A 288,358-nucleotide genomic window follows, 5' to 3' on the forward strand; every position below is an offset into this window, starting at 1 on the left:
TCGGCCATCCATGTCAAGGGAGATTAGCTACAGTGCCATAGATTGTAAATGTATTAATTACGTTGCACACCGTTGTTCTCCATGCTTAAGGTGGCACACACAGACACAGAGCGCAAAGATTAAGTCAACTTCTTCCCTTTTTGTCTGGTTTCAGGTGTGATTTTCATATTGCCAACACCTGGTCCTTGCCACAGGTGAGTTTGAACGAGCATCACAAAGTTGTTTACCCAAAATTTTGGAAAGGTGCCAAGAATTTTGTCCGGCCCATTTTTGGGTTGTGTGTGAAATTATGTCCAATCTTCCTTTTTTCTTTTTTTTTTGCCTTGTTCCAATACACACAAAAGCAATAAACATATGTATACCAAAACGTGTAACTGCAATTATTTTCTTGAAGAAATACATTTTCTGGAACAATTTCAAGCGTGCCAACACATTCGGCCATGACTGTATGTGTGTTATCGCCCCAATTATACCAGCTACTGCTACTTTGGGGCTACTATTCTTTGGATGGATGGGGGGGTCAGACCCCAAGTGATTACATATTTATCACCTATCCAGTCGACAGGAGTTAAATGTTTTTAATGGAACAATCTCATTAAAGGGGTTGTCCCACAAACAACATTCATTTTCATCAATAGATCTTGGACTAATAATAATTTCCACAATTGGATGTGTTTAAAAAAATGTTCCTGTGCTGAGATAATCTGATAAATGTGCCCCTACTGTGTCTGACCATGCAGGAACATGGTCTGATCATACCACATCTCCTAGACAGGCAGGGGGACGAAAAGAGTGTACAGACATTACAGCATGGGATCGCAAATAATTCTCTTTGAGATAAAACATTTTTTAAAAACAGGCAAGGAAATGTTTTACTTCACAAAAAGAATCAGCTGCTAGTCCATGCTGTGCTATCTGTATATACTCTTTTCCTTTCTCCCCTGCCCAGGAGCTGTGATATGATCAGACCATGTTCCTGTAGGGTCAGACACAGCCATTACACAGTACACAGCAGGGGCACATTTATAAGATTATCTCAGCACAGGAACATTTTTTTAGCACACACCCAATTGTGGAAATTATTATTATTCCAACATCTATTGATTAAAATCATCTTTAAAATTAACTTTGTTCGTGGGAAAACCCCTATTAATTACAGAAGGGTTCCACATACTTTGGGCCATTAGATACACATATGGGAAATTGAGTAATTTTACATACATTAAATGCGTTGCTTTGTGGCCCTGTAATGTAATGTGCGGTCACTGCGGAAGAAAATACATTAATATACATTTTCTCATGATACTTTTCTCTTATTAAGGGTGAAATTTTATTAAAAGAAAATTTTACAAATGTCATAAGTGTGATATACAAAACTAAACCAATACATTTCCCTTCATAAATAAATCCTCAAGAAAGCCGCACGAAAACAGGAAAAATAGAATTTCATATTATTAGACATAAGAAAGCAATCCATTGTGCAATATGACTATAAACTGAATTATCTTAATTCTCTTGGAATGTCCGCCGCTGTTGACAAGGTTGTAGACCAAGGAGAGCATAGTAAACATAGCCAAATGCATTGGTGATAGGTAAACATTGGTGCCACCCTACAAGAAGTTCTAGCCCTTGGTGGAAACAGTATATAAATATTGTACTAGTGTAAGAGACATTCCCCAATGATCAGACATGGAATGAAAAGCCATATCTCTAATCTGCTATTTTAAAAAAATAAATATATTTCATGTGGAAACATCAATGTGAATAAATAAGATTCCAAGGCAACAATGTAATAAGTCATATATTAAATAATCACACATTCCGAGACATAGTCAATCATTTTCGAGTACCTTCCCCCACAGTCTTCGTACAGGACCTGGTGTGGTGCTGCAGTGTTAGCTTGCTAAAGAGTAATGTAGAATCAGTCTCTGTTCCTCTTGGTTAGTTCCTCATACTGGTGCTATGATATAAAGCACGGCGGTAGTGGAAGGCTTATTAGTGTCACAGTTCCTAATGCAGCCATGTACTGGATGTCCGCTTCACTATATATAAGACAGTACTTCCCTTTCGGTAACCTTGTGCAAACAATAAGTGGTGGACTCATCTCTGAGTCAGACCTGGTGGGTGCCACCCATCACACTACAGCACTACCCCACTATTCATATCTCCACAATTAGTATCTCAATCTGGTGTTTCACCTCCAGATTGGGTGAGTATCCGTGTAAGTATTCTTGTTCCCCCTTGTAAGGGTTGAGTTGACCTCACAGTGTTTAATGACGTGAATAGCTACACGAGCCACAGAATTAGCTTTCTTAGATGAAAGTTGTGATGTCCAAGCCTCACCCTTGGGTGAAGCGGGAACACAATGTTTAGAAGTTATAGAGGGGCTTCCATTGCCCTCAGATTTAGCAAAGTCACTATTATTTGCATGTGAACTTTCCTTCTCCTTGAAGGGGCCCATATTTTTGGCTGGGATTGATTTACTCACTCCAGCAGTAGAGACACTTATTTTTTGTTGCATTTTGCTATCTTTGCTCTCTTTTTGCACATGTCTAGGTTGTTTGATGACAGATGGACTCACTGATGCCATGGCTGGGTCTTTGGTTAAAGGGACTCTTCTAATCCCCAAATCATTAGTTTTTGCTTTCTTTGGGATGCTCCTTCCATTTCTCCCTGCAGAGTTTTTGATGGCATCTCCGCTCTTGTGCTCCAGATTGTATCGGTTAGTCCCAAAATTGTTCTCTAACGTTGGTTCTATTCTAACACCGTTGGCTTTTTCTGAGGTATTTTTTAATTCCCTTTTCCATTTCGAGCAAGGACTATTAGTTTCTTTCTGTACCACTGTATGAACATCCCTAATGTACTTTGAACTATATTCTATGTACTGGAGGCCTCTCAAGGCTTCATTTGATGGGTCCGCATTTTTCTCCTTTGACATTACAATGTGATCAATTGTCTCTTTCACTGTGATATCTTGTTTAGCTGATAATGGCTCCACAAACTTTATCTTTGACACTAAACGTCCAGGCTGGGATCTCCGAGTTTTGGGAGTCTCAGATTTATTAACAATTTGATTTTGACCGGATGAATCAAATCTTGGTGGAATTGATGATGGACTGGATACCTGGGAGGCAGCGAGAGCCACCGAATTCCTCATGTTCCGCACTGCAGATTTCACTAATGTGTGTTTAATTGTTTTAGCAGTAACTTGGGTTGATGGTTTGGAACTCTTAGGAAGAATTGATGATTCTGACACAATATTAAGTCTATTTGCCTGTTGGGAAGATGTAAGGTCAGATGTTTGGTCAGGGTTCTCTGATTCATTATGGTACGATATCTGGAAGGAATTATTTTTTAGTTTATTTCCTGAAATATCTTTAAAGTCGCTTACTGTCTGTGATTTCCCTTCAGCTACTGTCTGCAAAGAGGAATTGTATGTACACGGCATGACTGATTTTGTATTGCTTTCATGCACTTGAGGATCAGGTCTAACAAGACCTTCAGAAAATGTAAAAGTCTGGAGTGCAGAAGGGTAGAGTATTTTCTTGGACCGATCTGGTGTTTGAGGAGCACTGTCACTTGTGTCCTTTTCTATTAATTTCTTGACAACTTGAGCTTTCAAATTGTCTGGTAGTGCTCCTGGTGTAAGATGCGTATTATTACAATGAGTTTGTGACTTGCTGAGATTGTCACCATCTAAATGTCCAGGTATTGCCTTTAGTAATATTTGGCTGGCACATTTTTGTGTTGGATGGGATGGTGATTCCTGGAGAAATGGACAATGATCTGATGATATTTGGATTTCTTGTCCATGCAATGCTTTTGATTGTTTTGATGCCTCAAATATTAAATGGTCCATTGGATGATTGTCAAGTAATTGTACTGAACTCTTTTCTAGACAATCTAATGATTTACTCAACACATGGCAGTCTTTCAATGGAGGAGAAAATGTATCTGTGAGGCACTTTATCTCAGATTGTTGTAGTGAATTATCAGGTAACTCTGATATATTTTCCAGCTGGTTCCTATTATGTAGTATGTGCTGTTCCGTTTCTGAACATCTAGACCTATGGAGTGGTTGATGATCAGAAGCGTGACATGCATATGTCTTGGGGAACACCTGGAAAATCTCTGTTTGCTCTGTTGATAATAACAAACTGACTTTGTGAAAGTCAACTTTGGCTTCCGACTGGTAGGAAGTACTATTTTTTGTAACAGGTAATTGATAAAGTCTGTTCTTGCTTTCAGTATTGACATTCTTTTGACTTTTATACTTCATCTGTTGCTTTAGAACACGCTCAGACACCTTCCTCATCTGCTCAGCACTCTTCTGCTCACAACGTTCCTCACCTTCATCACCACAAGATATAAAGGGCTTTGTGTTGTTCCATCCTAAAGAATGCATTCTGCACACTCTTCTTCCCACAGGTCGACTTGCGTTACGTAGGTTCCTCTCCAGTGTAAGTTCAAGTTCATCTTTTGACTGGCTCGCTTCTAGTGCACCACAAGTAGCCATTGAATGTCTTTTCTGTAAACGCTTTTTTTCCCACTCTTTCCGTCTCTGTTCTTCCTGATCCCGGTGTTTATTTTCCTATGTGAAAATTATTTATATCATGAGATTTTACAATTATGCATGATATTATTCTAAATATATTAGCTTACAAAAAACTTTCAGTGGTTCAGATACTTCTCTAAACTACTCCCTGTGCTTGTTACAAGACATCACACCCTGTCAACCACATGCCCATTTGCCTCTGACACCACCAGTGTTCATGTATTTTACACTAAGAGAATGCTGGTCGCACACACCGCCAGAAAGCTACAGCCATTACAATGGTTTTCTGTTTATGGACTTAGCTAGACTTATATTTTATCCATACAACATCTGATAAAGAACTGCTAAATATTCAGAATTGTTATTACAGATGGTGCAAATTACACTGGTCTACAAAAAAAAAAGAAAATTTCTGGCATGGACTTTAACCCCTTCATGACCGGGGGATTTTTCGTTTTTCCGTGTTCGTTTTTCGCTCCCCTCCTTCCCAGAGCCATAACTTTTTTATTTTTCTGTCAATTTGGCCATGTGAGGGCTTATTTTTTGCGGGACGAGTTGTACTTTTGAACGACATCATTGGTTTTAGCATGTCGTGCACTAGAAAACGGGAAAAAAATTCCAAGTGCGGTGAAATTGCAAAAAAAGTGCAATCCCACATTGGTTTTTTGTTTGGCTTTTTTGCTAGGTTCACTAAATGCTAAAACTGACCTGCCAGGTCATTACGAGTTCATAGACACCAAACATGACTAGGTTATTTTTTATCTAAGTGGTGAAAAAAAATTCCAAACGTTGCTAAAAAAAAAAAAAAAAAAAAATTGCGTCATTTTCCGATACTTGTAGCGTCTCCATTTTTCATCATCTGGGGTCGGTTGAGGGCTTATTTTTTGCGTGCCGAGATGATGTTTTTAATGATAGCATTTCGGTGCAGATACGTTCTTTTGATCGCCCGTTATTGCATTTTAATGCAATGTGGCGGCGACCAAAAAAACGTAATTCTGGCGTTTCGAATTTTTTTCCCGCTACGCTGTTTAGCGATCAGGTTAATACTTTTTTTTAATTGATAGATCGGGCGATTCTGAGCGCGGCGATACCAAATATGCGTAGATTTGATATTTTTTTTATTGATTTATTTTGATTGGGGCGAAAGGGGGGTGATTTAAACTTTTATGTTTTTTTTATTTTTTTCACATTTTTTTTAAACTTTTTTTTTTTACTTTTGCCATGCTTCAATAGCCTCCATGAGAGGCTAGAAGCAGGCATAGCACGATCGGCTCTGCTACATAGCAGCGATCTGCTGATCGCTGCTATGTAGCAGAATTGCACGTGTGCTGTGAGCGCCGCCCACAGGGTGGCGCTCACAGCGACGGGCAATCAGTAACCATAGAGGTCTCAAGGACCTCTATGGTTACCATTCACAAGCATCGCCAACCCCCGATCATGTGACGGGGGTCGGCAATGACGTCATTTCCGGCCGCCCGGCCGGAAGCGGTAGTTAAATGCCGCTGTCTGCGTTTGACAGCGGCATTTAACTAGTTAATAGGTGCGGGCAGATCGCGATTCTGCCCGCGCCTATTACGGGCACATGTCAGCTGTTCAAAACAGCAGACATGTCCCGGCTTTGATGCGGGCTCACCGCGGAGCCCTGCATCAAAGCAGGGGAGCCGGCATCGGACGGTATAGTACGTCCGATGCCAGTAAGGGGTTAAGAACAGTTTTAGACTAATTTGAGGGTGCTGAATTCAAATCCGATCTTATAATTTCCCTATCACATCACGTTTTTGCGCTATAGGTATATAGCCCATTTTCATGAATTCCATGATAAATATAAGTAGTGTATGAAAAGTGCCGGTTTATACAGTTCACTAAGGTAAATTTAGTTTTCATTTAGTCTCCCAATAAATGTGAGAATATCTTTGTTTTCTTTGAACATGCATAATTCCCATTTTGTTATGATAACACCCTTGTTTTCTGTGCTACTGGGACAGTAGAGTTACAGCAGAGCATTGGGTGAAAACTGAATGGCCTTAGCGACAGAGGTTGGCATCTGGCGATAAGAATGTCATCCATGATCCTCTAGTGGACAGGAAGGACATTGTCTTTCCTCCCTTACACATAAAACTTGGATTGATAAAGCAGTTTGTCAAAGCTCTCAATCACAGTGGAGAATGCTTTAACTATACAGTATACAGTCATGGCCAAAAGTATTCACACCCCTGCAATTCTGTCAGATAATACTCAGTTTCTTCCTGAAAATGATTGCAAACACAAATTATTTGTTATTATTATCTTCATTTAATTTGTCTTAAATGAAAAAAAAACACAAAAAGAATTGTCCTAAAGCCAAATTGGATATAATTTCACACCAAACATAAAAAAGGGGGTGGACAAAAGTATTATCACTGTTCGAAAAATCATATGATGCTTCTCTAATTTGTGTAATTAACAGCACCTGTAACTTACCTGTGGCACCTAACAGGTGTTGGCAATAACTAAATCACACTTGCAGCCAGTTGACATGGATTAAAGTTGACTCAACCTCTGTCCTGTGTCCTTGTGTGTACCACATTGAGCATGGAGAAAAGAAAGAAGACCAAAGAACTGTCTGAGGACTTGAGAAACCAAATTGTGAGGAAGCATGAGCAATCTCAAGGCTACAAGTCCATCTCCAAAGACCTGAATGTTCCTGTGTCTACCGTGCGCAGTGTCATGAAAAAGTTTAAAGCCCATGGCACTGTGGCTAACCTCCCTAGAAGTGGATGGAAAAGAAAAATTGACAAGAGATTTCAACACAAGATTGTGCGGATGTTGGATAAAGAACCTCGACTAACATCCAAACAAGTTCAAGCTGCCCTGCAGGCCGAGGGTACAACAGTGTCAACCCGTACTATCCGTCGGCATCTGAATGAAAAGGGACTGTATGGTAGAAGACCCAGGAAGACCCCACTTCTTACCCCGAGACATAAAAAAGCCAGGCTGGAGTTTGCCAAAACTTACCTGAAAAAGCCTAAAACGTTTTGGAAGAATGTTCTCTGGTCAGATGAGACAGAAGTAGAGCTTTTTGGGCAAAGGCATCAACATACAGTTTACAAGAGAAAAAAAAGAGGCATTCAAAGAAAAGAACATGGTCCCTACAGTCAAACATGGCGGAGGTTCCCTGATGTTTTGGGGTTGCTTTGCTGCCTCTGGCACTGGACTGCTTGACCGTGTGCATGGCATTATGAAGTATGAAGACTACCAACAAATTTTGCAGCATAATGTAGGGCCCAGTGTGAGAAAGTTGGGTCTCCCTCAGAGGTCATGGGTCTTCTAGCAGGACAATGACCCAAAACACACTTCAAAAAGCACTAGAAAATGGTTTGAGAGAAAGCACTGGAGACTTCTAAGGTGGCCAGCAATGAGTCCAGACCTGAATCCCATAGAACACCCGTGGAGAGATCTAAAAATGGCAGTTTGGAGAAGGCGCCCTTCAAATATCAGGGACCTGGAGCAGTTTGCCAAAGAAGAATGGTCTAAAATTCCAGCAGAGCATTGTAAGAAACTCATTGATGGTTACCGGAAGCGGTTGGTCGCAGTTATTTTGGCTAAAGGTTGTGCAACCAAGTATTAGGCTGAGGGTGCCAATACTTTTGTCTGGCCCATTTTTGGAGTTTTGTGTGAAATGATCAATGTTTTGCTTTTTGCTTCATTCTCTTTTGTGTTTTTTCATTTAAGACAAATTAAATGAAGATAATAATACCAAATAATTTGTGTTTGCAATCATTTTCAGGAAGAAAATGAGTATTATCTGACAGAATTGCAGGGGTGTCAATACTTTTGGCCATGACTGTATATGTTCAACTTTTCCTGGTCTTAGTGAAGAGAAGAAAAAGGCTGGAATATTTGATGAACCTCAAATAAGAACACTTATGATTACCAAATGTTATCACATCAATGAATGAGACAGAAGAAAGAGCTTGGAATGCATTTTGTAATGTGGTGCAGAATTTTCTAGGGAATAAGAAAGCAGACTATGAAGAGATTGTGGAAGAGAAAAATGTACATGAATAAGGACACCGCGCTAACCAAATGTGGAAACTTACAATGGGCACGTGTAATCAGAGGAGTGAATAGACGTGTAACTGAACACGAACAGTTAATAGATGGTGACCAGCAGTGGAGGCAGCCAATGTTGGAATGGCCGCAACCACCAATACCAGCAGTAAAAAAAAATATATATATATATATCACAATAAGGGTATCTAGGGAATAAGAAAGCAGACAACTATGAAGAGATTGTGGAAGAGCTACTAATGAGTCTGTGAAATCTTGGATGTAGAATGAGTATCAAGATTCACTATTTACACAGCTATTTGGACTTTTTTCCGGAGAACCTTGGGGTTGTGAGCGAGGAACAAGGGGAGCGTTTTCATCAGGACATTAAAACAATGGAAGAATGGTATCAAGGCCGGTGGGACTCACATATGATGGCTGACTATTGCTGGAGCTTGATGAGAGACAACCCAGAAGCTGTACATCACAGATCAGCCAAGAAAAGAAAGTTCAAGTAGCTGCCATTTGTCATTCATCTGTGTGCCATATACAATGCCTACAAGTAGTATTCAACCCCCTGCAGATTTAGCAGGTTTAATAAGATGCAAATAAGTTAGAGCCTTCAAACTTCAAACAAGAGCAGGATTTATTAACAGATGCATAAATCTTACAAACCAAAAAGTTTTGTTGCTCAGTTAAATTTGTATAAATTTTAAACATAAAAGTGTGGGTCAATTATTATTCAACCCCTAGGTTTAATATTTTGTGGAATAACCTTTGTTTGCAATTACAGCTAATAATCGTCTTTTATAACACCTGATCAGGCCGGCACAGGTCTCTGGAGTTATCTTGGCCCACTCCTCCATGCAGATCTTCTCCAAGTTATCTAGGTTCTTTGGGTGTCTCATGTGGACTTTAATCTTGAGCTCCTTCCACAAGTTTTCAATTGGGTTAAGGTCAGGAGACTGACTAGGCCACTGCAACACCTTGATTTTTTGCCTCTTGAACCAGGCCTTGGTTTTCTTGGCTGTGTGCTTTGGGTCATTGTCTTGTTGGAAGATGAAATGACGACCCATCTTAAGATTCTTGATGGAGGAGCGGAGGTTCTTGGCCAAAATCTCCTGGTAGGCCGTGCTATCCATCTTCCCATGGATGCGGACCAGATGGCCAGGCCTCTTGGCTGAGAAACAGCCCCACAGCATGATGCTGCCACCACCATGCTTGACTGTAGGGATGGTATTCTTGGGGTCGTATGCAGTGCCATCCAGTCTCCAAACGTCACGTGTGTGGTTGGCACCAAAGATCTCGATCTTGGTCTCATCAGACCAGAGAACCTTGAACTAGTCAGTCTCAGAGTCCTCCAAGTGATCATGAGCAAACTGTAGACGAGCCTTGACATGACGCTTTGAAAGTAAAGGTACCTTACGGGCTCGTCTGGAACGGAGACCATTGCGGTGGAGTACGTTACTTATGGTATTGACTGAAACCAATGTCCCCACTGCCATGAGATCTTCCCGGAGCTCCTTCCTTGTTGTCCTTGGGTTAGCCTTGACTCTTCGGACAAGCCTGGCCTCGGCACAGGAGGAAACTTTCAAAGGCTGTCCAGGCCGTGGAAGGCTAACAGTAGTTCCATAAGCCTTCCACTTCCGGATGATGCTCCCAACAGTGGAGACAGGTAGGCCCAACTCCTTGGAAAGGGTTTTGTACCCCTTGCCAGCCTTGTGACCCTCCACGATCTTGTCTCTGATGGCCTTGGAATGCTCCTTTGTCTTTCCCATGTTGACCATGTATGAGTGCTGATCACAAGTTTGGGGAGGGTCTTAAATAGTCAGAAAAGGCTGGAAAAAGAGATAATTAATCCAAACATGTGAAGCTCATTGTTCTTTGTGCCTGAACTACTTCTTAATACTTTAGGGGAATCAAACAGAATTCTGGTGTGTTGAGGGGTTGAATAATAAATGACCCTCTGAAAAGACTTATCACAATTTTAAAAAAAATAAACATAGAAATAACATTCTTTTTTGCTGCAGTGCATTTCACACTTCCAGGCTGATCTACAGTCCAAATGTCACAATGCCAAGTTAATTCCAAATGGGTAAACCTGCTAAATCTGCAGGGGGTTGAATACTACTTGTAGGCACTGTATATATGTGTTTTTATATTTTGTAGTTTCATTCTGTAAGTATATTTGATTTTCTGTACATAGACTTTGTAATCTTTGTTATTCCTTGATTAAAATATACAAAATGTAGTATCGAAAATCATGTGTTTTTATCATAAAACATTAGGAGTAATTTTCATCAAAAATTGAAAATATCTTGAAATGTTGATGTGATAGCCAAAAACAGAGTTCATATTCGTAATCAGCAGCCAAAATTGACTTAAAATATGTTTTAAAACCTTTTGCCAGAAAAATTGCGTTGACCAGTGTTATCATTGATCAGGAACAATCATTTTATTCCTAACAGCATGAGGATATGTAACAACTTTCTATTACTATTACCTTTATTATTGCATTATTATTCACAAAGCACATTAACTACTGAGAATGTGTAAAAATGTGCAATATCATTAAGGCTCTACGTGGTAATGTCTCTCCTTCTGGTAATGAGGAGACTTATAGGCCATGCAATGCTCTGTTGGGAAATAAATATGGAAGTTGCCACTTCAAAGGAAAAGAAGACTACAACTCTATTGCCATCAACTGGAAGTAGCAATCCTAAAAGTCAATATTGACCTTTTAAGGATTTTTGCCATGTGACTAAGAAAGAAAGCCAAACCAGATACATGTACTCCAATTGCAAACATGTGTTTCGGGTAGCTTGCCCCTCTTCAGTGCAAAGCAGGAGAACTGATTTGGCTGGGTGAGAGGCCTCTGACTGGGGTCTAAGGGGCAATGTCTTTCCTTGTAAAGAGTGCCATGCCTAACATGCCAGTATGAAGAGACTTATAGGCCATGCAATGCGCCACTGGGAGTTAAATATGCAAATTGCATATTTAGAATAACGGAAATGTTAATTTGCTCATACATTTGCATGAGTAATATTAGAGGAATGGCAAAATGTAGATGATAACAAAATATGCTGTACAAATGATGCGGAACACAATCACTAAGGAAGATGTTCAGGAAAGTTGTCTCTAAGCAGGTAATGAGTGCAGAGTAGTGAGCATAGATGCGGCAGCTGCATGTGGGCTCTGGATCCTGGGGCGATATAAAATGTCCCACTGACTCATATAAGGACACCAGGGCTATAAATGATGCGTGATAGTTGGGGGGTGAGGAGCTGATATCGTTTTCAGCGCACATCATTTGGGCTCCTACCCAATTCTCCTTGCTTTATATCACTTAGCTATTTCCCTTCAGCAATCCGAAACATTAAGGCTGATCCCGCACCATCTTTTCCATGGACGGTTCTGATGAAGGCCAAATGACCGTCTTAAACGTCATAGTGGATTGCTTGTATGAACTACTTTCGTTGCATCAGCCTTGGCGCGCCAGGTTTTATGAATGTTATTATAATTGGAGAGGAATCCTAATTGAGCACCCACTGGTTAAGGAGTGCCAGCAGTCTTCTTGATCTGTAGACTTCAGCCCGGACGCTTCCGGCATGATATTAACAAAAATCATAAAAATAGTGATTAACCGTTCTGGAGCTACATCCTTGTCCAATAACCTCCCAGATGACATGCTACCATTGCATGACTAAAATTAATCTCATGTTTCCTGCAACAATGAGAATGAGAAAATCTTTTTCACATGCGTGTTAAATGGGAGCAGGAGTGTTACTGATAGAACAGATTATGATGAAGCAATGAACTATGTCTGCCGTACTCCGTTCTGTGCGGCGAGGGGAAGTGAGAGCCCGGCGGTTAGTCTGCTGTTAACCCTTGTATCTGCCCAGAAAGTATTCATGTGAAGATCTGCGGTGATGTGCCGTCTATGCTCAGCTTCCTCAATAAATTCTGTTACCATTGCAGAAGTATCAGTTTTCTATTATCAATAAAAATGGTATGTTTCTGGGAATCGGGAAATCTGTAAAATAATTGCGGCTTGCTCAAATGCTTGCTGTGCTAAAGGGGTTGTCCGGCCTTGGGGAAGAAGTCTGCAGACACTCTATGTGACTGCGGACTGGCAAATCCTCACTACATGCACACTGCAAGCTGCGAGGATTTGCATACTCCCAGCCACATTCCAAGTAGACGTGTCGCGCGTCTAGTCGGCATGCGACCGCATGTATGCAAATCGCATATGTAGGTTCACATGCCCACCACTCCCGATGTTGGCACAGCACGTTGGGCACAAAGGATGACTGCAGACTTGTACCCTAAGGCCGGACAACCCCTTTTTAAAAAAAAAAAGTTCTGACATCTTCTGCATACGCCCTGTACATTTTTCTCAATCAGCTTTATGTAGTAGGGAATAATAGTCTGCAGATGTGGAGAGGGTGCATAAGCTGTGTTCACACTTTGTGTTTTTCTCGCCTTTTTTTGCCACACGTTTTTGCCTTGAAAACACTATTTTACAGTCCCAACAAAGAGAATGCGATTCCTTAATTCTCATGTATGTTACTTATTTTTTTCTTTGCAGACTTAAAGCAGTTTCATATCTGCAGCATGTCAATTCTTTCAGCGTTTTTGCATAGTTTTTCACCCATTCTAATGAATGGGGAAAAAAATCATTAAAAAAAAACCTCATGTATTTTTCCTGCCAACACATCAGGATTTGCAGGAGATTATAGGAACAAGCTGGAGGGTGCAGTTTTGAGGTGAAGGCGGGCTGTATTTACTATTTGGGGAAGGGACAATATAGTGACTTATGAGGATACGTGTGAAGGCCACTGAAGTATTGAGGCCCTGCTGTGACTAAGAGGGGCTAGGACTACAGTGGCAGGAAAAAACTAGGTGGAAAAAGACAATTAGGGTGTTATCCAAGGGAGATAGGGATATTAAATAAGGTAACCTGATTTAGTTGGGTATATACAAAATATTATTTCTGAATATAAACAATTATGTATTCAATCATCGATAGGAACGGAGATCAGGAAATCAGGGACAAATTGAAGAACAAGGGAGGAAATGAAGCAAGATTGGAGTTTTCTGTAATAAGATGCACATGCCTCTTAATAAATGTGGGCACCCTAGGACTGTGGATTAAAGTGGCCATGTAGTCCAGTGTTCTGGCGTACAGTATAGTAAGCTTGACATGTGGCGTCATTCCTTTTTATAAGACATCAAGGTCAATGCAAAAAGAGACAAGGCGGATGCAAAAAGTTGCAAAACTGTCCGCAATTAGTGCGTGTGGCACATTTTGTGACTGTTTGACAAAAGTTTTCTGGCATACGGGGGATGATAAATTTCTCAAGTGGCTTTCTAAAATCGAAAGAAGCTGATGTATAAATGGCCTGGCTCTCCTACAGCGCTCAGGACAATGTCATATATGGTGCTCACCATCACTACCTGTCACACAATGGAGGAGAAGCAGCTGTTGTTTTCCATTTACTCACCTTAATGGCTAGCTGAAATTTTTGAAAAAAGCAGCTGAACACTTTGCAGCATTCCTCCATGCGAAATGTGTCTTCATCCTCACAAAGAAATTCTCGTAGGTTCTGTCTGGAGGCCTGCAAAGCATCTATTTCCTTCTGAACCTCTTGTATCCGGTGATTGGCATGCTGGGAAACAAATTCATTATGGTCACAACTTCATACAATCCTAAATAGTCTTTATACAGTGTTAATATTGTATATTCCACAGACAATGAAAGCCTAGAGAACACTGTGGTGCAGTAGTAGAGATTTTCTGTAGACTAATGAATGAGGTGGTCTACAACTATTACCCACCTGTCACCATACTGTTGGTGTCTGCCCCCCGATTAGTCTACTGATACATGGGTATATCCATCAAGAAAGCTGCTGTGACATCACAACTGGTTTATATTCGGGTATGCATGTCTGACATCACAAGTGAGTTTAGGTTAGGAAAGTTCCCATCACAAATGTATTTCAAACATTTTAGTAGCAGTGACATCACAAGTCACGTTTAATCAGGTAACTGCCTATTATCTCACTATTGCGTTTATTGTGGCCAAGCTACAGAAAAAAACAAGTGGGATTCCATCCTGTAAGCTGCTGTGACATCACACCTGTGTTTCCACCATGTAAGCTGCTGTGACACCACACCTGTGTTTCCACCATGTAAGCTGCTGTGACATCACAACTGTGTTTCCACCATGTAAGCTGCTGTGACATCACAACTGTGTTTCCACCATGTAAGCTGCTGTGACATCACACGTCTGTTTCCACCATGTAAGTTGTTGTGACATCACAACTGTGTTTCCACCATGTAAGCTGCTGTGACATCACACGTCTGTTTCCACCATGTAAGCTGCTGTGACATCACACCTATGTTTCCACCATGTAAGCTGCTGTGACATAACGCCTGTGTTTCCACCATGTAAGTTGCTGTGACATCACACCTATGTTTCCACCATGTAAGTTGCTGTGACATCTCACCTATGTTTCCACCATGTAAGCTGCTGTGACATCACGCCTGTGTTTCCATCCTGTAAGCTGTTGTGACATCACATCTGTGTTTCCACTATGTAAGCTGTTGTGACATCACACCTGTGTTTCCACCATGTAAGCTGTTGTGACATCACACGTCTGTTTCCACCATGTAAGCTGTTGTGACATCACACCTGTGTTTCCACTATGTAAGCTGTTGTGACATCACAACTGTGTTTCCACCATGTAAGCTGTTGTGACATCACAAGTCTGTTTCCACCATATAAGCTGCTCTGACACCACACCTGTGTTTCCACCATGTAAGCTGCTGTGACATCACACCTGTGTTTTCATCCTGTAAGCTGTTGTGACATCACACCTTTACTATTTAGCCGGTGCGAAACCGGCTAAATAAGATTAAAATAGATAAATCTCCGGGTCCGGATGGCATACACCCACGAGTACTAAGAGAACTAAGTAATGTAATAGATAAACCATTATTTCTTATTTTTAGGGACTCTATAGCGACAGGGTCTGTTCCGCAGGATTGGCGCATAGCAAATGTGGTGCCAATATTCAAAAAGGGCTCTAAAAGTGAACCTGGAAATTATAGGCCAGTAAGTCTAACCTCTATTGTTGGTAAAATATTTGAAGGGTTTCTGAGGGATGTTATTCTGGATTATCTCAATGAGAATAACTGTTTAACTCCATATCAGCATGGGTTTATGAGAAATCGCTCCTGTCAAACCAATCTAATCAGTTTTTATGAAGAGGTAAGCTATAGACTGGACCACGGTGAGTCATTGGACGTGGTATATCTCGATTTTTCCAAAGCGTTTGATACCGTGCCGCACAAGAGGTTGGTACACAAAATGAGAATGCTTGGTCTGGGGGAAAATGTGTGTAAATGGGTTAGCAACTGGCTTAGTGATAGAAAGCAGAGGGTGGTTATAAATGGTATAGTCTCTAACTGGGTCGCTGTGACCAGTGGGGTACCGCAGGGGTCAGTATTGGGACCTGTTCTCTTCAACATATTCATTAATGATCTGGTAGAAGGTTTACACAGTAAAATATCGATATTTGCAGATGATACAAAACTATGTAAAGCAGTTAATACAAGAGAAGATAGTATTCTGCTACAGATGGATCTGGATAAGTTGGAAACTTGGGCTGAAAGGTGGCAGATGAGGTTTAACAATGATAAATGTAAGGTTATACACATGGGAAGAGGGAATCAATATCACCATTACACACTGAACGGGAAACCACTGGGTAAATCTGACAGGGAGAAGGACTTGGGGATCCTAGTTAATGATAAACTTACCTGGAGCAGCCAGTGCCAGGCAGCAGCTGCCAAGGCAAACAGGATCATGGGGTGCATTAAAAGAGGTCTGGATACACATGATGAGAGCATTATACTGCCTCTGTACAAATCCCTAGTTAGACCGCACATGGAGTACTGTGTCCAGTTTTGGGCACCGGTGCTCAGGAAGGATATAATGGAACTAGAGAGAGTACAAAGGAGGGCAACAAAATTAATAAAGGGGATGGGAGAACTACAATACCCAGATAGATTAGCGAAATTAGGATTATTTAGTCTAGAAAAAAGACGACTGAGGGGCGATCTAATAACCATGTATAAGTATATAAGGGGACAATACAAATATCTCGCTGAGGATCTGTTTGTACCAAGGAAGGTGACGGGCACAAGGGGGCATTCTTTGCGTCTGGAGGAGAGAAGGTTTTTCCACCAACATAGAAGAGGATTCTTTACTGTTAGGGCAGTGAGAATCTGGAATTGCTTGCCTGAGGAGGTGGTGATGGCGAACTCAGTCGAGGGGTTCAAGAGAGGCCTGGATGTCTTCCTGGAGCAGAACAATATTGTATCATACAATTATTAGGTTCTGTAGAAGGACGTAGATCTGGGTATTTATTATGATGGAATATAGGCTGAACTGGATGGACAAATGTCTTTTTTCGGCCTTACTAACTATGTTACTATGTTACACCTGTGTTTTCATCCTGTAAGCTGCTGTGACATCACGCCTGTGTTTTCATCCTGTAAGCTGCTGTGACATCACACCTGTGTTTCCACCATGTAAGCTGCTGTGACATCACGCCTGTGTTTTCATCCTGTAAGCTGCTGTGACATCACACCTATGTTTCCACCATGTAAGCTGCTGTGACATCACACCTGTGTTTCCATCCTGTAAGCTGTTGTGACATCACACATCTGTTTCCACCATGTAAGCTGTTGTGACATCACACCTGTGTTTCCATCCTGTAAGCTGTTGTGACATCACACCTGTGTTTCCACTATGTAAGCTGTTGTGACATCACACCTGTGTTTCCACCATGTAAGCTGTTGTGACATCACACGTCTGTTTCCACCATGTAAGCTGTTGTGACATCACACCTGTGTTTCCACTATGTAAGCTGTTGTGACATCACAAGTCTGTTTCCACCATATAAGCTGCTCTGACACCACACTTGTGTTTCCACCATGTAAGCTGCTGTGACATCACACCTGTGTTTTCATCCTGTAAGCTGTTGTGACATCACACCTGTGTTTCCACCATGTAAGCTGCTGTGACATCACGCCTGAGTTTCCACCATGTAAGCTGTTGTGACATCACACCTGGGTTTCCATCCTGTAAGCTGTTGTGACATCACACATCTGTTTCCACCATGTAAGCTGCTGTGACATCACACCTGTGTTCCCATCCTGTAAGCTGTTGTGACATCACACCTGTGTTTCCACCATGTAAGCTGCTGTGACATCACGCCTGTGTTTCCACCATGTAAGCTGTTGTGACATCACACCTGGGTTTCCATCCTGTAAGCTGTTGTGACATCACACATCTGTTTCCACCATGTAAGCTGCTGTGACATCACACCTGTGTTCCCATCCTGTAAGCTGTTGTGACATCACACCTGTGTTTCCACTATGCAAGCTGTTGTGACATCACACGTCTGTTTCCACCATGTAAGCTGCTGTGACATCACACCTGTGTTTCCACCATGTAAGCTGCTGTGACATCACACCTGTGTTTCCACCATGTAAGCTGTTGTGACATCACACGTCTGTTTCCACCATGTAAGCTGCTGTGACATCACGCCTGTGTTTCCACCATGTAAGCTGTTGTGACATCACGCCTGTGTTTCCACCATGTAAACTGCTGTGACATCTCACCTGTGTTTCCACCATGTAAGCTGCTGTGACATCACGCCTGTGTTTTCATCCTGTAAGCTGCTGTGACATCACACCTGTGTTTCCACCATGTAAGCTGCTGTGACATCACACCTGTGTTTTCATCCTGTAAGCTGCTGTGACATCACACCTGTGTTTCCACCATGTAAGCTGCTGTGACATCACACCTGTGTTTTCATCCTGTAAGCTGCTGTGACATCACACCTATGTTTCCACCATGTAAGCTGCTGTGACATCACACCTGTGTTTCCATCCTGTAAGCTGTTGTGACATCACACGTCTGTTTCCACCATGTAAGCTGTTGTGACATCACACCTGTGTTTCCATCCTGTAAGCTGTTGTGACATCACACCTGTGTTTCCACTATGTAAGCTGTTGTGACATCACACCTGTGTTTCCACCATGTAAGCTGTTGTGACATCACACCTGTGTTTCCACTATGTAAGCTGTTGTGACATCACACCTGTTTCCACCATGTAAGCTGTTGTGACATCACAAGTCTGTTTCCACCATATAAGCTGCTCTGACACCACACTTGTGTTTCCACCATGTAAGCTGCTGTGACATCACACCTGTGTTTTCATCCTGTAAGCTGTTGTGACATCACACCTGTGTTTCCACCATGTAAGCTGCTGTGACATCACGCCTGTGTTTCCACCATGTAAGCTGTTGTGACATCACACCTGGGTTTCCATCCTGTAAGCTGTTGTGACATCACACCTGTGTTTCCACTATGCAAGCTGTTGTGACATCACACGTCTGTTTCCACCATGTAAGCTGCTGTGACATCACACCTGTGTTTCCACCATGTAAGCTGCTGTGACATCACACCTGTGTTTCCACCATGTAAGCTGTTGTGACATCACACGTCTGTTTCCACCATGTAAGCTGCTGTGACATCACGCCTGTGTTTCCACCATGTAAGCTGTTGTGACATCTCACCTGTGTTTCCACCATGTAAGCTGCTGTGACATCACGCCTGTGTTTTCATCCTGTAAGCTGCTGTGACATCACACCTATGTTTCCACCATGTAAGCTGCTGTGACATCACACCTGTGTTTCCACCATGTAAGCTGCTGTGACATCACACCTGTGTTTCCACCATGTAAGCTGTTGTGACATCACACGTCTGTTTCCACCATGTAAGCTGCTGTGACATCACGCCTGTGTTTCCACCATGTAAGCTGTTGTGACATCACGCCTGTGTTTCCACCATGTAAACTGCTGTGACATCTCACCTGTGTTTCCACCATGTAAGCTGCTGTGACATCACGCCTGTGTTTTCATCCTGTAAGCTGCTGTGACATCACACCTGTGTTTCCACCATGTAAGCTGCTGTGACATCACGCCTGTGTTTTCATCCTGTAAGCTGCTGTGACATCACACCTATGTTTCCACCATGTAAGCTGCTGTGACATCACGCATGTGTTTCCACCATGTAAGCTGTTGTGACATCACACCTGTGTTTCCATCCTGTAAGCTGTTGTGACATCACACGTCTGTTTCCACCATGTAAGCTGTTGTGACATCACACCTGTGTTTCCACCATGTAAGCTGTTGTGACATCACACGTCTGTTTCCACCATGTAAGCTGTTGTGACATCACGCCTGTGTTTCCACCATGTAAACTGCTGTGACATCTCACCTGTGTTTCCACCATGTAAGCTGCTGTGACATCACGCCTGTGTTTTCATCCTGTAAGCTGCTGTGACATCACACCTGTGTTTCCACCATGTAAGCTGCTGTGACATCACGCCTGTGTTTTCATCCTGTAAGCTGCTGTGACATCACACCTATGTTTCCACCATGTAAGCTGCTGTGACATCACGCATGTGTTTCCACCATGTAAGCTGTTGTGACATCACACCTGTGTTTCCATCCTGTAAGCTGTTGTGACATCACACCTGTGTTTCCACTATGTAAGCTGTTGTGACATCACACCTGTGTTTCCACCATGTAAGCTGTTGTGACATCACACGTCTGTTTCCACCATGTAAGCTGTTGTGACATCACACCTGTGTTTCCACTATGTAAGCTGTTGTGACATCACACCTGTGTTTCCACCATGTAAGCTGTTGTGACATCACAAGTCTGTTTCCACCATATAAGCTGCTCTGACACCACACTTGTGTTTCCACCATGTAAGCTGCTGTGGCATCACACCTGTGTTTTCATCCTGTAAGCTGTTGTGACATCACGCCTGTGTTTCCACCATGTAAGCTGTTGTGACATCACACCTGGGTTTCCATCCTGTAAGCTGTTGTGACATCACACATCTGTTTCCACCATGTAAGCTGCTGTGACATCACACCTGTGTTCCCATCCTGTAAGCTGTTGTGACATCACACCTGTGTTTCCACTATGCAAGCTGTTGTGACATCACACCTGTGTTTCCACCATGTAAGCTGCTGTGACATCACACCTGTGTTTCCACCATGTAAGCTGCTGTGACATCACACCTGTGTTTCCACCATGTAAGCTGTTGTGACATCACACGTCTGTTTCCACCATGTAAGCTGCTGTGACATCACGCCTGTGTTTCCACCATGTAAGCTGTTGTGACATCACGCCTGTGTTTCCACCATGTAAACTGCTGTGACATCTCACCTGTGTTTCCACCATGTAAGCTGCTGTGACATCACGCCTGTGTTTTCATCCTGTAAGCTGCTGTGACATCACACCTGTGTTTCCACCATGTAAGCTGCTGTGACATCACGCCTGTGTTTTCATCCTGTAAGCTGCTGTGACATCACACCTGGGTTTCCACCATGTAAGCTGTTGTGACATCACACCTGTGTTTCCACCATGTAAGCTGTTGTGACATCACACCAGTGTTTCCACCATGTAAGCTGCTGTGACATCACGCCTGTGTTTCCACCATGTAAGCTGTTGTGACATCACACCTGTATTTCCACCATGTAAGCTGCTGTGACATCACACCTGGGTTTCCACCATGTAAGCTGCTGTGACATCACGCCTGTGATTTCATCCTGTAAGCTGCTGTGACATCACACCTGTGTTTCCACCATGTAAGCTGCTGTGACATCACACCTGTGTTTTCATCCTGTAAGCTGTTGTGACATCACACCTGTGTTTCCACCATGTAAGCTGCTGTGACATCACACCTGTGTTTTCATCCTGTAAGCTGCTGTGACATCACACCTGTGTTTCCACCATGTAAGCTGCTGTGACATCACGCCTGTGTTTTCATCCTGTAAGCTGCTGTGACATCACATCTGTGTTTCCACCATGTAAGCTGCTGTGACATCACACCTGTTTTTCCACCTTATAAGCTGCTGTGACATCACGCCTGTGTTTTAATCCTGTAAGCTGCTGTGACATCACACATGTGTTTCCACCATGTAAGCTGTTGTGACATCACACCTGTTTCCATCATGTAACTGTTGTGACCTCACACCTGGGTTTCCATCCTGTAAGCTGTTGTGACATCACACGTATGTTTCCACCATGTAAGCTGCTGTGACATCACACCTGTGTTTCCACCATGTAAGCTGTTGTGACATCACGCCTGTGTTTCCACCATGTAAGCTGCTGTGACATCACACGTCTGTTTCCACCATATAAGCTGCTGTGACATCACACCTGGGTTTCCACCATGTAAGCTGCTGTGACATCACACCTGTGTTTCCACCATGTAAGCTGCTGTGACATCATGCCTGTGTTTTCATCCTGTAAGCTGCTGTGACATCACACCTGTGTTTCCACCATGTAAGCTGTTGTGACATCACATCTGTGTTTCCACCATGTAAGCTGCTGTGACATCACACCTGTATTTCCACCATGTAAGCTGTTGTGACATCACACCTGTTTCCATCATGTAACTGTTGTGACAGTGCAGCGCCCCAGAGACCTGGTCGTTGCAGAATGGCGCTCTGCCGCTAGGGGAGCAGCGGTACGTCTGATGGCACTAAGGAGTTCTCCTGACCAGGTATCACCAGAACACATTACACTTCACACTCCGGCCACTAGGGGGAGAAAAAGGCTTTATTTATTGGGCCACTCCTCACACTGGTAAAACTAGGGGCTGGGGAGGAAGTTAGTCAGAAGCTGACTGGGTTGGAACCAGGCAACATCCCGTGGCAGGGGGTGTTGCAGGGAGAAGACAGGGGGGTCCCTGTCAGGCGTGGGAACCTGGCAGGTGCCTAGCGAACAGAACAGAACGTGACGGAACCGCGCCTGCACACCTTGCGGCGGTATCCTAAGAGAGAGACACGAAAGGAAGGATATTGTGGAACAGTGTAAACGAGATCAAGCACAAAGGAGAGCCAGTAAGAGTTGTGCCGAGAGAGGAAGGCAACATCTTACTGAGGCGCGTAGTCGGTGGCCGGATCACCGTAGGAGTAACTGACTTCAGGCCTTAGTTCAAATTCCACTGGACAGTTAATTATAGGTTGGCTGTCTACCTTCTACACCTACGAAGACATAGGGGGCAACATTGGGAGAGGGGCGTCTCTAGGGTCCCGGAAGACCTCCAAGCCTTCCCGTCAAACGGGTGGCGTCCTAGCCAAAATATACCTGGGGGGCGTTAGAAACTAGCAACATCTGGAACCAAAGAACGAGAGACAGAGAGAGAAAGCTGTAGAGAACTAACGAACGAGAGCAGCAGTTGTGAGGACTATTCCGAATGCTCAGCAGGGTAGGACTACAACACACAGGCGCTATTGGTAGGCAACGATTTCCATCTGCGAGGGAAACTCTGGATGTGCCCATCGCACCGGCCGGTCTCTGATAGCCCGGTTGAACGTGCTCTGGACTGAGTATATTGAAGCCTTCAGTAAAAAGGTAAAGAGACTGCAACCTTGTGTCCTCGTTATTGCCTGCACCTCACACCATCGCCATCCACCTTACTGGGAAGCCCTGGGGATATACTTCACCTGTGGGAAGGTACACCATCCAGCTGCCATTCCATCACCCCAGCGGACCCCACAGCAGCGTCGGTCACCCTGACCGAACACCACAGGTGGCGTCACGAACCCCTGACAGACTGTACTACCACCTTCATTGGATGCCCCTTAGCAGGGTCACGACCGGGTCCAGCCACCGTGACAACCGTAGAACCGAAGGAGAAGGGACCGGTACCGAGTGACTTGTGGCCCTTTGTCTGGGGGCGCTCCAACTTCACACCTGGGTTTCCATCCTGTAAGCTGTTGTGACATCACACCTGTGTTTCCACCATGTAAGCTGCTGTGACATCACACGTCTGTTTCCACCATGTAAGCTGCTGTGACATCACACCTGTGTTTCCACCATGTAATCTGCTGTGACATCACACCTGTGTTTCCACCATGTAATCTGCTGTGACATCACATCTGTGTTTCCACCATGTAAGCTGCTGTGACATCACACCTGTTTTTCCACCTTGTAAGCTGCTGTGACATCACGCCTGTGTTTTCATCCTGTAAGCTGCTGTGACATCACACCTGTGCTTCCACCATGTAAGCTGCTGTGACATCACACCTGTGTTTCCACCATGTAAGCTGCTGTGACATCACACCTGGGTTTCCATCCTGTAAGCTGTTGTGACCTTACACGTCTGTTTCCACCATGTAAGCTGTTGTGACATCACACCTGTGTTTCCACCATGTAAGCTGTTGTGACATCACACCTGTGTTTCCACCATGTAACTTGTGACATCACACCTGGGTTTCCATCCTGTAAGCTGTTGTGACATCACACGTCTGTTTCCACCATGTAAGCTGCTGTGACATCACGCCTGTGTTTCCACCATGTAAGCTGTTGTGACATCACACCTGTGTTTCCACCATGTAAGCTGCTGTGATATCACACGTCTGTTTCCACCATGTAAGCTGCTGTGACATCACACCTGGGTTTCCACCATGTAAGCTGCTGTGACATCACACCTGTGTTTCCACCATGTAAGCTGCTGTGACATCACGCCTGTGTTTTCATCCTGTAAGCTGCTGTGACATCACACCTGTGTTTCCACCATGTAAGCTGCTGTGACATCACGCCTGTGTTTTTATCCTGTAAGCTGCTGTGACATCACACCTGTGTTTTCATCCTGTAAGCTGCTGTGACATCACACCTGTGTTTCCACAATGTAAGCTGCTGTGACATCACGCCTGTGTTTTCATCCTGTAAGCTGCTGTGACATCACACCTGTGTTTCCACCATGTAAGCTGTTGTGACATCACACCTGTTTCCACCATGTAAGCTGCTGTGACATCACGCCTGTGTTTTCATCCTGTAAGCTGTTGTGACATCACACCTGTGTTTCCACCATGTAAGCTGCTGTGACATCACACCTGTGTTTCCACCATGTAAGCTGTTGTGACATCACACCTGTTTCCATCATGTAACTGTTGTGACATCACACCTGGGTTTCCATCCTGTAAGCTGCTGTGACATCACGCCTGTGTTTCCACCATGTAAGCTGCTGTGACATCACGCCTGTGTTTCCACCATGTAAGCTGCTGTGACATCACGCCTGTGTTTCCACCATGTAAGCTGCTGTGACATCACGCCTGTGTTTCCACCATGTAAGCTGCTGTGACATCACACCTGTGTTTCCACCATGTAAGCTGTTGTGACATCACACCTGTTTCCATCATGTAACTGCTGTGACATCACGCCTGTGTTTTCATCCTGTAAGCTGCTGTGACATCACACCTGTGTTTCCACCATGTAAGCTGCTGTGACATGACGCCTGTATTTTCATCCTGTAAGCTGCTGTGACATCAAACCTGTGTTTCCACCATGTAAGCTGCTGTGACATCACACCTGTGTTTCCACTATGTAAGCTGTTGTGACATCACACCTGTGTTTCCACCATGTAAGCTGCTGTGACATCACACGTCTGTTTCCACCATGTAAGCTGCTGTGACATCACACCTGTGTTTCCACCATGTAATCTGCTGTGACATCACACCTGGGTTTCCACCATGTAAGCTGTTGTGACATCACACCTGGGTTTCCACCATGTAAGCTGCTGTGACATCACGCCTGTGTTTTCATCCTGTAAGCTGCTGTGACATCACACCTGTGTTTCCACCATGTAAGCTGTTGTGACATCACACCTGTGTTTCCACCATGTAAACTGCTGTGACATCACACCTGGGTTTCCACCATGTAAGCTGCTGTGACATCACACCTGTGTTTTCATCCTGTAAGCTGCTGTGACATCACGCCTGTGTTTTCATCCTGTAAACTGCTGTGACATCACACCTGTGTTTCCACCATGTAAACTGCTGTGACATCACACCTGGGTTTCCACCATGTAAGCTGCTGTGACATCACACCTGTGTTTTCATCCTGTAAGCTGCTGTGACATCACGCCTGTGTTTTCATCCTGTAAACTGCTGTGACATCACACCTGTGTTTTCATCCTGTAAGCTGCTGTGACATCACACCTGTGTTTCCACCATGTAAGCTGCTGTGACATCACGCCTGTGTTTTCATCCTGTAAGCTGCTGTGACATCACACCTGTGTTTCCACCATGTAAGCTGTTGTGACATCACACCTGTGTTTCCACCATGTAAGCTGCTGTGACATCATACCTGTGTTTCCACCATGTAATCTGCTGTGACATCACACCTGGGTTTCCACCATGTAAGCTGTTGTGACATCACACGTCTGTTTCCACCATGTAAGCTGCTGTGACATCACACCTGTGATGCAGCTTATATCACCAAGCTGAAAGCGAGCTCATATACTGCTAATGTGTGGAGGCCTGTGTGGTTGGCGTCTGCCCCTGTGTACATATAGATTGACATTTACTCTTGTAACTTCATATATTAGGTTTGAATATATTATGACAAACATCAACACTGAATATTTTTTCTTTTACCAAAAACGTAAATTCCATCACCAATTAGCCCCATATAAGCCTGTAGTGTGGTTGCTGAAGCTGCAGTGCGGTTTTTCCTGTATGGAGCTCTGATCCTCTCATCTACAGTTAGGTCCATATATATTTGGACAGAGACAACATTTTTCTAATTTTGGTTATAGACATTACCACAATGAATTTTAAACAAAACAATTCAGATGCAGTTGAAGTTCAGACTTTCAGCTTTCATTTGAGGGTATCCACATTAAAATTGGATGAAGGGTTTAGGAGTTTCAGCTTCTTAACATGTGCCACCCTGTTTTTAAAGGGACCAAAAGTAATTGGACAATTGACTCCAAGGCTATTTCATGGACAGATGTGAGCAATCTCTGCGTTATGTCATTCTCAATTAAGCAGATAAAAGGCCTGGAGTTGATTTGAGGTGTGGTGCTTGCATTTGGAAGATTTTGCTGTGAAAAAAACATGCGGTCAAAGGAGCTCTCCATGCAGGTGAAACAAGCCATCCTTAAGCTGCGAAAACAGAAAAAATCCATCCGACAAACTGCTACAATATTAGGAGTGGCAAAATCTACAATTTGGTACATCCTGAGAAAGAAAGAAAGCACTAGTGAACTCATCAATGCAAAAAGACCTGGGCGCCCACGGAGGACAACAGTGGTGGATGATCGCAGAATAATCTCCATGGTGAAGAGAAACCCCTTCACAACAGCCAACCAAGTGACCAACACTCTCCAGGAGGTCGGCGTATCAATAACCAAATCTACCATAAAGAGAAGACTGCATGAAAGTAAATACAGAGGGTTCACTGCACGGTGCAAGCCACTCATAAACATCAAGAATAAAAAGGCTAGACTGGACTATGCTAAAAAACATCTAAAAAAGCCAGCACAGTTCTGGAAGAACATTCTTTGGACAGATGAAACCAAGATCAACCTCTCCCAGAATGATGGAAAGAGAAAAGTATGGTGAAGGCGTGGTACAGCTCATGATCCAAAGAATACCACATCATCTGTAAAACACGGCGGAGGCAGTGTGATGGCTTGGGCATGCATGACTGCCAGTAGCACTGGGTCACTAGTGTTTATTGATGATGTGACACAGGATAGAAGCAGCCGAATGAATTCTGAGGTATTCAGAGCCATACTGTGTGCTTAGATCCAGCCAAATGCAGCCAAACTGATTGGTCCTCATTTCATACTACTGATGGACAATGACCCAAAACATAAAGCCAAAGCAACCCAGGAATTTATTAAAGCAAAGAAGTGGAACATTCTTGAATGGCCAAGTCAGTCACCTGATCTCAACCCAATTGAGCATGCATTTCACTTGTTAAAGACTAAACTTCAGGCAGAAAGGCCCACAAACAAACCAGCTGAAAACCACCGCAGTGAAGGCCTGGCAGAGCATCAAAAAGGAGGAAACACGGTGTCTGGTGATGTCCATGAGTTCAAGACTTCAGGCAGTCATTGCCAACAAAGGGTTTTCAACCAAGTACTAAAAATGAACATTTTATTTAAAATTATTGAATCTGTCCAATTACTTTTGGTCCCTTTAAAAACAGGGTGGCACATGTTAAGGAGGTGAAACTCCTAAACCCTTCATCCAATTTTAATGTGGATACCCTTAAATGAAAGCTGAAAGTCTGAACTTCAACTGCATCTGAATTGTTTTGTTTAAAATTCATTGTGGTAATGTCTATAAATAAAATTAGAAAAATGTTGTCTCTGTCCAAATATATATGGACCTAACTGTATGCTGCTATGACAGTGAATGTGCTCAGTACTGCCACCTTTAGGCAAATTTATAAGGAATAACTTTTTCTACCAATCACAAAATGCTAAACTTAATACAAGCTGATGAGTGATATTCATTTCACTGCGCTTCTTTATTGCCTTCCATCACGTCAAGTTTAAATAATTTGTTACCAGGTAGAATTGATGTCATCATAATACTCTCATAGCCAAACTGGTCAAAGTGGGACGCTGCGCCGACTGAAATATTCCACCTAGAGCTCTGCAAGCATCTTCTCCAAGTCCATCGGAGCACATCAATCAGCGCCTGCTGAGCAGAGCTGAGCAGATTCCCACTACACCTCACAATCCAGAAGAAGGCGCTGTCATTCAAGGCTCATCTACGAAGTAGTAGTCTCAGCTGCTACCATCACAAAGCCTTCCTACACCAGGAAGCCTCCCCACACAAAGTACCCAAAGCCATCCTGACCAAGCCATCAACCTACATGGCCTGACAAAAAGCGAAGTCCAGAAGATGGTACACAAAGTCAAAGAGGAATATCTCAGCATCTGGAGGAACGACATAAACAAATCCCAGATACTGGCGATATACCGGAACCTACAGAGGGAGTACAAACTGGCCCCATATCTAGAGAAACTAGAAAACCCCAAAGAGCGACAAATCCTGAGCCGGTACAGACTGAGCGCCCACAGCCTACTCATCGAATCCAGGTGGCACCGACAGAACTACAAGCCCCAAGAGAGCAGACTCTGCCAGCAGTGCCCGCAGGAGGCCATGGAGGACGAGGCCCACTTCCTGCTGAGGTGCCCCAAATACTCTGCAGTGAGGGACACTCACTTCAAGAGACTGTCTGATCTCCTCCCAGACTTCACCTCCATGGAGGAGGAAGAGAAACTGCCGATAATACTGGGGGAAGAAGAAAGTGCAGCAGCCATAGCAGCGGAATATGTCGGTGACTGCCACAAACTAAGAGGAGACTGATGTGTCAGACTCATCATCGACTTCTATACCCCACCCTGGATATGTCCCCATCCTCAGACTAAGAGGAGCCTGATACGTCATGGACCTCTATACCCGACCCTGGACACATCCCTATGCCCCGACTAAAGAGCCTGATATGTCATGGATTTCCATACCCCACCCTGGACATGCCCCTATCCTCTAAAAGGAGCCTGATATATCCTGGACCTCTATATGCCTGCCTAACCCCGTCCCCCTACTTTTACCATTTGCATTGGCAATGCTAATATGTACTTAGTCCTGCCAAGAAGGCTCATTTGAATTTGAAACTCTCATTTAAAAGGAGTTATCCACTACTTCCTAAAATTTACCTAAGGGAAAGGATCCTTAAATAAAGAGAGAAAGAAGTACGGTAATTTGTTCCTCTTCTCCAGTCCTTCCTTTCTGACAGGTGCTGAAAGTGATGACATTCGTCCTTCCAGTCACCTGAACCTACAGCCAATCTGTGGCATCATCAGTCTGCTCAGTAGTGGTCAGGATGTCATCACTTCAGTCCCGGTAGAGATCATCACAGGGGCAGTACTAGAATAAGGTCTTTTGTAAGGATCCTTATCCTCTGATAAAAAAAAGTATTGGACTACCCCTTTAGATCATAAATGCAATGAGGTCAAGCCTACTCAGTGTACATCAACTCCCACGTGAACCATCTCGCTCTCATTTCAGATTCCTCTGTAAATACTGTCATCATGGGGCTTATTAATTTACCTCCAGAAACTCCTCCATCTGTATTCTGAGCTCTTGCAGCTCTGGAGCAGCCAACGTCTGATGGATTGAAGCTATCCGAGACTGCAGCCGGTAGAACTCCTCCAACAAGCTATCTTCAGACAACCTAGGAGCAAAACCAGATCTGGTCAGACACATAAATAAACCAATGTGTCTGTATAATTACAGCTCAAAAATAACTTTCAAGCTCTTTTAACCTCCAATAGAACAGAAAAGAATCTAAAAAGCAGAATAATAAGGAATGTAACAACTCGGCTCCTTGCCACTTACCAAACATAAAATATATAAACGTTGTTAGCATTCGCCATACATTGTTATTAGAATGACGGGGGAGTCTGCCACACCCCGATTTATTACTAGGAAAAAATACAAGAAGCAGAACTAGCATTCTTGACAAAGGCTTCAATAGCCGAAATCTTAGGTTCCATTTTTTTTATTACTAAACACATTTTTTTTTGCATAGTGCTGCTTCTAGATTTTTTTTCTGGATTTATTATTTGCTGGATTAGGTCTGTTGTGTGTGCACTGTTGATAAAAGTCCAGTGCTGCTTCGTTACTGCAGTTTACCTGATTTCTTACTAGTTATAAAACCTTAGAGAAATTGTAGAACGCATCAATAAGATCCTAGGATGCGTACAATCCTCGGTGATTGATGTGGATGAAGCCCCCTGAAATCCATTCATCAAGCAAAGTCAGAGAGGCAAACCCGATGACGGGTTCCCTTTAAAATGTAAAAGCCCCTACTTAGCTACTAGAAAAAAATATGTTACATTGATGTGTCCACCTTTACTTTTCCATAATTTTTACAAAAAATCGGATACAATTTAGACTAATTCCCAAACAGACACAAATAGCATAAATAATACCCAACAGAGCAATGTAAATTTTTATTTTCAAAGTTGGAAGATAAGAGCAAAGTTAAGAAAGGACACATTTATATCCTGGAAAGCTGGGTAACAACTAATATCAATCTACATAGAGAAACAAAAAAATGTGCTGGCACTGCTATATACACCTCCCTCTCCAACATCACTGAAGGAGAGCTTACTCGCCTCTTTTCCAATTCGCACCTCACCACCTGTGCACTTGACCCCATCCCTTCCCACCTGCTCCCCAACCTCACTAACACGCTCATTCCAGCCCTAACCCATCTCTTCAACCTATCGCTCTCTTCTGGTACCTTCCCCTCTGCCTTCAAACATCATCACACCCATTCTCAAAAAAACTAACCTTGACCCAACTGCTATACCCAGCTATCGCCCCATATCACTGCTCCCGTTTGCTTCAAAACTCCTTGCGTAGCATGTCCATGCTCAACTTTCCTCCCACCTCTCATCTAACTCTCTCCTTGACAACCTCCAATCTGGCTTCCGCCCCCACCACTCCACCGAAACGGCCCTGACAAAAATTACTAATGACTTAGTCACAGCCAAAGCTAAGGCTTGGTTCCCATTGCGTTAATGGGAAAGCGCTAACGGACAGCGTTGCACGGCGAAATTAACGCCATGCAACGCGTCCGTTAGCGCGCCCATTCACGGCAATGGGAACGCGCAGCACTAGCGCGTGCCATGTTCGGCACGCGCTAGCGACGCGCCGGTGTTTCCTGGCGCGCCGCGGACGCTGCTTGCAGCGTCCGAGGCGCGCCCGCGGTCCGTTCCCCGCTCTCGCAGATCGGGGATCTGCGAGAGCGGGGACGTTACCGCGACCCCAGGACGCGGCCCCATTAAAAACATTCCGTTAGCGCAACCCGCTAGCGCTAGCGCGAAACGGATTGCACTAACGCAATGTGACCCTAGCCTTACAGACAGTTCTCCATCCTCCTCCTTCTCGACCTGTCCTCTGCCTTTGACACAGTCGATCACTGCCTACTGTTACAGATTCTTTCTTCCCTTGGCATCAAAGACCTTGCCCTGTCCTGGATTGCCCCATACCTGTCCAACCGCACATTTAGCGTTTCCCACTCCCACACTACCTCCTCATCCCGCCCTCTCTCTGTTGGAGTCCCTCAAGGCTCTGTCCTAGGGCCCCTACTTTTTTCCATCTATACCCTTGGCCTAGGACAACTCATAAAGTCTCTTGGCTTCCAGTACCACCTGTATGCAGACGACACTCAGATCTACCTCTCTGGCCCAGATGTCACCTCCCTGCTGTCCAGAATCCCGAAGTGTCTGTCAGCCATATCCTCCTTCTTCACCTCTCGCTTCCTAAAACTCAATGTAGACAAAACTGAACTCATCATCTTTCCCCCACCTCACGCATCCCCCCTACCCGATCTATCTATTATGGTAAACGGCATCACGCTCTCTCCCACACCTGAAATCCGCTGCCTTGGGGTAACTCTCGAACCTGCCCTGTCCTTCAAACCTCACATCCAAGCTCTTGCCACCTCCTGTCACCTCCAACTCAAAAATATTGCCAGAATCTGTTCCTTCCTCAGCCCACAATCTACCATAACTCTTGTGCATGCTCTCATCATCTCCCGCCTCGATTACTGCAACACCCTCCTCTGTGGCCTCCCAGCTAACTCTCTTGCACCACTCCAGTCTGTCCTCAACTCTGCTGCCCGGCTAGTCCACCTCTCTCCTCGCTACTCCCCTGCTTCTCCCCTCTGCAAATCCCTCCACTGGCTCCCAATTCCCCAACGAATCCAGTTCAAACTACTAACACTGATCTACAAAGCCATCCACAACCTGTCCCCTCCCTAAATCTCTGAACTAATCTCCCAATATCTTCCCTCACGTAATCTTCGATCCTCCCAAGACCTCCTACTCTCCTCCCCACTTATTCGTTCCTCACACAACCGCCTCCAAGATTTCTCCCGAATATCCCCCATCCTCTGGAATTCCATGCCTCAACACGTTCGTTTATCCACCACCCTTGTATCCTTCAGAAGGAACCTGAAAACCCATCTCTTCAGGAAAGCCTACAGCCAACAATAACCGAGCCGCCGCCTCACCACCGCCAGAGCCGCCGCCTCACCACCGCCAGAGCACCCGCCTCACCACCGGCAGAGTCGCCGCCTCACCCCTACCTTCTGTCTCTTCCCCACTATCCCATAGAATGTAAGTCCGCAAGGACAGGGTCCTCTCCCCTCTGTACCAGTCCGTCACTGTAAACCTGTTTACTGTAAACGATATCTATAACCCTGTATGTAACCCCTTTCTCATGTACAGCACCATGGAATTAATGGTGCTATATAAATAAATAATAATAATAATAATACACTGGCCAAGTATTCACCAAAGTGATAGCTTCAAGTTCAGCACATGGTGGTTTAAAATCCAATAGATAATAGGAAGTGAAGTCCGGCACATTTTACATGGATACGATGACTTTTAAACTTTATTCCCCATAATAAAAGGTAAAATCCAAGACAATCAAAAACGAGGAATTCTGATGTTTCCAGTTCGTGTTGCCCATACCCAATATTTTTTATTGTAAATCCATTAAAATATAAATGGTACTGAAGAGTTTTTCTGATGCTTTTCGAGTTGATCTAAATCTTAATCAACTAAGAGTCAGATTGACTCAAAACACATCACAAAAACTCTTCTGTACCATCTATATTTTAATGGATTTGCAATAAAGATTTTTGGGTTTTAAACCACCAAGTACTAGACTTCAAGTTATCATTGGGCTTTATCAGTCCGGAGCCTCAACAACTTAGTCCGTGCACTATCACCTGCAAGTTGGATCAATACCCAGTGGTGCTCAGGAACACCACAAGCACTGTGCAAACTTCAGTCATGTAGATAACGATAAGGCGACACTCACCACTGATAAATGGACTTCTTTTACTGCTTATTCATAGTCAACAGATGCAAAAACGAGACATCAAAAGATACGAAATAGAGATAAGGTGCATGTTTCTATTTTGCATCTTGTGACAATGAATGAACTATTAAAGGTGTAAAAACATCAGTGGTGAGGGCCACATTATCTTCATATGCCGGAGTAAAGAATCTCCAGATGTGACCACCACAATGCCTAACACAGAAAATTTGCAGATTTTTAACAATTTGAGAGCAGAGAACAAATCAAGAATAAATATTTTCTGGTGATTGTGTTTTTTTTATTCTTCTTTGCATATGTGTATTGCTTTGTGTTTCGTGTAAAGTAGAATGCAGAGCCACATGTTTTTAGCTGATGTGAAGAGGGGAGTGTAAGTTCATAAAAGCAAACCATTCACTTATTTTCAGTTCCATATATATATATATAATTACGGGTGACTTCAAACAACGGTCAGTGATCGCTTCTTGTAATTTTCAATAAAGAGATTGGCTCGGGCTCACAGATAAATGATTCCGTGATTTCGGAAAACCTCTGGGACACATCTGTTAAATATGAAGGCGATACAGAATGTGAACCGTGGAAATACGGTACCATATGTAGAAAGAAAGCATGGCTGAAATCAGTAAGGGTATCAGAGTAAGGATGAATGCTTCCAGATCTGAAGCAGATAAAGTTTATACAGGGGTGAATTATATGATATACAAGCATTTTCCTAAAATTTATATCCAAGGAAATGAAGAAAATTCACTGTTCATGTGGAAATAGATCAGTCTTCTATGTGAAAATAAAATATGCACCAAGAAGCTTATATATTGAATAGTTCTGTATATATTATGTTCGAGTAATACTAGCTACAGTGGCTATAAAAAGTCTACACTCTCCTGGTAAAATGCCCAGTGTTTGTAGTTTAAAAAAAATAAATCATACCATGAAAAATAATTTCTGAACTTTTTCCACCGTTATTCTCCCCCATAATCTGTAGTAATCCACTGAGAAACAAACAAAAATCAATTTGAGGGGAAAATAAAAATAACAAAATTAAAATAATGTGGTTGCATAAATATGAACACCTTCTTATAATTGGGGATGTCGTTTTGTTCAGAATTATCCAGTCACATATAAAACATATAAAGTTTCTGTTCTTGTAGGATTTTCCTGAGATTTTCAAAGCTATATTTTACACTAAACTCCACAGTCTGTAAACAGCATACAACAAAGCAAAGGGATCTCATTTATGAAAGTTTGATCAGTAAAAGGGTATAAAAAATTTCCAGTACATTAGATCTACCATGGACACTGAAGACAGTCATCAATAAGTGGCAAAAATTTGGCACACTAGTAATGTTTCCTAGAACTGGACATCCCTCAAAAATTGATTGAAAGACAAGAAGAAAATTGGTTCTAGAGGAGTGTACAGAAACACTGATGAAGCTGAAGAAATTTCTGGCAAGTACTGGTTGTGTACTGCATGTGACAGTAATCTCCCATATTCTTCATATATCTGACCTGCAGGTAGGGTGGCAGTACAGAAGAATTTTCTTGCAAAAAAAATCCAAGCACATGGGAAAATGTGTTATGGTCTAATGAGACCAAGGTTAAAACATTTTGATCATTACTCCAAAAACGTATGTTTGGCACAAAGCTCTTACTGAACATACATTTCAGTAGGCCAACATTTCGGATTTTAAAATCATTTTTCAAGCTGGTGTTATAAAGTATTCTAATTTACTGAGATAATGACTTTTGGGTTTTCATTGGCTGTAAGCCATAATCATCAACATTAACAGAAATAAACACTTGAAATAGATCACTTTGTTTGCAAAGACTCTATATAATGTATGAGTTTGGCCATGACCAATCAGCGACGGGCACAGTCCGGCCGCGAAATGGACGCTCCCTACTCCCCTGCTGTCAGTGCCCGCTCCATACTCCCCTCCAGTCAGCGCTCACACAGGGTTAATGGCAGCATTAACGGACCGCGTTATGCCGCGGTGTAACGCACTTCGTTAACGCTGCTATTAACCCTGTGTGACCAACTTTTTACTATTGATGCTGCCTATGTAGCATCAATAGTAAAAAGATCTAATGTTAAAAATAATAATAAAAAATAAAAAATCATAATATACTCACCCTCTGTCGGCCCCCGGATACAGCCCAGGCCTTTCCCGCTCCTCGCGATGCTCGGGTCCATGCATTGCGGTCTCGCGAGATGATGACGTAGTGGTCTCGCAAGACCGCTACGTCATCATCTCACGAGACCGCAATGCACTCTTGGGACCAGAGCGTCGCAAGGAACATTAGTAAACGCCTGGGCTGGATCCGGGGGCCGATGGAAAGTAAGTATATAACTATTTTTTATTTTAATTCTTTTTTTAACAGGGATATGGTGCCCACATTGCTATATACTATGTGGGCTGTGTTAGATACTGCGTGGGCTGTGTTATATACTACATCTCTGTGCTATATACTATGTGGGCTGTGCTATATACTACGTGGCTGTGGTATATATTACGTGGCTGGGCAATATACTACATCGCTGTGCTATATACTATACTGGGTTATATACTGCATGGGCAGTGTTATATACTATATCTCTGTGCTATATACTACGTGGCTGTGCAATATATTACGTGGCTTGGCAATATACTACGTGGCTGGGCAATATATTACGTGGCTGGGCAATGAACTACTTGTCTGTGCTATATACTACGTGTCTGTGCTATATACTACGTGGCTGTGCTATATACTACGTGGCTGTGCTATATACTACGTGGCTGGGCAATATACTACGTGGCTGGGAAATATACTATGTGGCTGGGCAATATTGTACGTGGCTGGGCAATATACTATGTGGCTGTGTTATATACTACATGGGCAGTGTTATATACTATGTCGCTATGCTATATACTACGTGGCTGTGCAATATACTACGTGGCTGTGCAATATATTACGTGGCTGGGCAATATACTATGTGTCTGTGCTATATACTACGTGTCTGTGCTATATACTACGTGGCTGGGCAATATACTACGTGGATGGGCAATATACTACATGGCTGAGCAATATACTACGTGGCTGGGCAATATACTACGTGGCTGGGCAATATACTACGTGGCTGTGCTATTTACTACGTGGGCTGTGTTATATACTACGTGGGCTGTGTTATACGCTACTTGGCTGCACTATATTTCTCTGCTGTATCTAAGCATCATGAATCGTGGTATGTTTTAAAGAGGGGGGCCCACTGAGACTCTTTCGCCCGGGCGCTCAAAAACCTGGAGCCGGCCCTGGCTTCACTGATTGGTCACGCACGGCCGCAAACTATCAGCGACAGGCGCAGTCCGCCCGCGAATTGGCGCGGAATTTGAACTATGCTGCGCTAAATGGTCGCGGCTGGCCGGCCGAATCCTTTGTATAAATTGCATTATTCTGAAAACTTCATAAATAAATTACCATATATACTCGAGTATAAGCCGAGATTTTCAGCCCACTTTTTTGGGCTGAAAGTGACCCTCTCGGCTTATACTCGAGTCATTGTCAGCGGGGGGTCGGAGGGGGAGCGGCGCGGTGACATACTCACCTGCTCCTGGCGCTGTCCCTGCATGTCCCATGGTCTCCGGGAGTCGGCGGCATCTTCCTGTGTTCAGTGGTCACGTGGTGCCGCTCATTAAAGTAATGAATATGGATGCATATTCATTACTGTAATGAGCGGTACGTGACCACTGAACACAGGAAGATGCCGCCGGCTCCCGAAGACCATCTGACAGTGAGACGCTGCCAGGGACCGCACCGGGAGCAGGTGAGCAGGTGAGTATATCGGGGGAGGAGAGCATTGCGCGATAGTCACCTTCCTTGTTCCACCACTGCGCGCTGCTCTGTCTTCCATCCTCTCCACTTACTGTTCAGGTCAGAGGGCGCAATGACGCAATTAGTGTGCGTGACGCCCTCTGCCTGAACAGTCAATGCAGAGGATGGAAGACAGAGCGGCGCGTGGAACGAGGAAGATGACTATTGCAAGTGCCGGGGGCCTGAGAGAAGAGAGGTGAGTATGTGATTTTTTTTATTTTAATCGCAGCAACAGCATATGGGGCAAATGTGTGGAGCATCTTATGGGGCCACAATGTATGGAGCATCGTATGGGGCCACAATGTATGGAGCATCTTATGGGGCCACAATGTATGGAGCATCGTATGGGGCCACAATGTATGGAGCGTCGTATGGGGCCACAATGTATGGAGCATCTTATGGGGCCACAATGTATGGAGCATCTTATGGGGCCACAATGTATGGAGCATCGTATGGGGCCACAATGTATGGAGCATCGTATGGGGCCATAAAATATGGAGCATCTTATGGGGCATAATGTATGGAGCATCTTATGGGTCATAATGTATGGAGCATCTTATGGGGCATAATGTGTGGAGTATCTCATGGGGCATAATGTGTGGAGCATCTTATTGGGCCATAATGTAAGAAGCATCTTTTGGGGCCATCAACCTTTGTGCAGCATTGTATGGGGCAAATGTTTCCATGGAGCACTTATGGGGCCATTATTAACCTTTGTGCAGCATTATATGGGGCATATTTTGTATGGAGCATCTTATGGGGCCCATCATGAACTGTATGGAGCATTATATGGGGCTCCTGATTCAATATGGATATTCAAAAACACTTAACCTACTGATGTCTCAATTAATTTTACTTTTATTGATATCTATTTTTATTTTTTTACATTTACCGGTAGCTGCTGCATTTTCTACCCTAGGCTTATACTCGAGTCAATAAGTTTTCCCAGTTTTTTCTGGCAAATTAGGGGGGTCGGCTTATACTCAGGTCGGCTTATACTTGAGTGTATACGGTACATACATATTCTAGAATACCCGATGCGTTAGAATCGGGCCACCATCTAATTGAAGAATAATTGTGAGCCCATGTCCAGATACATACAGACTTATTGCACTTACTTGCTGGCGCTGTGAACGTGTTGCAGTTTGTCTGCAAATGAAAGGAATCTTGGATCTTTTTTTTGGACTTCCTTTAAAAACAAAGAGAAAGTTAGAAAGAAAACATAATCTAAAGTAAAACCTCAGGACAAACAATGCAAGCGGCCCGTAATGCCAAATCATTAAGTTTATGACGTCTGAAGTCAGTTCCTGTTTCTTTCTAATCAGTACTAAGCTGACAAAAAATTAGTAACAGAACATTTTATTGTAAAATGATGGCGGTAATATAACGAGTGCCGATAAATATGGCTTCTATTACACCGACCCAGCCTTTCCTGGCTCCTAAAGCAATGCTTCACTAGTAGTGATGAGCGAGTGTGCTCGTTATTCGAGTTCTCCGAGCATGCTCGGAAGTTCTCAGAGTATTTTGGGCGTGCTCGTAGATTATGTTTGAGTCCCCGCAGCTGCTTGATTTGCGGCTGCTAGACAGCATGAATACATGTGGGGATTCCCTAGCAACCAGGCAACCCCCACATGTATTCAGGCTGTTTAGCAGCCACAAATCATGCAGCTGCGGGGACTCAAATGTGGCACCCCAGGAGTTCGGGTACCACAGTAGTGCTGCCTTCCTCTCGGGGAGGGTAGTGATATGCCTGGAGACAAGCGAGATTTCCTTTGGCAGGTTATCACACACACAACACCTTCCAAATCCAGGACAGGAGGGGGAGCTCAAAACCCTGTTTTAGGGCAGCTTTCCTGAATAAAGATCCTGGTTTGGAGGAGGGGTTAGGCTAGTCTGGAGCAGACAGTGAAGGGAAAGGAGCAGAGGAGAGATTGAGAGCTCAGGGAGACTACAATAGAGCCTCCTAGGAGCCACCGCGCAGAAACCGGGTGCCGGGAGCCCTAGGCTGTGGGGAGCTGTAAGGCCCATAGCAGAACCAGAGGGCATAGGACTGCATGTAAATTGCCGACACCACACCTGAGGCACAGCAGCAATTTAGACCCTGGAGTCACCGTGTAAGAGACCCCAAGAGTACAGCTCAAGCTGCCTGCCGTGCAGGTTCTGTCCCAGGACAGGAAAGAGAGAAAGGAGTACTTGGCCAGCAAACTACAGGTAGCAAGGTATCAGAAATCCAGCGCATAGTGGAAGGCTACCAACCTGACCTGCCAAGGGGATTTCGCTGGACTGTGGATTACCACCTTCAGTAAACCAGGTAAAGACTTTACCACACTGTGTTCTCTACTTATTCAACGGCTTATACCATCTGGCCAATATACCTTGGGTGCCCTGGGGACCCCGCTTCACCTGTGGGAAGCGTCACCATCACAGCTGCATCAACATCCCCCAAATGACCTCTTTGAAGCAGCGTCGGTCACCCTGACCGAAAACCACAGGTGGCGTCATGAATAGACTACATCATACCAAACCCCCTTAAATGAGTCCCAGGGCCACGGACCGGGTCGCAGCCACCGTGACATCCCCTTTAAGACCGGACCCGGTACCGAGTACCCCACTGCCCTGGCGGGCGACTCACAAACATAATCTACAAGCAAGGCCAAAATACTCGGAGAACGCCCGAGCATGCTCGGAAAACTCAAGTAACGAGCACACTCGCTCATCACTACTCACTAGTCAAAATTATTTTACCGCTAGGGAGAATAAAGCTGTGGATGCAACATATTTTGGGTCTCTAAGTAGTTTGCATGTACCTTACTAGTCTTGATAAATCCCCTCCGCACCGCTCATGTGCTTCCCCATCCTTGCTGCAAAACCAGAGCACTTAGGTTATGTACAAGCAACACAAGAGAACTCAATGAAGTTTTCCTACGCAGAGATATTTTTTTTTTCCTGAAGCAGCTTCAATGGCGGTTTGGCTGTTGTTTTTGCGGTGGCTCCGCTACCAGCGTCTTTTTTCCAGAATTTATAATATAAATAGAGAGTGGCTTCCTAGTAAAAATTGACCAAAGGATGAACATGTAATTTCTTTTAACGGTTTCACAGGTTACAAACCCTAAAACGATTAAAAGAAGTAAAAAAAAAAAACAGAACATGGCACAGCAAAGTGTTTTTACATTGCTGTGCAATATGTTCATTCTTTAGGTGTTTCGCAGCACTTTTTGAGGCGGTTTCTAGGTGTAATCTGACTGAAAAATTCACTGTGTGCACAAATCCTTATTGGTAAAAGGTTATAGTGGCTTTGTAGCCAAAAATATGCCTCTATGTCTTGTAAAACGGCATCAAAATGGGGTAACCTGGCATTACGTAGTAGAGACTAGTAGCAGCAGTAACAGCGGAGCCATATAGCAGCAGACTGCTGAAAAATATAGTTCATAAAAATGGACTTCTGGATTGCAACACTCACTGGTGAGGTCTGAGCCCTAATGGAGGTGATCTTAGCACACAACTGTTCATTGACGTGGATTTCTATGACAGATCTGTCACACGCAGGTCGGAGATCACCATCTGCAATACTAAACTCTACCTGTGGCCTTCAGATTCTGCAGCAATGGAAACACGATTCTATCACTATTCACTACCTGGCAATCGCACTTTCCTGCCCAATTTCCTATAACGCTCTCTGGGGTACTAATGGCCTGGCGTTGGTCTGTGGTGCAGTAACTCATAGAAATGAGACTGTAGAGTTGGTGCAAATCCTCTTACCTGCCGGCATCTGCAGCTCTTCTTTTGATTGTTTGGCCTGGAGTGAGGTCATAATTGCAGCGTGACATACATGTGACATCACTCCAGGCTGGCCAATCAAAAGAAGAGCAGCAGCCATTGGCAGGTAAGAGGTGGTCCTCCCGCTCCCATGCAGCGATCATAGGCCACAATGTGACATGTGAGTAGTTTCACACCAGCTCTACCTCTGAGCAATAGACAATCCCATATCATGTCCATGTGCCATAATAAGTCTTACAGGGCTGTTCATATATATATATATATATATATATATATATATATATATATATATATATATATATACCGTACAGACCAAAAGTTTGGACACACTTTCTCATTTAAAGATTTTTCTGTATTTTCATAACTATGACAGCTGTACATTCACACTGAAGGCATCAAAACTATGAATTAACACATGTGGAATTATATACTTAACAAAAAAGTGTGAAACAACTGAAAATATGTCTTATAGTCTAGATTTCCCATAGTTTGTAAGCTTGCCCCATAGTTTGTAAGCTTGCGAGCAGGGCCCTCACTCCTCTTGGTATCTATTTTGAACTGTGATTTCTGTTATGCTGTAATGTCTATTGTCTGTACAAGTCCCCTCTATAATTTGTGAAGCGCTGCGGAATATGTTGGCGCTATATAAATAAAAATTATTATTATTATTATTATTATTATTCAAAGTAGCCATCTTTTGCTTTGATGACTGCTTTGCACACTCTTGGCATTCTCTTGATGAGCTTCAAGAGGTAATCACCGGGAATGGCTTTCACTTCACAGGTGTGCCCTGTCAGGTTTAATAAGTGGGATTTCTTGCGTTACAAATGGGGTTGGGACCATCAGTTCTGTTGTGCAGAAGTCTGGTGGATACACAGCTGATAGTCCTACTGAATAGACTGTTAGAATTTGTATTATGGCAAGAAAAAAGCAGCTTAGTAAAGAAAAACGAGTGGCCTCATTACTTTAAGAAATGAAGGTCAGTCAGTCCGAAAAATTGGGAAAACTTTGAAAGTGTCCTCAAGTGCAGTGGCAAAAACCATCAAGCGCTACAAAGAAACTGGCTCACATGAGGACTGCCCCAGGAAAGGAAGACCAAGAGTCACCTCTGCTTCTGAGGATAAGTTTATCCGAGTCACCAGCCTCAGAAATTGCAGGTTGACAGCAGCTCAGATTAGAGACCAGGTCAATGCCACCCAGAGTTCTAGCAGCAGACACATCTCTGCAACAACTGTTAAGAGGAGACTTTGTGCAGCAGGCCTTCATGGTGAAATAGCTGCTAGGAAACCACTGCTAAGGGCAGGCAACAAGCAGAAGAGACTTATTTGGGCTAAAGAACACAAGGAATGGACATTAGACGAGTGGAAATCTGTGCTTTGGTCTGATGAGTCCAAATTTGAGATCTTTGGTTCCAACCACCGTGTCTTTGTGCGACGCAGAAAAGGTGAATAGACGGACTCTACATGCCTGGTTCACACCGTGAAGCATAGAGAAGGAGGTGTGATGGTGTGGGGGTGCTTTGCTGGTGACACTGTTGGGGAATTATTCAAAATTGAAGGCATACTGAACCAGCATGGCTACCACAGCATCTTGCAGCAGCATGTTATTCCATCCGGTTTGCGTTTAGTTGGACCATCGTTTATTTTTCAACAGGACTATGAACCCAAACACACCTCCAGGCTGTGTAAGGGCTATTTGACCAAGAAGGAGAGTGATGGGGTGCTACGCCAGATGACCTGGCCTCCACAGTCACCAGACCTGAACCCAATCGAGATGATTTGGGGTGAGCTGGACCGCAGAGTGAAGGCAAAAGGTCCAACAAGTGCTAAGCATCTCTGGGAACTCCTTCAAGATTTTGGAAGACCATTTCCGGTGACTAACTCTTGAAGCTCATCAAGAGAATGCCAAGAGTGTGCAAAGCAGTCATCAAAGCAAAAGGTGGCTAATTTGAAGAACCTAGAATATAAGACATATTTTCAGTTGTTTCACACTTTTTTGTTAAGTATATAATTCCACATGTGTTAATTCATAGTTTTGATGCCTTCAGTGTGAATGTACAATTTTCATAGTCATGAAAATACAGAAAAATCTTTAAATGAGAAGGTGTGTCCAAACTTTTGGTCTATACTGTATATACTGTATATATGCATTGGCGGAGAGAATTTGGGCCCTTTACAGTCTAACAGCTCATCATAATGTACAATTCCAGCTGCTTCTCATTTGGTAGTGCCCCCCATGTCTCTTGTCTTGAGCACACGCTGCCCCGATGATACGTCCGCCCCTGTATATATGTGGTTGTGATGTTTGGGTGTCCATATGTTACTTGTCATGTGGTGATACTGAGGTCTGCTCACAGGACATTATATTGCTATACAGACTTCTACATGATGGCAGATTATATACCAGTCGTTCCTGGAAACTATTGTAAGTTTCATTGATTTCCCTTTCTAACCTGCTATAATTCATGATCACTTTGTGTTACAATCTAGAACGATTCTCCTCAGCTTGTTTTATCTATAAGTAATGGCACACTTATTGATGTGCTACTAGGTTTTATTCAATTTCTCAGATTTTAAATCTTTATGGGAAAAAAATGGATGACAAGATTTAACAAATGAGCCGGCCACCTTACAAACCGCTGAAAGCACCGATCATGGCCACTTAAGTCTCTATTCTAATGGAATACTGTATGCATCAGGGTATATACAACTTGGCATAAATGATAGGTCTCTGCAGACTGATAATAAGTCATATTACATGAGTCACAGGGCATCTCTTCTTAATGATTATGCAATGCATATCCAGCACAATTCAATGAATATTGTTATTTCTCACATATTATTGTGGCTTTTATGACACATTTTAGTGCTACTATTAATTATTTTTGCCTAAAATAAAAATAAAATCCCGAATACAGAGAAGTTCCCCAAAATATACAAAAAAGGAACTGTTCTCTCCTTCCTTACAAATAGTATGAGATTGTGACCACCACAATATGTATGTACGGCGTAGGGATTCAATTTTCAATCTTCCAGAATCCGTCCTTTCCTCAACCCTCACTCTGCCAAAATGCTTATGCATGCCCTCATCATCTCCCGCCTCGACTACTGCAACATCCTCCTCTGTGGCCTACCTTCTAACACTCTCACACCCCTCCAGTCCATCCTTAACTCTGCTGCCCGACTAATTAATCTATCTCCTCGCTACACTCTTGCTTCCCCTCTTTACAAATCCCTTCACTCCAATTTCCCAGCGTATCCAGTTTAAACTACTAAGGCTACTTTCACACTAGCGTCGTACGACCCACGTCGCAATGCATCGTTTTGCAGAAAAAACGCATCCTGCAAAGTTGTTTGCAGGATGCGTTTTTTCTCCATAGGCTTGTATTAGCGACGCATTGTGACGCATTGCCACACGTCGCAACTGTCGTGCGATGGTTGCGTCGTGTTGTGGCGTACGTCGGCACCAAAAAACGTTGCTTGTAACGTTTTTTGGTGCGTTGTGTCCGCCATTTCCGACCACGCATGCGCGGCCGGAACTCCGCCCCCTCCTCCCCGCAACTCACAATGGGGCAGCGGATGCGTTGTAATAAGGCATCCGCTGCCCCCGTTGTGCTGCGTTGGTACAGGATGCGTCGGTACGTTGGCCCGACGCACTGCGACGGGCCGACGCTAGTGTGAAAGTAGCCTTAGGCTACTGCGACGGGCCAACGCATCCTGTGCCAACGCAGCACAACGGGGGCAGCGAATGCATTATTACAACGCATTCGCTGCCCCATTGTGAGTTGCGGGGAGGAGGGGGCGGAGTTCCAATGCGCAATACGTTTGCAATGCATCGCTAATACAAGCCTATGGAGAAAAAACTTTTTCTGCAAAACGACGCATTGCGACGTGCGTCGTACGACGCTAGTGTGAAAGTAGCCTTACACTGACCTACAAAGCCATCCATAACCTTTCTCCTCCGTATATTTCTGAACTAGTAATCTCCCAATATCTTCCCTCATGTAATCTCCGATCCTCCCAAGACCTTCTTCTCGCCTCCACACTTTTTCGCTCCTCACCCAATCGCCTCCAAGATTTCTCCCCCCCATCTTCTGGAATTCTGTGCCCCAACGTGTCCGGTTATCCACCACATTTGGATCCTTCAGACAGAACCTGAAAACCCACCTCTACAAGAAAGCTTCCAACCTGTAATGACCACACGACCACCTCAACACCATTGGAGCTACTGCAATCCTCGACCTACTGCCTCCTTCCCAATAATCCTGTAGAATGTAAGCCCGCAAGGGCAGGGTCCTCTCCCCTCTGTACCAGTCTGTCATTGTTAGTTTGCTTACTGTAAGTGATATTTGTATTTTGATGTAACCCCTTCTCATGTACAGCACCATGAAATCTATGGTACTATAAAAATAAATAATAATAATCTAATTTTTGTCCCAAAATACGTTTCCATTTAGCCTTTGTCCGTTTCAGCACAGTTCATCCACATACCATCACTACAAAATGCAAGAGATTCATCCCGGGTTTGTTGGCTTTTGTGTCAGCAAGTTTGAGCAGAGATGACACACGAAAACCAGCCGCATTCCCAGCATAGCCGCCCTGCAAAGACAAAAAGTAACACAAGGTGCAGTGGACTGTGAGAAAACACCTTACAAAGGGGGAAACGCGACCTACTCCGTCATCTCCCCTAACCTTTCTGTTTAGAGGAGATGACAATCTAATTGTTCCTCTTGCACCATAAAGACAGGTGAAGTTAAAGGCGCTGAAGCTGCAATACCAGACATAGCCCAAGGACAAAAAAGATGTTTCAGCAAAAAAAATTTCTTTAAAAAACACAGATGCTCTCTTCGAGTCTCATACAACCCCTGTAATCCATGGATTCTCAGATGTCATGCTCACTTATCAATCCAACAAACATGATATTTCTTTTATGATGTGTTACAGCTAAGTACAGATGAAAAGCTTTATGGTAACTGGATATTCTTTATGACAATGCAGGTTGTTAAAGTGGAAAACGTGCTTGTGACACAATTGATAGACTGGTGCGATTAAAGAGGAGACTTGTCACAAATATATCATTCTTTACCTGATGTTCTCCTGAATCTGGCATTGTATTTCTTTTATTGTTACACTGGGGCAGAGAGGAAGACCCTGGCGATAGGGAGCAGGGACAGGGGTTCACCTCCGAACATAAACCTGAGTCTGATCATTGAACTCCCTATCGTCCCTAGATGGGTCCTTCCCCCCTCGTGCTTGATCATGTGCCTAAGCTCTTGACAACATGAGGAAGGTATGACAAACAGTGGGAAAATAGCACTCCTCAGCTTCTCCAACAGAAACGAACACCACAGCTTCTACATAGACTGGCTCCTTCAAAGAGGTCAATATAGATGAACTATAACCAGCAAGGAATGAAGTTAGCAGTGGGTTTATATGGTGGAATGGAGTGGTCACAAGGTGCTGCAGCTGAGAACTCAAGCTCCGAGTTCACAACCAGAAGAGAAAGGGTCATGAGTGAATATACTCGTTACTCAAGATTTCTCGAGCACGCTCGGGGGGTCTTCCGAGTATTTTTTAGTGCTCGGAGTTTTAGTTTTTATTGCCGCAGCTGAATGATTTACATCTGTTAGCCAGCATAAGTACATGTGGGGATTCCCCAGCAAGCAGGCAACCCCCACATGTACTTATGCTGGCTAACAGATGTAAATCATTCAGCTGCGGCAAGAAAAATGAAAACTCCGAGCACTAAACAATACTCGGAGGACATCCGAGCATGCTCGAGAAATCTCGAGTAACGAGTATATTCGCTCATCACTAGTCCTTAACTCTTTCAGCACTGAAAGAAACTAAATCCACTCCAATTCAAGGTAAACAACAAACTGATCTTAAAGAGGACCTGAGATGTAATAAACGTTGTGACCTTCTGATCCCAGATCCCCCAGGAGTCACATCAGGACTTGACACACCAGAGACACTTATTTCTGCACCTCTCCGCTCCAGGATAAGTCCTCCTCTTCCCTGTATGTACCGTAAATAGCATCTTGTTAGACAAGTGGACGTGGGCCTCAACTTATCTTGAGGATCATGCCCAGTTGACTAAAATAATTAGATTTATATACAGGGAAGAGGGATCCATAACTCAGGAATGGAGAGGAGCAGAAATAAAGAGTAAAACAATGCCAGATTCAGGAGAACAGCAAAATTCACACCAGGTTAAAAACACACTTTCTTGGTGAAACAAAGCCCTTCTTGTGTATTGTCTGTGTCTGGTACTGCAGTTTAGTCCTGTGAATACTGACCTCTGGTAACATATGCCCTAGCCACTTCTGTTGTATTGCTCTCTGAAGCAGAATACAGAAAGTCATGGATGGACACTTATAGTGGTCAAAAGACCCCACTGACTTATAATGGGTCAATTGGGTTTACATCATGGAGTCTGTTATTTTACCGTATGCTGCTCTATTTTTATGAAAGTTATGATGAAATCCAAACAGATATGAACATTTATTGTTACTAATGGGTTTCTACTCTGTACACAGCTTATATTCTCTTTGCACTATACTGAAGTGTGAATCTGTCAAATAATGTAGCACGGTCAGGATAAGGGCAGGTGCAGATGACAGTCCGTGGAAATTAGACTGCACTAACATGTCATCCAAGTGCAGTTTGATGGTTTCCACGGACTCACTGACTTGCATGGCTGAGTGTGATCCAAAAATCGGATGAAACTTGGACATGCAGTTGTTTTTTCCTTGGAAATGTGCGCTGCCCCATAGAATAGCATTGGTCCAAGTGCAATCCGATGTTTTGTCAGATCACACTCGGACCAATAATATGGTCATCTGCTCGAGCCCTAAGAAAGTAAAGGTGCTTCTTACAAAATTAGAATATCATCAAAACGTTAATTTATTTCAGTTCTTCAATAGAAAAAGTGAAACTCCTATATTATATAGAGTCATTACAAACAGAGTGATCTATTTCAAGAGTTTATTTCTGTTAATGTTGATGATTATGGCTTACAGCCAATGAAAACCCAAAAGTCATTTTCTCAGTAAATTAGAATAATTAACAAAAAAAACTGCAAAGGCTTCCTAAGCATTTAAAAAGGTCACTTGTGGAGTAGGATCCACAATCATGGGGAAGACTGCTGACTTCACAGATGTCCAGAAGGCAGTCATTGACACACTCCACAAGGAGGGTAAGCCACAAAAGGCCATTGCTAAAGAAGCTGGCTGTTCACAGAGTGCTATATCCAAGCATATTAGTAGAAAGTTAAGTGGAAGGAAAAAGTGTGGTAGAAAAAGGTGCACAAGCAACCGGGATAACCACAGTTTTTAAAGGATTGTTAAGAAAAGCCCATTCAAAAATTTGGGGGAGATTCACAAGGAGTGGGCTGCTGCTGGAGTCATTGCTTCAAGAACCATCACACACAGAGGTATCCAGGACATGGGCTACAAGTGTCGCATTCCTTGTGTCAAGCCACTCATGACCAATAGACAACGCCAGAAGTGTCTTACCTGGGCCAAGGAGAAAAAGAACTGGACTGTTGCTCAATGGTCCAAGATGTTGTTTTCAGATGAAAGTAAATTTTGCATTTCATTTGGAAATCAAGGTCCCAGAGCCTGGAGGAAGAGTGGAGAGTCCACAATCCAAGCTGCTTGAGGTCTAGTATGAAGTTTCCACAATTGGTGATGGTTTGGGGAGCCATGTCCTCTGCTGGTGTAGGTCCACTGTGTTTTATCAAGACCAAAGTCAGCACAGTCATCTACCAGGAAATTTTAGAGCACTTCATGCTTTTCTCTGCCAACAAGGTTTTTGGAGATGGAACCTGTCCACACTGCCAAAAGTACCAATACCTGGTTTAAAAACAATAGTATCACTGTGCTTGATTGGCAGCAAACTCACCTGACCTTAACCCCATAGAGAATCTATGGGGTATTATTGAGAGGGAGATGAGAGACACCAGAACCAACAATGCAGACGAGCTGAAGGCTGCTATCAAAGCAACCTGGGCTTCCATAACACCTCAGCAGTGCCACAGGCTGATCGCCTCCATGCCACGCCGCATTGATGCAGTAATTGATGCAAAAGGAGTCCAGACCAAGTATTGAGTGCATTTACTGAACATACATTTCAGTAGAAGGCCAACATTTCACATTTTTAAATAATTCTTCAAGCTGGTGTTATAAAGTATTCTAATTTACTGAGATAATGACTTTTGGGTTTTCATTGGCTGTAAGCCATAATCATCAACATTAACAAAAATAAACACTTAAAATAGATCACTCTGTTTGTAATGACTCTATATAATATGAGTTTCACTTTTTGTATTGAAGAACTGAAATAAATAAATAAAGACAGCGTAAAGAGAATATGTCAGCATGCTGGAAAATAGCGATGGACGATGATTGCTGGGAGTGAAGAACTGGCTGATCCTCATATATACAGAGTTACAATATGTATGGAGCAAATCACTTACAGCGTTCATAAAGTTGCCAGCATCCAGTACCAGCTTCAGGATGAAATGAAGTTCTGTGCACTGCAGCAACTCTAAAAGAAACACAAATCAGAAATATCAGAACACCTTATATCTGAAACCATCAGATCACTATTTATATTTATTGCTGTAGATAACTGTATTCCGATTACACTGAGTTGGTATTTATATGGTAATTGTTTCTCATATTAAGGCCGGGGTCACACCAGCGAGTTTTACGGACGTGTGAGAGACGCAAAAACAACGCATTGCACACGGACCAATGATTCTCTATGGGGCAGCTCCTATCTGCCGTATATTTCTCGGCCGTATTTTATGGGCTGAGAAAATCGCAGCATGCTGAGATTGTCAGCGTATTCCGAGAAAAATCCGCCAATGAAAGTCAATGGGGGTGAGAAAAATACGGATTACACACGGACCAGCAGTGTGACTTGCGAGAAATACGCAGCGGTGTTCTATAGAGAAGCCGGCAATTCAGTGCGGTGTACAGTAAAATCACACTGACAGGTTAGAATAGAACAAATAAAATAAATGTTTACACATAGAATATATATATATATATATATATATATATATATATATATACAGTATATATGTCATTGACACACACATATATATATTTATATTTAACACAGAGCTAGATAGCATAAAAGCCGGTAATTCAATTGCCGGCTTTTGCTAACTCCTTACCAAACCCGACAGGATATGAGACATGGTTTACATACAGTAAACCATGGCATATCCATTATATTTTTACATATTCCTCACTAATAATGTTAGTAGTGTGTGTGTGCAAAATTTGGGAGATCTCGGTGTTAAAATAAAGGGTTAAATCGTGGAAAAAAACTGGCGTAGGCTCCCGCACAATTTTCTCCGCAAGAGTGGGAAAGCCAGTGACTGAGGGCAGAGATTAACCCCTTTACCCCCAAGGGTGGTTTGCACATTAATGACCGGGCCAATTTTTACAATTCTGACCACTGTCCCTTTGTGAGGTTATAACTCTGGAACGCTTCAACGGATCCCAGTGATTCTGACATTGTTTTCTCATGACATATTGTACTTCATGACAATGGTAAAAATTCTTTGATAGTACCTGCGTTTATTTGTGAAAAAAACGGAAATTTGGCGAAAATTATGAAAATTTCGCAATTTTCCAACTTTGAATTTTTATGCAATTAAATCACAGAGATATGTCACACAAAATACTTAATAAGTAACATTTCCCACATGTCTACTTTACATCAGCACAATTTTGGAACCAAAATTTATTTTTGTTAGGGAGTTATAAGGGTTAAAAGTTGACCAGCAATTTCTCATTTCTACAACACCATTTTTTTTTAGGGACCACATCTCATTTGAAGTCATTTTGAGGGGTCTATATGATAGAAAATACCCAAGTGTGACACCATTCTAAAAACTACACCCCTCAAGGTGCTCAAAACTATATTCAAGAAGTTTATTAACCCTTCTGGTGCTTCACAGGAATTTTTTGAATGTTTAAATAAAAATGAACATTTAACTTTTTTTCACAAAAGATTTAATTCAGCTCCAATTTGTTTAATTTTACCAAGGGTAACAGGAGAAAATAGACCCCAAACATTGTTGTACAATTTGTCCTGAGCACGACAATACCCCACATGTGGGGGTAAACCACTGTTTGGGCGCATGGCAGAGCTCGGAAGCGAAGGAGCGCCATTTGACTTTTCAATGCAAAATTGACTGGAATTGAGATGGGACGCCATGTTTCGTTTGGAGAGCCCCTGATGTGCCTAAACATTGAAACCCCCCACAAGTGACACCATTTTGGAAAATAGACCCCTTAAGGAACTTATCTAGATGTGTGGTGAGCACTTTGACCCACCAAGTGCTTCACAGAAGTTTATAATGTAGAACCGTAAAAATAAAAAATCATATTTTTTCACAAAAATTAACTTTCCGCCCCCAATTTTTTATTTTCCCAAGGGTAAGAGAAGAAATTGGACCCCAAAAGTTGTTGTACAATTTGTCCTGAGTACGCTGATACCCCATATGTGGGGGTAAACCACTGTTTGGGCGGATGGGAGAGCTCGGAAGGGAAGGAGCGCTGTTTGACTTTTCAATGCAAAATTGACAGGAATTGAGATGGGACGCCATGTTGCGTTTGGAGAGCCACTGATGTGCCTAAACATTGAAACCCCCCACAAGTGACACCATTTTGGAAAGTAGACCCCCTAAGGAACTTATCTAGAGGTGTGGTGAGCACTTTGACCCACCAAGTGCTTCACAGAAGTTTATAATGCAGAGCCGTAAAAATAAAACAAAAAATTTTTCCCACAAAAATTATTTTTTTAGCCCCCAGTTTTGTATTTTCCCGAGGGTAACAGGAGAAAGTGGACCCCAAAATTTGTTGCCCAATTTGTCCTGAGTGCGATGATACACCATATGTGGGGGGAACCACTGTTTGGGTGCATGGGAGGGTTCGGAAGGGAAGGAGTGCCATTTGAATGCAGACTTAGATGGAATGGTCTGCAGGTGTCACATTGCGTTTGCAGAGCCCCTAATGTACCTAAACAGTAGAAACCCCCCACAAGTGACACCATTTTGGAAAGTAGACCCCCTAAGGAACCTATCTACATGTGTGGTGAGCACTTTGACCCACCAAGGGCCTCACAGAAGTTTATAATGGAGAGCCGTAAAAATAAAACAAAAATTTTTTCCCACAAAAATTATTTTTTAGCCCCCAGTTTTGTATTTTCCCGAGGGTAACAGGAGAAATTGGACCCCAAAATTTGTTGTCCAATTTGTTCTGAGTGCGCTGATACCCCATATGTGGGGGGGAACCACTGTTTGGGCGCATGGGAGGGCTCGGAAGGGAAGGAGCTCCATTTGGAATGCAGGCTTAGATGGAATGGTCTGCAGGTGTCACATTGCATTTGCAGAGCCCCCAATGTACCGAAACAGTAGAAACCCCCCACAAGTGACACCATTTTGGAAACTAGACCCCCTAAGGAACTCATCTAGATGTGTTGTGAGAGCTTTGAACCCCCAAGTTTTTCACTACAGTTTGTAACGCAGAGCCGTGAAAATTGAAAAAAAAAATCTTTCCCCCCAAAATTATTTTTAGCCCCCAGTTTTGTATTTTCCCGAGGGTAAGAGGAGAAATTTGACCCCAAGAGTTGTTGTCCAATTTGTCCTGAGTACGCTGATACCCCATATGTTGGGGGGAACCACCGTTTGGGCGCATGGGAGGGCTCGGAAGGGAAGGAGTGCCATTTGGAATGCAGACTTAGATGGAATGGTCTGTAGGCGTCACATTGCGTTTGCAGAACCCCTAATGTACCTAAACAGTAGAAATCCCCCACAAGTGACCCCATATTGGAAACTAGACCCCCATGGAACTTATCTAGATGTGTTGTGAGAACTTTGAACCCCCAAGTGTTTCACTACAGTTTATAACGCAGAGCCGTGAAAATAAAAAATCTTTTTTTTTCCCACAAAAATTATTTTTTAGCCCCCAGTTTTGTATTTTCCCAAAGGTAACAGGAGAAATTGGACCCCAAAAGTTGTTGTCCAATTTGTCCTGAGTACGCTGATACCCCATATGTTGGGGTAAACCCCTGTTTGGGCACACGGGAGAGCTCGGAAGGGAAGAAGCACTGTTTTACTTTTTCAACGCAGAATTGGCTGGAATTGAGATCGGACGCCATGTCGCGTTTGGAGAGCCCCTGATGTGCCTAAACAGTGGAAACCCCCCAATTATAACTGAAACCCTAATCCAAACACACCCCTAACCCTTATCCCAATGGTAACCCTAACCACACCCCTATCCCTGACACACCCCTAACCCTAATCCTAAACCTATTCCCAACTGTAAATGTAATCTAAACCCTAACCGTAACTTTAGCCCCAACCCTAACTGCAGCCTTAACCCTAGCCCCAACCCTAACTTTAGCCCCAACCCAAACTGTAGCCCTAACCCTAGCCCTAACCATAGCCCCAACCCAAACTGTAGCCCTAACCCTAGCCCTAACCCTAACTTTAGCCCCAACCCTAACTGTAGCCTTAACCCTAGCCCTAACCATAGCCCTAACCCTAGCCCTAGCCCTAACCCTAGCCCTAACCCTAGCCCTAACCCTAGCCCAAACCCTAACCCTAGCCCTAACCCTAGCCCTAACCCTAGCCCAAACCCTAACCCTAGCCCTAACCCTAGCCCTAATGGAAAAATGGAAATAAATACATTTTTTTAATTTTTCCCTAACTAAGGGGGTGATGAAGGGGGGTTTGATTTACTTTTATAGCGGGTTTTTTAGCGGATTTTTATGATTGGCAGCCGTCACACACTGAAAGACGCTTTTTATTGCAAAAAATATTTTTTGCGTTACCAGATTTTGAGAGCTATAATTTTTCCATATTTTGGTTCACAGAGTCATGTGAGGTCTTGTTTTTTGCGGGACGAGTTGACGTTTTTATTGGTAACATTTTCGGGCACGTTACATTTTTTGATCGCTTTTTATTCCGATTTTTGCGAGGCAGAATGACCAAAAACCAGCTATTCATGAATTTCTTTTGGGGGAGGCGTTTATACCGTTCCGCGTTTGGTAAAATTGATAAATCAGTTTTATTCTTCGGGTCAGTACGATTACAGCGACACCTCATTTATATCATTTTTTTATGTTTTGGCGCTTTTATACGATAAAAACTATTTTATAGAAAAAATAATTATTTTTGCATCGCTTTATTCTCAGGACTGTAACTTTTTTTTTTTTTTGCTGATGATGCTGTATGGCAGCTCGTTTTTTGCGGGACAAGATGACGCTTTCAGCGGTATCATGGTTATTTATATCGGTCTTTTTGATCGCGTGTTATTCCACTTTTTGTTCGGCGGTATGATAATAAAGCGTTGTTTTTTGCCTCGTTTTTTTTTTTTTTCTTACGGTGTTCACTGAAGGGGTTAACTAGTGGGCCAGTTTTATAGGTCGGGCCGTTACGGACGCGGCGATACTAAATATGTGTACTTTTATTGTTTTTTTTTTTTATTTAGATAAAGAAATGTATTTAGGGGAATAATATTTTTTTTTTTTTTCATTATTTAGGAATATTTTTTTTTATTTTTTTTTACACATTTTGAAACATTTTTTTTTACTTTTTTACATTGTCCCAGGGGGGGACATCACAGATCAGTGATCTGACAGTGTGCACAGCACTCTGTCAGATCACTGATCTCACTTAGAGCACTGCAGGCTTCACAGTGCCTGCTCTGAGCAGGCTCTGTGAAGCCACCTCCCTCCCTGCAGGACCCGGATCCGCGGCCATCTTGGATCCGGGGCTGGAGGAAGCAGGGAGGGAGGTGAGACCCTCGCAGCAACGCGATCACATCGCGTTGCTGCGGGGGGCTCAGGGAAGCCCGCAGGGAGCCCCCTCCCTGCGGGAAGCTTCCCTATACCGCCAGCACATCGCGATCATCTTTGATCGCGGTGTGCCAGGGGTTAATGTGCCGGGGGCGGTCCGTGACCGCTCCTGGCACATAGTGCCGGATGTCAGCTGCGATAAACAGCTGACACCCGGCCGCGATCGGCGGCCCTCCCCCCGTGAGCGCCGCCGATCGCGCTGGACGTACTATCCCGTCCATGGTCATGGGGGCCCACCCCACCTCGACGGGATAGTACATCCCATGTCAGAAAGGGGTTAAAGGGAACCTGTTACCCCGTTTTTTCGATATGAGATAAAAATATGGTTCAATAGGGCCTGAGCTCAACTTTACATCAGTACCTTTCATATCCCCCGATTCCCCACCTTTGCTGTGAAAATACCTTAGTAATCTCTCCATTTTCGTATGTCAATCACCCCGGTCCGGTCTGATGGGCGGGTCATAATCGCTGTCTCAGGTTCCCTTTAATAGCAGGTGACAAGTTCCCTTTAATAGCCTAGAGAGGGACCATGGTTATTGCCCACCCTAGACAAGGCACACCTATTCTGGTACTTAGCCACTCTCTTCCCACTTCCCCCTTTACTAATTTTGGATTAATAATGGATAGGTGGCTTATTGACATCTGTCCATTATTAACCAGGCTTAATGTCATCTCACATTAGCAAGGTGACATTAATCCTTTATTACCCCATATCCCACCGCTACAGGGGAGTAGGAAGAGAGGGGCTAAGTGCCGGAATAGGCGCATCTTCCAGATGTGCCTTTTCTGGGGTGGCTGGGGGCAGATGTTTTTAGCAAGGGGGGGGGCAATAACCATGGACCCTCTCCAGGCTATTAATACCTGCCCTCAGTCAGGGGTTTTACCATTCTGGCGGAAAAAATTGCACGGGAGCCCAAGATTTAACCCTTTATTTTAACACCTAGTGCTCCAACATTTTGCACACACACACTATTAACATTATTAGTGAGGAATATGTAAAAATATAATGGATATGCAATGGTTTACTGTATGTAAACCAGGTCTCATATCCAGTCGGGTTTGGGAAGGAGATAGCAAAAGCCGGCAATTGAATTACCGGCTTTTCTGCTATCTAGCTCTATTAAATATAAATATGTACAGTATACATATATATATAGACTGTATATATGTTTTCACGAATATTTGAGCCACGGATCCACTATATGTCCATTTTGAAAAAAAACTCGCCGTACGGATGCCGTACGGATGACACACAGATATTTTTTGAAGAAAAAAATCGCATCCTCGCATTGAATACGGATCACTGTTCAGGAACTTTTCTGTGTATCTCCGCCATAAAAAAACGGACCGTATTTTTATACGTTAGTTTTGACCCCGGCCTCAGTTTGCAGTTCGATGTTTTTCATTGACTTGTATAGCCAAATGCGAACCGAACATCGGATTGAACTCATGGATGCAGTGATTTCCTCAGACCGGCTCGATCTGAAGACAAAATCTGGCATGTGCACGGTCCCGTAGCATGACATTGGTCAGAGTGCACTTCCATGTTTTATCGGAGCGCACTCGGACCGAAAATAAAAGTGTCTGCATGAGCCCAGATGTCTACACTCACATAAATTTGTAATGAATTATCCTGTATGTGCTAGATTCCAAATGTCACTGGTAACCCGCCTTCACAGAAAAGCAGGTAAGTACCTAACTGATGGGATACAATGCCATGTACCGTCCAATGCCAGCGCTGCAGGAAAGCACAAGCATGAGAAATTTTACAAGGATGAAGGCAGTTACCTAAGGGCATGTGGTCTATGTGATGTTACTGTGTTGGGGGTGGCATTGTAGACTGGGAGAATAAAGACCCTTTGTAACCACTTAATAACAATAATTAAGGAAAAGAAAAGAGCAAAATATTTAAGAAATAACTAAGACCTGTGGAATTTATTGGCCATGAAATACGCTGTGAAAAGTGTTATGCAGAAAAGTGATTCACCGCAGTTTACTTATCAAAAAGGTGCATTAGGTACAAAGACTTCCAGTGCTGAGGACACAACTGGGGCAGACCCAACCGCTGGCATCCCCTGCCTGTGTACCAGGGATGGGCAACCACTGGCATCCCCTGCCTGTGTACCAGGGATGGGCAACCACTGGCATCCCCTGCCTGTGTACCAGGAATGGGCAACCACTGGCATCCCCTGCCTGTGTACCAGGGATGGGCAACCACTGTCATCCCCTGCCTGTGTACCAGGGATGGGCAACCGCTGGCATCCCCTGCCTGTGTACCAGGGATGGGCAACCGCTGGCATCCCCTGCCTGTGTACCAGGGATGGGCAACCTCTGGCATCCCCTGCCTGTGTACCAGGGATGGGCAACCACTGGCATCCCCTGCCTGTGTACCAGGGATGGGCAACCGCTGGCATCCCCTGCCTGTGTACCAGGGATGGGCAACCTCTGGCATCCCCTGCCTGTGTACCAGGGATGGGCAACCACTGGCATCCCCTGCCTGTGTACCAGGGATGGGCAACCGCTGGCATCCCCTGCCTGTGTACCAGGGATGGGCAACCACTGGCATCCCCTGCCTGTGTACCAGGGATGGGCAACCACTGGCATCCCCTGCCTGTGTACCAGGGATGGGCAACCACTGTCATCCCCTGCCTGTGTACCAGGGATGGGCAACCGCTGGCATCCCCTGCCTGTGTACCAGGGATGGGCAACCACTGGCATCCCCTGCCTGTGTACCAGGGATGGGAAACCACTGGCATCCCCTGCCTGTGTACCAGGAATGGGCAACCACTGGCATCCCCTGCCTGTGTACCAGGGATGGGCAACCGCTGGCATCCCCTGCCTGTGTACCAGGGATGGGCAACCACTGGCATCCCAGGAAAGCTCTAAAGTGGTGTGATCAGCTCTAGGGAACAGATCCTAGCCATTTTATGGATCTATTTGAGGTTTCATAGTGGGGGCAATCCCCCTAACGTGAGGATATGTTGAGGAGCACACGTGGCGGCTTACCGCTGCAGTGATCCCCTGGCTTGCCATAGATTACACTAATCATCGTTAGGGTTTATTCACACAGCGGTGTTATAGCTCTCAGTTGTACAGAACCCATATGTGCCGGTTCCAGAAGTCTATCAGGCCACAATGTATCTCCGAATGCTTCTGACTTTATAAAGAGGCATTAACCCCTTGTATCCGCAGTCGGGTGGTCTTGGGTTGCCATACTGCTTCATGCACGAGGCGCTGCCTTCATTCCTGGCTGTATATGTCTAGGAACAGAACACAAGGCAGCCATGAAGCCCCGTATCCTTATATGTCTGCTGATCCATGGCCGGCGCTGCTCCTTTGATTACTTTACTTGGTATTGTTTATCTTGTCAACAGTAAATATTTTACTGAGCTCCATGTGAGAAATGTCTCCTGGACAAGAGGGAGGAGTCAGGAAAGGATCTTCTCCTTATGTCAGTAATGACTCAGCAGAGGATCGTTAATGAATATGGACCCTCTCCATGCCAATTCTATGTCTTTTTGATTAATAATCCTTTTTGCTGTTGGGTTGCATTAAATATAGCGCACAGTTTGTCTTCTGCATTGCGCTGTCTATTGCTGGCTGCAGAGTGAGGGACCTGGGAATCTCTCAGTGAGCTTCATCATTTTTGATCTTCTGAGCTGTTTTTGGCTGATTTAATTATGACCACATAAATTCAGCTCAATGAGTCCGCCGAGAGGGGTTCTGAAGATAAAAGTTAGAAACTCTCCCAGCAGAACAAGCTCACTGACGGCTTCTCAGTTAGCTCATTCTGCAGCCAGCCATAGACTGTAAAATGCAGAGGATATAGAAGGTTAAAAATGCAAAAATAATTTTTAACCAAAAAATATCTACATTTAAGTAACCCAAAGGCGTCTATATCTTTTAAGCCTCACAACATGTATTTTCAGGGGACACATAAAGAGCTTTCACACAATAAGCACGACTTTGCTACGCACATTGGCTATGCCCAGCGGGATGGAAGGCAGATGTTGGACCTGCACTGATCAGGCTTTGATGGCATGTGCAGTTGGTATTCAAGTAAACCATATCATGGAAATGCCCCTTTAGGATATGTTCCCACAAGCCGAATACACCAAATATTTTCCACTGCAAAAAATCTGTTGCTTATTACAATGGCAATGTTGTAAATGAGATTTCATTGTATTTCACTTGAATTTTGGGATGAATGACCGTCCCAGACCCCTGCATGGCAGATGTACCTAGATATGCCAAATAGATTGACCCAATCTAAAAGGGTGGTCCGAAACTAACACTGATTTAATCCTAAATCTTTATCTATATAAAGCCCAGCTCCAGCATTATTTTATTTTTGTTTCAGTGCTGGAGTGGTGTCACTAATCCAAGGTCACTGACCGTAGTCTTATACTTACTGTACCAGCTGCCGTCTTCTGCTCTTCCTAGTGCCGCTCCAATCCCATGCCACCATCTTGTTACTACAGCTTCAGACTGGCCGGAAGTCAGCAGTAACGGTCACAAGCTCTCAGTATAAGTCTATGAGAGCCGCGATCTGGCCCCGTTCTGGAGTTGTGACCTCCAGCAATCACTGGAGCGAACCGGCCAAAGCAGCACAGACAAAAGATGAAGATGGCGGCTGCTAAGTATAAGACTAAGGGCAGGCGACTTATATTAGTAGCATTCCATCGGTAAAATAAAAAAAAACGCTGCAGTGGGGCTTCAATATCATAATCTAATGGCCTTTCTAATATACTTTAATTAAAAATTCCATACTGTTCCATCACTACTCCTTATTTTTTTTTACTAACTTCCTGTTTGATGGCGTTTGGTTTGAGAACCCACAGTGCATTCTGGGATACTCAAACAAGGCGTCCTCAGGGGGCAGAGGCTGCGGTCACTGCAACAGGCTCTCTTCCCACCCTTAAATGAAGCATCATCAGTGACCTCAGTTTCAGGGGCTGAGCAAGTCCCAGCTGTACTGAGCATGTGACAGTTGTCAATTCCTACACATGCTCAGTAGGAGCTTTTCACTGCACAATATTTTTTTTAATGCATAGTGACATTAGTGAGCAGGACCAGCAGAGACCAGCCCCGTCCCCGAAACTGATGTCACAATCGGGGACGGGGCTGGTCTCTGTATTTCCTGCTTGTCAGGTTCTCTCCTGACAGTGCGCTCTATTGCCGACTCATCACTTCACATCAAAGCCAGCGAGGGAGTGCACTGTCACTGTGCACTAAAAAGAACATTGCACAGTGACAAGATCCTACTGAGCATTGACAACCGACACATGCTCAGTAGAGGTCAGACGTCACCGACGATGCTTTGTCTCAGGGTGGGAACAGAGGCTGCGTCAGTGAGTGCAGCCTCCGTGTCCTGGTGATGTCTTGTCTGGGTACCCCAACATGAATAAGGCTATAGAATGTTTGATGAAAGTACATGAGAAAAGCAATTCGATTATTACACTAAATAGACATTTAGGATGAAATCATTGTTAGTGTCGGACTATCCCTTATGACAAGTTATCACCTCTGCCCTGGATAGGACTGCTGTACAGAAATATTATGGAGCTAGAAGAAGGGGCCAGCACAGAAGAAATATCAACTCCTGATCATAATAGGAGGCAAGAATAGCTTCAAGCATAAGACAACATGTCACCTTGTGCAGCTGTTGTCAGGTCTTTTGCTGCAGACAACTGCGATACGACAGCCGGGTATAAATCCTTCTTGAGAATAAGTGCTTCCAGCCGCAGGCGGTAGCTACATAGGGAAGATAGTAACAATATGGCAATTCTTATTAATCATGTAATAACATCTATTATGTATCATATACAGTATTCCCTCATGTTACTATTAAATAACCCCCAGATATTATATATGTTATACAGATATTATATGATGGCGCTCTGCACTGCGGTGTGCGTTATAATGTACATTGTATCTGGAAACGGGCAAATCAGGATTTAATCAGGGATAATAGATTTTTGGAACATCAGCGGTGTTATGGCATACTTTTCTGACATACATGCAGTGATTCTTGAAAATTTGTGAAACCTTCAGAATTTTCCATATTTCAACATGAATTTGACCTAAAACGACATCAGTTCTAAAAGTAGAGAGAGCCAAATCAAACAGAGGCGTCAAAGATGTTAAACTGTGTCATTCCTGAAATGAGGAAAAAGATCCAATATCATGTCTGTGAGTGGAAAAAGTATGTGAACCTTTACGATTAGCAGATAATTTGGAGGTGAAATTAGAGTCTGTTGGTTTCAATGAATGGGATGACAATCGGGTGTGAGAGGGTGGCATGTTTTATAATATGCAAGATCATAAAGAAACCCAAGGTAACCTTTAAGCAACTAAAGGCCTCTCTCATATTAGCTAATATTAACGTGAAGGAGTGCACCACCAGGAGGACACTGAACAACAATTGTGTGCCTGGTAGGATTTCAAGGAGAAAGCCACTGCTGTCCAAAAGAAACATTGCTGCCTGTCTGCAATATATTAAAGATCACCTAGCCAAGCCCAAAGGTTAGTGGAGCATTTTTTGTTTGGATGGATGGGACCAAAACTGGGCTTTTTTGTTTAAATGAAAAGTGTTATTTTGGAGACAGAAAAACATTACATTACAGAATGAAAATCTCCTAACATCTATGAAACACAGTCATGGGAGTATCACGGTTTGGACCTGTTTTGCTTGACCCTGGTATTGTCGAGGAAATGGGGTAAAGAGGGATAATCATCACAACCCCCTAAAACCCCATGATACTTACAAATTAACCGCGAATAAAAACATGGACAACAATTTATTTGGAATATTATAGGCCACAGCAGCCTTTATTTAACATAAAATAATACATTGAAATACACTACATTAACTTTCTTAAACTAGGAGGAGTCCTTGAAGCTCCCAGGAATCTGGTGATTAACACAGCATAACGTGAACATAACATCAAACCAAATTACTCCCAGCCGTTACCACACTGTCTCGGGAGCACCAAAACCCAGCGGGTTCACTGTTCACGCTAAAAATCCTAGGGGAACCGAATACCCTTGCCGGAACTCAACTCCACAATTCACCCGATCCAAAACATGTTGCACTCCAAAGACAGAGCAGCCATATGCCAATGGATCCCCCAGCCCAATATCCACCAACTCCAAGGACTCCACCCAGCCACCTCGGCCACAATGACCCAAAAGAAAAACAACAGTCACACACATTAACCCCCTTTAACACAAAAGAAAAATTAGGGCGGGAGGGCGAGACTGTCCCTGTACCCAGAAAGCGGGTACTGAATAGACCCCACCCCCAACTCTGCCCTAAGTACCATCCCTTCCAGGCCGCCCCCTTCATTACCCTCACCCCACCCTCAACTCCATTGTCATGCTGTCCTCCGCCTATGCTGTGGGGGAGGGGCGGCTCTGCTCTGGGCATTTCTGTATCTGGGCCAGGACTGGTTGCCATCATAAATGGAATATTGAATTCTGAATTTAATCAGCAGATTCTAAAGGAAAATGTCTGGACATCTGTCCATGAGCTGACTCTCAAGAGAGCGTTGGACATGCAGCAAGATAACCACCCGAAGCACACACGTCGTTCTATGATAGAATGGGTAAAGAAGAATAAAGTTACAGTTTCAGAACGGCCAAGTCACATCCTGGCCTTAATCCTGTAGAAATGTTGTGCAAGAACCTGAAGAGCAGTACATCGGAGGAAACCAGCAACATAACGGAGGTGAACCTGATCTCTAGGCCTAATATTGGGTTCATACCAAACACAGCATCTGCAAGGAGTTTGTATGTTCTACCCATGTTTGCGTGGATTTCCTCCGGGGTCTCCGGTTTCCTCCCACATTCTCAAGACATACTGATAGGGAATATAGATTGTGAGCCCCAATGGGAATAGTGAGGGTGATGTCTGTACAGCGCTGTGGACTATGATGGCGCCATATAAGTGAGTAAAATAAATACTTCCTGTTCATTACAACAGCCAAAACATGGCCATAGGCAGCAATAGATTGGCTCTGACTCATTAACTTGTATAGGAAAGTTCTTTTGGCATTTACTGATCAGGACAAAAATAATTGTAAGGAGGAACGGAGGTGAGCTGTGACATCTCCTATTGTGAATAGTGGATCCTGTGTTATCGACTATATATAAAGGTGTCATCTGGTAGTGTACAGGAGGAGGAGGTGAGCTGTGACATCTCCTATTGTGAATAGTGGATCCTGTGTTATCGACTATATATAAAGGTGTCATCTGGTAGTGTACAGGAGGAGGAGGTGAGCTGTGACATCTCCTATTGTGAATGGTGGTTCCTGTGTTATTAACTATATATAAAGGTGTCATCTGTTATTACAATCCTGTCTTTTATAATAATGACTGCCCAAAAGTGATCTATACAGATTAGGAAGTGTGAGTGTAGTATTCGGCTTCATGATCAGTGTGATAATTACAAGGGTTGTGAATTCTTTATTTATTAGTGATATGTAAGTGCTGGGTAATATTTTGGGAACAGTATGCGCTTGCATAATAAATAAGTAATACATTTTGAAAGTTAAAAAAAAAAAACCATTCTGCACATTGCGCTGGTGGAGAGAATGACACATCATTTGCATTGTGCGTCCGTATTAATAAAGCTCCTCCAGTGAGAAATTGGTGAACTAAGCCTTCAAAAATCACCAATATCAGATGTCGAACAGTAAATGTGCTTCCCAGAAAATTCCCAAAATGATGCACACGGCTGCAATGCTCAGAGCAGAAACCTGACTGCTTCTGATAACACACAGCACGAATGTGCCGATCACTACAGCACTGTGAATTGTAATCTTATCAATTGTATTACTGTACATGAAACATCCGACTGTAAAATACTGAACTGGAGAGATGCAACATATGTGTGTTCTCATCTAAGGCCATGTTCACACATTCGGTATTTGGTCAGTATTTTACCTCAGTATTTGCAGCCAAAACCAGGACTGGAACAATTAGAGGAAAAATATAATAGAAACATATGCACCACTTCTGTATTTATCACCCACTCCTGGCTTTGGCTTACAAATACTGAGGTAAAAGACTGACCAAATACACTCTGGAGTATGTCCTCAACTGGTGTATAGTGTTGTACCTAGTGCAGGGCCTGTGGGTATGACACAGAGATTCAAGAACACTAAGGACAGAATCACAGCGCCTCCTCAGGTCCTGAACTTAGTATAACCCAGTGCATTACTTTTTGCAGGAGAGTTCCTTTAAAGATTCAGTTTATGATGTGGTCAAAGTGTAACTGCTGATTCAGGAGAACGTGCAGCTGAATGTCTGTGTCTGCCTCAAGCTCCTTCTCCCTCCTCCTCCCCCTTCTCCATAGAGTACTATGAGCACCAACTGTCACCTCCTGTCTCAGCAATGGGAAAGTCTGTATTCAAAGAAGACATATGATAATGATTTTACCAATAGTTTGAGAGTGAAAATCAATCCAGAAGGCGGAAGAAGCAGATTTTTCCGATAAAATATATTATTTTCATGTGTAGTATTGACTTATGTTACTCTTTAACCCCTTTATAACTAATGACGGACATTTCCCGTCATGCGCAGGTGTTAGTTCCCACACCAGGACGTGCTATGTCCATCCTGTCCTTAAAGTGTCACTGCGTGTAAACACGCAGTGACAGTTCAGGGCCGACAGCTGTCAATGTCATCAGTCCCCACACTCAGGGCTCTGGGATCAATCAGTCAATCTGACTAAACGATCACAGCATGACCACACAGAAGATGCTGAAATATCAGCACCTCCCGCCTGATCACTGCAGGAGCTCTGCGCTGCTAGTGGCCGAGCTTCTGCAGTAACAGCCAGGAATGGTGCCAGCACCACCTTCGACTAACCTCCTAAATGCCATGATCGAGAACAATGGCAATATTTAGTAGGCAGGGAGAGGGAGGGGGCTCCCTCTCCCTTCAAATTGGTGCCCCCGCGACATCATTGCAATGTCCTGATCATTACCATGGTAACCCTATGTCATCATGACGACCCTCGGGTCACCAAGCTATGGCAAGCCCTTTAGACAATGCTCATAGCATAGTCTAAGACAGTGTTCCCCAACTCCGGTCCTCGAGAGCCACCAACGGCAACAAGTCATGTTTTCAGGATTTCCTTAGTATTGCACAGGTGATGATGCAATTGTCACCTGTGCAATACTAAGGAAATCCTGAAAACATGACCTGTTGGTGGCTCTTGAGTTGGGGAACACTGGTCTAAGATGATTCTGCATATGTATAATGCATTACAATGCATTATACCTGCGATCAAAGTAAAAAAAAAAGAGAAAGTCCCATGGAGGGACTAAGTAAAACAGTTAAAAACATTTTTAAAAATATATATATTTTTAAATTACAAGATAATAATAAAATTATATATATTATACCAATACACATTTTTATGTAAAAGAAAAAGAAACAAAAAAGTACACATATTTGGTATTGTCGCATCCGGAACGACCCGATCTACTGTATATGTTACACTATTTAACCCCTTAAGTAAATGCTGTAAAAAAAAAAAAAAACATGGTAAACTATGTTTTTTCATCATACCGCTGGAAAAATCAATAGAAAAAAGGAGATAAAAAAGTTGAATGTAAATAAAAATGGTATTACTGAAAACTAGTCCCGTTTGTTCCCGTAAAAAAAACAAGCCGCCATACAGCTACATCAGGGGAAAAATTAAAAAGTTTTAGCTCTCAGAATAAAGCGATGCAAAAATAATTTTTTTATATACAATAGTTTTGATTGTGCAAAAGTGGCTAAAAAAATTACATAAATGTGGTATCGCTGTAATCATACTGACCCGAAAAATAAAGCTGTCTTATCAATTTTACCACACACAAAATGATATAACCCCCACCCCCAAAAACAAATTCCTGAATTGCTGGCTTTAGTTCATTCTGCCTCCCAAAAATTGCAATAGAAAACAATAAATAAGCATTATGTGCATGAAAAAAGTACCATTAAAAACATCAACTCATCCCGGAAAAAACAAGCCCTCATATGACTCTGTAAGCAAAAATATGGAAAATTTATAGCTATTAAAATATGGTGATGCAAAAACTTCTTGCAAAAAAAATGTGTTTTAGGCCAGTCTCACACGTCCAGATAATTCCGGTACCGAAAAAATCGGTACTGGAGTTATCCGTGTCCGTGTGTCCGCGAGCTCATATAGGCCATCTGTGTGGCACACGTGCGGCACACGTGTGCCGCCCGTGTGCCGACTGGGTACCACACGGAGCGTGCAGGAGACAGCGCTAGAGACAAGCGCTGTCCCCTGCATCTGGTGCTGAAGCCGCCATTCTTTTAAATAAAAATCCCTATGGGAGGTGGAGCCGCATATTCATGACTGGAATGGGCGGCACCACGTGACCGCTCATACAGGAGAAGCTGCGGGGAGGACAGGACGCTGCGAGGGAGCCGGGTGAGTATTTTATTACCAGCGGGCGGGCGCACAGGGGGTGGGAGGGGGGAGGGGACAGGGATCTTTATTTAAAACACAAAAAAAAAAAAAGGATTTTTCATATCTTCTTTCCAGCGAACGCTGCTGGAGAGAAGATATGAATGGCGGCTTCAGCACCACATGGGGGGGACAGCGCTTACTGTAGCGCTGTCTCCTGCACGGCACACGGACTGCACACGGACAGCATCCGTGTGTGGTACGTGTTTCACACGGACCCATTGGGTCCGTGTAATCCATGCACTCCCACGAACACTGACATGTCTCCGTGTTTTGCACACGGACACACGGTCCGTGAAAACATGCTGACATGTGCAGAGACACATTGATTTCAATGTGTCTACGTGAGTCAGTGTCTCCGGTACGTGAGGAAACTGTCACCTCACGTACCGGAGCCACTGACGTGTGAAACCGGCCTTATAAAGCTTGCCCGATCCAGTGTCCCTGCGCTCCTCTTTGCAGCAGTGAAAAACTCATCTTGTGTGAACCGCCAGTCATTCAGGAGTGCGCTGCTTCCTCCTTTCCCCCCAACCACGTCGTCGACCTGCGGACAAGCAGGAAGACGGGAGGCAGGGAAACCGTGTGCTCGTAAAGATCAATAATGAAAACAATACTTTAACCACCATTAACAAATGTTTTTCAATATTTTCCAACATGAATACACGAGGAATGGCATAAAAAAATAAATATAATCAATTCTTGAACTACTACTGATTTGTTCATTCAGTCTCTCAAAGATTGCAGTAAGGTTTGGCTCACATTTATCCTGCGCTCTGTGCTGAGCGCTTACACCGGAGTTTCCTTGCAAATCTCTGAAATACGTTATTCAAATGGAACACCCGGCTGAAGATTCCCTATAATGAGGCAGATGGAGACACTGTTTATGCTGTCTGGCCTATGATCTGGCGGTGTCAGGGTATGTGCACACGTAGAATGATCCCCTGCGGATTTTTCCGCAGCGGATTTGAGAAATCCGCAGGGGGAAAAAACTGTGTTTTTCCTGCGGATTTATTGTGGATTTACCGCGGTTTTTGTGCGGATTCCACTGCGGTTTTAAACCTGCGGTTTTCTATTATGGAGCAGGTGTAAAACCACTGCGGATTCCGCACAAAGAATTGACATGCTGCGGAATGTAAACCGCTGCATTTCCACGAGTTTTTTCCACAGCATGGGCACAGCGTTTTCGGTTTCCCATAGGTTTACATTGTACTGTAAACTCATGGGAAACTGCTGCGGACTCGCAGCTGCGGACTCGCAGCTGCGGATCCGCAGCAAAATCCGCATCGTGTGCACAGAGCCTCAGTCTTTTTAGGTGTGTATAAAAGCGAGGTCAGCCACAGCTTTGTGCACCTCTGAAAAGAAGGACACCGCTGAACAGAGGCCAGACGGAGTCCAGAGTAACTCCAGTGATCAAAAATGTTATGTAAAATGTTCTCAACAAACGCATTCCACAAAAATAGCTCCCACTCAGGTCTATCATCTGTCTATGAAAATATAGGGGGCTTCCATGTTGCGACGTATGGCCACACGTCGCATCCGTCGTGTGACGGATGCGTCATGTTTTTGGCGGCCGCGACGCACAAAAAAAGTTCAATGTAACATTTTTTTGTGCGTCGAGTCCGCCATTTTTGACCACGCATGTGCAGCCGAAACTCCGCCCCCTCCTCCCAGGAACTCACAATGGGCAGCGGATGCGTTGTAAAACTGCATCCGCTGCCCACGTTGTGCTACATTAACACACTGTCCGTCGGTACGTCGGGCCCACGGTTTGCGATGGCCCGTACCCGGACTAGTGTGAAAGTAGCCTTACTGGTAATACAAAGGCTCTGGAAAAGCGCTACAGTTCCTCACCCACCAAATGAAATCCAGTGAATTCTGCACTCACAAATCCAATGTCCCCGCCCTTCTGAGTCCCAGTGTGCCTAAACCACATTTAGCATCCACATGTTTGGCATTTCTGTAGCAATCAGACCGAGCCTAATTTACCGGTGCATGTCGCCAGAAACACGAGGTTTGAATAACGTACAGGGCACTACAACGTAGTGGGCACTACAACAGCAGATTAGCAGTTTTCACTCAGCATAATCCACTGCTTCATGCTTCTGGAAAACACCCATGGAGTCAAATCATCACTACTCCTGTAGATAAATTCTCAAAAGGGTATAATTTCCAAAATGGGGTCACTTGATGGGGGATTTTGCTCTTCTGGCACTTAGGGGCTCTGTATATGGAGTCTGCAAACTATACTAAGGCCTGTTTCACATGTCAGTGGCTCCGGTACGTTTGGTGACAGTTTCCTCACGTAACGGAGACACTGACTCACGTAGACACATCAAAATAAATGTGTCTCTGCACATGTCAGCCTGTTTTCATGGACCGTGTGTCCGTGTGCAAAACACGGAAACATGTCCGTGCTTCTCCGGCAGCACGGTTGGCAAAGCGTCCCGCACACGTGCACACGGAGAACAGTGTGCACTCTCCTCCGTGTGCACGTACCGCCGCAGGAGAAACAGCCCTACAGTTAAGTGCTGTCCCCTGCTTTTGGTGCCGAAGCCGGCATTCATTCCTTCTCCCCAGCAGCGTTCGCTGGAGAGAAGGAATGAAAAATCAAGTTTTTTTTTTTTTGTTAAAAATAAAGTTTGGGGTCCGCCTTTGGAGGTGGAGCCGCATATTCATCACTGTAATGAGCGGTACCACGTGACCGCTCACACAGGACAAGCTGCCGGCACTGAGAGGAAGCATCGCGGGAGCTGGGCGAGTATTTCTCTGCTAGGGGGGTGGGGAGGAGTTGGGGTGGGAGGCGGGAGATGACCCCAAACTTTATTTTTAACAATTGTGTGACAAATTGTGGTGCCATTTTGTTTTCCATTTCCCCATGTGAAAGTGTAAAATCCGGGGCTAAAGCAAAATTTTTGCGGTAATAATGTGATTTTTTTTCTTCTCTTCACTGCCCAACGGTGTAAGGTTTTGTGACACTCTAGTTGTGTCAATATAATTACTGCACCCCTAACCCTAACCCTTAGATTAATTCATTGAGAGGTGTAGTTTGTAAAATGGGGTCACTTAGGGTGGGTTCTGCTGTTCTGGCACTTCAGGGGCATTGCAGCTGCAGACCAGGGATTCAAGCTTGAGGAGGCTAATTTGCATATTCCAGGTGCCTTCTGGGAAAAGCGAAGTCTCCCTAAGCTAGAAGATCGTTGGGTACAGCCGGGACCAGCTGCTTGGAAAGCATCGCCAAACCAGGGATTCAAGCTTGAGGAGGCTAATTTGCATATTCCAGGTGCCTTCTGGGAAAAGCGAAGTCTCCCTAAGCTAGAAGATCGTTGGGTACAGCCGGGACCAGCTGCTTGGAAAGCATCGCCAAACCAGGGATTCAAGCTTGAGGAGGCTAATTTGCATATTCCAGGTGCCTTCTGGGAAAAGCGAAGTCTCCCTAAGCTAGAAGATCGTTGGGTACAGCCGGGACCAGCTGCTTGGAAAGCATCGCCAAACCAGGGATTCAAGCTTGAGGAGGCTAATTTGCATATTCCAGGTGCCTTCTGGGAAAAGCGAAGTCTCCCTAAGCTAGAAGATCGTTGGGTACAGCCGGGACCAGCTGCTTGGAAAGCATCGCCAAACCAGGGATTCAAGCTTGAGGAGGCTAATTTGCATATTCCAGGTGCCTTCTGGGAAAAGCGAAGTCTCCCTAAGCTAGAAGATCGTTGGGTACAGCCGGGACCAGCTGCTTGGAAAGCATCGCCAAACCAGGGACTCAAGCTTGAGGAGGCTAATTTGCATATTCCAGGTGCCTTCTGGGAAAAGCGAAGTCTCCCTAAGCTAGAAGATCGTTGGGTACAGCCGGGACCAGCTGCTTGGAAAGCATCGCCAAACCAGGGATTCAAGCTTGAGGAGGCTAATTTGCATATTCCAGGTGCCTTCTGGGAAAAGCGAAGTCTCCCTAAGCTAGAAGATCGTTGGGTACAGCCGGGACCAGCTGCTTGGAAAGCATCGCCAAACCAGGGATTCAAGCTTGAGGAGGCTAATTTGCATATTCCAGGTGCCTTCTGGGAAAAGCGAAGTCTCCCTAAGCTAGAAGATCGTTGGGTACAGCCGGGACCAGCTGCTTGGAAAGCATCGCCAAACCAGGGATTCAAGCTTGAGGAGGCTAATTTGCATATTCCAGGTGCCTTCTGGGAAAAGCGAAGTCTCCCTAAGCTAGAAGATCGTTGGGTACAGCCGGGACCAGCTGCTTGGAAAGCATCGCCAAACCAGGGATTCAAGCTTGAGGAGGCTAATTTGCATATTCCAGGTGCCTTCTGGGAAAAGCGAAGTCTCCCTAAGCTAGAAGATCGTTGGGTACAGCCGGGACCAGCTGCTTGGAAAGCATCGCCAAACCAGGGATTCAAGCTTGAGGAGGCTAATTTGCATATTCCAGGTGCCTTCTGGGAAAAGCGAAGTCTCCCTAAGCTAGAAGATCGTTGGGTACAGCCGGGACCAGCTGCTTGGAAAGCATCGCCAAACCAGGGATTCAAGCTTGAGGAGGCTAATTTGCATATTCCAGGTGCCTTCTGGGAAAAGCGAAGTCTCCCTAAGCTAGAAGATCGTTGGGTACAGCCGGGACCAGCTGCTTGGAAAGCATCGCCAAACCAGGGATTCAAGCTTGAGGAGGCTAATTTGCATATTCCAGGTGCCTTCTGGGAAAAGCGAAGTCTCCCTAAGCTAGAAGATCGTTGGGTACAGCCGGGACCAGCTGCTTGGAAAGCATCGCCAAACCAGGGATTCAAGCTTGAGGAGGCTAATTTGCATATTCCAGGTGCCTTCTGGGAAAAGCGAAGTCTCCCTAAGCTAGAAGATCGTTGGGTACAGCCGGGACCAGCTGCTTGGAAAGCATCGCCAAACCAGGGATTCAAGCTTGAGGAGGCTAATTTGCATATTCCAGGTGCCTTCTGGGAAAAGCGAAGTCTCCCTAAGCTAGAAGATCGTTGGGTACAGCCGGGACTTACGGCGCGCAAATTTTTGCCTGTAGGATATTATTGCAAGAGAGCTTGGCTGAGTAGATTACACAAGAAGGAAAACACACAGCAAGTCAGCAGGATCTAGGAGCAACATGGCAGATGTGACAACCTACATGGTGAGCTGCAGCATGTGCTACATGTTCACAGACCGAGCAGAAGAAGAATCAAATTTCACCTGTCAGAAGTGTAGACTAGTGGCCCTTTTAGAAGAAAAGGTGCGGGGTCTGGAAGAAAGAATAGCAACTTTGAAACTCATCAAAGAGAATGAAGACTTTCTAGACAGAACAGAAGCATCTCTACTGGTCACAGAAGGTGAAAAAAGTGTCAGAGAACCTCCAAAAGCAGATGAGTGGAAGCATGTGACCAAAAGAAGCAAGAAGACCATGGAGAAATCACCAACCACACAACTGAAGAACCGATATCAAATCTTTGTAGAGGATGAAGATGGCACACCTAAGGATGAAGCAATACCAGCAAGCAAAAAAGAAAAGGGCACACAGCAACAAGTGACAGCAAAAAGTACAGCCAAGAAGCAACGAAGAGTGGTGGTGGTGGGAGACTCACTACTGAGAGGCACAGAAGCAGCCATCTGCAGACCGGACATAACTGCAAGAGAAGTATGCTGCCTTCCAGGTGCGATGATCAAGGATGTGACCGATAGGATACCAAAGCTCTTCAGCTCCAAGGACGTCCACCCATTTCTTCTGATACATGTTGGCACCAATGACACGGCAAGGAAAGACCTACCGACAATCTGCAAAGATTTTGAAGAGTTGGGGAAGAAAGTAAAGGAACTGGATGCACAGGTAGTTTTTTCTTCTATCCTTCCAGTAGACGGGCATGGCACCAGGAGATGGAACAGGATCCTTGATGCAAACAACTGGCTAAGACGATGGTGCAGACAACAAGGATTCGGATTCCTGGACCACGGTGTGAATTACTGGTACGATGGACTCCTCGCCAGAGATGGACTACACCTCAACAAACCTGGGAAACACACATTCGCCAGAAGACTCGCTACACTCATCAGGAGGGCGTTAAACTAGAAGAACAGGGGACGGGAAGAAAAACATTAGACTTGAACAAAGAAGACCCAGGAAAACATACTCAGATGGGAGGTAAGAACATTTCTAAAGCAATCCACAGCGAGGAGATTGGAACAAAACAAAATCCTCTAAACTGCATGCTCGCAAACGCCAGAAGCCTGACAAACAAGATGGAAGAACTAGAAGCAGAAATATCTACAGGTAACTTTGACATAGTGGGAATAACCGAGACATGGTTAGATGAAAGCTATGACTGGGCAGTTAACTTACAGGGTTACAGTCTGTTTAGAAAGGATCGTAAAAATCGGAGAGGAGGAGGGGTTTGTCTCTATGTAAAGTCTTGTCTAAAGTCCACTTTGAGGGAGGATATTAGCGAAGGAAATGAGGATGTCGAGTCCATATGGGTCGAAATTCATGGAGGGAAAAATGGTAACAAAATTCTCATTGGGGTCTGTTACAAACCCCCAAATATAACAGAAACCATGGAAAGTCTACTTCTAAAGCAGATAGATGAAGCTGCAACCCATAATGAGGTCCTGGTTATGGGGGACTTTAACTACCCGGATATTAACTGGGAAAGTGAAACCTGTGAAACCCATAAAGGCAACAGGTTTCTGCTAATAACCAAGAAAAATTATCTTTCACAATTGGTGCAGAATCCAACCAGAGGAGCAGCACTTTTAGACCTAATACTATCTAATAGACCTGACAGAATAACAAATCTGCAGGTGGTTGGGCATCTAGGAAATAGCGACCACAATATTGTACAGTTTCACATGTCTTTCACTAGGGGGACTTGTCAGGGAGTCACAAAAACACTGAACTTTAGGAAGGCAAAGTTTGACCAGCTTAGAGATGCCCTTAATCTGGTAGACTGGGACAATACCCTCAGAAATAAGAATACAGATAATAAATGGGAAATGTTTAAGAACATCCTAAATAGGCAGTGTAAGCGGTTTATACCTTGTGGGAATAAAAGGACTAGAAATAGGAAAAACCCAATGTGGCTAAACAAAGAAGTAAGACAGGCAATTAACAGTAAAAAGAAAGCATTTGCACTACTAAAGCAGGATGGCACCATTGAAGCTCTAAAAAACTATAGGGAGAAAAATACTTTATCTAAAAAACTAATTAAAGCTGCCAAAAAGGAAACAGAGAAGCACATTGCTAAGGAGAGTAAAACTAATCCCAAACTGTTCTTCAACTATATCAATAGTAAAAGAATAAAAACTGAAAATGTAGGCCCCTTAAAAAATAGTGAGGAAAGAATGGTTGTAGATGACGAGGAAAAAGCTAACATATTAAACACCTTCTTCTCCACGGTATTCACGGTGGAAAATGAAATGCTAGGTGAAATCCCAAGAAACAATGAAAACCCTATATTAAGGGTCACCAATCTAACCCAAGAAGAGGTGCAAAATCGGCTAAATAAGATTAAAATAGATAAATCTCCGGGTCCGGATGGCATACACCCACGAGTACTAAGGGAACTAAGTAATGTAATAGATAAACCATTATTTCTTATTTTTAGGGACTCTATAGCGACAGGATCTGTTCCGCAGGACTGGCGCATAGCAAATGTGGTGCCAATATTCAAAAAGGGCTCTAAAAGTGAACCTGGAAATTATAGGCCAGTAAGTCTAACCTCTATTGTTGGTAAAATATTTGAAGGGTTTCTGAGGGATGTTATTCTGGATTATCTCAATGAGAATAACTGTTTAACTCCATATCAGCATGGGTTTATGAGAAATCGCTCCTGTCAAACCAATCTAATCAGTTTTTATGAAGAGGTAAGCTATAGGTTGGACCACGGTGAGTCATTGGACGTGGTATATCTCGATTTTTCCAAAGCGTTTGATACCGTGCCGCACAAGAGGTTGGTACACAAAATGAGAATGCTTGGTCTGGGGGAAAATGTGTGTAAATGGGTTAGTAACTGGCTTAGTGATAGAAAGCAGAGGGTGGTTATAAATGGTATAGTCTCTAACTGGGTCGCTGTGACCAGTGGGGTTCCGCAGGGGTCGGTATTGGGACCTGTTCTCTTCAACATATTCATTAATGATCTGGTAGAAGGTTTACACAGTAAAATATCGATATTTGCAGATGATACAAAACTATGTAAAGCAGTTAATACAAGAGAAGATAGTATTCTGCTACAGATGGATCTGGATAAGTTGAAAACTTGGGCTGAAAGGTGGCAGATGAGGTTTAACAATGATAAATGTAAGGTTATACACATGGGAAGAGGGAATCAATATCACCATTACACACTGAATGGGAAACCACTGGGTAAATCTGACAGGGAGAAGGACTTGGGGATCCTAGTTAATGATAAACTTACCTGGAGCAGCCAGTGCCAGGCAGCAGCTGCCAAGGCAAACAGGATCATGGGGTGCATTAAAAGAGGTCTGGATACACATGATGAGAGCATTATACTGCCTCTGTACAAATCCCTAGTTAGACCGCACATGGAGTACTGTGTCCAGTTTTGGGCACCGGTGCTCATGAAGGATATAATGGAACTAGAGAGAGTACAAAGGAGGGCAACAAAATTAATAAAGGGGATGGGAGAACTACAATACCCAGATAGATTAGCGAAATTAGGATTATTTAGTCTAGAAAAAAGACGACTGAGGGGCGATCTAATAACCATGTATAAGTATATAAGGGGACAATACAAATATCTCGCTGAGGATCTGTTTATACCAAGGAAGGTGACGGGCACAAGGGGGCATTCTTTGCGTCTGGAGGAGAGAAGGTTTTTCCACCAACATAGAAGAGGATTCTTTACTGTTAGGGCAGTGAGAATCTGGAATTGCTTGCCTGAGGAGGTGGTGATGGCGAACTCAGTCGAGGGGTTCAAGAGAGGCCTGGATGTCTTCCTAGAGCAGAACAATATTGTATCATACAATTATTAGGTTCTGTAGAAGGACGTAGATCTGAGGATTTATTATGATGGAATATAGGCTGAACTGGATGGACAAATGTCTTTTTTCGGCCTTACTAACTATGTTACTATGTTACTATGTTACTATGACCATAGCAGTAAAATCTGCACAATAGTATGAAGTTCCTTCCCTTCTGAGCTTTGTACTGTGTCTCAAAAGCTTTTGACCACATATGGGGAGAACATAACTTCATTGTTTCCCAGCATCCACTGATCTCATAAACCAGCCTAACATGATTTAAACTATATTTTCCTGCAGATTTAAATGATATTAAGAGATGGGTTCCCTTTAAATACTGGATAAAAAAGAAAAATATATTTTTTTAATAGCTCTGTATTTCACCTTCAGTTCTGGGCAGGAAGGGTGAGTGATGTGTCCCTATGTACATTTGTTGGAACTGGAAGGAAAAGTCTTGGCAACTTGGAAGATGTCAGTCAGTATCAGCTAGAAATAAGGAAAGTCATTTCCAAATACTCGTCTATTGCTGTGAAATAAATTCAACAACTGCCTTTTTCCAGCCCCTCCCGTGACCTTCCGTGACCTTCCCCACCTATTCCCCTTCCTTCCTACAATTATGTTCAAGGGATGTGTGAGCAGCTATGAGGGAAAGTGGATTTTGATTGACAGTTCTCCCTCTGTTTATTTTCACTGCTTTTTACAGTCTTATTAATGTTTTCCAAATATCAGCCTATGGATGCATCAGCTGCTGGGCGGTGGGATCAGCACAGAACTAAGCTAGCCGTTCATATACTCGGCTGCAATACCATTGTGTATTACAATCATACAATATTATAAAGTGATAATGAAGGCGAGGAAGATAAAAAATGGCTTCTGCACCCGGCTGACACTACAGAAAGCTATTGCTCACACAAGTTCTCTACCTGCCTCACAGGACAGGAACATGTGGCTGCTCCACCCGACGACTTATTCCATTATTCTCACTAGACGAATAGCTCTGTGAAACAAAGCACTGGAGAAGCATCATGATGGGGCACCAGGAGCGCTTATGGCTTCACAAAGCACGCTTATCATGGTATAATGATTCAGCAGGCTTTTAACCCCTTCATAATGAGAGGTATTTTCGTTTCTGCGTTTTCGTTTTTTGCTCCCCTCCTTCCCAGAGCCATAACTTTTTTCATTTTTCGGTCAATATGGCCATGTGAGGGATTGTTCTTTTGCAGGGACAAGTTGTACTTTTGAACGACACCATTTTAACATATTGTGTACCGGAAAACAGGAAAAAAAATCCGAGTGCGGTGAAATTGCAATTCCACAGTTGCTCTTTGTTTTTTTTGTTTTTTTACCATGTTCACTAAATGCTAAAACTGACCTGCCATTATGATTCTCCAAGTCATTGCGAGTTCATAGACACCAAACATGTCTGGGTTCTTTTTTTATTTAAGTGGTGAAAATAAATCCAAAGTTTGGTGAATAAAAAAAGGCACCATTTCTGTGATCTGGGGCTGGGTAAGGGCTTATTTTTTGTGCATCGAGCTGCTGCTTTTTTTTTAACCATTTTGGTGTTGATCTTTTGATAGCCCATTATTGTATTTAATTGCAATGTAGTGGTGACCAAAAAAAACGTAATTCTGACGTTTTGAATTTTCCCTCATTACACTCGTTAAGCGATCGGATTAATACTTTTTTATATTGATAGATCGGGTGATTCTGAACGCGGCGATACCAAATATGTGTATGTTTGATTGTTTTTTTATTGTTTTATTTTGAATGGGACCAAAGGGGGGGTGATTTGAACTTTATTTATTTTTTATATTTTTAAAAACATTTTTTTTGCATGCTTCAATATTCTCCATGGAAGACTAGAAGCTGCAGTACTTTGACCTTCTCTGCTACATACAGGCGATGATCATATTGCCTGTGTGTAGCAGAAATGCTCACTTGCTAAGAGTACCGACCACCAGGCGGCGTTCATAGCAATCCGGCAATGACAACCATAGAGATCTGTTGGAGACCTCTGGTTGTCATGTCAACCCATTGACCTGTGATCATGTGACAGAGTCACTGATTGGCGGGATTTATGACGCGCTTCTGGAAAGTTTGAGTTAAATGCTGCTGTCAGAAACTGACAGCAGCATTTAACTACTTAACAGCCTTGGGTGGATTGCAATTCCACCTGCGGCTGTTGCGGTCACATGTCAGCTGTACATATTAACTGACATGTGCCCGGAAAGGTGCGGGCTCCGACGCTGAGCGAGGAATCCGACATCTACGTACTATTACGCCCAATATCAGAAAGGGGTTAAGGCCATGTTGACACAGTGCGCTTTTTTTATGCTGCATATTTTTTACTGCATCAAAAACAGTATCTTACAGTTCCAGCCGTGTGGATAGGATTTATAGAAATCTCCTGCCCACTGTTCTTCATTTTTACTCACTGTAAACTGACCTGCGGTGCGAGTTTCAGATCCGCAGCATATAAATTTCTCTTGTGGGTCCCTGAGTTTTCTGTGCAGATTTTCCCCATATACTTACATTAGATGCGGAAAATCTGCAGGTAAAAAACACACATGAGGTTTTAGAGCATTTGCATGTCAGAAACACGTAAAAATGCATGTAATCGGAACCTAAGTATATCACCCTGAAGAAGCCACCTGGAGTGGCGAAACGCGTCGGGCGTCTTTTCTTGCCTGTCCTACCACGTGTGGTCCACCAGCTTACTTTATCTCTGCCTTATAACATTCAGCCACGGCCATTTACCCGTTCAGTCAGTCTTTACAGGTCTGTTTCAACTTTCTGCCGCATGGTCTAGCTTGGGCTAATATGCAATTGCCCTACTTAAGTTTCTCCATGGGTGGATACATAAATTTGGGATTTACTTGCTGACTTGTATTTTGGGTAAGCCATTGATCTCATTTATTCTATTTTATGGCAGATTCTTGTTGCGGAGGGAGGTTATTTGTACAATTATATATATTTTTTCCCTATATATATGCTGGTATACTAATTTTTGGCCCACATGTGTGATGGGTTCTGGGTTATAGCTTTATTGTAAGCTTATTTATTCTATGGGTATGTCACATGTGTGACTTTTTAATGTTTTAAAAGTTTCTTGTGTGGATTTGTACTTAATAAAATTTGTATTTTGAGTATTTTTGTGTGGTGATCCTTACTTCATGGTCAGGGCCGGACTGGCCATCGGGCAGTTCTGGCAAATGCCAGAAGGGCCGGTGCCAGTAGTGGGCCGCTGTACGCCGACTCACCCTTTCCCCCCAGCACCGCCGCTGACGCCGGTACAGTTGAATGCAATGATGGAGGAGAGAGCGTCACCTGATGCTCCCTCTCCCATCATTCCCCACTCTGCCTCTGACACTGCGGGTGCGCGCACACTCACTGTGTCCCAGGCAGTGCAGCAGCAGCTGCCGAGACAAGAGCAGGGAGCACCGCAGGCACGAGGGGAGGTGAGGAGTGTTTTTTTTTTTTACTGGACTGCGGGGCCATTCTAGGAGAGATGTGGGCTCTGCTGTATACTACTATGTGGGCTCTGCTGTATACTGCTATGTGGGCAGTGCTGTATACTACTATGTGGGCAGTGCTGTATACTACTGTGTGGGCAGTGCTGTATTCTACTATGTGGGCAGTGCTGTATACTACTATGTGGGCTCTGCTGTATACTACTATGTGGGCTCTGCTGTATACTACTATGTGGGCAGTGCTGTATACTACTGTGTGGGCAGTGCTGTATTCTACTATGTGGGCAGTGCTGTATACTACCATGTGGGCTCTGCTGTATACTACTATGTGGGCTCTGCTGTATACTGCTATGTGGGCAGTGCTGTATACTACTGTGTGGGCAGTGCTGTATACTACTATGTGGGCAGTGCTGTATATTACTGTGTGGGCTCTGCTGTATACTACTATGTGTACTCTGCTGTATACTACTATGTGGGCTGTGCTATACACTACTATGTGGGTTCTGCTATATACTACTGTGTGGGCAATGCTGTATACTACTGTTTGGGCTCTGCTATATACTACTATGTGGGCTGTGCTGTATACTACTATGTGGGCTGTGCTATATATACTGCTATGTGGGCTGTGCTGTATACTACTATGTGGGCTGTGCTATACAGTATTATGTGGGTTCTGCTGTATACTACTATGTGGGCAGTGCTGTATACTTCTGTGTGGGCAGTGCTGTATACTACTGTGTGGGCTGTGCTGTATACTACTGTGTGGGCTGTGCTGTATACTACTATGTGGGCAGTGCTGTATACTACTATGTGGGCTGTGCTATACACTACTATGTGGGCTCTGCTGTATACAACTATGTGGGCTGTGCTATACACTATTATGTGGGCTCTGCTGTATACTACTATGTGGGCAGTGCTGTATACTTCTGTGTGGGCAGTGCTGTATACTACTGTGTGGGCTGTGCTGTATACTACTGTGTGGGCTGTGCTGTATACAACTATGTGGGCAGTGCTGTATACTACTATGTGGGCTGTGCTATACACTACTATGTGGGCTCTGCTGTATACAACTATGTGGGCTGTGCTATACACTATTATGTGGGCTCTGCTGTATACTACTATGTGGGCAGTGCTGTATACTTCTGTGTGGGCAGTGCCGTATACTACTGTGTGGGCTGTGCTGTATACTACTGTGTGGGCTGTGCTGTATACTACTATGTGGGCAGTGCTGTATACTACTATGTGGGCAGTGCTGTATACTACTACGTGGGCTGTGCTATATACTATTATGTGGGCAGTGCTATACACTACTATGTGGGCTCTGCTGTATACTACTATGTGGGCTGTGCTATACACTACTATGTGGGCTCTGCTGTATTCTGCTATGTGGGCTCTGCTGCATACTACTATGTGGGCAGTACTGTATACTACTATGTGAGCTGTGCTGTATACTGCTGTGTTACCTGCTATGTGGGTTATGCTATATACTATGGGGGGTATATTAAATTCCACGGGGAGGGCGTGTTATATGCTATGTGGCTGTTATATACTATTGTGGGGGTATATTATATTCTATTGGTGAGTCTTTGTTATACTATGGGGGCTACATTATATAATGGGGAGGTGGGCTGTATTATATTCTATGGAGTGGCTGCATTATACTCTGGGTGGCTGCATTATATTCTGTAGGGTGGTGGGTGCATTATACTATATGTGGGCTGCATTATACTGTATCGAGGATTATGGGGAATACGTTATACTATATGAAGAACTATGGGGTGCATTATACTATGGGAAGTGAATTGTACTACATGGATGACTATGGCGGTGCATTTTACTATATGGAGCACTATGAGGAGTGTATTATGCTATATGGAGCACTGAGCAGTGTATTTTAATATATGGAGGACTATAGGGAGTGTATTATACTATATGGAGGACTGTGGTGCACATTATAATATATGGAGGACTAAGGGGTGTATTTTACTAAACAAGTAAAATGCTGCATATTCAGATTGTTTTTGCTGGAACAAAAATCCTTGTTTTCAGCAGCACATCACCGGTGTAAACTGTAGATGTGCTGCTGATAACATGATACTGTATGGTGATCTGTTAGTGATCTATTAGTAATCGTTCTGTCCCATCATTATTCCTCAGCTGGTGGAAAGAGGCCGGGAAACAAGCGGTGAACAACTTCAGTATTGTTGATCAAACTCATTTAGCGGCCTGAACTCGGCGCTTGTAAATACAACCGAAATGCTTTTGTGTGATGTGCAATATGTTAGCATTTGGGGCCCCATTTTAATCTTTGCCTAGGCATAGGGCCCCACTTTGCCTAAAACCGGCCCTGCCTACAAGTGTACAAAGATAATATATAGTCACCATGTGACAAGTGGGCCTGTATAACTTCAAATGGGCTGAATTTTAGTCCCAGTCCAGCCCTGTTCATGGCCTACATCTTTTTTTGTTTATGAACCTAAGTATATCAATAAAGTTTTGTCAAAGCCAAATACCAGGAAATATTAAAAACAAAGCAGCTTTATTTAAAGCACCAGATGGAGGCTCGATGCTATCGCATCGGGAGGGCAGTTCCCGGCGGCGTCGTGTTCGCGACGGTGTTCTGCTGGTGGTACCGTGCAAGAGGCTGCGTACAGTGTATACAGTGTGTGTGTGTGGTGCGTATGGCATATACAGAGTGTGTGTGTGTGTGGTGCGTACGGCATATACAGCGTGTGTGGTGTGTAAGGCGTATACAGTGTGTGTGTGGTGTATACGGCCTATACAGTGTGTGTGTGTGTGTGGTGCACACGGCGTATATAGTGTGTGTGTGTGGTGCGTACGGCGTATGCAGAGTGTGTGTGTGTGTGTGTGTGGTGCGTACGGCATATACAGTGTGTGTGGTGAGTACGGCCTATACAGTGTGTGTGTGTGGTGCGTATGGCGTATACAGTGTGTGTGTGTGTGGTGCATACGGCATATACAGTGTGTGTGGTGCGTATGGCCTATACAGTGTGTGTGTGTGTGTGTGTGTGTGTGTGTGGTGCGCATGGCGTATACAGTGTGTGTGTCTGTGGTGCGTACGGCGTATGCAGAGTGTGTGTGTGTGATGCGACGGTGTTCGGCTGGTGGTACCGCGCAAGAGGCTGGTACCAACAGCAGTTTCCATATTGAGACACCCATCACTTGGGTGTCCCAATATGGCGGTCGGTGAACTTACGCCACTTGGAATGCTGGGATCTGGACACATCTGGATGGAACAGGATGTGAAGACATTACAAGGTAAGTATATATTAAGATAACATATCAACGGGAGACAAAAACCGAAGCGTCAAAACCATGATAAAATCGTATGTTAAAAAAAAGCACACAAAAACCTAATTTAAACAATAGGTGCAGGAATCCTGCAGCGTCAGAAACTTAACTAAAGCTCATTGTGGGAACGTAGCCTAAGTTTCAGGTTTTTTTTCTGCATGTCTTCAGCAATCTAATATTAAGAAGCATCTGTGGACTTGTCCTCACTTTCAATCTGAACCTCCCAATGTTCTCAAGGCTCAGTGCCAAGGTTGGGTCATTGCTGTCCATCAATGTGTAGATCACCAGCTCATTGTCTCGCATGACTTCTCCTCCCTACATATCAACTTTAATTTCCCGTTTCTGCTCCTTTCCTGTGTTAATGGATTATACTCACACTTTTCACCCCTTGCTCTGCTTCACTTTATATAACAATACGTGATTGTTTGTTCAGTGCCTAAATTACCATTTTTATCATAATCCTGTTCTCACATTCATATGTTGATGAGACTTAGGGAATCTGTCAGTAAGTTCACCCCTCCTAAGCCGTGTATATGGGCACGCCGGTCATAGGAAACTGACTAAAATCATACCTTGATATCTGTGATCTGATGTCTTTTTCTAGACAAATCCGCATTTTTCTTATATGTAAATGAGCTGTTAGGATCTATGGGTCGGACACAGATCTCCCAGAGAATCTGCCTCCAGAGATTATAATACATGAAAGGCGGAGTTACCAATGTGAGACATATAGATCAGGAGTCATTACATGTCTCACACTGGTAACTACCCCTTTTATTTAAAACAAGCTCTGGAGGCAGATTCTCAGGGAGATCTTTGTCCCACCCATAGATCTTAACAGCTCATTTACATATTACGAAAAACATGGATTTCTCTGGAATAAGACATTGGATCACAGATATCAAGTTATCGTTTTATCTTCCTATGACCTACATGGCCATATAGACGGCTTTTGAGAGGTGATGATAGATTCCCTTTAAAATAGAGATAACAATGAATTGAAGGTAAAAATAGAAGTATTTGTTTTATATAAGATAATTGACCCTTTTAGGGTGCAGTCTATTATGGCTTTCAGGAAGCAGCGATTTCTTTTGGTTTTATTTGCCTGCATTCCAAGAACTATAACTTTTTTAATTTTTTTCTACCCATGTAATTCTATAAAGAGATGTATTTTTCAGGATGGGTTATATCTTTCTAATAGTACCATTTTTGGGTGCCTATATATTATTGATTAACTTACCGTACCTTCACCAATTCCACCACCGTGTCTACCATTCATGGCATACAATACCATTTTACAGTTATTCTTCTCATTACATAGTGACACGCTGCTATATCATTTCCCATCAAATGAAACCATATTAGGATACATCTCACTCATCCCATGGTCACATGAGTGAGTGGGAGGATGGGGGTTGGGATGAGTTATATGTACCCGGAAATGGTTTCATTTGATGAAAAGATGATAACATTTTTAACCCTTTCCAATTCCTTTTTTTTTCAAAACACGTTTCTTTTCGAGAATCTGAAGGGATGCGACCTGCGCTATATGCTGGCTACAGTCAGTACTAAACAGAAGAAATGCAACAAAAAACGGGTTGGATGTATTCCGTCATCGGAGCGGAACAGGAGAATCATAATGTCAGACATTGGATAAGAAAGAGTTAAGTGTTGAGAGTGAATTTATGAGGAAAGGAGAAGCAACTCAGAATGGTCACTGGTAAAACTCGGGGTAGAAAAATGGTCTGTTGTCTTGACACCTTCAAGTATGACATGGGAACGGATCAAGCAATTGAAAGGGACTTGTGAGTATTGTAAGGATTTCACTCACTCAGCTGCGACGGCTGACACTCAGGAGACGTGTTCCTTTAAAGTTCACTGGGTTTATTGCTTCATAAACCATGTTGCAAACAACAGAAAACAAATAGCCTTTGGTTCAGGTAAAGAAAAACAAGTGTCCAGTTCATTCGGCTCAGTCCTGAAGCCGTAACACACTCAGGAGGGTTTCACCTCCACACATATCTGCTGTGTAAAGGATTAGCCAGTCTTATAAAGAGCTAACCCCACCCAGTAACCCATCACATGATCAGCCATGTGGTCTGACATCACCACAGGTCCTGAAACACATATACAAGATTATGTGCAAGAAAGGAATACTCCGGGCTACATTACAGCAACCAGGCACTTATGTGGCACATACCTCCCATCGACTACAAACCCTTTAGCCATGCTACATACCTCCCCCCTCTGCCTAAAGCCGTGGGGCTTGGCACTTTCCCCCACTAAACAAGGGATTCTCGATAGGGCATCCGCATTACCGTGCAGCTTTCCGGCCCTATGTTCCACATGGAAACTGAAGTCCTGCAGGGCTAAGAACCAACGGGTGACTCTGGCATTTCTCCCTTTCGTTTCTCTCATCCACCTAAGCGGGGCATGGTCAGATACCAGTCTAAATTTACGTCCCAGCAGATAGTACCGCAATGTGTCCACTGCCCATTTTATGGCCAAGCACTCCTTCTCAACGACTGAGTAGTTCTTTTCAGATGAGGACAGCTTCCTACTCAGATAGAGAACAGGATGCTCCTCCCCATGTAGTTCTTGGGAAAGGACTGCTCCCACCCCAACATCTGAGGCATCTGTCTGAAGAATAAACTCTTTCTTGAAGTTTGGGGCCATCAGAACGGGTTGCTTACACAAAGCGTTTTTCATTTCTTGGAAGGCTGACTCTGTTTCTTCGGACCACTTAACCATTACTGATTTTGTCCCTTTTAGCAGGTCAGTCAGAGGCGCAGCCATCGTGGCGAAGTTTGGGATGAACCTCCTGTAATATCCCACGATTCCCAGGAAGGCTTTAACTTGTTTCTTGGAAACTGGTTTTGGCCATGTTTGGATTGCCTCCACTTTATTGATTTGGGGTTTTATTTCTCCATGACCCACTATGTATCCAAGGTACTTAGCTTCTTCTTTACCCAAGGCGCACTTCTTCGGGTTTATAGTAAATCCGGCCTCTCTTATAGCATCCAACACCGCTTGGACTTTCTCCAGATGGCTCTCCCAGTCCGGGCTAAAGATGACGATATCATCTAGGTACGCAGCAGCGTAGGCCTTATGGGGTGCAAGGACTCTATCCATAGCCCTCTGGAAGGTCGCCGGAGCTCCCTGTAGGCCAAACGGCATCCGGGCATATTGGAAGCATCCATCAGGTGTCGAAAAGGCCGTCTTCTCCTTGGCTTCCTGTGCCATGGGGATCTGCCAATACCCCTTTGTCAAATCCAAGGTGGATATATATCTGGCGTGCCCAAGCCTTTCGATGAGCTCATCAATACGGGGCATGGGATAAGCGTCGAACTTGGAGACTTCATTCAACTTCCGATAGTCGTTGCAAAACCTCCACTCTCCATCAGGTTTTGGGACCAGGACAATTGGGCTCGACCAACCGCTCTTGGATTCCTCAATGACCCCAAGCCTCAACATACGCTCCACTTCCTTGGAGATAACTTCTCGACGAGCCTCATGAATACGATAAGGTTTCACATTCACCCGCACATGTGGCTCTGTTAGGACCTCGTGCTCTATGACCTTCGTGTATCCTGGCAATTCTGAAAACAGGTCCCTGTTTTTCTGGAGTAACTCCCGGCACTGCTGTTTCTGGGTCTTTGATAGCGTCTCTGCTATAGTAACCGCTCCAACCTCACCTTCTGGGTTGCTTAACAATGACGGAGTTGCTGTCGGCTCTCTATCTTGCCATGGCTTGATGAGGTTGACATGGTAAACTTGGAATGGTTTCCGTCTTCCTGGTTGGTGAATTTTATAATTTACCTCCCCAAGTTTCTCGACAACCTCATATGGCCCTTGCCATTTGGCCAAGAACTTGCTTTCCACCGTTGGAACTAACACAAGAACTCGGTCTCCCGGATTGAACTGCCTCACTCTTGCAGACCGGTTGTAGACCCTGGCTTGAGCTTCTTGTGCTTGGAGAAGGTGTTCTTTCACGATAGGCATCACCTTTGCAATCCTCTGCTGCATCAGGGCCACATGCTCAATGACGCTTCTGTGGGGTGTGACTTCGGCCTCCCAGGTTTCCTTGGCTATATCCAGGAGTCCTCGTGGATGTCGGCCATATAGAAGCTCAAACGGTGAGAACCCTGTGGAGGCCTGTGGAACTTCACGAATGGAAAACATCAGATAGGGTAAGAGACAATCCCAGTCTCTACCGTCTTTCTCTATAGCTTTTCTCAGCATGCTCTTTAGTGTCTTGTTAAACCTCTCAACAAGGCCATCTGACTGGGGATGGTACACCGAGGTCCTCAACTGGGAAATCTTCAGGGCTTTGCATAACTCCCTCATCACCTTGCTCATGAAAGGTGTACCCTGGTCAGTCAGGATCTCCTTTGGCAGACCTGTCCGGGAAAAGACATGGACCAACTCGCGGGCTATGCTTTTTGAGGAAGAATTTCTCAAGGGAATTGCCTCAGGATAGCGTGTGGCATAGTCCAGGATGACTAATATATACTGATGGCCCCGAGCTGATTTAACTAAGGGACCGACCAAGTCCATGGCAATTCTCTCGAACGGTACCTCAATAATGGGCAGTGGCACAAGGGGGTTCCGGAAATGAGGAGTAGGAGCAGTTAGCTGATATGTAGGGCAGGACCTGCAATAGTTCACTATTTCCCGGTGACACCCAGGCCAATAGAACCTCTGCACAACCCGTTCCTGCGTTTTTTCCACCCCCAGGTGTCCACCCAAGATGTGTGAATGGGCCATGTCCAACACTTTCCGTCTATACGGACCCGGCACTATCAACTGCTCTACCAACTCCTCCCGTATTTTCGTGACACGGTACAACAACTCCCCCCTCAACAGAAAATGGGGAAATCTTGTGGCTGCCCCCGGCTCCTGTACCACCCCGTCAATAACTGTGACATTATTAAAGGCTTCCCTCAGAGTGGGGTCCCTATGTTGGGCAGTCCCAAAATTTTCACCGGTAACTTCTAACTCCAGAATGTCAGATGTAGGGGATACTTCCTCCTCATCCCCAACCAGAACACAAAAAGGAAAACTGTCTGCCTCTGGGTGTGGCGATACCCTTCCAGGGTTCACTGGTTCCCTGCCAGGCAGCTCAGAACCATTTCCCCACAAATCCCAAAACAAACAGAAATCCCGGCCAATAATTATAGGGTGCAACAAGTCCTGAACCACGCCGACTATGTGGGACTCAGTGCCACATGCCGTTTCAATGTCCACCCTGGCCATAGGGTAGTCCTTTGCATCACCATGTATGCACCGCACTCCGACCTTCTTTCCTGGGAGCAGGTGGAGAGGAAAAGTGGCCCTCACCAGGGTCACTAGGCTCCCCGAGTCTAATAGTGCCGTTACTGCTCGACCGTTCACCTTTACGGGACACGCTTGAGGTCCCTCGTTGGATGGAGAGTTCACACTACAGGCTGGATACGCATAGTATGAACAACGGCGTCCCATGCTGCACTCCATCTGCTCAGTGGTTTGGGAACAACGGGCAGCTATATGTCCTGGCTTGTGGCACCTCCAACAAATAATATCACCCGTGGGGACCTTGGGCACCACCTCCCCCGCCCTTTGTGACCTTGGACGCACCACCCCTTTTTGGGACTCAGCTGCCTTCTGGGACCCCCAGTACGGCATGGGCTGCCTCCCGAAGGAGCCTTCCAACCCTTGGTATCTCTCAACCAGTCCGATCAGCTCGTCGGCATTCTGGGGATCACCCTGGGCAACCCAAGACTGTATAGGCCTCGGGAGGGAATGGACAAACCGATCCATCATCACCCGTTCTACCATCTGTGCAGGCGCAGAGGATTCTGGCTGCAGCCATTTCTGGACCAGGTGCAACAGATCAAACATTTGGGAACGAGGTGGTTTGTCCCGGTGATAGCCCCAGGAGTGAACTCGCTGTGCCCTGACAGTCAGTGTCACCCCCAAACGTGCGAGAATCTCGGCTTTCAATTTGTGATACTCTTTGGCATCCTGCAAGGTCAAATCATAGTACGCCTTCTGGGGTTCTCCCGTCAGGTATGGCGCAAGTACCTCTGCCCACTGCTCTGGCGGAAGTTTTTCCCTCTCAGCGACCCTCTCAAACACCGTCAGGAAGGCCTCAACATCATCCCCGGGAGTCATTTTCTGCAATGCGCGTCTTACCGTCTTCCGGACGTGGGTGTCATCAGCCAAACCTGGGGTTGGGGCGCTCGCCTTGCCCTGGATGGCGGTTGCCAAAAGCTGCATCTGCTGCTGATGCTCCTGCTGGCTCTGCTGCATCTGCTGCCGTTGCTCCTGCTGGTTTTGCTGCATCTGCTGCCGTTGCTCCTGCTGGCTCTGTTGTATCTGCTGCATCAACAGCCTGTTCGTCTCTTGCTGCCTTTGCTCCTGCTGGCTCTGCCTTTTCTCCTGCTGTGACTGCATCTGGACCAAGTGTTTCAGCAGGTCCTCCATTTTCTCCGGCAATGCTTGCTGGCTTGCAACAGCCTTGACCCAGGACATTCAAAAATAAACTCACGTCTCCGCTGGGAACGCTGCTCGCACGTCTACCACCAATTGTAAGGATTTCACTCACTCAGCTGCGACGGCTGACACTCAGGAGACGTGTTCCTTTAAAGTTCACTGGGTTTATTGCTTCATAAACCATGTTGCAAACAACAGAAAACAAATAGCCTTTGGTTCAGGTAAAGAAAAACAAGTGTCCAGTTCATCCGGCTCAGTCCTGAAGCCGTAACACACTCAGGAGGGTTTCACCTCCACACATATCTGCTGTGTAAAGGATTAGCCAGTCTTATAAAGAGCTAACCCCACCCAGTAACCCATCACATGATCAGCCATGTGGTCTGACATCACCACAGGTCCTGAAACACATATACAAGATTATGTGCAAGAAAGGAATACTCCGGGCTACATTACAGCAACCAGGCACTTATGTGGCACATACCTCCCATCGACTACAAACCCTTTAGCCATGCTACAGTATGTAATGACTGATCAAACCACGAACTGGCGCTCAGAACATGACGGCGTGGCTAACCATTTATATACACCTTCCAACCTGCTTGTTTTCCTGCCCTCTCTGCCCTTCTCTGGCTCTATTATTATTATTTATTTATATAGCACCATTATGTAGCCAGATCTGTCAATCAAAGAGGGGGGTGGAGATAGATGGAAAACAAGCAGGTGGGAAGGTGTATTTAAATGATTGGACTGCCATGAAGCGCTGAGTGGCAGGACTTAGTTTGAACAGTCATTCTGTGCGGACGGAGTCCCTGTAAAGAAGCCGTCGGGAATGTAAGCATGGTGAAAACTGGTCTACAGAGTAACCAAGGGTCAGACATGACTGAATAAATAGAATCAGATTAATTCTTTGAAGATTTATTTAACCCCTTTCTGACATGTGCCATAATAGTATGCACATGTTGGATTCCCCCTGATCTATACAGCTGACATGTGCCCGCAACAGCCACGGGTGGAATCGCGATCCACCTGTGGCTGTTAACTTGTTAAATGCCGCTGTCAATCTCTGACAGCGGCATTTAACTTGCGCGTCACTAATCCCACCCATCGGTGACCCCGTCACATGATCGCGGGTCACCGATGGGTCGGCATGACATCCAGAGGTCTGCAGCAGACCTCTATGGTTGTCATTGCCAGATTGCTATGAGCGCTGCCCCGTGGTCGGCGCTCATAGTAAGTCAGTATTTCTGCTACACACAGGGGACCTGATCATCTCCTGTGTGTAGCAGAGGCGATCAAAGTACTGCAGCTTCTAGCCTCCCATGGAGACTATTGAAGCATGCAAAGAGTATAAAAAAATGTTTTTAAAAATTAAAAAAAATATATAAAAGTTCAAATAACCCCCCTTTCGCCCCATTCAAAATAAAACAATAAAAAAATCAAATATACACATATTTGGTATCAATGCATTCAGAATGGCCCAATCTATCAATACATATAAAAAAAAATACTCTGAGGGCCACTGAGGACTCTAAATTCTAAATATTTTTCTACAAATAAAAAAAGAATTAACCCGATTGCTAAGCACCAAAAAGAAAAAAAATTAAAAACTCCAGAATTATGTTTTTTTGGTCGCCGCTACACTGCAATAAAATGCAATAACGGACGATCAAAACCTTGTATCTACACCAAAATTGTATCAATAAAAACATCAGCTCGGCACACAAAAAATAAGCCCTTCCCCAGCCCCACATCACAAAAAATGGAGCCGCTACACGTCTCGGAAAATGGCACCATTTTTTAAAACAAATTTAGGATTTTTTTCATCACTTAAATAAAATGAGAACCTAGACATGTTTTGTGTCTATGAACTCGTAATGACCTGGAGCTTCATAATGGCTGGTCAGTTTTAGCATTTAGTGAACAAGGTAAAAAACAAAAATCAACTGTGGAATTGCACCTTTTTTTGCAATTTCACCGCCCCTTTTCCCAGTTTCCAGTGCGCGATATGTTAAAATCAATGGAGTCCTTTAAAAGTACAACTTGTCCTGCAAAAAACAAGCCCTCACATGGCCATATTGATTGAAAAATAAAAAGTTATGGCTCTGGGAAGAAGGGGAGCAAAAAATGAAAACGCAAAATAAAAAAATGGCCCAGGGCTTAAGGGGTTAAATGTATTTTTTTAGTTTTTTTAATGATTTATTTGAATAAATCTCTGAAAAGAGCTGTGGAATTAATGGCACTGTATACAGTGCAGACCAAAAGTTTGGACACACCTCATTTAAAGATTTTTCTGTATTTTCATGACTATGAAAATTGTACATTCACACTGAAGGCAAAACTATAAATTAACACATGTGGAATTATATACTTAACAAAAAAGTGTGAAACAACTAAAATAATGTCTTATATTCTAGGTTCTTCAAAGTAGCCACCTTTTGCTTTGATGACTGTTTTGCACACTCTTGGCATTCTCTTGATGAGCTTCAAGAGGTAGTCACCGGGAATGGCTTTCACTTCACAGGTGTGCCCTGTCAGGTTTAATAAGTGGGATTTCTTGCCTTATAAATGGGGTTGGGACCATCAGTTGTGTTGTGCAGAAGTCTGGTGAATACTCAGCTGATAGTCCTTCTGAATAGACTGTTAGGATTTGTATTATGGCAAGAAAAAAGCAGCTAAGTAAAGAAAAAACGAGTGGACATCATTACTTTAAGAAATGAAGGTCAATCAGTCCGAAAAATTGGGAAAACTTTGAAAGTGTTTCCAAGTGCAGTGGCAAAAACCATCAAGCGCTACAAAGAAACTGGCTCACGTGAGGACCGCCCCAGGAAAGGAAGACCAAGAGTCACCTCTGCTTCTGAGGATAAGTTTATCTGAGTCACCAGCCTCAGAAATCACAGGTTAACAGCAGCTCAGATTAGAGATCAGGTCAATGCCACACAGAGTTCTAGCAGCAGACACATCTCTACAACAACTGTTAAAGGTACCTTCACACTAAACGATATCGCTAGCGATCCGTGACGTTGCAGCGTCCTGGCTAGCGATATTGTTCAGTTTGACACGCAACAGCGATCAGAATCTGCTGTGATGTCGTTGGTCGGGGCTAGAAGGCCAGAACTTTATTTGGTCGCTGGCTCTCCCGCTGACATCGCTGAATCGGCGTGTGTGACGCCGATTCAGCGATGTCTTCGCTGGTAACCAGGGTAAACATCGGGTTACTAAGCGCAGGGCCGCACTTAGTAACCCAATGTTTACCCTGGTTACCATCCTAAAAGTTAAAAAAACAAACACTTCATACTTACCTTCCGCTGTCTGTCCCCGACGCTGTGCTTTCCTGCACTAACTGTGAGCACAGCGGCCGGAAAGCAGAGCGGTGACGTCACCACTCTGCTTTCCGGCCGCTGTGTTCACAGCCAGTACAGAGAAGCAGAGCGCCGGGGACAGACAGCGGAAGGTAAGTATGAAGCGTTTGTTTTTTTTACTTTTAGGATGGTAACCAGGGTAAACATCGGGTTACTAAGCGCGGCCCTGCGCTTAGTAACCCGATGTTTACCCTGGTTACCGGCATCGTCGGTCGCTAGAGAGCGGTCTGTGTGACAGCTCTCCAGCGACCAAACAGCGACGCTGCAGCGATCCGGATCGTTGTCTGGATCGCTGCAGCGTCGTTTAGTGTGAAGGTACCTTAAGAGGAGACTTTGTGCAGCAGGCCTTCTTGGTAAAATAGCTGCTAGGAAACCACTGCTAAGGACAGGCAACAAGCAGAAGAGACTTGTTTGGGCTAAAGAACACAAGGAATGGACATTAGACCAGTGGAAATCTGTGCTTTGGTCTGATGAGTCCAAATTTGAGATCTTTGGTTCCAACCACCGTGTCTTTGTGCGACGCAGAAAAGGTGAACGGATGGACTCTACATGTCTAGTTCCCACCGTGAAGCATGGAGGAGGTGTGATGGTGTGGGGGTGCTTTGCTGGTGACACTGTTGGAGATTTATTCAAAATTGAAAGCATACTGAACCAGCATGGCTACCTCAGCATCTTTGCAGCGGCATGCTATCCTATCCAGTTTGCGTTTACTTGGACCATCATTTATTTTTCAACATGACAATGACCCCAAACACACCTCCAGGCTGTGTAAGGGCTTTTTGACCAAGAAGGAGAGTGATGGGGTGCTACACCAGATGATCTGGCCTCCACAGTCACCAGACCTGAACCCAATCGAGATGGTTTGGGGTGAACTGGACCGCAGAGTGAAGGCAAAAGGGCCAACAAGTGCTAAGCATCTCTGGGAACTCCTTCAAGATTGTTGGAAGACCATTCCCGGTGACTACCTCTTGAAGCCCATCAAGAGAATGCCAAGAGTGTGCACAGCAGTCATCAAAGCAAAAGGTGGCTACTTTGAAGAACCTAGAATATAAGATATAATTTCAGTTGTTTCACACTTTTTTGTTAAGTATAAAATTCCACATGTGTTAATTCATAGTTTTGATGCCTTCAGAGTGAATGTACAATTTTCATAGTCATGAAAATACAGAAAAATCTTTAAATGAGAAGGTGTGTCCAAACTTTTGGTCTGTACTGTAAGTGAGTAAAATAAATAAATAAACTGATCACTAACAATAGACTGCAATATTTCTGTATGGTAGTTTTTTATTGACTGTCAGTGTTTTACAGACAGGGAAACAGGCCAATACACATAGTAAACACATTGGCCCTTTGCTATGCCCTTGGGGGCCATAATGCTTTTGATGTAGCTGGACCTATAGACCGCAGCATTCAAGATGTTAAACAGCCGGGATATGAGTTATCTCTACGTTATCTCTGATCCTGGCCATCTCTGCTGGATGTCGGCCTACTAATTACAGATAGCAACCTCTGGTGAGATACATATAAGTTCTATCCATGTCATCTATATAGTCCTAGTGCTGTAGACGGACATCCGCAATGTAACATCAGACAAACATTTTGTCAGTGATGACCATGGCTGTGTCTTCACTCAGAAGTGTTATTTGACCAGAAAAGAACGCGGTCTGATTGTTAAGGGAGATGTTTGATGCCAAAAGCTACTTAGCAGGAAAGGGTTTGGTTGGCCAACTGACAGGACCGCTGCGCCTTCCGGACACATTTCCCACCATTCCTTTAGTACGAGCTCATCTCATTTTATCGTCAAGGTCTCATTCAAGACACTGCAAATATTCTGTCATCTCCATTGCAAATACCACACACTCCATCAATAAGCACAGTAATGTTTAGGAAAATCTTGCATGAGGGTGACAAAACCTACCATGGAAGATCCAAGAGCAGCAACATGAACAGATCTGCTTCACTCAAATGCCCTCTGTCCCCCTGGAAGGATTTCAGACGTTGTATCTTATGTAAAGACAAAAATTAATAAATATATGGGACCAGAATCCGCCACCTACTAGACCACAGTACGGACATACGGACAGAAGCCTTCCTTACCTCTTCCCTGTCTGGCAGTTGCTTCAGAAGCTCATTCAACTTTTCTGAGCTGTATATTTCTCCTCTCCCCAGCTTTATATCTTCTACTATCTCTGCTGCTGATCTACGAGGGAAGTATGTGTAATTATCACCAGCATTGCATTTTACAGTTATGTTCATATGGCTCTGATATGGATTTCTCATCTGCAGTATATCAATTTATGGAGCAAAATATAAAAAATCCTCAGCAGAAATGTCCTATGTGAAAGGTTAAACTTCATGGACCTAGGCCTTGGTGGACCTAAGCCTTGATGGACCTAGAGGCCTTCATGGACCTAAGCCTTGATGGACCTAGAGGCCTTCATGGACCTAGGCCTTGGTGGACCTAAGCCTTGATGGACCTAGAGGCCTTCATGGACCTAGGCCTTGGTGGACCTAAGCCTTGATGGACCTAGAGGCCTTCATGGACCTAGGCATTGATGGACCTAAGCCTTGATGGACCTAGGCCTTGATGGACCTAGGTCTTTTTTCAACCTATGTAACTATGAGGTGCCCGACTGGTGGAGCAAAAATTGGAACCTAAAGTGATTCTGCGCCCAGGGTCTAAAAATTTACCATATATTTTTCATGTATCATATATTTTTCTTTACATTTACCACTGTCATTGTAGCTGTCATCTTAAAATCAAGAGGAAAGGAACGTTGATCTGAGCAGATGAGGCAGACAAATAGGCACCAGGCCTAAACATTTTTTATGAGTTTTGGTGTCTACATTTTGTTTGAATCAGCTCCCCTGAAGTGGGTTGAACTGGGGAGGAGCTGGGGCTGGACAGGGTGAGAACACACACTCATCAAATTCATTAAATGTTCCAGCATTTTCTTGGCAAGCAATGCTATTCCACTCACGGACTGGAGTAGCATTTCTGGCACAACGTACTGAGGCGTACACCACATAGAAGAGGAGCTGAATTCATTAAGTATCATGCACCTCTTAATGAATTTGGTGCCATGTATTCTGTGAAGATCGGTGTCCCTAGAGCTTGCTGTACTCCAGTCTTGATGAATCGGCACCTATGGGCTCACGCTATGCCAGTTTTGACAGACTAAACAGCACCAAATTTATTAAGAGGCGCACGCTACTTTCTAAATTAAGTGCCTCTTCTAAATGGCACATACCTCCGTGTGCTGTACCAAAAATGCTACTCCAGTCAGGGACTGGAGTAACATTTGTGGAATAGAAAACGACAGTAAATTTCATGAATAACCTGGGGGCAAAGCTGTGCCCCATCCATCCCACCTTAGCTCCTAATTTCTCGTTACACAAACATTTTACAACTTTTCAAAGCCTTATGTGGAATGAAAGACTTGATGAATCTACCCAATAGTTACTTTTTAGTCCCAGGCTAGATAATATCTCTGGAATCCATGGCTGCTTTTTTACTTTTCTAGCTAAAGGTTAGTGGTGACGGGGAGCTCTCGCACACGAGGCAGGAGTTTCCTGGTCATCAATCGGCCATTTTTCAGAATGCATTTATTATATTATGGCACTCCATATACCGGTGCCGGAGGTGATATCCATGAATAAGTGTATACAGATGGTGTTGCCAGTGTGGAACTAATGTACAGCGCAATGATTTCTTCCTTCTACTGCTGAGGTCAGTGTCTTCTCCACTTTCACTGTAAGTTGAAAAGCTCTGGGTTGACCATTCAGAAGAGTATTTTAACATTTAGACACAAGCATGAAAAAGATGACAATTACTCTGTAGAAAAACTCCTGTAAAATTATATTTACACCCAAAATTATTTCAAAATGTTGCTGACCCATACGACAACCTTATTTCTGAATGTGAACTAGGGAAAGTTTAACATAAAAAACTTACTGCAAAACTTAGAGGGGTTATCCAGTTTTAAAAGATAAATATTTTGTAATCCTACATTATGATATAATCAATTTTTCAATCGTTTTTCCAAGATACAGTGGGGCAAAAAAGTATTTAGTCAGTCAGCAATAGTGCAAGTTCCACCACTTAAAAAGATGAGAGGCGTCTGTAATTTACATCATAGGTAGACCTCAACTATGGGAGACAAACTGAGAAAAAAAAATCCAGAAAATCACATTGTCTGTTTTTTTTAACATTTTATTTGCATATTATGGTGGAAAATAAGTATTTGGTCAGAAACAAAATTTCATCTCAATACTTTGTAATATATCCTTTGTTGGCAATGACAGAGGTCAAACGTTTTCTGTAAGTCTTCACAAGGTTGCCACACACTGTTGTTGGTATGTTGGCCCATTCCTCCATGCAGATCTCCTCTAGAGCAGTGATGTTTTTGGCTTTTCACTTGGCAACACGGACTTTCAACTCCCTCCAAAGGTTTTCTATAGGGTTGAGATCTGGAGACTGGCTAGGCCACTCCAGGACCTTGAAATGCTTCTTACGAAGCCACTCCTTCGTTGCCCTGGCGGTGTGCTTTGGATCATTGTCATGTTGAAAGACCCAGCCACATTTCATCTTCAATGCCCTTGCTGATGGAAGGAGGTTTGCACTCAAAATCTCACGATACATGGCCCCATTCATTCTTTCATGTACCCGGATCAGTCGTCCTGGCCCCTTTGCAGAGAAACAGCCCCAAAACATGATGTTTTCACCACCATGCTTTACAGTAGGTATGGTGTTTGATGGATGCAACTCAGTATTCTTTTTCCTCCAAACACGACAAGTTGTGTTTCTACCAAACAGTTCCAGTTTGGTTTCATCAGACCATAGGACATTCTCCCAAAACTCCTCTGGATCATCCAAATGCTCTCTAGCAAACTTCAGACGGGCCCGGACATGTACTGGCTTAAGCAGTGGGACACGTCTGGCACTGCAGGATCTGAGTCCATGGTGGCGTAGTGTGTTACTTATGGTAGGCCTTGTTACATTGGTCCCAGCTCTCTGCAGTTCATTCACTAGGTCCCCCCGCGTGGTTCTGGGATTTTTGCTCACCGTTCTTGTGATCATTCTGAGCCCACGGGGTGGGATTTTGCGTGGAGCCCCAGATCGAGGGAGATTATCAGTGGTCTTGTATGTCTTCCATTTTCTAATTATTGCTCCCACTGTTGATTTCTTCACTCCAAGCTGGTTGGCTATTGCAGATTCAGTCTTCCCAGCCTGGTGCAGGGCTACAATTTTGTTTCTGGTGTCCTTTGACAGCTCTTTGGTCTTCACCATAGTGGAGTTTGGAGTCAGACTGTTTGAGGGTGTGCACAGGTGTCTTTTTATACTGATAACAAGTTTAAACAGGTGCCATTACTACAGGTAATGAGTGGAGGAAAGAGGAGACTCTTAAAGAAGAAGTTACAGGTCTGTGAGAGCCAGAAATCTTGATTGTTTGTTTCTGACCAAATACTTATTTTCCACCATAAAATGCAAAAAAAAATGATAAAAAAACAGACAATGTGATTTTCTGGATTTTTTTTTCTCAGTTTGTCTCCCATAGTTGAGGTCTACCTATGATGTAAATTACAGACGCCTCTCATCTTTTTAAGTGGTGGAACTTGCACTATTGCTGACTGACTAAATACTTTTTTGCCCCACTGTATCTGCTTGCTGCAGTTCAAAAGAAACCTTAAAGTGAATCTGTCACTAGACTCCAAAATACAGATAGCATTATGAAACAAATCTCTTGCATCTGAAGAGGCTGGTGTGCTTACTTTGAAAATCAATATGAGAATGGTTATGAGTGTATATAATATTTACATATCAAAATTACCATTTTATAAGTCCAGCTAAGGAACAAAGCAGTTCATAAGTCCATGTTTTCAATTTGGGCCCACTAAGCCTGAATAGCAGCTTGTACAGAGCAGTGTGATTTCTCAGCGTCAGCCGCAGGGAGGAGGACCACTGAGGATCTGTCATCAGGTGAGTGGAGGTTGAGATTGAACTGTGTGGAACATGAGTTGTAGTCTGCTGCAGTGCTGAACTAGTCTGGTCTCCGGCTATAGTACCCATCTGCACGTTAAAGAATATTTTCTTGGAAATGTCGGCACGTTTTAGTGAATAACCGCACCACGTGTTCTAACTTCCGACTGCTGCTCTGCCGCACCCTGTCTTTAGGAATGCTCTGCCACTTGAAGCAAAGTATTCAACTTGCCTCATAATAGCAGCGTCAGTGGTCAATAATATGCCTGGCGACAATTGTGCATCCAGCCTCGTATTCCTGCAACCCACGGTATGGACAACATGACAGCTTCCCTCTATACTTTTTTCCTTCATCCTCCTGTGAGATCTCTTCCATGATGTTGATTGTGCACAGCAACATTTCCCCAGCTCTCCACACACATCTACATCGATGTGATGCTGTGGCGTCCCATGGTATCATCAGTTTCCCATGTGAAAACTGGTATCAGGACTTCTTGCTCAAGGACCCAGGACCGATGAGTAGGTAGGAGAGAAAATTAAATCATAGCACATAATTTACAGCCAAGCTGCATTTCCAAAAATGAAAATTACCTTCAGCAACCTGATTTCAAAACACTGAGAGCTAACAGAGGCCTCCAGAGTTCCCGGGAAGCCGCAGTGCTTACAAGATCGACTGAAAAGAGCTTTAAACATTCAAAAAGAAAAATGTACTTATCAAGAGATTAAATAGGACTTTAATTAATAGTAAATTTTAGAAGCACTTTTTAACAATTCCCTTTAAAGGGAATCTGTCACCAGGTTTCTGCTATATAAACTTAGAACACCATGATATAAGAGCAGAACGCCTGATTACACTGATATGTCACTTACTAGGATATATTTCGCAGCTTCAAAGCAATCAGATTATCACTACAGTACAAGCTGCCTCGTGCCTCCTAGTCCAACCAGGCCCCAGCACTGATTAACAGCCCCCTGTCACTGTACAATGCACAGAAAGATGTTGTTTGGGGTTATACACAGCTCAACAACTGAGCTCTGCTAGATCTGCAAAGCTTTATTCTATCATAACAGCTGCACACAATATCCAAAGTGATACATCGCTGGAATCAGGGTATCCGTCCCTACCTCCTGCTACTATCAGATTACATAGAAAAAACCTGCTGACAGATTTCATCCAAGCAGCTCATTTTAAAATAGTGCAAAACAGATATAAAAGTAGATTACAAAGACATTTATTTTACAATACATCCTGTGTCACTTTAGCACTTTTCACTTATTATGAAATCCCTTTTAATTTCACTTTGTTTATGTCCTAACCAAGTGGCGATCAAGTTGGTATAACTATCAAGGCTCTGTCATGCAATGACACATAAATCTATATGATCAACATATGGCCAGGTAAAGTTTCATCCTTTCAAAAAAAAAAAAAGCAATAATGGTTCCTATTAAATGACTGCAAGCAGAGATCTTGAAGGCCATGAGGAATTGATACATAAAGCATTAAAATGGCATAACATTTCATTATATTGTGATTTTCAGGATTTTTTGTGCTTAAAATAGAATACCCCCTGTGAATATATAAATGTTTCTGGTCTCATAAAGAGAGCTATGTAATAAAATAATGATCTTTGCTTAAAATAACTATTAACGATGTTCCTAGCCATGTGGGAAGGGGGTGTACCGGTGCCAACATTGCTGCTGCATGACATCACAGAAGAGGCATCAGACAGCGGACCCTGCGTTACTGCTCATCCTTATGGACGCGGGCAAGAGCTCCAGAGGTTACTTGGTTGTGATTTTCAAATATTTTTACAGTGACAGTGTCAGCAAGAAGCAGAACTCTGTGGTCTGACCATAAACCTCATATATCTGAATCTGCACATCTTCTTTACCCCGATTACATGTCTGATGTTGAGTTATGCCCAAAAAGTAGCGGAAAGTTAAAGGGAATCTGTCACCAATCTGAGAGAAGCATGTTGTAGAGACAGAGACCCTGATTCCAGTGATGTATCACTTACTGGGCTGCTTGCTGTAGTTTTGATACAATCACAGTTTTATCTGCTGCAGATCTACCAGCTCTCTGAATGTTGAGCTGTGTATAAAAAATTCAGTGTAAATGTGTATTGGCAGAAAGCTGCCAATCAGTGTTGTGGGTGGGGTTATACAGAGCTCATGAATATGGAGGACTACCTGGCAGCAGGTTATCTAGTCCTTTAGTGATAATCTCCTGCTGATAAAATAGGGATTTTATCAAAACTACACTAACCAGCCCAGTAAGTGACACATTGCTGGAATCAGGGTCTATGTGTCTATGCTCTCAGATTAGGTGGCAGAAACCTGGTGTCAGATTTCCTTTAAAGGAGTAGAGCAGTTTAATGATTTGTGATATTGTGATTGAATAGAGATACTTTTCTTCTTTGATCACAGACTGAAATTTGCTCTGATCTGTTGCTCTGATGGTTTGCTACAATGTATTGTCCTGACTCTAAGTTGCAAAAATGCAGGAAATCATCCACCATGGTTCAAATGAAGATATGACGTGATTTATGCCGTTTGGAACTCCTCGTTGTTACCTTTTGAACTGCTTCAGGAAGATGCCAATATTCATGCTTCTCCTGGAATCAAGCAAAAAGACCTGCAAAGCAAATGATCAAACATGAAAGAGATGTCACACCTGCACAACCTGTCTTCCCGTCATCCCCGCATGTCATGTACCAGCCTGCCTGCAGCATCTTCATGTACCAGCCTGTTCTCTAAGAACTCCCATTTCATAACATCTTTCCTGCCAAGAACAACACTTTGCCGCACAGCACCGTAAACCCCGGCTTCCTACAGGAGCATCAAAACGTTTCCTATCAAAAGAGGAGTCAGAGCGCTGTCCTGAACAATGGGCAGAATCGGGCCCTCGCTCCATCTCTCCCTGAGATAACACGCCACCCGCACCTTTCACACGGGAGCCCTAGCACAGTCATGTTTGGTCACGTGTCGAGATAACTGGTGGCTAGACTTTTACATTAAACAAATGCAAAACATTTCCTTTCCCCTAAAATAAAAGAAGAGTTTTATAAAGTTAGGAAAGTATGGTGGATTTCTTAAAGAAACAGTGCCATGGTGATTGGGCTGGGCCACAATACCAGACACAGTCTACGGACAAGCATGACACTAATTTCAGAATAAAACAATTATGTTTAATTTTTTTTAACTTTGTTTAGAAATTTATGTCATGTCTGTTTTGGGTAAATATTAGTGACACCTGTGTTATGATCTGGTGGCCTTGAAGCAGCATGAGACGTACTCTGGAGAAGGTGGCACCTGTACTGACCGCAAACCCTGAACTTAGCAGCGCAACTAGAAGTAGCCGTGGGGGGTACCTAACGCTCCCTAGACACCTCGACACAGCCTAAGAATTAACTACCCCTAAAGACAGAAACAGGAAACCTATCTTGCCTCAGAGAAAATCCCAAAGGATAGATAGCCCCCCACAAATATTGACTGTGAGAGGAGAGGAAATAACATACGCAGACATGAAATCAGGATTTAGCATAGGAGGCCATACTAGCTAAAAAGAAAGAATAGAACAGAGTACTATGCGGTCAGTATTAAAACACTAGAAAATATCCACCGCAGAAAATACAAAACACCACATCTGACTAAAGACATGGAGGGTATATCTGCATCTCCAGAGACACAGCTAGGCTGCAAAAAATCCTTCACAACAAAGCTGGACAAGACAAAACATGAAAAATGCACAGAACTATAAGGTCCACAGCAGGTGGACAGCAAAAACAAAGCCAGGACTTATCTTTGAAGAAAAGCACAGCGAACAGGAGGGATATGAATCCTCCAAAAACAATGGACAACTGGCACTGACTAAAGGATAAAGCAAGGCTATATAGCCCAGCCCAAATTGCAAAAAATAGATACACCTGATAAATGCTGCGATCCAACTACCGCAGCACTACCACTCATAACCACCGGAGGGAGCACAAGAGCAGAATTCACAGCACACCTGCTAAGGCTGCATCATGCACATGGGACTGCCAATTGATCAAGAAGGTGGTTGGACCAAATCTGAGACTATCTAAGAAAATGTAAGACAGAAGGGAGCTTGAAAAAGGAATTTCAATTCTAAGGATAAGTCTGATCATTCTTTTTGCATTTATTGGCTTAAAGAGGACCTTTCACCCAATTTTTCATGCTGAGCTGGACAAACCAAGTGCCGTAATAGTGGCTGCAGAGCAGAATTAAATTTTTTCTATTTTATAATTTATTCTCTATTTGGTATCTAATGGGTTAATTTTATTTAAGTCCAAGTGAGTTTTATCAGATAGTTGTCAGTGGGGGAGTGTATTTTTTCCCCTGTATGATGCCGACCAATCATAAGTTTGCAGAAACACGCTAGAGAAAGAGCACGCCCTGCACTATACCTTAAAGCAGGCTTCTCAGTGCACAAGAAGTAATGATACAGCCCTGATCGCCTCATCTAACTGCTTGCATGACTAGAAAGCACCGATGACTAACACCTTTCAGATAAGGTTCATGTGGGGGAGGGGCAGTGCAGCAGAGTTTAGCTGTGTCACAGCGTGTTCTTCTTACCTTTGAGTCTTGCTGCCTATTTATGATTTGGTGACTCATACAGGGGGCAAGTACATGCTCTCAGTGAAAACTATCTGATAACACCCACTTGGACTTAAAGGAAATCTGTCAGTTGGATCACCCCTCCTAAGCCATCTATATGAGCATGTAGGTCATAGGAAGCTGGATAAAAGGATACCTTGATTCATAGGAAGCTGGATAAAAGGATACCTTGATTTCTACTATCTGATGTCTTATTCCAGAGAAATCCATGTTTTTCTTATACAGTCAGAGGAGAAGAGAACTGTCTGAGGACTTGAGAACCAAAATTGTTGAACAATATCAACAATCTCACGGATACAAGTCCATCTCCAGAGTTCTTGAGGTTCCTTTCTCCATTGTGCGCAACATAATTAAGAAGTTTATAACCCATGGTACTGTACTTAATCTCCCTGGGTGTGGACGGCATAGAAAAAGTGAAGAAAGGTTGCAAAGCAAAATAGTCCATATGGTGGATAAAAAGCCCCAATAAAGTTCCAAAGAAATTCAAGCTGTCCTGCAGGCTCGGAGTGCATCAGTGTCAGCGCAAACTATGCATTAACATTTGAATAAGATAAAACGCTATGGTAGGAAATGCAGGAGGACCCCACTGCTGACACAGACATAAAAAGCTATACTGCAGTTTGCCAAAATGTACGTGAGTAAGCCCAAATCCTTCTGGGAAAGCGTTTTATGGACAGATGAGACCAAGATAGAGCTTTTTGGTAAAGCACATCATTCTACTGTTTTCCAAAAACGGAATGATGCCAACAAGGAAAAGAACACAGTACATACAGTCAAATATGGTGGAGTTTAAAGATGTTTTGGAGTTATTCTGCTGCATCTGGCACTGGGTGCTTTAATTGTGTGCAAGTCATCATGATATCTGAAGATTACCAAAGGATATTGGGTTTCAATGTAGTGTCCAGTGTCAGAAAGGGGGATTTGTATCCTAGGTCATGAGTCTTCCAGCAGGAAAATGATCTCAAATATACTTCAAGACGCACCCAGAATTAAATGAAAACAAAGTGCTGAAAAGAGAGAGAGAGAGTAGCCAGCAATGAGTCTGGATCTAAATCCCATTGACACCTGTGGAGAGATCTTAAAATTTTTGTTGGGAGAAGACACCTTCAAATATGAGAGACCTGGAGCAGTTTGCAAAAGTAGAGTGGCCCAAAATTCCAGTTGAGAGGTGTAAGAAGCTTGTTGATGGTTATATGAAGTGCTTGATTGCAGTTATTTATTCCAAAGGGTGTGCAACCAAATATTAAATTGAATGTTCTGAACATTTGGGGGTTTTTGTGTGAAATGATGTCCAATTTGCCTTTTTCTCTGAGTTTATTTGTATTGTTTCAATACACACAAAGGAAATAAACATGTGTAACTGCAATAATCTTTTTGGAAGAAATATTTATTTTTCTGGAATAATTTCAAGGGTGCCAACACTTTTGGCCATTACTTTAAGTAAATTAGCTGTTTAGGGCTATGGGCTGGACACTGATTGAGAATCTGCCTACAGAGATTATTTTTAATATAAGGGGGAGTTACCAGTGAGACAAGTAACTAACACAGAACAAGAGAATTGAACTTTGTGTAGTTCTTACAAACACCTTTTACTTATCTCTGAGCTCTGTTGTATTGTAACAATATTGTAGCCCTGTCGGCCTGTGAGCTGGAAGATGAGAGGAACCTGCAGATGTGTCAGGTATAATCACACACAGCTCTGCAGTGAGATCAGGAGAGCAGAGAGCGGCCATCACACTGGTAACACTGGTAACCATCACACATCACACTGGTAATTGTGGTAACCATCACACATCACACTGGTAACAGTGGTAACCATCACACATCACACTGGTAACAGTGGTAACCATCACACATCACACTGGTAACAGTGGTAACCATCACACATCACACTGGTAACAGTGGTAACCATCACACATCACACTGGTAACAGTGGTAACCAACATACATCACACTGGTAACAGTGGTAACCATCACACATCACACTGGTAACAGTGGTAACCATCACACATCACACTGGTAGTGCCCCCTTTCACTTCTAATAATCTCTGGAGGCAGATTCTCCAGATCAGCATCCCGCCCATAGATCTTAACAGCTCATTTACATATAAGAACAATTTGGATTTCTCTGGAATAAGACATTGGATCACAGATATCAAGGTATCATCTTATTCAGCTTCCTATGACCTACATGCCCATATAGTTGGCTCAGGATGTTTACTTGTCTTTTCCCTATCTTTATAGGGAATATTCTCTCCTATTCTTTTTCTCCTCCCTTTTTCCTCCCAATAAAAATATTCCTTTATGTCCTTACTTTTCCTCTCCCCCTATTTTTCCTCCCCCATTCTTTTATCCTTTCCCTAATTCCTTCCGACATTCCTCCCTTTGCTTTGTTCCCTGATAAAGCAATGCAGGACACTACCCCTACTACTACTACTATCCTTTTATTTAACCATACTTTCCCTAGCTTCCCCTTCCCTACCCAGGTTGTGTGTTTAAAATTTGAAAATGTTAATAAAGTTTGTTTGAAAAAGGAGGGTGGATCCTACTGACAGATTCCCTTTAACAAAAGTGAACTCATTAGGTACCAAATACTTTGATAATATCTCTGAAATGGAAAAGTAAAATAAAAAATATATATATTCTACTCTGCAGCCATTATTACATTGTGCGCCCAAGGGTTAATTACGGCCAAAATATCACCTTTTTTTCCCTACGTAGTGATTTTAATAATGCAATAAATATTGGGAGCAACTCTGGTGTCCTGTATTTTTTTTGCTGTGGATTTACATAGTGTATGGTGTGCAGAGCCCCCCAAAGAGAGGACAGAGATTTAGGAGTGGTGAAGAAGAAACTGTTACGTGGGACTGCAAGGATAATTTTAGTTATATGAACAGTATGATGTTTTGTAAAACTGGATTTAACAGATATCATAAATCACAACCAAGTTCTTACTTTCTAGATTACTTCTCACCATTGGAACAACTTACTATCTGGATGCATCTACATTGGGCAACTGATACTAGAAACATAATGGCCATTATATAGAATGCAAATAACATGGGATCAAAACATAATTTATGAATTAGGAAATTGATCATGCGTTCATCAAAATGTGAAAACTAATCAGCCATTGTCATGAGATCGGCTGTCTATACAGTCCTCATTACAATGTGTGTGATGTCAGGGGTAAACTCCATGGGGCATTGCTGTATTCTGTAAGTGTCAACCCCCGCCCCATGCTGACTCTTCCTGACTGCTTAAATAACATACGGTTTCTTAATACATTCATATAAAGCTTGAAACAATAGCAAGATTGTTTATAAACGGGTCACGACTGGGCGCCTTTAAATAATATTGTGGTTAAAAGCAAAACTGATCTTACATCAACACCGAAATATGCTCCAAAACTGGGCCACGGATGCGCCACGTAGGCCACAATGAAGTGTATCATCAATGAAGTGTATCAAATGTATCATTTATAGGATTACAGTGGTTTACTTACTAAGACCTCTTGCAACATAATATAATTATATCTAAAGACCCCAAAGACATGTACTGCAATTCTCATAGTCTCGTTAATCCGGGAGGAGACAACTGGTGGTCTGCGGCTGCTGGATAATGTGTGTACGGGCAGGCACGCAGAGGGTTATACTTTCTATATACATATGGACTATATACATATACTTTCTATAATAGATAGATATACATTATGAATGGAACATATTTGTGATATCAGATGATATCATCAAGGAGGTTTGTTGCTTAGTAATGCCTAAGAATTAAAAATTAAGCCCCATGACAACTACATACTGGTAGGCTGCCTTGTAGTCAGTCATATTTCCCACCATAACCAATGTCCCAGTTTATATAATGCTGCTATATTACTTGTTGTTTTGGCCACGATAAAAGAATTTCCCAACAAAAGACATCAATCAGACATATCCAAACTTATCTTAAAAACCCTAGTAGATTATTTCCTTTTCCCGGTTGATTTACAACTAGGACGGTCTTATTCAAACATCAGATTCATTAGTTCTAGTCATGTTCTTCATAGATGGAACATGTACCTATTATAGTCTATGGGGCTGTTCACTTGTCCATGTACTTTTGTGGAGAAAGTGACTGTTACGACAGTTGTTGGGTGTCCTGGGACCAGGGGCTCCTTCCCTGTCCCTAACGCTAGGGGTGCCCTAGCTCACCCTGTTCCCCAGATTACTTTTGATAGACAAGACACAAGGGTGACATACGTTACTTAGCTCCTGAATTCCCCTCAGTCTGTACCTTCCCCCCACCCAGGGAAGTGGAAGTAGTAGTGTACTATAATAAACCAACCAGACTAACAAGGTAATACGAACAGGGATAAAGGAAAATACCAATCATATAAATATACACACATAAACAACAGAGGAATGCACTGGGGACTGGAGGATGGGGCTAAAGCAAAGTAGGAGACGAAAGGGAATTATCACACACTCAAAAGCTAGCAATTGTCATAGATAAACCTGCCAATAGCCTTCCCAAATAACAACCACTATCTTTTAACCATGCAGCATAAGCTAGTTCTGACAATGAGTGCTAGTCAGGACCCCGATTATATATTAGATGGGAGTGGCTAATAGTGCCCAGCTGAGAGCCTTAACCAGGAAAGCTTCCTGGAGCTCGCAACTGAGCAGATTAACTCCCGCACTGCTAAAATAAACCTGCACCATTTAATATTAAGGTGAAGTGCTTCTAATCAGTGCAGGAGTAGAAGAAATCAGATGCTGCGGTCTTCTGGCTCCTCTCCCTCGCGGTAAACCCGTGACAGTGGCCAATGCCAAAACACCATTAGACATGTTGGATTTTGAACCAAGTCACAGATCAAATTCGCCAATGCAAGCCTATAGGCCCATGAAAAAAATTGGAAAGAACTTGCATGCTATCCATGTGTTGTCAGTTTTTCACTGACTTTTCGATATGAAAAGCTAAATAAACTTTCATGATTGCAGCACAATATTCACAAGAGCAAGATGTCTGTCCTGCCAGGAGTGGTTACTGTGGGTCTTGATTGGTCATAAAAAGAAAGTGACCATCTGTCTGCTGCTATCAATAATTCTTAAAATGTAGGAAGCTTCAGTAGAAAGACAGAAATGATGCTATTAGTGATACAGGAAGGAGCTAATGGGTGCAGAAGTAGCGCGGTAAGTGATCACCAGATACCGCAGAGTGGACACCATCTAACTGGAAGTTTATCAGTGCATGGACGCAACCCAGTGGGTCATTGGGAGATTCCTGCTCAAAAGGTTATAACCTTGGATGTATGTTTGTGTGTGTGAAAGCTAAATAAGGCAACTAATATTTTAGGTTTCTTGGGTTTTGTTACTTCTAGGTTAAGAAAAAGTAGGGGCAGGTGGAGATAAGTATATTGTGACAGCTGTCAATGTTCACATCCTTAAGTCTAAAAAAGGCAGATGACCTAACAGTACGAGGGGAAGGAAGGAAGGAAGGAAGGAAAGAAGGAAGGAAAGGAAGGAAAGGAAGGAAGGAAGGAAGGAAGGAAAGAAGGAAGGAAAGAAGGAAGGAAGGAAGATAAATGTAGGATATATTAGTTGACTTATAAGGATATATTCATAATAAATAAATATTAGTGATGACAGATAGATAATAGATGATAGATAGATTGATTAGATAGATAGATAGATAGATGATAGATAGATTGATTAGATAGATAGATAGATTGATTAGATAGATAGATAGATAGATAGATAGATTGAATAGATAGATGATAGATTGATTAGATAGATAGATAGATAGATAGATAGATAGATAGATAGATAGATAGATAGATAGATGATAGATTGATTAGATAGATAGATAGATAGATAGATAGAATAGATAGATGATAGATTGATTAGATAGATAGATAGATAGATAGATAGATAGATAGATAGATAGATAGATAGATTGAATAGATAGATGATATATTGATTAGATAGATAGATAGATAGATAGATAGATAGATAGATAGATAGATAGATAGATAGATAGATAGAATAGATAGATGATAGATTGATTAGATAGATAGATAGATAGATAGATAGATAGATAGATAGATAGATAGATAGATAGATAGATAGATTGAATAGATAGATGATAGATTGATTAGATAGATAGATAGATAGATAGATTGAATAGATAGATGATAGATTGATTAGATAGATAGATAGATGATAGATTGATTAGATAGATAGATAGATAGATAGATAGATAGATAGATAGATAGATAGATAGATAGATAGATAGATAGATAGATAGATAGATAGATTGATTAGATAGATAGATAGATAGATAGATAGATAGATAGATAGATAGATAGATAGATAGATAGATAGATAGATTGAATAGATAGATGATAGATTGATTAGATAGATAGATAGATGATAGATTGATTAGATAGATAGATGATAGATAGATAGATAAGGTTCCTGTTACCTTGTTTATGCAAGCATCTCCGATTGAAATGGATCTTCGTCGATTACAAGGTTTTGGTAGGGCTACTTCTTCCTGCTTTCCAAATAATTCTTCCATTTTCCCTGTGTCAATCTGAAGATCTCCCTGGAACGTTTCTGAGCTCCACAAACTAGTCCGACCCTTTACTTTCTCCAGTGGAATGGCCTCCCAGTTAAAATTCCTCAATCGCGATCGCCGCTTTGGGTCACATTTTTGAAAAGTATTTCTTGAAGAATCTGAGAAAGCAATGACTGGAGGAGGTGGGGGTGGGGGTGCTGGGATATCAGGAGCCATGTGTTTGTCCAAGTCACCATACAGGACTGCAGCCTTGTCTTTATCGGTGTCTTTGTCCATGGATCCCATGTTCATGGTGATAATCATGGCATAGAAGTTCCTGGCACTGCTCTTGTGCCCTGAAGGCTTGGATCGGGGCTGGAACCTGCAGAATGGGAAAAATAAGCAGCAGATTCTCATTGGAGGCTTTCCATGGCTCATTGAGCATAGGCACGCGTGGGATCCCTGTGAACAGCTGTCAGAACAAGAGATAAACCACAGGAATTCCAGCACTGACAAAGGAATATGCACTTACTTCAGAAATAAATGATTTCCTAAATGTCTACACCTGAGAGGTGAACAGTGTGTTGAATGGTGCAGTAGTGCAGTTCCAGCAGCCGGCACGCCACATGTCAGTGCTACAAGCCTCCCTGTCTGTCTGCACCAGATATCTGCTCTCCGCACTGACAACAGCTGCACCGGCGTCACGTGCCAGGGGGTAGGACAGGTCAGTCATGGTTATCTTTCATTTGATCAGATTTCCTGCCCTTGGGCTATTTTTTTCAATTGCCAGACAACCTCATTAATATATGTTAGCAAAAAGAAGGAAACAAAAAGGGGCATGACTGCAGTGACGCGGAACGAGGGGTTTGGGACCGCCATCCCAATGATCATCAGGCCGTCAAAAATTTACTTATTTATTTTACGCATTTATGTAGCACCATCATATTCCACAGCGCTGCACAGACACCATCATCATTTCCCCATTGGAGCTCACAACCTAAATATCAGACATTTATTTCCTTACTTATGAATGGGTGATAAATATCCATTGGGGGACAACTCTTTTTTTTAATTAAAAGCAATGTTTAACCAGAAAATGGCCTATTGTTTAAATCAGATTTTTATATTACCTATTATTTTATTATTATTTTTTTTAAGTAAATTGTTTATATCAGTATATTAAAAAGGCAAACATACCGAAATCTTGCAATTTTCACGCTGGGCACTAGGTCTACTATTAGGATAGCACCTCTAAGCAGTCTCGTTATCGTCACAGACAGGATTATCATTAAAGGTAACATCTCTAAATATGCACTCACAGTAGGAGATATCATAGGTCCCCCTCTCCTTTTACAAGTAAAAGTTAATAGGGTCAGAGCCAGTCTATTACTGATTATGTCTATTAGGCCGGGGTCACACTTGTGAGGGCAATGCGAGAAACTCGCATCAATACCCGGCACTGCCTCTGACGGTTTGGACCGGAGCGTTCAGCTGCATAGAAATACATGCAGCCGCACACTCCGGTCCCGAGTGCCAGCGGTAGTGCCGGGTATTGATGTGAGAGACTCGCGCGAGTTTCTCGTATTACACTCGCAAGTGTCATCCCGGCCTTAGTCTATTATAGGGATGAGCGGACCCATGGACGATCAAGTTCTGGTACCCAACCTGAACTTTGCCCAAAGTTGAACCAGAACATGAACCCCATTCAAAACAATGGGAACCCGAACTGTAACAGACTTCCCCCCAAAGTCCCAACATCGCAACAGACTTCCCGAAGAAGTCCGCATTCGGCATTTAGCGCCAGACACTAACTGTCCGGTACGAACCCCGAGCTTTTAAGTTTGGGTTTGCTCATCTCTAGTCTTTTACTGCTTATGACCATATGGCTGCCAAAACAAACAGTGGCCAGTGAAAAACATGCAGAATTTCTGTTTGTTTGTATGATTTTAACTATAGATTGTGACATGAAAAATATATATAAATATATAAATAAAAAAATATAACAATTAACGTAATAATGGTCTGATGACACATCCCCTGTAAAATCATAACATTTTCTCTTCTACTCTTATTATAACCATATTTTACTGTATAATTACGCTCTATATTATTATAAATGTCAAGATCAAAGGAGAAATAAGTAGAACTGCCAAACGACTCTGACCATGGCTATACCTTATTTTTCAGATGATAGGATGCACCTCCCTATAAGAGCCCCTCAGTGTTAGACAACAGAAAATAGGAAAAATATATTCACTACTTATTATAACTTCCTTGGTGGTGTAAAGAAGTGTGTGGGGTCTATAACATACATCTTAATGCACTGGGATAAAATAGGGATGTAACAGATCTGTTGTGAGTGATTCTTTGCTGCATGTGTATTATGCACTTAGAGATTTACAGCATGCACACACGTACACAACACTGCAGCATGTACAGTACACGCTCACAGCTCTGCTACATACAGAGTTGCTACATACACACACAGCTCTGCTACGCACACACTGGTCTCCAACAGACACAGTCCTCCAACAAACCTCTGCTACACAAACCTCTGCTGTGCTACACATGCACAACTCTACTGCATACACACACAGTTCTTGCTATATGTGCTTACACACAACTTTGCTGCATCAACACACAGCTCAGCTACATAAACACACACAGCTCGGCTCACAATAACTTCTTGCTAAAAATGTGCCTTTTTGCTGTCCTAAAAATACAGTAAGGAAACACAGTAAGAGATTTCAGCCCTCGTCTTCTTCACAGAAGTAAATATTAATTTGCTTACAGTAGATTCCCACAAGAAGGAATCCATGTTTTGGGCAGTTAATCCATTGCTCTGCTACAGACTGGAGGCATTTTTTCTTACTTTATTTTGCATGGTATATTGCTTCTTAGACTACAGACGGCCATATACCCACTTTTTTTCTGCAGGGTTTAATGTAGCTGTGCCATCTGGTTCCATTTTCTTGTGCCTCACCTGATATCTACTGATATTAAAACAGCATCAATAGTCATCAGGCATTTTCATCAGTTTCTACTATAAAACTGGTGAGCCCAATAAAAAACAGAACACATAGCTTAATCTGATCCGGTGATGTGCGGGATGAATGTGCACGATCCCATAGTGAACTATAGGATCAGTTCTTCAATCAGTTTCCCTCAAGTGTTGGATGGAAAAAGAGCTGGATCTATGGATAGGTGCAAACGAGACCTTAGGCTATGCTCACACAGATTTTTCTTTGAAGCGTTCAAAAACCACAAATTTTTCTAGTGGTAACTGCTTCAGGAAATGCTCTTTTTGGGGGGAAATTTTGGAGTTATTCTAATCATTAAACAATTCCCTAAGAGGTATTAAAGAGGTTTTTTTTAAATTATGAAGTGTTATTTGTAGCCTTTTGATTAGACAGTAACAAGCTCCCTAAAAAAACATAGCCTTTGGGTATGCGCACATGGCGCCACTTAGATGCTGGTGCAGCCGCCAAGTTTTCCCAGGCGAAGCAACTTCAGGAAAACAGCAGCGGTATTGCCAAGTATAGAGAGTGAGCAATTTCCCAGTGGAAGACGCAAGAAGATCGAGATTGTCACCTAATGAGTTCTGAATCCCGAAGGGTTGAAAGAAGTGACATAAGATGGAACGTGCACAGCAAAGTTGTTTTGACATTGTTGTGCACTATGTTCGGTTTATGGGGCACTTTTACTGTGCTGTTCCAAGGTGTTTCCCAGTGCAAACCACCTGAAAAAGGCGTCATCTGCGCACACCCCTAGGGTTTATGCACACAGCTCTTTTTCTACCTGGAATCCACCTGGAAAAGTGCTCAAAAATGGCAAAATAATGAATGTCAAAATGACTTGCTGTGCATGTTCCATCATTTGTGCCTTTTTTTAACTGCTTTAGACCCTCAACAGCCATGAAGTGGATAAAAGAAGTGACCAATCCATTCTTCAGGTGACTTCCGCTTGAAAGCTGCAACTATGTTACATATAGATTTTTCTAAAAATGCTGGAGAAAAGACATTTGATAGGATGCTTCAAGGAAAACCCCTGCGACTTCTTTAAAATCATGTGGGTACGCCGGTGTCTCAAAACGTCATGTGGACATAATCTTAGACCGGCAAGAAAGCCGCTGCAGCAGGAAATGTTACCGCCTAAGGCTACCTTCACACTGGGCGATTTCGCAGCCTTTTTTAATGCTGATTTTCAGATGCTTTTTACAGTACCAGCAAAGCCTATGAGATTTCAGAAATCTCATGCACACATTCTTTTTTTTTGTCATCAGGATTTTGTGCTTTGCAAGGAGAAAAAACGCTAAAATAACGGCGGGTATCATGTTTTGCTGCGTTTTTTGTGCCAAAACCTGATTCTATGGAGTAGGACTTTTTTTTTTCAACACTAAATTTTATCAGTATGAACAAGAGACGAATTTAGCATGCCAAACCGCTGCAAAAAAAATGCACAAAAAACGCATCAAAATCGCTGCAAAATATGCACAAAAAACGCATCATAAACGCTGCAAAAAATGCACAAAAAACGCATCAAAACTGCTGCAAAAAATGCACAAAAACTGCATCAAAACTGCTGCAAAAAATGCACAAAAAAACGCATCACAAACGCTGCAAAAAAACGCATAAAAAACCAAGGAAACATGCTTTTTTTTCTGAAGCTTCTTTCCTGACAAGAGATCAGGTTTTGCTCCAGAAAAAAAAAACTGCATAGTGTGAACTTACCCTAAGACTCACAACACCTTATACAATAAGGCACTGCTACGAAGAAATCTACTGATACTGTTCATAGGAATATTGTACACTCACTTTGCAAGATGACAAGAAAACATGACAAAATATTTACTTATAATATCCAGTGAACTAAAAGGACTCAGTACCATTGGCTACATAGTAGGAAGATTGGGGCCGTAGTAGCACATTTCCAACATGTTTCTCCTTTCTCAGCTTTTCTTTTGTCACAAAGGGCTGTTTCGGTTGCATGTTACTCCATGTAGGGCATAAATGAATACATATTGCCATGGATTTGAGAACAAGATGCTGTTGACTGATCTTATTAATCAAAAGAGCCTTCCTAATAACTATGTCCTGATGTGTGATATTATCCCAGATGACGTCACAGCCACCAAGGTATTCACTGCCTATGGCAGTCCTATGCAAATCCCAGGAGCCCGGTAGGCGATGATCCCAGGGGACTGGGCGCCCATGTGCCTATAAAACTGCTACTGATCTAGAATTTGGGGAGTTTATTTCTATTAATATCTATAATATTCTATTGGCCACGAAGTCTTGTGAGAAAATCACCTGTTAACCTGCAAGACTAAGAGATTATGCAGGGAAATGGTGGAACAGGACTATGGAGGTCTAGGCATGAACACGACCTAAAGATTCTGCAGCTTTCTAATCTAGTGGGTTAATGAAATTCTCACTGTTCCAAGATTTCTACCAGCTGTCAGTGAATGAAATCAATTTTCATGACATCCAAAGACTTGAAAACCCCTTATGGCTCATTCATAGGTCACAGATTAATGTGTATTTTACAAAGGGACATGCAGCCGATATGTGAGTGTCGCTCATGTGCCGCAGACTCACACATGGATTACGGCTATTGTCATTTTATGAGGATGAATGCTGATTTTTTTTTCTTTTTTTTTGAGTTTGTGATTGGGACAAAAAAAAAGTCCCATTCACTTGCACTGGATGCAATGATGATTTTTGCCTGCAATCAGCAGCTAAATCCTGAAGGTGTGACCGGGGCTCTGTAGGGCTGATACCCCTCCTGGCTGCAGGATTCCAGCGGTTCTGGGCGCTGATGGCGGTCCTGTGTAACGCAGACCCGGCTCCTAACCTGCAGCATTTCGCCACCTTCAGAGGTTGGGGACATGTGAAGATAAAGCCCCAGTTATGAGAACCGTGGTTTCTGTCCAGGATTTCAGCCTCACGTACACAGACGGCAATCAGAGCTCTTGGGCAGAATTCTATATTAAATGTCCATAGAAAGCTGCGCAGTCTGAATAGGGAGCAGCGCAGCCAAATATCTGCAGGAAATGTGCGCACTAAGATAATGACGCTAGATCATTAACCCTGCAATTGCTGCCAGATTCTCACAAATTCAGATTGGATTTAAAGAAATAGAAAGTTGTTAGTTTTTTTTTCTAAAAATTATTAGTTCTAAAGTGAAGACTGAAACTTCAGAAGTAGCAACTGTGCTGGAACTACAACTCCCATCATTTCTTCCCTTCCTTCTCTCCATACTCATCTGTCCTGATCTATATCATGACTGGTCATGATTTTACGATTAGTAACTTTTACACACTGCAGGAGCAGCTGATTGTTGAAGAGGAGACATGCTGAGCCCTGTAGTTCCCCCATAGACGCTGACTGCAGAGATCGCTTATTTCTTGAATGAGCCCGGTATCGGTACCTGTCATGGGTCCTCCTGTGATGTGTGGCCCCTGGATGTCCTGTGTGTTCTGCACCGATCACATCTCTGGAGCTGGCAGGGTGATGTCTCCCAGTCTCTGCCTTATAAGTCTATGTTGCTGTGGCCGCTGCGCCCTCTCCTGCCGTCTTCACCCCCAGGGTCGCATCTCTCTGCTCTTCTTCCTCCTAGGTTTCCATGCTCCAGCAGATCTTCTCAATGAGCGACTTTCCCTGCGATCACTTCTCCGTCCTCACTGCCCCGGTGCCCGCAGCCCGATGTCCGCCCGATCTCGCCTCTGCACCTTGCCAAGTAACCCGCGCATGCGCACACCACGGGAAAAGTCTTCATCTTCTAGTTCTCTGCAGAAGATGCTGCTCTCACTGTGTATCCCCCATGGGTGTGATCCCAGTGGTGACATAACACAGAAATGGGCATTGCCAAGAATACATATAGACAGCATCCCCTCAAAATAAAAGCTACATCCATCTTCAGCTGCATTCTTCTCCTCTCCTCTCCTCCTCTTCTATTCCTCTCCTCCTTTCTTCTCTTCGCCTCTCTTCTCTATTCCTCTCCTCTTTACTCTTCTCCTCACTTCTCTTCTCTCTTTTCCTCCGTTCTCTTCTCCTCTCATCACTTCTCAAATTCAAATTCTCCCTCCTCTCTCCTCTTTTCTGCTGTTCTCTCTCTTCTCTTCTCCTCTTCTATTCTCTCGTCTCTTCTTTTCTCTTCTCTTCTCTCTTTTCCTCTCCTCTCATCTCTTCTATTCTCTTTTCTGCTCTTCTCCTCACTCTTTTCTTCTCCTCTCTTCGCCCCTCTTCTGCCGTCTTCTTCTCTCCGCTCTTCTCTTTTCTCTTCTCTTCTCCTCTCTCCTCTTTTATCTTATCCTCTCTTTTCCTCTCCTCTCTTCTCATCTCTTCTCTTCTATTCTCTTTTCCGCCCCTCTCCTCACTCTTTTCTTCTCCTCTTATCTCTTCTGTCCTCTTCTCTCCGCTCTTCTCCTCTTTACTTTTCTCTCCTTTTCTCCTCTCCTCTCTCCTCTTTTATCTTATCCTCTCTTTTCCTCTCCTCTCATCTCTTCTATTCTCTTTTCTGCTCTTCTCCTCACTCTTTTCTTCTCCTCTCTTCTCCCCTCTTCTGCCCTCTCCTCCTCTCCGCTCTTCTCCTCTTTTCTCTTCTCTCCTCTTCTCTTCTCCTCTCTCCTCTTTTATCTTATCCTCTCCTTTCCTTTCCTCTCTTATTTTCTCTTCTCTTTTCCTCTCTTCTCCTCTCCCCACAACAGAGCTCGAGATGAGAACTCATTGACTATACTGAGTTTTACAAATTTTTGTTAAAATTTTTAACTAAACACCTCACACACTCTACGGCACGTAGCATAAATACAGAGGTTTTTGTACTGCTGCTTTTTTAGCAGGAAATCTGCTACATTTAACAATCCAAGCAAAATATATGTGATTTCATGTGAACTCCTGCTCGATACGCATTTAAAGACGCTTTTGAACTGATCATTTTTGATACGTTTCTCTTTAGCCTTCTATGGGGAGCTGAAAAACATGCAGTTGTGTTTTAAGCGCAGAATCAAAACTTTTCTGTACTAAAAAAAAAACATTAAAAAACGCTTCACATCTGCACCAAAACTGCATCATACAAAGGCGAAAATCCAGCAAAATACGTAGGAAAAGGGCAATAACCAGAGAAGATTGCTAAATAAAATAAAATAAATAAATAGATAAAAATATTGTGCAGTGTGGTGCAGGCCCCTGCAGAAAACACGCGGATAAAGAGCAGCAGAAAAAAACGCAGTCTTTACATTACGTGTGAACATTGACTTATAAAAAAAATCATCTGTTATTAGAAGGGTTTTCCAGGATTTCATCTTAAAATAATATATAATAAAAAAATGAATTCAAATAATACCGAATAATTCCCAGGTACTTGTTGTTTACTTCACTACTGAAGAGGTAGCAGTAGCACAAGGCGGGATGTAACAGGTGAGAATTGGGGTCTTGTTTATATAACCTTCATAAGGAACCATTACAACTGTGAATGATTGATGCATGGAGCAATATTAAGCACGGCACTCTTGGCTTCTTGGAGGTGCGCAAGTTAGGTTTCCAACCCGTCAAATCAAAGCAATAAATACTTGGCACTCAGGAGATTATTTTGCATGATCAGAAGTGAACAACTCGTTTATTTAGTGCATCCAGCTCAAATATTAAACGTTTTCGGTCTAATCAAAAGACCTTCATCAGAAACAGTTATAGGATTGCTGAAATACATATGTAAAAATACAGAGACATAATGTTAAGATAGGTAACATGATGCACAGTCTCAATACAGGCATATTGTAATATACTTGAGAAAATCAAATACATCATTAGAGAAGTGACAAACAACGACTGTGGCGGACTAGGTGGATCCGGCCTGGTGTTCCGTGAGTCGTGAGCCTCGTTCAGGTGATGCTATGGACTGTGAACGTGTATAGGAGAGGAATATAATCAGGTGATGACCTCAAGTCCCAGCTAAAGGACTAACAAAATGGGCTAAGAAATGACCACCCCCACTTAAAACTGAAGGATACTGCGAATGAGGTGACCTCCCAATATGCGGGGTCAGCGGGCTAGGGTGCGAGATGAAGTGCCTAAAACACAGAAACAAAAAACATGAGCACATAACAAGACCATAAAAACCACATCAAAAATGCCATATAACAGGTATCGTGTAGGGCGACTAGGCGTGAAGCCCGGATGGGCGTGCTCTATGATGAGACTAGTCCAGGTATGTGACCACCAGGAGCCTGTATGAAAGACAACTAGATCTACAGATGCAGTAGCCCCGTGTAGTACAGACCAGAGACAATGGCCAGAATAAGCGAGGAATAAACTAAGCTGAAGAAAACCAAAACTAGAAGTAAGGAGCCCCCCCGGGGGATCCCCGACGGAATACCTGGAAGCCACGAAGAGTGAATGTGGGCCCACAGGGGTGCCAACAATAGGCAAGGTCCGGGAGAAGAGGGCGCCTAAGTAAAATAAGGTACAAGGTATAATAAAAAGTAAGCCCCAGGATGAGTGGCCTAGGGCAGGAGGGTACCATGTGGAGCTGCAGCGGTTACCTTAAAGAGTCTGGAAATGCGGGAGCAGGGCGCTGTAGAAAGGCGAGAAGCTCGCAATGGCAAAAGCGCTGAGGACAAAGAAAGCAGTGAATAGGTAACTAGGCAGCAGAGAGTGTCAGGCGGCAAAGGGATAAAGGAGAGGGAGGGGAGGAGAGGGCAGAGAGATAGGGAAAGCGTCGCAAAGAAAGGGCGCTGCTATACCTGGGTCCTCCAATGGCACCGGCGCCGTGTAGCTAGGGTCGCGTACTCCCGGGACTGCTGACTGGCCGCGGCACTTCCGGGTTTAAGTGCCCGCCGCCTGGAGGTCAGCTGGTGCGCCGCGTCACCATGTCACATGTGACCTGGTGACGCGGCGCACCAGCTGACCTCCAGGCGAATACCTAGCTGAATACCTCCGTGTCCAGAGAATCCCACGGGGATTGCGGGTCCCCCTACAACCGACCTTCTTCAGGGAGGATAAAGACTACTGCACGAAGTTCGAACACATTCTAAACAAATGTTCAGCAGACCTTATGACTTTAACCCTTTCCTACCTTCAAAAGAACCTGGAGACGGTGAATGCCCAAATCAACGCGATCGAGAGCCAGCTGACCAGTACCCTGCCTCAAGAAGAATTCCAGGAACTCAAGTCAAAGAATCAGGAATTATTACGATCACACAGATCAGAACTGGAAAAGAGGAAAAGATCCAAATTTCTGAGAGACACCGAGGACTACCTACAGAACCGAGTCTACCAATGGCGAGATACTCGGCATTCCACCAGGCGCCACAGCTCGCTAAGCTCTTCTGGTTCCATCGACAGCAGGCCCGGCACCTCAAATTCTTCTTCCTCCCATTCTTTTTTAGGGAACAACCGCGGCCGTCCAAAGGGAAAACGAGGCGGGGGGGGGGGGGGGCCAATGCCGCCGGGGAACCCAGAAATCAGATGGCAACACGCTCACAGGTAAGGACCTCCCGCTGGTAGTTAACATCTCTTCCAAAAACCTGGACACACATCAACTGGCTGTACTCCAGAAGGGTCTATCTTTTTGCCCTATGTATAAGTTCAATTCGTTTGAACTCAACATGGACCTGCAGAGGTTCTATCGCAACATTAGATTGCGTGTACACTTCTCAGAACAACCTGCCGTGCCAAGTTCTTCAAGGCAGGATAAGACTTTACTTGAACTCCGTGATTTGGGGTTACGGACTCCTAGCTCCTATATGCCACCACGATCCAATCCACCAGTGGAAACCTTCGTTTCCCTTGTCGAGAGGGACATCCACACATTGACTCGGGAGATGGACCGGGGGAAGTTCCAGTTCCATACCAATCTCACACACTCAGAGAGACTTTCATTGGAGCAACTTTCATCGGATAAATCCTTAATTATCAAACCAGCAGAAAAGGGCAGGGCGACGGTGGTTATGGATAGGTCTGACTATCTTGAGGAGGTGTATAGACAACTGGGGGACACCACAGTGTATAAAATAATACCACATAACCCTCTGAACTTATTGGTCAAAAAAATCGCACCCGTCGTAGACTTCCACTTCCAAGCAGGCACCATTGATAGTAAAATGAGAGATTTTCTCATTAAAAGGTATCCTATTACCCCTATATTTTATGTCCTGCCTAAAATACACAAAAGACTAGTCAAACCACCTGGCCGGCCGATTGTGTCCCTGACCGATTCGGTCTTGTCACCTTTATCAATGGTATTGGAAAAAATTCTCACGCCGCTGGTTAAAACTACCCGTTCTTTCTTATTGGACACTAATGATTTCATTCAGGTCATTAAGTCTTTGGGCCCCATATCCCCTTCTTCCCTCTTGATTACCTGGGATGTTAACAGCCTTTATACATCGATAGTCCACGAGAAAGGCTTAGCAGCTACCGATAGACTCTTACATGACAACAAAGTAGACATCAAAATCCGTCATCTCTGTGCCGACCTATTAGGCCTGGTACTCAAAGAAAATTATTTCTTGTTCCAGGACACCTTCTATGCCCAACAACAAGGCACCGCGATGGGCGCGAACGTAGCGCCCCCTTACGCCATAGCGTACATGGCGATGTTCGAACAAGATTTTGTGTGTAATCATCCTCTCTTTATGAGTCACTGCAAGGTTTGGCGGAGATATATCGATGATATATTCTGCATCTGGGACGGTCCAATTGAATCACTCCTGCCTTTTGACCAACACATCAATGGTATCTGGCCTGAACTAAAATTCTCCATACAACATGATACACACAGGATTAGCTTTTTGGATACTTTGATTTATAAGGAGAGGGGGGGTCATTTGGCGATCGATTTATACACCAAACCTACAGATCGCAATGGCCTCCTATTCTTCACCAGTTGCCACCCACCCTCCATTAAGAACTCTATTCCAAAATCGCAGTTCCATAGGGTCGACAGGATAGTCTCCGATGAAAAATTAAAAAAAACCAGACTCATTGAGATGGAACACAAATTTGCTGATAGGGGGTACCCTCAGGGGATACTGACGGAGGCTAAACGCAACATGTCAAGTAGTAAACCTAAGGACAACTCCAAAAGAATCCCATTTGTCTCTACCTTTCACCCGTTTTCTGGCCTAGTACAGTCGACCATTCGGAGGCACTGGAATATCCTAACTAAAAGCTACCCTAACATTGCAGAATTCAAATTGCCATTCCTGTCATGTTTCAAGCGAGCTAGAAACCTCAAGGATAGGTTAGTAAAGGCTGATGTTGGCCCAGGTACCTTGGTTCCCAAGCAGGTTTTTCTTCAAACTCAGAGACGAGGCACATTCCCCTGCCTAAATTGTCTACAGTGCAGTAATGTACAAAAGGGTCCCTCTGTTTTTCACCCACAGACGGGTAAGGCTATTCCCATTAAGGGCTTCTATACCTGCGAGTCGACATTTGTGGTCTATCTTATCAAATGCCCTTGCGGCTTGGCCTATGTGGGGGAGACCACACAAACAGTGAGCGATAGGGTGGCCCAACATAAGTCGACGATCCGATGTTATAAGACGCACCTCCCCCTTCCATTCCATTTTTCTGCGAAAAATCATAATATCGCTCAACTCCGGTTCCAGGTCCTTGAACAGGTAGACGTCCCTAGAAGAGGCCAAAACCGCACCAAAATGCTCCAGAAAAGGGAAGCATATTGGATCTATACCTTACAAACCCTAGAACCAAAGGGATTGAATAGGGACTATGATGTATCAGCTTTTTTGTAAAATACTGTGTACGTTTTTATTGTATTTACATTGTACATTGACCTGTGTTTGTCTTGTTTTTAACTGTTTCATGTTTCTTCCTTTTCAGAACCGTTAATTGCACCCCACGCACTGAGCACTGGCCTTCCCTCACATGGTATAGTATTCCCTCACAATGCCATCTCTATGTAGAGTGTTATTCTTATCTCTATATAGCGCTCCGATGTGACCACCGTCTCATGGACCTGTTTCTCTCCTTGACCTTTTGTACTACCACGCAGTTTGCCAGTAGTTCCAACCTCAGCACTCTGCTTCTATTCGGCGCTTAGCCTGCTATCCCCTGCGCTGCGACCCTGGCATTACACGGCCTCTTATCTTCTAGTCTCCATGGTTTGGTACTCTATTCCTCTGCGCAGGCGCCGCCCCGGCTCCCTTCCCCGGTCTTTCCCCCTGCTCCACGCATGCGCGGTCCCTCCGGTCATGTGACCTGGTGACGCGGCGCACCAGCTGACCTCCAGGCGGCGGGCACTTAAACCCGGAAGTGCCGCGGCCAGTCAGCAGTCCCGGGAGTACGCGACCCTAGCTACACGGCGCCGATGCCATTGGAGGACCCAGGTATAGCAGCGCCCTTTCTTTGCGACGCTTTCCCTATCTCTCTGCCCTCTCCTCCCCTCCCTCTCCTTTATCCCTTTGCCGCCTGACACTCTTTGCTGCCTAGTTACCTATTCACTGCTTTCTTTGTCCTCAGCGCTAATGGCCATTGGGAGCTTCTCTCCTTTCTACAGCGCCCTGCTCCCGCATTTCCAGACTCTTTAAGGTAACCGCTGCAGCTCCACATGGTACCCTCCTGCCCTAGGCCACTCATCCTGGGGCTTACTTTTTATTATACCTTGTACCTTATTTTACTTAGGCGCCCTCTTCTCCCGGACCTTGCCTATTGTTGGCACCCCTGTGGGCCCACATTCACTCTTCGTGGCTTCCAGGTATTCCGTCGGGGATCCCCCGGGGGGGCTCCTTACTTCTAGTTTTGGTTTTCTTCAGCTTAGTTTATTCCTCGCTTATTCTGGCCATTGTCTCTGGTCTGTACTACATGGGGCTACTGCATCCGTAGATCTAGTTGTCTTTCATACAGGCTCCTGGTGGTCACATACCTGGACTAGTCTCATCATATAGCACGCCCATCCGGGCTTCACGCCTAGTCGCCCTACACGATACCTGTTATATGGCATTTTTGATGTGGTTTTTATGGTCTTGTTATGTGCTCATGTTTTTTGTTTCTGTGTTTTAGGCACTTCATCTCGCACCCTAGCCCGCTGACCCCGCATATTGGGAGGTCACCTCATTCGCAGTATCCTTCAGTTTTAAGTGGGGGTGGTCATTTCTTAGCCCATTTTGTTAGTCCTTTAGCTGGGACTTGAGGTCATCACCTGATTATATTCCTCTCCTATACACGTTCACAGTCCATAGCATCACCTGAACGAGGCTCACGACTCACGGAACACCAGGCCGGATCCACCTAGTCCGCCACAGTCGTTGTTTGTCACTTCTCTAATGATGTATTTGATTTTCTCAAGTATATTACAATATGCCTGTATTGAGACTGTGCATCATGTTACCTATCTTAACATTATGTCTCTGTATTTTTACATATGTATTTCAGCAATCCTATAACTGTTTCTGATGAAGGTCTTTTGATTAGACCGAAAACGTTTAATATTTGAGCTGGATGCACTAAATAAATGAGTTGTTCACTTCTGATCATGCAAAATAATCTCCTGAGTGCCAAGTATTTATTGCTTTATTGATGCATGGATCCTAACATGTAATGAGTCTATTAGGTCTTTATTTTATTTTATTTTTTCCAGCAGGAATAACATTGTTGGCTGTATCATGCATATGGTTAGTGTCATTCACACTTCATCTAAATCCTGACTCCTGGGCCCATAATAATTCATACTTCTTGTGTAAGGTAAGTAGTCAGGGCCGCCATCAGGGCATTACTGCCCTTACTGGTGTATGGGACCCGGTAAGCAGAAGCAAAGAGGGGGAGCCTGGACCCAGTTCATGCCCCACCTCTCTTGCTTCTGCTCGCCGGGCCCCAGTGTATAATAATGTATTGTGCGCCGGCGTGCCACCATTGGCGGTGCGCATCTCAGAGCAGAAAGCTTTTCTGGAGCTCCACAGCAATCAAAACAGAATGGCAGTACAGCTACACGGGACCTCCCTCAACCTTTTCTGTGACGTGCTGCTGAGAGCGCCTACACGATGATGTCACCGCGCAGGCACTGGCATGTACGCGCGTCAGGATACCGGAAGTGGATCTGCAGGGGATCGTATGAGAGGTCAGTATGATGAATTGAGGGTGGGGGGAAAACAAATAATGAATTGAGGGTGGGGGGGAGTAAGTTATGTTGTATTGAGACTGGGAGATAGGGGGCAGTAAATGATGATGAATTGAGGGTGGGGGAGAATAAAGGATTATGTATTGATGGTGGGGGAGAGCAAATATTGATGAATTGGGGGTGTGGGCAGCAAATAATGACAAATTAAGGGGGGGAGAGAGTAAATGACATATTGAATGTGGGGAAGAGCAAATGATACTGAATTGAGGATGTGAGAGACCAAATAATGATGAATTGAGGGTGAGGGAGAGCAGGACATAACATAATTGGTGTGAAAGGGTACGTAAATGTAATGAATTGGGGGAGCAGGAGGTACAGAGTGGAGGGTTGAGGATGTAGGAGTGTGACTGGTATTAAATTAGGGGAAAGAGTACTCCTGCTAATTAATTTATATATTTATTGGGTGGGGAAAGTGACTATTTAGGTTATGTGCACACGTTCAGGAATACTCCCAGGAAATCCGCATGCGTTTTTTGTGCGTTTTAATGCATTTTTGATGCGTTTTTGATGCAGTTTTTTAAGCTTTTTTTTAGTGTTTTCTAAGCATTTTTACCACACATAAAGTTGGTTTTAAAAAAAAGGTCTCCCATGAGGTCATTTCCTGGTCCAACCCCTCTTCTCCATTTTGCTTTCTTGTTGATTCAATATGCCGCACGTTCAGCCCCATTGGCGTCTTACCCCAGAACAGAATCATCTTTTGTTGCTTACGGCACTGCTTTTGCTGCACCACCACAGCGAGCAGGTAAGATAATGTCATTAGATGTGCACACTTTGCGGATTAGGCTGCAGATATGCAGCGTTTCTGACGGTGCGGATTTGCAGCAGTTTTCCATGCGTTGTACAGTATCATGTAATAATTAATAAAGACTATATTCTCCCATAGGAGCACTCTCGGAGGAGGAGGAGTAGGAGAAGACCTAAATGGATGTGGGTTCATCCAATTCATGAGCAGGAAGAAAAGGGACACTTCCATGTCCTTTACCACGATTTAAGGAGGTACGATATAGGGAGAAAAGGTATATTGTCATCTGTGTTTCTTTTATTTTTTTTATTGCTGTTATACAATGTTGTGTTACATTATCTGTGTGTTTTAAAATTTATTTACGGTATTTATTTTCTTCAGTTATCCGGAGAAATTTACCCAGTTTTGCCTGCTTAGTATTCAGGCATTTGATCGCCTTCTGATTCTTCTGGCTCCACACCTCAATTATGTACACACGGTCATGCGAAGAGCAATTTCTGCAGAGGAAAGGCTGCTCATCACCTTGCGGTAAGGCCAATTTTTTTTTCTTTACACATACTCCCAGACACATTGCCCCCATAATTAATGCTGCCACAGTGCCCCCGTAATGCTGGCACACTGCGCCATAATGCTGCCAGTGCCCCCATAATGCTGCCTGTGCCCCCATAATGCTGCAACACTGCACCACAATGCTGCCAGTGCCCCATAATGCTGCCACACTGCGCCATAATGCTGCCACACTGTGCCATAATGCTGCCAGTGCTCCCATAATGCTGCCACACTGTGCCATAGTGCTGCCACACTGTGCCATAATGCTGCCAGTGCTCCCATAATGCTGCCACACTGTGCCATAGTGCTGCCACACTGTGCCATAATGCTGCCAGTGCTCCCATAATGCTGCAACACTGCACCACAATGCTGCCAGTGCCCCCATAATGCTGCCACACTGCGCCATAATGCTGCCACACTGTGCCATAATGCTGCCAGTGCTCCCATAATGCTGCCACACTGCGCCACAATGCTGCCAGTACCCCCATAATGCTGCCAGTGCAGAAGGGGACTGGATGACCGGCGGGGGATTTTTAGTTATAGGCTGAGCCGTGCACGAAAATATGTGGAATGCACCTTTGGGATCATGTGTAGTCAGTGGAGGGTCTTTCACACTGCGATCCAGTTAGATACGGAGACCGTTGATACGGTAATAAAGGCATGCTGTGTTCTCCACAACTACGCTAGTGAATACAGCACAGAGATAGTTGAGGAGTCACAGGTATCTGAATTAATTGCAGTTGACAACTTGGGTCAAGAAAGGCTATCCAGCTGGGGGGTGCGTGTGAGAGAAACCTTCACTGACTACTTCATGAGTCCTGAAGGTGCCGTGCACTGGCAATACTCCTGTGCTGGTGTTGAGCAGCCTGAACTGCAGAGAAGATCGGATGCCTAACTCCAATCAATAAAAGTCGCCAGCCTGTACAGCTGAGAAGATCTGATGCCTAACCCCAAGCAATCAAGGCCCGGTGTTCTTCAACATTTAAAAAATAAAAAATAATAAATAAAAAATAACTTTATAATAATAAAAAAAAATAACTTTGTTTGAAATTTCTAATCTTGTCTCCATGATTTTTTTTTACTCTTAGTGACTGACACTCTTTCTGATCCCATTACCCACAGTTCACATACTGTAAATAAGCATACTTTTTTAAAAATAAAAAATGACCACACATTTTTTCCAAAACAAATTTAGTATTTAATCAACATTAAATATGTACTACACATATAAACCAAACGTCATAACCAGATGTAGATATCTACTATATAATTGTCTAAGGGTCACTTCCGTCTGTCCTTCTGTCTGTCACGGTTATTTATTCGCTGATAGGTCTCGCCAGCTGCCTGTCATGGCTGCCGCGACCAATCAGCGACGGGCACAGTCCGGAAGAAAATGGCCGCTCCTTACTCCCCGCAGTCATTGCCTGTCGCCCGCATATTCCCCTCCAGTCACCGCTAACACAGGGTTAATGCCATTGGTAATGGACCGCGTTATGCCGCGGGTAACGCACTCCGTTACCGCCGCTATTAACCCTGTGTGTCCCCAACCTTTTACTATTGATGCTGTCTATGCGGCATCAATAGTAAAAAAAGTAATGTTAAAAATAATAAAAAAACAAAAAACCTACTATACTCACCGTCCGTTGTCCGCTGAGCCGCTCGCGCCTGCCGCCATCTTCTTTTCCCAGCGATGCATTGCGAAATTACCCAGAAGACTACTAAGTCATCTGGGTAATTTCGCAATGCATCCTGGGAACGCAAGATGGCGGCAGCCGCGCGCCCATCGGCACAGCGCCGTTGGATCCCAGGAGGCGGAGAGACAGGACGCGGAGGAGCAGCGACGAGAATGGTGAGTATGTTAGAACTACAAAGGGCCCTCGGATCGTTAGGTGAGTATGTTTATTTTTTATTTTTTAACCTGTGACATACGTGGCTGGGCAATATACTACGTCACTGGGCAATATACTACGTGGCTCTGTGCAATATACTACGTCACTGGGCAATATACTACGTGGCTCTGTGCAATATACTACGTCACTGGGCAATATACGACGTCACTGGGCAATATACTACGTCACTGGGCAATATACTACCTCACTGGGCAATATACTACGTCACTGGGCAATATACTACGTGGCTCTGTGCTGTATACTATGTCACTGGGCAATATACTATGTCACTGGGCAATATACTATGTCACTGGGCAATATACTATGTCACTGGGCAATATACTATGTCACTGGGCAATATACTATGTCACTGGGCAATATACTATGTCACTGGGCAATATACTATGTCACTGGGCAATATACTACGTCACTGGGCAATATACTACGTCACTGGGCAATATACTACGTCACTGGGCAATATACTACGTCACTGGGCAATATACTACGTGGACATGCATATTCTAGAATACCCGATGCGTTAGTCGGGCCACCATCTAGTAATAACATAAGGACAAACATTGTCCAAAAAAGTTCATCAACAATGGACATTATCACAACCTGTCACCTGGACGGGGTGGGGATGCATTAGGACAAACATTATCCAACATGTCCATCAACAGTGGACGTTATATCAACCTGTCAACAGGACGGGGGGGGGGGGGGTTGGGACGGCCGGGCAGGTTACAGAAATCCTCAAAACTGCTGGTACTCCGGCTCGTACCCATACCCCGGAAACAAGTCTTAGGATGACATAGTTGTATTTTGGGAGACATTATGCCCAGTGTTATGACCTGGTGGTGAGGATAATAATGGACCTGGTGGTTAAGAGCACACGGAATGACCTGATAGTTACTAATAATACAGACAAGCTCTGAGACGTGGGAACTCTGCTGACCGCAATCCCTAATCCTATCACACACACTAGAAATAGCCGTGGATTGCTCCTAACACTCCCTATGCAACTCGTCACAGCCTAAGGAACTAGCTAGCCCTAGAGATAGAAAAATAAAGCCTACCTTGCCTCAGAGAAATTCCCCAAAGGAACAGGCAGCCCCCCACATATAATGACTGTGAGTTAAGATGAATATTACAAACACAGAGATGAAATAGATTTAGCAAACTGAGGCCCGACTTACTGAACAGACAGAGGATAGGAAAGGTAACTTTGCGGTCAGCACAAAAAACTACAAAAAAGACCACGCAGAGGGCGCAAAAAGACCCTCCGCACCGACTCACGGTGCGGAGGCGCTCCCTCTGCGTCCCAGAGCTTCCAGCAAGCAAGACAAAAATCAAAATAGCAAGCTGGACAGAAAAAATAGCAAACAGAGAAAAACAATCAGGAACTTCGCTTCTGCTGGGAAGACAGGTCACAAGAACGATCCAGGAGTGAACTAGACCAATACTGGAACATTGACAGGTGGCATGGAGCAATGATCTAGGTGGAGTTAAATAGAGCAGCCAGCTAATGAATTAACCTCGTCACCTGTGGAAGGAACCTCAGAAGCCGCAGCCCCACTCACAACCACCAGAGGAAGCCCATGGACAGAACCAGCCGAAGTACTATTCATGACCACAGGAGGGAGCTTAACAACAGAATTCACAACAGCCCAGTACTTGTACGAGTTGCTGGTGAGTGGCCGTAAGTGTAGGCTTCTGCAGCGTCGGGCCTGTATGCTGTTGCATGGCCAAAACGCTGAGAAGCAGCTGCTGGTGGTGGTGGAGGCACACTTTGGGAATTAAATGCTTTCATAATCGCCACTACTATGTCCTGTGACGGGGGTATAGGTGATGGGACCTCAGCAGCCATTAGAACAGCATTGACTGCTGTCATACAGAGGCTCTGCCTGTCCCGTAGCATGGACCTTAGGTGGCTGGCTATGGCCGGCGTCACACTCAGCGTATGAAAATACGGTCCATTTTTTACGGCCGTAATACGCACAAATGTCCCCAAAATAGTGATCCATATGTCATCCGTAAGCAGGGTGTGGCAGCGTATTTTGCGCATGTCATCCTCCGTATGTAATCCGTATGGCATCCGTAGTACGAGATTTTCTCGCAGGCTTGCAAAACGGACATACAGTGGATATATATATATATATATATATATATATATATATATATATATATATATATATTAGTCAGTGAGACACATATATATTTATATTAATATTCCATACAGCGCTAGATAGCTGAAAAGCCAGTAGTTCAATTGCCGGCTTTTGCTATCTCCTTCCCAAACCCGACATGATATGAGACATGGTTTACATACAGTAAACTATCTCATATCCCTTCTTTTATTACATATTCCTCTTTAGTAATGTAAGAAGTGTCTTGATGTAAAATTTGGTGGCTTTAGCTATTAAATTAAAGGGTTAAATCGCGGAAAAAAATTGGCGTGGGCTCCCGCGTAATTTTCTCCGCCAGAGTGGGAAAGCCAGTGACTGAGGGCAGATATTAATAGCCTGGAGAGGGTCCATGGTTATTGGCCCCCACCCCCAGCTAAAAACATCTGTCCCCAGCCACCCCAGAAAAGGCATATCTGGAAGATGAGCCTACTCTGGCATTTAGCCTCTCTCTCTTCCCACTCCCGTGTAGCGGTGGCATATGGGGTAATGAAGGGTTAATGTCACCTTGCTATTGTAAGGTGACATTAAGCCAGATTAATAATGAAGAGGCGTCAATTATGACACCTATCCATTATTAATCCAATAGTACGAAATGGTTAATAAAACACACACACATTATTACAAAGTATTTTAATGAAATAAAGACACAGGGCAATATACTATGTAACTAGGCAGTATACTACGTGGCTGGGCAATATACTACGTGGCTCTGTGCTTTATACTACGTCGCTGTGCAATATACTATGTGGCTGGGCAATATACTATGTAACTGGGCAATATACTACATGGCTGGGAAATATACTACGTCACTGGGCAATATACTACGTGAGTGGGCAATATACTACGTGACTGGGCAATATATTACATGGCTGGGCAATATACTACGTGGCTGGGCAATATACTACGTCACTGGGCAATATACTACGTGGTTGGGCAATATACTACGTGGCTGGGCAATATACTACGTGGGCTGTGCAATATACTACGTGGCTGGGCAATATACTACTTCGCTGGGCAATATACTACGTGGTTGGGCAATATACTACGTGGCTGGGCAATATACTACGTGGGCTGTGCAATATACTACGTGGACATGCATATTCTAGAATACCCAATGCGTTAGAATCGGGCCACCATCTAGTTTTTAATAAAAGAGTATTTTGAAACATTGAAGATAAAACAAAAAAAAAAATATATATATATATATATATATATATATATATATATATAATTTACCGCCGCAAATTCCTGCTAGTTAAAATAAACTGCATCTGTTCTGCGTATGGCACCCTCCTCTTAGATGGCGAGCTCTACACAGATCTCTACCTTTTTTCACATCGTCCACTGAAATGGAACAAATAAAAAAATTATTAAAGGGATAATTGAAAAAAATACACAAATTTAAAGGAATAAATACTTACAAATATTTTTTTTCCCCGATTTAGGTAGTTGAGGCCACTGAGGGTCAATTTCCGTGACAATGGCCGGCCAGGCATCACGTTTTGAAGCGGAGGCTTTATATTCTTCACTGGCACGGTCTCAGACCTCTGGGTGTTTTTCTATCTACAATTTTGAGATAACCAGTCAATACATTTTTTCAAATTATTATTTGGCTAAGAAATCTAAATATTTTATCTATACATTTGCACACATATATATCCATACAGAAACATACATGCAAAAGCGATGTAGATATGTATGAATCCATGATCACATATGCGCACACACACACAACCCCCTTACACGGCTCTTTCAACAGAATCTCCTGTTTGAATCTTAATATTTTTGATACATACCGTTAAAAAACATAAGCAACACATAACGGCAGGACACAACGCACAAAGCAATGTGTTTTTTGATGTTGGAAAAATTTTACATTTTTGACAAAAATTTCCCATGGGTAACAATTTGACCCCAAATGGTTTTGTGCAGTTAGCCTGAGTACACCAATTCCCTGTGTGTGGCAGTAAACCTAGGTTTGGTCGCACGGAAGAGCTTGGAAGGGAAGGAGCGCCATTACACTATTTCTACACAGAATTGGCTGGAATTGAGATCAGATGGAAGCTCGTGTTTGCAGAGAGCCTGATGTGCCTGAACAGTAGAAACCCCCCAATTCTAAATCCAAACATAACCCCAATACACCCCTAACCCTAATCCCAACCTTAAATGTAATCCAAACCCTAGCCCTAACAAAAATGGCGTGGGCTCCCGCGCAATTTTCTCCGCCAGAGAGGGAAAGCCAGTGACTGAGGGCAGATATTAATAGCCTAGAGAGGGACCTGTTGTGAATTCCGTTCTGGAGCTCCCTCCTGTGGTTGCTAATGGTATTTTTGTGAGTTCTGCCCTTGGGCTCCCTCTGGTGGTTTCGAGTGGAACTGCTGCTCCGTTAGGTAGCTGTAGCAGCTGCCTTCACTAATCGCCTTGCCTGGGTTTGTTATTTAAACCTGCTCTGGGCTTAGTCCATGCCTGCTGTCAATGTTCTTGGTTGGATTTTGTTCTCTCCTTGGAATTTTCATATGGCCAGTCCTTGTCTGCAAAAGATAAGTTTTTGCTTGTTTTTGTTTGTCCATTCGTTTGGACTCTATTGCTTTACAAATATGTTTCTTTTTGTCCAGCTTGTCACTATGTCTTATTCAGGCTAGCTGGAAGCTCTGGGAAAGCAGATTTGCCCCTCCACACCGTGAGTCGGTGTGGAGTTTATTTTTGTAATCTCTGCGTGGATTTTGTAGTTTTTTATACTGACCGCACAGTATCCTTTTCTCTCTGTCTATCTAGTTTAGTTTTGGCCTCCTTTGCTGAATTCTGATTTCATTTCTATGTTCGTCATTTCCCTCTCCATTCACAGTCAATATTTGTGGGGGGCTATCTTTCCTTTTGGGGGTTTTCTGAGGCAAGATAGTTTTCTATTTCCTTCTTTAGGGGTAGCTATTTCTTAGGCTGTGAAGAGGTGTCTAGGGAGAGTCAGGAATATCCCACGGATATTTCTAGTGTTGTTGTTAGGATTAGGGACTGCGGTCAGTAGAGATACCACCTTCTCAGAGCTCGCTCCATGTTGCGTTTTAGCCACCAGGTCATCTCAGTGTGGCCTCTTAACCACCAGGTCATAACAGGGACCATGGTTATTGCCCCCCCCAGCTAAAAACATCTTCCCCAAGCCACCCCAGAAAAGGCGCATCTGCAAGATGCGCCTTTTCCGGCACTTAGCCTTTCTCTTCCCACTCCCCTGTAGCGGTGGGATATGGGGTAACAATGGGTTAATGTCACCTTGCTATTGAAGGGTGACATTAAGCCGGGTTAATAATGGAGAGGCGTCAATAAGACACTTATCCATTCTTAACCTTATAATCTTAATAAAAGGTTAAGAAAGACACACATTTATGAAAAAAAAATTTAATGAAATAATGACACCAAGTTTTTGACCAAATTTATTAAACAGCTAATCCCCCCCCAAAAAAATACATACCTCTCCTCTGTTCAGTCAGAAGGGGTTAACAAGTTTACAACGGGACCGGTGCTAATGCGACCAGCCCCGCTGTAAACCACTGCAGAAGCATTGCTGTCATCTCTGCTCAGCCTCCACCGGCTGACCGGAGATGAACTGATAAGTGTGGGAAGTTTTTCCCCGCTCCTGAGTTCACCTCCGGTCAGCCGGGGAGTCCGCGCAGCCGCAGTGACTACCAAACAAGTTCACCCGAGCAGCGTAAGCTGCATTCGGGAGAACTCGTTATACAGTGAACGGGATCGCTTTACGATCCCGTTCATTGTATCGGCGGCCGCGGTTTAGAGCAGCCACATGTTATGTGGTTGCTCTAAACTGTAGATCATCGTGGGACACTCATTTAATTGGATGCTGCGGAGGGCATCGGGTATTCTAGAATATATCTGTAGTTTATTTATGAAGACTTTAGAATAATACAATGAACATACAGATTCGGCTGGCCGGGCGCGACTAATTAGCGAAGTGTGGTTCAAATCTCGCGCCAATTCGCAGCCGGAGTGCTGATTGTTCGCGGCCGGCCACGTAGAATATAGCACAGCCACGTAGTATATAGCAGCCCACATAGCATATAACACAGCCACGTTGTATAAAACAGCCGACATAGCATATAACACAGCCACGTAGTATATAACACAGCCCACACAGTATATAACACAGCTCACGCAGTACATAGCACAGCCACGTATTATATTGCACAGCCAATATAGTATATAACACAGCCCACGCAGTATATAACACAGCCCACGCAGTATATAGCAATGTGGGCACCATTTCCCTGTTAAAAAAAAAAAAATGAAAATAAAAAATAGTTATACTCACCCTCCGACAGCCCCTGGATCCAGCCCAGGCCTTTCCCGCTCTTCGCGCGCCACTCCGGTCCCAAGAAGCAATAACACGTGATGATGTAGCGATCTGTTGTGAATTCTGTGGCCAAGCTCCCTCCTGTGGTCGTGAGTGGTACTGCGGCTGGTTCTGTCTATAAGCTTCCTTTGGTGGATGAGAGTAGTACTGCGGCTTCTGAGTTTCCTTCCTCAGGTGATGAGGTTAAGTCGTTAGGTGCTGCTCTATTTAACTCCACCTGGTGCTTTGATCCTGGCCTCCAGTCAATGTTCTAGTATTGGTCTTGCTTCCTCCTGGATCGTTCCTGTGGCCTGTTTATCCTGCATAGCTAAGTTCTGCTTATGTTATTTTTGTTTGCTATATTTTCTGTCCAGCTTGCTATATTGTTTTTTTCTTGCTTGCTGGAAGCTCTGAGACGCAGAGGGAGCACCTCCGTACCGTTAGTCGGTGCGGAGGGTCTTTTTGCCCCTCTACGTGGTTGTTTGTAGGTTTTTGTGTTGACCGCAAAGCTATCTTTCCTATCCTCGGTCTATTCAGTAAGTCGGGCCTCATTTTGCTAAATCTATTTCATCTCTGTGTTTGTATTTCATCTTTACTCACAGTCATTATATGTGGGGGGCTGCCTTTTCCTTTGGGGAATTTCTCTGAGGCAAGGTAGGCTTATTTTTCTATCTTCAGGGCTAGTTAGTTTCTCAGGCTGTGCCGAGTTGCATAGGGAGCGTTAGGCGCAATCCACGGCTACCTCTAGTGTGGTGTGATAGGATTAGGGATTGCGGTCAGCAGAGTTTCCACGTCTCAGAGCTCGTCCTATGTTTTTGGTAAATGTCAGGTCACTTTGTGTGCTCTGAACTTCAATGTCCATTGTGGTTCTGAATTACCTGTTCATAACAGTACTGGAGGCCCAAAGTACTAATGCTTCTCAATAGAGGGAAAAGAGAAGTTCTGAGACCATTTTTTTTCCTTTGTACTGTGTTCTGTCTTTCTTTTCCCCTTTACATCAGGGTGATTCAGAACACAGGTGTGGACATGGACATTCAGGGTCTGTCCTCTTTGATGGATAATCTCACTATAAGAGTACAGAACATTCAAGATTTAGTGGTTCAGAATCCTATGTTAGAACCTAAAATTCCTATTCCTGAGTTATTTTCTGGAGATAGAACTAAGTTTTTGAATTTTAAAAATAATTGTAAACTATTTCTGGCTTTGAAACCCCGCTCCTCTGGTGACCCAGTTCAACAAGTTAAAATCATTATTTCTTTATTACGTGGCGACCCTCAAGACTGGGCATTTTCCCTTGCGCCAGGAGATCCTGCATTATGTAATATTGATGCGTTGTTTCTGGCGCTCGGATTGCTGTACGACGAACCTAATTCAGTGGATCAGGCAGAGAAAAATTTGCTGGCTCTGTGTCAGGGTCAGGATGAGATAGAGATTTATTGTCAGAAGTTTAGAAAGTGGTCCGTGCTCACTCAATGGAATGAATGTGCGCTGGCAGCTATTTTCAGAAAGGGTCTCTCTGAAGCCCTTAAGGATGTCATGGTGGGATTTCCTATGCCTGCTGGTCTGAATGAGTCTATGTCTTTGGCCATTCAGATCGGTCGACGCTTGCGCGAGCGTAAATCTGTGCACCATTTGGCGGTATTATCTGAGCATGGACCTGAGCCTGTGCAGTGCGATAGGACTTTGACCAGAGCTGAACGGCAAGAACACAGACGTCAGAATGGGCTGTGTTTTTACTGTGGTGATTCCACTCATGCTATCTCCGATTGTCCTAAGCGCACCAAGCGGTTCGCTAGGTCTGCCACCATTGGTACGGTACAGTCGAAATTTCTTTTGTCCGTTACTTTGATCTGCTCTTTGTCTTCCTATTCTGTCATGGCATTTGTGGATTCAGGCGCTGCCCTGAATTTGATGGACTTGGAGTTTGCTAGCCGCTGTGGGTTTATCTTGGAGCCCTTGCAGTGTCCTATTCCATTGAGAGGAATTGATGCTACGCCTTTGGCCAAGAATAAGCCTCAGTATTGTACCCAGCTGACCATGTGCATGGCTCCTGCGCACCAGGAGGATATTCGCTTTCTGGTGTTGCATAATCTGCATGATGTGGTCGTGTTGGGGTTGCCATGGCTACAAGTCCATAACCCAGTATTAGATTGGAAATCAATGTCTGTGTCCAGCTGGGGTTGTCAGGGGGTACATGGTGATGTTCCATTTCTGTCTATCTCATCATCCACTCCTTCTGAGGTCCCAGAGTTCTTGTCTGATTACCGGGATGTATTCGATGAGCCCAAGTCCAATGCCCTACCTCCGCATAGGGATTGTGATTGTGCTATCGATTTGATTCCTGGTAGTAAGTTTCCTAAGGGTCGACTGTTTAATTTATCTGTACCTGAGCACGCCGCTATGCGGAGTTACGTGAAGGAGTCTTTGGAGAAGGGTCATATTCGCCCGTCATCGTCGCCATTGGGAGCGGGGTTCTTTTTTGTGGCCAAGAAGGATGGTTCGCTGAGACCTTGTATTGATTACCGCCTTCTAAATAAAATTACGGTCAAATTTCAGTACCCCTTGCCGCTGCTGTCTGATTTGTTTGCTCGGATTAAGGGGGCTAGTTGGTTCACCAAGATAGATCTTCGTGGTGCGTATAATCTTGTGCGTATGAATGGAAAACAGCATTTAATACGCCCGAAGGCCATTTTGAGTACCTGGTTATGCCATTCGGACTTTCTAATGCTCCATCAGTGTTTCAGTCCTTTATGCATGACATCTTCCGAGAGTACCTGGATAAATTCCTGATTGTATACTTGGATGATATTTTGGTCTTCTCGGATGATTGGGAGTCTCATGTGAAGCAGGTCAGAATGGTGTTCCAGGTCCTGCGTGCTAATTCTTTTTTTGTGAAGGGGTCAAAGTGTCTCTTTGGTGTTCAGAAGATTTCATTTTTGGGGTTCATTTTTTCTCCTTCTACTATCGAGATGGACCCTGTTAAAGTTCAGGCCATTTATGATTGGACTCCGCCTACATCTCTGAAGAGTCTGCAGAAGTTCCTGGGCTTTGCTAATTTTTATCGTCGCTTCATTGCTAATTTTTCTAGCATTGCTAAACCGTTGACTGATTTAACCAAGAAGGGTGCTGATGTGGTCAATTGGTCTTCTGTTGCTGTGGAAGCTTTTCAGGAGTTGAAGCGTCGTTTTTCTTCTGCCCCTGTGTTGTGCCAACCAGATGTTTCGCTTCCGTTCCAGGTCGAGGTTGATGCTTCCGAAATTGGAGCAGGGGCTGTTTTGTCGCAGAGAAGTTCTGATTGCTCGGTGATGAAACCATGCGCCTTCTTTTCCAGGAAATTTTCGCCTGCTGAGCGAAATTATGATGTTGGCAATCGAGAGTTACTAGCCATGAAGTGGGCATTCGAGGAGTGGCGTCATTGGCTTGAAGGAGCTAAGCATCGCGTGGTGGTCTTGACTGATCACAAAAACTTGACTTATCTCGAGTCTGCCAAACGGTTGAATCCTAGACAGGCTCGTTGGTCGCTGTTTTTCTCCCGTTTTGACTTTGTGGTTTCGTACCTTCCGGGCTCTAAAAATGTGAAGGCGGATGCCCTGTCTAGGAGTTTTGTGCCCGATTCTCCGGGTTTGTCTGAGCCGGCGGGTATTCTCAAAGAGGGGGTAATTTTGTCTGCCATCTCCCCTGATTTGCGGCGGGTGCTGCAAAAATTTCAGGCTAATAGACCTGACTGTTGCCCAGCGGAGAAACTATTTGTCCCTGATAAGTGGACGAATAAAGTTATCTCTGAGGTTCATTGCTCGGTGTTGGCTGGTCATCCTGGAATCTTTGGTACCAGAGATTTGGTGGCTAGATCCTTTTGGTGGCTGTCTCTGTCGCGGGATGTGCGTTCTTTTGTGCAGTCCTGTGGGATTTGTGCTCGGGCTAAGCCCTGCTGTTCTCGTGCCAGTGGGTTGCTTTTGCCCTTGCCGGTCCCGAAGAGGCCTTGGACACATATCTCTATGAATTTTATTTCGGATCTCCCCGTCTCTCAAAGAATGTCGGTCATTTGGGTAGTTTGTGATCGCTTCTCTAAGATGGTCCATTTGGTGCCCTTGTCTAAATTGCCTTCCTCCTCTGATTTGGTGCCGTTGTTTTTCCAGCATGTGGTTCGTTTACATGGCATTCCAGAGAACATCGTTTCTGACAGAGGTTCCCAGTTTGTTTCGAGGTTTTGGCGAGCCTTTTGTGCTAGGATGGGCATTGATTTGTCTTTTTCCTCGGCTTTCCATCCTCAGACAAATGGCCAGACTGAACGAACCAATCAGACCTTGGAAACATATCTGAGATGTTTTGTTTCTGCTGATCAGGATGATTGGGTGTCCTTTTTGCCTTTGGCTGAGTTCACCCTTAATAATCGGGCCAGCTCGGCTACTTTGGTTTCGCCGTTTTTCTGCAATTCTGGATTCCACCCTCGTTTCTCTTCAGGGCAGGTTGAGTCTTCGGACTGTCTTGGTGTGGATACTGTGGTGGATAGGTTGCAGCAGATTTGGACTCGTGTAGTGGACAATCTGACTTTGTCCCAGGAGAAGGCTCAACGTTTCGCTAACCGCAGGCGCTGTGTGGGCCCCCGACTTCGTGTTGGGTATTTGGTTTGGTTGTTATCTCGTTATATTCCTATGAAGGTTTCCTCTCCTAAATTTAAGCCTCGTTTCATTGGTCCATATAGAATTTCTGAGGTTCTTAATCCTGTGTCTTTTCGTTTGACTCTTCCAGCTTCTTTTTCCATCCATAACGTGTTCCATAGGTCATTGTTGAGGAGATACGTGGCACCTGTGGTTCCATCTATTGATCCTCCTGCTCCGGTTTTGGTTGAAGGGGAATTGGAGTATATTGTGGAGAAGATTTTGGATTATCGTGTTTCGAGACGGAAACTCCAGTATTTGGTTAAGTGGAAGGGTTATGGTCAGGAAGATAATTCCTGGGTCTTTGCCTCTGATGTCCATGCTGCCGATCTGGTTCGTGCCTTTCATGTGGCTCATCCTGGTCGGCCTGGGGGCTCTGGTGAGGGTTCGGTGACCCCTCCTCAAGGGGGGGGTACTGTTGTGAATTCTGTGGCCAAGCTCCCTCCTGTGGTCGTGAGTGGTACTGCGGCTGGTTCTGTCTATAAACTTCCTTTGGTGGATGAGCGTGGTACTGCGGCTTCTGAGTTTCCTTCCTCAGGTGATGAGGTTAAGTCGTTAGGTGCTGCTCTATTTAACTCCACCTGGTGCTTTGATCCTGGCCTCCAGTCAATGTTCTAGTATTGGTCTTGCTTCCTCCTGGATCGTTCCTGTGGCCTGTTTATCCTGCATAGCTAAGTTCTGCTTATGTTATTTTTGTTTGCTATATTTTCTGTCCAGCTTGCTATATTGTTTTTTTCTTGCTTGCTGGAAGCTCTGAGACGCAGAGGGAGCACCTCCGTACCGTTAGTCGGTGCGGAGGGTCTTTTTGCCCCTCTACGTGGTTGTTTGTAGGTTTTTGTGTTGACCGCAAAGCTATCTTTCCTATCCTCGGTCTATTCAGTAAGTCGGGCCTCATTTTGCTAAATCTATTTCATCTCTGTGTTTGTATTTCATCTTTACTCACAGTCATTATATGTGGGGGGCTGCCTTTTCCTTTGGGGAATTTCTCTGAGGCAAGGTAGGCTTATTTTTCTATCTTCAGGGCTAGTTAGTTTCTCAGGCTGTGCCGAGTTGCATAGGGAGCGTTAGGCGCAATCCACGGCTACCTCTAGTGTGGTGTGATAGGATTAGGGATTGCGGTCAGCAGAGTTTCCACGTCTCAGAGCTCGTCCTATGTTTTTGGTAAATGTCAGGTCACTTTGTGTGCTCTGAACTTCAATGTCCATTGCGGTTCTGAATTACCTGTTCATAACAGCGATCTCGCGAGACCGCTATGTCATCTCCAGTCATTGCCGCAATGCATTCTGGGGGCCAGAGTGGCGCGCGAGGAGCGGGTAAGGCCTGGCCTTATGATTTTTTAATTTTTTTTAAATTATTTTTAACATTATATGTTTTTACTATTGATGCTGCATAGGCAGCATCAATAGTAAAAAGTTGGTCACACAGAGTTAATAGCAGGGTTAACTGACTGCCTTACACCGCGTTATGTCGTGGTGTAAGGCCGTCCGGTTAATGCTATGTGGGCGCTGACTGGGGGGAAGTAGGGAGGGGGCACTGACTGCAGGGTAGGAGGCAGGCGCCAATTCATGGCCGGACTGTGCCCGTCGCTGATTGGTCGCAGCCTCGGGCCGCAACCAATCAGCGACGCGGGATTTCCGAGACAGACAGACAGACGGAAGTGACCCTTAGACAATTATATAGTAGGATTTTCACAGGTAACCACTGGCCACCAATGAAACTTTTTTTTGGGGGGGGGCAAAAAAAAGGGACACTAATTACTCATTTAACCACTATTTGGGGATAAAAAAAAATTAAGGGACACTACATAATAATTAAACCACTGGCCACCAGTGAAGGGAAATAAAACAGGGCAAATAAATACTATTTGGGCACATGTAAAACTATACATAAAAAGGGGCAGAATAAACTAATAGGGAAATTATGAGGGGGGGGGGCAAAAATATATCGGGTCAATGACGAATGAGAAAAAAAAGTGTTGTTTTTTTTTTTGAAGCAGGAACAGTTCGATGGGAAATACTGCTCCCATCGAGCTGAGCCTGCTGCGACTATGATAGGGAACAGACATAGGCTGATGGGAGTAGTAGTCTCATCGGCCTATGGCTAACAACACACAAGCACCACATACACCACACACGAAAACACGCACACATGGACACACACAGACACACACATAGACACTTACCACACTAATCATGAAAGCCACCTCCAGGTCCATGTGGTCATACCACTCCATGTTGGCAGAAATCATCCAGGAAGACGGAAATTATATCGTCTTCCTGGATTATGGGATGCTCGTGGCATGGCATGATGGGATGGACATGATGGGATGGCCACATGTCACTTCCTGTTTGCTGCGTTTTTTACCGCAGCAAATTCGCTTGAAATCCACAAACATTTTTTATGTTTGCGGATTTCAAGCGTTCCAATACAAGTCAATGGGAGCGGAATCGCTGCGATTCTGCAAATTAATGAACATGCTATGTATTTTTCCGTAATGCGTTTCCGCAGCGGAAAAATACGCAGTATGTGCACAACATTTGCGGATTGCATTATAATTAATAGGATGGTTAATGTTAGCGTTTCTTTCACATTTTTATAGCGAAAAAAACGCAATGTGTGCACACAGCCTTATAGTTAGTGATAGAACAGTGGTGGATTACAGTTTATATTTGGAATGGTGGGTTGCATGATAATTATATACTAATGGTGGGTACACAACTGTATTCAGCTGTGTAGTGTAGAAGTTGGGGAAAAAGTGGATAATGTGCTCTGGAAGCGGTGGTCTACGTAACTATGCTATTTTCTGCAGAGTCTACTCCTGACTGGAAGAAGTGATGGCGGTCTGGTCTGGATGAAGAAGAAAAGAAAGATAAAGGACTTCAACTACAGACGTCATCCCTTAAAGAAAAATAAATAAAAACACACCTAAAAAGAGAGCATTGAATATTTTTAGATTTTTTTTAAAAGGTTAGAGAAGTGTAGGGCCCTGCCAAAAGAGTCTACCTTGTCATGGTGACAGGCTTAAAAAAAATCTTTTGGCCTAAACAAAAGCTGATGGCTGTGTGTGATATGGTGTTTGACGGGAACTGTTAATGAGAAACTGGTGAGGACGTGGTGCAGAAGTGGAGTGGCTGGTGGGACTGTGGAAAGGGTTGAGGTGGTGCTGGGGGGGAACCTGGAAGGAGTTTCAAGGCGGCCCAAAGATTTTGCCAGCATGGGGCCCTGAAATTCCTGGTGGGAGCCCCAGACTCAGACTGGCCCACAGGGGAACAGTTAAATCCTCCGGTGGGCCCCTGTACAGATCTGGGCCACCAACCCCACTGTATGGGCAGCACTTAGTATAATTCACTTGATTTACTCTGTACAGAGAAAAACAGTATATTATCATTCATTTACCAAACTACCCAGTTAATTATTATATAGAGATTTACAGATTTATATAGAGATTTATTTAGAGATTTACACCATGTTCAAAATTATTATGCAAATTGGATTTAAGTGTCATAAAGATTTAATTGTTTTGTTTTTCAAATAAACTCATGGATGGTATTGTGTCTCAGGGCTCAATGGATTACTGAAATCAATCTTAAACACGTGATAATTAGTTTTCCAGGTGATTCTAATTAAAGGGACTCTGTCACCTGAATTTGGAGGGAACAATCTTCAGCCATATGGCTGAACATCACCTGAATTTGGAGGGAACAATCTTCAGCCATATGGCTGAAGATTGTTCCCTCCAAATTCAGGTGACAGAGTCCCTTTAAAGGAAAACTACTTAAAAATGATGTTCCACATTATTAAGCAGGCCACAGTTTTCAAGTAACATGGGAAAGAAAAAGGATCTCACTAATGCCGAAAAGCATCAAATAGTGCAATGCCATGGTCAAGGGATAAAAACATTAGATATTTCCCAAAAACTTAAAGGGACACTGTCACCTGAATTTGGAGGGAACAATCTTCAGCCATGGAGGCGGGGTTTTGGGGTTTTTGATTCACCCTTTCCTTACCCGCTGGCTGCATGCTGGCTGCAATATTGGATTGAAGTTTATTCTCTGTCCTCCGTAGTACACGCCTGCACAAGGTAATCTTGCCTTGCGCAGGCGTGTACTACGGAGGACAGAGAATGAACTTCAATCCAATATTGCAGCCAGCATGCAGCCAGCGGGTAAGGAAAGGGTGAATCAAAAACCCAAAAACCCCGCCTCCATGGCTGAAGATTGTTCCCTCCAAATCCAAGTGACAGTGTCCCTTTAAGCGTAATCATCGTACTGTTAAGAGATTTGTGGCTGATTCTGAGCACAGACATGTTTATGCTTATAAAGGCAGAATGAGGAAGGTTTCTGCCAGGCAAGTTTAAGATTAAGAGAGCAACTGCTGAAAAGCCATTACAAACCAGCAAACAGATATTTGAAGCTGCTGGTGCCTCTGGAGTCCCCTGAACCTCAAGGTGTAGGATCCAATTCTCCACCTGGCTCCTTCACTTTCTCTCTGCCGACATCCCCACCATCATCATGGGCGACTTTAATATCCCTACTGACACCCACCAGCCTCCAAACTACTGGCCCTTACTTCATCCTTTGGACTCACCCAGTGGTCCTCCACAGCTACCCACACAGATGGACATACACTAGACCTCATCTTCACCCGCCTCTGTTCCTTATCTAATTTCACAACCTCTCCCTTCCCCCTATCTGACCACCATCTACTCACCTTCTCATCCTTGTCCTCCTCACCTGCCCCCCAGGTCCAGCCATTACCACATCCTCGCAGAAACCTCGCAAACCTAGACATTCACAGACTCTCAGGCTCTCTCCTACCCCTGTCCTCCATATCTTCACTCCACGACACGGACAGCGCCACCGCTTTCTATAACTCCACCCTCACATCAGCCATAGACTCAGTCGCCCCTCTCTTGCATGGCAGAGTGCGACAAACCAATAGGCAACCCTGGCATAACAATCTCACAAAAAAAACGTCGACAAGCATCCAGGGTCACGGAGCGGCGTTGGAAGAAAACACGCCTGCCAGACGACTTCACTGCTTTCAAACAAGCTACACTTCACTTCAAATCAGCCCTCACCTCTGCTAAACAGACCTATTTCACTAACCTTGTATCTTCACTATCCTACAACCCAAAACAACTGTTCAGCACATTTAACTCCTCCGCCCACCACTGCCACCTCGCAACTCCCTTCATCTCTTCCGAGGACTTTGCCACCTACTTCAAAAATAAGATCGACCAAACAAGGCAAACCTTTACTTGTCCACCACCCCAACCACTCCATATACCAGACCTATGCCCTTTCCTAATAACCTCCCTCTCCAACATCACTGAAGGAGAGCTTACTCGCCTCTTTTCCAAATCACACCTCACCACCTGTGCACTTGACCCCATCCCTTCCCACCTGCTCCCAAGCCTCACTAACATGCTCATTTCAGCTCTAACCCATCTCTTCAACCTATCGCTCTCTTCTGGTACCTTCCCCTCTGCTTTCAAACATGCCACCATCACACCCATCCTCAAAAAAACTAACCTTGACCCAACTGCTATGCCCAGCTATCGCCCCATATCACTGCTCCCGTTTGCTTCAAACAAGCTACACTTCACTTCAAATCAGCCCTCACCTCTGCTAAACAGACCTATTTCACTAACCTTGTATCTTCACTATCCTACAACCCAAAACAACTGTTCAGCACATTTAACTCCTCCGCCCACCACTGCCACCTCGCAACTCCCTTCATCTCTTCCGAGGACTTTGCCACCTACTTCAAAAATAAGATCGACCAAACAAGGCAAACCTTTACTTGTCCACCACCCCAACCACTCCATATACCAGACCTATGCCCTTTCCTAATAACCTCCCTCTCCAACATCACTGAAGGAGAGCTTACTCGCCTCTTTTCCAAATCACACCTCACCACCTGTGCACTTGACCCCATCCCTTCCCACCTGCTCCCAAGCCTCACTAACATGCTCATTTCAGCTCTAACCCATCTCTTCAACCTATCGCTCTCTTCTGGTACCTTCCCCTCTGCTTTCAAACATGCCACCATCACACCCATCCTCAAAAAAACTAACCTTGACCCAACTGCTATGCCCAGCTATCGCCCCATATCACTGCTCCCGTTTGCTTCAAAACTCCTTGAGCAGCATGTCCATGCTCAACTTTCCTCCCACCTCTCATCTAACTCTCTTCTTGACAACCTCCAATCTGGCTCCGTCCCCACCACTCAACCGAAACTGCTCTGACAAAAGTGACTAATAACTTAGTCACAGCCAAAGCTAACAGACAGTTCTCCATCCTCCTCCTTCTTGACCTGTCCTCTGCTTTCGACACAGTCGATCACTGCCTACTGCTACAGATTCTCTCTTACCTTGGCATCAAAGACCTTGCCCTATCCTGGATTGCCTCATACCTATCCAACCTCACATTTAGCGTTTCCCACTCCCACACTACCTACTCATCCCGCCCTTTCTCTGTTGGAGTCCCTCAATGCTCTGTCCTAGGGCCCCTACTTTTTTCCATCTATACCCTTGGCCTAGGACAACTCAAAGTCCCATGGCTTCCAGTACCACCTGTATGCAGACGACACTCAGATCTACCTCTCTGGCCCAGATGTCACCTCCCTGCTGTCCAGAATCCCGAAGTGTCTGTCAGCCATATCCTCCTTCTTCACCTCTCGCTTCCTTAAACTCAATGTAGACAAAAGCGAATTCATCATCTTTCCCCCACCTCCCGTATCCCCCCTACCTGATCTATCTATTATGGTAAACGGCATCACGCTCTCCCCCGCACCTGAAATTCTCTGCCTCGGGGTATCTCTCGACTCTGCCCTGTCTTTCAAACTTCACGTCCAAGCTCTTGCCACCTCCAACTCAAAAATATTGCCAGAATCCATTCCTTCCTCAGCCCACAATCTACCAAAACTCTTGTGCATGCTCTCATCATCTCCTGCCTATATTACTGCAACACTCTCCTCTGTGGCCTCTCAGCTAATTCTCTTGGACCACTCCAGTCTGTCCTCAACTCTGCTGCCCGGCTAATCCACCTCTCTCCTCGCTACTTCCCTGCTTCTCCCCTCTGCAAATCCCTCCACTTGCTCCCAATTCCCCAACGAATCCAGTTCAAACTACTAACACTGATCTACAAAGCCATTCACAACCTGTCCCCTCCATATATCTCTGAACTAATCTCCCAATATCTTCCCTCACGTAATCTTCGATCCTCCCAAGACCTCCTACTCTCCTCCACACTTATCCTCACACAACCGCCTCCAAGATTTCTCCCGAATATCCCCCATCCTCTGGAATTCCATGCCTCAACACATCTGATTATCCACCACCCTCGGATCCTTCAGATGGAACCTGAAAACCCATCTCTTCAGGAAAGTCTACAGCCTACAATAACCAAGCCACAGCCGCCAGAGCCGCCGCCTCACCACGCCTCACCACGGCCTGAGCTGCCGCCTCACCCCTACCTTCTGTCTCTTCTCCACTATCCAATAGAATGTAAGTCCGCAAGGACAGGGTCCACTCCCCTCTGTACCAGTCTGTCACTGTAAACCTGTTTACTGTAAACGATATCTATAACCCTGTATGTAACCCCTTTCTCAGATACAGCACCATGGAATTAATGGTGCTATATAAATAAATAATAATAATAATCCTTCAAAGGCTTGCTGTGGTTCATAAACCTACTATTTGGCCACCCCTAAACAGTGTTCACAAGCAGAAACGGTTGCAGTGAGCCCAGACATACTTGAAGACTAATTTTCAAACAGTCTTGTTTACCGATGAGTGTCGAGCAACCCTGTATGGTCCAGATGGATGGTTGGTGGATGGCCACCATGTCCCAACAAGGCTGCAATGTCAGCAAGGAGGTGGAGGAGTCATGCTTTGGGCGGAATCATGGGGAAGCAACTGGTAGAGCCCTTTAAGGTTCCTGAAGGTGTGAAAATGACCTCTGAAAAGTATATAGAGTTCCTGACTGACAACTTTCTTCCATGGTATAAAAAGCAGAAACGTGCCTTCAGGAGCAAAATCATATTCATGCATGACAATGCACCATCTCGTGCTGCAAAGAATACCTCTGACTCATTGGCTGCTATTGGCATACAAGGAGATAAACTCGTGGTGTGGCCACCATCTTCCCCTGACCTCAACCCTATAGAGAACCTTTGGAGTATCATCAAGCAAACGATCTATGAGGGTGGGAGGCAGTTCACATCAAAACAGCAGCCCTGGGAGGCTATTCTGACTTTATGCAAAGAAATACAAGCAGAAACTCTATAAAAACTCACAAGTTCAATGGATGCAAGAATTGTGAAGGTGATATCAAAGAAGGGGTACTATGCAGGGCCAGCTCCAGGTTTTTGAGGGCCCTGGGCGAAAGAGTCTCAGTGGGCCCCCCTACCTTTAACACAAACCACGATTCATGATCCACAGATACAGCAGAGAAATATAGGTATAGTACAATGCCAGATTAACAGCCCACGTAGAATATAGCACAGCCCACGTAGTATATAGTAGTCCACATAGTATATAGCACAGCCCACGTAGTATATAGCAGCACATGTAGTATATAGCACAGCCACATAGTATATAGTAGCCCACGTAGTATATAGCAGCCCATGTATATAGCACAGCCTGCCACGTAGTATATAACAGCCCACGTAGTATATAGCAGCCCACATAGTATATAGCCGCTCACGTAGCATATAGCACAGCCACGTAGTATATAGCACAGCCACGTAGTATATAGCAGCCCGTGTAGTATAAAGCACAGCCATGTAGTATATAGCGCAGCCACATAGTATATAACACAGCCCACGTATTATATAACAGCCCATGTAGTATATAGCACAGCCATCATACTATATAGCACAGCCCACATAGTATATAACACAGCTATGTAGTGTAGTATATACAGACAGTAGTCTACATGTCCCAGCAACACTCACTCACTCAGATGCCATACTGTAGGTCTCCCTTTGCTCCAGGTAGGAAGACTGCTTTACTTTCCCCGTCACGGCACACACAGGTGCTGCACTGCTGCTCGTCTTTCTGCTTGGCGACGCGCAGCTCATTCTCCGGGCACTGGATGGTTGGACCCCGTGCACCACGCGGTGCTGGACGATTGTGATTCCCAGGGCAGAACGGACCGCTCTGAGCTCTTAGGATTATGAGCTCGTCCTCACTCTCACCCGGAAGTGATGACACGAACTGGAAGTCACACTGCGTATCCATGGTGAATCTGCTAATCAATGGCGACGCGTCATGGCTCTCCAGCAGCTGCAAAACTCCCAGAGGTCTGTGCCGCCTGCTGCCGGGGATGTGCTCCGAGTCCTGGGAGTTGTAGTGTGTATTACAGGGGACAGGGGATGTAGTCCGGCTGCAGCGGCCCCCCAGGAGCCTCAGTGTCATACTGTCAATGGGCCCCACCTGTCTCGCCAGGGCCCCGACACTTGCCCGGGTGCGCCGGGTGCTGATGCCGGCCCTAGTCCTATGTTGGCCTGTAACTTGGCCTGTTAATAATAATAATAATCTTTATTTTTATATAGCGTTAACATATTCCGCAGCGCTTTACAGGTTGGACACATTATCATCGCTGTCCCCGTTGGGGCTCACAATCTAAATTCCCTATCAGTATGTCTTAGGATGCTTTGGAGTTAAATAGCTTTTTTGTTCAGTGAATGTGACCTCCAAATGCTGCAAATTCCATAAATGAGCATTTTCAGTTCTTTAAAACATATCAAATGTTTAGAAATTCTACTGTGCCTAATAATTTGGAATAGTGCATTTTGAGTTCTTATTCATTTTGCAGATTACCGTATATACTCGAGTATAAGCCGACCCGAGTATAATCCGACCCCCCTAATTTTGCCACAAAAAAACTGGGAAAACTTAATGACTCGAGTATAAGCCTAGGGTGGGAAATGCAGCAGCTACCGGTAAATGTCAAAAGTAAAAATAGATACCAATAAAAGTAAAATTAATTGAGACATCAGTAGGTTAAGTGTTTTTGAATATCCATATTAAATCAGGAGCCCCATAAAATGCTCCATAAAGTTTATGATGGCCCCATAAGATGCTCCATATTAAAATATGCCCCATATAATCCTGCATAAAGGTTAATAATGGCCCCATAAGATGCTCCATAGACACATTTGCCCAATATAATGCTGCACAAATGTTGATTATGGCCCCATAAGATGCTCCATAAAGATATTTGCCCCATATAGTGCTGCACAAACCTTGATTATGGCCCCATAAGATGCTCCATACAGACACTTGCCCCATATACCGTAATGCTCCACAAACGTTAATTATGGCCCCATAAGATGCTCCATAAAGATATTTGCCCCATATAGTGCTGCACACATGTTGATTATGGCCCCATACAGACACTTGCCACATATAGTGCTGCACAAACGTTGATTATGGCCCCATACAGACACTTGCCCCATATAATGATGCACAAATGTTATGGCCCCATAGATACTCCATACAGACACTTGCCCCATTATAGTGCTGCACAAACATTATGGCCCCATAAGATGCTCCATACAGACACTTGCCCCATATAGTGTTGCACAAACGTTATGGCCCCATAAGATGCCCCATACAGACACTTGCCCCATATAGTGCTGCACAAACGTTATGGCCCCATAAGATGCTCCATACAGACACTTGCCCCATTTGCTGTTGCTGCGATAAAAAAAAATCACATACTCACCTCTCCGTCGCTCAGGCCTCCGGCACTTCCAATATTCACCTGACATCGTTCCGGCACCGCTCCATCTTCAGCGTCTTCTGCACTGACGTTCAGGCAGAGGGCGTGCACTAACCACGTCATCGCGCCCTCTGACCTGAGCGTCACTGCAGAAGACGCTGAAGATGGAGCGGCGGCTGGAATGAGGAGCAGGTGAATATCGTGCAGCGCTCCCCCTCCCCATTATACTCACCTGCTCCTGGCGCAGTGCAGTCCCTGCTTCCCGGCGCTACAGCTTCTCCCTGTACTGAGTGGTCACCGTTACCGCTCATTACAGTAATGAATATGCGGCTCCACCCCTATGGGAGGTGGAGCAGCATATTCATTACTGTAATGAGCGGTACCATGTGACCGCTCAGTACAGGAAGAAGCTGGGGCGCCGGGCGGCCAGGGACATGCAGGGACAGCGCCAGGAGTAGGTGAGTCTAATTAGACAGCCCACGCTCCCCTGCCGACCCCTGGGTATGACTCGAGTATAAGCCGAGAGGGGGACTTTCAGCCCAAAAAAATGGGCTGAAAATCTCGGCTTATACTCGAGTATATACGGTATACTGTTATCATTGGGAGGTTTCTTCAATAAAATTCAATGTATACTCTAAAGGGTGATGACTTTTATTAGACTGACTGTCATTTGCACCGACCATTTAGGAAAATCCGAGAAAAATATAATTTGCATAATAATTTGGAACATGGTGTATGAATGAGGGTAGAGTAAATTTGTATGCAGGTGAAAAGTGGGGCCCCCAAAGTCAATGTTACTGGTGGGCCCTTGGCACCCCAGTCCAACACTGGGTAGCCCTGTATATGGTGTCTGGTGTAGCTGGAAAGCTACTTTAGGGAATATTCCTTCATGTCAGATTTGTCATAGATTTTAATGCAGATTTTGTAGCAAAATCCACATCATATCTAACAAAACCGCACGTCCCATCACATGCAAGTGGAAGGGGTTTTTCCAACTATATGCACATGCAGTGGAAAGTTTCTGCACTTATTTTTAGCTGCTGAAACAAAGTAATCTTTTTCCAAGTATTTAGCACAAAATATCCCAGGATTAGTCCCTTTAAATGACAATTTGGCTAGTTCTCCTGCAGAGCTGAAGCCCTGCATACTGTACATTTAAAGAAAAAACAATTCAAGCTTCAGCCTTGGAATTCTGTAGTGAAAATGTGTTGGATTCTAATTTGATAAGTCAACATACTCTTAAGTATACCATCATTATATGATTCTCATGTCTGTTCAAAACTAGCAAAACACATTCAATAACTTATCAGATAGTTCAGCTCACAACAATGATGCCTGATTTTCCAGTAAATCAACCCGTTTGGAATGGCTAAACATGGGCGTAAATGTTAACGGGGAAGAGAAAAACAGCTGCTGGTCACATCTGCATATTTTACTGTAACAAAGGATGAAGTGAGGAGACAACGCATTTCTGGCATGTAATGGCACATCAATAGACAGATCTAGCACTGCCCATACACACTAGATTTTTAGCAGGTGATTAGTTAAATATTGAGGAATTTGCATAGGAAATTTAACACACACATACTGTATATACTTTTCAACATTGAAATTACACCACCAATGTTCTGCCAAGCTGAATGTACTTGGACAAATCATCAAAATCCACTGCTAGCAGCTCCCTTTGCAATTGCATGGTGTCCCAGATGTGCTCAATGGGAGACATGTCCATAGACACTGCAGGCCATGGTAGAACGTTTAGGCCACTTAGGTTGCTCAAAGCTGGTGTTGTTGTGTTAAAGTATTGGTCTTAGGACACTTTCACTTTTTTTTCTCAGTGAAGGCCCCATCATGGCATTGTCCACATGGTCGCTAGACCAATCTTTGGCTATCATTGCAACCAAGACAAAAGAGGAACTCATCACCTAAGAGAATAGACTTTTATGCCAGTCTACATTGCCGCCTGGCTCTGCACCACGATAGCCTTTGAGAGTGATGATGTGAGGTCAGGACACTTATAGCTGGACATATAACTTGTAGCCCGATGTCATGCAGTTGGAGCGCCCCGCTAGGGCCTAGGGGATACTCAGTACTGGGTCAGGTGGTTGTTAAAGGGGTGGTCACGGTGGCAGCCACCCGGTCCGAGGACCTGGGCGTCCAAGTTAAAGGGAAGGTCTTTAAGGGGGTTATGGTGAATAAAGAAGAAAGTTTGTTCGTGACTAGTGTTGAGCATTCCGATACCGCAAGTATCGGGTATCGGCCGATACTTGCGGTATCGGAATTCCGATACCGAGATCCGATACTTTTGTGGTATCGGGTATCGGTATCGGATCAATAGGGATGTGTAAAATAAAGAATTAAAATAAAAAATATTGATATGCTCACCTCTCCGGCGGCCCCTGGACATCACGCTGGTAACCGGCCGGCTTCTTTGTTTAAAATGAGCGCCTTCAGGACCTGCGAATGACGTCGCGGGTTCTGATTGGTCGCGTGCCGCCCATGTGACCGGCACGCGACCAATCAGAAGCCGCGACGTCATTCTCATTCACAAAACTCCTAATTCTCGGAATTAAGGACCTGCGAATGACGTCGCGGCTTCTGATTGGTCGCGTGCCGCCCATGTGACGTCATTCGCAGGTCCTGAAGGCGCTCATTTTAAACAAAGAAGCCGGCCGGTTACCAGCGTGATGTCCAGGGGCCGCCGGAGAGGTGAGCATATCAATATTTTTTATTTTAATTCTTTATTTTACACATCCCTATGGATCCCAGGGCTTGAAGGAGAGTTTCCTCTCCTTCAGACCCTGGGAACCATGAGAATACCTTCCGATACTTGGTGTCCCATTGACTTGTATTGGTATCGGATATCGGTATCGGCGATATCCGATATTTTTCGGGTATCGGCCGATACTATCCGATACCGATACTTTCAAGTATCAGACGGTATCGCTCAACACTATTCGTGACGCCACCTGTGGTATTCAGTCAGAGATGATTAAAGGGGTCCACTGGGGATAATAGTACTGCAGAAGGGATGGTATGGCTTCCCACAGGTGAAGCTGGTTCCCCAGAGCTCCTGATGTAGTGGGTAAAGATGACAGATGGCAATGTGCAGAAAAGAATGAGAGGACACAAGGTTGCAGTCTCTTTACTTTTTACTGTAGTAATCAGCCACAGTCCAGGGTATGGATCATAGGTGATGGTGAGGTCTGGCCAGCTTGGAAGCGTTTCGGGAATCCCCCTAGCCAGGTGGGGTTGGAAGCCTTCCTCTCTGCGCTGTGTAGTAGTCCTTTGCTGCCTTAGGCCTCACACAAGGTCCTCACTTTCTCTCTGTCCCTTTTAATAGGACACTACCCGCATGGCAGGCAACTTGAGCCTTTTTACAGGTAACATATAGTAACATAGTAACATAGTTAGTAAGGCCAAAAAAAGACATTTGTCCATCCAGTTCAGCCTATATTCCATCATAATAAATACCCAGATCTACGTCCTTCTACAGAACCTAATAATTGTATGATACAATATTGTTCTGCTCCAGGAAGACATCCAGGCCTCTCTTGAACCCCTCGACTGAGTTCGCCATCACCACCTCCTCAGGCAAGCAATTCCAGATTCTCACTGCCCTAACAGTAAAGAATCCTCTTCTATGTTGGTGGAAAAACCTTCTCTCCTCCAGACGCAAAGAATGCCCCCTTGTGCCCGTCACCTTCCTTGGTATAAACAGATCCTCAGCGAGATATTTGTATTGTCCCCTTATATACTTATACATGGTTATTAGATCGCCCCTCAGTCGTCTTTTTTCTAGACTAAATAATCCTAATTTCGCTAATCTATCTGGGTATTTTAGTTCTCCCATCCCCTTTATTAATTTTGTTGCCCTCCTTTGTACTCTCTCTAGTTCCATTATATCCTTCCTGAGCACCGGTGCCCAAAACTGGACACAGTACTCCATGTGCGGTCTAACTAAGAATTTGTACAGAGGCAGTATAATGTTCTCATCATGTGTATCCAGACCTCTTTTAATGCACCCCATGATCCTGTTTGCCTTGGCAGCTGCTGCCTGGCACTGGCTGCTCCAGGTAAGTTTATCATTAACTAGGATCCCCAAGTCCTTCTCCCTGTCAGATTTACCCAGTGGTTTCCCGTTCAGTGTGTAATGGTGATATTGATTCCCTCTTCCCATGTGTATAACCTTACATTTATCATTGTTAAACCTCATCTGCCACCTTTCAGCCCAAGTTTCCAACTTATCCAGATCCATCTGTAGCAGAATACTATCTTCTCTTGTATTAACTGCTTTACATAGTTTTGTATCATCTGCAAATATCGATATTTTACTGTGTAAACCTTCTACCAGATCATTAATGAATATGTTGAAGAGAACAGGTCCCAATACTGACCCCTGCGGTACGCCACTGGTCACAGCGACCCAGTTAGAGACTATACCATTTATAACCACCCTCTGCTTTCTATCACTAAGCCAGTTACTAACCCATTTACACACATTTTCCCCCAGACCAAGCATTCTCATTTTGTGTACCAACCTCTTGTGCGGCACGGTATCAAACGCTTTGGAAAAATCGAGATATACCACGTCCAATGACTCACCGTGGTCCAGTCTATAGCTTACCTCTTCATAAAAACTGATTAGATTGGTTTGACAGGAGCGATTTCTCATAAACCCATGCTGATATGGAGTTAAACAGTTATTCTCATTGAGATAATCCAGAATAACATCCCTCAGAAACCCTTCAAATATTTTACCAACAATAGAGGTTAGACTTACTGGCCTATAATTTCCAGGTTCACTTTTAGAGCCCTTTTTGAATATTGGCACCTAGGTGTTTCTAGGTATGACTCCAGGCTCTATGTGCTGCTGTGCCTTGGTGTAAATAGATAAGAAATGGAGGGCACCGCAAATGTATACCAGCAAGGAAGGTTCACCGTGGGCTTGAAATTAAGCACAACAAGGAACAAGACAAAGATCATGCCCACATATACAGGTCCTTCTCAAAAAATTAGCATATAGTGTTAAATTTCATTATTTACCATAATGTAATGATTACAATTAAACTTTCATATATTATAGATTCATTATCCACCAACTGAAATTTGTCAGGTCTTTTATTGTTTTAATACTGATGATTTTGGCATACAACTCCTGATAACCCAAAAAACCTGTCTCAATAAATTAGCATATTTCACCCATCCAATCAAATAAAAGTGTTTTTTAATAACAAACAAAAAAAACATCAAATAATAATGTTCAGTTATGCATTCAATACTTGGTCGGGAATCCTTTGGCAGAAATGACTGCTTCAATGCGGCGTGGCATGTGTTATGCTGTGCTATCAGGCAACACAGTGTGCAGTAATCAGCGCACATACAGTGATATGGCAATAACCCAAAAACAATAGAACCAGCTCTGAGACGTGGAATCTCTGCAGACTGCAATACCTGAACCTATCCTCACACAACTAAAAGCAGCAGTGGATTGCGCCTAACACTACCTATGCAACTCGGCACTGCCTGAGGAGCTGACTAGCCTGAAGATAGAAATACAAGCCTGACTTGCCTCAGAGAAATACCCCAAAGGAATAGGCAGCCCCCCACATACAGTGGGGCAAAAAAGTATTTAGTCAGTCAGCAATAGTGCAAGTTCCACCACTTAAAAAGATGAGAGGTGTCTGTAATTTACATCATAGGTAGACCTCAACTATGGGAGACAAACTGAGAAAAAAAAATCCAGAAAATCACATTGTCTGTTTTTTTAACATTTTATTTGCATATTATGGTGGAAAATAAGTATTTGGTCAGAAACAAAATTTCATCTCAATACTTTGTAATATATCCTTTGTTGGCAATGACAGAGGTCAAACGTTTTCTGTAAGTCTTCACAAGGTTGCCACACACTGTTGTTGGTATGTTGGCCCATTCCTCCATGCAGATCTCCTCTAGAGCAGTGATGTTTTTGGCTTTTCGCTTGGCAACACGGACTTTCAACTCCCTCCAAAGGTTTTCTATAGGGTTGAGATCTGGAGACTGGCTAGGCCACTCCAGGACCTTGAAATGCTTCTTACGAAGCCACTCCTTCGTTGCCCTGGCGGTGTGCTTTGGATCATTGTCATGTTGAAAGACCCAGCCACGTTTCATCTTCAATGCCCTTGCTGATAGAAGGAGGTTTGCACTCAAAATCTCACGATACATGGCCCCATTCATTCTTTCATGTACCCGGATCAGTCGTCCTGGCCCCTTTGCAGAGAAACAGCCCCAAAGCATGATGTTTCCACCACCATGCTTTACAGTAGGTATGGTGTTTGATGGATGCAACTCAGTATTCTTTTTCCTCCAAACACGACAAGTTGTGTTTCTACCAAACAATTCCAGTTTGGTTTCATCAGACCATAGGACATTCTCCCAAAACTCCTCTGGATCATCCAAATGCTCTCTAGCAAACTTCAGACGGGCCCGGACATGTACTGGCTTAAGCAGTGGGACACGTCTGGCACTGCAGGATCTGAGTCCATGGTGGCGTAGTGTGTTACTTATGGTAGGCCTTGTTACATTGGTCCCAGCTTTCTGCAGTTCATTCACTAGGTCCCCCCGCGTGGTTCTGGGATTTTTGCTCACCGTTCTTGTGATCATTCTGACCCCACGGGGTGGGATTTTGCGTGGAGCCCCAGATCGAGGGAGATTATCAGTGGTCTTGTATGTCTTCCATTTTCTAATTATTGCTCCCACTGTTGATTTCTTCACTCCAAGCTGGTTGGCTATTGCAGATTCAGTCTTCCCAGCCTGGTGCAGGGCTACAATTTTGTTTCTGGTGTCCTTTGACAGCTCTTTGGTCTTCACCATAGTGGAGTTTGGAGTCAGACTGTTTGAGGGTGTGCACAGGTGTCTTTTTATACTGATAACAAGTTTAAACAGGTGCCATTACTACAGGTAATGAGTGGAGGAAAGAGGAGACTCTTAAAGAAGAAGTTACAGGTCTGTGAGAGCCAGAAATCTTGATTTTTGTTTCTGACCAAATACTTATTTTCCACCATAATATGCAAAATAAATGATAAAAAAACAGACAATGTGATTTTCTGGATTTTTTTTTCTCAGTTTGTCTCCCATAGTTGAGGTCTACCTATGATGTAAATTACAGACGCCTCTCATCTTTTTAAGTGGTGGAACTTGCACTATTGCTGACTGACTAAATACTTTTTTGCCCCACTGTATAATGACTGTTAGCAAGATGAAAAGACAAAACGTAGGAATGAAATAGATTCAGCAAAGTGAGGCCCGATATTCTAGACAGAGCGAGGATAGCAAAGAGAACTATGCAGTCTACAAAAAACCCTAAAGCAAAACCACGCAAAGGGAGGCAAAAAGACCCTATGTGCCGAACTAACGGCACGGCGGTGCACCCTTTGCGTCTCAGAGCTTCCAGCAAAAGAGAATAGCACAGCTGGACAGAAAAAATGGAAACAAAAACAAAGTAACACTTATCTAGCAGAGCAGCAGGCCACAGGAAAGATGCAGTAGCTCAGATCCAACACTGGAACATTGACAAGGAGCAAGGAAGACAGACTCAGGTGGAGTTAAATAGCAAGGCAGCCAACGAGCTCACCAAAACACCTGAGGGAGGAAGCCCAGAGGCTGCAATACCACTTGTGACCACAGGAGTGAATTCAGCCACAGAATTCACAACAGTACCCCCCCCTTGAGGAGGGGTCACCGAAACCTCACCAGAACCCCCAGGCCGACCAGGATGAGCCACATGAAAGGCACGAACAAGATCTGGGGCATGGACATCAGAGGCAAAAACCCAGGAATTATCCTCCTGAGCATAACCCTTCCATTTGACCAGATACTGGAGTTTCCGTCTAGAGACACGAGAATCCAAAATTTTCTCCACAATATACTCCAATTTCCCCTCCACCAAAACAGGGGCAGGAGGCTCCACAGATGGAACCATAGGTGCCACGTATCTTCTCAACAACGACCTATGGAATACATTATGTATGGAAAAGGAGTCTGGGAGGGTCAGACGAAAAGACACCGGATTGAGAATCTCAGAAATCCTATACGGACCAATAAAACGAGGTTTAAATTTAGGAGAGGAAACCTTCATAGGAATATGACGAGAAGATAACCAAACCAGATCCCCAACACGAAGTCGGGGACCCACACGGCGTCTACGATTAGCGAAAAGCTGAGCCTTCTCCTGGGACAAGGTCAAATTGTCCACTACCTGAGTCCAGATCTGCTGCAACCTGTCCACCACAGAATCCACACCAGGACAGTCCGAAGACTCAACCTGTCCTGAAGAGAAACGAGGATGGAACCCAGAATTGCAGAAAAATGGAGAGACCAAGGTAGCCGAGCTGGCCCGATTATTAAGGGCGAACTCAGCCAACGGCAAAAATGACACCCAATCATCCTGGTCAGCAGAAACAAAACATCTCAGATATGTTTCCAAGGTCTGATTGGTTCGTTCGGTCTGGCCATTAAGGTACCTTCACACATAACGATATTGTTAACGATATCGTTGCTATTTGTGACGTAGCAACGATATCGTTAATGAAATCGTTATGTGTGACAGCGACCAACGATCAGGCCCCTGCTGGGAGATCGTTGGTCGCTGAAGAAAGTCCAGAACTTTATTTCGTCGCTGGACTCCCTGGAGACATCGCTGGATCGGCGTGTGTGACACCGATCCAGCGATGTCTTCACTGGTAACCAGGGTAAACATCGGGTAACTAAGCGCAGGGCCGCGCTTAGTAACCCGATGTTTACCCTGGATACCATGCTAAAAGTTAAAAAAAACAAACACTACATACTTACCTAACGCTGTCTGTCCTCCAGCGCTGTGCTCTGCACTCCTCCTGTACTGTCTGTGAGCCGGAAAGCAGAGCGGTGACGTCACCGCTCTGCTTTCCGGCTCCCAGCCAGTACAGGATGAGAGCAGAGAAGCAGAGCACAGCGCTGGAGGACAGACAGCGGTAGGTAAGTATCTAGTGTTTGTTTTTTTTAACTTTTAGCATGGTATCCAGGGTAAACATCGGGTTACTAAGCGCGGCCCTGCGCTTAGTTACCCGATGTTTACCCTGGTTACCGGCATCGTTGGTCGCTGGAGAGCGGTCTGTGTGACAGCTCTCCAGCGACCAAACAGCGACGCTGCAGCGATCCGGATCGTTGTCGGTATCGCTGCAGCGTTGCTTAATGTGAAGGGGCCTTTAGTCTGAGGATGGAAGGCCGAGGAAAAAGATAGGTCAATGCCCATCCTACCACAAAAGGCTCGCCAGAACCTCGAGACAAACTGGGAACCTCTGTCAGAAACAATATTCTCAGGAATGCCATGCAAACGAACCACATGCTGGAAGAACAAAGGCACCAAATCAGAGGAGGAAGGCAATTTAACCAAGGGCACCAGATGGACCATTTTAGAAAAGCGATCACAGACCACCCAAATGACCGACATCTTTTGAGAAACGGGAAGGTCAGAAATGAAATCCATCGAAATATGTGTCCAAGGCCTCTTCGGGACCGGCAAGGGCAAAAGCAACCCACTGGCACGTGAACAGCAGGGCTTAGCCCTAGCACAAATCCCACAGGACTGCACAAAAGCACGCACATCCCGTGACAGAGATGGCCACCAGAAGGATCTAGCCACTAACTCTCTGGTACCAAAGATTCCTGGATGACCAGCCAGCACCGAACAATGAAGTTCAGAGATAACTTTACTAGTCCACCTATCAGGGACGAACAGTTTCTCGGCCGGACAACGATCAGGTTTATTAGCCTGAAATTTCTGCAACACTCTCCGCAAATCAGGAGAGATGGCAGACACAATGACTCCTTCCTTGAGGATACTCGCCGGCTCAGATAACCCCGGAGAGTCGGGCACAAAACTCCTAGACAGAGCATCCGCCTTCACATTTTTAGAGCCCGGAAGGTACGAAATCACAAAATCAAAACGAGCAAAAAATAACGACCAACGGGCCTGTCTAGGATTCAAGCGCTTGGCAGACTCGAGATAAGTAAGATTCTTATGATCAGTCAATACCACCACGCGATGCTTAGCTCCCTCAAGCCAATGACGCCACTCCTCGAATGCCCACTTCATGGCCAGCAACTCTCGGTTGCCCACATCATAATTACGCTCAGCAGCAGAAAATTTCCTGGAAAAGAAAGCACATGGTTTCAACACTGAGCAACCAGAACCTCTCTGTGACAAAACCGCCCCTGCTCCAATCTCAGAAGCATCAACCTCGACCTGGAACGGAAGAGAAACATCTGGTTGACACAACACAGGGGCACAGCAAAAACGACGCTTCAACTCCTGAAAAGCTTCCACAGCAGCAGAAGACCAATTAACCAAATCAGCACCCTTCTTGGTCAAATCGGTCAATGGTCTGGCAATGCTAGAAAAATTACAGATGAAGCGACGATAAAAATTAGCAAAGCCCAGGAATTTCTGCAGACTTTTCAGAGATGTCGGCTGAGTCCAATCCTGGATGGCCTGGACCTTAACCGGATCCATCTCGATACTAGAAGGGGAAAAGATGAACCCCAAAAATGAAACTTTCTGCACACCGAAGAGACACTTTGATCCCTTCACGAACAAGGAATTAGCACGCAGTACCTGGAAAACCATTCTGACTTGCTTCACATGAGACTCCCAATCATCAGAGAAGATCAAAATGTCATCCAAGTAAACAATCAGGAATTTATCCAGATACTCACGGAAAATGTCATGCATAAAAGACTGAAAAACAGATGGAGCATTGGCAAGTCCGAACGGCATCACCAGATACTCAAAATGACCCTCGGGCGTATTAAATGCCGTTTTCCATTCATCTCCCTGCCTGATTCTCACCAGATTATACGCACCACGAAGATCAATCTTAGTAAACCAACTAGCCCCCTTAATCCGAGCAAACAAGTCAGATATCAATGGCAAGGGATACTGAAACTTAACAGTGATCTTATTAAGAAGGCGGTAATCAATACACGGTCTTAGCGAACCATCCTTTTTGGCTACAAAAAAGAACCCTGCTCCCAATGGTGATGACGATGGGCGAATATGTCCCTTCTCCAGGGATTCTTTCACATAACTGCGCATAGCGGTGTGTTCAGGCACGGACAAATTAAATAAACGACCCTTAGGGAATTTACTACCAGGAATCAAATTGATAGCACAATCACAATTCCTATGCGGAGGTAGGGCATCAGACTTGGGCTCTTCAAATACATCCTGAAAGTCAGACAAGAACTCTGGGATATCAGAAGGAATGGATGACGAAATAGACAAAAATGGAACATCACCATGTACTCCCTGACAACCCCAGCTGGTTACCGACATAGAGTTCCAATCTAATACTGGATTATGGGTTTGTAGCCATGGCAACCCCAACACGACCACATCATGCAGATTATGCAGTACCAGAAAGCGAATAACTTCCTGATGTGCAGGAGCCATGCACATGGTCAGCTGGACCCAGTACTGAGGCTTATTCTTGGCCAAAGGTGTAGCATCAATTCCTCTCAACGGAATAGGACACCGCAAAGGCTCCAAGAAAAATCCACAACGTTTAGCATAATCCAAATCCATCAGATTCAGTGCAGCGCCTGAATCCACAAACGCCATGACAGAATACGATGACAAAGAGCATATCAAGGTAATGGACAGAAGGAATTTGGACTGTACAGTACCAATGACGGCAGAGCTATCGAACCGCCTAGTGCGCTTAGGACAATTAGAAATAGCATGAGTGGAATCACCACAGTAGAAACACAGCCTGTTCAGACGTCTGTGTTCTTGCCGTTCAACTTTAGTCATAGTCCTGTCGCACTGCATAGGCTCAGGTTTACTCTCAGACAATACCGCCAGATGGTGCACAGATTTACGCTCGCGCAAGCGACGACCGATCTGAATGGCCAAGGACATAGACTCATTCAAACCAGCAGGCATAGGAAATCCCACCATGACATCCTTAAGAGCTTCAGAGAGACCCTTTCTGAACCAAGCCGCCAGTGCAGATTCATTCCACAGAGTGAGTACTGACCACTTCCTAAATTTCTGACAATATACTTCTACATCATCCTGACCCTGGCATAAAGCCAGCAAATTTTTCTCAGCCTGATCCACTGAATTAGGCTCATCGTAAAGCAATCCAAGCGCCTGGAAAAACGCATCAACATTACTCAATGCAGGGTCTCCTGGCGCAAGAGAAAACGCCCAGTCCTGTGGGTCGCCGCGCAAAAAAGAAATAATAATCAAAACCTGTTGAATAGGATTACCAGAAGAATGAGGTTTCAAGGCCAGAAATAGCTTACAATTATTTTTGAAGCTCAGGAACTTAGTTCTGTCACCAAAAAACAAATCAGGAATAGGAATTCTTGGTTCTAGCATAGATTTCTGATCAATTGTATCTTGAATCTTTTGTACATTTATAACGAGATTATCCATTGAGGAGCACAGAGCCTGAATATCCATGTCCACAGCTGTGTCCTGAAGCACTCTAATGTCTAGGGGAAAGAAAAAAAACTGAAGACAGAGCTGAGGAAAAAAAAAAAAAAAATGATGTCAGGACTTCTTTTTTCCCTCTATTGAGAATCATTGGTATGGCTCCTTGTACTGTTATGCTGTGCTATCAGGCAACACAGTGTGCAGTAATCAGCGCACATACAGTGATATGGCAATAACCCAAAAACAATAGAACCAGCTCTGAGACGTGGAATCTCTGCAGACTGCAATACCTGAACCTATCCTCACACAACTAAAAGCAGCAGTGGATTGCGCCTAACACTACCTATGCAACTCGGCACTGCCTGAGGAGCTGACTAGCCTGAAGATAGAAATACAAGCCTGACTTGCCTCAGAGAAATACCCCAAAGGAATAGGCAGCCCCCCACATATAATGACTGTTAGCAAGATGAAAAGACAAAACGTAGGAATGAAATAGATTCAGCAAAGTGAGGCCCGATATTCTAGACAGAGCGAGGATAGCAAAGAGAACTATGCAGTCTACAAAAAACCCTAAAGCAAAACCACGCAAAGGGAGGCAAAAAGACCCTCCGTGCCGAACTAACGGCACGGCGGTGCACCCTTTGCGTCTCAGAGCTTCCAGCAAAAGAGAATAGCACAGCTGGACAGAAAAAATGGAAACAAAAACAAAGTAACACTTATCTAGCAGAGCAGCAGGCCACAGGAAAGATGCAGTAGCTCAGATCCAACACTGGAACATTGACAAGGAGCAAGGAAGACAGACTCAGGTGGAGTTAAATAGCAAGGCAGCCAACGAGCTCACCAAAACACCTGAGGGAGGAAGCCCAGAGGCTGCAATACCACTTGTGACCACAGGAGTGAATTCAGCCACAGAATTCACAACAGGCATGGAGGCAATCAGCCTGTGACACTGCTGAGATGTTATGGAGGCCCAGGATGCTTCAATAGCGGCCTTAAGCTCATCCAGAGTGTTGGGTCTTGCGTCTCTCAACTTTCTCTTCACAATATCCCACAGATTCTCTATGGGGTTCAGGTCAGGAGAGTTGGCAGGCCAATTGAGCACAGTAATACCATGGTCAGTAAACCATTTACCAGTGGTTTTGGCACTGTGAGCAGGTGCCAGGTCGTGCTGAAAAATGAAATCTTCATCTCCATAAAGCATTTCAGCCGATGGAAGCATGAAGTGCTCCAAAATCTCCTGATAGCTAGCTGCATTGACCCTGCCCTTGATGAAACACAGTGGACCAACACCAGCAGCTGACATGGCACCCCACACCATCACTGACTGTGGGTACTTGACACTGGACTTCAGGCATTTTGGTATTTCCTTCTCCCCAGTCTTCCTCCAGACTCTGGCACCTTGATTTCCGAATGACATGCAAAATTTGCTTTCATCAGAAAAAAGTACTTGGGACCACTTAGCAACAGTCCAGTGCTGCTTCTCTGTAGCCCAGGTCAGGCGCCTCTGCCGCTGCTTATGGTTCAAAAGTGGCTTTACCTGGGGAATGCGGCACCTGTAGCCCATTTCCTGCACACGCCTGTGCACGGTGGCTCTGGATGTTTCCACACCAGACTCAGTCCACTGCTTCCTCAGGTTCCCCAAGGTCTGGAATCGGTCCTTCTCCACAATCTTCCTCAGGGTCCGGTCTCCTCTTCTCGTTGTACAGCGTTTTCTGCCACATTGTTTCCTTCCAACAGACTTACCATTGAGGTGCCTTGATACAGCACTCTGGGAACAGCCTATTTGTTGAGAAATTTCTTTCTGGGTCTTACCCTCTTGCTTGAGGGTGTCAATGATGGCCTTCTTGACATCTGTCAGGTCGCTAGTCTTACCCATGATGGGGGTTTTGAGTAATGAACCAGGCAGGGAGTTTATAAAAGCCTCAGGTATCTTTTGCATGTGTTTAGAGTTAATTAGTTGATTCAGAAGATTAGGGTAATAGGTCGTTTAGAGAACCTTTTCTTGATATGCTAATTTATTGAGACAGGTTTTTTGGGTTATCAGGAGTTGTATGCCAAAATCATCAGTATTAAAACAATAAAAGACCTGACAAATTTCAGTTGGTGGATAATGAATCTATAATATATGAAAGTTTAATTGTAATCATTACATTATGGTAAATAATGAAATTTAACACTATATGCTAATTTTTTGAGAAGGACCTGCATAGGAACACCTCCACATATAAGAATATCAAGATATAAAAATATCAATATTGTATTTTATTAGCAAACCTCAAAAAAGTACATGTGAAGAACAGAACACACAAAGCAATTAAAAACACTTAAATTTGCAAATATGCAAAAAGGTACCGATACACATGTCATGCCCTAATATGAGGGTAATGACAACCCACAAGGCATATGTTCTCCACAAACAAGATGTCAAAGATAGTGTTGCTGCAAAGTACAAATAATGCAAGTAATCAAAGCCCCATTATGCAATATGTATGATAATATCAATATCAGAGTACCATACAGACCCAAAATAAGGTGCATAATATTAGTGCAATAATGTTTAGCAATTCAACACATCAGACACATGACAAGAGATAAATAGGTTAGAGCTGCAAAGGGGGGCAGGGGGAGAGGGAACTGAAAGCTGTGCCTTTTGGGTGTTAAGGGTGGGCAGGCGACCTGCAATCTCCTGTCTGCCGGTTTCTGCTGTGGGACATACAGTTACCCCCACAACCTCGGAATTCCGACCTCCAGTATTCTGTGCTTCAGCGTGGAGGGAGATCAGTCGCAACTCCCTTCCAGCTCTTTACTCTCCTTTACTTCTCCTTCCCTATCAGTCTCCTACAGAATGCTCTATTTCTCTTCTCTCTGTCCAGGAGCTGCAGATCCTCTCGTCTGCATGGCCCCAGCTTTCCTCTCTCAGACTCTCTCTGTCTCACTCCTCTCCCCTCTGTCCCTCTGACAGACTGACTCCCTAACTCCTCCTCCAGCCAGAATATATAGGGAAGTTCCCCTGAATCCGGGTCTAGAGCTCCCCCTTCTGGCCTGGAGTCAGAACAGTGTTGCATGTACTGGTTACCTGATAAAGGGTTCCTTCCTCACTTCCAAGCATGGCATCAACCTCCCCATGAGGAAGGGAATACCAATGTAACAACCGGTTACCTGGGGTGTTACACTGTCACCTTCTCATGGTTTGTACGAGACACTGTTTGATGCCTTAGGCTTGGTTTATGCAGATTAATTTCACATGCAGTACTGAATAAATCTCTATTATTTGAATCTGACAATACCACATGGGCAACAACATGAAGAGGTCTTCCCAAGAGAATCTCATACAAGTCCAATACGATACACCTCTGCAGACTCCATTGTGCTGCTAGACAGGGCAGGCCAGGACCTGAAGTTAGGGATTGAATTGAGGAAGACCAAAGTCCAACTTTAAACTGATTTTTATTGAACATGAACTTGATTATAACTATGTACATCAGATATTAGTCATGCTTTTCACAAAAGTTTATTTGGCTTTAAGTAGGCATGGGCACTTCTCAGTTACACTTTTGTTTCTCAGGCACGTCACACTTTTGCATCTCATGACAATCCAGTAAACGGTTATAGGTGACTTTGTCTTCCCTTGAGAGGGCTGCATGGGTGGAAGTATAATGCTACGGCTGCTTCCAGCTACTCTTAGTTCCCAACTGACTATTGAGGACCTCTTTGCTTGAGATGAGTCGGTATAATTCCTCAGTAGAATCTTGAAAGTCCACTGTTCTCCGTTGGAGAGTTTAAGTCCCAATATGGTGACCATTCACTAAATTCCTGCTGATCCTTCTCATTCAATCCCCTTTAGGTGGGCCTTCTATTTTCCCTGGGTTAAATTTTGTACTGTTTAGGTGGCCTCACTGGCCTGGGTCCCAATATCTGTTGTTATGCTGGAACACAGTGACTGTGTTCCATTGGAGGGTGAATGTAACACCAGTGGATGTGGATCCACTGCACGACAGGCCGTGCCTACCCTGAAGGGGCTTAACTAGGTATCTTCACTAGGGCCTCTGGTGGTGAGTATAGGTTGGGCTGCCAGTAGACACCAGGTACCATTCCAGGGCAGTCCCTTGTACTAGATCACCTGAGGGGGGGTTCAAAAGCACAAGTGTGAGGTACAAGAGAGCGAAGACAGACATGAGGTCAGATGGTCCGAGTTTAGGGCAGGCTGCTCGGGATCAGTAAACATAGCTGAGGCCAGAACTGGAGCGGATAGGTCAGACAGGATGAGTATATATGTCGGGTTTAAAACAGGAGAAACAAACACACAAGCACAAACTGGGCACTAGCTGAAAAAACAGGCTAGGTGTCACGGTTCCACCCCTCAGTGTGTCTGGGATGAGGTTACTGTGAGTTGCAGGATACTCCGGTCACATGGGAGCGCACAGCACACAGATGAAAGGAGTAAAAGTTTCTTTGTTTATTGAAATCCACAACGCGTTTCGACGGAACAGCTCCGTCTTCATCTGGTGGCAGTATCTGTACCTGATGAAGATGGAGCTGTTCCGTCGACACACGTTGTGGATTTCAATAAACAAAGAAACTTTTAATCCTTTCTTCTGATTCCTGTGCACTCCCATGCTCCCATGTGACCGGAGTATCCTGCAACTCACTGTTTATTCCTCTCCTGAGGCACCCGGCAGGAGCTGCATCGGACCTTTCTCAATCAACATCTTCCCTAATCGCCAGCTTGGTGCTCCGTTAGCCTGTCTTCTCTGTATCTATCTGGGATGAGGTTACAGACAGCACGGCCATCCAATCTGGTATAAGGGTGTGCTGAAGCTGTCAGTACTGTGATTGACAGCTTGGCCATCCAATCTGTAGAGGGGCGTGCTGAGCTGTCAATGTGTTGATTGACAGCTCGACTATTGAATCTGAGACTGTGAGGCATCGGCTGTCTCATGTGTTTGCTATTCCACTTAATGGCCATGCTTCTTCACTGAGCTGAGTTTCCCAGAACACTGCCAGACATGCATTCATCTTGTGAGGTTTGTGTTTGTGTTTTCCTGTGCCTTGAGTTCTATATTCTTGATCTGTTGCCTTACCCTGGACTACGTTCTGAGCATCCGCCTGTTTAACCCCTTCAGTTCTTATCCGTTATCCTCCCGATACTCTGACCTTGGAACGTTACCTGACTACGCGTTTGTCTCTTCCTTCTGTTTATGACATACCGTCCTAGCTTCTGACCTTGGACTCCTTGACCACTCTGACTCACGGCTTGGTCATGAGAAGTGACTGGCGTCACACTAGGAACCAACATTCAGGCAGATAGTGTGGGTGGAGCTGCATAATATAGCAACTGCTGGCAAGTGGTATACCAGGGAACCTAATCTCTGCAGGACACAGTAGGGTCAAATTCCTACAGAGACTGGCCACACCTTTAAACGTCAAATGGACGCAACATGCTGAGAAACTGTGCGGTAACCATGGTGAGTAGGGTGACACTGAGACGTGTTTCATCTGTCAAGTCTCTCAGTCAAATCTCTTCATGAGATATCTCCTCATGTTTCCTTAGTTCTTAGGTCTTCCTTATGGCCTGTGGTCTTCCCTCTTGACACACAACACACTAACAGGAAGTCGTCTTCTGTCTATCCATATAGCACCTCCCATTCTGGGCTAGTCCCAGCTATTAACTATGTTCTCCAGCTAAGTGCATGCAAATTACATTACATCACAACACATATCCTCAAGGTGGGGTGTGAGCAGAAACCCCCACTTCCATATAATCTGAGAAATTGAATTTTCATATTTAGACTTATAATGAGTAAATAATGTCTATGGAAGTAATCCACATCAATTTTGAGAACAAGGGTGCTCGATTCCCATTTCCAGCACAGAAGTGATCATATGTGATGATTGCAACACAAGTGTCCTCTTCACCAGAAATAGGGTCAAGACTCCAATGTTCAGATTAGTTGGGGTTCGAATGGTTGGATCATCAGAATTAAAACACATACATAATATCCTATCCTATATATTCATAATCTAGACTCAATTTTGGGACCTAAGTACAAATGTAATTTTGACTCTGTGAAACAGATGTGGTATTGCTAAGAGTGGAGTATTAGTACAGGAGATAGGATCCTTATCCTTAGAATAGGTAATCAATGTCTGAGGGTTCAACGCCAGGCAAACCCACCAATCAGCTGTTTCTGGTGTCGGCAGTGGCCGGAACTGCTCAGCTGTGGAGCTGCACAGAACAGGTCCTGCACATTCGCCCCCATTCAAATCAATAGAGGGTGGATGTACAGTACTCGGCCACAGCCACTATTCTGTTGACGGAGCTGTGTAGCTCCGTAACTGAGCAGTTCTGGCCACCGTCGACACCGGGAACAGCTGATCGGTTGCACCTCACCAATCAGACTCATGATCAATCCTAAGTTGTGGAAAAACCCTTTAAATGAGTTGAAAATCCATCCGGTCTGTTCACCGCCTGCCATCAGGCTGGCACAGTGATTGTCAGCTGGTCATGCTGAAATGAATATAGTTCAACAATTCAATTTACAACGCGATTTTCAGCTCAGAAAGATCTTACATTTGCTGAAAATCATAGTACATAAGGCCATCTTAACAGTTTTTTTGAATAGTGCAGGAGGCAGAGAGGCTCATAAATTCCAGCTTCTTCTCTAGTGCCCTCCAGGTACAGACAGGTGGTAGATAATGCAGATAGCGGAAATGTCATGTGTAACTGGCAATCTTTACTGAGGTCTGAAGGGTTGCTGGTCAGGTTTCTTGTGTATGTAAAACAGAATTTTCCATGTAAAAATAAAAATAATTACATGTTATGGTAGCGCTAAAAATTACACAGTATTTTACAAAATATGATATGTACAAAGGAACAGAAAAGTGACAGGTGCTCTTTAAGAAATTCTTTAAAATGAGCTGAAATGTTGTCAGGCATGGGAGTCTGTGTGATAAGCTGATTAGTACTGTGTGCTAACTGGATTGCCTTCTAGTTGTTTTATAAAATCCCAGACAGGTCAGGACTGTTTCTCTTTATGTTTTTGTTTCTTTTTGGTTCAGTATCTGTAAAGAAATCAGTATGAGCGCAACTGTATAGCTTAAATAAACTGAAGATTTGTATGCAGTGAGTGCTTGACGCCTCCTTATTCCGTATCACCACCCATTGCTGCTGCTCACAATAGACATAACAAAACTTGGCTAAAGAAACACATGGACAGATCATGCTACAGAATGTAATCAGATTGTGGGGGGTCTACAGGAGCTATTACCAGCCTCTTCCAGTGCTGCCTTGCTGCTGTGCCATGATGTGCACACCTTCCATCATCTTCAAAGAGTTTCAAACACAAATAAAACAAAATAAAATTGTTGCAATTTGCAATATATATATATATATATATATATATATATATATATATATATATATATATATATATTAGATGGTGGCCCAATTCTAACGCATCGGGTATTCTAGAATATGTATGACAAAACTTGTTCAGTAAACGTAGCATTTAACAGCCCACGTAGCATATAGCACAGCCCATGTAGCATATAGCACAGCCACGTAGTATATAACACAGCCACATAGCATATAGCACAGCCACATAGCATATAACAGCCCATGTAGTATATAGCACAGCCACGTAGTATATAGCACAGCCACGTAGCATATAACAGCCCACGTAGTATATAACACAGCCACGTAGTATATAGCACAGCCACGTAGCATATAACACAGCGTACATAGCATAGCCATGTAGTATATAACACAGTCACGTAGTATATAGCACAGCCACATAGCATATAACAGAACTACACAGCATATAGCACAGCCACGTAGCATATAACAGCCCACATAGTATATAACAGCCCACGTAGTATATAGCACAGCAACATAATATGTAGCACAACCACATAGCATATAGCACAGCCACGTAGCATATAACAACCCACGTAGTATATAGCACCGCCACGTAGCATATAACACAGCCCACGTAGCATATAGCACAGCCACATAGCATATAGCACAGCCATGTAGTATCTAACACAGCCCACGTAGCATATGACACAGCCCACGTAGTATATAGTACAGTCTACGTAGTATATAGCACAATCCACGTAGTATATAGTACAGTCCACATAGTATATAACACAGCCATGTAGTATATAACACAGCCCACATAGTATGCAACAGCCCACATAGTATATAGCACAGCGACGTAGCATATAGCACAGCCACATAGCATATAGCACAGTCACGTAGCATATAACAACCCACGTAGTATATAGCACAGCCACGTAGCATATAGCACAGCCATGTAGTATCTAACACAGCCCACGTAGCATATAGTACAGTCCATGTAGTATATAGCACAATCCATGTAGTATATAGTACAGTCCATGTGGTATATAACACAGCCACGTAGTATATAGCACAATCCACATAGTATATAGTACAGTCTACATAGTATATAACACAGCCCATGTAGTATATAGCACAGTGCACATAGTATATAGCACAATCCATGTAGTATATAGTACAGTCCATGTAATATATAGCACAGCCACGTAGTACATAGCACAGCCACGTAGTATATAGAACAGCCACGTAGTATATAGCACAGGCACAGCCCATGTAGTGTATAGCACAGCCACATAGTATATAGCACAGTCCACGTAGTATATAGCACAGTCCACGTAGTATATAGCACAATCCACGTAGTACATAGCAAATCCACGTAGTATATAGTACAGTCCACGTAGTATATAACACAGCCCACGTAGTATACAGCACAGTCCACATAGTATATAGCACAGTGCACGTAGTATGTAGCACAGCCAAGTAGTATAAAGCACAGCCATGTAGTATATAGCACAGCCCACATAGTGTATAGCAGCACAGCCACGTAGTATATAGCAGCCACGTAGTATATAGCACAGCCACAGAGTATATAACACAGCCCACGTAGTATATAGCATGGCCCATGTAGTATATAGCAGTGTGCGCACCATATCCCTGTTAAAAAAATAATTAAAATAAAAAATAGTTATATACTCACCTTCTGGTGGCCCCCGGATCCAGCCCAGGAGTTAGCGATGCTCTCGCCACGTCCGTTCCCAGTGATGATGCTTTGCGGCAATAACCCGTGATGACGTAGCAGTCTTGCGTGATCCTACGTCATCTGGGGTCATTTCGCAAAGCATTACTGGGAACGGAGCTGCCGAGAGCATAGCGAGGTTGGGGAAGGCTTTGAGGGTCGCCGGAAGGTGAGAATAGCACGATTTTTTATTTCTTTTATTATTTTTAACATTATATCTTTTTACTATTGATGCTGCATAGGCAGCATCAATAATAAAGCCTGCCGCTGATTGGTCGCAGCCGACCGGGCGCGACCAATCAGCGAAGCGGGATTTCCGTTACAGACAAACAGACAGATGGAAATGGACCTTAGACGATTATATATATAGATATATATATATCTATATATATATATTGTAAGGCAGTGGCTTTCATGTTCGTGCAGCGATGAGGAAGTGATCCAAGAGAGTTCAACTTAAACGACTTTATTTTCCAACTTACAAACAAATCCAAAACTTTATCCTCCAGTCTGGTCTGTAGCGGGAATGTCTGTGTCAGTCCTTATCAGTCCATTGCCACGGATGACTGCACCATCATATAATCTGTGGGTGATCAGTGCCGCCATCAGGTCATTACTGCCCTGACTGGCATATGGGGCCTGAATCACATTGCAATCGAATAGCAATCACACTGCATTCGGATGTAAATCGGATGCTATGTGTGAAAAATCGGATTCTACTCACATGACACTCACATGACTCAGTTTTTTCGGTCCCGATATCAGAACGTTTTGTCACACATATGGGTATCAGCCCTAACAGATAGCTCCTATTTTTCTCCCTCAATATTTTTTGTTCCTAATTATTTTCATATCAGAGAAATCACACCCCCAGAAGAAGCTCATGCGAAACTGCATAGGGGTTGGGGAAGTGCGTCTGCCTTGGTCCTCTTGAAGGTCCTGACATTAGTGGTCTCCTCAGGTGATGTACACTTCTTTGGTCCTCGTGACATTGTAACTTTGATGCCAGGTTAGCTATGCAGGATTGTGTCTTTACGTATAGGACTGTTTTCCGTGTTAGTACCACTTTGAGGGATCACATGCTGATTCTGAACCTCTATAGCAGCTCTTTATGCCAATGGTGTCTCTTCTAGCTAATTCCTTTATCATAAGCACTAACCACTTTATATTGAAAGCATAGCAGTCATATACCCTTTGAGACTATAACATTAGTTATTATTACATATGGTCATATAACCATTTTGTTTTTACGTGCTATCTGTTCTCAATATGCGACAATCTCTTGTGTGACCTTCAGCTGACCCAGCCTTTTATTTTTTGCACCTCCCCCCATTGGAGGTTTATTCCCACCCGGTTTTTCCTATTGTTTTTTAATGATATACTAATAAAAAACATGTTTTTTACTATTTTGCTGGAATCACTTTGTGTCTTTTGGCAGCAATTCCCAGTTGTCAAGAATAGCTTTTTTTGTTGTATTTAAAGTGTCTAGAACCTAATTTTTTTTCTTTGGACATATGTGATTAACTATATATATGTGTGTGTGTTTTTAAGAATATTTCCTTTGAAAATGTTGTGTAAATGACAGAGAATTGCTCTATGTAAAACCTCATGTTAAAACCGCATTGCAATCGGACAGCAATCGCACTGCATTCGGATGTACGTAGATCGGATGCTAGGTGTGAGAAATCGGATTGCACTCACATGACACTCACATGACTCAGTTTTTTCAGTCCTGATATCGGAACTTTTTTCACACATATAGGTATGAGCCCTAACAGATAGCTCCTATGTTTCTCCATCAACATCTTTTGTTCCTAATTGTTTTCATATCAGAGAAATGCCTGTCATTTAATGGAGGAGGGGGCTTCTTTTTCAGAATGTTTAATCTCCAATTAAACAGTGTGTCACGTTCTTGTTACTTATGTGCTAAACAAGCTGTAAAAATCGTGTTTCATGTTGGGGGAAGGGGCTGAGAGAATACGTGACACACATCATTGTGTCTTGGACGTGCACAGCAGTCAGAGCTGTTCATACACTGTAATAATTCTTTCAAGTTCCCAACTCAATGAAATGTCTGGGCAGTAAATAGAACTACTAAAGTCCAGCCACCTCCCTTCTACTCTGTATTCAGGCATTAATCCATAGGCATAGAATGTAGGACAACGGTGACTTGTGGGAACCACTTATCTTAGTGACTTTTAGGACTCTGGCTGTGATGACATGCAGACAATCATGCAGAAAGACATACATGATTACTGATGCACAGCAAGGGTGACAGTCAGTGGTGTAACTTGAAGTTTGTGGTCCCCAAGCAAAATCAACAACAGGAATCCTAAATATCAAGGATCTGTACTAGAATTGGTCTTCTAAGATGGGCCAAAGGGACTGTATTTTGTCCCCTTAGACTCCAAGGCCCCGATGCGAGCTGCTCCTTCTGCTCAGACACGTCTGTATCAGCATCTCCCATTTAGCCACCAACACTGGGTCCTGCAGCAACTCCAGGGAAACCGCCTGATCTGCAGGCACAGCTGTGCCACCAACAGACTTGTTTCCAAACCCTCTTTTGGCCATAATATCCTCCTTGCCTGGATATATACAGTATATCTCAGCATTTCCACTGTATCACTAACGCCGACCAGTACAGGAACTCCATTCAAACACGGACGTGTACTATTTTCAAAACCAAATACCAATCTTATTGCCTGTCGGTGCACACTGTATGCATTCCTACCTTGGCGTCTTTTGGACCCCAGTGCAAAAATGTTTTTTTGCTTCAGTGTGGATTGTATGTATACACCCTCATGTTTATTTACCTCAACTATACTACATGTTCAATTTCTGGAAAACCACCTACGAAGGGCAACATTGTGATTAAGGCCACTGATTGGCCGAAACGTTAATCAATTTTTTCTGTCGCCACACTTTTCACCAATAAATTATTCACTTGAAGCAAACCTAATCCTGTACGAGTGCAGTGATTATATATTTTATTAGTGCACTAACCAGGGCAGTAATAGGTGACTACTAGGGTTGAGGTATCCTGACGGTGGCGAGGGTAAGGACCCGCATAGGGCATTAGAGGAGTGCAGGGACAGGCTCAGGTTTGAGCTGAGGTGCTGGCCATTCCCCATTCCTTATGGGTTGGACCTTCCTCTTACCTATACCATCCCTGTTTTATGTATATTGTGCCGTTAGCTGACCGACCATCCGTTGGGTTGGGTCACTCCGAGACATTATCACCAACTGTCACATTTTTACGGTGAGCCATGGCTCAAAAGCAGGCCTTTGCCCAACTGATCCAGACCCTCACTGATGAGCTTATGGAGCTGCGGGGTCAGGTGATGCAGCAGCTTCAGCAGTTGATGGGGATCTGGGCCTCGGCTCAGTTGCAGGCTCAACCGGAACCCAAGATATCTCTCCCAGACAGGTTCTCTGGAGAGAGAGATACATTTTTCGCTTTTCAGTAGGCCTGTAAATTATATTTCAGGCTTCGCCCTCGTTCTTCATGGAGTAAGGAACAGCATGTGGAGATTATAGTCTCCCTTTTCAAGGGTGATCCCCAATCCTGGGCCTTCCCCATGCTGACCGGTTCACCATCTTTACGGTCAGTGGACAAGTTTTTTGTGGCATTGGCGCTAGTGTATGGAGATCCTGATGGCGTCTCCCTGGCTGAGTTTCGTCTCCGCAAAATCAAGCAGGGGGGGGTCGCCCGGCTGAGGAGTACTTCTTTAGAGTTTAGTAGGTGGGCCACTGACACGCAGTGGAATGACCCTGCCCTTAGGAGCCATTTTTGTCAGGGTCTGTCACCTAGGCTGCAGGATACTCTGGTGCAGTACGTTGCTCCCGAGTCATTGGAAGCCACCACATCCCTTGCTATCCGGGTGGATAGCTGCGCCAGGGAAAGGCATACACCAAATTTGCCCCCTGTTGTCCTAGCTAAGGAGGACACACCGCAACAGATGGACTAACCCATGCAGGTGGGAGGAGTTTCGTCTCAAACAGGATTGCCTGCAATTCGCCGTGGTGTAGGAGCATGTTTTCTATTGAGGGCAGACTGGTCATTTCATCGGTGTCTGCCCAGCTCGCGCAAAAGTATCCTCACCATCACATAAGCCGCGTCCCCCTGGTCTTGTGGAGGAAGGTGACCAGGGTGTGAATATTTCCTCCATTTTCTTTTCTCAATGTACTTTACCTGCTGAGGTGGTAGTTGGCAGGGTAACTGAGATTGTACTGGTGCTGGTGGACAGTGGAGCGGGAGTCAATTTGTGGATGCTCGCTTTATTCAAACCCATGTCCTGGAGGGTAGGATGCTAGAGAGACCTCTAAGCGTAGATGCCATTGACTCTATCCCACACAGACAGGGGAGGGTGACCCAAGTCGTAGACAATATACACTTTCGGATAGGACTCGTCATGAAGAGTCCCTGTCGTGCTACGTCTTGGAGGGTATGCCAACCCTTATAGTTTTAGGCCTCTCTTGGTTGAAGAGACACAACCTGGTCATAGATTGGCGGTCCAGGGCAGTAGTCAGCTGGGACCAGTCGTGTAAGGACTGCAGCCCTGGAGCTAAGAACTCTGCAACCTACCACTTCTTCTCTGGTGGGGGCAGCAGAGGTGCTGCCAGGGAGTAGGGGCAAGACTCAACCCTTACCATTAGTTAACTCCGAGTGTCGGCCTCTTATGAGGAGGGATAAGGGGAGGATGGTGGTTCCCTCTGTGCGTAGTGGGGGTGTGAGTTTGGTGACACAAGGGGACGCCTCTGTTGTTGATTCTGTAAAGAGTTCACCATCTTGTGGCAAATGTGTGAGTGGAAATAAACGGTCAGGTCCAGACCTGTGTGTGAACAAATAAGTGTGGGTGTCCACCAAAAACATCAGGTGGAAGTGTGCTACTGGGACCTGGAGTTCTAGGGTAATCGGGCCGTATTGGGTGTTGGCCATTCCCTGCCCAGGGACTTTCCAGCTGGAGTTACCCCCAGTAATGCACATACACAACTCATTCCACAGGTCGGCGCTCTGGAGATTTTGTAGCGCCTCCGGAGCCTACATTGTTGTCACCTTCATTGGGCTGCATTCGCTGTAAACCTGAGGGTCATGTGTCTGCAGAGGTGAACTTTGGTGGATCAAGTCATCCCTCACATGTGTCGTTTTCTGGTGAAGTCCGATGTTGAGGGTCCAGAGGCCCCTCATTGAAAGGGGGTACTGTTACGATCCATTTTTGTATTTGTGGCAGCTCTGGTTCCACTCAGCTTAAAACTTTTTTCCTTTTAGACCATCGGGGGTTAATGTCAGTTTTTCCCCCGCTAGTAATGTGGTGTTACTGCAGTTTTGCTGGGTCAGCTGATGCAGGTGGTGACCACTCCCACCATCTTTTAAAAGGTCACCTGATGCATCAGCTGACTGTTGGTGATACAGTTCCTTTCTGGAGACCAGCCTAGCAGGAGCAGCCTCTCTAGTGTCAGCCACATCTGGTTATTGGAGTCCAGTTGCTGCTATCTGTGGTGCAGCAGTGTTCATGAGCTAAGTGTTGTGTTTTTGTTACCTTGTTCCTTTGGTGATTGTCACTTCCCTCTGTGTGTATTATCTGCAGAGGTGAGGCTAATGCTCCTTGCCGGCCAGTGCACTAGCCAGGGCAGTAATAGGTGACTACTAGGTATCCTGACAGTGGTGGGGGGAAGGAACTACATAGGGCGTTAAGGGAGTGCAGTGACATGCTCAGGTTTGAGCTCAGGTGGTGACCATTCCCTATGGGCAGGTCCTTCCTCTCACCTATACCATCCCCGCTGTATGTGTATTGTGCCGTTAGCTGGCTGACCATCCATTGGGTCGGGTCATTTCGTGATACAGGGATTGCCTGTTTGTTAGGGAATCCCCACATGTATTCAGGCTGTCCAGCAGCCACAAATCATGCAGCTGCAGGGACTCAAACATAATTTCCGAGCATGCCCAAAATACTTGGAGAACACCCGAGCAAGCTCGGAAATCTCGAGTAATGAGCACACTCGCTCATCATTAATAGTTATGCCTCTGGTAACAGTACACACATTTTTCTATTCACCATCTCCTGCATCACATTCCCAAATCTTCCGATGACCTTCCCCACCAGATTTCTGGGTACTTGCTCCATGTCTTCCACCAAGCCCAGCCGACTTTGAGCTTTTCTGGCAGCTTCCTCATTCCTCAACAGGATCATCTGTTTCGTGCGGAGGCACTGTAGGTGCATATCCCTAAGGATAGCCACCCGCTTCACTGTGACTTCCTTAGTCGACTGTATCACCAACTCTTTCGTCTCTGGTGCCCAGTACATGTTTCTACTGCCTTTTTAAAGGCCTCATGCACTCCCTCACTGGTACATGCATCCCGCACATCCTCGGATATCTCTATCATGCACTTGAAGAGCAAGGTCTCACTTTCTTCACGGACGGACGGCTTCTGTTTTGCCTCGGACATTTCCATTTCCTGTCACGACCGGGTGACTGTTTTGTTCTGCTTTTAATGCCAACTCTTCCTCTACTTTACGCTCTTCTGCACGAGCCTTCGCCAAGATGGGCATTGGCAGCTCCGCCTCATTACCACTCTGGCACTGCCGCTGGGATCACCATCTTCTCCTCTGGTGGAAGACCTCTTAATGCTTCTCTGAGCACTTCCACATCTTCCCTTAAGGCCTTATACACATTTTGCCACGTGGACAGATGACTTCTGAGCTCAAAGACTTCCATCTCCAGCTCATTCACCCTGTGCTCAGCCACTTGTCTCAGGACCCTTTCTCGTTTGACATGGTCTTTCACTGTCTCTTTAATCATCTCTATTTCATGATCCTGTTCTCTTTTGGCTTGCACGTGTCACACCATCACTTCTTTAAATATATTTTCTGATGGGCCAACTTGTTCACCCATACTCTGCCGCTTCAGAGTTTTACCTATTTCTTCATCAACAGGTTCAGCTTTCTCTTGGGTATCTGAGTACTCCAGCTCCAGCATCAATCTTCTCAGTGGGCGCAATTTGTACAGCCCCTTTGCCTCTTTTTCGTCTCCGGCGACATGTACCCGAGTCAGCTTTACTGCACTCTTTCCCGCTTTCGTCACTGTCTGAATGGGAGTCACCACCACCCGATTGGTTACCCTGAAACTAGAGGTCCCCATTTCTAATGGCGTCGGACCCCATTCCAGGAGCTTCCCCATCTTCAATGGTCACCTCTGCCAAGTCCCAGAGTTGGTCAGACCCACACTTCCGTCTGGTCATACGTTCTGGTATGGCTACCACCGTCACCCTGATTTCACCTTGTGGAGCACTGTCGTACCATGGTGTCAGTGTTTCTGTCAGCACACCATTATACTCAGCCCTAGCGGTTGCTACTGGCAATGACACCTCACAGTCACCCCCGGAGTCTGTGTCACACCCCACGGTATGGTGAACCCTCAAGTCACTCTCTAACCGGGTGTCAGCTCCACTCGTTTTATCTACCACACAACTATCAGTCATATTGTGGCACACGTCAGGTGACATCATGTCTGTAAGTTGGGCAGACGCACCCTTCCCACTGGTCAACCCAACGTCTGACCCATCAGTTTTGGAAGGTATTAAAGCTTTTAAGTATGCAACACCATCAGCCAAGAGCCCTCCATTCTCCTGCTGTAGAGAAGCTCCTCTCTCCCACAAGTCTGCAAACAGCCCAGAGTCCCAGCCTATTATCACCGGACAGGTTAAGTTTGAGACTATAGCAACATCATGGATTGCACTGTCCCTGGCTGTCTCAAGGATCACCCTGGCCACTGGATAGTCCTTAGTGCGCCCATGGATGCAGGTGACCCTGACCCTCCTATTGGGTATTTCAAATCCCTCGGGTGTAACCCTCACTAGAGTCACCGGGGTCCCAGAATCAACCAGTCCGCACATTTCCTTCTCATGCATCCGCAGGGCACACACCTGTAAACTCTTGCCAGGTGGATAGTCCATATAGAAGACTGGACACACATAATTCACATGCCCCGGGCAACAGTTCATCTATGGCACTCCTTCGGGATGCTCTGCCCCTTTTGGGAAACTACCATTCCCCGGGACTTTACCCCCTTTTGGACAACCATCCTTGTTCGGGTTACCACCCACTTTTGGGACCCCACCCCTTTTTAGACAACCATCCCTGTTTGGGTCACCACCCACTTTTAGGGACACCACCCCTTTTAGGGACATCAACCCTTTCCTGGGGTACTCCCCATGGACTCTCCATGGTACTCTCAGGCACCAGTTCGCACAATACACAAAAAAGTCTCTTTGGGTCGGCACTGGCCCTTTAAGAGTCTGCACGATCTGGGCCAATGTCCTTTCACGACACCTCATCAGCTCCTGCTGGCGCTACCACAGCCCCTGCTGCAGTTACAAACCTCCGGCTGCCGATCACAAGTCGCTGCTGCTGCCACTGCAGCTCCGGCTGCTGTGGAACCTCTTGCTGCAACTGCAGATCCTTTCCACAAGGCTCCGCACCACAGACTTTGTGGACCCGCCGATCCACAGCAAACTTCACAACCCCGCCGAGTTACACCAATCACGTCCACACGTGCTTCCTGGACCATTGCCCGCATTCTCCACCATATGTAAGATGGCGCTTACTGCATGTGCTGGGGACACTTGCTTAGCAACGGGACTAAGTCACACAGGCACGTTTTTCTCACAAAAACAGTCCATGTGGTTTATTATGCAGTCATAAACCGGGTTATGCACAGTTCATTATAAACTTCATAGAACACAATAGGCACCAACCGGTGACATTAAGTTTCAGCTTTAACTTAGATTTTTCATATATGGCTTTAACTCACAGACACTAAACATACTGGACCTCTCACTTCATCCAGTTACCATGGGTGATCATACGCCGAGCAGTTCATCAATGTTCATGGAACACAACAAGCACCAACAGTCTGTTCCACTGGCAGATACTTCTCTGCCATTATGATAGCCCACTTGCCGGGTGTTACCTTTCTGGAGCTCCTGCTCCACACGCTGACCTCCTGTCTGTCCTCTCTCCTCCAGGGAAACTGCCGAACTGGGATTACCATCTTGCCTGGCAGGCACACATCAGTTAGTCCAGATCCTCAGACCGGCTGTAGCTCCCCCAATGTAGTGCCGTCACAGACTCTGCTTACACTCCTTCCCATATGCTCTTCAGGAAGTCCTACTCCCAGGACTTCCAACACAGGCCACTGCGTGTGCTGTTCAGGACGTCCGTCCCCACCTGGGACCATCCAACACACAAGTCTCTCAGTGCGCTTTATCTGGGATCTGATCCTACTCCCAGGATCTCCCAACAAACCAGTCTTCCACATCCATGGCCTCTCAGTGCGCTGTTCAGGGATCCAATCCTACTCCCAGGATCTCCCAACACACAAGCCGTCCAGGATCTACACACTCTCCATTACAGAGAGCACGGAGACCATTACAGACTCCATTGCAGAGACCACAGGAACCATGTGACCCACACCCTGGTCACATTATCAAGCTGTAACCACTCCCATAGATGGGTTGTGTGTGTGTGGCTAGTTCGACCTACCCAGCTCTCAAACTAGCCCAGTAAGCCTCCCTTCACAACTATACAAACACGTGTGGGACTACAGGTCCCAGAACAAAAACATTACTTTAGGCTTACAGCGCAGAATCCCTCTACGACACATACTGGCCATTTATAACCCTGCCGGTCACTGTTTCTTTATCACCATTATAACCACAGATACGCCTCCATGCATATCCCGAGGAGCACATACAGCCCCCCTAGCTGCAGCAGGGTTCACTGCATCACACAGGTTATACATCTCAATTTATAATCACTCTGTGAGTCCCTTCTCCCTCTTACAAACATAGTCTCCCTTCATGACACAGATTCTGCTGCCACTTTTTATAACACCACAATAACAGCAATATTCAATTCGGCTGCCCCTCTCATTCATAGCATAACTCGTACTCAACAGGCAGCCCTGGCTGACCAGCCTGACCAAAGAACTGAGACGGGCTTCCAGGGTCGCTAAGCTTAGATGGAAACGATCCCGCTCTGCCGGCTACTTCACTGCATACAAGCAGTCCCTTGCCAGCTTCAAGTCCATGCTCACTGCCGCAAAACAAACTTACTTCTCATCTCTCATATCCTCCCTGTCTAACAACCCTAAACAGCTTTTCAACACTTTTAATACTCTACTCCATCCCCCTGCACCTCCTCCCTCCCCTCTCATTTCTGCTGAAGACTTTGCCTCTTTCTTTAAACAGAAGACCGATACGATCAGAGATAGCTTTGGCCCACAGCGCCCAATGCCCCTCTTAGCTGCTCAACCCTGTTCCTCCAAAACCAGCTTCTCCACCATGACAGAGGATCAGCTCTCCACCCTCCTGTCAAGATCACAGCTCACCACTTGCACGCATGACCCGCTCCTGTCCCACCTCATTCCTAACCTTTCCTTGGTCTTCATCCCAGCCCTAACACACCTCTTCAACCTCTTACTCACAACAGGTGTCTTCCCCTCATCCTTCAAACATGCCAAGATCACACCCATCCTCTAAAAGCCCTCCCTGGACCCATCCTCTGTGTCTAGCTATCACCTGTTATCTCTTCTCCCTTTTGCTTCAAAACTACTGGAACAACATGTCCATCTCGAACTGTCCTCCTACCTCTCCTCCTGCTTCCTCTTTGACTGGTTACAATCTGGCTTTCGACCCCATCACTCAACTGAAACTGCCCTAACTAAAGTCACCAATGACCTACTAACTGCCAAGAGCAAGTGACACTACTCTGCCCTCCTTCTCCTGGACCTGTCTTCTGCCTTTGACACTGTGGACCACTCCCTTCTGCTACAGATCCTCTCATCTCTTGACATCATGGACTTGGTCCTATCCTGGATCTCGTCATATCTAACAGACCGAACATTCAGTGTCTCCCTCTCCCACACCACCTCCTCACTTCGCCCCTTGTCAGTCGGTGTTCATCAAGGCTCTGTTCAAGGACCCCTACTCTTCTCCATCTACACCTTTGGCCTGAGAGAGACAGCTCATATGCAGTATCATCTCTACGCCGATGACACGCAGATCTAACCTATCCGGACCTGACCTCTCCTCCTTACTTACCAAAATCCCACACTGTCTGTCTGCCATCTCGGCCTTCTTTTCTGCTCGCTTTCTAATACTGAACATGGACAAATCAGAATTCATCATCATTCCCCTATCTCACTCTACACCTCCACCAGACCTATCCATCAATGTCAATGTCTGCTCACTTTCCCCAGTCCCACACGCCCGGTGCCTCGGGGTGATCCTCGACTCTGCCCTCTCTTTCAAGCCACATATCCAAGCCCTTGCATCCTCCTGCCATCTCAAACTCAAAAATATTTCCCGTATCTGCGCATTCCTTGACCACGACACCACAAAAACACTAGTGCACGCCCTTATCATCTCCCGCCTTGACTACTGCAGCCTCCTACTCTCTGGCCTCCCCTCTAGCACTCTGGCACCACTCCAATCCATCCTACACTCTGCTGCCCGACTAATCAACCTGTCTCCCCACTATTCCCCAGCCTCTCCCCTATGTCAAGCCCTTCACTGGCTTCCTATCGCCCAGAGACTCAAGTTCAAAACCCTTACTATGACATACAAAGCCCTCCACAACCTGTCTCCTCCATACATCTATGACATGGTCTCCCGGTACTTACCTACATGCAATCTCCGATCCTCTCAATATCTCCTTCTCTACTCCCCTCTCATCTCTTCTTCCCACAACTGCATCCAACACTTCTCCCGTGCTGCCCCCATACTCTGGAACTCTCAACCACAACACATCAGACTCTCCTCTACCATAGAAACCTTCAAAAATAACCTGAAGACTCACCTCTTCCGACAAGCCTACAGCCTGCAGTGATTCTCAACCTACTGAACCACCGCACAACCAGCTCTACCCTCTCCTAGTGTATCCTCACCCATCCCCTACAGACTGTGAACCCTCACGGGCAGGGTCCTCCCTTCTTCTGTACCTGTTAGTACCTTGTTTTTTGCTCATGTTTAATCCATTTGTCTATATTTTCCCCCTTTTCACATGTAAAGCGCCATGGAATAAATGGCGCTATAAAAATGTATAATAATAATAATAATAATGGTATAACCTGGGCATCTCCTGTATATAATTATGGAGCGCCCCCGTGGGGCAGTGGGATACTCGGTACTGGGTCCTTCTGTAGTCGATGGGGATGTCACGGCAGCTGACCGGGTCCATGGCCGTCAGGAGGTCCATTGATGAAATGGGGAAAGGTCTTTAAAGGGATAATGTTCGTGATGCCACATGTGGTATTCGGTCAGGGTGACCGACGCTGCTTAGGGGTCCGCTGGGGTGATGTTATGGCAGCTAGATGGTATACCTTCCCACAGGTGAAGTATGTCCCCAGGGCTTCCCAGAGTGTAGGTGGTGGATGGTGTAAGGCGCAGTGAATAACGAGGACACAGGGTTGCAGTCTCTTTACCTTTTACTGAAGGTTCGGCATCCACAGTCCAGAGTAGGGACCACAGGGTAGGCAGAGTCCGGCCGGTCTGAAGGCAAATCCAGAGTCCCCTTGTCCAGGAGGAATTCAATAGCCTTCCCCTTGCGCACAGTAACGTAGTAGGTCTCTACTTGCATAAGCTACCATAAGGTCCTCACTGTTGTTACTTCTTTCTCTCTGTCCCCCAGATGGTACGGATAGGACAAAACCCGTATGACTGATGGCCTGAGGCTTATTTATAGGGACCCTAGAGATGCCCCGACCCCCACAAGTTGCCACCGTGTTTTCTTAGGTATAAAGGTCGGACAGCCAACTTGGAATTAACTGCCCTGCCAGTCTCTGAAGTAACGGCATAGAGCTCTTTACTCCCTCTGTATTCTGGCCACCGGATCTGTGCTTCAGATGGAGGCAGCCTGCTTCTAGCTGGTCTCCCACTGATGTTTTACTCCTGTTGCTATGACTTCTTTTCTCACTCACTACAGCACAATTCCTTTCCTGTCCTTTCTTAGGATGCTGCCGCATGGGTTGCAGGCGCAGCTCCGTGTCCTTCTTTCCTTCCTTTCTTCCTCAGACTTCAGTCTGGATCTGACCAGGGTCCCCTTTTCTGCTAGACAGTATGATTCCCAGACTTCTAAGCCTTTCTCTTGCCTGTGTGTCCTGCCGCTTCTGTAACTGGTCCCTTTTCATGCTGTGCCTTGTATATTACACCACTGGTCCACCTATACTCTCCCTTTCACTTTATCTCCAACACACTAAACATTAACGTACTATATCCTTAAAAACTCCCCCCTAGGATTTTGCCTTCCTCCAGGGGCTGGCCTTACAGTTAACCCTGCAGGATCCTGACACAAACCACGGCCATAGGGATAAATACTTTATATATTTATTAACAATATAGCAAATCATATTTTCAACATTAATTTTAATCACGTCTTCGCAGAAGGGACATAATGGCTTGTCCATCCACTTACATCTCAACCTACTGTAAATATCGTCATCCACGACCGCTTTGATATCTGTAACATAAAAAGCATTAAAGAACATCAAACAACATTCTCCAGCAGATTGACATCTTCTTGTCTTCGAGTTGTTAATACCCCGGTCCCACTAGGTTGGAACACCAGAACAGAATATTCTAGTCATTTCAACAGGGGGAACTGGGTCAAACAACAGCAACAGGCTGATTTAACCTTCAAAGAACTATCTCTCCTCGAACTCTACTGACACCTAGAGTTCTTCAGGTCTGGCATAACAGCTTGTCCACCCTCTTACTGATGATTAGCAGAATAAGGGCCGTCAAAAGATACAGTGTAGGAGTTGTCAGTGAAGTAGGAGGAAATCAAGAGAGAGTAGTTTCTTTGTGGCCTATAAAGTGGAGCATAGTGAAAAGGAGCTTGTGATCGACAGTGTCAAATGCAGCAGAAAAATCCAGGAAAATCAGCAGGAAGTATTGACCATTAGATTTAGTGGTTAGTAGATTGTTAGGCTACTTTCACACTTGTGTCATTTGGCCTCCGTCGCAATGCGTCGCTTTGGGAAAAAAACGCATCCTGCAAATGTGCCCGCAGGATGTGTTTTTTTCCCATAGACTTTTATTGCCGACAGATCGCGACGTATGGCCATATGTCGCGTCCGTCGTGCACTGGATGTGTCGTGTTTTGACGGACCGTTGTCACAAAAGAACATTCAAGGGAACATTTTTTCGTGCGTCGGGTCCTGCATTTCCTACCGCGCATGCGCGGCCGGAACTCCCCCCAGGACTTTAGAATGGGCAGCGGATGCGATGAAAAACTGCATCCGCTGCCCACGTTGTGCCGAATTTTCACAACGTCCGTCGGTACATCGCGCCGACGCTTAGCGACGGCCCCGTACCGACGGACGTGTGAAAGAAGCCTTAGACTCTAGTAATGGCAGTTTTGTTAAAGTGTAAAGTGATGCCATAATAAGCTTAGCCTTGCTTGGGATGCACAGTGAACGATCAGACGATTAGTATACTGGTTGTGGCCAAGAGTAACAACCCCACAAGTCTTTTGTACTGTTTCCGTGCATTGATTTTGGGTTCTTCAGAAGATCTTGTAATGTAATAGCAGACAGACTCTGAACATCTAGTTGTCGCTTTGGCACTGAATAAACACTCAAAGCAGGGGCAGAGATATAACCGATGCAACTGCATCTGGGCCCAGAGGTGGAGGGCGGACCTTGCAGGGTGGTAATACTAAGGACAATCTGGCCTGTTGCTCAGAGCCCAAGGCTCTGGGGTGCCCATGGCAAGATTGCGCTCATCATATGCGCAGGCAGGGAGAAAATGGCAGTGGAGCTGCAGGAATCCATCCTCTGCTTCCTGCTCTGCGCTTTCTCTCTGATACAGGCACACATGCAGCTTGATGATGTGAGCATGCAACGTGTGACTGTGTCAGAGAGAAAGTTGCTGGCGCAAAAAAAGAAGCAGCAATGCCTTAGGAGAACGGGTGATGGGGTGTGTAGGGAGGAAAATGATGGGATGTGAGGGAGAGGACAATGATGGGATGTGTGGGAGATGGCAATAATGGGATGTGTGGGAAAGATCAATGGTGGAATGTGAGGGAGAGGGCAATGCTGGGATTTGACGGAGAGAACAATGATGTGATGTGGAGAAGAAAAAATGATACGATGTGTGGGGGAGGACAATGATGGAATGTGTAGGAGAGGACAATTATGGGATATGTGGGATATGGCAATGATAGGATGTGTGGGAGAGGGCAATGATGGGATGTGTGGGAGAGAGCAATCGTGGGATGTGAGGGAGAAAACAATGATGGATATGGAGGAGAGGACAATTATGGGATCTGTGGGAGAGGACAATGATGGGATGTGTGGGAGAGGGCAATCATGGGATGTGTGGGAGAGGGCATTCATGGGATGTGAGGCAGAAAACAATAATGGGATGTGGAGTAGAAGACAATGATAGATGTGGAGTAGAGGACATTGATGGGATGTGTGGGATAAGGCAATGATGGTATGAGAGGGAGAGGACAATGATTGGATGATGAGGAGAGGACAATGATGGATGTGGAGGAGATGACAATGATGGAATGTGTGGGATAGGGCAATGATGGGATGTGTGGGCAAAGGCAATCATGGGATGTGAGGGTGAGAACAATGATGAGATGTGGAGAGGACAATGATGGATGTGGAGGAGAGGATAATTATGTGTAGTGTGGGAGAGGACAATGATGAGATGTGTGGGAGTGGGCAATGATGAGATGTGTGGGAGAGAACAATTATGTGATGTGGAGGAGAGGACAATGATGGGATGTGGAGGTCAGGACAATGATTGATATGGTGTGGAGTACAATCATGAATTTGTGGGAGAGGACAATGATGGGATGTGGGTGAGAGGGCACTGATGGGATGTGGGGGAGAGGACAATGATGGGATGTGGAGAAGAGGACAATGATTGGATGTAGGGGAGAGCATAGTGATGGGATGTAGGGGAGAGGACAATGATTTTATGTAAGGAAGAGGACTGTGATGGGATGTAGGGGAGAGAACAATGATGCGATGTGGCAGAGAGTTGGAGAGGAGAGGGTAAGGTGCATAGCACACTTTGTAATGAATTATGAGGTGGGAACAGACACTGTCAGGGACTTGTAATGAATTGGGAGGAGGCAAAGGATGTTAAGTACGTGATAATGTCTTCTCCCACCCCCAAATTCATTATGATGCCATCAAGGACTTATAATTAATGTGGGGGACACAGAGCACAGGGAATAAGGCTATGTGCCCCCGTTCAGGATTTGCTGCATATCCTAATGAGTTGGCAGGAAAAAAGCTAAGCAAAATACATTTTTGCCACTTCTTTTTACATGCTTTTGCTGTGTATTCTCCCCACTCATTAGTATGGGTGAAATACACTGCAAGAAATGACATTATCTAGATTTGAACCTGCTAAAAATCTGCAAGGAAAAAATAAACTAGTGCATGAGACTTTAGGGATCTCATTCACTTTGACTGTACTGTAAAAATTTAAATACTTTCTGGAACAAAAATGTAACTTGTCTACATAGCCTTACAGTTAATTGTGGAGAGTCATAGAAACTGAATAATTTATATTATTGGGCGGCGGAGATTATAGCTAATGGGGGGCACAGTGCTCCTTTCACTTTATATTTTGATTGGTGTGTGGCTAATAGCATATTAATGGTGGCGTACATATCTGTAGTCAGGGGCGAAGTGTGGTTGAGACACATGTATGTATGTATGTATGTACAATATGTATGTATATAATATATGTGAACTTGCTATTTTCAGGGCTGCGGTGGTCATCATGAAGAGTAGTGGCAGGGAGATGTAACCATGAAGGTCTGACCAGAGGGCGAATAAGCAGCTGTAATCAGATGAGATGTCAGCCATAAGTGCCTGGATGTAAATATTATTCTGTATCTGTTCTGTATGACGTAGAGTGATAATGTTATTTGTAAAATCACTTGGGCTGCATTTTCACATGAGTGTGATATGTCTGTGTGATGCCAATTTTTTTTATCAGATGGCACATGGACTCGTAGAGTTTTATAAATCCATTTACGAATCCGTGAAAATCCTGGCTCTGAGAATGAGATCCGTGAGATTTAGAGAATGTCTTGTTCTGATCTGATTTTGAGGATCAGAAAAGGACGTGCTCAATGCATATGTAAAAGCGGGCAGTACACCAACAATGCACACGGATACAGGAATATAGACTTATTATGTATAGTACAGTCCCTTAATGTATAGTTGTTAAATGTTAATTATTAATTGAATTATTCTTATTCTCTATTCTGTACTGAGCACATTGCCTCTCGCTGATATTACAAAAAAGCTATTTCTGTATATGTAGCTCAGAGTATAAGTCAACACCATATAGAGAGGACACGTGGTCTATGGGAGACATTTATAATCACAGCTCTTAGGAGGTGGAGGGGGCTGTCACGTGAGGGTCACTTCCTGCCTGCTTCTCCATCATTCTCCATGGACTTCAGACAACTCACAGATAAAATGAACAACTGGTAGCCATAATGACTTATATTACATGACAGAAAGACAGACGCTTTTTACCATTTCAAGAAAAATGAGGAACAAATGGACAATCTGTTCGTAACTATTTTACCTATTTTATGTTTTGCTGCAATGTGCTTTTTCTGTGGACAATTCAATAAACCACTACAATTTTTATGAAAATATCATAAAAATTTTTTCTTTAAGAGTAACGCACCTGGTAAAGAGTCCTGATTACGGTAAATAAATGTGCAAATTAAGCATATTTAACAATAGTGTACTCACTTATTATGTATAGTACAGTCCCTTAGTATATAGTGTACTCACGTATTATGTTTAGCACAGTCCCTTAGTATATAGTGTACTCACTTGTTATGTATAGCAAAGTACATTAGTATATACAGGTAGTATGCTCACTTATTGTGCATAGTTATATAGATTCCTCTTTTATTACATATAACACCATCCCATATTACGCACCATCATCTCTAGTTATGTATAGGGCATTCATTTATTATAAAACATTTTCTCTCATTATGTACAGTTCTGTCGCTTACATAGCGTACTTTTGTTATTTTTGTTAATCACAGCGCCATCTCTTTATTACATAGTTCTCTCTTCTTAGATATAAAATGATTACTGGTGTTATGGAGCCGCATCTGCCCAGACCAGTCCATCATCCGCCTCCATTAGAAAAACTTTCCTATGTTCCATCAGCAGTCATTGCATTATATATCTATCAAGAGATGACGGTATGTAATAAAGAACAGGGTGCTATAAATGATTTGATATGTAAGGGACGGAACTGTACATAACAAGAGAGGGCACTGTGTAATAAAGGACGACACTATACATAATTAAGGAGACTATGTAAGATTGTGTCTTCAGCTCCTCCTGGAGCGACACCTGGAGTCTCTCCTCTCCAAACCACAACACAGATAATAAAAAAACAGCGGCTGTATATTTAAGATCCCAGCCACACCCTTGAGGTGGAGATATGGTGAGTAGGCATTCTGCTAATCTCTTACCTACTCACCTACAAACCTATCCCATAACATGGCTGATTAACTCCTTCAGCACATAGCATGCTGAAGAGAAACTTATGGGTTTCTAGATCACAGAAGAAAGCAGTCTCCATGACACATATCTCTCCTCATATACCGTGCCAGTGACCCTGTCACAATATATACCTATGACATGTTCCCTGACGACGCTTGGGTGAAATGCGTGTATGGGGTTTGGTGACCCCTCTATACACATCCCTATTTGGTGCATTACTTGATGTAAGTACTTTGTTTGTAATTATATTGGAATATTATTCTCGTTAGAGAATCTAGAAACACTAGGATCTGCTTTTTGCATTCTTTGCATCTTTTACATATTTATGCTTATATATTGGTTGTGGTCCATTTTCGGCACTCTGCATAATATTTTCAATAAAAATGCATGACTTATTAGCTCTATTTTTGTTTGTTGCTATTGATTATGTAGTAGTGCATCTCTGTATGTAGTTTTCATATATCCTCACAACTGTGTTAGTATTAAATATATATCTATCTATCTGTAGCTTTGTCACCATAAAAAGAGGGGGACTCAGACACATTTCTTGCACAGGGGCTCAAATCTGTCAGTGTCCACCCCTGACTCAAGTGTGTGCAAAGAATACTTTGCTTCCTGTAGGACAATTTGTTAGCCTTTACTACTGCTTGCTTTGGTGTTTAGACCCATTTATATCAGCTGTTCTAGTTTTATTACCCTTTCTAGTGTTGGCTATTAACTAAAATGACCAGTTGTTCAGAGAAGTGTTCGCTTGTGGTGGCCTATGTTAGAGTATCCACAAAAATATAAGCCAGAAACCTTACCCTAAAACTCCATTATTAAGTTCAAGGTGAAAAGAGAGTGGACCCTCTGGACCGTGGAAGAGACCTACCCCTGGGCGAGCAGACCTAATGGTAACCAACCCCTATACAGGGACTGTCAGGAGCAGGTCCAGAGGTCGCTAATCCACGGTAGCAGATACCAAGAGGGACGACTCCGGAGGACAAAGTAAAAGACACAAACTGGAGTACCGGAACGGAGGCGGAGGGACAAATGGCAACGGAGAATGGAAGAGGACGACTAGCTAGAGCTGAAGAAAGACTGGAACAGGAGCGGAACTGAGGAAGAGAAAGCACCAAAAGAAACGGGAAAGAGGCGAGCAAAAGGGCGAGAGCAAAGGAGTAACACTCGGAGCTGACTGAAGCACAGTAGCACAAAGCAGAAGGGCCAGAGACAGAAGCAAATAGCAAATGATACTCAGGCACCTACTAACAGAGGAGGTGGCCTAAAATACCCCGAACCTACCCAGGATTGGCCGAGACAGAAGGTATCCGGAAACAGAGGATCAGCGTCAGCTGTGAATCCCTGCACACCTGCACAGAAGCTAGACAAGGTGCCGGGAACGAGCGCGCCGCCCACCAGCAGTAGGACAGCGGGAGCGCGCACTGAAGGCGGGAGTTCGCGATGCCGAGGAGGAAGCGCGCCGGAACCTGGAAGCCGCAGCACCGGTGGAAGGAGCGGCGCGCCGAGAGCCAGGGATGGAGCCGCAAAGGTGAGTAGTGGCCGTAACATCCATGTGCTGTTTTTCACAAACATCTGTCATCCCTTGGCACCATTTACAGTACATCACTCTCAGATGCTGATAATTAGTGGTGAGCGAATATACTCGTTACTTGAGATTTCTCGAGCACGCTCAGGTGACCACCGAGTATTTTTTAGTGCTCGGAGATTTACTTTTCCTCACCTCAGCTGAATGATTTACATCTCTTAGCCAGCTTGATTACATGTGGGGATTCCCTAGCAACCAGGCAACCCCCACATGTACTTATGCTGGCTAACAGATGTAAATAATTCAGCTGCGGCAAGAAAAACTAAGTCTCCAAGCACTAAAAAATACTCGGAGGACACCCGAGCATGCTCGAGAAATCTTGATTAACGAGTATATTCGCTCATCGCTACTGATAATGTTACAATCTCAGTCATTTCATTAGATTGTCCAAATCAAGCATTGTACAGTGTTTTATAGACTTGTTTTGATTTTGCACTCACCCCTATTATAGTTCACCATGAATTTGTATACATCAATGTGAGCAACAAGCTGATAAAACTGCCACATTCTCTCTAACTATATTTTCCTCATAGTTTTTTTCTTAAAGGGAACCTGTCACCTGAATTTGGCGGGACTGGTTTTGGGTCATATGGGCGGAGTTTTCGGGTGTTTGATTCACCCTTTCTTTACCCGCTGGCTGCATGCTGGCTGCAATATTGGATTGAAGTTCATTCTCTGTCCTCCATAGTACACACCTGCACAAGGCAAGATTGCTTTGCGCAGGCGTGTACTATGGAGGACAGAGAATGAACTTCAATCCAATATTGCAGCCAGCATGCAGCCAGCGGGTAAGGAAAGGGTGAATCAAACACCCGAAAACTCCGCCCATATGACCCAAAACCAGTCCCGCCAAATTCAGGTGACAGAGTCCCTTTAAAGGGTAATTTCCAAGATTGTAATTTGGGATACTGATTGTTGGTTGTCTGCAGAGTTTCGTCCTTTATGGAAGAATAATGTTCGGCTGTCTCCAGCAGTCCCATAAACAATTTAAGGAGTTGGGGTCCAGCATGTACACCTGCCCTCCATTCAAGACAGGCTTCTGCAGTACCCAGTTACCAGGGGCCAAAGTTCCACTCTCTGGAGTCCAAGTGGTCAGATCCCTAGGGATCAGTAAGTTATACCCTATCCTATGGATATCTTATGCATAGCTCATAACTTACCATCTTTGAAATCACCTATTAAGTGTAGAAGGCAATGTTGCCACACCTTTACCGTGTTCTCTGATTCTCTGACTATTCAATAAAACTTCACCCAAATGGTAAATATTATCTATGATAAAGGTTAAAGCGCTATACCATTACAGTGACAGATGCCGAGTACCAGGGCAGGATTAGGACCAAAACGCAGCCCTGGCACATAAACCCCACTAGCCCACATACTACAACACCCATCAACACCAATCAGTGAATTTTGCTTTTACTTTTTCATTCCTCTCACCACTGTCTTAAATGAAGTATTTGATAAATCACATGTGATTAACACGGCAGTGCGCATGATCGATCACAGCTGCATTTACTTGGTGATCTTCAAAGCTACATTTCTCAGGATCATGGCCCTGTGTGAAAAAGTGATTGCTCCTAAACCTAATAACTGGTTGACCACCCTTAGCAGCAAAAACTGCAATCAAGCATTTGCGGTAACTGTCAATAAGTCTATTACAACGGTGTGAAGGAGTTTTGATCCGCTAATCTTTACAGAATGGTTGTAATTCAGCCACATTGGGCGGTTTCCGAGCATGAACTGCCTTTTTAAGGTCTTTCCACAGCAATTCAATCGGATTAAGGTCAGGACTATGACTAGGCCACTCCAAAGTCTTAATTTTGTTTTTCTTAAGCCATTTAGAGGTGGATGGATCATTGTCTTGCTACATAACCCAAGTGCGCTTTAGCTTGAGGTCACGAATAGATGGATGTACATTCTCCTTCAGAATTTTTTGGTAGACAGCAGAATTAATGGTTCCATTTACCACGGCAAGTCTTCCAGGTCCAGAAGCAGCAAAACAGCCCCAGACCATCTACCACCACCATACTTTATTTCACTGTCGGTATGTTGTTCATTTTCTGAAATGTGTGGTACTTCTGTGCCAATTGTAGTGGGACATACATCTTCCAAAAAGTTTAACTTTTGTCTTGTCATTCCACAGAGTATTCTCCCAAAAGGCTTGGTGATCATCAAGATGTTTACTGGCAAAACTGAGAGGAGCCTTTATGTGCTTTTTACTCAGAAGTAGTTTTCATCTTGGAACTTTGCCATTCAGGCCATTATTGAACAGTCTCTTTCTTATGGTGGAGTCATGAACACTGACCTTAACTGAGGCACTTGAGGCCTGCAGTTCTTTGGATCTTTTTGAGGGTTGCTTTTTGATCTCTTGAATGAGTTGTCATTGCGCTCTTGGGGTAATTTTTCCAGGCTGGCCATTCCTGGGAACGTTCACCACTGCTCCATATTTTCGCCATTTGTGGATATTGGATCTCACTGTGATTTGCTAGAGTTCCAAAGCTTTAGTGGCTTTATAGGCTTTTTCAGACTCATAGATCTTAATTTCTTTGTTTCTTATTTGTTCCATTTGTTTTTGGTTCGCGGCATGATTTTGGAGTGTGGAAAGCAAATAACGAATTGGGAGTGGGGGAGAGCAAATGACAGATTGGAAGTGTGGGGAGCAAATGATGAATTGGGGCTCATACTGGGCTTACCTCATCTTCGATTTTGGAGGTGACAGATTCCCGTTAAGGGCAATTGTACCAAATACTAAAGAAATGTATGAAAACTTTTGACTTTGCAGTAAGTAATAAAAATACCTTTAAACATTCTCTCTCATTATTCTGGCGTTTAGCAAATAGTAATAATTATGGTAATCCTAACTTGACCTAAAACGGGAAAGGTTTATTCTGATTTCATGTCAGATATTGAGAAAAACATGCAAATATGTCTTTTGATATAGTGTATGTAAACTTCTGGTTTTAACTGTACATTATACAGGTGAAACGGCAACTGCTATATATACATAAAATACTTCCAACTTGGGACTCACCCAGATTATAGATGCCTCTTCATTACTAAGCCATGAGCTTGATGTCATCAGACAATACAAATGTCTCATCAACCCCACTTGCCACTGCCACAGGGCAAGTGGGAAGAGCCGAGCAAAGCCCACTGATGACACACTGACGTCTGAGAGAGCTCTTAGTGAGTGAACGCTGTCATTTACCGAACTTTGGCCGACTTTTGCCAATTTTTAGGAAAAAAGCTCAGGAATCCAGACACGAATCCAAATGTGCAACATTCATGCCAAATTTGAGATTGGTGAATGTTTTCCGAACAAGTTCACTCATCTCTAGTCACAACAATCTGTGCATGTTTCTTCAGCTTCTGTGGACATGGGACAAAAATGTCCTATTTTTATCGACTGTCTTGAAAATTCTGGACTGATGGCCTCAGCGGCAGGGATGCCAGTTATTAGTTGCACATCACATGAATGTATGGCAGATCGTCACTGCAGGACAAGCCATCAAGACTGATGAGGATTTAGGATTTACCAGGAGAGTAATGATGTTATTAATTTAATATAATTTCCTACTATCAGCTAAGATTTTCTAACATATAGAAAACTCTTTGATAATGTACACGATTAGCATACTTGGCTGGGGTGAGGGAAAATGTAAGTGGCAGCAGAAAACCACAAGATGTTGTTCCTTAAAAATGGATAAAGTAAATTCTGTTAATAAAAAAAATCTGTTTATGAGTTTAAAAATCAATTAAGCAACCAGTGTGGTGACTCCAGGTGTTAATCTGTATCCCTATGTGGCATACGTCAAATAACCTGAGTAACATTGCTCAGTCTCTTTCCCTATAACCAAGTCTCTGCAGGGTGGTATGAACCCTACATTCAGTCTATACTGTTGTATTTAATTATTTTCATTGGCTTCTAAGGGAGTGCACATTGTGGATCCCATGTTATCTATCTGTAGAGGAAATAGCGGATAAACATCGAAAAGACCTTTCAACCCTTCAGCTTGGTGACAAGGCTTGGCTGTTTACAAAAAAATCTGAAAACGAATGTACTATAATAATAATAATAATTTTTATTTATATAGCGCCAACATATTCCGCAGCGCTTTACAAATTATAGAGGGGACTTGTACAGACAATAGACATTACAGCATAACAGAAATACAGTTCAAAACAGATACCAGGAGGAATGAGGGCCCTGCTCGCAAGCTTACAAACTATGAGGAAAAGGGGAGACACGAGAGGTGGATGATAACAATTGCTTTAGTTATTCGGACCGGCCATAGTGTAAGGCTCGGGTGTTCATGTAAAGCTGCATGAACCAGTTAACTGCCTAAGTATGTAGCAGTACAGACACAGAGGGCTATTAACTGCATAAAGTGAATGAGAACATGATGCGAGGAACCTGAGGATGCTAACCTGAGGTCATTAGCGGAGCGGAGGGCACGGGTAGGGTGGTAGACTGATACCAGGGAGGAGATGTAGGGTGGTGCTGAGCCATGGAGTGCTTTGTGGATAAGGGTAGTAGTTTTGTACTGGATTCTGGAGTGGATGGGTAGCCAGTGTAATGACTGGCACAAGGTAGAGGCATCGGTGTAATGGTTGGTGAGGAATATGATCCTGGCAGCAGCATTCAGGACAGATTGGAGCGGGGACAGTTTGGTAAGAGGGAGGCCGATTAGTAGAGAGTTACAATAGTCCAGACGAGAATGAATAAGTGAAACAGTAAGAGTTTTTGCAGAGTCGAAAGTAAGAAAAGGGCGAATTCTAGAAATGTTTTTGAGATGCAGGTAAGAAGAGCGAGCCGGTGATCGGATGTGGGGGGTGAATGAAAGGTCAGAATCAAGGATGACCCCAAGGCAGCGGGCATGTTGCTTTGGAGTAATGGTGGAACCGCACACGGAGATGGCAATGTCAGGCAAAGGTAGGTTAGTAGAGGGAGAGAACACGAGGAGTTCAGTTTTTGACAGGTTTAGTTTCAGATAGAGGGAGGACATGATGTTAGAGACAGCGGTAAGACAATCACTGGTGTTTTCTAAAAAGGTCGGTGTGATATCAGGAGAAGAAGTGTATAATTGGGTGTCGTCAGCATAGAGATAGTACTGGAAACCAAATCTACTGATTGTTTGTCCAATAGGGGCAGTATACAACGAGAAGAGGAGGGGGCCTAGGACTGATCCTTGAGGAACCCCAACAGTAAGGGGAAGGTGAGAGGAGGAGGAACCAGCAAAACATACAGTGAAGGATCGGTCAGAGAGATAGGAGGAGAACCAGGAGAGAATGGTGTCCTTGAGGCCGATGGAGCGGAGCATAGTGAGGAGGAGCTGATGATCCACAGTATCGAATGCTGCAGAGAGATCCAAGAGAATTAGCATGGAGTAGTGACCATTAGATTTAGCTGTTAGTAGGTCATTAGAGACTTTAGTGAGGGCAGTTTCAGTAGAGTGTAAAGAGCGGAAGCCAGATTGAAGAGGGTCGAGAAGAGAGTTATCTGAGAGATAGCGGGTAAGACGGGAGTGGACCAGGCGTTCGAGGAGTTTAGAAATGAAGGGAAGATTAGAGACAGGTCTATAATTAGCGGCACAGTTTTGATCGAGGGATGGTTTTTTAAGTAATGGATGTATGATGGCATGCTTAAATGAGGAGGGAAAAATACCGGAAGTGAGGGAAAGATTGAATATTTTTGTTAGGTGAGAGGTGACAGCCGGGGAAAGGGACTGGAGGAGATGTGATGGAATGGGGTCACTGGTGCAAGTGGTCGGGCGAGAAGATGCAAGGAGCCTGCTTACTTCTTCTTCTGTAACTGCTTCAAAGTCAGAGAGTGAACTAGATGCAGTGGGGGAGGGAGGACAGTGCATGGTATGAAGAGATTGGGAGATGATTTCCTGTCGAATGTGGTCAATTTTTTCTTTGAAGTAATTGGCCAGATCGTCAGCACGGAGATCCGTGGTTGGGGCCTGCTCTCTTGGGTTGAGTAGGGACTGGAACGTATCAAAGAGACGTTTAGGGTTATTGGACAGCGAGGTGATGAGGGTGTTGAAGTAGGTTTGTTTGGAGAGGTGAAGGGCAGAATTGTATGTCTTTAGCATGAACTTATAATGGATGAAATCTTCGGGTAGATTAGATTTTCTCCACAGACGTTCTGCGCACCTGGAGCACCGCTGCAGGAAACGTGTTTGCAGCGTGTGCCACGGTTGTTGCCGTCTGTGCCGAGTTGTTTTATGTATAGGAGGAGCAGCTTCATCCAGAGCACTTTGCAGGGTTTTATTGTAATGCTTCAGAGCAGAATCAGGACATGAGATGGAGAAGATTGGGGCCAATGAGGACTGCAAGTTCTTCATAAGTTTCTGGGTGTTAATGACCTGTATGTTTCTATAAGTGTGGAAAGTGGGGGTGACCTGAGCGGGATGGCAGTTCTTGATAGAGAATGAAAGAAGGTTGTGGTCAGAGAGCGGGAGAGGGGAGTTTGTGAAATCATCCACTGAGCAAAGCCGGGAGAAGACCAAGTCAAGGGAGTTTCCATCTTCATGTGTTGGAGCGTTAGTATGCTGCGAGAGGCCGAAAGAGGAGGATAGCGATATCTTCTAAATTGGGTCAAAAATTCATAGGACCTTTTCAAATTTCTGCACAAATTAGTTGCTTTCCGTTTAAAATTTCTGAAAATAAATCCTGTATTCCTTGTATCCTTGCACAAACTATTCAGTGAGAACCCATTTCCAGGAAGAACTCAGCCACCTGCTCTACCAGAAAAAGTCCATGGTGAAGAAGAGTACATTGTTGACAAAAATCTTGACTCTAGAAGATTTAGAGGTAGATTACAATATTTGGTGCAATGGAAGGGTTACGGACCAGAAGATAATTCATGGGAGTTGGAGGGCAACGTCCATGCACCCAGGCTTACAAGAGCCTTTCATCGGAGACATCCAGAGAAGCCAGCACCTGAGATGTCCAGAGACCATCCTGGAAGGAGGGGAGTACTATCAGGACTCAAACGCAGCAGCTCTTGTGTACCAGGCGGCAGTTCCTCCCTCTGAGCTATTCAGCTCACAGGACAGTTGCTTGCTAACCTTGATACTAGTACCTGTGTTGTTCCTCATTGTTTCCACCCTGAGTTCCTGATTGTCTACACACTGAGTTCGTGATTGGCTCAACCCAATGGGGTGCATTAAAAGAGGTCTGGATACACATGATGAGAGCATTATACTGCCTCTGTACAAATCCCTAGTTAGACCGCACATGGGCACCGGTGCTCAGGAAGGATATAATGGAACTAGAGAGAGTACAAAGGAGGGCAACAAAATTAATAAAGGGGATGGGAGAACTACAATACCCAGATAGATTAGCGAAATTAGGATTATTTAGTCTAGAAAAAAGACGACTGAGGGGCGATCTAATAACCATGTATAAGTATATAAGGGGACAATACAAATATCTCGCTGAGGATCTGTTTATACCAAGGAAGGTGACGGGCACAAGGGGGCATTCTTTGCGTCTGGAGGAGAGAAGGTTTTTCCACCAACATAGAAGAGGATTCTTTACTGTTAGGGCAGTGAGAATCTGGAATTGCTTGCCTGAGAAGGTGGTGATGACGAACTCAGTCGAGGGGTTCAAGAGAGGCCTGGATGTCTTCCTGGAGCAGAACAATATTGTATCATACAATTATTAGGTTCTGTAGAAGGACGTAGATCTGGGGATTTATTATGATGGAATATAGGCTGAACTGGATGAACAAATGTCTTTTTTCGGCCTCACTAACTATGCTACTATGTTACTATGTAACCCTGTCATCTCCTGTTTGAATACCCTACTTAAACCTGGCATTGCACTTCCTTCCTTGGGAGATTATTGAGCTCCTAGGGTTTAGTCAAACTTCTTTCTACCTGCTGCTTATTCTCAAAATTATGCTGCTGCTACCGTGTATCCTTTAGCTATACTTCTGCCCCTGTGTACTGACTCCTGGCTATTCCTGACTACGCTACCTGCCGGTGCTGCCCCTAGCGGTTGCAATACTACTACTCCTACTCAGGTCAGTCCATAACAAAGTCTCTTTTTCATGATGTTCCCTTGGTCTTGTGCTCCATCAGTCCTAGTCCCCGTTTTGTCCTGAGACCCACAATCTTCACCCCACTCTGCGACCTGGCTGACATCTTCCTCATCAGGGAGACAAAGGCATGACTCTTTTTACCTCTTCTGGACATTGGGCCCAAGACTATCCCGGCGTCCAGACGTGGCTGAAGATGTAGCCTTATTCTTCTAGGAAACTTGCACTGACTGAACTTGTTCTTCTCTGCTGCATCTTCACTAGAACTTGCTATCTCTGCTATGTTTAGACTTGCTCTCCACTCCACCCAGAACTTGCACTTACTGAGTCCTGGACTCTGGCTTTCTAACTAACTGTAACCCAGAAACATTTTCTATAAAACCCCATCTAACCCCTCCCAAAACTGTGAGCAAATCCAGCTCTATTAACCATCTAATCCCAAGTGCAGTACACTGTATCCCGTTCTACTGTATGGTTCCCCTAGTGGACAGACCTCTCGCATTCCCAGGGACGGCCTTAGGCATAGCTTGTAGGAGAACTGAACACACAACTCCGGCCATAGGGATAAAATATAACATAACTTTATCACATATTAATGCTTAGAAGTAAACAACGCCATCACAACCCCATGTTGCCTCGACATCTTCATTGCAACCTCACCCCTACATATATAAGGTAATCCAAGTTTCAGAAAAACTTTAAATATTTAGACAAGCAGAAAAGTTTTAATACTATACCAAAAAAAAAAGAAATAGCCTTACCAACATCAAGTCAGATTACAAATACACTTTTCCATTTTTTTTGCAGGATGCAGCCAGGCCCTTTAGTGTTGGTTTGGTGAACGGGGGTTTCTGTTCTTGTGTGGTGCATTTGGAGCGACCCCAGACGCAGGGCCGCGGGTTACTCAGTACCGGTCCTCTCTGGCTCAATTCTGGGGTTGTCACGGTGGCTGGACCCGGTCCGTGACCCTGCTAATGGGCGTCCAATGAAAGGTGATGGTGCAAGGTGCGAGGAATAACAAGGACACAGGGTTGCAGTCTCTTTACCTTTTACTGAAGGTTTCAGGATCCTCAATCCAGAGCACTGTGAACAGGGCTGTCTGACACCGGCCGGTCCGAAGGCACATCCAGAGTTCCCTTTGCAGGTGGAAATCAGTGTCTACCACTAGCGCCTGTCTGTTGTAGTTCTTCCCTGCTGGGCATTCGGGATAGTCCTCACAACTTCTGTTCTCATTCTTTCTAGATCTTTCTCTCTCCGTCCCCCAGGTTTGTTATGGCTAGGACGCACCTTTATGACAGGTAGGCCTGGAGTTATTCCTGGACCCTAGAGACGCCCCTCTACCACGATTGCCTCCTATGTCCTTCTTAGGTGTTGTATGTTAGACAGCCAACCTGTAATTAACTGTCCTGCCGCTGTTTGAAGTAATGCGTGGAGACTGTTACTTCTTCGGTGCTCCGGCCACCGGCTACACGCCTCAGTAGGATGTTGCCGATCTCGGGGCACGACTCCTACTGGCTCTCCTTTGTACTTGATCTCTTTTCTCACTGTCCACAATATCCTTCGCTTCGTGTCCTTTCTTTAGATACCGCCGCAAGGTAGTGCAGGCGGGGTTCCGTAACAATCTGTCCTTTCGGCTAGGTACCTGCCAGATTCCCAGTTCTGACAGGTCCTCCCTGGAGCTCTCCCAGGCTGCGTTCTGTCTAACTTCCTGTCCAACCCCTAGTTTTATCAGTGTGAGGAGTCACCTAATAAATAGTGCCTTTTGCTCCCCCTAGTGGCCGGAGTGTGAAGTGTAATGTGTGCTGTGATACCTGGTCAGATGAACTTCTTTAGTGCAATCAGACATAACATCACCCTCTTTAGCGGCAGAGCGACATTACTGCAACGACCAGGTCTCTGGGGCGCTGCACTCCCCCCCGGTTAAATCCAGTACTCCCGGACTGGGAAAAGAAGAATAACAATACATGTTAATAGAAAACACACAAAATTCTTATATACTATGAACAAATAAATATAACAGTGCTTTCCGTTATGGAAAGTAAGGACGCTTGAATGTTGCAAAAGATTGGTCATGCACAGTTCATGACTCCCAGTTCAGTAGGTGCAACCATAGAACAGCAGGGACCCCGGGTAAACAAAGGGGCCCCTGTGAAAGTTTTGGAGTGATTCACTGTCCATCACACCATTGTCCATTTTTAAACCTATAACACAGATATTTACACAATCATTTTCAACCAAATAGCAACTATCGTTAATGTATCCAAGGTCTATAGCAAAGTGGAGTCTGATTCTTGGTGCTACGCATAGACCTCCGCAGCGCAGGGGTTGCTACTGGCCTGACAGGACCCGCTACGCTTGCTATCGCTAGTGTAGTGCACTGTCTTCTAGCTACACTTCTAGTGAGTCTGGGCAGCACTGGCATACTGGAGTCCTCAGTGCTGCCACTATTAGTGGTGGGCATGGCAGATTCACCGATGACAGAGGGAGGGCCCGCTGGTTCGACCGTTGGCATCGCATCTTCTGGTGGTACCACAATGACAGGTACCACAATGGCCTGATTTATTTGAGTCCAGGACTGGGGAAAATCGCCAAGAACAGTGTGTATCATCTTCTCCTCTTCCACAGGCGGAGAAGTCCTGGGATCTGTTTCCCCATCTTTCAGCTTATCAGGGCATATTTTCAGGTGGTCTCTGGATATGGCCGTTGAGGTCTCCCCTCCGTCTTTACTGATGAGACAGACCTTCGTATTGTCGAAATCAGAGGAGAGAATGGTATATGGTTCCGCTTCCCATTGATCATCAAGCTTGTGTAGTCTCCTCTTTCGTTTGAGTCCCTTCTCACCATGTGCCAATGGATCCGCGGGAGCATACCGGTTGTAGTCCCTCTCTTGCTTCTGTCTGGTTTGAGCGAGACTCCTTTCTACACATTCCTGTACGTTGCGGTACTTTTGCTGCCTCTCGGTATCCCAATCCGCATCTGGCAATATATCTTCTGGGGTCAGGACCCCCATGTCCAGATCGATGGGTAACTTGCTAGACCTTCCTCGCATCAGGTATGCTGGGGTGCAGTTGGTGGAATTCACCGGGATGTGGTTGTACATGTCTACCAAGTCTGGTAACTTTGTAGGCCACAAGTTCCGCTCCTCTACAGGTAAGGTCTTCAGTAAGTCGATCACCACTTGGTTCATCTTCTCACACATCCCATTGGTCTGTGGATGGTACGGCATGGTTCTGATCTTCTTACACCCGTACAAATTGCAGAACTCCTGGAACACCTCCGCTTCAAATGCTGGCCCCTGATCGGTCAACACCTTCTCTGGGTACCCATGGGGTCGACAGAAGCACTGCTGGAAGGTTTTGGCAGCCGTCAGATTTTTGACTGGTACGACTACCAGGAATCTGAAGTAGTGGTCCACAATGGTGAAAGCGTAGATATAACCTGACCGGCTAGGTGTTAGCTTTACGTGATCCAGCGCGACCAACTTGAGCGGCCGTTTGGTGATGATGGGCTGCAAGGGAGCCCGTTGACTGTCACGATCCTCCGGCATAGGCTACAGGGGCCACACTCTCGACACCACTTCTCGATGACTTTCTTCATGTTGATCCAGTAGAACCTCCCACGGAGCAGCCTCTCCAGCTTCTTCCATCCGAAGTGTCCTGCCCCATTGTGGTACGCTCCCAGGACCATTGGCACATCTTGTCTGGGGACCACAATCTGCCACACCAATTCGTGAGTACGGGGGTCGATACTCCTTCGGCACAGCTTGCCATCGTGAATAAACAGTTTGCCCCTCTCCTTCCACAACTGTAATGCCTCCGGTGGATCATCCGGGCCGGGATGCAAACCTGCCTGCGTCAGGAGCTCTTTCACCCGACGGACCGCAGGGTCACCATCCTGGTTCTCTGTCCACCCGTGGTGGGGCAGGGGATTCAACGGGGCGCCCTGTTTGTTTCTGCACCTGTTCTCCACCTGATGGGAACACTGAGTTGCCTTGGGACGATGGAAAGCGGGCAGCTCCACTTCTTCAAATGCTTCTGGATCTTCCTCCGTTTTGGGTAGGTGAGGCATTCGGGAGCTCTTCCCCCCGACGGACCGCAGGGTCACCATCCTGGTTCTCTGTCCACCCATGGTGGGGCAAGGGATTCAACGGGGCGCCCTATTTGTTTCTGCGCCTGTTCTCCACCTGATGGGAACACTGAGTTGACTTGGGACGATGGAAAGTGGGCAGCTCCACTATTTCAAATGCTTCTGGATCTTCCTCCATTTTGGGTAGGTGAGGCATTCGGGATAATGCATCGGCATTCGCATTCTTGTGCCCCGCCCGCTACTTGATGGTGAAGTCGTAATTGGACAACCGGGCCATCCACCGCTGCTCCAAGGTGCCGAGTTTCGCTGTGTCCAAGTGCGTAAGTGGATTATTATCCGTGAAGACGGTGAATTTTGCTGAGGCCAGATAGTGCTTGAACCTCTCCATCACGGCCCAAACGACAGCGAAGAACTCCAGCTTAAAGGAACTGTAGTTGTCCGGGTTCCTTTCAGTGGGGCGAAGCTTCCTGCTGGCGTAAGCGATTACTCGTTCCTTGCCCATCTGGACCTGGGACAGCACAGCTCCCAGCCCCACGTTGCTGGCGTCCGTATACAATACAAACGGTTGGTCGTATTCAGGGTAGGCTAGTACTTCTTCTCCCGTCAGTGCCAATTTTAAGCAAGTGAACGATCCTTCCAGTCCGTCGTTCCAATCCAACGGGGTATTCTTACCCTTGGGTTTCTTGGGCAGGCCCACCAACAGGTCTTGCAACGGCGCAGCCTTCTTGGTGAAGTCCTTGATAAACCTCTGGTAGTAGCCCACCAACCCGAGGAACTGCCGGACTTCATGAAGGTTACTGGGCTGCAGCCAGTCCTTGATTACCGTGACCTTGTTGGGGTCTGGGGCCACTCCTTCGGCACTCACCATATGGCCCAAGTACTGTACTTTGGGTTTGAGCAGATGGCATTTGGACGGTTTCAACTTTAGGCCAAAGTTGGACAGCGCTTCAAATACTTCGGCCAGGTGCTTCAAATGGTCTTCATAGGTCTTAGAGAAGACAATGACATCGTCCAGATACATCAGCACGGTCTCAAAGTTCTTGTGTCCCAAACAGCACTCCATCATCCTCTGGAACATCCCTGGGGCATTACACAATCTGAAGGGCATGTAGTTGAACTCGCAGAGACCCATCGGCATCGTGAAGGCTGTCTTTTCCTTGTCCGCCTCTGCCACGGGAACCTGCCAGTACCCACTGGTAAGATCTAAGGTAGAGAAGTAATTAGCAGACTTTAAGGCAGCCAAGGACTCCTCTATCCTAGGCAGGGGGTATGCATCCTTATGTGTAATGTGGTTTAATTGCCTATAATCCACACACATCCTCATGGTGCCATCTTTCTTCCTAACGAGGACAAACGGAGCTGCCCAGGGGCTACAGCTGTCTCTCACTACCCCAGCCTCCTTCATCTCTCGCAACATGTCCTTGGTACACTGATAATGAGCTGGGGTACAGGACGGTATCTTTCTTTTATGGGTGGGTGATCTCCTGTGGGGATGTGATGTTGAATCCCTTTTACCCACCCAAAATCAAGGGGGTGTTTGCTGAATACCTGCTCATACTCGTGAACCACCCTGTAGGCCCCCTGTATCTGGTGAGATGGAGTAGCATCAGTGCCCACATGTAATTCTTGACACCAATCTTTTGATTGCTCTGCAGAGCCGTTGTCCTTCGCCGACTTGGACGGAGCCAAGGGGCCGGGTGCCTGTATCACACTATTATTAACAGTAAACAGCTTGGCAAGTGTGGCATATTTGGTTAGGTGGACTTCCTCCTCCCCGCAGTTAAGAACACGTACCGGCACCCTCCCCTTGCGGACGTCAACCACCCCTCTGGCTGTCAGGAGGGTAGGCCTATTCTCCGAATACACAGGTTCTACCAGGGCCTGATAGTCTTTACCCCCGAGGCCTAAGGCTGCCCGACACCATATTAACATTTCACTCCTGGGGGGTATTGCAATGGGGTTCGAATCACTCACTGTGACCCAGCCTATTTCACCACCAGTCAGTTCCACTTGCTGTCTCCGCATTAGGGCTCTGATTTCTTTCTGCAAGGCACGTTGTTCACTGTAACCAGCTGTCTCTGCTACTTGCTGCAACAAGACAATAACTTCTGCAAGACAATTTTCTATGACATTAGAACCGATGGTCATCATGGGGTTACGTTCACGTCGGTCAATATCAACAATGACAATTCCTTGGGCCTCCAATTCTACCCGCGCCCACCATAATAGTGACCTCTTTATACCCCACTTGCGGCAGCGGCTGGCCATTACTAGCTTTTATGGTGAAATCATCATCGGGGGCACGGGTAATGTCGGTGTCCTCCCAATAACGTCTATAAAGAATGTAGGGCATAGTTGTCACCTGGGAACCGGTGTCCAGAAAAGGGTTCATGGGGATACCGTCGATCACGATGGGGAGAACTGGACGCTCCCCGATGTATTTGGCTCTCCAATTTTGCGGGCCTGGGCGTTCTACTCCTGGGGGTCGTCCCTTGGCCCGAGGGGTTGCTCATTTAACTGACAGTACCTTGCAAGATGGCCCACCTGGTGGCAGCAGCGGCAGATAGGTCGTCCATCCCGATGAAAACGATCGTCGTCTCTGCCTCTGGTCGATGGAACTCTCCTTGGTCGCGGCCAGGGGACATCTTCCGGTCTGGAAGCCAGCTGGATCTTCTGTTTGGGGGCCTCCTGTAGGGACTGGACGGTCCGGGCTAGGGCAGCAACACTCCTGGTCAGTTCCTGTACCTGGAGGCGCAGTCCTGCAGGGGAGTCGTCTTCCAGGATCTGGGCATCGGCCTCGGTGGAGATGGGTGCGTCCGGCGCCACCTCCTGGTGGTACGTGAGGGCTTGACGCCTGGGAAGTGTGGCACGGCTGGGCTGTCGCTCTGGTAGTGCCTGGATAGCTTTATCTTTGAATTGTGCAAAAGTTAGGTCTGGGTTCTGCATGGCCAAGAAGTGTAGCTGGGCCCTTTGGTTACTGCACAGGAGCCCTTTGACGAACCGCTCCTTCAGGAGTTTATCTTCATTTTGCATGCTGTTTGGGTCACTTTGCTTGATGGCCCGCAGCGCCTCCTGAAGATTAAGTGCATAGTCCCGTAAGCTATCTTGCGGCCTCTGCTTGCACCCATAGAACGTCAGTTTAATTTCCGTAGTGGTGCGGGTGTCAAAGGTGGTTTTAAGCTTGGCAAATACCTGTTGCGCAGTTTTCTTGTCTGCAGCAGGCCAGGACTTCACTTCCCTCAATGCCACTCCAAAGAGTTGGCCGGTTATCATATGAACTTTCTGAGGCTCCGTCAAGGGATATAACTCGAGCAGGCTACAAATCCCCTCTTTAAAGTCAGTTAATGTATGAGCTTCTCCTAAGTATCGCGGGAGCCAGGCGGCCCCTGGTAGGTACGGCATAGAGAAGGGTATTATGGCTGTTGTAGCAGCGGCAGTATCTGGCTGGTTGATGGGAGCGGCACGCCCCGCGGCATCCAGCGGTGAGATCAGACCCATGGCTGCGTCTACCATGGAATCTGGAGGAGCTCCCGAGTCTGCAGCTGTGGCCACCGCTTCCGCTCCTCCGGGATCCGACATGGCCATTCTTCCCCCATTGCTAACCTGTCGGGGTCGGGGTTCTCCTTCCGGGATCGGCGCCTTACCGCGTTTCCGCTCCGCGCTCTTTTCCAGCCGGCTCCACCCACAAAGCTATGGCTCCTCCCCTCGCGCTCCACACGGCGCAGCAATGGCGGATTTTTGGCGGCAAATAGCAATACACAGTCTTTGCAATGAGTCACAGTTCAATCACAGTTCCAAGGCACACATGACCTGAATCTTCAGGCTTAAGTAGATCCTGTTCGTGACGCCAAGTTGGAGCGACCCCAGACGCAGGGCCGCGGGTTACTCAGTGCCGGTCCTCTCTGGCTCAATTCTGGGGTTGTCACGGTGGCTGGACCCGGTCCGTGACCCTGCTAATGGGCGTCCAATGAAAGGTGATGGTGCGTGGTGCAAGGTGCGAGGAATAACAAGGACACAGAGTTACAGTCTCTTTACCTTTTACTGAAGGTTTCAGGATCCTCAATCCAGAGCACTGTCAACAGGGCTGTCTGAGACCGGCCGGTCCGAGGGCACATCCAGAGTTCCCTTTGCAGGTGGAAATCAGTGCCTACCACTAGCGCCTGTGTGTTGTAGTTCTTCCCTGCTGGGCATTCGGGATAGTCCTCACAACTTCTGTTCTCGTTCTTTCTAGATCTTTCTCTCTCAGTCCCCCAGGTTTGTTATGGCTAGGATGCACCTTTATGACAGGTAGGCCTGGAGTTATTCTGGGACCCTAGAGACGCCCCTCTCCCACGATTGCCTCCTATGTCCTTCTTAGGTGATGTATGGTAGACAGCCAACCTGTAATTAACTGTCCTGCCGCTGTTTGAAATAATGCGTGGAGACTGTTACTTCCTCGGTGCTCCGGCCACCGGCTATGCGCCTCAGTAGGATGTTGCCGATCTCGGGGCACGACTCCTACTGGCTCTCCTTTGTACTTGATCTCTTTTCTCACTGTCCACAATATCCTTCGCTTCGTGTCCTTTCTTTAGATACCGCCGCAACGTAGTGCAGGCGCGGTTCCGTAACAATCTGTCCTTTCGGCTAGGTACCTGCCAGATTCCCAGTTCTGACAGGTCCTCCCTGGAGCTCTCCCAGGCTGCGTTCTGTCTAACTTCCTGTCCAACCCCTAGTTTTATCAGTGTGAGGAGTGACCTAATAAATAGTGCCTTTTGCTCCCCCTAGTGGCCGGAGTGTGAAGTGTAATGTGTGCTGTGATACCTGGTCAGATGAACTTCTTTAGTGCAATCAGACATAACATCACCCTCCTTAGCGGCAGAGCGACATTACTGCAACGACCAGGTCTCTGGGGCGCTGCACATTCATATAGTGGTGGACAGCCCACCTGATCTAATAGTATGGGAGTCATTACCAGGCTGAAAGCCAGACACTGTGCATCACATGTACCTGTGTGACTGGTGTTCTACACAAGCCTCATTTGTGTGCAATTTTTACTAGGCAGCCACTCCCTCCATGAATTGATAGGTTTTTGAGTGGCTGTTTTCATCAGTATTTTGCACCTATGCTGCCCCCTGCCTTTATCATGGGGTCTGTGGCATCTTGCTAGTACATTTGTAATCTGATTTGGTGTTGGTAAGGCTGTTTCTTTTTCTGGTATGTCCATGTCTTTTGGTGATCCATTTTTAAGATTTTAAACCAACAGTCTTCTTTCTCTGAGAAAAAGGCATCTAACTGGAAAGAAAGCTATCTATAATGCCAGGGTGAATTCTCCTGCTGAGACCAGATTGAAGACCCTTTATTTGCTGGGCAGAGACATCTTTAGATCTATTCTAGAAATCAAAGAGTATGCTTTATGTATCGGAAGTGGTGGAAGGTCAAGAGAGAGCCTGGAGGGACGTGACTAAGTGAACATCTGACTGTTCACTAGAGCCCCTGATGGTGGGGTTGGTCTTGAATTTCTATGAATGCCAAGTGCTATTCCAGGACACACTACGAACGCATGGCACCTCACCCCCGAAGGACAGGTAGTTGGAATGGCTCCGTAGGTGGATATAGCTGATACAGGCAGGCACTGGCAGGAAGACAGGACTCACAGATGCAGAATGGTCCGGCAGATCTACTCATTGGCATGGCAGGCGCAGACAGGATCAGAGGATGAGCAGTCTGGCACAGCAGGTGCAGGCGGGCCCATCTGATATACAGAGTGCCATGGCAGGTGCAGATGGCATTGACTGATACACACACTGGCACGGCAGGTGCAGATGGGCCCAGCTGATATATAGACTGTAAGGTTTACACAGTAAAATATCGATATTTGCAGATGATACAAAACTATGTAAAGCAGATAATACAAGAGAAGATAGTATTCTGCTACAGATGGATCTGGATAAATTGGAAACTTGGGCTGAAAGGTGGCAGATGAGATTTAACAATGATAAATGTAAGGTTATACACATGGGAAGAAGGAATCACTGTCACCATTACACACTGAATGGGAAACCACTGGGTAAATCTGACAGGGAGAAGGACTTGGGGATCCTAGTTAATGATAAACTTACCTGGAGCAGCCAGTGCCAGGCAGCAGCTGCCAAGGCAAACAGGATCATGGGGTGCATTAAAAGAGGTCTGGATACACATGATGAGAGCATTATACTGCCTCTGTACAAATCCCTAGTTAGACCGCACATGGAGTACTGTGTCCAGTTTTGGGCACCGGTGCTCAGGAAGGATATAATGGAACTAGAGAGAGTACAAAGGAGGGCAACAAAATTAATAAAGGGGATGGGAGAACTACAATACCCAGATAGATTAGCGAAATTAGGATTATTTAGTCTAGAAAAAAGACGACTAAGGGGCGATCTAATAACCATGTATAAGTATATAAGGGGACAATACAAATATCTCGCTGAGGATCTGTTTATACCAAGGAAGGTGACGAGCACAAGGGGGCATTCTTTGCGTCTGGAGGAGAGAAGGTTTTTCCACCAACATAGAAGAGGATTCTTTACTGTTAGGGCAGTGAGAATCTGGAATTGCTTGCCTGAGGAGGTGGCGATGGCGAACTCAGTCGAGGGGTTCAAGAGAGGCCTGGATGTCTTCCTGGAGCAGAACAATATTGTATCATACAATTAGGTTCTGTAGAAGGACGTAGATCTGGGGATTTATTATGATGGAATATAGGCTGAACTGGATGGACAAATGTCTTTTTTCGGCCTTACTAACTATGTTACTATGTTACTATGTTACTATGTTACTGTCATGGCAGGTGCAGACGGGACTGGCCGATATACCGATTGGCACAACAAGTGTGGAAGGGACTGACTGATGTTCACACTGGCACAGCAGGTGCAGGTAGGTCCAGCTGAAATACAGACTGACATTGCATGTACTGGCATGGAAGTTAAGGATAGTCAGATACTAGCAGTACTAGCAGGAACAATTGGATAGGAACCTGAGAACTAACAAGCATGTAGGAACTAACAACGTTACACAGGCACCTCCATGCAGGTGGAGGTGCCTTAAATAATAAGTGTCTCCAAGCCATTGGCTGGGGACACTTTAGGATGGTGAATGGCTGCTTTAAGAAGAAGGGTGCGTGCGCCCTAAGCACCATGCCCGGCGATCTGTGCACAGTGTACGGACTCCGGGCAGCAGCAAGAGAGGAAGGAGGAAGTGCAGTCAGGGGCCGCAAGTCCCCAAATGATTCTAATATTCAAATTGGATTTCAAGAGGTGTCTAATATCTCACTTTATGCAGGGTCAATCAAATTATTAGTTGGAGTTGGTTTCCTTCATTAGGACATTGAGAAGGCGAAGTCTTGTTGGCATGTATCAGTAAGTATACAAATCATACGTTGTTTTACGAGTTGGCAGTCTACACTCACATACTGACTGCAGACTTAAACAGGACAACCCCTTTAATCTGTGCATTGCTAATTTTTGTGTCTCTTCTATCTGGCAGTTAATGGACAATAACTCCTTCTGAATGTGGTACCTATGGACTTCAGAAAGTGAATATTCCACGTAATTAATTTTACACATAATGTAAGAGCACCTTGCCATGCAGGCCATGGGCCTGAAATCTATTTCAATATAACACATGCTTGCTTTATAAATGTTCTCACTGATAAACTCTTCATATGCAAGCAATTTAGATAAGCAGCAAATTTAGTTTATTTAGTTAATTTAATTTTGGTCAAATAATTCTAGCAATCCCTTTGGCAGGTCACTTCTTTGAGCAAAGAGCCAAGATTCACTTTGAAAACAAGACAAAGATAGTAAAAAGACGAAATCTAGAACCTGCAAAGGGAATTCAAGAAGTCAAATACAAAACTGCGCCTTTACCAGGTTTCATAGTGAAAGGTCACCTGAAATGATAGCAGTCGTCAGTATAGAGCCTTCTTTATAAACAAGATTGAACAAAGGTCAAATGCTATTAGCTTATTGTAATACAAGTATTCCTAAAAGCTAGAAAAAAAACCTCTCAAAATATCTTATCAGACCCTGAAACTAGATAATACTGAAATGATCCACCTACTGATAACTTTTCTGACTCTTAAGATCATGGGTGAATTTTTCTGAGATTACCTGCACATAAAGAGAATATATCATCAGAAAACTACCTAATGAGTAAATAAAGTTTTGCATAAAATGTATTTAATATAATTTAGGAAAGTTTTTTTTATATTACAATTTGTATTAAAAATAAGGATTAATACTGGCCAATAGGACAATTTTAGGCTCATACTTCCTGTCATTTACAGAAGACTTTTCAGAAGTCTCATTTTTATCACAGGATTATAATGACAGGTCAAAAAAAATACCTCTCTCTGTGAAAAATTCTGAATTTTTCATATTTCTACAAATGTAAATTTGACCTAAAACAAGAACAGATTTCCCCACAACTCGTAAAAGTAGATAAAAAGAACCAAACCAAGCAAATGAGTCACAAATATTAGACATTGTCATTTTTTAAGACAAAAAAGTTATTCAATATCACATGTCTGTGAGTGGTAATAGTGTCTAACGTTTTCAATAATTATTGATTAGTACTGCAGATCGGCTTGGAGGAATTTTAGCCCATTCGTCTCTACAAAACAGGTTCAACTTTGTTATATTGGTGGTTTTCTCACAAAAACTGTTCACTTCAGAATCTTCAACATAATTTCTATAGGATTAAGGTCAGGACTTTGACTTGGTCATTCCAAAACTTTAAAATTCTTCTTCAAACATTGTTTTACAGAATGACTTATGTGCTTTGGGTCGTCAACTTGCTTCGTAATCCATATTCTGTTGAGATTCAGTTCATAGGCAGATGTCCCAACATTTTGTTTCAGAATTTACTGGTATAATTTAGAATTCGTTGTCCCATCAATAATGGCAAGTCGTCCTGGCCCAGGTGAAGCAAAATAAACTCAAACTATGATATTACCTACCGTATTTCCCGGCGTATAAGACGACTTTTTTTTTTTTTTTTTTATTCTTTATTTTTTACATGAATATGGATCCCAGGGCTTGAAGGAGAGTCTCCTCTCCTTTAGACCCTGGGAACCACACGCCGTATAAGATGACTGGGCGTATAAGATGACCCCCGTCTTATACGGCGGGCATATCCCAAATTCCATATTTTATATGGAAAAGTTGGGGATCGTCTTATACGCCCAGTCATCTTTTAAACCAGGAAATACGGTACTATAACTGTGTTTCACATATGGTATAATGTATTTATGCTGCAATGTAGTGTTTTTCTTTCTCCAACTATAACTCATCATTTAAAACAGAAAGCTCTATTTTGGTCTTATCCGTCCACAAAACATTCCAATAGCCTTATGACTTGTCCAACAACAATAGTGTCTATGGCAGGATTTCAAGGAAAAATACACTGGCTCTCCAATAGCTTCAACAAACTTGACATATGCAGTAAGGTTCTTTTTGGAACGCAGTGGCTTTTGTCTTGAAATCCTACCATGCAACTATTGTTCTTTTAGTGTCAAACTCATGGTGGACTCATGAATATTAACATTAGTTAATGTGAGAGGCCTTTAGTTACTTAGAGGTTACCTTCAGTTCCTTTTGTGAATTTGCAGACTATTATGCCTTGCTTTTGCAGTAATCTTTATTGGTCAATCACTCCTGGGGAGGGAAATAATTGTCTAGAATTTTCTCCATTTTTATGCAATCTGTCAGGCTGCTGATTGTTGAATTCCAAACTATTTAGAGATGGTTTTGTAATCTTTTAGTGCCTGATGAGCATCAACAATTCTTCTTCTGAAGTCGTTTGAAATCTCCTTTGTTCATGCCATGATACACTTCCACAAACAATGTTGAAAAGGTCATACTTTTATAAATCCCTGTTCTTTATATAAAACAGGTTGCCCATTCACACTTGATTGTCATCCCATTGTTTGAAAATGCCAAACTCTAACTTCACCTTCAAATTATCTGCTTATCCTAAAGGATTGTAGAAAAAACGTCAGAAGACTAGGGAAAAAAACATAAATTTGTGACACGCATAATCCCTTAAAATGTATAAATTTTAATTAATTACTTTTAAAATACACCACCCAGTGTGTAAGACCAGCACAATGTTGGGATAAACAAAACTTAAATATAGAAAACAATTCTAATAAAGCACATAGACTGATAAAATCTATATAATTACCTAAAGGGTCCCTGGTTTAGCCCTAACTGATCACTACCTAGCTGTGTAGGTTGGCATCCTAAAGAGAACGATTGTTTGGTGCCCCCAATCAGCGATGGCTGTCTCTATCTCTCCCCTTAATAGTCCCTGTACTAAACAGGTGGGAAAAAAAGATATTTTAATATAAGAGATGAATAATAGATATAGTTATCATTCAATTATAAGTTATGGACAGTCTTTTTTATCCAGGATATTAGTAAATCATAGGGTGTACTACAGATGATGTATAGCTTATTTAAAATAAGTCGATAAATTCACTCTGTCCCTATGAAAACAACTCCACAGGCACAATGTCCTTGTGGGGTGAAAAGATTCCTTCCATGGACAAAAAAAACACATCATAATACAATCAATGCAGAGCCCAAAAGGAGGTGTAACCTAATATTAAAGATACAAACTGATAAAGTATACACAACCAACAGAAGGAATTTAAAGAAAGGGACTTATCATATGTCACCTACTGTATCCTCACCCATCCCTTGTAGATTGTGAGCCCTCGCGGGCAGGGTCCTCTCTCCTCCTGTACCAGTTGTGACTTGTATTTTTCAAGATTATTGTACTTGTTTTATTATGTATACCCCTCCTCACATGTAAAGCGCCATGGAATAAATGGCGCTATAATAATAAATAATAATAATAATAATAATATGTGAGGAATCTCGCCTCAACGCGTTTTCCCGTCCATACGGTTCATCAGGAGGTCTGATAGATCCTGGCTATGCCAGAGACAGAAGGTGCTCCGATGAGGAAAGCATACCAAAACAGCCTATGCTTAGGGGGTTTATATACCCCGCCAGAAGTCAGGGTACCAATCAAAGAAAAAATCAGAATGTCCACCTGGGAAAGTCAGTAATAAAGTCAATGGGTCTCTCTGTCTGTGCGCCCGAGATGTTCTGCCATCTTCATGAAGTTCAAAGAAGAAATGTGGCTGTATACAAAAAAAGAGGGGGGTCCGAAAAAGGCACGTGCTTATAAAAATAAAGCGCTAAGGAGCGGAATTCAAAAATACCCGTCACTTCCGCATTTTGCGATTAAGATGACCAGCGTGCTACGCCGGTATGCGTTCCAGAGTGGAAAGCAATGGAAGTACCAAATACTTCCTGTGATGAAAGGAATAATGCTGGTCATGCGCATTTGATAATTCCAGTGTGCGTTCCAAACAATCGTTCTCTTTAGGGTGCCAACCTCCACAGCTAGGTAGTGATCAGTTAGGGCTAAACCAGGGACACCTTAGGTAATTCTATAGATTTTGTCAGTTTATGTGCTTTATTAGAATCATTTTCTATATTTAAGTTTTGTTAATCCCAACATTGTGCTGGTCTTACACACTGGGTGGTGTCTTTTAAAAGTAATTAATTAAAATTTATACGTACATAATCCTAAAGGTTCACATACTTTTGACTTTTTTTTGTGATATTAGATCATTTTTCTTTTTACCAATGACAAAGCATGATATTTTGACTATTTTTTTTATTTGGCTCTCTTTATTTGTCTTTAGGACTTTTAGGTCAGATGTATACAGAAATATAAAAAATCCTGAAATTCCCAAGCTTTCAAGCACTACGGTGCACAGCTAATAACACAGGATCCCTCCATTTACAATAGGTGATGGTCACAGTATTCCCCGCCCCTCTTTTTTCACAATGACCCTTGCACACACTCATTACATGCTTCGATACAAAACAGAGGGTAAATTGGAGTCAAATTTGTCCCAGTGATTTCAAATGTTTTACACTTACCGTATATACATACAGTACAGACCAAAAGTTTGGATACACCTTCTCATTTAAAGATTTTTCTGTATTTTCATGACTATGAAAATTGTACATTCACAATGAAGGCATCAAAACTATGAATTAACACATGTGGAATTACTGTATATACTTAACAAAAAAGTATGAAACAACTGAAATTATGTCTTATATTCTAGGATCTTCAAAGTAGCCACCTTTTGCTTTGATGACTGCTTTGCACACTCTTGGCTTTCTCTCAATACCAAGAGTGTGCAAAGCAGTCATCAAAGCAAAAGGTGGCTACTTTGAAGATCCTAGAATATAAGATATATTTTCAGTTGTTTCATACTTTTTTGTTAAGTATATACAGTAATTCCACATGTGTTAATTCATAGTTTTGATGCCTTCATTGTGAATGTACAATTTTCATAGTCATGAAAATACAGAAAAATCTTTAAATGAGAAGGTGTATCCAAACTTTTGGTCTGTACTGTATGTATATACGGTAAGTGTAAAACATTTGAAATCACTGGGACAAATTTGACTCCAATTTACCCTATGTTTTGTATCGAAGCATGTAATGAGTGTGTGCAAGGGTCATTGTGAAAAAAGAGGGGCGGGGAATACTGTGACCATCACCTATTGTAAATGGAGGGATCCTGTGTTATTAGCTGTGCACCGTAGTGCTTGAAAGCTTGGGAATTTCAGGATTTTTTATATTTCTGTATACATCTGACCTAAAAGTCCTAAAGACAAATAAAGAGAGCCAAATAAAAAAATAGTCAAAATATTATGCTTTGTCATTGGTAAAAAGAAAAATGATCTAATATCACAAAAAAAAGTCAAAAGTATGTGAACCTTTAGGATTATGTACGTATAAATTTTAATTAATTACTTTTAAAAGACACCACCCAGTGTGTAAGACCAGCACAATGTTGGGATTAACAAAACTTAAATATAGAAAATGCAGAAAATGCAGAAAAATCTTTAAATGAGAAGGTGTGTCCAAACTTTTGTTCTGTACTGAATACAGAAATATGCTACAAATACTGATGTGTTGGCAGGAAAAACGCTGCAAAAGTGTATTAATACCCTCTCACTACACTATGTGTACATATTCACACATTAAGTTAAAGAACACTTTATAGGAGGTCTTCTTTAAAATGGCAGCAAAATTTGAATGCAAAAGGAACATATTCTAGATTCTCCATAGATGAAAACATTCCTCATCTTGTTATCAATCCCTCATTCTGAGAAGTGGAGAGTTATCACTACTCAAACACATCCCCAAAGAAAAAGTGAAAGGTGTAATTTACCTTAATGTCCACAAAACCATGAACCTTACAGCAGTTGTGGGTGATGGATTAGTTCTGCCTGAGATCAGAGTGATCACCGGGTGCTGCATTCCAGAGTGACTTGTAGGGAAGCAAACAATCTTTTGAAGTGAGCGCCTAAGCCAACGCTGACATTTTTTGGTTCTCTTTTTTTTTCTGTCAAGTTCAGTAATCTGAGCTATCTTGTATAGCGACTTGTGATTTTAATTACAGATAGAGAATAAACTCGTCTGAGCTCCTCTATTTATTCCATGTCATACGTTTTCTAAAAAGGGTCTTCTCCATGTTGTGCAATACATGTACATGTCTGACATCATCGTTCTTCAGCTGATGTAACAATAATTCAGTGATTAAATCTTTCATTCAACATTTTTTTTCTTCATATTTTTGGTTATTCTAAAAAAACTGTTTAATCCTAAAGGTGTTGACTGGAAAGTAAACCTTTATACTAAATGATTAGATTGCTTTTAAAAATAAACGATACACACCCCACCAATCCCCTTCTTGTTCCGACCCTGCTCGGTCCCACGCCGGTCTCTTCTTCCTGCTGCAGGGACAACAACCGATTACAGCCAGTGACTGACTTAAACTGTCACGTCTGATGTCATTGCTAGACATGTACGAACCTGACAAAATTCGAATTCAACAGATTCACTTGAATTCAGCCAAAGATTCACAATTCATTTATTTGATGTGAACCAAACCTGCCTTGTTATGCTCTGAGGTGTTCCAGACCTCACAACATAATGAACATAGATTTAAAAAATTATATTTGCCTCTCCCAGGACACTTCCTTGTTCCTCAGTGCAGCTGCCATCCTGTAAGTTGTGTACCGGGGTGTGTCCTTCCGGATAAGGCAAAGTCATGGGCAAGAAAGCCAACTTCTACACAGTTCACTCACTGAAAATATTTTACTTACTTATGTGGGTGACTCAACCAGAAAATAGAAAACATTCAAAACATCATATAGACATTCAACCGGGAGGCTGAGACCCTTGTGCTATACAGTGTGGCGCCCAAACAATCTGTACCTACTATACTTTCTATAAATCTATCCACTGGCTAGCCTATCTAAATCAACCCTCTGTTACCTATTAACACGCAGAAAATTGGGACATTTATATGAGTGCAACTTATGGGCTTGCCTGCAATACAGCACAACAGTTTACACTCTTAGGCCGGCGTCACACTTGCGAGTTTTACGGACGTAAGAGCGCAGAAACTACGTCCGTAAAACTCGCAAAACATACGGCACAATGATTCTCAATGGGTCTAGTCCTATCAGCCTTATACTACGGATCCGTAATATACGTCGTTATACGGCCGCACAAAATCGCAGCATGCTGCGTTTGTCAGCGTATTGCGCAAAAAATACGCCAATGCAAGTCTATGGGAGAGCATATTAATACGGAATGCATACGGACCATGCGTGTGACTTGCGAGAAATACGCAACTCGCTAGCAGATGTCCTGAACTGTCCAAAGGCCTCAATCAGGCAGGTGAGACATGCTAATTAGCTGAAAAAGCCAGACAGTGAACCCGGAAGTCTGCTGCACGCCTCCACGGAGTGAGAGTCAGCATGGCAAACATTGTGAATACGGACATGCTGATCATTTTGATCCAGGAGAGGCCAGAAATCTGGGACCAAAGAGACCCCAACTATGCCAACAGGGCAGTAAAACAGGCATCATGGAGGAGCGTGTGTGGGTCCCTCTTCCCACAGTATGACCAGCAGCCACGTGCGGCCCAGCGACAAATAAGTAAGTACACCCATGTTTCCAATGTAATGTTCTTGTTAAACAGCAGGCCCTTACTACTTATAATTTCTAAACATTAATTTATTAATGAATCCAGAAAGTAATAGAAATAGAAAGCACACCAGTATATACATGGTGTTGTACATGATAAACGGATTTTAGTAATGTTTTGAACAGGTGTCCCTTACTAACAGTGTTTCCCAGTAATTGTGTTTTCTGGGATAGAGGTTAGCGTACTCTGTCCTTGTGGCCTTGCTTCATAATAATTGTGTGTTTTTTTCAAATCTATTGCTTAATGTGATCCACAAATGCCTATTTCTATGCTACACGTAAATCTGTGTAGTCAATTATACCTTGTGTGAGCACTCTGCATATAATGGGCTAAGCAATGTGTTTATTTTTTGTTGTTTCAGTGGGTGATGTTACAACAAGGTGGCGGAGTATCCGTGACCATTATAGGAGGGAGAGGCAGCAGCGGGAGAGAAGTGGAGCCGGGGCACCTCCTAAAAAACGGAAATACGTTTATTTTGACCGCCTAACCTTTCTGAACCCTAGCATGGACCTCAGGCCGTAAGTAAAAACATCTCAAACTGGTTTAATTTTTGAATTTGGAGAGATGATTCCAAATAACATTGTAACTCAAAAAATTTATCTTTTGCAGAACTCAGTCTAACCTCACTGACAGGGAGACAGGGTCAGACTCAGAACTGGTCATTGACCCAGTTGGTGAAGGTGAAGAGGTGGCTGGTCCATCTGCTGCTCCCTCATGCTTCATCCCTCCAGGATCCTCCTCATCTGGCCAGCCAGCTCCAGCTGCAGCAGAACAAAACCCAGAGGCCCCACAGTTCTCATCTGCAGCATCATCTGCAGCAGCAGCACCTAGCCAGGATGACCCTGGAAATAGCAGCAGCCCAACTGTTGCCCTGGACCGATCCCCACAGGCTGCAGTCAGACCCCAGCGTGCACGACGCAGGAGAGAGCTTCTCCAAAGCAGGAGAAACGTGGATGCTGGGGTCATGAACTATTTGGCCCGGGTTCGAGAGGATGATGAGGAGGAGGGATTTACACGGAGCCTTGCCCAGTATTTACGCTCCATAGAGCGGGAGTTGAGGCTGCGTTTGAGAGGGTGTTTTCAGATCCTTATTGACGCATGCACCCCCCCAAAAACCCATACAATCTCTTGCAGATGATTGAACAGTGGCAGATGTCACCAGAAAATATTCTGCGGCCTCAGAGATTACAAGGCCTGCATGCTCAACAAGGATCTGAAGCACCCCCTCCCCGTCAGCCAACACCTCAACCCCAACCCACAACGAACCCACAATGGCACCCTCAGCACCATATGGCAGGATATCAGCACCTATCCCAATATGGCCACTTGTCCACACCCAGTGCTGGAGGCTGGTCCCAACCTGGGTTTGGACAATATGGTCATTTTGGGTTGGGATATGATTCCCGCCCATATGGCCAGCAACATCAGGGTTATCTACAAAATCCTGTCCCCACTCTTCAAAGTGGCCAGCATCATAGCAGGCAGAATGTCCCTCAGGTCACTATCACAATTGGGCCTACAAAGGCCACCTGATGCTGACCCAGAACAATCCACTTCTCCAGCACCTACCTACCAGGACTTGTAATATATTTTTTTATTTTTTTTTATTTTTCTATTTCTATTTTAACCATTTTGTTTATGTTTGAGCTTTGATTTGTCTACACAATCTTGTGTTTGCTTGTGCTTAAATAGCAATCTGGAATGTGGATGTTGTTCCTAATTTTTATGGCCACAAAAAAATGTGGAATTTAATTTCTTAAGATTTGTTATGCCAAAACAATAACAAAATCTACCAAAAATTTACATAAGTAAAATGCTCGTTAATAACAATCAAACTATGGATGCACTCTGTTCATTCTTATTACATCACACACACATGATATGCTCAGAACCATATGTGAAATAATTAAACACAACAGACATATTTTCTAAATTGATTAAGCAAAAATGTATATATCTAACTAATTACACATGCAAAATTGCATAGTCTTGCCAGGGAGTGGCACCTTGAGGACTCAAAAAATAATTTGTGAACACATCACGAACTTTAAGTCCAGAAAGTGGACGACGCGGAGGAGGGACATATGGGGTAGGCCTACTATGATTGGTCATGACGTGATCTACAAAATTTGGAGAGGAACAATCATGTATTCTGGTGAAATTATGTAGAATTACACAGGCTTTGATCACTTCATTGATTGAAGCCTCACTCAGCTGAATGGCAGACTGACGAACCCGCCATTTGGCTACAAGAATACCAAAGGCGCACTCAACCAGTCTCCGTGCCCTGGCAAGTCTCAAATTAAACACCCTCCGCCGGTGGTCAAGGTTGCGCCTGGGGTAAGGCCTCATGACGTGCCTCGTCAGTTGGAAGGCCTCATCTCCAACCAAAACAAAAGGCACTGCTTCCGCATTGGAGCCTGGGAGTTGTTGTGGTGGTGGGAGGTTCAACTGGTTGTCACGTAGCCGCCGACCCATTATGGACGAATTGAAGACCCTAGAGTCTCCAGTTCGCCCATAGGCCCCAATGTCTACAATTATAAACCTGTAGTTGCTGTCAGCAACTGCTAACAGAACTACAGAGAAAAACTGCTTATAATTGTAGAATTGGGAACCAGAGTTCGGCGGCTTACGCACCCTGATATGTTTCCCATCCACAGCTCCAATGCAGTTAGGGAAGTCACAAGTATTTTTGAATCCAGTGGCGATTTGGAGCCAATCCTCCTGTTTTGGCTCAGGCATCACAACTTCATGAAGTTTCAGCCATATTTGGGAACAGGTTGTCCTAACAATGCATGAAATTGTCGACCGCCCAATCAGAAACTCCAGGTGTAGACCCGCATAGGACAAGCCTGTGGACAGGAAGCTGAAAAACAAGAAAAACAAAAAATAACAATTAACATGAGGAATAACAAAACATGAAGAAGCACAAGTGTATATTTCATTTTCTCGGACATCATTTACAAACCAAAAAGGGTCATTTCACATTATTACTATACTCTAATATTACCAACATTTTTTTGGATGTGCTTGTGGCTTCATGTCCAAGTAAAGTAACTGAAACATAGTAGGACACAACACATTGTCAAACACCACAAAAAAAAAAGGTACAAATACATACCGTAAGGTTAGGAGCAGACTCTCCTCAGCAGAGATGGCTTTTCTCATCCAGGTGTCCTGATAGGTGTGCCCAGGACGTAAGATCTCCATCAACATGTCAAAAGTCCTGATGGACATGCGAGTATACAGGTAAAATTTGTCTGGATGTGCCCTCAAAGCTGAATATAGTCTCTGGAAATGTCCTTTACTCTGGCGTTGGGTCAATAGAGGATGCACCCACAATCTTCGTCTCCTCCTTCGCGGATCTACATTGATCGGATATGGCTGGCCAAAGCGACGAGACAACACCCAGTGAAGCAACACCCGCTGAGTTGTGCTTAAATACACATGCTCAGACATGTTTGTAAGGTCAAAGTAACACAGCTAAAATATGCTAGAGAACATATAGGGCATATGGGAGGGGTCCACCTGTTGTAGAGGGCTTAAATAGTGTTGTTAATGATGGTTTAAATGATTTGCAGGCCTGAAAACCGTTAAATGTCCATTTTGTGATGGTGCGTGTAAAAAACGCAATACGGATCACATACGGATTACACACGGAACAGTACATGCGCAAAATACGCGACCACACCTAGGCTACGCATTAACTACGGAAAAAGATTACGGAGACATTTTGGCGTATTACGCGCATATTACGGACGTAAAATACGTTCCGTAATGTCTTACGCCGAGTGTAACGCCGGCCTTAGAATCAATTACCTATATCCCCCAACCAAATATCCCCCTCCCATCCCAATGTGACTTTAGTGAAGTCAGAGAAATAGTCCGTCCTCAACTACACCAGGAAAACCTTAACAGTTAACCAACTACAACGGCTATTTAGCTGTAAACAAAATCTATTGAAGTTGAACAATTATCCCAAACTGTGATATTCCTCAAACTCTCTCCTGAAACAAAAATAAGTTCAAGTTTGTTTTGAAGTCTGTTGCATGCCGTGTCGGCACTTAGGCGTGGATTAGAATTCTCAATTCAGAACAAGCAGGAAACATGGCAGCAAATCCGGAAGTTCCGGACCCTCGTTTTGGCCATAAACATGGCCTAAAACAATCAATATGCCTATCTAACTACAGGCCCTAACTTGAGTCTTTTAGACCCAGAAGGTAGTGAGGTGTGTGCAGGGGCTGGCTGGCAAATTTTAGCCTGGGGGGCAAGCACACAGCAGTGGCCCATCCTTAAAGGGGTTGTCAGATTTTGTGCTACACGTCTACAGTCACTATGTGTAAATCCTCATATCATGCTCACTGTGCGCTGCGAAGATTCTCTGGAGCCGGCATCGCGAACAGTCTTGTGACTGCAAGTATGCGATCTATATATTCCAAGCCACATTCCGACTAGACTGTTTCTGGCCTTGTTCAATACAGTTGCATTAAGCCATGCAAGTCTAGTCGGCATGTGACCACATGTATGCAAATCAAAAACTTGCAGTCACAAACCCGCCGAATAACCACAGCACTGCAAGCAATGTGAGGATTCACAAGTCTGCAGTCACATAAAATGACTCACACACGCACAGCCCCACTGTATAATGACACAGACGCACAGCCCCACTGTTTAATGACACACACACACCACAGTCCTTGTATCTGCGCTAGCAGTAAAACACTTTTCCCAATACTTCTTTCCCTCCTCTCCCCTTGTCAGGCCATGTAATCTTCAGCTCGTATGTGGATCACTGCTCACCATTCCCGCTGTCCGCCGCCCATACACTACCTCCATAACGGCACCATACAAAACCTCCATAACTCCACCATAGAGTACCTCCGTAACACCTTGTCCACCACACAGTTTCTCAGAAAACAGAACAGGACACTGCCTCACTAACCAATGAACAATGCTTTACTTATACCATCATATTGTGCCTCAGCAAAACCTACAGTGTCTGAACAGTACCACACGCACATATCCATATGTACACGCAAGGTCATAAAGTGTGTGTGTGTGTATGCACACACACACACGGAGCGGTAAGGAGACAGATGGTCTTATCAGTGGTGTTCTGCTGCCAGGGTCACAGTTCTCAGTCCAGTGCAGGATTCTGCTCTGCGCTCGGTCACTCTGTCCAAGGCTGGACTGAGACAAAAAAGCAGCCTTGCTACACAAATCCCACCAGCACACATACTATAACACATCCTACCCCCGATCAGTTCAAGAAAAGCACATCCAGCCCATGAATGGCAGCGCTTCCCAGGACTCACATTCAAAGATGATATTTCATATTTTTTTATTTCATAACTTAAAATAGAAGAGATACAACGCGTTTCGGATACAGTATATATCCTTCTTCAGGTATCATAAAAACACAGTACTAATCCTACTAGTATAAAATTCAATTACACTTATATATAGTATCAAACCTTTTATCCCAGTCTCAGAAACTTGATTTGGGGTGTGGCCCAAGTTCAGGAAAACACCCACTGATTGATACAGCCTTGTTAACATTAATGCAAGAAAGAGAGCAAAAAAAATATATATCAAAGAAAGAAAAAAAAAAAATATCAAAGCTAAAAAAAAAAACACATGAAAAAAAAAAAATAAATAAATAAAAATAAAATATCCTTTAAACTCTCTCTATGATATCATTCAATCCATTTGGAAATAATGTTCCCAAACGATATATCCAAAACGTTTCTTTCCTGTTTAAAAGAGCATTCCTGTTTGCAACTCCAGAGGGTATCTGCTCCACTGGAGTTACTTTTATGTTAAAAATTTTATTATGTTTAAGTAGTAGATGCCTCGAGAGACTATGTTTTAAGAAGCCGTTTTTTGCTCTATTTCTGTGGCCATTAATGCGGGACCGCAGTGTCTGTACAGTGCGTCCCACATACTGCAAACCACAACTGCATGTGATGACATATACAACATGATCACTACTACAGGTGAGTCTTTGTGAGATTTCAAAGACATCACCAGTATTATTGCATTTAATAGTTTTAGCCCCATGATCTAGATGGGGGCTGGAACAAAGCGCAGCTGGGAGGAGGCCCCTCATGACTGCTTTGAGCCGGGCGGTCTTTTTAAATGATGCTCCGGCTGGGGATAGGAGAATGGAAAGGGGGGAGGGGTTTAGAAGGGGGAGGTAGTAGGGAAAGTGCGGGAAAACCGTCATTCCCTACCTTAATCCAGAAGAAGGAAGAAGCGCAGGATGGCGTCGGCGGAGTCCATGCTGGCCCAGCTCCAAGAGATGGCCAGATCCAGAAGAGGGGGCTGGCTTGAGGCCCAGCTGGCCTCCATCATTGGTGCCGCAGGAGGATCCGGGCAGAGCTCACGGGGCAGGAAGACCAGGCCCCCAGAGAGACTATCTCCGGATCTCCCGGCGCGTGGCAGGCGCAGGCTCCGGAGCCCCTCCAGGGACCCTGCGGGCGGTGAGTCCAGCGGCGCTGCCTCCCCCGGCCGCTCCCGCTCCGGCAGGAATCCGGGCACCCGGCCTGCACGCGCCGGGCGTCAGACTCAGGACACCGCCGCTGCTGCCGGGAGCGCCGGACCGGAAGTGCGGCCTGCGCGATCCAGGCAGAGCGCAGCCGCAGCTTCCTCCGCTCCTGGCAGGTCCCCAGCTAGCAGTGGGCGTGCGGCCGCCGCTCCACCAGCTCCATCCGGTGTCCCGGCGTCCAGGGGCAGAGCGGCTGCCGCTTCCCCTGCCCCCACCAGATCCACAGCGCCCAGGGGGCGCGCGGCAGCAGGAAGAGGGAGAACAACGCTGCCAGGAAGAGCAGCCCAGCCAGGCAGAGCGACACAGCCAGGAGGAGCAGCAAGAGGAGCAGCAAGTCCAGGAGGAGCAGCACGGCCAGGACGAGCAGCGGCAGCAACAACCAGGAATCCGGCCCCTTTACCTGCGGCAGGCACCCACAGCCCATCACCTTCCAGGGTGCCTGCTGGGATGAACACAAGGAGTACACAGGCGGCGGACGGTCAGCGGTCAGGAGATCTTCTACGTCCCGCCTGTACGGAACGGCGCAGCGAAGGGAGAGATGCAGGCAGCAGTGTCGAGCTGCCTGCTATGGAGCGAAGATCGTTAAACGACCAGGCGGGCTCCCCCGGGTTGGAACGCGGGGACCGGTCGCGGTCGCCCAGGAGATCTCCGGAACATAGAGCAGCGTTTACCCGTTACCCATCGGACGGTGAGGTGGTGGGGGATACTGACGGCGGACGGAGGAGTGGATCGGTATGGCAGCTACAGTACGCTCGGGTCCCCCCTGGTGACGAGGAGGCCAGGGGCGCGGGCCTGGGGCAGAGAGGGCTAGCGGCGCAGCAGTTCCAGCACGCTCGGGTCCCCCCTGGTGATGAGGAGGCCAGGGGCGCGGGCCCAGGGCATCGACGCGGTGAGGAGGTGTCGGAGTCCAGCGGTGATCGTCAAGGGAGGTCGGAGCGACAGGGATCCGGAGGTCCGGCTGGTGGGGACACAGCACCCGCGCAGCGTTGTGAGTATGAGTCTACGTCTGGTTTGTCGCCCGCAGGGGCCGGGTTGCAGGAAGCTAGGGGAGGTCGGGTGGCGGTGTGTGAGGAACGGCAGAGGAGTGGGCTGATTGTGGCAGAGGTGCCAGGTATGCAGGATTTATTGCAGGGTATGTCGCAAATTTTGCGTAGATTGGAGGGGGGGTCGGCAACTGGGGAGGCGTGGTTGGCTGGGCGAGGGGTGGTACCCCCGTCGGGAAGTGGGTTGGTAAGCCCTAGTCGGGTATTGGAGGTGGCATCGGCAGGTGTATCAGTTTCGGTTCAGACAGAGAAGGAGAAAGGCGATACGGTCAAATTAGATGACAGAGCGAAAGGGGAAGTTTATGTGTGCTTTGAAGGGCCGTTGGGAGCGCATTTAAAAAAGGAGGTGAAGGAGAAGATTTGGAGAGACGAGTATGTGGAAATTTTTTCCTTGCTCCCGTTGGAGAAGTTTAACTTGGATAAAGGGAAAAAAGACGATAGCAAAAAGGAGGAGGAAGAAAAGCGGAGGTGGCGGTTAATCCCGCAGACATTTGTGAATTGGTTACAGGCATTCGCAATATTGGCGAGCGTAGTGGGGGAGAAGGCGCCCGAGAATTGCTCGGGTTTGTTTTGCTATCTAGACTCGATTCGGGAGGCGCATCGTACATACGGCGGTCAGACGTGGCTGCGGTATGATGAGCAGTTTAGGCAGAGAAAAGCGGTGAGGCCGGAAATTAGGTGGGACCAGAAGGATATAGGCCTTTGGCTGAAGGTTATGGCCCCAGCTAGACATGGGCAGTCCTTTCATGGGTCCGGGGGTGGTGGCAGCCAGCAGGCGGGACACGGAAGCAGTAGTCAGGGTGCACAGGGAGCAAAGGAAAAATCTGGAACCTGCTGGCAGTTTAATGACGGGCAGTGTAAATACGGTAACACCTGTAAATTTAAGCATGTGTGTTCCCACTGTAACGGAAGTTCACACGGGGCTTCAAAGTGTTTCAGGAAGGGAAAAGGAAAGCCAGTTGTGGGTGCCGGTCAAGGGGGAGAGCCCGGTGAGGCTTCACGAGATGGCCCCCTATCTAAATAGGTACCCTGATCAGGTGAAGGCAGGTATTATTTTTAATGGTTTTGCAGATGGTTTTAGGATTCCTCCCCCGAGTCACGAGGTTCCTTTTTCAATTAAGAATTTGCGGTCGGCAATGTTGCATGCCGAAGTCGTTGATGTTAAACTCAAGAAAGAAGTGGAGTTGGGAAGGATGTCTGGGCCGTTTTTGAACCCGCCGATGGAGGGTATGGTGGTTTCCCCCTTGGGGGTGGTGCCTAAGAAAGAGCCGAATAAGTTTCGGTTGATTCAACATTTGCCGTATCCAAAGGGTCGGTCGGTAAATGATGGTATCGCCCAAGAGCTGTGCTCTGTTGAATATACATCATTCGATGCAGCGGTGCAGTGGGTGAGAAGGCATGGCCCGGGGGCGCTGTTGGCAAAGACGGATATTGAATCGGCCTTCCGTTTGCTTCCGGTGCATCCGGACAGTGTTCCGTTATTAGGTTGTTTTTGGAATGGTGGTTACTATTTGGACAGATGTTTGCCAATGGGCTGCGCCATTTCTTGTTCGTTGTTTGAGACATTTAGTACGTTTCTGGAGTGGGTGATTAGGGACGTGGCGGGAGTTCAGTCGGTTATCCATTATTTGGATGATTTTTTGTTTATTGGGCCGCCTGATTCCGCAGTGTGTCGTAATACGTTAACGGCTATGTTTTGGGTCGCAGAGCTTTTTGGAGTTCCATTAGCGGCGGATAAGACAGAAGGTCCCAGCACGGCGTTGAGTTTTTTTGGAATTTTAATTGACTCCGAAAAAATGGAGTGTCAGTTGCCGGAGGATAAGTTGGCCATGCTGCAGCAGGAGGTTGAAAGAGCTAGAAGAAAGCGGAAGTTGACTTTGAAAGAGTTGCAGTCTCTTTTGGGTAGATTGAATTTTGCATGTCGGATCATACCCATGGGCAGGATATTTTGTCGCAGGTTGTCGGTTACGACGGCAGGCGTGAAGGAGCCGCACCATTTTATTCGCCTGAGCAAAGAACACAAAGATGACTTGCTAGTGTGGCAACGTTTCCTGTGCAATTACAACGGGCGGTCATTGATTCAGCAGGAGGTCTTGACAAACTTTGATTGCGAGATATTCACGGATGCAGCCGGTTCGGCTGGTTACGGGGCCTATTGCGGTGGTCGTTGGTGTGCTGGACGGTGGCCAAGCCAGTGGAGAGACTTGGGCCTTACAAAAAACCTGGTCCTGTTGGAATTGTTTCCTATTGTGGTAGCAGTTTCCATTTGGGGTGAAATGTTTGCTAACAGAAGGATTCGTTTTCATTGCGATAACATGAGCGTTGTGTCGGTAATTAACAGTTTGTCGGCCTCATCTCCCCCGGTGATTAAGTTGGTGAGGGAGTTGGTTTTTCGGTGCTTGGAGCTGAACGCTTGTATTTCGGCGGTGCATGTGCCGGGTGTGCAGAACTCAATAGCAGATGCATTGTCTCGTTTCCAGTGGGACCGTTTTCGGGAATTGGCGCCGGACGCGGAGATCTCGGGAGAGGAATGCCCTTTGCATCTCTGGAATGTGATTATGGACGAGCGGGCCGGTTGATTCAGGAGTCTGTTACGAGCCAAACATGGGCATCATATGAAGCATCTTGGCGGGTATGGCAAAGTTGGGTGTCGGTGTGGGGCCAGTTGGTGTCTGAAGAAGACAGGATGTTGGCAGTATTATTCTTGATCGGGAAGGCGGCTGAAGAAGGTTGGTCAGTTTCGAAGGTTAATAAATTTGTTGCTGGATTGGCTTTTGCTTTTAAGTTGCAGGGGTTGGTGGACGCGACAAAACATTTTTTGGTCAGACAGGCACTTAGGGGTTTTAGGAGAGGTAATCAGACGATTGACCGCCGCTGCCCCATTTCGTTTAGCCTTTTAGAACGGTTGGGTGGAGTCTTGGAGATTATTTGTGGTTCGGGTTTTGAGTTGGCGTTGTTCCACCTTGCCTTTTCATTAGCATTTTTTGGGGCCATGCGCGTTGGGGAACTGGTGTCTGCGTCCAAAGTTAGAGCTGGGGGTTTGTTGGCGGAGGATGTGGAAGTTTGGACGGGGGGTATCGTTTTTTGGATTCGGCGTTCAAAGACTGACCAAATTGGGAGAGGGAGACGTGTCGTGCTGGGGAGGGTTAACGGGTCTCTGATGTGTCCTAGAGGTTGTCTGGAAGCATACTGGCAGTTATGGTCAGGCAGATCTGGCCCTTTGTTGTGTCACGCAGAGGGGTCATTTTTGTCACGCTTTCAGTTCATTGCAGTGTTAAGAAGGGGCTTGCAGGAGTTGGGCCTTTCTCCGGATATGTTTGGGTCGCATTCATTTCGTATCGGGGCGGCATCAGAAGCTGATAGTTTGGGTTTGGGCGCGGAAGATATTTGTAGAATTGGCAGGTGGACTTCCAATCGTTACTTAAATTACGTCCGTCATTAATTCAGTGGTGTGATTATGATTTTGTATTTGACCCCAGTGTTTTTTCTTCATGCATCTTGTTGCAGGTATGTCCCCTTACTTAGCCTGGATCTTCGGACATTCGTTCGTTCATTGTGGGGTGCTGCGGGCCGAGGTCAGGCCGGACGGTAGGCAACTGGGCTTTAGTAGGCGTCAAGTTGTCATTCGGTGGTTGGGATATAGGGGGATGGTGTGGGGCAGGGCCCTTCCTGAATTTTCTAAGGCGGTTCGGTTAGATAGACAACCTGACATTTTAATTGTGCATTTGGGGGGGAATGACTGGGGTGTGCGGCCTGTTAGGGAATTGATTAGGGACATACGGTTCGATTTGTTGAGGTTGCAGGTATCATTTCCTGGGGTGTTGATTGTGTGGTCAGATATTGTGCCGAGAAAACGGTGGAGGGGGGCTAGATCTTTGAAGGGTATTAATAGGGCTAGGGTCAAGTTGAACAGGGCAATAGCGGGTTTTGTTTCTAGGAACGGGGGGATTAGTGTTAGACATTTTGAATTGGAGTCAGGGCTTGGTAACTACTGGTTGGAAGACGGAGTCCACTTAAACGCGATTGGGATTGATTTGTGGACTTTAGCATTGCAAGAAGGAGTTGAACGGGCGTTGGTGGCGTTGGGGCACTCACGAGCCTGAGGTGGTCAGGGCTGTTCGTGTGTGGTGGGGGGGTGGGGGTTCTTGGAGTTGACGCTGATTGGTTGGGGGAAGGAATTGGAGCAGAATTACAGGCAATTTAAAATGTGGTGGGGTTGGATCTGGCATTTTGGTATGGGCTCTGGATGGGGTTTTACCCTGGGAGCTGTTGGTGGTTTTTTCTCTTCCCGGAACGGGATGTACGGTGCCCTCGAGCTGGTTTTCACGGCTGAGGGTAATATGGTGGTCGATCTTATCTTGTGGGTTTTGCCAGATCTTTTTAGCTCCAAGAACCCTCCCCTCGAATTTATACTGTTGTATTTATGTTATGTTAATTTTGTTAATAAAAGTTGGCCGCTGTGGCCAAAATATCCAAAAGAATAATTGGTTATGTTTTATTTAAGGAAAGGTTGGGTCGGTGGGCAGTTTTTGGTGGTTAGGTTACATACGTAGGAAAAGACCGTACTCGGCATACGCGGTCAAGATGGGGGCTGGAACAAAGCGCAGCTGGGAGGAGGCCCCCCATGACTGCTTTGAGCCGGGCGGTCTTTTTAAATGATGCTCCGGCTGGGGATAGGAGAATGGAAAGGGGGGAGGGGTTTAGAAGGGGGAGGTAGTAGGGAAAGTGCGGGAAAACCGCCATTCCCTACCTTAATCCAGAAGAAAGAAGACCCACCCACCCTCCCTTGTAGGCTTGTGCTTGGGGTTTTTTGTTTAACGAGGGGGGGGGAATTGTGGGGCAGAGTTTATATATTGATATGGCGAGGGAAGTTATATAAAAAAAAAAAAGACATTTTTGGGTTTACACTTTGTATGCGGGTGTTTGGTCATTATTTGCATTTTATTCATTTATTGTCACAGTGGCAGTGGGGGGGTGGGGGTTCTTGGAGTTGACGCTGATTGGTTGGGGGAAGGAATTGGAGCAGAATTACAGGCAATTTAAAATGTGGTGGGGTTGGATCTGGCATTTTGGTATGGGCTCTGGACGGGGTTTTACCCTGGGAGCTGTTGGTGGTTTTTTCTCTTCCCGGAACGGGATGTACGGTGCCCTCGAGCTGGTTTTCACGGCTGAGGGTAATATGGTGGTCGATCTTATCTTGTGGGTTTTGCCAGATCTTTTTAGCTCCAAGAACCCTCCCCTCGAATTTATACTGTTGTATTTATGTTATGTTAATTTTGTTAATAAAAGTTGGCCGCTGTGGCCAAAATATCCAAAAGAATAATTGGTTATGTTTTATTTAAGGAAAGGTTGGGTCGGTGGGCAGTTTTTGGTGGTTAGGTTACATACGTAGGAAAAGACCGTACTCGGCATACGCGGTCAAGGATCCCACAGGTACAACATTTTTTTGAGTTACATTTAAAAACTCCGGTGCCTTGAAGAACTCCACATAAAGTTTGATCCTTATTTTTATAAATGTTTTTTCTTTTTGGATCCAACTGTTTTTTTTTAATTTACTGGGGGCCACCAAATTTTTCAAAGTTTTCCCCCTTCTATATGTAAATTAAAAAAACAGTTGGATCCAAAAAGAAAAAACATTTATAAAAATAAGGATCAAACTTTATGTGGAGTTCTTAAATAGAGCAAAAAACGGGTGTTTTTTTTTTTTTTTATCTTTGATATATTTTTCTTTTTTTTCTTTCTTTGATATATTTTTTTTTTTGCTCTCTTTCTTGCATTAATGTTAACAAGGCTGTATCAATCAGTGGGTGTTTTCCTGAACTTGGTCCACACCCCAAATCAAGTTTCTGAGACTGGGATAAAAGGTTTGATACTATATATAAGTGTAATTAAATTTTATACTAGTAGGATTTGTACTGTGTTTTTATGATACCTGAAGAAGGATATATACTGTATCCGAAACGCGTTGTATCTCTTCTATTTTAAGTTATGAAATAAAAAAATATGAAATATCATCTTTGAATATGAGTCCTGGGAAGCGCTGCCATTCATGGGCTGGATGTGCTTTTCTTGAACTACTCATCCTGTGTGAGCCTTACTCTGGCTCTCTCACTTGGATCCACCCGAGGCAAGCTGCAAGCCCTGTATATTGAAAAGTATCTCAGAGGGAATTTGGAGGATACACGATCTAAAGCCATTTTAGTCTTTTATCAGGTGAGTGCATAAAATTGTGCACCCTTTAAAGACTATAATATTGTGTTTACGCACTTAGGGCGCCGCGATTTGTCTTTTCTTCTCTCCCAAACGGGTTTTTTTTGTACCCCCGATCAGTGGATTTTTATTAACCGTATATAAAATATTTATTATGTAAACTAGGGGGCAGATCAGTGAGGGAGCATTGAGCTATTAGCAGTCTGAATTATGAATACCTAATCAGAGCACCATATGAAGACCCCCCCACGGGCCGCCCCGGAGTACAAGCATGTCATTAACACAAAACTGAAAATAAAGATCAGACAACAACCACAAGACAGATTTCATCACCAGGTATCATTGTAATCAGTATAACGGTGCCGAGCTGACACTGTCTGTAGGTTACTGTGCACAATCCTTCTGACAGGGGCACTTTAATTATGCCGTTTATGTCACAAGGGATATGTCGGGGCCGACAACTATGCACCACGCTGTTTCTGGATGGGCTGACCACTATTCACCACGCGGGATACGCCGGGCCGATCACTAATTGCTACGCTGGATACGCCGGGGCCGATGACTATCCGCCATACAGGGTACTCTGGGACTGATATATATATATATATATATATATATATATATATATATATATATATATATACACATTACAAATTTGATATTTGAAAGTGAAATTATGGGCTGTCCACACGCTCACACACACATATGCACGCTCAAAGACAGAAAAAACACGCACACATGCACGCGCCCACACTTGAGAAAACCACACATACACCCAGGAAAACACACATACCCGGGAAAACTCACACACAGTGGCATAACTACAAAATTATGGGCCCTGATGCGAACTTTCAAATGGGCCCCCCCCACCATGCCAAAATATTTTCCACCCAAATTCACATTTTCCCTATTCATTTTGCACACTATAACTTTATTGCAAAGTTGTATAGTGTGACCTCAGTGACTCCCCGGAAGAAGGCGCACACAAGCCGAAACACGCGTAGGGGCAGTGGCACCACAGGTCTAAGGTAATTATGTTGGATTATGTGGCTTAGTTTCCCTTCCTGACCCTCACAATTTTGGTCACTGGATGTTATTTACCAGTATACTTATACACCTTGTCTGACCAATATAAATATGGCTATATACTGTATGTTAGTTATGTTTGTGGTAGGGTGCTGGCACTATTGATTATATGAATTTGCCTTTGACCTGTTGTTCCATTCTGTAGAATTTTCCATCTTGGTATCCCGCATGTTGTTATGATTTATGAGATTTTGTATTTATGTATTTAATAAATTGATTGTTTTATGGTTTGGATCCCTTAGTGCATTTTTTCTTATGGGTTCATTTTATTGCAAAGTTGTATAGTGTGATCTCAGTGGCGTAGCTATACTGTGCACCATCCTGGTATATATTTGTCCCCCGTACTGCCATTATGTAATGTATAAAAGAAAATAAACCATTATACTCATCAGGGGCTTACATAGAAGTCATGGGGATCCATATAAGAAGTATAATGCACACCCCCATAGTCCTCCTTATAATATACTGCACAGTTCATAGTCATCCATATAGTATAATACACTCCCCATAGTCCTCTATATAGTATAATACACTCCCCATGGTCCTCCATATAGTATTATACACTCCTCAGTCCTCCATATATTAAAATACACTCCTCATAGTGCTCCATATAGTATAATACACTCCTCATAGTGCTCTATATAGTATAATACACTCCTCACTCCTCCATATAGTATAATACACTGCTCATAGTGCTCCATATTGTATAATGCACCCCTCATTGTCCTCCATACAGTATAATACACTCCTCACAGTCCTCCATACATTAAAATACACTGCTCAGTCCTCCATATAGTATAATACACTCCTCATAGTGCTTCATATACTATAATGCACCGCCATAGTCATCCACGTCGTACAATTCACTTCCCATAGTATAATGCACCCCATAGTCCTCGATACAGTATAATGCAGCCCACATATAGTATAATGCAGCCACTGTACAGAATATAATGCAGCCACCCCACAAAAGTATAATGCAGCCCTGCATTACAATATAATGTAACCCCCATAGAATATAATGAAGCCCCGCTCATAGTATAATGCAGCTCCTCTATACAGGGGCAGTGAGAAAGACCAGGCAAGCAGTGACTAGGGGGCAGGGGAGAAGGACACAAGGGGGCTAGGGGAGACAGGAAAAAGCTTGACAGGGGCCAGGGAGCAAGGAAGACAGGCACAAGGGGACACACGGGGACTAGGAGGCAGGGGAGAATGGCACAAGGGGACTAGTAGGCAAGGGAGACTGACATAAGGGGACGCACAGGGACTAGTGGGCAAGGGAGACTGACACAAGGGGACACACAGGGATGAGTGGGCAAGGGAGACTGACACAAGGGGACACACGAAGACAAGGGACACAAGCACAAGGGCGACAGGCACAAGGGGACTCATGGGGAGTAGGAAGAAGGGAAGAAGGGCACAAGGGGATACACAGGGACTAGGGAGCAAGGGAGACAGGCACAAGAGGACACAAGGGGACTCCTAGGGCAGAGTAGATAGGGATGCACAGGGAGACGGGGCTGCAAGGGGACAGGGGACGACGGGGGGAGACATAGAAGCAGGGAAGAAGGGGGCACAGGGATTACGAGGACATGGTAGATGGGGAACACACGGTGAGAAAGGGGACAGGGGAGACTTGAGAGTAGGGCAAACGGGTCACACAGGGACAAGGGGCAGGGAATGCATGGGGGTGCAGGAGGACTCCGGGCATGGGAGATGGGGAGCATTGGGGAACCAGGGGAGGAGGGACAAGGCGTGTTCGGGGATCCGGAGCACAATGACCTAAATCTGGGGACCTACGAGGACATGGGGCACAGGAGAGCAGGGAGGAAACGGGGCTGGTGTCACAGGGGGCCGGGGACGCTGGGGGCCGAGGACGGCGACACATGGGCAGCAGACACACCTCACTGTCGCCAGTCCCATACACCTCCATGTTCATCCCCGGATCCTCCACATGGCTGAGCTGCTGCGGCATCCCCCTCTTGGGTGGCTCGGTCCACGTGCCACCCGCCAGCCCCGGTGCCACCTGTTCCCAGTCCCAGAAGCCGCCACCAGCTCTGCCAATATGGCGACTGCCATCACCTGTGCAGATGCTGCACTGCCTGGGTCCCGCACTGAGCGGGTGCGTGATGAAGTGACATCATCGCGCACCTACAGTGTCAGAAGCAGAGGGGAATGATGGGAGAGGGAGCGTCAGCTGACGCTCTCTCCTCCATCATTGCTTTGAACTGTACTGGCATCATAGACGCCAGTATAGTTCAATGCGGCGTCTGCGATGGGGGGAGTCGCGTGCCTCTGATGTACCGGGCCCCTGAACTGCCAGGCCCGATTGCAGCGGTGACCACTGCAACCGTGGTAGTTACACCCCTGCACACACACACACCCAGGAAAACACACATAGGAGACCACACATACTCAGAAAAAAAAACACATACTCTAACCTGCCATATTTAATTTGTCAAATGCCCCCTCCCCCTGCTACTTAGCACAGCAAACTTGAGATGAGCAGCTGGAGAGAATAGCTGGAATGTGCTGGGCAGTGGGCACACAGAGCTGCCTACCTCTCATCTTCTCCTGCCCTCCTGTCCTGTGCTGCTGCTCTGCACACTGTAGCTCCTCCCCCTCCAGGTCCTGGCAGATAGGACTTCAGGGACAGATCTGCACAGTGCTGCACACAGAAGAGGAGGAGGCTGTGTGCGATCACTATGTAAGTATTGCAACCATCCTCCTGTGTGCCAGGAGCTGCCCCCACTCACCGCAGCCTGCACATTACTGAAGCCGGCCATGGCTCCAGCCACAGGTGCACGCTGCATGTCCCACCCTCATGTTCCTGCTCATCACACACTGCAGTGCAGGTCCTCCAGCGGCCCTCAGCAGCTGCTTACACACCGGCCCGGGGACATATGCATTCCTGCAACCCGGCCCAGCCCTCCCCTGGGTGCGTGCATGGTTACCCACTGCGGCGGTGCAGTGGGTCTTAGTTTTCTTACCGATCCAGGTCTGCTTCGGACAAACATTTGGTGTATACAGAGTACATTACAAAGTCACATAAGCTTAATCAGAGAAGCTGGATGGGTGAGGGCTGGGGATAGGTGAGTCACAGCCACATATCGTAGGTAGTCCCTCACACTAAGTTAATGCACTGCAAAAATGATAGGTGAGTCACAGCCACATATCGTAGGTAGTCCCTCACACTAAGTTAATGCACTGCAAAAATGATTTAAATTCATGAAAGTCGGATTTTGGCATCTGACAATGTCCATTATATTTATGCTTCATCAAAACTCACAAGGAAATCTAGATAAATCCTATGCAAAATATATACCAAGTTCTATGAAAGATAGAAGCATTAAATATCATCTTCACTTTGTGCAGAATTATTAGGCAATACGTATTTTTGATTAATTGTATTATTGAACAACTACAATGCTGTTTGTCAATCCAAAAGATTAATAAACCTGAATATTTAAGAATGTAAAAGTGAAATTTTGTCTTTCTTTCCGGAATATCTGTGTATAGAATTGGACAACTATAAGTGAGTAGAATTATTATGCAACAAAATGCATAATAATTCTATACACTGCAAATCTTTGGCAGATAATTTGCATCTTTTTCTCAACATTTTCTCATTTTATGGTTCTGTGATCACGTCCCCAATATCTTGGCAGTTTCAGAGTGCTTCATTCCTCCGTAAAACTTTGACTTTTCAGAGTCAGTTAAATCTCTTTTTTTGGCCCATTTTGGAAAAGAAGCTGCCTAATAATTCTGCGCCCCTTGATAAAGTGTGTTGTATCCTTTGGCCTCACCCTCCTCATTACACAAATACACATCACGTGAGCTTCTTCATCCAATAATTCAAGTTTATATAGCTTTGAGAATGGAAAATCTGCGTAAAAATGATTATATGGTCAAGATACTCACTTGCCTAATAATATTGCATACAGTGTATATCAGAGGTTAATTATGGAATATAGTAAAGTCATAGCTTCCCAGAGGTTCTGACCTGATTTGAATGGACAGTCCTTCTGTCCCGTCAGGTTAGGGAATTGTCACGATTTCCACTCACTCTCTCTCTGTGATTTCTTGTCTCTATTTGTCTTATTGCTCTGCAATTCCTTTTCCTCTGGATATAGGGCCAGCATCACTGTTCTGCCCACACATACATTCAATTAAATAAAAAAGAAATTCTCTCTTTCTTGAGATCTGGTCACCCCGGGAATCGAACCCACAACCTGCATCAATGTAGGCAGTAGTAAAATCTGAGAACCACAGCTTGCACTGTTAAATGTGGGAGAATTTTCTATACTTGAATGTAGGCTGTGAAATCACAAGCAAATTGTACTGTTACACAGAGACACATCTGAACAGAGTAGTGTATTTCTATGTCCCTATATTCGTCAAATCTGCACCAAAAACGGGAGGGGTGTGGTCAAAATTTGTCACGCTATGCCCACCACATAGTTTGTCCCACTTTTTATTCTGTAAAATTGGGAGGTATGGGTAAAGGTTTTGCTGCAGTTCTTTAAAAAAATCTATTTGATGTAGGAATAAGCTTCCAACATATAGCAGATTGGTTTCTCCCTTTCCGGACGTATGCAAATGATAGGTACAGGTGACAGGAATTGTCAAAACCTGTTCAACTGCACCATAAAAACGTGATTATAATTAATAAGAAAAGGACATCTACATCCGTAATATTTGCTAAGATCCTAATACAAGAGATTATAATGACGAGCAATAAAAATAATGTTCAGTGGCGACAACATGGCTTTTTCATACACAACAAGCTCCCTGATCTCCAAATGATTGCAGTGTATAATTTTAGGATTCATTAAAGTGGCAATCATTAACATGATATAAATGGTCCTAAAGACCTCTTTTTTGAGAAGACCACGTGTGTTGTAGGCATACCTTTGTATTGTGTCTCTAGAATACACCATACTTGGTCCATAGGCTGGATACCGACAAAAAAACTGGTGCGATAAAGTCTCATAAAATATATATCTTTATTATAAGTTTATAAGGTTAAAAATACTCAATACAAATAAAGTCAAAGTGCCCCAAAGAGGACCAATGCACACAATGTATATACAGTTATAGGAAAAAGTTTGGGCACCCCTATTAATCTTAAGCTTAATGTTTTATAAAAATTGTTTTTTTTGCAACAGCTATTTCAGTTTCATATATCTAATAACACAGTAATGTTTCTGCCTTGAAATTAGGTTTATTGTACTAACAGAAAATGTGCAATCTGCATTCAAACAAAATTTGACAGGTGCATAAGTATGGGCACCCCACCAGAAAAGTGACATTAATATTTAGTAGATCCTCCTTTTGCAAAAATAACAGCCTCTAGTCACTTCCTGTAGCTTTTAATGAGTTCCTGGATCCTGGATTAAGGTATTTTTGACCATTCCTCTTTACAAAACAATTCCAGTTCAGTTAAGTTTGATGGTCGCCGAGCATGGACAGCCCTCTTCAAATGATCCCACAGATGTTCAATGATATTCAGGTCTGGGGACTGGGATGGCCATTCCAGAGCAGTGTAATTGTTCCTCTGCATGAATGCCTGAGTAGATTTGGAGCGGTGTTTTGGATCATTGTCTTGCTGAAAGATCCATCCCCTGCGTAACTTCAACTTTGTCACTGATTCATGAACATTATTGTCAAGAATCTGCTGATACTGAGAGGAATCCATGCGTCCCTCAACTTTAACAAGATTCCCGGTGCCGGCATTGGCCACACAGCCCCTAAGCATGATGGAACCTCCACCAAATTTTACTGTGGGTAGCAAGTGTTTTTCTTGGAATGCTGTGCTTTTTGGCCGCCATGCATAATGCTTTTTTGTATGACCAAACAACTCAATCTTGGTTTCATGAGTCCACAGGACCTTCTTCCAAAAAGAAATTGGCTTCTCCAAATGTGCTTTTGCATACCTCAGCCGACTCGGTTTGTGGCGTGCTTGCAGAAACGGCTTCTTTCGTATCACTCTCCCATACAGCTTCTCCTTGTGCAAAGTGCGTTGTATAATTGACCAATGCACAGTGACACCATCTGCAGCAAGTTGATGCTGCAGCTCTCTGGAGGTGGTCTGAGGATTGTCCTTGACTGATCTCACCATTCTTCTTCTCTGCCTTTCTGATGTTTTTCTTGGCCTGCCACTTCTGGCCTTAACAAGAACTGTACCTGTGTTCTTCCATGTCCTTACTATGTTCCTCACAGTGGAAATTGACAGGTTAAATCTCTGAGACAGCTTTTTGTATCGTTCCCCTGAACAACTATGTTGAATAATCTTTGTTTTCAGATCATTAGACAGTTGTTTTGAGGAGCCCATGATGTCACTCTACAGAGGAGATGCAAACAGGAGAACAACTTGCAAGTGGCCACTTTAAGTAGCTTTTCTCATGATTGCATGCACCTGGCTATGAAGTTCAAAGCTCAATGATGTTAGAAAACCCAAAAAAAGTGCTTTAGTAAGTCAGTAAAAAGTAGGTAGGAGTATTTAAAACAAGAAAATGATAATGGTGCCCATACTTATGCACCTGTCAAATTTTGTTTGAATGCAGATTGCACATTTTCTGTTAGTACAATAACCCTCATTTCAAGGCAGAAACATTACTGTGTCCAACAGTTATTAGATATATGAAACTGAAATAGCTGTTGCAAAAAAACAATTTGTATAAAACATTAAGCTTAAGATTGATAGGGGTGCCCAAACTTTAAGACGCACTTTTTTTCTCCAAATTTGGGAGGAAAGTGTGGGTGCGTCTTATGGTACGGATGTAGCATGTGGGGAGGGGGGCAGCAGTGAGTGGGATCGCACTGTTATCCCACTTCAGGATGTCCCAGCTGCCCATGTGCTCCCAATGATTAAGTGCAGTGAATATTCATTAGCGGCTCCCCGCCCACCTATCAGCTGAGGGTGAGCTGGGAGCAGCAAATGCTTAAGCAGGGACACACATGGCTTCTCCAGCGCTGATTCCTGCAGCAGCTGGGCAGGTCTGTGTGTCTGGGGGAGAGGAGGCAACAGCAGGGGCCAAGGGAGAGAGGAGATGGCTGCATACCTGCCTGCCATGCCTGGGCTGAACGCTGAGTGCTGTGCAGGAGGACCTGTGATGATGTCAGGAGTGGGCGGGCTGGAGCATCACATGGCAGCTCAGAGCCCTCCCTCTTCTTGACATCATCACAGGTCCTTCAGGCTCTCCAGTCTCCACTAGAATCTGCAGCTTCCTCATAACCTGTGCTATGGAAAGGAAACGAGGGACTGCTCTGTGTACAGTAATGGGATGCTCCAGCTTTAACCTCACCACAGTGTGGCTGGCTGCCACATTTAAGAGGTTAGTCTTTACAAAACACAATAAAGCACTCTGCCACTCCTTTGGTGAACTATAACTCCCAGCATGTCATAGGATCTGCAGGACATGCTGGGAGTTATAGTTCTCCCATGGGATTTTAAAGCAGCACTCCAGTGTTATTTTGCAGTGCTGGAGTGGTGCTTTAAATATAAGCCCTGTGCCCCCATCCTTATACTCACCCTCCAGCGTCTTCATACAGTACTTTACAGACACCACACTGGTCCCGCAGCTTCCAACATAATAACATACTATTATATATAATAACACCACATATAATAGTATGTCATTTATGTTATTAAATATTTTACCACATTTTTTAGCTTCAAATATTTTTTTCCCCTATTTTCCACCTCTAAAACCTGGGTGCGCCTTATAGTCCGGTGCGTCTTATAGTCCGAAAAATACGGTATGTATATATATATATATACATATATATATATGTATATATATATATATACACATATACAGTGCCTTGCGAAAGTATTCGGCCCCCTTGAACTTTTCAACCTTTTCCCACATGTCATGTTTCAAACATAAAGATACCAAATGTAAATTTTTGGTGAAGAATTAACAACAAGTGGAACACAATTGTGAAGTTGAACGAAATTTATTGGTTATTTTAAATTTTTGTGGAAATTCAAAAACTGAAAAGTAGGGCGTGCAATATTATTCGGCGCTTTTACTTTCAGTGCAGTAAACGCACTCCAGAAGTTCATTGTGGATCTCTGAATGATTCAATGTTGTCCTAAATGCCTAATGATGATAAATATAATCCAGCTGTGTGTAATCAAGTCTCCGTATAAATGCACCTGCTCTGTGATAGTCTCAGGGTTCTGTTTGAAGCACAGAGAGCATCATGAAGACCAAGGAACACAACAGGCAGGTCCGTGATAATGTTGTGGAGAAGTTTAAAGCCGGATTTGGATACAAAATGATTTCCAAAACTTTAAACATCTCAAGGAGCACTGTGAAAGTGATCATATTGAAATGGAAGGAGTATCATACCACTACAAATCTACCAAGACCCGACCGTCCCTCTTAACTTTCATCTCAAACAAGGAGAAGACTGATCAGAGATGCAGCCAAGAGACCCATGATCACTCTGGATGAACTGCAGAGATATACAGCTGAGGTGGGACAGTCTGTCCATAGGACAACAATCAGTCGCACACTGCACAAATCTGGCCTTTATGGAAGAGTGGCAAGAAGAAAGCCACTTCTCAAAGATATCCATAAAAAGTGTCAATTAATGTTTGCAACAAGCCACCTGGGAGACACACCAAACATGTGGAAGAAGGTGATCTGGTCAGATGAAATCAAAATTGAACTTTTTGGCAACAATGACAAACGATATGTATGCGTAAAGGCAACACAGCTCATCACCCAGAACACACCATCCCCACTGTCAAACATGGTGGTGGCAGCCTCATGTTTTGGGCCTGCTTTTCTTCAGCAGGGACAGGGAAGATGGATAAAATTGATGGGAAGATGGATAGAGCCAAATACAGGACCATTATTGAAGAAAACCTGTTGGAGTCTGCAAAAGACCTGAGACTGAGACGGAGATTTGTCTTCCAATAAGACAATGATCCCAAACATAAAGCAAAATCTACAATGGAATTGTTCACAAATAAACGTATCCAGGTGTTAGAATGGCCAAGTCAAAGTTCAGACCTCAATCCAATTGAGAATCTGTGGAAAGAGCTGAAAACTGCTGTTCATAAACGATCTCCATCAAACTTCACTGAGCTCGAGCTGTTTGCCAAGGAAGAATGGGCAAGAATTTCAGTCTCTCGATGTACAAAACTGATAGAGACATACCCCAAGCGACTTGCAGCTGTAATCACAGCAAACTGTGGCGCAACAAAGTATTTACTTAAAGGGGCCGAATAATATTGCATGCCCCACTCACTTTTTGAATTTCCACAAAAATTTAAAATAATCAATAAATTTCGTTCAACTCCACAATTGTGTTCTACTTGTTGTTGATTCTTCACCAAAAATTTACATTTGGTATCTTTATGTTTGATGAAATATTCATCAGCAATTGAGTAGTGTTGAGCCACCTCCCTAGTGTTCGGGTTCGGTTCGTCGAACTGGGACGTGTTCGACGAATGTTCGTCGAACATTCGACGAACACCGTCGAACCCCATTGAAACCAATGGCAGGCAAACACATACAAACACATATAAAACACATAGAAAACACCTTAAAAGGTGTTCAAAAGCTGACAAACTGCTCAGAAGACACAACAAACACATGGAAAATTCACAACTACATATAGTCATGCGAAAAGAAAAGAGGTGGAGGAGTAAAAGGAGGATTAGACACAGATATAGGCATGTCATGCCCTTCTAAAATCAAGAAAGGCTGGAGTAAAAATCTAAAATCACTCTATCAACACCCAGACGTCTTGACAAAAAAAAAATAAAACAAATAAATATCTTTAGGTAGAATGGCGGCGGGTCCATTCAGAACACTTTCCTTAGAAGACGTAGTGGTACCCCCGTTGGGAGTTGTGCCAAAAAATGAACCCAATACATTCAGACTAATCCACCATTTGTCATATCCAAGGGGCAGGTCAGTAAACGGCAACATCGACGCAGAACTGAGTACAGTACTATGTACTGTACCCCCTTTGACGAGTCAATCAGGCGGGTCAAGAAGTTGGTAAGGGGCACCCTAATGGCCAAAACAGACATTGAGGGGGCGTTCCAGTTACTACCTGTGCCTCCGAATAGTGTCCTCCCATTGGGCTGCTTCTGTGAAGGAGCATACTACATAGATCGCTGTTTGCCCATGGGGTGCTCCATATCCTGCTCACTATTTGAGGCGTTTAGTTGCTTCCTCGAATGTGTCGTCATGGACGTTTGTAATGCGGCACATATTATCCATTACCTAGACGACTTCTTATGCCTGGGCCCAAAAGATTCGCCACAGTGTGAAAACACGCGGTAGTCCGCCTGTGAGAAGGAGAGAGCTGGAGGGAGAGTGGACACCCCAGAGCCAAGGGGTTAGATTGAGAAAGAATGTAGCTTGCTTCACGGGTGAAGTACACTGCTGAGTAGCACCAAATTCTAGTAGGCCCAAAAGGATTTTCTGGGCTAGATGCCATTACAAAATAGTACTTAGGTAAACAGGCGGTGTAGCTTGCTTCATGGGTGGGGTACGCTGCTGAGTAGCACTAAATTCTACTATGCCCAAAATGATTTCCTGGGCTAGATGCCGTTACAAAATAGTACTTAGGTAAACAGGCTGTGTAGCTTGCTTCATGGGTGGGGTATGCTGCTGAGTAGCACCAAATTCTACTAGGCCCAAAATGATTTCCTGGGCTAGATGCCGTTACAAAATAGTACTTAGGTAAACAGGCGGTGTAGCTTGCTTCATGGGTGGGGTACGCTGCTGAGTAGCACCAAATTCTACTAGGCCCAAAAGGATTTTCTGGGCTAGATGCCGTTACAAAATAGTACTTAGGTAAACAGGCGGTGTAGCTTGCTTCATGGGTGGGGTACGCTGCTGAGTAGCACTAAATTCTACTAGGCCCAAAATGATTTCCTGGGCTAGATGCCGTTACAAAATAGTAGTTAGGTAAACAGGCGGTGTAGCTTGCTTCATGGGTAAAGCACGCTGCTGAGTAGCACCAAATTCTACTAGGCCCAAAAGGATTTTCTGGGCTAGATGCCGTTACAAAATAGTACTTAGGTAAACAGGCGGTGTAGCTTGCTTCATGGGTGGGGTACGCTGCTGAGTAGCACTAAATTCTACTAGACCCAAAAGGATTTCCTGGGCTTGATGCCGTTACAAAATAGTAGTTAGGTAAATAGGCAGTGTAGCTTGCTTCATGGATGGGGTACGCTGCTGAGTAGCACCAAATTCTACTAGGCCCAAAAGGATTTCCTGGGCTATATGCCGTTACAAAATAGTAGTTAGGTAAACAGGCGGTGTAGCTTGCTTCATGGGTGAAGTATGCTGCTGAGTAGCACCAAATTCTACTAGGCCCAAAAGGATTTCATGGGCTAGATGCCGTTACAAAATAGTATTTAGGTAAACAGGTAGTGTAGCTTGCTTCATGGGTGGGGTACGCTGCTGAGTAGCACTAAATTCTACTAGGCCCAAAAGGATTTCCTGGGCCAGATGCCGTTAAAAATAGTACTTAGGTAAACAGGCGGTGGGTGGCTGGGCTACTCTGCTGACTAGCAGACACTGAAGCTTTGGAGCAGACCTCTGAATCCCAGGCCATAGTATGAGTAAACAACTCTGCAGACGACCCCACCCACCTGGAATTGATGATGGCAACGTCATGTAAAACTCAGCAAGGGGACTAAATAAAGAGTCTCCATTTTTTCCAAAAATTCGTCCACATACACCACTTAAGTGGCATCAATTTCGCCAGAGTTTTTTAAAACGGTTGGTGAGGTGATTTTCAAAAATCATCAAGCTTTTAGTCTCCCCAAGATGACACAGGGGTAGAAAAGTCCTTGCAGATCTAGGATTTGTAATAATAATAATAATAATCTTTATAATAATCTTTATTTTTATATAGCGCTAACATTTGTTCATCTTGATGAACGTTAGTCTGTCTACATTGTCACTGGACAGCCGCGTGCGCTTATCTGTCAGCACAGCACCAGCAGCATTGAACACACGTTCAGAGAGAACGCTGGCTGTGGAGCACGACAGCATCTCCAATGCGTGAGTGGCGAGCTCAGGCCATTTTTCAAGATTGGAAGCCCAAAATGAGCAAGGGTCCAGTTCCACAGTCATGGCATTGATGTTAACTTGGAGATACTCTTGTACCATCCTCTCTAGGTGTTGGCTGTGTGTCAGACTTCTTGTCTCCTGTGGCCTTGCAAAAGATGGTCTAAAAAAATCTTGAAACGATTGGAAAAAATCGCTGTTACCACCAGATACGATGTTACTGTTACGGTTTGAGTGACGACTCGATAGTCCCACGGTTGGCAAGTTAGAACTCAGAGATTCACTACGTGCACCACTGGTGTTTTGTGGAAAAGCAGATGTTAGATTCTGTAACAGTCTCTGCTGATACTCCTGCATGCGTGAATCCCTTTCTATGGCAGGGATTATTTTGCCAAATTTACTTTTGTACTGGGGATCTAAGAGTGTGGCAACCCAGTAGTCGGCATTACTTCGGATTCTGACAATCCGAGGGTCATGTTGCAGGTAGTGCAGCAAGAAGGCACTCATGTGTCTTGCGCATCCAGGAGGACCAAGTCCTTGTTGTCTTGGTGGTGGCGAAGTGAGAATCATGCTTCCTTCATCTGCCCTCTCCCCCCAACCTCGCACAACAGAAATTTGATCAAGGTCTCCCTCATCTGATGAGTCTTCCATGCCCAGCACCAGTTCATCCTCCACTTCTTCCTCGCCTCCTGCACCTTCCTCAACAGTTTGGCTGCTACCATGCGCCCTCGGTAATCCCTCTCCCCCAGCCTCCAATGCCAGCCGTCTTGCTGCTGCCAACCTTCTTGACCTTGGAGATATTATCCCTTTCCGCATACGACTCCTCCTGTTCCTCCTCTTCTTGTTCCACCACCTGACTCCGAACACTGTGTAAGGTGTGCTCCAGCATGTAAATCACCGGAATGGTCATGCTGATAATGGCATCGTCAGCACTAAACATCTTCGTTGCTATTTCAAAACTGTGCAGAAGGGTGCATAGGTCCCTGATCTGAGACCACTCCTGCAGCGTGATTTGCCCCACCTCTTGATCTCGTTGGCCCAGGCTATACATCATAACGTATTGCACCAGGGCTTGTCATTGCTGCCACAGTCGCTGCAACATGTGCAGAGTTGAATTCCACCGTGTGGGCACATTGCATTTCAGCCGGTGAACTGGCAGGCCCAACGACTTCTGTAGAGATGTAAGTCATTGAGCTGCGGGATGCGAACAGCGGAAGTGAGCACACAGCGACTGTGCCCTCTGAAGAAGCCCATCTAGTCCGGGATAGTGGGATAAAAATTGCTGGACAACCAGGTTCAAAACGTGAGCCATACAAGACACGTGTGTGACATTGCCCCGGTGAAAGCCCACACCCAGGTTTGCAGCATTGTTGCACACAGCCTTCCCTGGCTGCAGGTTGAGTGGAGACAACCATTGATGGAACTCGGTCTCCAGAGCTGACCACAACTCCTCAGCTGTGTGACTCACATTTCCCAGACATTTCAATGTAAACACTGCCTGATGCCGTTGAGCCCTGGTGACAGCATAGTGAGGAGGTGTGCAGGATTCCTTCTGCGCAGTTACAACGCGGGTGACATTACCAGACAGGCTTTGGGTGCAGGTGGAGGACCGAGAGGAGGTTGAGGAGGCAGAAGCAGTGGAGGAACTTCTAGATACAGAGGATGGACGAGCAACTCGTGGGGACGGCAAGACTTGGACAGCAGCCCCTTCTCCTGATGTCGCCGTAGTTACCCAGTGCCCAGTCACCGACATGTAACGCCCCTGTCCATGTCTACTCGTCCAAGTGTCTGTGGTGAAATGCACCCTGTCACACACAGAGTTTCTCAAGGAAGCAGTGATGTTGTGTGCGACATGCTGGTGTAGCGCAGACACAGCTTCCTTTGAGAAGTAGTGGCGACTGGGCATCTGGTACTGGGGCACTGTGACGGACATAACGTCTCGAAAATCCTTTGTGTCCACCAGGTGGAAAGGCAGCATTTCTGTAACCAACAGCTTGCAGATGGAGAAATTCAACCTCTTAGCTTTGTCATGGCTAGGAGGAAATGGTCTTTTACTTGTCCACATCTGAGGGACAGAGGCTGGCTGCCGTGCTTAGATGGAGTTGAGTAGGGTGTCCCCAGCAAACTGCTGGTCTGTGAGGAAGGTGCAGGCGGAGATGTTATGTTGCCTTGATCAAAATGTGGTGTTGATGTCGGAGAGCGCTCAACAACAGCAGGTGTTTCCACTTGCAAATGTCCTGATGACCTGCCAATCACACTGGCTGTTGCGGGTAAAAAGGTGTAAGGTCTGCGTCCAAAACCATGTGTGACTGCTGTCCCCACAGTCACAGAGGATGAAGAGGATGCGGATGCACTTGATGGGGCAGACGGTGGTTGACCCAGCCCACTAGGCTGCATTGTAGCACAGTGAGCTTCCCACTGCAACTTATGCCTCATATCCATGTGACGGTTCATGCATGAAGTACTCAAGCTAGTCATTTTTTGTCCTCTACTGAGATTTTGTTGACAAATCTTACAGACAACATGAGTTGGGTCATCCTTTGCAATGTCAAAAAATGCCCAGGCTATGCAAGGCTTAGATCCCGTGCGACCTGAAGAGCCACCACAACTTCTGGTCTGAGGCACAGTTGGGGTTGAGGATGCAGTTGTTGACGTGCTTCCAGCACTCCGTCTCTGTCCAGGAAGGCGCAACGTAACCTCGTCGTCAGACTCGTCACTAGCATCCTCCTCCACCTCCTCTGCTGACCTCATGGACTGGCGGACTGGGGGTTGACAGTAAGTGGGGTCTACAACCTTGTCATCATCATCCTGTGTGTTCTCACACCTGTCGTCCTCAGAGCCAACCTCTTCCTGCCCCGACCGAAAAGTCAAGTTTTCGTTCCAATCAGGTATCTCAGTCTCATCATCATCTTCCTCATTGTCTCCACCAACAGGAGTTACAGTTTGGGAACGAGGGTCTACATTATGCTCAGAACCTTCTTCATCTGGGCCTGGATCCGACTCACAAAGATTCTGGGCATCAGTGCAGATCATTTCCTTGTCTGGATCCACAGAAGCTCTGGAGCAGACCTCTGATTCCCAGGCTATAGTATGCGTAAACAGCTCTACAGACTCAACACGTGTGTTACCCCATGCTCAGACGGGCGGCTGGAGACTTGGGAGCTGTGAGGAAACAAGTGCGATTGGGGTGACAACTCTGAGGACTGGAGTAGTTGTGATGTTGAAGTTGACATGGAGGAGAGCCCACTTGAACGAGCACTTGATATCCGTTCAAGCACCTGCTGTTTTTGTGCCTCATCTGGAATTTTTGGCGATGCTTGTAGCGATGGTCGTAAGAAAGGGATCATATCAGATTGTCCACGAAAAGAAGTAGACATCTTACTTTGGCTGGAAGATGGTCTTTCATCTGCAGATGTTACTGTTGCTTTACCACCAACCCCACGGACACAACTTTTAATTCCCTTTCCAACACGCCTATTCCCCTTTCCACCAGCAGCAGGCCTTTTGCCACTCATTTTAGTGCTTAACTAATTGGCAACTCTGTATCTGTAGTTACAAACCAAAAAAAATGAAGTATAACAACTCACAAAGTACATATAAAATTCAATATTTATTAATGCTCATCTAGCAACATTAAAATTTGTTAGAGACAAAGAGTCCAGTTATATGATCACAACAATAAACATAAGACAGAAATATGAGAATATTGAGAATGGGTGCAATAAAAAAACCATGTTGCACCATGGATGTAGCAAAAGGGGAAGTATATAAAGGCTCGGTGGCACAAGAACAGTAACTGCCAATGGGGTAAAATAAAGTGCCCAGTGCTAAACAGTATCCCTAGCAGCTATATGGAGTGCAAGCATCCTAATCAAATAAAGGGTAAGTACCCTTTATTTGATTAGGATGCTTGCACTCCATATAGCTGCTAGGGATACTGTTTAGCACTGGGCACTTTATTTTACCCCATTGGCAGTTACTGTTCTTGTGCCACCGAGCCTTTATATACTTCCCCTTTTGCTACATCCATGGTGCAACATGGTTTTTTTATTGCACCCATTCTCAATATTCTCATATTTCTGTCTTATGTTTATTGTTGTGATCATATAACTGGACTCTTTGTCTCTAACAAATTTTAATGTTGCTAGATGAGCATTAATAAATATTGAATTTTATATGTACTTTGTGAGTTGTTATACTTCATTTTTTTTGTTTTGTGATATTTGAGGAAGTATTTCAGGGTATTTACCCCACTGGTCCCGTGTAATCCAGACGGGACTGCTTTTCGGCAATGGTATCTGTTTCCGAGATTGTGTTTCTGTATCTGTAGTTGTTGACACAACAACCGATGGATGAAAACCGAGCAGAACTGAGTGGCCAAACTGTGGTACTAGGCCCAAAACTATTAACTGGGTTACATGCAGTAAAAATGTAGATACACAGGCGGTGTAGTTAGTTTCACAGGCGGGCTACTCTGCTGACGTGCAGACACTGTTCCTAGGCCCTAAACTATTAACTGGATTAAATGCAGTAAAAATAGAGATTTACAGGCGGTATAGTTAGTTTCACAGGCGGGTTACTCTGCTGACGTGCAGACACTGCTCCTAGGCCCAAAACTATTAACTGGCTTAGATGCAGTAAAAATTCAGATACACAGGCGGTGTAGCTAGCTTCACAGGCGTGCTACTCAGATGACTATCAGACAATGCTACTGGCCCAAAAGGATTGGCTGAGCTAGATTACACCAAATGCTGTGACAAACACTTGCACAGCACTGGCACAGACCTGCCTGGCAAACAGTGCTATGAACTGCTGTAACCTACCCTGAAAAGGGCTGATATTACAACTAGTCCCGACTTCTCCCGACTCCCTAAACCTATCTCTCTGAAAATTCGCTCCAAAAAAACACTCTTAGACTGTATAGCGCCCACAGCAGCAGCGGTGCCGTCTAACACTAAGCTGCAGCAGAGAGGAAATGGTGGCGACGGGGCAAATGGCTGGTTCTTATAGGGCAAGGACATGTGACATACACAGCCAATGACACATGCCCTTGCTTGTGTACATCACATGCACATTGCTGTGTGTGTGTGCACTGCTGATAGGCTGAGAGACTGCACTACCCCACTGTAAATGTGGGAAAGAAAAAAAAAATGGAGATCGGCATTATTTCAGCACAGATCTATCCCCCGCCCCCCCACCCACTATACACTGAAACAGTCTATTAACAATGATAAACAGTTTTAATGTGCAAATCAAGCAAGGCTTTTGGTGAACGAACAGTTATCGAACAGAAACTTGAACAGCCGAATTTTAAGCAAATTGTTCGAGTTCGTTGAACGACTCGAACTCCGCCCAAAACAGCTCGAATTTGAAATTGGCGAACAGTTCGACTCGAACACCGCTCATCTCTACAATTGAGACCACTTCTATAAAAGCTGAAGTTTTGGCAGTTTGTTGGTTTGGAGCATTCAGGTGTCTGTTAACTCAAAGTGCCAAGGAGAAGATACAGGTCCTTCTCAAAAAATTAGCATATAGTGTTAAATTTCATTATTTACCATAATGTAATGATTACAATTAAACTTTCATATATTATAGATTCATTATCCACCAACTGAAATTTGTCAGGTCTTTTATTGTTTTAATACTGATGATTTTGGCATACAACTCCTGATAACCCAAAAAACCTGTCTCAATAAATTAGCATATCAAGAAAAGGTTCTCTAAACGACCTATTACCCTAATCTTCTGAATCAACTAATTAACTCTAAACACATGCAAAAGATACCTGAGGCTTATATAAACTCCCTGACTGGTTCATTACTCAAAACCCCCATCATGGGTAAGACTAGCGACCTGACAGATGTCAAGAAGGCCATCATTGACACCCTCAAGCAAGAGGGTAGGACCCAGAAAGAAATTTCTCAACAAATAGGCTGTTCCCAGAGTGCTGTATCAAGGCACCTCAATGGTAAGTCTGTTGGAAGGAAACAATGTGGCAGAAAGCGCTGTACAACGAGAAGAGGAGACCGGACCCTGAGGAAGATTGTGGAGAAGGACCGATTCCAGACCTTGGGGAACCTGAGGAAGCAGTGGACTGAGTCTGGTGTGGAAACATCCAGAGCCACCGTGCACAGGCGTGTGCAGAAAATGGGCTACAGGTGCCGCATTCCCCAGGTAAAGCCACTTTTGAACCATAAACAGCGGCAGAAGCGCCTGACCTGGGCTACAGAGAAGCAGCACTGGACTGTTGCTAAGTGGTCCCAAGTACTTTTTTCTGATGAAAGCAAATTTTGCATGTCATTCGGAAATCAAGGTGCCAGAGTCTGGAGGAAGACTGGGGAGAAGGAAATGCCAAAATGCCTGAAGTCCAGTGTCAAGTACCCACAGTCAGTGATGGTGTGGGGTGCCATGTCAGCTGCTGGTGTTGATCCACTGTGTTTCATCAAGGGCAGGGTCAATGCTTTATGGTGATGAAGATTTCATTTTTTCAGCACGACCTGGCACCTGCTCACAGTGCCAAAACCACTGGTAAATGGTTTACTGACCATGGTATTACTGTGCTCAATTGGCCTGCCAACTCTCCTGACCTGAACCCCATAGAGAATCTGTGGGATATTGTGAAGAGAAAGTTGAGAGACGCAAGACCTAACACTCTGGATGAGCTTAAGGCCGCTATTGAAGCATCCTGGGCCTCCATAACATCTCAGCAGTGTCACAGGCTGATTGCCTCCATGCCACGCCGCATTGAAGCAGTCATTTCTGCCAAAGGATTCCCGACCAAGTATTGAGTGCATAACTGAACATTATTATTTGATGTTTTTTTTGTTTGTTATTAAAAAACACTTTTATTTGATTGGATGGGTGAAATATGCTAATTTATTGAGACAGGTTTTTTGGGTTATCAGGAGTTGTATGCCAAAATCATCAGTATTAAAACAATAAAAGACCTGACAAATTTCAGTTGGTGGATAATGAATCTATAATATATGAAAGTTTAATTGTAATCATTACATTTTGGTAAATAATGAAATTTAACACTATATGCTAATTTTTTGAGAAGGACCTGTACATCAGCAATGGTCTTAGAGAAGCAGATTTTGCTGCCCTTCAACATGGGAAGGGTCGTTAGTCCATTTCCAAACAATTTGAAATGCATCCTTCTACTGCGAGAAAGATTATTAATAAGTGGGAAAAACATTCAAGACAGATTATAATCTTTCTGGGAGTAGATGCCCCAGCAAATTCACCATACAATGCTCTGAGAAATTGCAAAAAAAAACAAGAGCTACAGCTCAGACTCTAAAGGCCTGTTATTTTATTATTTGACTAAGTTATATAGTGCCATTAATTCAACAGCACTTTACAGACTTTATGATCACTGTCCTCAGCTACAGCTCAGACTCTAACGGCCTCAGTTATTTTATTTCTTTTACTTATTTAGTGCCATTAATTCCACAAAACTTTACAGATATCAGCATTAGTGATGAGCGAATATACTCGTTACTGGAGATTTCTCGAGCATGCTCGGGGGTCCTCCGCGTATTTTTAAGTGCTTGGAGATTTAGTTTTTCTTGCCGCAGCTGAATGATTTACATCTGTTAGCCAGCATAAGTACATGTGGGGATTCCTTAGCAACCAGGCAACCCCCACATATACTTATGGTGGCTAACAGATGTAAATCATTCAGCTGCGGCAAGAAAAACTAAATCTTCGAGCACTAAAAAATACTCGGAGGACCCCCGAGCATGCTCGAGAAATCTCGAGCAACGAGTATCACTAATCAGCATCACTGTCCCCGCTAGGGTTCACAATCTAAATTCTCTATCGGTATGTCTTTGCAGTCTGGGAGGAAACCAGAGCATCCAGAGGAAACCCATGCAACGACGGGGAGAACATGCAAGGTCCTTGTAGATGTTTGAACCCAGGACACCAGTGCTGCAAGGCTACATTATTAACTACTGAGCAACTGTGCTGCCCATTTACAATGTGAAATGTTTACATTCATGAGAGTAGAATAAAAAAAAGCGAGAACAAGGCTGGATTATTTTGGAGGATTGCCTGGAGAAAGCCTAATCTTTCTAAAAAGAACATGGCAGCACAGTTAGGCCGGCGTCACACTTGCGAGTTTTACGGACGTAAGAGCGCAGAAACTACGTCCGTAAAACTCGCAAAAAATACGGCACAATTATTCTCTATGCCCCTGCTCCTATCTGCCGTATTAAACTGATCAGTATTATACGGCTTTCTACGGCCGTAGAAAATCGCAGCATGCTGCGTTTGTCACCGTATTGCGCAAATAAAACATCAATGAAAGTCTATGGAAGCCCCAAAAATACGGATTACACATGGACCAGCAGTGTGACTTGCGAGGAATACGCAGCGCTGTTAGAGAGAAAAGCCGGCAATTCAGTGCGGTGTACAGTAAAATCACACTGACAGCTTACAGTAGAATAGGTAGAATAAATGTGTACACATAGAATAGGTATATATATATATATGTAATTGAGACATATATATGTATATATATTATTACTTCATCCAGCGGATATAGCAGAAAGCCGGTAATTCAATTACCGCCTTTTGCTTTCTACTTCCTAAAACCCGACATGATATGAGACCTGGTTTACATACAGTAAACCATCTCATATCACCATTTTTTTTGCATATTCCACACTACTAATGTCAGTAGTGTGTATATGCAAAATTTGGCCGTTCTAGCTAGTAAATTAAGGGGTTAAATGGCGGAAAAAATTGTCGTGGGCTCCCGCACAATTTTCTCCGCCAGAGTAGTAAAGCCAGTGACTGAGGGCAGATATTAATAGCCTGGAGAGGGTCCATGGTTATTGCCCCCCCCCCGGCTAAAAACATCTGCCCCCAGCCACCCCAGAACAGGCACATCTGGAAGATGCGCCTATTCTGGCACTTGGCCACTCTCTTCCCATTCCCGTGTAGCGGTGGGATATGGGGTAATGAAGGGTTAATGCCACCTTGCTATTGTAGGGTGACATTAAGCCAAATTAATAATGGAGAGGCGTCAATTATGACACCTATCCATTATTTATCCAATACTAGTAAAAGGTTAAAAAAAAAAACCACACACACATTATTAAAAATTAATTTAATGAAAAAAACACAAAGGTTGTTGTATTAATTTATTCTACTCTCAATCCACTCACTGAAGACCCTCGTTCTGTAAATAAAAAAAAAATAATAAACCAAGAAAATACATACCTTCCGATGATCTGTAAGGTCCAACGATGTAAATCCATCTGAAGGGGTTAAAATATTTTGCAGGCAGGAGTTCTGTTAATGCAGCGCTACTCCTGCCTGCAAAACCCCAGCGAATGAAGGTAAAGTAGGTCAATGACCTATATTTAGCTTCATTTGCGGTGAAGCGCCCTCTGCTGGCTGTTCCTAGATCGTGGGAACTTTCCTAGAAAGCTCCCTGGCTCGAGATCATAAGAGGGCGCCCTCTGCTGGTTGTCCAGTTGGACATGCGCACACCACTACGCCACCAACGGAGATCTGGGGGAGGAACAGCGCTGTCACCACGCCCATATGACCTGACCAGCGTGAGTGACAGCCCAAAACGGCGACTTTACAAAGGTATTTTGGCAGCATAGGTGGGGAATAAAGGCTCACAAAATACACTAATGTAAAGCACAGCTCTGCCCCTATTTAACGCTATTTGTAGCTCATCTTGAAAAAACGGGGTGACAGGTTCCCTTTAAGGCCACGTTCACACGTTCAGCATTTGGTCTGTATTTTACATCAGCATTTGTAAGCCAAAACCAGGTGAGGAAAATTAGAATAGTAAAACGTCACCACTTCAGTATTTATCACCCAGTCCTGGTTTTGGCTTACAAATACTGATGTAAAATACTGACCAAATACGTAGCCCAAATCTAAGTCCCCTGCCCCCTTTCTAAGGCTGACGTCACAATAGCAGTATTTGGTCAGTATTTTACATCAGTATTTGTAAGCCAAAACCAGGAGTGGAAGAATTAGACGAAAAGTATAATAGAAACATATGCACCACTTCTGCATTTATCACCCACTCCTGGTTTTGACTTGCAAATACTGATGCAAAATACTGACCAAATACTGCTAATGTGACGGCAGCCTTACACTCACCTGCATTTCATAGGATGGGGGAGGGGGGGCAGAAACTGACAAAAATGAAAAACATTGAATCTGACTCATGATATTTTTGCCATTTTTGTGACATTAATAACACTCAATTAGGGACTTTGATGTATGACAAATTCTGCAAACAAGTTGTGACTTTTCCGGATGTTTAACAAGCCACAAGCCATAGTCCTTTTCCTGGAGTTATGTTATGTACATGTGTTTAGTGCAATTTTTGCTCATTGTTTGAGAAAAGTTGCAAAACATGACAAAGAAAGAAAAAAATATAATCTTCATAAAAGAACCTGAAGACCTACCATATTTTTCAGACTATAAGACGCACCGGACCATAAGGCGCACCCCAAATTTGGGGTGAAAATTGCAGAAAAAAAGATTATTTATAAGATGGGGGTCCGTCTTATTGTCCGAATTTACAGTATCTTACCTGAGGGCTGGCGGTGGCAGAGCAGGGTCACAGGAGGCATGGTGTCGGCAGAAGTGAGGAGGTGCTGGGATGAGGAGGTGCTGGGATGAGGAGGCGCAGTGAGAGGTATGGCGTGGGAGGGGTGCCTTTCCCCGGTATGGTGATGCAGCAGCCTGGTAAGCAGCAGAGCCGGTTGAATCCTGCGGTGGCAGAGGTGTGGCGGCAGAGGAGGCGCAGTAAGCGGGGTCCCTTTCTCCGGTGAGGTGATGCAGCAGCCCGGTAAGCAGCAGAGCCGGGTGAATCCTGTTGTTATCGGTGGGGGCGGCCATCTTCCTGAGGCCGCGCATGTGCAGATGAAGCGCTCTGCTTCCCGGGGCTTCAGGAAAATGGCCGCGGGAGGCCGCGCGTGCGCAGATAGAGATCGTGGCGGCCATTTTCCTGAAGCCCCGGGAAGCAGAGCGCTCCATCTGCGCACGCGCGGCCTCAGGAAAATGGCCGCCACCACCGATAACAACAGGATTCACCCGGCTCTGCTGCTTACCGGGCTGCTGCATCACCTCACCGGAGAAAAGGACCCCGCTTACTGCGCCTCCTCTGCCGCCACACCTCTGCCGCCGCACCTCTGCCGCCACGGTAAGCCTGCATTGCGACTATTAGACGGGGGGGGGGGAAAGTGCGTCTTGTAGTCCGAAAAATACGGTACCTCTTCCGGCAAGCCTACAACCTGCAGTAATCACCGATCGACCAAACCGCTGCAAGACCAGCTCTACCCTCACCTACTGTATCCTCACCCATCCCTTGTAGATTGTGAGCCCTTGCGGGCAGGGTCCTCACTCCTCCTGTACCAGTTGTGACTTGTATTGTTCAAGATTATTGTACCTGTTTTTATTATGTATACCCCTCCTCACATGTAAAGTGCCATGGAATAAATGGCGCTATAATAATAATATAGCACCAAAAACGAAAAGAAACAAAAAAAACGCAAATGATAAATCCGGGCCATTATTTTAAAAGATAAAATGTTTCATGTTAGGTGATAACTACAGATTTATAAATTCCACCAAGTGTTCTCTGAGTGGTGAAACATGAGGTGTCTGATGATGAGAGGTCACATAATGAAGACCCACCATACAGTGCCAGCCATGATTGATGTGCTGCTGCATGCACTGTACATGTTCTAGTTTTCTTTTCACATCGCTCTTCGTGGCTCCTCTGATTCTCGAGAATGCAACACTTGACAGTAAAAACATAGTATATCTGCTCGCTTTATGTCTTTATTTGCGTAGGTTAACCTAGGAATGCAGCGCTGTTACCTTTGACATAGAGCACGACTGTGTATTCCAACAGTCCATAATGCTGCTGACTATTTCACTGCTAGAATTATACATTTACCTACAAATAGCTGTCCCAGCAAGACATGTCTTTAGAAATATAACCATTCTGTAAATGCGATCGTTATGCCCCTGGGTCTGATTTTGTAACAAAGGCGACCGAGGGGGGGGGGGTAGTTGTGGCCGAGTTACTTAAAGGCACAGTTCATGGACAGAGTCCACTGATCAAATGGTCAGTGAGCTCCCCCGGTCCCTTGTACATAAATAGGCAGAACTGACACAGCTTTTTCCCACAGGTTTCCTTTCCTTTGGGCCACAGCAATCCAGGCTGTAAAGGTCCACAAATGTAGGGGGTATGGTAAAATGTGGTTATGTCATTGCCCTTGTCCCGATGCCGTATGTATTCAGTGTATGTGTATAGGTTAACACATGATTGCATTGCTACACGGTTTAGTGTATTACCACCCCTTATATAATGGTACTGCTACACAATCAGGTGTATTACCATGTTTTGTTCACTATATATTATGCAATGTATATATTTGCTCTTTGGTGTATCTGTTAAATAGGGTAAGCATAGTACTAAAGTTTGCCCACAAGATGGAATGCCTTAGAATAGTGTACATAATACTAGATAGGAGTTTCACATAGCTGGGAACTAGTTACTGTAGGAGGGGTCAGCTGCAGCTAAGGAAAGGAGTGTTTCCTGTATCTAGTTAGAAGGGCCCAAGCGCCCAGACAGTCCACATGGGCTTAAGTGTCCAGGACATTGGCAGCTACCAAGCAACGTTGTTTGACTAAGAAGAGAGAGCACAGCCATCCAAAGCATCAGGCCGGAATAGCGGAGGCCAATAAAGCAGCAGGAAAGGAGAAATACAAGACAGTACGGGGCAAAGGAAGCCCTAGAATGTGGCAGCTTATAGCTTGGGTGGATGTCCTCAGTACTGTGGCAAAACGGTGGCTGAGGCAGAACCCAGAAGCAGTGAGCTGGGAGCAGGACAGCACTGGGACATCACAGAACACAATACTGAAGGGCAGGTCACTCGCTAGGTGGCAACTAGCATTGGAGGTGGAGACTCTCTTGTCTGGTGCGAAACAGACTAAGGAAGGCAGAGCTCAAATGGGACAACACTGAGGACCTGTGCGACACGGTCCAACCCTGGTATACATTATGTGAATGTAAGGAAGGTGCAGGGAGAGAAAAGGAGATGTGTAATGTTGATCTTGTTGTAATTTCTGTAAACAGTCTGGATGAGCTTACAGTAAAGTTGTTGATTTTAAAGTTGAAAAGGACTGTGTCTCAATCTTTATTACATTCACTGATGGGAACCTGCAGTGAAACAAAGGCGACCCTGATGGCGCAGAGAATGGAGCCACAGGTACACAAAGTGATGGACAGATACACCGGAGTGTTCGACCATGAATACTGCCCTGGTCGTGCCCCTTACATGAACACAGCTGTAGTCCAACAGGGAATAACTTTTTATTAAATGATAATGAAGAGGGAAGAAAAAGACATGTTCAACACTGGCTTCCTGCTCTCTCCCTGACACTTACTATGGCCATACCCACAATGGCCGCAGTAGCCGAAGTTCGCAGAAATCCACACACTGGGATCTGGGTGCTTAAAACCCCTTCAGTGGGGACCCTTCCAGAGTCCTGGCCCGTGTTGTGGCCCTTCAGTCCTGTTAAGTTCTTCAGTCCTTCTTTAGTTCCTGGAGTCCTTCTTTAGGTCCTGGAGTCTTTTTGAGCCTGGGGTAACAGATCTCTCATATCCGGAAGTCTGGCAATGCCCCATCTGTATGATACGTCTGCCCTGGGCCAACGTGTTCAGGCTACCAACTGAGACTGGGAGCTGTAGCTTCTGGCCCCCTTTACTGCAGCTAGCCCAGCCCACAACTTTAACTATAGTCTGTCCCTAACTCTAGAACAGTGAAACAGCACAGACTATTTAAAGGGCATTTACAAGATACGGCAATTCAATACTATCACATGGTATTTACAGTAAACTGCAACAACAGTACTCATGTCATTACATTAATGCACAACATATGAACAGACATATGGCGGTACACAGCATAATACAATCGGAGTACATGGCATACAAAACGTATTTACATTAGTTGCATGGAGGTCGCAAGGGAGAGGAGAGGGTGCAACTGAGGGGTCCTGCCACCTCCTTACACTCCCCCCTCCTTAAACATGGCCATCCTCAGCCATGGTAGCCTCCGTAAAATGTACGCATAACATCAGAGTTCCAGTCTCTCTGCAGATAGGTTCATAAGAAAACAAAACACAGTTCATAGCCCACAAGACAAGACCCTTTGACACTGGTGGGTCTCACTCAGGCCCGGCAGCTTCTCCCTCCTTTTCAGTGGACCACGGGCCTCTTAGCAGTGGTGGGCTGAATTTTTTTAACATGGGGCTAGTCCAAGGGCCAAGGTGGGGACACAGTTCAGGGTAACGCAGTCTAGCAGCCACATCCGGAGTCCACCGTCATCAACCCCCATAGGGTTAAAGGGGCACGTCAGTATACTATAAGGATAGGCACCTCCCTTCGTATTTCTTCATAAGTATCTGTATGATATTTTAGTGGGGGTATGTGCTTTTTCACTGTATTAGTAATTTTATTAGATTTATTAAAAGTTATATTTTAATGTATTCCTTAATTGGGATTTTTCTACGGTGAATAATTAACAACAGAAATTCTTTTACTGAGGTATTTGAAGTTTGAGAAACTTTACAAATAACCGGTATCAGACAGGATGGTATTCACACATGACATTGACAGAGTTTTCATGTACTGTAGATTGTTATATATGGCAGCAGCTTTCTTATTAATTACGATCTCCCGATAATACGAATCCATTTTAGCAAGATGCATCATTACTACTGTCTACACTCTGACTGTAGTATATATCTTTCCTGATGCTCCCATGAGGAAAGACATATAATTCCTTCTCTAAAATATTTTACACTAGTTTGGCCACTTACGATCCACCACTGTATCAGGGCAACCTTGCCTAACCCACATATGTCTCAGGCCTACCAGTAACTCTCCTCAGTCTTTTGATCCCAACTATGCTCCGGTTTGGACCTCTCCCAGCGTCCAATTAAGCTGTACTCACTTCCAGGTCTATTGCAGCGCCCCAGAGATCTGGTCGTTGCAGTATGACACTCTGCCGCTAAGGTGAGTGATGGTACGTCTGATGGCACTGAAGGAATTCTACTGACCAGGTATCACCAGCACACATTACACTTCACACTCCGGCCACTAGGGGGAGAAAAAGGCTTTATTTATTGGGCCACTCCTCACACTGGTAAAACTAGGGGTTGGATAGGAAGTTAGTCAGAAGCTGACTGGGTTGGATTCAGGCAACATCCCGTGGCAGGGGGTGTTGCAGGGAGAAGATTCAGGGGGGTGCCTGTCAAGCGTGGGAACCTGACAGGTACCTAGCGAACAGAACAGAACGTTACGAAACCACGCCTGCACTACCTTGCGGCGGTATCCTAAGAAAAAGACACGAAGCGAAGGATATTGTGGAACAGTGAGAAACGAGATCAAGCACAAAGGAGAGCCAGTAGGAGTTGTGCCCCAAGAACGGCAACATCCTACTGAGGCGCGTAGCCGGTGGCCGGAACACCGAGGAAGTAACTGACTCTATGCCTTACTTCAAACTCCGCAGGACAGTTGATTATAGGTTGGCTGTCTACCTTAAATTTCCTACGCAGACATAGGGGGCAACGCGTGGAGAGGGGCGTCTCTAGGGTCCCGGAAGAGCTCCGAGCCTTCCCGTCATACGGGTGCGTCCTAGCCATAACATACCTGGGGGACGAGAAACTAGTAACATCTGGAACGAAATAGAAAGAAAGAGAAAGAACTAGAAAGAACGAACGAACAAATGAACTAGAACAGAAGTTGTGAGGACTATACCGAATGCTCAGCAGGGTAGCACTACAACACACAGGCGCTATTGGTAGGCAACAATTTCCACCTGCAAAGGGAACTCTGGATGTGTCATCGGATCGGCCAGTCTCAGACAGCCCTGTTAACTGTGCTTTGGATTGCGGATCCTGAAGTCTTCAGTAAAGAGGTAAAGAGACTGCAACCTTGTGTCCTTGTTATTGTCTGCACCTCACACCATCGCCATCTACATCACTGGGAAGCCCTGGGGACATACTTCACCTGTGGGAAGGTATACCATCTAGCTGCCATTCCATCACCCCAGCGGGCCCCAAGCAGCGTCGGTCATCCGGACTGAAACTAAAAAGAAAGAATGGACTACAGAAAGGCTCGCACAACCATATATAATATGAAAAATGCAAAAACGTTTATTCAAAACACCAAAACACAACGAATAAAAACACTAAAAACACAATATCCTATATATAGATCACCCACATATATATATATGCCTATGGGAAGTAAATCCATATGGCTGTATCACATATATCATGCAAAAAACTGAATTAAGCATAGGACATAATACCTCAGACACTATAACGGCTGGAATTAGGGACCACATAAATATGATGTTTCACCATGACTCAGTATGAAGAAAATTCCCCCTAATGAAGTCTGGATGAAAGGACAGGTAATAGTAAGGTATAAACCTATACAGACCTAGAGGGTACCGTAGCACTAAAGTATCAAGCAGAGCCGTCACCCGCACCTCAACCAGCCATGGGATCCGAAACAAGAATCCGAGCCTAAGTGTCCGGCATATGGATACAAGAAATAGGGTGAGAAGAAAACGCCCAAAGCGTGTCGCCGCCGCAGCGGCTTCGTCAGGGGAAGTGAGCGTAGTGGTGATCGAATCCTACGTTTATACTAACCGGTAATCGTCCGGAGTGTGATCAGCTGGGTCGCCGCTATGCAGAAGGCGGAAGTAGGGAGGCGTGCGCTAACCGCGCAGAGGGAGGAATGGGACCGGAAGTACATCTGACTAGAAAACCGGTGGGGCACCTGAGGAATGAAAAAGGAATTAATCAAGGAATACATCCCAAACGGAGAACATACTTATGGAAATGACAATAATAAGCGCCCATATGGCTGGTTGAGGTGCGGGTGACGGCTCTGCTCCTCCACTATCCAGCTGCACTGATTGATACTTTGGTGCTACGGTACCCTCTAGGTCTGTATAGGTTTATACCTTACTATTACCTGTCCTTTCATCCAGACTTCATTAGGGGGAATTTTCTTCATACTGAGTCATGGTGAAACATCATATTTATGTGGTCCCTAATTCCAGCCGTTATAGTGTCTGAGGTATTATGTCCTATGCTTAATTCAGTTTTTTGCATGATATATGTGATACAGCCATATGGATTTACTTCCCATAGGCATATATATATATGTGGGTGATCTATATATAGGATATTGTGTTTTTAGTGTTTTTATTCGTTGTGTTTTGGTGTTTTGAATAAACGTTTTTGCATTTTTCATATTATATATGGTTGTGCGAGCCTTTCTGTAGTCCATTCTTTCTTTTTAGTTTAGGTATCTATATTAATGGACTTGGCTCTGCACACCTTAGACTATTTCTTATATACGGCTTGAGTGCACCCTTCTTTTTACTACATAGTTGGTCATCCGGACTGAACACCACAGGTGGCGTCACGAAACATTGACAGACTCCTATCACCTTTTATTGGACGCCCCTTAGCAGAGTCACGGACTGGGTCCAGCCACCGTGACAACCCCAGAACTGAGAAAGAAAGGACCAGTACCGAGTAACCTGTGGCCCTGTGTCTGGGGGCGATCCACAATGCTTCTGCTGCTCTTTCTGGATTCCTTTTCTGGTAGAATTTGCTTTCTGCCTGGTGATCCTCTCTGTGCTGTAACTACCAACACTCTGGTGTACTAGGCCTCTACAGCACCTTGTATAACTCAAGCCCCTCACTGATCTTCCTACTAATTGCTAACCCTTTCCTTACCAACAGTCTTTAAGCTAGCATTAATTTTCACAGTACACTTACTGTATAATCAATGCAGCAACTGAGAAATACATCAATATTATTATTTATTATTATTATAGCGCCATTTACTCCATGGCGCTTTACATGTGAGGAGGGGCATACACATAATACAAATAAGTAAAGTAATCTTAAACAATACAAGTCACGACTGGTACAGGAGGAGAGAGGACCCTGCCCACGAGGGCTCACAATCTACAAGGGATGGGTGAGGATACGGTAGGTGATATAACATATTACATTTATTATAACATCCTCTCTTAGAAGAGAACAAAAAGATCGGTCGCCTGAAATTGGGCCTGCTGGATTCTTAACTTCCCCAACAATTATTTATCAAGGGACTCTGTACACATTAGAATGTCGACTGTACCTGTTCATAGTTTAATGTGTATGGGGTCTTGAGTTAAGTCATCAAAAGATCCATGACGTGTCAGGTGAAGGCTCCTTCTGTAAATCTTATAATTGCCATTTTTCTGATCAGTGATTCCGTAACAGACATGGTTTTGTTGCAGTTATATCTTCTTTGTACATCACCACAGCCGTTCTCCACTAGACTACAGTCTGTCTGTATTGTGTCAATGAGTGTGTGACACCCAAACCTGTTGATCCTCTCATTACAAAACGCTGGTAAAATGCAAACTGAATAACAAACCTATGAAGAGACAAACTTCCCGGAGAACTAACGTCAAGCTCTACTGGTCCTTGCTATCAGATCTAACACTAGATCACCGTCTACTTTGTTGACCCCCTACTAGTTGACATCATGAATCCGTTGATATTCACCTAGATGTAACATAGTAACATAGTAACATAGTTAGTAAGGCCGAAAAAAGACATTTGTCCATCCAGTTCAGCCTATATTTCATCATAATAAATCCCCAGATCTACGTCCTTCTACAGAACCTAATAATTGTATGATACAATATTGTTCTGCTCCAGGAAGACATCCAGGCCTCTCTTGAACCCCTCGACTGAGTTCGCCATCACCACCTCCTCAGGCAAGCAATTCCAGATTCTCACTGCCCTAACAGTAAAGAATCCTCTTCTATGTTGGTGGAAAAACCTTCTCTCCTCCAGACGCAAAGAATGCCCCCTTGTGCCCGTCACCTTCCTTGGTATAAACAGATCCTCAGCGAGATATTTGTATTGTCCCCTTATATACTTATACATGGTTATTAGATCGCCCCTCAGTCGTCTTTTTTCTAGACTAAATAATCCTAATTTCGCTAATCTATCTGGGTATTGTAGTTCTCCCATCCCCTTTATTAATTTTGTTGCCCTCCTTTGTACTCTCTCTAGTTCCATGTGATTTTTAAACCTGTAAAAAATGTTCTTTTCTGTCTGGTACATGAATGGGACCTGAAGGAGGCTTGAGGAACAATAGCGATTTTAATATTGGAGTGTTCCTCCCTTACATTATCTTAGCACAGATCGGGAGAGTCTTGTCTTATAGCTCTGCCTAAGACAATCCATTATATACAAAATCCCCATTTCTGTACAATAATAGGGCTGATACATGCTTACACATGACTTGCAAGGCATTAAATCTTATCTACAGACATTTACATCATTAAGGGATCATACAATTATTATACACTTGCCAACGAGGTATGTCATAGATGGAGATAAACAGGATTTGCAGGATAAGGTGATGTATTATTTCAGTATTAGCAATGGAATCACATGACTAAAAAGGTGAAGTAACAAACGGGATTATTTAAAGAGCCCTGAGCAAGAAATCATGGGTGGGAAGCAACAAAATGAGATTCTGGAAATATAAGCTAATAATGGACATATTAATTCAGAAACACAATTGTACAGCCTATATTAGGATACTCTATGGCTGACGGCTCTATTAAACAAATTGCTTCTGCTTGTAAAGGGCATAATTCTTGTAATATACTTATATTAGGTAGTTACAGACAATGTAATATCTAAAGTACCTGTAAGGTGGATCTTTACTCACAAAGGAAATTAAATAATAGAATTCAGTTTATTAATACAGAAGTAAAGCCCCTGTGTTCTTTTCAGATGATTCTTTTTTTCCCAACATTCAGAACAAAAAATATATTTTATATGTAGTTTTCTCAGTTGGATCTTACAGACACCCAAAATAATAATGTAGTCATCCATGCACCAGCCTTTATGCACATTGTAGTGGAAATGTATTTTGTTCGTCAGAGGAACTTTGACCAATGATCAATGATGATTTAGGTTATGCAAAAGGAACTATCTACGATCAATACATTAATATAAATATGAGTTCCCGTGAAAGAGCAACATTTCACTACTGCTTTTTTTCCTGTACTTCATTTTGTCTGACCCAAGCATAATGCTAAAATTCATCAGAATGCATTAAAAAATAAAGAGGGACTGTAATCTAGACAACTCCCTTAAAACGTTATTTTCAAGATTTCAATATGGTCTTATAAAATGTACATATACACGATAGTTATTCATTTGTGCCAATATAACTAATTTTTAGATCTTTCCCAATTCACACATATAATTTCCCAAAGAAAGCCCCTCTATTTACCCTCAAGTTGCCATTGGATCCATCTTGCTACGGTTCCTGGCCAAGCATGTGTCTATCTCAGCAGACTTCTTTCTAGCAAAGCTTTGCTCTGCATCCAGCACCAACAAAGAGTTTAATCTACATATAGAATACACTCTATTCTTCTGTGCACTGTATGGTCCAGTGCAGAAGTCCGTCAGCTTGATTTATATTCTGCCATATGCATGGCGTTTGCAATTTCATGTCACTGATCTGTCATCAGCAGGCATCAAACACAGCTCAGCTCTGCTTGTATCAGCTCTTCAGTTCTCTGTTATGCAGTCAGAGCATAGTGTAGGACAATTGAGCTCTGCTGGAAACTAGCCAACAGCTCAATTATGTAAAACCAGGCAGAGCGCTAAATCTATGTACATGGCAGAAGGTAAAAGCATGGAGAGTTGTGTACAGGACCATATTGTGCACGGGAGAATTAAGTGTATAGATTATTGTGTTGATGTGCTAAATATATGTGGTGGATTCAGCTGCATTGAGCAGAGGTGTGTTGGAAGCTCTGCTATTTTATTTATTCATCAGTTAGTTTACAGCAAACCTCATAAGTTCAGATACATAGGGCTATTTAGGAGCACATAAGAGAGAGGTAGGGGTCTGCAGCACTGTGAAGAAGCCATGTGCTGCTGAAAAACGTAGTTTTAGCAGATAACAATAGAATTGCCCATTTAGCTATGAGAATCTGGAAGCACAGAGAGGCAGACAGAGATGAAAAAAGCTACAAATGTACAAGAAAGAATCTTTATGATGGATTTGATCTTTATATTAATATTAATCATCCATTTATTACACTTTTTGAAAAAAATAATATCGAAGGCTAACAATTTTAATTTCTGCTCTGAATTTTCAGTTTGCGATTCTACCCTAAAGTAGTACGGATAATTAGTATGTGGCTAGCTGTAGCAGTTTCCGCAATGAAAAATGTAAATTCTTCTTTTTTCCATGACGTGGATTTCAGATGTGGGCACTGAAAAGCCACCGAAAACAATATGGTTTCCCATTGAAGACAATAAAAAGCAGAATGAACGTTAATGAAAAATATGACTTGTTACATAGTTACATAGTTATTAAGGTTGAAGGAAGACTATATGTCCATCTAGTTCAACCCATAGCCTAACCTAACATGTTGATCCAGAGGAAGGCAAAAAAACCCCATGTGCAAAGAGTAAGCTCCACATTGGGGAAAAAAATTCCTTCCCGACTCCACATACGGCAATCAGACTAGTTCCCTGGATCAACGCCCTATCAAGGAATCTAGTGTATGTACCCTGTAACATTATACTTTTCCAGAAAGGTATCCAGTCCCCTCTTAAATTTAAGTAATGAATCCCTCATTACAACATCATACAGCAGAGAGTTCCATAGTCTCACTGCTCTTACAGTAAAGAATCCGCGTCTGTTATTATGCTTAAACCTTTTTTCCTCCAACCGCAGAGGATGCCCCCTTGTCCCTGTTTCAGGTCTATGATTAAAAAGATCATCAGAAAGGTCTTTGTACTGTCCCCTCATATATTTATACATTAAAATAAGATCACCCCTTAGTCTTCGTTTTTCCAAACTAAATAGCCCCAAGTGTAATAACCTATCTTGGTATTGCAGACCCCCCAGTCCTCTAATAACCTTGGTCGCTCTTCTCTGCACCCGCTCCAGTTCAGCTATGTCTTTCTTAAACACCGGAGACCAGAATTGTGCACAGTATTCTAAGTGTGGTCGAACTAGTGACTTGTATAGAGGTAAAATTATGTTCTCCTCATGAGCATCTATGCCTCTTTTAATGCATCCCATTATTTTATTTGCCTTTGTAGCAGCTGCCTGACACTGGCCACTGAATTTAAGTTTGTCATCCACCCATACATCCAGGTCTTTTTCATTGACGGTTTTGCCCAGAGTTTTAGAATTAAGCACATACCGCATATACTCGAGTATAAGCCGACCCGAGTATAAGCCGACCCCCCTAATTTTGCCACAAAAAACTGGGAAAACTTATTGACTCGAGTATAAGCCTAGGGTAGAAAATGCAGCATTTACCGGTGAATTTCAAAAATAAAAATAGATGCTCCATACCGTTCATTATTGCCCCATAGATGCTCCATATACAACTGTGCTATATAGAATGCTCTGCACCGTTGATTATGGCCCCATAGATGCTCCTTATAATGCTGTGCCATATATGCTCTGCACCTTTGATTATGGCCCCATAAATGCTCCTTATAATGCTGTGCCCCATATATGCTCTGCACCTTTATGGCCCCATAGGTGCTCCTTATAATGCTGTGCCCCTTATATGCTCTGCACCTTTATGGCCCCATAGGTGCTCCTTATAATGCTGTGCCCCATATATGATCTGCACCTTTATGGCCCCATAGGTGCTCCTTATAATGCTGTGCCCCATATATGATCTGCACCTTTATGGCCCCATAGGTGCTCCTTATAATGCTGTGCCCCATATATGCTCTGCACCTTTATGGCCCCATAGGTGCTCCTTATAATGCTGTGCCCCATATATGATCTGCACCTTTATGGCCCCATAGGTGCTCCTTATAATGCTGTGCCCCATATATGCTCTGCACCTTTATGGCCCCATAGGTGCTCCTTATAATGCTGTGCCCCTTATATGCTCTGCACCTTTATGGCCCCATAGGTGCTCCTTATAATGCTGTGCCCCATATATGCTCTGCACCTTTATGGCCCCATAGGTGCTCCTTATAATGCTGTGCCCCATATATGCTCTGCACCTTTATGGCCCCATAGGTGCTCCTTATAATGCTGTGCCCCATATATGCTCTGCACCTTTATGGCCCCATAGGTGCTCCTTATAATGCTGTGCCCCTTATATGCTCTGCACCTTTATGGCCCCATAGGTGCTCCTTATAATGCTGTGCCCCATATATGCTCTGCACCTTTATGGCCCCATAGATGCTCCTTATAATGCTGTGCCCCATATATGTTCTGCACCTTTATGGCCCCATAGGTGCTCCTTATAATGCTGTGCCCCATATATGCTCTGCACCTTTATGGCCCCATAGGTGCTCCTTAGAATGCTGTGCCCCATATATGCTCTGCACCTTTATGGCCCCATAGATGCTCCTTATTATGCTGTGCCCCATATATGCTCTGCACCTTTATGGCCCCATAGATGCTCCTTATAATGCTGTGCCCCATATATGCTCTGCACCTTTATGGCCCCATAGGTGCTCCTTAGAATGCTGTGCCCCATATATGCTCTGCACCTTTATGGCCCCATAGATGCTCCTTATAATGCTGTGCCCCATATATGCTCTGCACCTTTATGGCCCCATAGGTGCTCCTTATAATGCTGTGCCCCTTATATGCTCTGCACCTTTATGGCCCCATAGGTGCTCCTTATAATGCTGTGCCCCTCATATGCTCTGCACCTTTATGGCCCCATAGGTGCCCCTTATAATGCTGTGCCCCATATATGCTCTGCACCTTTGATTATGGCCCCATAGGTGCTCCTTAGAATGCTGCCCCATATATGCTCTGCACCTTTCATTATGGCCCCATAGGTGCTCCTTATAATGCTGTGCCCCATATATGCTCTGCACCTTTATGGCCCCATAGGTGCTCCTTAGAATGCTGCCCCATATATGCTCTGCACCTTTCATTATGGCCCCATAGGTGCTCCTTATAATGCTGTGCCCCTCATATGCTCTGCACCTTTATGGCCCCATAGGTGCCCCTTATAATGCTGTGCCCCATATATGCTCTGCACCTTTATGGCCCCATAGATGCTCCTTATAATGCTGTGCCCCATATATGCTCTGCACCTTTATGGCCCCATAGGTGCTCCTTATAATGCTGTGCCCCTTATATGCTCTGCACCTTTATGGCCCCATAGGTGCTCCTTATAATGCTGTGCCCCTCATATGCTCTGCACCTTTATGGCCCCATAGGTGCCCCTTATAATGCTGTGCCCCATATATGCTCTGCACCTTTGATTATGGCCCCATAGGTGCTCCTTAGAATGCTGCCCCATATATGCTCTGCACCTTTCATTATGGCCCCATAGGTGCTCCTTATAATGCTGTGCCCCTCATATGCTCTGCACCTTTATGGCCCCATAGGTGCCCCTTATAATGCTGTGCCCCTCATATGCTCTGCACCTTTATGGCCCCATAGGTGCCCCTTATAATGCTGTGCCCCATATATGCTCTGCACCTTTATGGCCCCATAGGTGCTCCTTATAATGCTGTGCCCCATATATGCTCTGCACCTTTATGGCCCCATAGGTGCTCCTTATAATGCTGTGCCCCATATATGCTCTGCACCTTTATGGCCCCATAGGTGCTCCTTAGAATGCTGTGCCCCTTATATGCTCTGCACCTTTATGGCCCCATAGGTGCTCCTTAGAATGCTGCTGGTGCTGCCATAAAAAAAAAAAAAAAATCACATACTCACCTCTCTTCTCAGGACGCTGGCGCTTTCAATAATTACCTGCTCCTCTGCGGCTCCGTCTCCAGCACTGACGCTCAGCAGAGGGCGCGCACTGACTACGTCACAGCGCCCTCTAACCTGAGCGTCACTGCTAGAGGACGCTGCAGACGGAGCCGGAGCGAGGAGCAGGTAATTATAGCGCTGCGCTCCCCTTACCTGCTGCAGCGCGGTCCCTGCAGTCCCTGGCTTCTCCGGCGCTGCAGCTTCTTCCTGTAATTGAGCGGTCACATGGCACCGATCATTTACAGCAATGAATATGCGGCTCCTCCCCTATGGGGGTGGAGCTGCCTATTCATTTCTGTAATGAGCGGTGCCATGTGACCGCTCAGTGCAGGAAGAATCTGCAGCGCCGGAGAAGCCAGGGACTGCAGGGACCGCGCTGCAGCAGGTAAGTACGATTACACGGCCCCCGCTCCCCCTCCCCTGCTGACACCCGGGTATATGACTCGAGTATAAGCCGAGAGGGGGACTTTCAGCCCAAAAAAATGGGCTGAAAATCTCGGCTTATACTCGAGTATATACGGTAATTATACATCTTATTACTTCTACCCAAGTGCATGACCTTACATTTATCCCCATTAAAGCTCATTTGCCATTTATCAGCCCAAGCTTCTAGTTTACATAAATCATCCTGTAATATAAAATTGTCCTCCTCTGTATTGATTACCCTGCAGAGTTTAGTGTCATCTGCAAATATTGAAATTCTACTCTGAATGCCCCCTACAAGGTCATTAATAAATATGTTAAAAAGAAGAGGGCCCAATACTGACCCCTGTGGTACCCCACTGCTAACCGCTACCCAGTCCGAGTGTGCTCCATTAATAACCACCCTTTGTTTCCTATCCCTGAGCCAGCTCTCAACCCACTTGCACATATTTTCCCCTATCCCCATTATTCTCATTTTATGTATCAACCTTTTGTGTGGCACCGTATGAAAAGCTTTTAAAAAGTCCATATACACTACATCCACTGGGTTCCCTTGGTCCAATCTGGAACTTACCTCTTCATAGAAACTGTGGGTTTAAAAATGAAGGATTCATATTTTTTAACACTGAAGGATTATTATTTTAGAAAGAAAGTGCTTTTCACCAGTTGAACAAAATAGGATTGTCCATAAACATAAAAATGTGAACTGGATCTCATTGGCTTCGATGTTACTCTGAGTTCCTGAGTAAATTGAGTGAGGGGCATGCCAAGTTTTTCCCCTTTTTCCCAGCTTGGCCCTTCATCATTACATCATTACGTGCTGGTGCAACTGTCAGTACAAATTAATATTTTTGGAGGTGCTGCTGAAAAAAAACACAAACCGTGTTTTTAGCATTTTGACACTAATGTGAAAAATAGAAATTATAGAAATGACACAATGCAAATTATGCACTTACAGTAAATGAGTATTTCCTAAATCTAATTGCTTAGATTTGAAGAAGGACACAATTTTGGGCTGAGACTCAGCAGATTTGAAAAGACATAAACTGCATTTTACTGCCAAGAGGCTCATTAACCACAATAAACGCCCGGTAGATTTACACAGTGACCTAGTTATCTCAGGGAGAGTGGAGATGAGAGGAGAGGAGGCTCCTTTATGTGTGCTTGGCAGGATGTGTGTGTTGTACTCATCTTTGGCAGGTGTCCCTACTGGTTTATCCACATTTGTGGTCTTTGTTTTTTTGTAGGAGATGACAGGCACCAGATGTCTGGTGTGCCTAAGAATCCCTTGACCTTTTATTAGTCCCTTCACACAGTGCCCCCTTTCGATCCCTTAAATTAGACAGCAAATAAATGGCCTCTTTGTGCCAGTTCTGGGTGGGAGGAATGGTTCCTCTCTTTTGCCACAGGAAACCTGCAGATTTCCCCAATTGTGATTTGCTTAGTCAATCTGAGCTAAAGACACGCTGACCTACACCACGGGCAAAGCTGTTCCATTCACTGCTGGGTGACCTCATTCATTGAGGAGCCAATGTGGATTTACCACCAAGCTGCCAAGAAGTGAAGTCATTGTATTTAATTGTACAGGTTGGCCCCGGATCAAAAGGAACTTTGTGCCAGGCTGTACTCAGTAAGTATGATGTGATTTACAACTACATAATGAGGATCCAGCGGGAGTGAAAAAGAATGAAGATGCAAAGTGGACCACCATCATTTCACCACTTTAAAGTTCATCGCAGGAATGAAGAGTACCCGCACCCCATGATCCTATGTTACCATTACCTATATGTTCACGTCATTCGGAATGATCCTACTGCATATCAGCTAGTCTTCTCATTGATCTTTTGTCCTGGGTCAATTGTTGATAAGATGTCTCATTTCTTACCGTTTGCCATTGTCATTCAAATGGAATCTAAAGATATAGATGATGTATCTGCATACTAAAAGAAATTACATTGATTAAAAAAAACACATACGTGCCATTTCCTTCAGTGGAAAAAGTAGCTACATTCTTGACTCTAATACCAGTTATTGTCCCCTTTGGCAGAAACAGCCTTCAGAAGATATTTCTTTTAACACTCTATGACAATAACTTGAAGACATTTTTTTCCACTCCTCCATGGAGGATTTTTCAGCTGTGTAATGTTTGAGATTCAGTCTTCTGACAGAAGTCACCACACTATCATCAAGCACTTTCTGAAATGTTATATGATGCCATGCTTCAGTAAATAAATGTCTATACCATTGCATTTGTCCACCATTGACTCTTATAAAAAAGTATATATAAGGCAAAGAAATCCAGTTCACCACGTGTAGCTCTAATACAGTTTGGAGCACGGAAAGTGTCTCTGCTAAGCAGGGACGTTTTTAAACAAAGTGGGGCTCCAGATAAAAGTTTAAAATGGGGACCCAAGTACTAACATATTGCACCATCACCCAGAAACATTTTGGTTGTATTTACATGTGCTGAGTTCAGGCCATTACAACAAGCGTGATCAACAATATTGAAATCATTTGATGCTTGTTTCCTGGTCGCTTTACACCGGCTGAGGAACAACGATGGGGACAGAACAATCACTAGTAGATCAATCTATCCTCATACGGTATCATGTTATCAACAGCATATCTGCAGTTTTCACTGGGTGATGTGCTGCTGAGAACAATGATTTTTGTTCCGGCATAAACAATTCAATCACTCGATGAATAGGCAGCGTTTTGCTTATTTATTATAATACATAGTCCTCCATATTGTTCAATACACACCCCATAGTGCTCCACATAGTATAATACACGCCCCATATGCCACCATACAGTATAATACAAACCCCATAGTGCTCCGTAGAGTATAATACTCACCCGATAGTGCTCCATACAGTATAATAGACACCCCATAGTCCTCCATAGTATAATCAATCCAGGCGTAGAAAAAGTTAGCCGCACCACACAAGTCTTCCTTATCTTTAAAAACCTTTGTCCTTTATTACAAACATCGTGATGTGGACATGGTTACAAAGGGCAGGACGGCTGCAGATGCTTCATAGTATAATGCACCACATAGTCCTCCGTATAGTATAATGTGAGCCACTGTCATCCATATTGTATAATGCACACCCTATAGTCTTCCATATAGTATAATGTGCCCCTTAGTCCTTCATATAGTGTAATTCACCCCATAGCTCTTCACGTAGTATGATGCATCCCCATAGTCCTCAATATAGTATAATACTAGATTGTGGCCCGATTCTAACGCATCGGGTATTCTAGAATATGCATGTCCCCGTAGTATATGGACAATGATGATTCCAGAATTCGCAGCCGACTGTGCCCGTCGCTGATTGGTCGAGGCAACCTTTATGACATCATCGTCGCCATGGCAACCATTATGACATCATCTTCGCTGTGCCCATCACTGATTGGTCGAGGCCTGACGGCCTCGACCAATCAGAGACGCAGGATGTCTACGTCCTTTATGACATCATCGTCGCTGTGCCCGTCGCTGATTGGTTGAGGCTTGGCGGCCTCGACCAATCAGAGACGCAGGATTTCTACGTCGATACTGTGCCCGTCGCTGATTGGTCGAGGCCGCCAGGCCTCGACCAATCAGAGACGCGGGATTTCCAGGACAGACAGACAGAAAGACAGACAGACAGACAGACGGACGGAAAAAACCCTTAGACAATTATATATATAGACTAGATTGTGGCCCGATTCTAACGCATCAGGTATCCTAGAATATGCATGTCCCCGTAGTATATGGACAATGATGATTCCAGAATTTGCGGCAAACTGTGCCCGTCGCTGATTGGTCGAGGCAACCTTTATGACATCATCGTCGCCATGGCAACCATTATGACATCTACGTCGATACTGTGCCCGTTGCTGAATCAGAAACGTGAGATGTCTACGTCCTTTATGACATCATCATCGCTGTGCCCGTTGCTGATTGGTCGAGGCCGCCAGGCCTCGACCAATCAGAGACGCGGGATTTCTACGTCGATGCTGTGCCGGTCTCTGATTGGTCGAGGCCGCCAGGCCTTGACCAATCAGAGACGCGGGATTTCCAGGACAGACAGACAGACAGACAGAAAGACAGACAGACAGAAAGACAGACAGACGGAAAAACCCTTAGACAATTATATATATAGATGCACTGTCCAGAGTCCGATAGAGTAGAATGCAGCCCCCATATAGTATAATGCACCCCATAGTCCTCGATAGAGTATAATGCAGCCCCCTCAGAGTATAATGCAGCCCCCCTCAGAGTATAATGCAGCCCTCCTCAGAGTACATTGCAGCCTCCACAGAGTATAATGCAGCCATCCCATAGAGTATAATCCAGCCACCCCCATAGAGTATAATGCAGCTCCCACATAGTATAATGCACCCACCCCATAGAATATAATGTAGCCCCCTATAGAACATAATGTAGCCCCCATAGAACACAATGCAGCCCCCCATAACATATAATGCAGCCCACCAGGGAATATAATGTAGCCCCCCCATAGAATATAATGCAGCCCGACAGTATTATGGCCACCACATACTAAATATATATATTTAAAAAATACAATACTCACCTTTCCTCCTCGTTTCCCGCTGCTCCAGGCTCTGCAGAGCGTCTCAGCAGCTGCACTGCCCGGCACACAGCAGGTTTCCATTTTTTCATCATTTGCATATCAGTAACATGTCTATCCATTCTGTGATTTCCAGAATTCCATGATTTTTCCTTCTTGGTGTTGCAGTTTCAATGTTGAGGTTTGTGGATGTGAATATGGGAAACTGTCTGTCTTTTTGACTGAAATCTTTTCCCACTTGCTGATGGTGGACCCATTGCGACTCAGGCCGGGCTTACTCTGGAGGGGTGCGGCTAAGCGGCTACCTGGTTTTAGCTAGAGCTCCTGATGGTGGAGTTAGGCTTGAGCTGCAGGTAGCTACCATGTACCACTCCAAGGGCAGTCCCTGGTACTGCAGCAGCTGACCCCAAGGGTAAGGGTCGCAGTCACAGACACAGACTCGGAGTCCTAGACAGGACGGACACTGGTACTGGTTCAGACAGAGTGGATTCTGGAACACAAACAGGACTGACACTGGTGCTGGTTCAGAAAAAGCGGATTCTGGACAACTAGACAGGACGGACATTGTACCCGAAGTCACTGGTACTTGAAATCACTGGCAGTACAGGATTCAGAATCAAGGGTATCCTGTGTTGTGAATTCTGTGGCTGAATTCACTCCTGTGGTCACAAGTGGTACTGCAGCTTCTGAGCTTCCTCCCTCAGGTGTTCTGGTGAGCTCGTTAACTGCTTCATTACTTAACTCCGCCTGATGCTGCTATCCTTGCTCCTTGTCAATGTTTCAGTGTTGGATCTGAGCTTCTCCTGATTGTTCCTGTGACCTGCTGCTCTGTATAGCTAAGTGCCTTTTGCTTTTTTGTTGCTTTTTTTCTGTCCAGCTTGTCTTTTGTTTTGCTGGAAGCTCTGAGACGCAAAGGGTGTACCGCCGTGCCGTTAGTTCGTCACGGTGGTTTTTTTTTGCCCCTTTTGCGTGGTTTTGCTTTAGGGTTTTTTGTAGACTGCAAAGTTCGCTTTACTGTCCTCGCTCTGTCCTAGAATATCGGGCCCCACTTTGCTGAATCTATTTCATCCCTACGTTTTGTCTTTTCATCTTACTCACAGTCATTATATGTGGGGGGCTGCCTTTTCCTTTGGGGAATTTCTCTGGGGCAAGTCAGGTCTATTTTTCTATCTTCAGGCTAGCTAGTTTCTTAGGCTGTGCCGAGTTGCCTAGGTAGTTGTTAGGCGCAATCCACAGCCGCTTTTAGTTGTGTTTAGGATAGGATCAGGTGTGCAGTCTACAGAGTTTCCACGTCTCAGAGCTCGTTCTTGTATTTTTGGGTATTTGTCAGATCACTGTGTGCGCTCTGATCGCTAAGCACACTGTGTTTCTGGATTGCCTTCATAACACCTGTCATTAGCAAACATAACAGTACAAGGAGCCAAACTAATGATTCTCAATAGAGGGAAAGAAAAAGTTCTGACATCATTTTTTTTTTTTTCTGCTCTGTGTTCATTTTTTTTTTTCCCCTAGACATTTGGGTTATTCTGGACACAGGTGTGGACATGGATATTCAGGGTCTGTGCTCTTCAATGGATAATCTCGTTATAAATGTACAAAAAATTCAAGATAATATTGATCAGAAATCTATGTTAGAACCAAGAATTCCTATTCCTGATTTGTTTTTTGGAGATAGAACTAAGTTTCTAAGTTTCAAAAATAATTGTAAGCTATTTCTGGCCTTGAAACCTCATTCTTCTGGTAATCCTATTCAACAGGTTTTGATTATTATTTCTTTTTTGCGCGGCGACCCTCAAGACTGGGCATTTTCTCTTGCGCCAGGAGACCCTGCATTGAGTAGTGTCGATGCGTTTTTCCTGGCGCTCGGATTGCTGTACGATGAGCCTAATTCAGTGGATCAAGCTGAGAAAAATTTGCTGGCTTTGTGCCAGGGTCAGGATGATATAGAAGTATATTGTCAGAAATTTAGGAAATGGTCAGTACTCACTCAGTGGAATGAATCTGCGCTGGCAGCTTTGTTCAGAAAGGGTCTCTCTGAGGCTCTTAAGGATGTCATGGTGGGATTTCCTATGCCTGCTGGTTTGAATGAGTCTTTGTCTTTGGCCATTCAGATCGGTCGACGCTTGCGCGAGCGTAAATCTGTGCACCATTTGGCGGTACTGCCTGAGGTTAAACCTGAGCCTATGCAGTGCGATAGGACTATGACTAGAGTTGAACGGCAGGAATACAGACGTCTGAATGGTCTGTGTTTCTACTGTGGTGATTCCACTCATGCTATTTCTGATTGTCCTAAGCGCACTAAGCGGTCCGCTAGGTCTGCCGTCATTGGTAATGTACAGTCCAAATTCCTTTTGTCCATTACCTTGATATGCTCTTTGTCGTCGTTTTCTGTCATGGCGTTTGTGGATTCGGGCGCTGCCCTGAATCTGATGGATTTGGATTATGCTAAACGTTGTGGGTTTTTCTTGGAGCCTTTGCGGTGTCCTATTCCATTGAGAGGAATTGATGCTACACCTTTGGCCAAGAATAAACCTCAATACTGGGCCCAGCTGACCATGTGCATGGCTCCTGCACATCAGGAAGTTATTCGCTTTCTGGTGTTGCATAATCTGCATGATGTGGTCGTGTTGGGGTTGCCATGGCTACAAACCCATAATCCAGTATTGGATTGGAATTCCATGTCGGTATCCAGCTGGGGTTGTCAGGGGGTACATGGTGATGTTCCATTTTTGTCGATTTCGTCATCCACCCCTTCTGAGGTCCCAGAGTTCTTGTCTGATTATCAGGATGTATTTGAAGAGCCCAAGTCCGATGCTCTACCTCCGCATAGGGATTGTGATTGTGCTATCAATTTGATTCCTGGTAGTAAATTCCCTAAAGGTCGATTATTTAATTTATCCGTGCCCGAACACGCCGCTATGCGCAGTTATGTGAAGGAATCCCTGGAGAAGGGACATATTCGCCCATCGTCATCACCACTGGGAGCAGGGTTCTTCTTTGTAGCCAAGAAGGATGGTTCGCTGAGACCGTGTATTGATTACCGCCTTCTTAATAAGATCACTGTTAAATTTCAGTATCCCTTGCCATTGTTATCTGACTTGTTTGCTCGGATTAAGGGGGCTAGTTGGTTCACTAAGATAGATCTTCGTGGTGCGTATAATCTGGTGAGAATCAGGCAAGGAGATGAATGGAAAACTGCATTCAATACGCCCGAGGGTCATTTTGAGTATCTGGTGATGCCGTTCGGACTTGCCAATGCTCCATCTGTGTTTCAGTCTTTTATGCATGACATCTTCCGTGAGTATCTGGATAAATTCCTGATTGTTTACTTGGATGACATTTTGATCTTCTCAGATGATTGGGAGTCTCATGTGAAGCAGGTCAGAATGGTTTTTCAGGTCCTGCGTGCTAACTCTTTGTTTGTGAAGGGATCAAAGTGTCTCTTCGGTGTGCAGAAAGTTTCATTTTTAGGGTTCATCTTTACCCCTTCTACTATCGAGATGGATCCAGTTAAGGTCCAAGCCATCCAGGATTGGATTCAGCCGACATCTCTGAAAAGTCTGCAAAAGTTCCTGGGCTTTGCTAATTTTTATCGTCGCTTCATCTGTAATTTTTCTAGCATTGCCAAACCATTGACCGATTTGACCAAGAAGGGTGCTGATTTGGTTAATTGGTCTTCTGCTGCTGTGGAAGCTTTTCAGGAGTTGAAGCGTCGTTTTTGTTCTGCCCCTGTGTTGTGTCAGCCAGATGTTTCTCTTCCGTTCCAGGTCGAGGTTGATGCTTCTGAGATTGGAGCAGGGGCGGTTTTGTCACAGAGAGGTTCTGATTGCTCAGTGATGAAACCATGTGCTTTCTTTTCCAGGAAGTTTTCGCCCGCTGAGCGTAATTATGATGTGGGCAATCGAGAGTTGCTGGCCATGAAGTGGGCATTCGAGGAGTGGCGTCATTGGCTTGAAGGAGCTAAGCATCGCGTGGTGGTATTGACTGATCATAAGAACTTGACTTATCTCGAGTCTGCCAAGCGCTTGAATCCTAGACAGGCCCGTTGGTCGTTATTTTTTGCCCGCTTCGACTTTGTGATTTCGTACCTTCCGGGCTCTAAAAATGTGAAGGCGGATGCTCTGTCTAGGAGTTTTGTGCCCGACTCTCCGGGTTTATCTGAGCCAGCGGGTATCCTCAAGGAAGGAGTCATTGTGTCTGCCATCTCCCCTGATTTGCGGCGGGTGCTGCAAAAATTTCAGGCGAATAAACCTGATCGTTGTCCAGCAGAGAAACTGTTCGTCCCTGATAGGTGGACTAATAAACTTATCTCTGAACTTCATTGTTCGGTGTTGGCTGGTCATCCTGGAATCTTTGGTACCAGAGAGTTAGTGGCTAGATCCTTCTGGGGGCCATCTCTGTCACGGGATGTACGTACTTTTGTGCAGTCCTGTGGGATTTGTGCTAGGGCTAAGCCCTGCTGTTCTCGTGCCAGTGGGTTGCTTTTGCCCTTGCCGGTCCCAAAGAGGCCTTGGACACATATTTCGATGGATTTCATTTCTGACCTTCCCGTTTCTCAAAAGATGTCAGTCATTTGGGTGGTCTGTGATCGCTTTTCTAAAATGGTCCATCTGGTGCCCTTGGCTAAATTGCCTTCCTCCTCTGATTTGGTACCTTTGTTCTTTCAGCATGTGGTTCGGTTGCATGGCATTCCTGAGAATATTGTTTCTGACAGAGGTTCCCAGTTTGTTTCAAGGTTTTGGCGAGCCTTTTGTGGTAGGATGGGCATTGACCTATCCTTTTCCTCGGCTTTCCATCCTCAGACTAATGGCCAGACCGAACGAACCAATCAGACCTTGGAAACATATCTGAGATGTTTTGTTTCTGCAGACCAGGATGATTGGGTGTCCTTTTTGCCGTTGGCTGAGTTCGCCCTTAATAATCGGGCCAGCTCGGCTACCTTGGTTTCTCCATTTTTTTGCAATTCTGGGTTCCATCCTCGTTTCTCTTCAGGACAGGTTGAGTCTTCGGACTGTCCTGGTGTGGATTCTGTGGTGGATAGGTTGCAGCAGATCTGGACTCAGGTAGTGGACAATTTGATCTTGTCCCAGGAGAAAGCTCAACTTTTCGCTAATCGCAGACGCCGTGTGGGTCCCCGACTTCGTGTTGGGGATCTGGTTTGGTTATCTTCTCGTCATATTCCTATGAAGGTTTCCTCTCCTAAATTTAAACCTCGTTTTATTGGTCCGTATAGGATTTCTGAGGTTCTCAATCCTGTGTCTTTTCGTTTGACCCTCCCAGACTCCTTTTCCATACATAATGTATTCCATAGGTCGTTGTTGCGGAGATACGTGGCACCTATGGTTCCATCTGTTGAGCCTCCTGCCCCGGTTTTGGTGGAGGGGGAATTGGAGTATATTGTGGAGAAGATTTTGGATTCTCGTGTTTCTAGACGGAAACTCCAGTATCTGGTTAAATGGAAGGGTTATGCTCAGGAAGATAATTCCTGGGTTTTTGCCTCTGATGTTCATACTTCCGATCTTGTTCGTGCCTTTCATGCGGCTCATCCTGGTCGGCCTGGGGGCTCTGGTGAGGGTTTGGTGACCCCTCCTCAAGGGGGAGGTACTGTTGTGAATTCTGTGGCTGAATTCACTCCTGTGGTCACAAGTGGTACTGCAGCTTCTGAGCTTCCTCCCTCAGGTGTTCTGGTGAGCTCGTTAACTGCTTCATTACTTAACTCCGCCTGATGCTGCTATCCTTGCTCCTTGTCAATGTTTCAGTGTTGGATCTGAGCTTCTCCTGATTGTTCCTGTGACCTGCTGCTCTGTATAGCTAAGTGCCTTTTGCTTTTTTGTTGCTTTTTTTCTGTCCAGCTTGTCTTTTGTTTTGCTGGAAGCTCTGAGACGCAAAGGGTGTACCGCCGTGCCGTTAGTTCGGCACGGTGGTTTTTTTTTGCCCCCTTTGCGTGGTTTTGCTTTAGGGTTTTTTGTAGACTGCAAAGTTCGCTTTACTGTCCTCGCTCTGTCCTAGAATATCGGGCCCCACTTTGCTGAATCTATTTCATCCCTACGTTTTGTCTTTTCATCTTACTCACAGTCATTATATGTGGGGGGCTGCCTTTTCCTTTGGGGAATTTCTCTGGGGCAAGTCAGGTCTATTTTTCTATCTTCAGGCTAGCTAGTTTCTTAGGCTGTGCCGAGTTGCCTAGGTAGTTGTTAGGCGCAATCCACAGCCGCTTTTAGTTGTGTTTAGGATAGGATCAGGTGTGCAGTCTACAGAGTTTCCACGTCTCAGATCTCGTTCTTGTATTTTTGGGTATTTGTCAGATCACTGTGTGCGCTCTGATCGCTAAGCACACTGTGTTCTGGATTGCCTTCATAACACCTGTCATTAGCAAACATAACAATCCTGGATGTCGGAGCCTGTTCAGACAGAACAGTATCTGGCTTGGACAGAACTGGTTGTTTAGACGGACGGACTCAGGAATAAGTTCTGATTCAGACAGGCCAAGTTCAGCAATAGGTTTTGGTTCAGACAGATCAGGTTCAGCAAAAGGTACATATTTAGACAGGCCGAGTTCAGCATTAGGTTCAGGTTCAGACAGAACGATTAAGGGTACGGAATCAGACAGGACTGTTCAGGATTCTGGATCAGGTACAGGTAGGATGAATGCAGCAATAGGTTCAGGTTCAGACTAGGCAGGTTCAGGAATAGGTTCAGGTACAGACTAGGACAGGCTCAGGAATAGGTTCAGGGACCTGACAACAAACTAGCGGGAACAAACTCAAACTAAACACTGAAGAGGGAGTTGCCCTTGTTCTCTGCTGCTCCAGGCTCTGCAGAGCGTCTGAGCAGCTGCACTGCCCGGCACACAGCATGGTGCGCAATGAAGTGACATCATCGCGCACTCGCTGTGACATAGTCAGAGGAGAATGATGGGGGAAGGAGCGTCATCTGACGCTCTCTCCTTCAATATTGCTTTCAACTGCATCGGCATCTACAATACCGATACAGCTGAATGCATGGTGGGATGCTGGCAGTGGGCCCCCTGAATCACGGGCCCCATAGCGGCTGAGTGGTGTGCCGCTATTAGTGGCACGCCACTGGCTGGGGGCCCCTTTGGGAACAGGGGCCTTAGGCAGCTGCCAAGTCTGTCTGCCCCTAATGCCAGCCGTGCTACTAAGGTGCGACAGCAATGAAGAGCTACAATATTATTAAGCTTCATGGATGCAAAATCTTCATTTATTGGTAAGTATATAAAATCATGATAGCATCCATAGAAAATGTCATGTTAGAAACACTGACGCATTTCTGGTGCATAAAGCACCCTTAATCATGATGGTATTTGTAACATGATCTATTTGGCTTTCACAAAGGACCATGTAGGTCAGAAACCAATCACCTGAGAGCACAGTGTGTGTTTTTTTTACCGGCCTTCTTCATAGATTTTTTTGTGCCATAATGTCCACCATTGTTGCTGCTGTTTTTAATTTGAATTTAATAAAGCTCTTTTTTACGAAGATGTGAGTGCTAGCAATTGATGAGGTTTTCAATGGATGTTATCATGATTTTATATACTTACAAATAAATGAAAATGTAAAGTCTGTGAAGCTGGATAATCCTTTATTTATTAGAAAGTATACCTATACAGTTGCATTTTTATTTTTAAATGCACCAGAAGCAGCATTATGCTAACCTATACAGGCTAAACAAATGCCAAAAGAACACAAAAGGCATTTATTTGGATAATAATCTCGTTAGATATATCTGTTGGAAGAATTTCTCAGCATATGCAGTAATTGTAGGACATTGTGTGAACCAAACTTTTCAAGATAGGTGGTGACCATGGTGGCCATTTTGAAGTCGTCCATTTTGGATACAACTTTATTTTTTCCAATGGCAAGAGGGTCATGTGACACATCAAACTTATTGAGAATTTCACAAGAAAAACAATAGTGTGCTTTGGTTTTAACGTAACTTTTTTCTTTCATGAGTTATTTATAAGTTTCTCTTTGTTTACAGCCATTGACATGTTGCAGAGGTTAACACGTGAGGAGCGGATAGAAATTGTGTTCACAACTGGTGAACGCAGTACCCAGGTCATTGCAGCAGATTTCAATGCAAGACACCCTATGCAAGAAATCTGTCACCATTCCCATTTGATATAGGTGTATCCATATAAATGGGCCACCCAAAAAAGTTTTCCTCATCACTGAACATAATGTTCTGTGTAAACTGAGGCTCCTGTTCCAATTTTTGTTTTGCCCATTCTGCAAATTCAGGGCGCCGATCTGGGTCATCCTCGTTGAGATGCTGCAGCAGCCGGATTTTGTAAGGGTGCCATTTGTGAGTAGCTAATATCTGCCGAAGGGTTGTTTGACTGATGCCAGATCGGCTCGTTGAATTTGCAGAATGGGAAAAACAAAAATTGGAACAGGACCCTCAGTTTGCATAGAACATTATGTTCAGTGATGAGGCAAACTTTTTTTGGTGGCCCATTTATATGGATACACCTAAACGAAATGGGAATGGTGACAGTATATTGTGTAGGGTGTCTTGCATTGAAATCTGCTGCAATGACCCGGGTTCTGCGTTCACCAGACATCAACACAATTTCTATCTGCTCCTCACGTGTTAACCTCTGTGACATGTCAATGACTGTAAACAAAGAGAAACTTGTATATAACTCATGAAAGAATACAGTTACGTTAAAACCAAGCACACCATTGCTTTTCTTTTGAAATTCTCAATAAGTTTGATGTGTCACATGACCCTCTTCCCATTGGAAAAAATAAAGTTGGATCCAAAATGGCCAACTTCAAAATGGCCGCCATAGTCACCACCCATCATGAAAAGTTTTCCCCATCCCATATACTAATGTTCCGCAAACAGGAAGTTGATATCACCAGCAATTCCCATTTTATTTAGGTGTATCCATATACAGTGGGGCAAAAAAGTATTTAGTCAGTCAGCAATAGTGCAAGTTCCACCACTTAAAAAGATGAGAGGCGTCTGTAATTTACATCATAGGTAGACCTCAACTATGGGAGACAAACTGAGAAAAAAAAATCCAGAAAATCACATTGTCTGTTTTTTTAACATTTTATTTGCATATTATGGTGGAAAATAAGTATTTGGTCAGAAACAAAATTTCATCTCAATACTTTGTAATATATCCTTTGTTGGCAATGACAGAAGTCAAACGTTTTCTGTAAGTCTTCACAAGGTTGCCACACACTGTTGTTGGTATGTTGGCCCATTCCTCCATGCAGATCTCCTCTAGAGCAGTGATGTTTTTGGCTTTTCGCTTGGCAACACGGACTTTCAACTCCCTCCAAAGGTTTTCTATAGGGTTGAGATCTGGAGACTGGCTAGGCCACTCCAGGATCTTGAAATGCTTCTTACGAAGCCACTCCTTCATTGCCCTGGCGGTGTGCTTTGGATCATTGTCATGTTGAAAGACCCAGCCACGTTTCATCTTCAATGCCCTTGCTGATGGAAGGAGGTTTGCACTCAAAATCTCACGATACATGGCCCCATTCATTCTTTCATGTACCCGGATCAGTCGTCCTGGCCCCTTTGCAGAGAAACAGCCCCAAAGCATGATGTTTCCACCACCATGCTTTACAGTAGGTATGGTGTTTGATGGATGCAACTCAGTATTCTTTTTCCTCCAAATACGACAAGTTGTGTTTCTACCAAACAGTTCCAGTTTGGTTTCATCAGACCATAGGACATTCTCCCAAAACTCCTCTGGATCATCCAAATGCTCTCTAGCAAACTTCAGACGGGCCCGGACATGTACTGGCTTAAGCAGTGGGACACGTCTGGCACTGCAGGATCTGAGTCCATGGTGGCGTAGTGTGTTACTCATGGTAGGCCTTGTTACATTGGTCCCAGCTCTCAGCAGTTCATTCACTAGGTCCCCCCGCGTGGTTCTGGGATTTTTGCTCACCGTTCTTGTGATCATTCTGACCCCACGGGGTGGGATTTTGCGTGGAGCCCCAGATCGAGGGAGATTATCAGTGGTCTTGTATGTCTTCCATTTTCTAATTATTGCTCCCACTGTTGATTTCTTCACTCCAAGCTGGTTGGCTATTGCAGATTCAGTCTTCCCAGCCTGGTGCAGGGCTACAATTTTGTTTCTGGTGTCCTTTGACAGCTCTTTGGTCTTCACCATAGTGGAGTTTGGAGTCAGACTGTTTGAGGGTGTGCACAGGTGTCTTTTTATACTGATAACAAGTTTAAACAGGTGCCATTACTACAGGCAATGAGTGGAGGAAAGAGGAGACTCTTAAAGAAGAAGTTACAGGTCTGTGAGAGCCAGAAATCTTGATTGTTTGTTTCTGACCAAATACTTATTTTCCACCATAATATGCAAATAAAATGTTAAAAAAAACAGACAATGTGATTTTCTGGATTTTTTTTTCTCAGTTTGTCTCCCATAGTTGAGGTCTACCTATGATGTAAATTACAGACGCCTCTCATCTTTTTAAGTGATGGAACTTGCACTATTGCTGACTGACCAAATACTTTTTTGCCCCACTGTACATGGCCCACCCTGTACTTTTGTAATGATTCCTTCACTGAAGCAGACGTCAGTGAGGAAAGCAGTAGTGTCAAATTTATAACTGCGAGAAGAACTTTCCACATAACGATCCATAATGAGGACGCATACTTACACTAACCTATAAATGAATGACCATGGTCCCTTTTGTGACCCCAAACATTATAAATGATGTCATATGTGTTGACAGGAAGCGGACACTTTATTGTCTATCTGACAAGCTGATGATGCTTATTTGCAAAGGTCATTACAAGGTGACCAAAGCCGAACAAGTTTTACACTACCGAGGCTTTGAAGTGTGGTATGGGAAAACTCATCCCACAAAATTATAGCCTTATAAATGTAGCAAAACAGGTGTACAGACGGCTTGGTCAAAGACAACCTTTAACAGGGCTCAAAGCAGTTGTGAAAATTACAATCCACTGCCTCCTCCTGTCACCAGGAAGGCTAATTTATGTAAAAAATATTAAGTGAGAAAACGGAAGTCACACAATAAGGTAACCTCAGTCACACAGTATGAGTCTTGGAGGAACACATGTCTCCTAGACAAACAGGAAGTATCTGAGACAGGTTCGTCACAGCTGGATCCTCAAGTTCTTGAGCTGTTGAGGCTTCAAGTTCAAACTGTTCTGACAATTCTGACTAGAATATATATAGTCTGCTGTGCTAAAAAGACACATTGTAAACTAGCTAATTCCACAGTCTGCTCTGCATATTATCATACGCTCCTTCACAACAGGTTTGTGCCATGGCTCATAGAACAGATTGACCTTAAAGATGGGTTAGAGCCCGAGGAGAATGCTGTATGCTGGCTGCTGACCAGAGATATCACGGAGAGGTTTCCTGCTTCTGTTCCCATTCTATGCCAAGCATCCTCTGGCTTCTTTTTTTTTCAGGGAATTTTGGATTTCTTTTCATCTAACTTCACCAATTGTCTAATCTAAAAAAAAAATCCTGTGCATGAGATTTAAGTTTTCTCTCAACCAAAGTGCGTGCCCCAGTATTAAATTGGTTGTGACACAAATACATTTTACATTGCTCTGTTAGGTCACACAAAACACAGTTTTGAGTTTATGATAAGCTTAATGCTAAATAGATATGAATGTGGGGACACTGGGTAGAATAGTTGTAGTATAATAATATACTGTATTTGTTTCTAGAATCCTTTGCCTATGTACACTGGCCTACCTCAAGATTGAAATGAAGTACACTCCTAACATTCCTCAGACAACCATTAATTACTCAATTGATAGTAAAGTGTGGGGATTTCCGCATGTAGAGGTAAGTGGCCTGCCAGGCCTGTGGGGTTCTTGGTACCGGGTCCGGTAATCAAAAGGGATGTCATGGTGGTGGCGACCCGATCCCATGGCCCTGGGCGCCCATGTTAAAGGGGAAATGTCTTTTAAAAGGAGTAGTAAAGTTTGTGTTCGTGACGCCACCTGTGGTTCTCAGTCAGAGGGGACCGATGCTGCTTAAAGGGGTCCTTTGGAGTGATGTTATGGCAGCTAGACGGTATAACTTCCCACAGGTGAAGTTGGGACCCCAGGGTTTCCGGTGTGTAGCTAGAGATGGTGAGTGGTGCAGTAAGAACGGAGGAAACAGGTTTGTAGTCTGTTTACCTGGTTTACTGAAGCTTCAGGCAACCACAGTCCAGGGCACCATATCACAGGTACAAGCAGGGTCCGGCCAACTTGGAAGCGAATCCAGAGTCCCCTTTACCAGGTGGAGTTAGAAGCCTTCCTATTAGCACGGTGATGTTGTAGTCTCTTACTGCCTATGGCTTCTGGCAAGGTCCTCACAGTTCTCTCTGTCCTCCATAAAGGTGGGACACAAACCCGTATGACAGTTAATAATCTTTATTTTTAATAATAATAATAATAATAATAATAATAGCTCGAGCTTGTTTACAGGGTCTCTATCATGACCCGGGCTCTATGTACCACTGTGCCTCCTGGGTACTAGGGCGGACAGGTTACTTGTAGTCCATCTGGCCTGCCGGTTTCTGCTGTGCCTCTTAAAGTCCGACACAACCTTGGTCTTCCGGCTACTGGAATCTGCGCTCGGCCAGGGAGGTAATCCAAAGGCTGCTATTCTCCTTTGGTGTCTCTCACATGTGCTCCAGGCTCCTACATGTCCACTAACAGTGTTCTTTCCTTTGGTATATCTCAATCCTGGAGCTGCAGCATCTCTGGCTACACAGCCCCAAACACGTCTCTCTGCCTGAGACTGCTTCAGTCTGCTGTCTGGCACTAACAGACTAACTTTTCCTCCAGACCAGAATCTATATCAGGGAAGTTCACCCTTAATCCGGGTTCGGAGCTCCCCCTTCTGGCCTGGAGTGTGAACATGTTGTGTGCATTGTGATTACCTGATAAAAGGAATCCTTCATCGCTTCCAAGCGTGACATCTCTCTCCCCATGAAGAAAGCAATGCCACTGTGACAACCAGGACCCTGGGGAGTCACAGAGGCATACTCTATACAGAATAAATCAAAATGTTTTGGAAATTTTGTTTCAATTTATTCATCATTTGCATATGAGTAACATGTCTATTCATCCTGTGATTTCTCCTGTGATTTCCAGAATTCCATGACTCCTTCTTGGTATTGCAGTTTCAATGTGGAGGATTCTAGATGTGTATAAGGGAAACTGTCTTTTTGAGTGAAATA

At 44.5% G+C, this 288,358-nt stretch overlaps 1 protein-coding gene and 2 long non-coding RNA genes across 4 annotated transcripts; 1 reads left to right on the forward strand and 2 right to left on the reverse strand.

Annotated features, from left to right (window-relative positions):
- Window positions 1-1,306: 1,306 nt before the first annotated feature.
- On the reverse strand, window positions 1,307-115,876 carry LOC138662117 (formin-J-like). 2 transcript variants are annotated; one of them, XM_069747265.1, is made up of 12 exons: window positions 115,566-115,876; window positions 109,062-109,518; window positions 100,523-100,584; window positions 94,067-94,169; window positions 93,888-93,973; window positions 60,571-60,671; window positions 49,513-49,583; window positions 45,525-45,632; window positions 38,376-38,446; window positions 29,602-29,725; window positions 14,089-14,253; window positions 1,307-4,591 (listed from the first exon to the last, which is right to left on the reverse strand). In XM_069747265.1, exons 2-12 carry the CDS (start codon window positions 109,458-109,460, stop codon window positions 2,195-2,197), a joined length of 3,687 nt encoding a protein of 1,228 aa, XP_069603366.1. In that variant the 5' UTR covers window positions 109,461-109,518; window positions 115,566-115,876; the 3' UTR covers window positions 1,307-2,194. The 2 variants fall into 2 exon arrangements, with proteins under 2 accessions (XP_069603366.1, XP_069603365.1); XM_069747264.1 differs by lacking the exon at window positions 115,566-115,876 and adding an exon at window positions 109,669-109,789.
- A 1,844-nt stretch (window positions 115,877-117,720) lies between these two features.
- LOC138667238 (uncharacterized) lies at window positions 117,721-118,191 on the reverse strand. The gene is made up of 2 exons (XR_011318666.1): window positions 118,144-118,191; window positions 117,721-118,031 (listed from the first exon to the last, which is right to left on the reverse strand). It is a non-coding gene; the product is annotated as an uncharacterized lncRNA (long non-coding RNA).
- A 4,583-nt stretch (window positions 118,192-122,774) lies between these two features.
- Window positions 122,775-123,600, forward strand: LOC138667239 (uncharacterized). Its single transcript, XR_011318667.1, has 3 exons — window positions 122,775-122,849; window positions 123,155-123,214; window positions 123,327-123,600. It is a non-coding gene; the product is annotated as an uncharacterized lncRNA (long non-coding RNA).
- The last annotated feature ends 164,758 nt before the right edge of the window (window positions 123,601-288,358 follow it).

The sequence above is a fragment of the Ranitomeya imitator genome, chromosome 2 (genome assembly GCF_032444005.1).
Source record: "Ranitomeya imitator isolate aRanImi1 chromosome 2, aRanImi1.pri, whole genome shotgun sequence".
Lineage (NCBI taxonomy): Eukaryota > Metazoa > Chordata > Amphibia > Anura > Dendrobatidae > Ranitomeya > Ranitomeya imitator.

What these genes read in the sequence shown, in the direction of transcription:
- LOC138662117 (XM_069747265.1), bottom strand. Translation starts at nt 109,460, where the DNA reads ATGATTATCACCATGAACATGGGATCCATGGACAAAGACACCGATAAA. An exon ending in CTGCTCTTGGATCTTCCATG is followed by an intron (nt 60,672 to 93,887) that starts GTAGGTTTTGTC and finishes TTCCCTATGTAG; the next exon opens with CTACCGCCTGCGGCTGGAAG. An exon ending in CACGTTCACAGCGCCAGCAA is followed by an intron (nt 29,726 to 38,375) that starts GTAAGTGCAATA and finishes TTTTGCTCCTAG; the next exon opens with GTTGTCTGAAGATAGCTTGT.